At 33.2% G+C, this 240,967-nt stretch overlaps 12 protein-coding genes and 1 long non-coding RNA gene across 15 annotated transcripts; 6 read left to right on the forward strand and 7 right to left on the reverse strand.

Annotated features, from left to right (window-relative positions):
- The first annotated feature begins 1,374 nt into the window (after positions 1-1,374).
- LOC105347948 (death-inducer obliterator 1) lies at positions 1,375-33,779 on the forward strand. Its single transcript, XM_066084408.1, has 30 exons — positions 1,375-1,544; positions 2,919-3,073; positions 3,586-3,789; positions 4,134-4,531; positions 4,806-4,944; positions 5,769-5,867; positions 6,192-6,260; positions 7,180-9,115; positions 9,244-9,343; positions 10,076-10,197; positions 10,375-10,641; positions 11,708-11,742; positions 12,626-12,784; positions 13,004-13,150; positions 13,633-13,783; positions 15,381-15,600; positions 17,154-17,313; positions 18,720-18,836; positions 20,955-21,068; positions 21,598-21,822; positions 22,204-22,346; positions 22,752-22,899; positions 23,623-23,712; positions 24,348-24,543; positions 25,792-25,974; positions 26,116-26,292; positions 26,386-27,567; positions 28,189-28,911; positions 29,215-29,311; positions 31,618-33,779. Exons 2-30 carry the CDS (start codon positions 2,930-2,932, stop codon positions 32,168-32,170), a joined length of 8,298 nt encoding a protein of 2,765 aa, XP_065940480.1. The 5' UTR covers positions 1,375-1,544; positions 2,919-2,929; the 3' UTR covers positions 32,171-33,779.
- An 8,297-nt stretch (positions 33,780-42,076) lies between these two features.
- Positions 42,077-57,047, forward strand: LOC105347949 (serine-rich adhesin for platelets). The gene is made up of 4 exons (XM_011457210.4): positions 42,077-42,391; positions 47,317-47,502; positions 51,226-51,625; positions 51,756-57,047. Exons 1-4 carry the CDS (start codon positions 42,347-42,349, stop codon positions 56,297-56,299), a joined length of 5,175 nt encoding a protein of 1,724 aa, XP_011455512.3. The 5' UTR covers positions 42,077-42,346; the 3' UTR covers positions 56,300-57,047.
- Positions 57,048-63,733: 6,686 nt separating this feature from the next.
- LOC105347950 (uncharacterized) lies at positions 63,734-68,060 on the forward strand. Its single transcript, XM_066084409.1, has 3 exons — positions 63,734-63,883; positions 66,534-66,709; positions 67,662-68,060. Exons 1-3 carry the CDS (start codon positions 63,877-63,879, stop codon positions 68,058-68,060), a joined length of 582 nt encoding a protein of 193 aa, XP_065940481.1. The 5' UTR covers positions 63,734-63,876.
- Positions 68,061-72,337: 4,277 nt separating this feature from the next.
- LOC105347951 (uncharacterized) lies at positions 72,338-83,915 on the reverse strand. The gene is made up of 3 exons (XR_004595869.2): positions 83,841-83,915; positions 73,234-73,291; positions 72,338-73,072 (listed from the first exon to the last, which is right to left on the reverse strand). It is a non-coding gene; the product is annotated as an uncharacterized lncRNA (long non-coding RNA).
- Positions 78,359-82,192, forward strand: LOC117680591 (uncharacterized). Its single transcript, XM_066084515.1, has one exon. The coding sequence runs from the start codon at positions 78,523-78,525 to the stop codon at positions 79,567-79,569; it is 1,047 nt and encodes a 348-aa protein (XP_065940587.1). The 5' UTR covers positions 78,359-78,522; the 3' UTR covers positions 79,570-82,192.
- A 28,566-nt stretch (positions 83,916-112,481) lies between the features above and the next one.
- On the reverse strand, positions 112,482-116,291 carry LOC105347952 (alcohol dehydrogenase-like). Of its 2 annotated transcripts, XM_034444558.2 has the most exons (7): positions 116,208-116,291; positions 116,053-116,083; positions 114,720-114,841; positions 114,250-114,592; positions 113,785-114,089; positions 113,477-113,626; positions 112,482-113,337 (listed from the first exon to the last, which is right to left on the reverse strand). In XM_034444558.2, the coding sequence occupies exons 1-7, from the start codon at positions 116,274-116,276 to the stop codon at positions 113,209-113,211; spliced, it is 1,149 nt and encodes a 382-aa protein (XP_034300449.2). In that variant the 5' UTR covers positions 116,277-116,291; the 3' UTR covers positions 112,482-113,208. The 2 variants fall into 2 exon arrangements, with proteins under 2 accessions (XP_034300449.2, XP_065941765.1); XM_066085693.1 differs by lacking the exons at positions 116,053-116,083; positions 116,208-116,291 and adding an exon at positions 115,527-115,689.
- Positions 116,292-116,911: 620 nt separating this feature from the next.
- LOC105347953 (RNA-binding protein 33) lies at positions 116,912-136,559 on the reverse strand. Of its 2 annotated transcripts, none has more exons than XM_034444541.2 (18): positions 136,462-136,559; positions 134,188-134,271; positions 133,003-133,045; positions 132,293-132,591; positions 131,811-131,913; positions 131,480-131,605; positions 131,105-131,249; positions 130,699-130,916; positions 128,699-128,893; positions 127,651-127,789; positions 127,051-127,441; positions 126,589-126,786; positions 126,192-126,375; positions 125,800-125,941; positions 125,141-125,697; positions 124,636-124,743; positions 124,213-124,295; positions 116,912-123,386 (listed from the first exon to the last, which is right to left on the reverse strand). In XM_034444541.2, the coding sequence occupies exons 2-18, from the start codon at positions 134,223-134,225 to the stop codon at positions 123,338-123,340; spliced, it is 3,018 nt and encodes a 1,005-aa protein (XP_034300432.2). In that variant the 5' UTR covers positions 134,226-134,271; positions 136,462-136,559; the 3' UTR covers positions 116,912-123,337. The 2 variants fall into 2 exon arrangements, with proteins under 2 accessions (XP_034300432.2, XP_034300436.2); XM_034444545.2 differs by having other exon boundaries at positions 136,458-136,476.
- A 10,072-nt stretch (positions 136,560-146,631) lies between these two features.
- Positions 146,632-170,760, reverse strand: LOC105339516 (uncharacterized). Its single transcript, XM_066085652.1, has 8 exons — positions 170,614-170,760; positions 165,239-165,429; positions 163,619-163,773; positions 162,990-163,129; positions 149,437-149,516; positions 149,114-149,293; positions 147,994-148,141; positions 146,632-147,435 (listed from the first exon to the last, which is right to left on the reverse strand). Exons 1-8 carry the CDS (start codon positions 170,687-170,689, stop codon positions 146,732-146,734), a joined length of 1,674 nt encoding a protein of 557 aa, XP_065941724.1. The 5' UTR covers positions 170,690-170,760; the 3' UTR covers positions 146,632-146,731.
- Positions 170,761-172,954: 2,194 nt separating this feature from the next.
- Positions 172,955-182,335, reverse strand: LOC105339491 (C-type mannose receptor 2). Its single transcript, XM_011445061.4, has 9 exons — positions 182,207-182,335; positions 182,017-182,105; positions 181,744-181,849; positions 181,013-181,241; positions 174,557-174,618; positions 174,366-174,454; positions 174,113-174,218; positions 173,766-173,994; positions 172,955-173,051 (listed from the first exon to the last, which is right to left on the reverse strand). Exons 1-9 carry the CDS (start codon positions 182,247-182,249, stop codon positions 173,018-173,020), a joined length of 987 nt encoding a protein of 328 aa, XP_011443363.2. The 5' UTR covers positions 182,250-182,335; the 3' UTR covers positions 172,955-173,017.
- A 2,546-nt stretch (positions 182,336-184,881) lies between these two features.
- Positions 184,882-186,632, reverse strand: LOC105339492 (C-type lectin domain family 4 member E). Its single transcript, XM_066085573.1, has 5 exons — positions 186,497-186,632; positions 186,304-186,392; positions 186,030-186,135; positions 185,528-185,756; positions 184,882-184,993 (listed from the first exon to the last, which is right to left on the reverse strand). The coding sequence occupies exons 1-5, from the start codon at positions 186,537-186,539 to the stop codon at positions 184,978-184,980; spliced, it is 483 nt and encodes a 160-aa protein (XP_065941645.1). The 5' UTR covers positions 186,540-186,632; the 3' UTR covers positions 184,882-184,977.
- Positions 186,633-192,527: 5,895 nt separating this feature from the next.
- LOC136275407 (uncharacterized) lies at positions 192,528-199,520 on the forward strand. Its single transcript, XM_066084410.1, has 6 exons — positions 192,528-192,807; positions 193,302-193,357; positions 197,342-197,642; positions 198,463-198,513; positions 198,632-198,790; positions 199,237-199,520. The coding sequence occupies exons 1-6, from the start codon at positions 192,528-192,530 to the stop codon at positions 199,512-199,514; spliced, it is 1,125 nt and encodes a 374-aa protein (XP_065940482.1). The 3' UTR covers positions 199,515-199,520.
- A 6,087-nt stretch (positions 199,521-205,607) lies between these two features.
- Positions 205,608-212,510, forward strand: LOC105339493 (uncharacterized). The gene is made up of 10 exons (XM_011445064.4): positions 205,608-205,705; positions 207,301-207,609; positions 208,750-208,881; positions 209,455-209,553; positions 210,118-210,237; positions 210,691-210,902; positions 210,981-211,239; positions 211,546-211,596; positions 211,677-211,835; positions 212,186-212,510. Exons 1-10 carry the CDS (start codon positions 205,645-205,647, stop codon positions 212,431-212,433), a joined length of 1,650 nt encoding a protein of 549 aa, XP_011443366.4. The 5' UTR covers positions 205,608-205,644; the 3' UTR covers positions 212,434-212,510.
- Positions 212,511-213,589: 1,079 nt separating this feature from the next.
- LOC136269538 (uncharacterized) lies at positions 213,590-235,092 on the reverse strand. The gene is made up of 13 exons (XM_066086068.1): positions 234,881-235,092; positions 234,288-234,491; positions 233,641-233,753; positions 232,139-232,271; positions 230,567-230,674; positions 223,954-224,139; positions 221,425-221,526; positions 218,480-218,494; positions 217,970-218,023; positions 217,579-217,623; positions 216,284-216,349; positions 215,145-215,235; positions 213,590-214,701 (listed from the first exon to the last, which is right to left on the reverse strand). The coding sequence occupies exons 1-13, from the start codon at positions 234,927-234,929 to the stop codon at positions 214,278-214,280; spliced, it is 1,590 nt and encodes a 529-aa protein (XP_065942140.1). The 5' UTR covers positions 234,930-235,092; the 3' UTR covers positions 213,590-214,277.
- Between the last annotated feature and the right edge of the window lie 5,875 nt (positions 235,093-240,967).

The raw sequence follows: 240,967 nt of genomic DNA on the forward strand, positions 1-240,967 counted from the left end.
AGAGATAGGAAACAGCTGTAACTTGCTCTCATTTGGATGAAAGCTCATAATTATTTTATTCACTATATTTACGGTAATTTCCAGGAACGTTTTTTAAATGGGGCGTGGCAACATCATTCAAAAAATCTTCACAATCAAAAAGAGAAATAAAATTATCAAAATCAGGAAAATTCTAATCGGGGTGGGGAATGGGGAGTGCGTGGTATGCCTTTAGCTCTTTAGCTGCTTAAGGTGTCTTTATTTCCACTACTATTTACGGTATTACATGCTCCCGGGGGATCCATTTTCCTTATGTGATCAACAAATTTTTTTTATACGTAAATTTGATTTTTTTTAAACGGGGGAGGGGGGAATCTGTGATAAGTCAATTTTTTATTTGTAAGTTTAAGAAAAATGTCTGCTGCAAGAAAAGAGGATATAAACTGCAGTGTACATTATGTTAAAATCTTTATTATTCAACAACATTTTATCTGAGATAAATTCTATACTGGCGTGCGACCAGTATATAAACAATCTGATTAAAATCAGATCTTTGATCCGCTCCGACAAATTCTGATGTCGCTACACTTTGTTCAGCGACTATCAGAATTTCGGAGCGTTACAAAGATCTGATTTTAGTCAGATTGATATATAAATAAATAAAAAATCTTATGAATTATGAATAATGAAAATTTACTGGAAAAATAGGTATATTTATTTTATTTTGCATTCAAATTCTTTTCCTTTACGTCACTACTTTTATTTTTATTGATTTATCACAATTCATTTTTGATCACCTGCTGCGCTCGCCCCAACGGTCGCACCGTAAAACATATTAAACTGCATTTAAGCTTTTTGAAATATTTCCTTTTAAGATTCTAAATATCTCATTTGTCATTTAAAAAAAAAACCATGTTAGAGTTTACTATGACGGTCAACTCTTTACGTCGATTCCTATTGTGACGTCAGCAAACCCGCGAGCTACGTTAAGGATCCGCCAAACTGTTTTCAAGTTTTCCCAAGTAATCAAATTTCCCGCCATTTTGCAAAGCATGTGTTTTTTTTTATTTTCATAAAATTTCGCAAAATATACCGATATAAAATCTAATTGAAGATTTTTTATAGATAAAGCATATGCCCTATATGTTCCTTTCATGGATTTTGCATTTTATGTTGATAAACAATAATAATTTATCACGTGGTAATGCAAAGATAAGGTGAACATGTGTGAAATGGAATAAAAAATTATCTCGTTATGATGTGTGCTGAACAGAAGAATAAAATTCTCCCTAATAATATTTCGTTTGTTGTTTTTGTTACTTCCAAGCGAATTGTGCAAACATTTGCATTGTTATGCGGTCTTTATTGCCTTACATGTCACACAAGGAATAATACACGTACGGTTGTCCATACTTTCAACATGGCGTCTGGAAGCGATGTTGAATAGAAATATTATTGAATAACTCTCGTTTATTCGTCTCATATACAGTAAATCATTCTATTATTTTGAGGACACAACAAAACGAACTTTAGGATTTGCCGGAACAGTCGCTGGAATGCAAAGGGTAACTATTGTAATACACAACTACGAACGAGTGTAGGGGTAGCTTCATTATGCATGTACTTAAAAAACATGTGCATGGTCGAAGTGTCATGTTGCTGTTTCTAGTTTTTGATGATGCCAGTCTTTAATGTGGCCACACAATTACATGATATTGATATTAAAACATTGCATTCTGATTTTACTTATGTTATTCAGCAGTGTACATAGAATAATTAGCTGATGTTACAGTTAACATGCTTATTATAGATGTATAGATCTTCTACAATGCTGCCAACTGACGGAAATGCCTCAGACTTAAGTATACAGAAGATCCCGAGTATCGTTGTGTATGAAAATGATGAAGTGACTGTGTATTATTTGCATTTTTCAAATAGGGGTAAACTGAAACATATCAATGTAAACACTTCTTGTAAACACATTTCTATATACATTTCATGATGCAGCATACTATGCTCTTATAAGTTTAGATTTAACTGTGAAAATAAAAGTGCATTATTGCACTTTTTTAAAAAAATTACTATGACCCACAGTAATCATGTCTTTGGATCCTTAGAAAGGCAGTAATGCTTTGATCAAACTTCGATCGGCATTGAAATTAAATCCAATTTCTCGGATTATTCCTGCTGATCCCAGTGATGTCAATTTTTGTGATTTTTCAGCTTTATTTACTTAAGCATTTGAATGGTAAGAAGATTGTTTCCCTTCCCTTTTTGTTGGTAATTGGGTTACTACGGAGGGAAAAATTGAAAGCATGTTTCTTAAAATGAAAGTGATTGTTAGAATTAATAACATTTTATTTGACATGCTCTGTTGTTTCTTTATTGCTTACATAAGCTCTCTTGTTTGTATTAGAATATGATTTTCTTCCAATGAAATATGCATGGTTTTCAAATCTAATTGCAGATCCTTGGGAGGGAATAGGAAATCGTACAAAAAAAATTCTTGACTTCTAAATAGAAGCATAAGATTTGAACTAATCTTTTTAATTATCACAATGTAATTTCAACTTTTTTTTTTTTACTTGTAATATATACCAGATGCTCCTATGATATGTAACTGCTGTTAAACTAACCCCCCCCCCCCATTACCCCCAATTCAAATATAAAACTATTTTTCCATGTGTATGTGTAGATGTGTACAAAAATAAGCTAAGGTTTCTTTGTAAATTAGACTGTAAATATAAATGTAATAAATTGAATTTGTTGATTTCAAATCTGATTAAAACTAGATCCTTGATCTGCTCCTTTTTATTTTATTATCGCTATCATGTAGTGACAATAGAAAAACAATTAAGGAGCGGGTCGAGGATCTGATTTTAACCAGATTGGGTTGATTTCACAATGCTTATCTAATTTTTTTCTCTTTGAACTGACAGGTAGAAAGTAAATGGAGATGTCGACTGAAAACAATGATACCTCAACCACTTCAACTCTGGAAGTAGCCCCAGCTGTATCAGAAAATAGTAGAGTTTCCACCTCCGAATCTCCCGCTAATGGTGTAGAACCAGCTGACATCAGCTGGCCAATTGAGGTGTGTCACAAAGACACTGATTTAATAAAATGAAAAAAATGGTTAAAGCTTGATTAGTGTGTATAACAATTTCATGCTTACAAGTCAGTTTCATTTCTCTTATTTGAAAATTTGTTCATATCTGGGGATTCGCTGTAAATGTTTTTATTTAATACTGTAGATTCCTTTATTACACGTGAGGAATTAAAATATGTGAAAAATCGCGAGAAGCAACCCTCACAGATGTTAAAATCTTGCTTTTATTTTTCGGACAGTTTTGAACTACATGTACCAGTATATGAAATTATAACAAAAAATTGGTGCTTGCCATTTTATATTTTCGCAATTTGATACAAAACAGCGGAATCTCAGAATTAAGTACTCGTGTAAAAGAATGAATTTATGGTTATAAGGAAGTCAAGATTTAATATTATTTTTCTGATAGATTTTGCAGTTGAAAAAAAAATAGTATTGTATGTATATTGTTATTTTTGTGTGTATGATTGGAATGATTTAATGTTGCGCATTTTCAGGACAAGAATCCGTTTAGTGGATTTTCTGAGGAGCACTTGAACAAGCTGGACGAGTTTCTCTCTTCTGAAGAAGCCAAAAAAATTCTACAGCAGACCACAGAGGGAGATTTTACCAGCACCATGGGTGACCTGGCAAACACACCCTCCACCTCTGATGACCCAGCTGCAGAAGTCCTTGGAGAAGACATTTTGAAAATGCTAGATGTAAGAACAACCTAACACTCTTTTCTATATGGTTTGTCTTGAAATTGTTTCAATGAGATGAAATGATTTGTGTGAATTTTATGCTTTTTATATAAGTTAAGAAATTTTTTTGTTTGGTCATAGTTAGAATTTATGTGGTCTTTGATGTGTTAAACTTCAAAATCTGAAAGAAAAATTAACCACAAAAAGTTAACATACCATATACGAATAGATATTAAAATTGTGCAATCTTAATATTGTTTAAGTTTTTCACATGCACCAAATGTTGAAAAGTTCATCTTTAAAGATGATTGAACTTTTTGTCCATGCATTAATGCATTGCATTTATTAAACATTTACTGTAGAATGGAAGTATGCACTCGACTACATTGGATCATCCTTACTGTGTCAAAGCTCCAAAAATGAATATTTCTAATGCGATGACTAAAACAGAAAGTGAGACAAATTCTGAGGAACAGTCACCTGTGAAACCACCTGACACTACCCCCAAAACTGCTACCTCTCCCAGAAAGTCTGCCAGAATTTCACTGCGACGAGACCCTGAGGGAGAGTCAAAGGCAGAAAGTGAGGGAGCTTCTTCAAGTGTGGGCTTTGTGGGAGCAGTGCACCCTGGGATAGTTCAGCCTGGATTTGTGGGTGCAGTGCATCCTGGGATTGTTCAGCCTGAGCATGCAGGTGTGGGACGGGGAAGGGGGCGTGGCAGGAAAAGCCTGATTCCTGAAGAGACACCTGTCAATATTAGGTTTGTGCTGTCAGAGTTTGAAGTCATTAGCCTTCAACTAGCTTGCTTGAAACTTGTGATACTTACATGTATGAACATGTACATGTGCATATTCAATTGTATTTATTGTAAAGTGTAATGCTTTAAACACTGTTCATGTATATTCATATCCCCTCAGACTGTAACACCTACTATGTTACCTTTTGATTGAAGGTCATTGTATAGAATATAATGTATGTAATGATAACATTGTTTCACATCAATGCTCAGTTTTATAAAAGAAATTTGAATACAGGCGGTCAAGCCGTGTGAGTGACAAGGAGCAGAGAGACCTGGCTGAGAAGATCAGACAGGAGAATCTGCAGCAGGAGAAGGCAGCACTGGAGGCCCTTAAAAAGCAGGAGAACACTGACCAAGAGGAGGAGGGCATTAAGGTACATCACCTGTTTATCACTAGTTGTAGAGGGTGTATGTTTTTGAGGCGCATCGCTAACAGCGATGTAGCCTCATTGCTGTCAGCTCACTTCTCTTGGCTAATATACAAGCGGCATCATAGAACTCAAGTATCAATGCGCCGATGAATATATAGTGCTGTTCTGATTGTTACGTATTTTCAACCAGGAACATGTATTTAGTATTCGTTTTAAAAATGTCAACAAATCATTACAATAGATATCTCCTTTACACATTGAAAAAACATCAACATCAATGAAAGAACAAAACAAAGATTAATACGCAGATGAGATAGACTGGCAATACTTGCAATGCGATTTACGTACGATAGGGACAGAGGACCAGTCAACCGATGAGATAATTTGCATAACAACAGTTCGTACTTCAATTTAAAAGCGGCGACGTTAATTGTTCGAATATCGGAGGTAAAAAAATGAAATAATTTCGTATATAAAATATTTATATTAAAATGAGAGTAAGTTGCTGTCTTCCTATAGCTAGGAACAGATTTCGTATTTTATCACTTGATAAAACGAATAAGACGATGTCCAACTGAATGAGGAAAAGCGCGCCACCTTCCCCATGTGTAGAATGGCAATATTTAACAACTTGTAGTGATGTTTTTAGCTACCTTCAATGCGATGCGCCGCTCAGGCCTTCAGGCCTTTGATTAAGATTTCTCTTTTGCTGCATCTTTGCACGTCACAGCAGAGACAGAGATTTGTATTGGTAAGATGAGATTGACTTTTTTTTTTTACCAGCAATGGTTTTAATGTTATAACATATATGTATCATCTTTTTTCAGACTGGGCCAAAAAGGGGAAGACCTCCAAAGACAGAGGTTATCGAGACCCCAGAGTCTGCACCCAGGGGCATTAAAGCATCGGTGGCGAAGAATAAGAGGGTCAGTTTATGTCTATGTTATAGCTTAAAAATAAATGAATTGTGCATCTTTGTCTGAGTGATTGTGAAAGTATTGTAGAAGCACATATTTTCTTTGGGTCAAAATTTCTTTGTTTTTGAACCAAATAAAATTCTGTTTGCATTTAATTTCGTCAAATTGTGATCTCTTTGTATTCATAAATACTTTGGTTAAAAATTTGTCATGAATTTAGTTTTGTTGATTTATACTGCCAACGAAAATAATGAAATTAAATTCTCAACAAATATTTCTGCTCCTACAGTACATTGTTTATATTATAAATATCTGTTACATGTATTTGAGCAGGGAAAGAAAGCTCAATCAGAATCTCAGAATGAGGAGGAGAGCAGTGAAGATGAAGACCACACTCCAAAGGTACCAATACATGTATTTATCTCGGAAGTGTTGATCTATATTTTCTCCTGTTTATGAATAATTGCTTGCAAGGGGGAGGGGGGGGGGGGGTAAGTATGGCACGATGCACAAACATTTATTCATTTGGGAAACTTGACAATTTTTTTTTCATAGAACATAGGTGAACAACTTGACAGGTCATGTCTTATATAGGTGGCAGGGGACAGTTTTTTTGATACAATTCATTGTAGCCAAGGGATGCCTTCGGAACTCTGTAACTAGAATTTCCTCAGTTCCCATTCAGCACAAATACCTTTAATTCACTCTTTATAAGGCCAATCACCAATTTCTGAAGAAAATTACTAATCAAAACCTGTAAAATCCTCTACATACTGGTTTTTATGAGATTTTGACCCTTTCATATTTTGCTAATTTTTCATGATTTTTCAGCTTTTTAGACCTCCCCCAGCTAATTCCCTGCAGAGGGTTGACCTTTCGTACCGCATGCATGTTGCACTATCACATGTCAGAAACTTACTGGTGTATAGTTTACAATGTCCCATCCACCTACTTTTCGTGTGATTTTACCTCCCGTCTGTAACTTGCAATTTCACTGTGTAAAGTCAGCACAACAGTCATAGCCGCAGGTTTCGGATTTTACTACTGATTCTCATGTACCTTACATAAGGGGCCTACATATTGCATATCAATTTCAACAAGAGACACCCCTCTAACTAATGAAAATCATTAAAAATCATTTCATGAATTTTAGCAACACTCATAAGCCTTCAAGTACAGCAACTCTCAATTTTACAAAAATATTGATGGGTACTTTATTCGAAACTGTCCCTTGCTACCTTATATGTATGTAGAATGCTTTCGTCTTGTCAAATAATAAAACTTTGGATAGAAAAATAATGCTCTTTTGTACTGTTTGCAGGGAAAAAGAATTTCTCCCAGAACTTCAGGCAGGGTCACTCGGGGAAGAGCAGGGAAAAATGCAGAGGAAGAAACTGAAGAATCTTCTGACACTGATAAGAATAACAAAGGAAAGGGGAAAAACAAGCTTGATTCTGAAGTGGATGAGACTCCTATCAGGAAAGGAAGACGACGGACAAAGGGGCAAGCCACGGACAGTGAAAGTGATTCCCCGAAGGAAGTGGTAAAGAGGCTGACTCGGAGTGGAGTGAAGGAGTCCTCCGATACTGACGCTTCTCCCCAGAAGGGCAAGAAAGGCAGAAAGAAAGGTGGAGATGTGGAAGAGACAGAAAGTGGAAAAGGAAAGAAAAAGGGAAAAGGAAAGAAGAAGGTGGATGATTCAGAAAGTGAGGATGATGTACCTCTCGTGGATATTAAAAAAAGTAAGGGCAGTCCAGATGAGAAGCAAGCAAGTGACTCTGTTTCAAAAGTGTTACAAACTCCCGCAAGGAATTTAGCTCATGATAAAAACTCTGATGACTCTCCAAGGAGTATTTTCAAGATGTTTGAAAGTGGCTTAATTCAGGAGGGTCAAGAAGAGACTGCGAAAACCGCAGAACCTGTTGTTTCTTCTCTTGTTTCTGAGGTCTTGGAATTACCCATTCACTCTGGAAAAAGTTCTGTACAGAATGAAAACACTTCTCTAGTAAGTGACATTGCAGGGCCAAGTGATCAAACAATTGTAAGCGATTCCAAAGGATCGGATGAAAAGTCAGTGGAATGTGAAGCCAGAGTGGAGGAGTTGAATTATGAAGATTTCATTTCACTTATGGGTGGAGAAACAAAACAGGAATCCAAAGCGACAGCAAAGAAAGACACAACAGAAAGTGATTCTAAAGCTGTCAAACCTGTGAAAAAGAAGGCAAGGAAATCTGAAGAAATCAAAGTAGATCAGAGCATGTTGGATCTGTTCAAACCAGATGTGGACGTGTCCAGCAAGCGAAAGGGTAGTGTTAGTGGTAAGAAAGAAGTGCCATCAGCAACAGAGACTGCAAAGTCTTCAGAAAAGCCTCCTGACTCTAAAAGAAAGCTTTCTGATTCGGATAAAAATTCTAGTCACAAATCATCTGATTCTGGTAAAGGAAAAAAAGACACTGGAACGGAGAAAACACGCAAAGATTCTGAGAAAGACATTTCTTCAAATGAGAAAGTTCGACGAGATTCAGATAAAGAGACTAAGAAGGATGGGAAAAAAGGTGATTCTTCTGTCAACAAAACAGAGAAAGACAAAAGTGAAAATAGTGATAAAAAGGGAACCAAAAACGAAAGTGTTCAAGTACAAAAAGAAGAGCAAAAAGTCAAAACTGCAGCAGATAAAGGTGCTATGAAAAAAGAAAATACGAAAAGTTTTACCGGTAAAAAAGATTCTGGAAAGAAGGATGAAAAACATGGAAAAACTGATGTGAAAAAGGAACAACTTGCTGAGGAAAATTCAGAGGTGAAAGATAAAGTGAATGAGAGTGAAAGTGTGAAAATGGTCGTCAAAGACCCTGTTGATAATGACCAGTCTGTCAGTGAACCAAAGGAAAAAGGCCAAGAGGACATGAAAGATGAAATCACAGAAAAGAGCAAAGAGAGTAGTGAAAATGATGAAAAGATAGAAGAAAAGAAAGTAGTCAGCCAGGAGAACGATAAAGAAAAGGATACTGATAAGAAAGAAACATTAACATTAGAAAAGAAAACGGAGAAGCTAGAAGAGTTACCCAAGGTGGAGGAGGTAAAGACGGAAGAGGAGGTAACTCCGGGAGGCAGGGGACAAAGAAAAGCCAAACTCAAATTCTTGAGGGAAAAACTGCCAGAAATGACAGAGAAGGAGAAGAGACCAATTAAAAAGAAACCAGTGAAAACCAAACCAGCTGCTGAAGAGGTGGAAAGCAAGGAAAAAGGAGAGGAGAGTGGTAAAGATTTACTTAGTTATGAATTCATTGTCTCCATGTACTAAATCAATAGTTGTAGGTGTAGATTTATGTATTCATGATTTGATAGTGTACATGTGAATTACATTTATTTTGTGTACATTTATTAGATGAAAGCGATGGATTAGGCTTTGAGGATGATGAAAATGACTCCGACTATGAGGCTCCTGATGAAAAATACTGTATCTGTAAACAACCATATGGAAAAAGGTAAGGAAATGGTACATAGGTGCTACCCAATAATGAAAGGATGTAGACATTGAAAGATTCAATTCAAATTGTTTACATTTGCAAACTTCTTATCTTATATGAACCTATAGAATGGCAAAAACGTTCAATTCTGTGTGAACTTTTTAATGACAGCACGATGATCATAGCACCCACTTATTGCCTGTTGGTTGGATTATTGTAAAAATAAAATCTCGGAAATTTTAACAATTCTAAACAGTTTGCTTTTTTCAAATGTAGATATAAGTAATAAACAGCAATGTTAAAAGTTTAACCTGATATGAACTTGGTTCGTACGTGATCAAATCATCTGAGAAGCCCTTCGAGCTTCACAGGATTTGATGACGTGACCAACCAAGTTGATATCCCGGTTCACTGTTTAACTTGCTGTTATTTCTGAAGTTACTGACCCCAGGTCTAAAGGTTGCGGTTATAACAAACTTGGTTACAAATTTACAGATATAGCAAACTAATTTTGAGTCTCGTAGTGGTGAAGAACCAACAGATATCAAACTTGGCAAAGAAAGATATTGTCCTTTAATTTTTTTAAAGAACAATTTGCTTGTCTCTCAGTACCTTGTTAAAAGTTGACTGATATTTCAATTGTTCTTGTCAAGTCATAACAATCAATTTATTCCGCCACATTTTAATGATTTCGGTAATTTTATGGAAATACAAATACATATACATGTAATGGATTTATGCTTTCTGTAGGTTTATGATCTGTTGTGACACCTGTGAGAATTGGTACCATGGCTCCTGTGTGGGCATCACCAAAGCTAAGGGGAAAGAGATGGAGAAGAACAATGAAGACTACGTGTGTCCTCCCTGTAAAGGTCAGCTGCTATACCTTAGAATAGGAATGGTCATTTTACCTGAATACCTCTATTTAGTATTTTCTGTGTAAATTTTATGTTAAGAAAGACATCAGCTAAACTGTCTACTTCCAGAATATGATAAAAGTCTATATTTAAATGTTTCAATCATTTATCAAAATTATTTTTCTGTTACAGAGAAAAAGGCCACTGGTAAAGAGAAATCGGTACAGCATGCTGACAGTGCAGTGAAGGGTGAAAAAGAGGAAGTCTTGAAGAAGGGAGAAGACAGACCAGGAAGTGGAGGAAAGAGGAAGGAGGGGGACTCGGAGAAACATGCAGAGAAATCCAAGAGGAAGTTGGAGCATCACACAGATTCTCCACACAAAAAACATAGAGAGGTTGACTTATTTATTCTCTTGCATAGTAAAATCTGTATTGTTCGGCCATTGTGGTATTGCAGGGGCTGATCATGATCTACAGTATATGCTTCAATCTTTTTTACCACTCCTTTACTGATTAATGACCAGATATTTTTTCCTTTAATGGCTCTCTTCAAGACTATGAACATACATGAATTTATAAAGTACATATACCGTAATCCGGTGAATATAATACGCACTTTTTTCCCAGCATTTTTTACCTTCAGAAAGGGGTGCGTATTATACATCCCTATAGGATTTGGGCATATTTTTTCCAAGCTGAAGCACGGGGTATCATACTGCCGTATTACCTATGCTGTTCACAGACAGAACTGATACCCCGCTATACATCGTAATATTCCTTCATTATCACATATATATTACTATGTGACCCCTTTAGGAAATCATTGTTATAGCATGTAATTAAAGAAAATGTACACTTTAAGTCTGTTAATAAATAAACTGTTTCAAAATGGCCTTTAAAAATTAATTTGAACTGCCTATTCTTTATCTCCGTGTACGCCGCCATTACAGCTGTTATTAATAGAATGCGGACTTGGATGGCCACGTGCTATTTGACGCCGATCTTTGAAAACAGCTTACACATCATTTGGCTCATTTTTAACCATTTTCATTTAATGCTAATTAATTTATTGCAAATAATTATGAATATAAATGATTCTATAACCTATTCCGTTAATTGAAGCCATTGAAACAGTTGTGGTTCCCCACCGCTAACGCTTGACACCTTGGGTATCTCAGACACCCCCTTAGGCTATGTGTACTAAACACAACACAACTATTTGTGCATATATTTTATTATGTTCCAGGCCTCTAATTGATCGCTTTGATCGGAGTCATTTAAGAATTTAATTAGATGTAGGTCCGTTATCTCCATACCTGTACATCGTCCGTTTTTCACTTCACATGGATTGTAATGACTAAACAATTATATCACGCTTGTTAAAAGTAGTTGATTTTATCTACGGTAGAATATTTAATACTAGGTCTATTAAAACATTGATTACGAAATAAAGATATTACCACGATGTATTAGTTACAATAAATCCGTATCTAAGAAAATATTGTGTTTTTCTTATTTCCGGTAGCATATTCCCGCGATGAAGTTGAGCGTGCATACAAAGTAAAACTGCTTTGTTGATACTTAGGTTTACCGTTTGGTCAATTTTTTTGATGCGTATTATACATCCCAACAAGCTTTTTTTCACCATTTTCAGGCCCAAAGTGGGGGGTGCGTATTGTACACTACTGCGTATTATATTCACCGGATTACGGTACATGTATTTATAGGTATAAATACATGTATGTACATGTATATATCAATGTTAATACTCATATTTCACTCACATGTATATATTTTTAAAAGTGATAAAGAATATTAATTTTGAAATAAAAAATAAACAGAGTCCATGCTCTTAAAATAGTTACGGTTTATTGTCAAAATATTTATAAGTAAAGTAAATACTCTATAAACTGCCCTCGGCTAAAATTGCTCATTTTGATAAGGGTTATTTCTCTTTGATTATGTGTCCATATTGTGTTGTAATGAAAAACAAAACCCATAAAATGTGAAGTACACCGTATTATATTCATTACTTTATTCTCAAATGTTAGCAATCATTCTTGAAACATAAAATTGGGGGAAGGGATGAATAAGTGTTACATGTAATAAGTATCTAACACTTATGTGGAATTAGTATTTGGTTCCTGTTATTATTAATTTTTAAAGTTCTTAATTTCATTAACTTCATTATAAGAGGGACATCTGTTAGGGTCATTGGTCCAGGTACCTGTATCCATGTTATGTTGGTAAACCTCTTCATGTCTGAAAAACATGATAAGGTTTCCGTCAATAATTTGGAAATGAATTTGCTGTGCTGTATAGCACAGTGTGTTTTCTCACCAAGGATGTAATGTTCTCCTGATTCTGTAACAAGGAATGTCAACAGAAAAATAAAACCGAAAAACCAATTTCAGACTAAGAATCAATCATAATCTTTATTTAGTCCTCCAGCAAAGTGAGGACCGGTGAGGAGAAGAGGAGTCATTCCCTTGATTCAAGGTCCTCAGATTCTCACTCCTCGAAGGGGAGACACGATAGAGACCGGCATCACTCTGCCTCCAAGGACAGGAGACATGGTGATAAGAAGGCCACCCCTGTAAAGGTACCGGACATTCAGACACTAAATTACATGGAAAAATAAAGACTTCTTGAACATCTCATAGTTATTAATCTGTCTCGCCCTTAGATTCTTTTGAAACGGGAAAAAATATACTATTCTTTATTCAAATTTATCATTGGATTTTAGTGAAATCATGAATACATGTACAGTGTGTTAAAAACATGTATATCATGTTGAAAGTTTTCTCCCTTGATTTTCCAGGACATGGCTGCTCAGAGATGTGTGAATACTCAGTGTAATAAGTACGCCAAGCGGGAGTCTGTGTACTGTGGTACTGATTGTATCCACCAACACGCCAAGGACTCACTGAGAGTGCTCAATAGATTCGACGCCAAGAGGGGCAAAGCCGTAAGTACAGACAGACCTACTGTATACAGGGAAATATTCGCCCCAATTTTATTTTTTGTCCCTTTTGCCCTCGTTGTCAGCAGGTGACTTTAAGTCTGGTGAATCCCAAAGTATCAAATTTCTCTCCTTAAACACAATCCTGTTTTGTCAAATTCAAGACGGGGCCAAACCATTTTCAAGTTTAGAAGGGAGAAAATAAGATGGGGGTGAAAAAAAACCCTGTATACAGTAACAGTTTGTCCTTGTTCTGCCCCACTATTCATAACAGCCAAACAGCATGTTACTGTAGTCATCATATCTATGTCAAAATACAAGCTTATGCTTTGTTTTTCAAAAAATTTTAATCTCTCTGTACTTTTTTTTTGATCAATGAAGCTAACAATTTGATAATATTGAATTATACACATAATGATATAAAATTAAAGGAACGCAGATTTTTTGTGTCAAATTTTGATTTTGATTTGATGGGTATTTTTTGACAGCACGGTCCATTATGGCGAGTCCCCGTGAGGGAGAGGAAGACGGGGCGCGTGTATACGGGCTCTAACGCTCCACTGGAGAGTGTGCTCGTCACCTGGCTGTTACAACACCCCACGTTTGAGGTGGTGCGCCCCAAACTCTCCAGCAGTGCCAGTAAGCCTTAGCAATTATACAACTTCTCTTATTGTATTAACAATTTTTTTTAAAAAGTGCCAAGATTTACCTGTACTGTGGTTTCATTTAATATTAGTGGGTATCAATTTCCGTGGATTCAATGAAAATTTCAGTTTCAAGGATATGCAAGTTTGTTGTCAATTATCCTATCAATACAAAATGTTAGTAAAATTTACACTTTAAGAATATTTAATTTTGTGGATCTACTAAGCAATGAAATCAATGCAAATTGGCATCCTATGAAAACTGATAAAACCACAGTATAATGTGTCAAGGTTTACATGTAAAGTATCAAGGTTTACATGTGTAGTAGTACCTACTTAAATTATTTCCAAATTCATCGGGTTTGTTATTCATTTTCTCTTTCATCTATTATAAAACGTAAATTCTTATTGGCCAATTCTGTTAAAAGTGTTCACTATTGTTTAACAAGTATATAAACCCGAGCACATTCATGATTGAGGCTTCTTCACTGAGCCTTGCATCAAGGTACGAAGTCGCCCTCCTTGTGGCAAATTTTAAGTTGACTCAAATTCCATATTTATTTTGGGAAATTATTTTTTTGTTCTTTATTTTTCGTTATTTATTTTGGTCACTAAGGTACACTAGCTCCTCATCGTAATTAATTATTATTTAATTACCAATAAATTATATTTTCAACTTATCAAATTCTTCTGTTTTTCCTCTTGTTAATAGCCTTAACAGGCGGAATCAAAATTATCTGGGTTAAATATTATGTAAAAACACAACGAGAAGTTAAAAAAATATCATATACAGTAGTGAAAAAGATCAAACTACTACACGTGTATAGGTGTCAAAGTTTACATGTATAAAGTGCCAAGGTTTACATGTAAAGTATCAAGGTTTACATGTTGAAAATGTCAAGGTTTACAGTACCGATCAGACCCAACCTAACAGAAAGTAAACCTCAACTAAACCCTGGGTTTACTATATGGGTTTACTCTGGGTTTACTTCGGGTTTACTAGAGTGGACCCAGAGTAAATCCAAAGTGGACACAGAAAGTAAACCCAGTCAGAAGTATACCCCTGAAAGCAGATGCTAACTGTGTATTCAGAATATACAAAGGGTAGGAATTATGGGCAGTGGGATGATAAGATAAAATACTAGTCTGCTTCACACTTCAGTGCATACAGATGACTTCAAAAGCAATTTCAAAGTAAACCCAAAGTAAACCCCGAGTAAACCCAAAGTTAACCCCGAGTGAACCCAAATTTTCAAAAAGTAAACCGAAAGTAAACCAAAAAAGTAAACCCGGGGTAGAGTTGGCATTTACTCTGGTGTTAGGTTGGGTCTGATCGTTACTGTACATGTAAAGTGTCAAGGTTTACATGTATAAAGTGTCAAGGTTTACATGTATGAAATTGTTAAGTTTAAGATTTGTTACTTATTATATGAACATGTATTGCAATGTAATTTAATATGTTTATTAGAAATAAGTACTACATTTATATGAAGTGAAAGTTTTTACTGTTAAAGTGTTGTATGTTCTTCATTGAATGCTAGGAATAAATGTAAGTGAAGTATTTTGAATTTGCTTTTAATTTTTCTCAAAAGGTCGTGATAAATCCAAGGATCACCATCAGAAAGAGAAATCCAAGCAACAGAAGTCCCCGTCTCACCATGACAGCAGGCATGGTGACCACAAAGACAGGCCCAGTCACAGTGGTGTCCCCCTAGACAAGGTGTCGGAGCAGGCCAAGGGAAAGAAAGAGGATGGGCCGGACGTGGTCCGACTGAATGTACGCAAGTCCCTCAGGGATGCTCTCATCAACAGGTAAGGCACAGGTGTTGCTCTCATCAACAGGTAAGGCACAGGTGTTGCTCTCATCAACAGTTAAGGCAAATTAAAGGTGTTGCTCTCATCAACAGGTAAGGCACAGGTATTGCTTTCAACTGTTATGGCAAATTAAAGGTGTTGCTCTCATCAACAGGTAAGGTACATGTGTTGCTCTCATCAACAGGTAAGGCAGAGGTGTTGCTCTCATAAACTGGTAAGGCACAATTGTTGCTCTCATCAACAGGTAAGGCACTGGTGATGACATTTTCATTAGATAAGGGACAGATGATGTTCTTGAGGGCTTAGTATTGAACAAAATAATTCATTGCAATAAGGTACAAGGCTTTGTAAAACATATCCAATATATGGATTTTTGGTATTAATATTCAGGTGAATTAGCTCCTAAAAACATATTTTTGAAAACATTAAAGAAAATATTTTACCTTAAAGTGTATGTTATCTTATGCTGGAAAATGAATTTCTATTGAAAACATCTTCTAGAAACCTTTAAGAATATTAATTAAATTATGGAACCAATATGTATTGAAAGTTCAGACATTTAACAATATGTTGTGATATATAGATGATGCATATATTGAATATCATATGTATAAGTGAAAAAAGGTGCCAGACAACATGTATGACCATAACAACATATTGTTCATTAATTAAGTAGAACAATTTCATGTATAATAAGGGGTTACATTGTGAAAAATAACAGGTGCTCATGTGAAGAATTTAAGTGGATGGGTGTAGATGAGCCTCTAAATTGATATGTAGACAGAGAGTATGTTTATGGTTTATGACAAATTTGTAGACTTGGATGTTGTTGTATTTAAACATTTGTAAATAAAGGATCAGACTTATTGCTAACTCGTGAAATTCCATTTCATTACCAATACGAAATCAGTCCTACGAATTTCATGAGAAAAGCTATGATGTTATTAATAAATGATGTGCTAATATGTGTTAACACAAAATCGTAATGCAGGCAGACATTTCATTGAATTATAATTGAAATCATGGGTATATATACATGAACACTAATAAGTAAAACCCACTCAGGTGTCATTTCTAAAACCTACATGTACATCAGTTAATTGTTATGGTTATGGGTATGAGGGAAACACACTTCATGATCTTTTAAAGCAACCAATAAAAAAGAACTTGCATTTGTTAAGGCAGAAAAGTGCATGTGATGGCTCTTTCCCCAATAAGATAAAAAGAAATTGTGAATGGAGAGAGAAATTAAAATTTTAATACATGTAAATGGAGTTATCTTTTGAGTATATTAGTCAAATATATCTTCAACTGATTGTACAAATATTTTATGGTAGCTGTTTGTTAAAAGTGGGTTTTTTTTTTACTATCCTGCAACATAGTTTTACAAATAATTCTGTCTAGCCATACATTTTGAATAAATGCTGTTGAAAATTTATAAAAAGTCATGCAATATTCTCGTTAGCAATTCAACCACTGGGTAAGGTTACATAGCATTGTCATGAGGGTTGAAATGGCTTTGATAGTTCACATTTTTTTTGCTAATTAAGGGCTGACGGAGCTGATGATGTAATGTTGTCAACTATCGAGATAAGGACAATAGCTCTGAAAATTGAAGAGGAACTGTATGCTGTGTTTCAAGAAACAGGCCACAAGTATAAGGCCAAGTACAGGAGTCTTATCTTCAACATCAAAGACTCCAGAAACCAGGTGATCTTAACATTTATACTTTTTAAATCAAAAACAGATTTTAAAAAAATTTGAATTAGAACTGATTCTGTGTCTTTCATCCATCTGTCTATCCAAGATCTCTTGTCTAGGGCCTATCTCTCTCCTTGGCCCAATCTGGCTCATACTTCACCAACAGAGTGCCTTTGGGTAAAGGGTGTGCTGTGACCTTGAACCAAGTTTCAAGGTTTAAGGTTAATTTCATAACAGAATCATCTGAAAAATCCTTGTCCAGATCATATATTTTCTCTGCTTGGTCCACTCTTGCTCATACAGTCATACTTCACCCATAGAGTGATGTGCAGTGACCTTGATTGACCTTTCTAGGTCAAGGGTCAAGGTCATTTCAGATCACACAATAAAAAGTAATTTCAGAGCATATTTACTCTCCACTTAGCCCTATCTGTCTCATACTTCACATAAACAGAACTTCTGGGAAAAATGTGTGCAGTGACCTTAAACCAGGTTTCAAGGTCAAATGTTAAAGTTTTAAGAGATCTTTTCAAAATCTAGTTTTAGACTACAAATTATTTCTCGTTTGCTTAATCTTGCTCATATTAAGGTAATGAGCTTGACTTCAAGTTTTGTGTCAACCTGAATATTTCCAAGTTATGGGTCAATGTCAAAGCAAAATTCTCTGAAATGCTTTCATTATGTTTTCATTTTTTAAGTGGGGCCCTTTGAGATAGTCACCGTCTCAGTGATGTCTGGTTATTAATAAAGGCATTGTGTTATACATTCACTATGCTTTAAATTGGAATTTGTTTTTGTGTCCCCTTATTCGAGTAGCTGACAGAATCTTAATGACCACTCATAAGTCTAACACATACATTTAACAGTGATATACATGTAAATGAATTTTTTAAAAAGCACATGTTAAGACCAAATTTTAAATCATCTACTGTATAAATTAAATAATTATTTGAAAAAAAGTGTTATAAGTTTCACCATGCTTTAAATTGGAATTTGTTTTTGTGTCCCTTTATTTGAGTAGAAATTAAGACAGAAACTTAATGACCACTCATAACTCTAACATATACATTTAGCTGTGTTATATGTTGAGATCAAATTTTCAATTATATGCCAGTACTATATGAATTAAAGAATTTTTTGAAAAAAGATGGTCTTCAACTTTTGGTTGAAGGTCTTTGACAGAGAGTGAAATTGTGATTTACAAGTACAAGTAATCTTAATATGTTTATATACATGCATATTAATAGTATTTACCAGTAAACAGTACAATAATTTTTTATCCCACTTTTTAAAATTAAAAAAAAATTAACTTATGTTTATGTTAGGTTTGTGTGTTAGACAGTAAGTGGAATTGATGATATCTAATTTAAAATAAAGAAATTTTATACCAATATCACATGAAAACCTGTTTACAGGGGCTGTTTCGTAAGATCCTGAATGGCCACATCAAGCCCGGTGAACTGGTGAAGATGACCCCCGAGGAACTCGCTTCCAAGGAACTTGCAAGGTGGAGAGAATTCGAAGCCAAACATGTACGATTTTTTTCTGAATTTTTGAAACTATAGTATAGTCAATGCAATTTAAAAAAAATACCAACAATACAGATTTACAATGACAACATTGGTCTACGACAAAATAAGCCTCTGCTCATTCATTAGCATGAATCGTCATATGCATATGTTAAGCAAATATTTAAAATGTCTGCACCCAATTAATATCACTTTGCTCTTGTATTACATTGCTTTCTGACATGTACTTTCCCCCATGATTATCCTAATTTTCTGTTCCCCGAAATGTTGAGCATATAAAATGGATAAATTTCTTGTAAAATATCAATACACTGTTAACTGCTTGATAAAAAAGTGCAGTTTCCTTCCATGTACATGTACATTGTACAGTGTAAAGTTCAAGTTACACAAAATTTACAGAGGCATTCTATGCATATTCACACCCAGATATTTTATTTGTTTTTAGTTTATTTTTTGTGTGACTAAAATCAGAATAAATTCATGAGATAATTGGCATTATGTAAAGACTAATGTAAACCAAAAACACAGAAATTTAATTAAACATGCCAATATGTTTGAAATTTTAAGCAAATGATATCTACACATCAAAGACCTTTTATAGAGGAATTTAATAGATGTGGTAAAATCTCCTTCTATGCCATGAAGTTTATCACAATTGTTTCTTAACAAGGCCGGGTCTAATTTGTTCTGCCCTAGATTCTTGAATGAAATTTTTTACATGAATTTCCACTGATATAATTATTATTTTAAGATAAAAATATAAGAATTTACCACACCGTTTGTTCAGGGGGTCATCTCAAAATTTGTTAATTTTTAACATAGGACCCTATGGGATTTTGCTTGAAATGTATCAATTTTGCACATTTTTTACATTTTTTTTTAAACTTCTGCCCTAGGGATTTCTTTTTCTGTTCTACATATTAAAGTTATGCTAAAAGGCATCAAATAGTACAAAAACCCTTCTGCCTCCTGGTTTGTTCCAGGGGTCTTATCAAAGTTGTTTTTTGTATGCCAAATTTTCCAGATTTGTCAGATAATGGCTACTGTAAATTCCTAATTAAACGCGAGGAATTAATATCCGCGTAAAATTGCGAGGACCACCCTTCGCGGATTTTAAAATCTCGCCATTATTTTTTGAGAGTTGAAAATTATAAGAAAGAAGAAAAAAACCACCACGTTCACGATTTTATATTCTCGCAATTTGATACAAAACAGCGGGATCGCGGAATTAAGTACTCGCGTAATATAAGGAATTTACAGTATTATTTATTTGGCAAAGGCGGAAATGGTGATCTTTATAGTATTATTAAATCATTCAGACATATTTAAGTAATAAATAAATATATAACATCACATATTAAGGGTGATCATTAATATAAAATACATGGTTACTGTCTTCAATGATATATGAATTAAGCTTTAATAGGTGGGTTAAGAAAACCTGACAGAGGGCTAGGCTTGCTGAACCCTCTTCTAGTTTTTTCGACCCGAGCCCAAATATAGCTTATACTTTGAAACATTTATGTTTATTCCACAATTATAACATCAATTTTATGCATCAAACGAACTATTTTTAACAAATCTAGCTGAATATCTGCAGTTGAAACTATTATGCCATGGCGTCAACCAAGCAAAAAGATGACGTCACAATACAAATGAAACGCTGCGTGAAAGCGTGCGTACTTGATCTGTACTCGGCCTCGTTAAGGAGAAATTTGATTTTCTATGCTTTAATTCCCATGTAATTTCTGGTAATTCCCCGGCCAAAATTCTAGATATAGAGATGACCTTTTCTACTTCTTAAAAAACATAACCCAGTTTGTCAATTTTTGATGATGAAATGAGAAAAGCTTGTCAGCAGGTTTGTCTCTAAAAATTGAAGTAGAAGGAAGAAATAAAAAAGTAGAAGGGGGTCGGGGTCTAGCTTATAGCTAGATTGTGTTTGAAATTCAAAAATAGCTGGATAACTACATCACTTTAGGTGGGGGAAATCCCCGCCCACCGGGTCTTAGAGACAGCCTGCATTGTCAACAGAGGGTGCATGAATTCTATACTAAACAACCTCGAGTAACCAAAATTTGAGGAAGAATGTTGGTTAGAACTGATGCTTTCTATTGACAGCAACTAGAGATGATCGAGGCAGTGGAGAAGGAACACATGTTGGAGGGACAACATATAGTGAAGAAAACTCACAAGGGAGAGATTGACATGGACGAAGATCTCAGCACTCTGGAGGTACTTTGTAACTTGTTACTGGAAAATGGACGGTGTGTTATTTTTATGGTTAAGAAGGCTGAATGGTTGTGGCCATTTTCTGATGCTATTAATCTTCTTGAAAAGAAGAGCTCTGTATAGCTAAATAGAGAAATGTTCAAATTTTTAAGATATGATTATTGGAATTTTTCTTCACTAAATAATATGTTGTAGTTTATAGCTTTACAAGCCATTATTGAAAATTTAAGGCAGCTCTTATGGTTAATTTGTTGACCATGGAGCCCCCTTAATAATCAGATCTCATCAATGTTGCATTGATGTCTGTACAGAAAAAAAATATTGATATACACATATAACATAAAAACAGATTAACGCTTTTGATTTATTAAGTTTTATGATGATATGACTTAACTAGATTTTAATACATGTATAAACGATAACATTTATTTTAATTTTTGAGGTGGAATGTTCTTTCATATATCCAGATGACCTAATTTTACACTGCCCGTGGCGTCTGATGACATATTTACATTTTCATTGAATTTTCCAGGATAAAGGGGTAGGCAGAGAGAAGAAACCAGAGGTGTCCCAGGAGGAGGAGAATAATGCGGAGTCCTCGGACGTTATTGTTGACACCACTGGTCAGCATAAGCTCCATGTATTTGACCTCAACTGTAAGATCTGCACAGGAAAAGTTGCCCCTCCAGTGGACGAGTCCACACCGAAGAAGGAGGTGACAGTAGCAAAGCAGGTGTCTTTGGAGGAGTCCCCAAAGGTAAACTTTAATTACAGTCTCTAAGGATAGGCTCTAGTAGAATCTTAACCTAAAGGTGAATAAAACCATTTTGAAGATAAATCTAGTTAACAAGTCAAACAAACAAAAAAAAGCTGCTAATGTGATGTACGTCAGATACATTAGATTTAAAAACCAGGTGTGTGAAAATTTTGATTATAATTCAAGTTTATCTCTTTCAAAGATATTTTTACATTGTTTACTTGATAACTTACTGAAACTGTGCTTGTACTTTTAGTTGATAAAAGTGGAAACTGAGTCCATTTTGCAATATTTGTGGAATATAAAAGAGAAAGATAAAAACCTCGCTTGTACATTTTGTTGATAAAAATGGAAATTGAGTCCAGTTTGAAATATTTGTAGAATATAAGAGAGAAAGAGAAAAAGCCACAGAAGAAAACAGAAGAGCAACAGAAGAAAGCAGAGATGGTTGTAAAAGAAGTACTGAAGGCAATTCAGAAAGCGAAGGCTGAGGTTCCCCATGTGGACTCTACGGTCACTGTTAGGTAATAGAATATATAAAAATAGAATATATAAAAATAAAATGTACATTCCATTTGAAGTCCCAACGCAATATTTAAAATAAGATGTACATTCCATTTGAAGTCCCAATGCAATATATAAAAATAGATGTACATACCATTTTAAGTCCCTATGCAATATATAAAGATAGAATGTACATTCCATTTGAAGTCCCAAGCTCACTATTTCTGGACATGTTCAAAAATAAGATGGGAAAAAGTTCAATACTTCTGTATGCATTCAAAAATAAAATGTGAATTACACTTTAAAGTCCTGTGTATGAAAAAAAGTTAACGTCTATGTATGTTAAAAAATTTATACGGTAGATAACACTGGAAGTCTTAATAATTGAATGGTGAATGACTCTTGTTTGATATTTTGGCGTTCAGGTCTCCAGACTCTGCGCTTCAGTCTGGGCTGGAGAAGCCAAAGTTTACCCCCTCTGGGCCTCAGCTGTGGAAAGGTTTCATTCAGATGCAGGATGTGGCGAAGTTTGTCACTACAGCCTATCCCGTGTCTGGGCTGGCGGACAAACTGGTAAGTGCTGCTTGTCACGGACCTCCTGTTAATTACCGTTAATTACTGTTAATTACTGTTAAGATTTTTGCAGTTGTAGTGAAGAACTAGAGAAAAGCAGATATTTGATTGTCTGGACCGGTTGTTTCCTACGTGGATGTGAGAAATGCGTAAATGTTATCATGTATCTATGAGGTTCTTTATGGAGAGAACTATCATGGGCATTTTGCCTGCCCTTCCAGCTATGTTCACTGTATATGCTATGTATATATTATGAATAAGATACTTCTTAAGCTATTTATAAGGTTCTTAAAGCAATATGAGCTGCAACTTTCATGCTGAAATTTTTTTCTATGAAAATGTTATTTTCTACTAAAATGACAAAAATATCATGGTTTTTAAATTTCTGATAGCCATATTTTTTTGGGGAAAGCTGTAAAGAAGCCTAAATTGAAGCAAATTGAATTATTCCCAAAAAAATTCTTTTAGTATTCATTGTATTCATGCTTCATAAATGATTCCAGTATTGGTCATATTTTAATCTATATGATTTATGTAAAAAGCGGAGGCTGGATATTTGTTAAAAACAGCATCTGGTGATTTACATAAGAGATTTGTCATTTCATGATAAACAGGAAATACAATAATATGTACCTCAATGCTGATTTGTGTTTTGTATTTTTGATTTTCCTATAAAGCCATTTCCCATCATGCTATTTTTGTATTGCTGTATGTGATTTTCAGGATTTGCCTGATACTATCCATGTCTGTGGGAGAATTGGACCAGAGCAGATCTGGGATTACTTGGCCAAAATGAAGAAAATTGGATCAAAAGTATGAGATTTGTTCATGAAAATTTTATTTGAATGAAAATTTTCATACAAGATCAGTTAAAAAGAAGTATGTGTATCACTGCCTAGGTTTGTTCATTGTATCATCAGAAATATTTAGGGTTTATACCGGTATAACAAATCTCATGGATAGTTTATTGAGAAATAAATAGAAGAAGCAATACGTCATCCATATTAAACAACTGTAAACAGGAAAATATTCGTCCATGTTTTATTCTTATCAGTGGGCGACTGGGTGAATTCCAGTGTCTAAAATTATTATATTTTTATTACAACTGGTATGGGCAAATTCAAGACGAGGTGAAACTCTTTGCAAGTGTAGAAGGGTGGGTTTTACATGGGGCAAAAGTAACCTTGTACATGTATGGAGTATGCTGGCACAGAAATACACATAGCTGGCGGTCATATGTCACTATATGTCCTAGGGAAAATAAATTTTCATGTAAAAAAAATTTGTTAGAAATGAATTTGACATAAATGACTGTCAAGTGTAGATATATTATAAACTTATTTAATATACTAGTACTCAATTTGTACAGTAATATGCTGATAATGCATATTTTACTGACTTTACGTTTTACCTGCAGAATGAGTGGTTTTATTTGTGTTTTTGTGTAGGATATTGTGATATTGCGGTTTATTCCTGGGGGAGACGAGGAGAAGACGAGCTACATCAACCTGTACTCCTACCTGAATAGCCGGGCCCGCTGTGGGGTGGTGGGCAACAAAGCCAAGCACATCAAGGACTTCTACATCCTCCCCCTGGCCTCCCACAGCCAGATCCCTGCCATACTCACCCCTTTTGATGGCCCAGGTAAACATTTACCCTCCATACTCACCCCTTTTGATGACCCAGGTAAAAATTCCCCCCATATTTACTGCTTTTGATGGCCCAGGTAAAAATTACCCCTCCATACTTACCCCTTTTGATGGCCCAGGTAAAAATTACTCCTCTGAATTTACCCCCTTTGATGGCCCAGGTAAAAAATTACCCCTCCATACTTATCCCTTTTGATGGCCCAGGTAAAAATTACCCCTCCATACTTACCCCTTTTGATGGCCCAGGTAAAAATTACCCCCTGTATTTACCCCTTTTGATGGCCCAGGTAAAAATTACCCCTCCATACTTACCCCCTTTGATGGCCCAGGTAAAAATTAACCCTCTGAATTTACCCCCTTTGATGGCCCAGGTAAAAATTACCCCTCCATACTTACCCCCTTTGATGGCCCAGGTAAAAGTTACACCTCTGAATTTACCCCTTTGATAACCAAGGTAAATTTTACTTCTACATGCGTACCTCTTTTGATGGCCAAGTTAAATATTACCCCTGCAAATTCACTCCGTTTTGAAAGCTTAGGTAAATATTACCCCTCAATACTCATTCCCTGTGACAGCCCATGTAAATATTACCCCTCAATAATCATTATTTTCAACAGTCCAGGTAAATTTCAAGCTCTTGTTCCATCCCTTTTGATGCCTCAGTTAAGATTACCATCAATCTTGTTAAACACTCCATGTGAATATCATCCTTACATACTTATTCAATTTTGATGACCCAGGTAAATATTACCCCTTAATACTCCCCTCTTTTAATGATCAAGGTAATTATTACCCTTCCCTAATCATTCCTTTGTTAGCTCAGGTAAGCGACATCCCATGTGTCATTAAATTTGCAGTCATTTACCCCTGTTTTTTTGAAACATTGTTTATTATTTTTATTATGGTTTCATACAGTGCAAATACTTAAATACTTTGGGTATTTTTAGGGCATACAGTGGAATGCCACTTAGATAGTTTACTTATCGTCACCATTCAAGTGCACTTACATGGTTCATTCACTTATAATACATTAATACGCAATACAATATCATGCTCTGGTCGTCCTTACTTTAAGGTCTATGGCTTTTTTGGAACAAAATGTTGTTTAAAATAGACAGAATTTTTTTTTCAAGAGAATCAAAACTCAAAATGTATTGGATGACAACTGGACTACCAGTACATTTGTATATTAATTAAATTTTTATGCACGAGATTCATAATCTTGCACTATTTGTATAATAGGGCTAGAAGATAACCGCCCTCATATGCTGTTGGCAATCATCGTCAAACAAAAACAAAAACGGCACAGTGACCACGATCATCACCACGACAGCAAGAAATCCAAGCACGATTACGACCACCATCGCAGCAAACACAGCAGTGGCAAATCGTACACTCCCTCTAGCTCACGGAGCTCATCGAAAGGTAATCTCTCTGATTTATGTAGTACATGTACTTGTTTTGGCCTGGTACGTACATGTAGTTGTGCTTTGCATGGTATATATGGGTAAACGGACATGTAAGTATGGAACTTTGTACACTGACTGGCACTTTGTTATTTAACAGATTCGTCCAGATCTACTAACAAGTCACGTAATGACTCGTCCTCGTCTGAAACAAGTACTCCTGTGTCAGGGGGTGGTACCCCCAGAGTCCCCACCAATCCTGGAGCCTTGATGGAGAAAAGTGACCCCATCGTAAAGGCCTATGGAAAAGGGGCGGGGCTTGTAGATGATGAGCATGGTAAAGGAATGGGCACAATAAGCTGGATTTTTAAGCATTAGAATTTGTCGCTTATAGACGTGTTGAAACCGCAATATGTAATATTTTTTTCAGATCACGATAGTAAATCATCTGCAGATGATATTCCATATGATCCTGAAGACGACTCTCAGCTCCCTTACAAGAAGGCAAAGTCGGATAGGGAAGATAAAAAATCGCAGGATAAGCCCTCAGTAACCACTGTAACAGAACTTATAGGGAGGATCTCAAAGTGCAATAGTCCAGCAGAGTCTACAGCTCTTACAGTGGCAGCATTGGCAACGCTCAAGTCAACACAGGAAAAGAGGCGGTTTCTTCTGGACCTCACATCCAAAGTGGAGGAGCAGAAAAAACTGCTGGAGAAGAAAGAAGTGGCAAAACTGACAGCAAGAACGCTAGTGTCTGCCATATATGCCATAAGTGCTGCATCTAAGGCATTAATTCCAGTTGCAAAAGTTGCCGCCAAGACAGGTTCTTTGCCGTCTGCTTCCCAGACTGCGGCTTCCACCACAGAATCTCCCACCACAAGTACACCACTGAAATCTGATACAGTGGTGCAGTCATCCAGTGAAAAGAAAGTTGTGGTGTCTCCAAGCCTTATCTCAACAGCTCCTAGTGACTCAGTGACTGTGATTAAGACTTCAACCATTTCATCAGACATTACAGTGACTAGCATAGCACAAGCTGATTTTTCAATGGTGGAGATGAATTCAGGGCAGGATGTGGACATGAGGATTGGCACCCGGCCTCCGGTGTCCAGTAGGATTAGTGGAGAAACTATTACAAGTGTGGAAAAGAATGTACAACCACCAAACTTCTATGTGGAAAATCCTTCTATTTCAATGCAAGATACTCCATTAGAGGAAAGTAGTAAACCTGTGAACCCATCAGAGATGCCAGAGGCTCTCAAATCTCTTTTTTCCATTATGCCCAGTGCAAACTACAATTTCATGAGCAATATTAAAGATAGTAGTGAAAAAGACACTAAAGATACAGAAGTGGTGGATTCATATTCCACATCATCTGGACAGTTGTCATCCACACAGTCAGAAGAGGTGGTGGAAGAGGAGGCGGAGGCACCAAAAGGGAAAAAGAACACATTTAATGTGTCTCTCTTGGACTTTGACTATGGAGATTCAGACAGTGATGGCGAAGACTCCAGTAAAGCTCCCCACAGGAGCAAGCCAGGAAAACGGTCCCCTAGTGGATCTGGTGAAGGCACCGAAGGAAAGGGAAACACAGAATCAAGTGGTAAATGTAAACAAATATATATAACATTTATTAATATGTACAAAGGCTAAAAATATTAACAATATCCTTTGTCCCAGAAATAAAACAGCTAATGTGGAATCATCATCGTTCGTTGGGGATCAATGTTCGTGGCTTTCTTGGGTTACTTTTGCCTACGAATTTACATCCCCACAAACGTATATACAAGCATTTTTTCTAATATCTATATACGAAATAGAACTTGTTACCAACGAAATTACATCCCCACGAACCAAGAAATGTTTGACTACCCATGAACATTGACACCCATGAATAAAAACGATTTCTCAGTATTTGTTTATTATATGTTAACAGTTCCACTTGTTTAAATGAGGGCATCATATTCATTTGTTGAAAACTAGGAATTCATTTGATTTATGATACGTCTGATGAACTGTTTTGCAACAATACAAACCCCTTGATGACAAATAACTTTTAAAATGTTTTGCTGCTCTCTAAGCATCAGGTGATGTAACACAATGGGGCTTGTCTGTTCCTCTAAACAAAATCTGATGTATGTTTAATATTTTGGCACATATTAAAAAGTCAATTTTTGGTGGGTTGAGATCTTACCCAGTAAATGAGTTGGATTTAAATTTATATTTTCAGACAAAACAGATAGAGAGTTAATGCCTCCACCGCCTCCACCTATTGGTGTAGAGAAACCCGATGGAGCTCCACCCCCGCCTGATTCAGAGTTACCTCCCTTGCCATCTGAACCTCCACCACCTCTCCCAGAACACGAACCAGAAGAAGAAATTAAAGAGGGTAATAAAAGTAAAAAGAAGAAAAAGAAGGCACCCAAACTTCCACCTGAAATTGTTCTTACGCCAACCAATCCAGTGGGCAAAGCTATACTGGAAGCAACTTATCAAAAACTGGAATATGATATAGTTCATCAAATGAACATGCCCCCACCTCCCTTACCTCCTTTGCCCCTCACTCCAAATGTCCCTCCCCCAACCGGTGTGCCCCCTCCCACAGGGGTTCCTCCCCCCAATCTACCCTCCATGCCACCCAGTGGCCAGAACATGCAGGGACCTCCATCCTTGCCCATCGTCCCAATGCCTTCTATGTCTGGTCCCCCTCCCCCTTTGAATTGTCCCCCTCCTCCCTTGTCTGGTCCCCCTCCTCCAATGTCTTGTCCTCCTCCTCCCTTATCAAGTATGCCCCATATGGGGCCTCCTCCTGTACCCCTTCAGGGTATGCCTCCTACTTCGATGCCTTTAACCATGCCTATGGGTCCAGGCCGTGAGGGTCCACCACCTTTTCAGGGACCTTCTAATGTGCAGCATGCTGAAAACCAAGGGCATCAACCAAAGAAGCACCCAGGTATAACCTAATATACAAAGTGTGCTCATTCATGTATTAATTATTATGCATAATTACATGTACTTTGCATATGCATTCTAGAATACTGTATACAGGGAAATATTCACTCCTGTTTTATTTTTGCTCCTTTTTCCTTCAATGTAAGGCTGAGCGAATCACAAAACTGTGTCTGGGCGAATTCAAGCAAAACTGGCTGCAAATGTAGAAGGGCAAAAATAACCCTGTATACAGTAACAATGATCCTTTTTGGTTACCAAAGCTTGTATTTGCATTTCTTCTATAAGTAGTTCATTGTTTTACCAGGCTTTACAGGTAAGCCACCGTGGGAAGACAACAGTTTGGCTGATGAGGCACTGACCTTACCATTACAGGACCAAGACTTCAGAGACAGAGACTTTAGGTAATGGCAACTTCTCTGTTTGGAATCTAGATACTGTTAATTTCTTTATTTTACGGGAGTGCTTAACTCAGTGGTTCCGCTGTTTTGTATCAAATCTGGGGAATATAAAATCACCAGCACCAATTTTTTGTTAGACTTTTATTAGTTCTTAACTGTCTGAAAAATAAAACCAAGATTTTAAAATCCATTTCTTCTTGCTATTTTATGTGGATATTTATTCCTTATGATTTTTATAACGAATCTACAGTATTTCTTATATAGAATTCATAAAAATGCATGTATTTCTTGTGCATACTTTATCAGTTGATTTGAAGCAAAACATAAAGGTTCTTCACCTTAAAGATATTACAGTACCCTAGATGTCCTTTCAAAAAGCAAACATATCTTTTTTGCTGAATTTTCAAGAAGAAATTTTTTTTTTTATATCCTTTTGATAGAAGATGAGAGAATATCAGTTTAGGTCTAACAAATATTTGTCAGTCAAAATCAAGTACCTGCTTGACATTTTTAATTGGGTTCAACAAATATCATCAGATCCATTTTGCATAAACTTTCTGCATGAAAATGTGACAAATGATAATCTTGGCAAAGTTACGGCAGGCTTGGCAGTATGTATAATTCCCAGTACATGTGTCTGGAATGAAGTCACTAGAATGACGCTGAAATATTTTAAGGTGGAATAATACATCGTCATAAAATGGCTGACCTCTGATCGAAACGACATTTTGTTTTATTAAAAGGATTTTTTCGTCTGCAACTTATAACTTACCTCATAGCCGAGTGGATAAAGTGTCGGGCTTGTGATCCATACATACGAAGTTCGAATCCCGCTGGGGATTTTGTTGTTACGTACTTAATTGATCTTTTTAGATATTCATTTTTTTATCCCCAAAATGCAAATTTTTCGCTTGTTTGACATATGTATAATTCATTTATCATTATGTCTTTCATAATCAAACAATTTACATTTAATTTGAGTGAACTTTTTTCAATTGGTTATTCCACCTTAAGATGTTTACTTATTTACTGTTGTGAAATCCAGACATCGGGCATTGTGGTTGTTTGTGGTTGTTTATGGTTGTTTGTGGTTGTTTGTGGTTGTTTATGGTTGTTTGTGGTTGTTTATGGTTGTTTGTGGTTTTAAGATGTTGAGCACTGGATGGTCGTGGCCATTTTGAGACATTCTTTACCTTTACAGGAAGGGCTTTGGGTAAAATTATAGGAAAATATTCAAATTTTTAAGAAGCCTAATTATGCAGAGAAAATATTTCTTTACTAAACAACAGTTCAACAATGGCTTAAAAATCATAAATGAAAATTAAAGCCGAATTCCGCAATAGGCACCATCACACAGGTGTATAAACCCTTTGATTTTACTACACTGGATTGTACACCTGAAACTCGTGGATGACTTGTGGTATTCCTTTCTTGGTCTTAGATTTTGTGCATTTATATTTTATTTAATGTGCATCTTCTGTTTGTAAATAATGCATGAAGCTGTATATTTGGTGTTGGTATTCTCCTGGTGTTAAAAAGTGCATAAAAATTTGATAATTTCACCACGACTGAGTTGCACAGCAATTTAAGTGAGACCATTACAGAATAATAATTTGAACTGTTATGAGCTCTGAGGCTTATATAGGGGTTGAAGTGATAGCAGTGATGAAAGAAAAATTTGGCGGATAGTGCCCTTTATAGGAGTAGTGTTAAGCTTTAAAGAAGATCTGATGATTAACTTGTTGACCTTTGGCATCCTTCAAAACGGGTCTCTAGGAAACATGTTTATAATCAAGTACACATTGGCAACAGTACTAAAAGTCTTATAGCCTGCACAATATGTAAAAGTCATACAAAACACTTTGATACACTTACATTTTATGTCATTGCACCCTATTTAAGTGTCATTGGTGTCTTTAAGCATTGAACTTGAATGGAGTTTGTTTTTCTCTCCCTCCTGATTTAAGCATTTCACACATTTAAATCTATTTGTATGACTATAAAGAGATCTCACTTTTATCATCTTGACTGCAGGCAGAAGAATGTTTGTGGATGCTCGCTCATCCTGGGATGAACTCTGTTTTCATGTTTATTTGAATGTGGGCTGTTTTTCTAACTGAAATACTTATCAATGAGAATATGTTCCCAGGAACTAGGAATTTGTTTTTACCCATGTACATCCCCCATTTAGATCAAAATGATTCCAACGTCCATGTGTTAACCATGAGATTTCCTCTAATATTTTCAGGTACATTTCACTTTTGACAAAGTTGACAAATACATGTAGTTTTTTCTTATCTTTATTGAAGACATGGGGAGGATGTTGATGAAAGACAAAGAACGTGGACTGGGAACCGACAGAAATTCCCACCCCCCTGGGCTCAGGATGTGGATCACAGACACAAAAAGGACTCGAGCGGGCCCCATGGGATGGCAGAAGACAGAGATTTCCGACACCGCCCCCGAGGCCGGGAAGATGAGTACCGGTCGAGGGACTATTCCCGGGACGGCCGACTGGAGTATACAGAGGACCAAGACTACAGATCACATGATCAAAGGCGGAAAAAGCGGCACGGACACAGTCCCGATCAGTCTTCGCACTCCAAGAAATCTCGGCACCACGACAGGGATCGGCATCATCATGGAAGGGATGACGTGGGGGATAGGGGGAACAGAGAGGAGGGGCATGGGGGGCAGCACCAGAAAAAGGGGACCGATTTACCCAAACCTGTCCCTCCTCCGGGGGTGACATCCTCATCTACAGGTGATGCCCCACCCCAGGGGAAAGGGATGCCATCGGAACACAGACCTCTTCCTCCAAAAACACAACCTGCACCCCCAGGAGTGGACGAGTGGAAATGATGACTGTATTCCCAGCTTTCACAAAGATTCTTTGATTAGTTGTTGTTATTAACAGTATTTGTTGTGAAGATTTTATGCCATTATGAACAATTTCGCTTCAAAATTATGTACAGTGTATTTTTAAATTTTTTTTTAAGTCTGAACTTGTTGATGTTAAATATGATGTCACCTTAGGGTTTTAGCCATTTTAAGTATATTTTCTCAATTGCTTTCGGTTGTAGAAAGTTATGAAAAATAATTGAAATATTTATGTACCTGAACTTGATGAAAAAAATATGGTATTCATTGTAACTATGCTTCAAGACTTCATTCAGGGGAAAATTCTGATTGAAACTTGTGATACAATCAAAGTTCCAACGTTTATCACATATTAGCTGTATTAATATGGATAAGGTTGTTTTTGCGTCATACTAATAGACTGGGGTCATTTTAATAGAAGAAAATCAAAACTTCAACTAATTAGATATTGTTTATTACAATATCATAGGTGACAGACCATATTAAGACAAAATGGAAAAAACATTTTAATTTTTCCGCCCTGGTTAGACGTTAGATTTTAAAAAGAAACATGTACTCATAGAAATAGATGTTAATTTGAATTGGCCAGACGCAATAATTTAAAGGGGCATGGTGACGCTCAAGCTCATGATTCAGCAAATATCGAATTTTTTCTCGATTTCCACATATTTCATATATCATATGAAAACTAAACTTGAAAAATTACGGTGTTGAAAAAAAAATAAATTAAAAAGAGAAAAATAGAATTAGCGTTGGGCCAACACAAAAATATTGAGTTTTCTTTCCGCTTCATAGCCACGCAAGCGCAGGGGATGTAAATACTGCAGCGTGGCATACATCATGAGCGAGAAACCTCTTATTGAAACATGATGTCTTCAAGATCTATATATTTATTAACATGCATTTTCTATAATTGCATATTTTTTACCACAGTCATCGAATAGCTTCTAATTCAAATTCTTTTTTCAGTGTGTCAATCCCCTTGTAACTATTTTTAGACAGAAATCGCAATCACGTGACACTAAACCAATGTCCAAAACAAATCGGTTTGTTTACATGTGCAATTTCCGGATGAAATCTCGAGTAGCTCTTTATTTCTGTTGTCATAGTCAAAAAGCAAAACATCTATTTTGAGTCACCGTGCCACTTTAATGCTGCAGCTGTGTTGAGTTTCACTCCGAACAGAGGGTTTGGCTCCTGAAATGAAGGGCAGCAAAAGTTCATGAAAAGTTCAAATTTTATAAATCAGTTTTACTATTCTTGACTGAGATGTGCATGAACTATTGTCTCGTCAGCTTTATTTTTTTTCACTGAGAACTAGACAGTATTGTATTGATACACGTGTTTTGTTAAAGTAAGGTACTTGTGACGTAATATATAATTGTACCCATCCTGAGAGCCCTGTAGGTAGTCTAATGAGGCATAATTATAAATACGTTTTACCGAGCTTTGTTTGCCATTTCTCTGTTGTTTACGATGTTTCATTGGAATGGAGTATTTGTTATATATTTTAGTTGCCACTGATTGGTTTCTTTGGCACGTGTCCATGTCTTGTACATGAAGAAAATTGAAATAAACCAGTCTTGGGTTCCACGTGTTTTGATTGCCAACGTAACTATGTTAGGTAAAGGAATTTTCCCCATGCCTTGTTAAATTTATTGCTATAAATCAACTTTTTAAGGGTCTTTGATCGTCAGCCTCAAAGTATTTTTTTTTTCATCCTAAAAATGTTATATATCCTTCAAACGTTTTTAATGACATAAAATAAGAAGAATTTTTGATGGTATCCATGTATTTTACGGTTAATATAATGGAATAAATAACGTATACGAGTTGAGATCAAATTAGAAAAAAAAAAGGTTGTATTGTTGCAACGCTGGTTCGAACCCCTTTTCCTCTCGGTAGTTGTAAGTCTCCATAGAGCCACAAAGCCAAGCAGTTAATTGAATGCTTGGCGTAATATTAACACTGTATATGAAAGGCAGATTTATGGTACGGATTAAAAATTCCTGATAATTTAGAGTTACCAAACATTGCTGATCGGAGATCGTTAATATTTTATAGTCTACGCAATTGATTAGCAGTGGTGGGTGAGGGTGAACATTCCAATATTTGCAAATTATGAATATATCTGAGGTATACTTTGAAGTAATGGGAGAGATCTTGTATACTAAGAGATCTTGTATACTAAGGAACTCCCATTTTCATGCTTGGATTAATTAGTATGCAAATTTCATAATGCAATAGTCTAATACTTAAGACCAAACTTCGTAGATTTCCCTTTTACTCTGGATCATTTTTTCCCATACTACAGCGTTCTTGGAACACGTTATCCAAATAAAGACGCCCTTTGTAATTGATATGCTGCACTACATTGATCGGTAGTAGTGATTGATTGGATAGGAAAAATTAAGTAAAAGAGGATATATAGAGATCGATCAGTTTCATGAATGAACTAATCAACAACTGTACATTGAGGTGATAGGTTCTCTGGAAGGCGTGTGTCAATTAATGCAAAAAATACACAGTAGATGGTTTATTTACTTTTAATTTAAAAGTGGGTCTGAAAATGATTTATTAATTTCGATTTCGCAGCAATATTTAGCACGCACTGACGTCAGACTAAAACCAATCTTTGTTCATACCAGCTTTGCAAATGCATCTTCTCGGACGTTTCCGGTAAAGCTCGGAAAAACACATATTGGTTGTTTTGGACTCGTTTGATTTTCGCTCTTTTCGCCTTCAGTGATAATGGCCATATTGGCTTCCTAATGGGGCATTGTCGGACGTTTTGCGTTCAATACGCCAATGAAGTTCGATCTTTCGATCATTTATGGAGCATAACAAAACCTAAAAATTCAAATGATGTAAAACATTCATTAATTGAATATAACGTTCTCAAATTGCACTGAACTATGTTGCAAATATGTAAGTTTTAAAGTGGCGGGAATTTGTATACATTTAATTGTACTTTTAGGCGAACTTGAGAAGGCGTTTATTACGCTCTTTTTCGCGTTATTACGCTCTTTTTTAGCGTTATTACGCCTTATTTCAGTTCCAAACATGATATCAATAGACTTTCGTTTGAACACAACCTAAGTTCTTCTTAAAAAAAAAAAAGCAGGGAGATAATCAGTGAAAGTAAATTTACTTTTTTGTATGAATTTTTTATGAATAAAAAGTCTCGCACATATTCTTATGGTTAACCTAGCCTAGTCTTACTAAAGAAGACAAGTGTTAATGAAAGATTGATTGATTACGTCAATCTGATGTAAATCTTATGTAGGAGTAATCTGGAGATGGTTCAAGGTCCATACACCCTAAATAAATTCAATTCTGATATATGTCTTACTTTCCCCACTGTATATTTTGTTTTGTTAAAGCGATACTAAGATCTCTATTGAGCCAAGATTGATGGCTCTAGAGGCTGAAACCCTAGATCTATTAAACTTCGACAATCTCGCATTTTATGTCAGTCTCGCATTTACCACAGTACGTGTACATGTAATTTATATAAAAAAAAAGATATGAAAGGCTGAGATCGAAATGAGCTCGTCTAAGTTTTATAGCAATGGGACCTGGACTTCGCTTTGTTAAAAAAAAACAAACTTCCGATTAGGTTGATAGTCTTTTAATCGCTCCGTATATACTCGTATATGGCATTTTTCTGAAATCTATAAATTGAACACATATCGATTCTACCAGAATCATTCCAATTCTTAGTAAAGCTCAAACATACAACTTTTAATAGAAAATATAAATTGTTATTGTTGAACAGATTATTTTTTCTAATTTTAAATTAAAAGAGCAATGCATGATATTCACATAATGCACGCACACGCAATCAAATTGATTGGTTGCTTAAGTGCATCTGAAAATTTACGTCTAAACGAGAACAACAATATCAAAAACAGATCTTCAACAGAATTTGCAGCTCGTTATTGAATATGAACTATTGCAAAATTTTAAAAGTCACTCACTTTATATTGAAGCATTTTACATGTATCAACTTCATAATTAGTAAGCACAATTGCATCAAGATTTGCTATCTTCTTGGAGTATTATAAAAGATTTGATCAGATGAACATTATGATAAATGAGGGTAGCATATATATATATATATATATATATATATATATATATATATATATATATATATATATATATATATATATATATATATATATATATATATATATATATATATATACACTTTTTACTTTTATTTCAATTCTTATATACTAGTATGACCTCATACAAAACTAGTTTCTCAAAACGTCATATTACAATGCATAGCGACAACGTTCATCATATAGAATTCAAAATCAGCTAAAACACGGTCATGCATGTTTCGACATGTGAAATTGTGTTTGTAAAATATATGAAAGCCCCAAATAATGAAACTAAGTATTGTACGCTGAAACAAAAAAAAATTAAAAATAAAAAAAAAAAAAACAATTTTATAACCAAAACCTAAACAAACGTTTGTTAAATTATGACTGAGTAGAAAAATGTAATTTTTTATTTGTTATTCTGTGAAGTAAACTAATTAAGAAACATACATAACGTCGACTTAGTTGATTTCACTGTCCATATTGTGACTGCAGTGGGATAAGATTGACTGAATTCAATTGGGGCCATACAAACAAAGAGATGTACACTATAGTAATTGAAGATATTGAAAATTGTTACCATTATGTAAAAAAAACAAAAAACAAAACAAAACAAAACAAAAAACCACCCAATTATTACAATTTTAATATCTCACATAGGACGTAAATTTACACTGAAGATAAAAAAGAGATTGAATATATTTATTATTTTACAAAACATTCGGTAAATCAGCATTCAAACCGATAAAATGTAATAACGTTTGGTCATCAGCTTTTTCTGTAACCATATACAGAATGTTCTTCAAGGGACAGATGTTCGAATCATTCTACGCGCATTGATCAATTTTAAAAATTTTCCTCATACAAGTACGTCGGCCAGAAGCAAACATTAATTTATACTTGTATCAATGACTGCAAGTGTTTTATTCATATTTACTGTGAATGACATATCATATAAATAATTTTCTTTTTTAAAAATTGTGCACCTAATTAATAACCATATGAAGATTTTGCTGACTTCCATTGTCCCTAGTGTAGATGTTTTAACACTATATCGTTGATTCTTGATGTATGTAAAACGATATAAATTTCCATGATTGCAAATTCTATCACCTGAAATATCTAAGGCACAGAATTTGATTTCAATTAATATGTAGATATTAATATTCATAATTCATGCAATTCAGTAATGACAGGCGTGACAGTTGACAAATCCCTCTGGCTTTTGAGTCTCTAAAACATCGGCATGAATTTATTACAAACAATTAATTAGCATATTAAGTGCTTACACTGAAGTACTAATGAAATCAAGCGATACTGTGAGAAGAAAAAATACCTTGAGACAAAAATAAATAAATAAATTAAATAACAAAAGGAGCTCGAGAGTTTCTATTAATTGACTTAAGCCCCACTTTTTGAAATATGTTGTATCAACTCCATAAATCATTTGACTGGCAGAATATTCAATGACGACAAATTTTACATGCCATTCACAGTTTCTACATTCTGAAAGAAAATAAATTATTTTCTGTGAATATAAATATTGTAGGCATATGTACATACACAAACATTGGTTATGATTTAAAAATAAAAAAGAAATCAGCCTTAAAATCTTCTATGTCTAAATCTATGGTACCTGAATATGCAGTCTGATTAAACCACCCCCCTTATCCTTACACTCTCGGGGTCTCTGATATGCAGTCTGATTTAAACCGCCACCCAGCCACCAACCCTTCTCCTTACACTCTCGAGGTCTCTGACATTTAAGGAGAAGGGGAGGGGTGGTTTTAATATGACTGATGTATTTGTAATAGCCATACATTTGGTGCCAAGAACAATGTTAACTATAACTATTTCAGAGAACACTTAACAGAAGATGACATAAAAATTAATCATTAACATAATTCTAAGCTTGATTTCTTTGTTAAATGTAATCTTAATGTAGAATATATCTCCTTCCCCTACCAACATCGTAAAACACAAACGTAACAGCTTTTAGTTAAATGTTAGTTAATTAATTGTTATTTATTGTTATTTATGGCATATAATTACTATTATCCACAGTTTAACATTAATCAAAACGTTGGAAGTAAATATCACTATAAAAAAATGATACATCGTGTACAGTTAAGTTTGCATACTTATTCCTTACACCGTAAACAATATTCATTTGATTTTTCATGCAGATGTAAATGCACGGACAGAATCAACAAATTCCGACATTTTTTTCACTTCTTCTTCATAATTAATGCAACAGAGCTCTATAAACATATTTGAAAATTAATATTCTGACCCTAGTTCAAAAGATATTGGAAACGATATTAATGAAGCACGCCGAGTGTGTAAAATAGTAATACATTATTTGCTAAGAGTTGTCACTGGTCTTCAAATTGTGAAAAATCCACGTATGTCGGACGGATTTTTTGGTTGAGCGGAAGTTTTTTTTGGAGAACATGGACGGAGTTTTACCTTGCCCTTCTATCGTCTGCTTCATGGTTTTGTTCAGAATCGCAGTAAGTAAAATCACGGCGATCGAATATTTTCTTGCACCATAAAGGTGGTAACCCTTGCATTCTCCTGTCGACCTTTTAACCCCAAAGCAAACGGATCGTTCCGCTTGAATGAGAATTTCGTCAAACTTGAATTTGTATTCCGAAGGTTCGATTTGGTGATTGTCTTGATCTTTCACAATTTGTCAAACCTGCTTGTCTTATCAATATCCGCGGTGTTTCAGGGAAAAAATATATATATATATTTTTCTTCAAATAATGACAAATCACTTTTGTGATATTGAAATATTTCCAGTTCTATTTCTCAATCACTTTATTACAATAATATCAGGCTCATATATGAAGTACGTGTACGTTTGGAAAAAGAGCTTTTGTCCTCTGAGGGTTTTTATTAATCTTGATTTGCTAAGAGTAGGATATGTACTTGTGAATCCATACATTGGTATTCATATTCACAGATACTTTTCGATTGTTCTTGCTTTTCCTTCCTTTGAATGTACTTATACATGTATTTGTATAAGAAAAGATTTCTGGCATAGACCAAATGGGTCCTCTTAATATTCAGCATATTATAATTCTCTTTTAAGGTGGCATTGGGCATCCGTCAATATCAATGCGGATTAATGTACATTGTAACCAAATACTTCCACCGATTTAGAAGTTTCAAGATTTACAATAATTAATTAACCAAAAATTACGTTTTAATTTTTTTGGAAATGTAAAAATTTAGAACTTGGCTTGCAATAAAAATGAAGGTTATATAGATAATTACTAGTATATCCAAAATGAAATTAATGTAGTGACATTTATTAACAACTAAAAAATAAAATGGACAGTACTTCGTATGAATCGTGTAGCGAAATCAATTTTTCTTCCATTTCAATTATTATTTCTAAAAGAACTCCAATGAGTTCAACCTGCACTTTGATTCATCAAGTGCACGTTGCTTTTACTGAATACTGTTTATAGATAAACCATTTAAACAAGACCGTGGACTTTCGGTGGGACGTATATATCTTTTTCTTGCGGAGCCATGGCTGAGTGGCCAACAGTGAATTAGACAGGCCTGCATCACATTGCTGTTTGACACCGACTACCCAAAGTCCAAGCTCTACATGTAGTTAAAATGGTTCTCACTGATCGGGTGGTTCTCTGTTCGTTACATTATGATTCATCAACACAACGTTGAATGGAATAGTCTTTCAGTGCGAAAATATTGAGAGAAGGTATTTATTTAAGGAAATACGTGTAGGTTTTTAACACCAAAAGAAATACGTATAGGTTTTTAACACCAAAGGAAATACATGTAGGTTTTTAACACCAAAGGAAATACATGTAGGTTTTTTAACAACAAAGGAAATACATGTAGGTAATTAACACCAAAGGAAATACAGTCATGTAGGTAATTAACACCAAAGGAAATACATGTAGGTAATTAACACCAAAGGAAATAAATGTAAGTAATTAACACCAAGGGAAATACATGTAGTTACTTCACTCCTTAAAAAAACCCCATCATATACAAGAGTTGTGTTAAATAATTTAACAAACCTGAAAGAAAAGAAAAGAAATGATTTTAAAGAAAAATCAATATAATGAGTTTGTGACGGTAAGTGATTAGTTATTGCATCAAAAACCATCTCAAATCTCAGTATTTTTACTGAGATTTTTTCTGACACATCACTGCATCTTATTTTTAACAGTCTTAGAGAACCATTTCAACAAGACCTTGAATCTTCGTTAGGATGTAACTATCTTATTTTTTTGCGTCAAAACACGATAAAAATGACGATGGTTTGAAGTGAAATATACAGATTCCTCAGTCTAAGCTCAAAAGCCTGACTTTAGTTGATTTCAAAGAGTCATGGCCGAGAGGCCACCAATGATATACTAAAGGCATACGTCACATTGCTGTTTGACACAACTAGCCAAAGTCCAAGCTATTGTTAAAACGGCACTACTTACTTTCATCCACATACATTTAAGTACTTCATATGTTATTAAGGTGACCTACCACGTACTTTGCAACGACTACAATTCCTCCTTTTTCTCAATAGTTACTTTTTTTATTCTACATGTAATAAATTAGCATACCTTAGGTTTCTCTTCTTGTTGACGGCTGTATAAATCCTCAACCAGCGCTCTTCGGTTAACCATTGCTTACTTCATCTCTTTATTTCATATATATATATTTGTTTCAATCTTCTGACTTACAAGTTTATTCGATATGATATACATGTATGTATGCCTATCTTCACTAAATTGCCCGTTATGAAATATGGTTATTAACACATGCATAGTAGTTTTTTTTAGCCATTTTCTTACCCTTCTTCTCCCTGTTAGTTTTTTAATAGATGTCCATGAACCATTTTAACACGAGCTTGGATTTTGAGCAGTTGTATCAAACAGCATTATGACGTACGTAGGAATGTCTATTTCATTGCTGGCAACTCAACCATACTTCATTGAAATCAACATGATTTGTCTGGCTTTTAAGTTAACCTACGTAATCGGTGCATATTTCACTTGAAACCAGCGTCATTTTCAACTTGTTTTGACGCAAGAAACAAATAGTGATGTCCTATCGAAAGTCCAAGGCCTTGTTAAAATTGTTCTATTTTAAGTGTGTTTTGTTTAGAGTGGTACTGAAAATGACAAATGTCCTTTGAATTCGTTAACAGCACCATCTCTAATAAATGAACTTTAGATAATACGGGAAGACACTTTTCATTAAATATAAAGCAGACGTATTTTTTTTACAGAAATAGAATTGGGCCGTATTCTACAAGTAATAAAAATGGGATTATATACTTGAATCACGTCATTTCCTCTCCTATGACGTATTGAAATGTTTCAATTTAGTTGGAAGAGTTTCTTGCCCACATAGTGATAAAGTTACCAGGTCTAGTCAACTCGATAACATGCAGTCATCTTATTGATAGAATATGTGAACAGAGTTGAAAAAAGAAGGCTTGCCAGTCGGTTTTACGGAAACAGTTGACGAACATACACAATATATACCTATCACTCATGAATCTAATTGTCGTTTACCTCTCTTCATCTCCAAAACCCGCACATAACAATTTAATATTCAGAAATTCGCCATTAAAAAGGGATTAATTTTCAAACCACGTACCAGATTGGTCATGCATTTAGCTAAATGTCTATTTTTAGAAGCATTCAACACCGTCGAATTTCCCTTCCTCCTCTTTGCCAGGTCCTCCAAAAGGACAAGTATTCTTCTTATTTTACACAAAATATCAAAATATGGTACACATATGTGTCCGTTGACTGAAAATGTAGTTAAAGATTTTTTTAAAGGATTATTGGGGAGAATTTGTGTCTAATCAAGCATTAAATTCTCGATGTCACGATTGAATTGGTGAATTGTTAATTCAATCTCAGTCTGCTCTTGGAGTTAGCAGTGCGAGGTTGCTATTGGAGTTTTGAGCTGGTGCAATGGTAGAAACTTGGTATTTGAGGTACTAGGTTTAATTCCACTGAGCAGCGCATTCTAAGGGAGATTTGTGATTTAAATGGATTTTATCGTTTGTGAAATTTCTTCAGTTGCCAATTCCATGGTAAGTTTTTTCTCCTGCTAAAATTGTTCAAGGAAATTTTACAGAAAGATGTACATGTAACTCTTATAAATAAGAGATCATAAAGGTGAATAATATTGATAAAACAATCGTATTGGAGATATCCCTTAAATATCTTATCATTTTTCACGATAATTTAGGTTACATTAAATTGTGTGGTTGTGATGTAAAAAGGAAGGTTAACCAAGTAATCTTATGAAGGAACCCATTAACTTTGGTGTTATTGAATAATAAAAATGCGTTTAGACGATTAAGAAAACCTCAAAATAAAAATCTAATGTTTTCATGAACAAACCCAATATATTCCCCCTTTTTGTTTCATATTAAGCAAAGGATAAAAATTGTACGTTAATTTGATTTGAAAACACAATAAATATTCATTTTCAAGAGGAAAATTGCGATAGTATTTTTTTCCCGTCTGATTGCGTGGTTTTATAAAGATATATCTTTTAGCTGTTAAATACTTTTTATACCAAAAAAATTGCAAATTACCTGTCACTGCCTAGCTATGATTAACCTAAAGGGATCTGTAAAACATTCCCTTTGGTTCAAATTTCTGTCAAAAGTCGATACATCATTACGAAATCCCTTCGAGTAGTTCACTATATATCTACAGGTTCTCTCGACTCAACTGTCAATTTGTATTTTATCATCAGGCCATAGCTCCTGTCATTCTTAACGACCATAGCGAGATGCCATTTTCTATTATGCGCATAATTCACCCAATGCAAAGCAATTAGATTAATTAGTATTCAATATTTAGCAGTTACGCCTTTTAAGTTTTGGAGTCTAGACAGGTATCAGAAATTGATTTCAATGATATTAATTTTTTTTCTCATTTTGAAAATTTAAATTAGGTGAGAGAGAGAGAGAGAGAGAGAGAGAGAGAGAGAGAGAGAGAGAGAGAGAGAGAGAGAGAGAGAGAGAGAGAGGCGCTTTCATTTGATTTATTACTAGGATCTATTCTGAGCATTAGAAAGGCCTCCTGTAGTACACGGACATAAATTGAAATTTATTAATTTAATAGCGACTGTTTTGTTATTATAATGCATTGAAATTGAAATAACTACGTCCTATAGTTCCTTATAGCTATTATAATACCAAACGTCAACGGTCACTCACGTTCTGCAGATGACACGTTTCTCTAAGATCACGCACGTTGATATTTGATATGTTTAGCATTTATGCGTTACATGTTATATGTGCAGTTTAGTTATTCTCGCTACCAACTCATGTATAAATGTTCGTGTAGTAAATTGCATGTCCAGCAATAGTTTCCGCCTATTCCATAATGAATCATGTCTATGTGTTTTTGCACCTTTGCTTTTTTAACTTATTCAATCTTTAGGAAATTTTTTAGCATCTTTTTAGCTCACCTGAGCCAAAGGCTCAAGTGGACTGATATGTCCGTTGTTTAACCTCATGTTGTCATCGTCGTAAAGTTTTCACCTTTTCTTTTCTCCAGAACCACTGTGCTAATTTCAACCAAACTTGGCACAAAGCAGTATTGGGTGAATATGATTTAAGTTTGTTCAAATAAAGGGCCACGCACACGCCCTTTTTAAAACGAAGATAATTTAGAATTATTCAATTTGTTGGCATTTTTCAAAAATCTTCGTCTTAAAAACCGTTTGACCAGAAAAGCTGACACTAGTGTGAAAGCATCTTCAGGTAGTGTTTATTTAGGTTTGTTCAAATCATGATCCCCGGGAGTATGATAAGGTGTCATGTTATTAATTTTGAATTTACTGGGTAGTTTTTATGTTGCAAATTTGTATTTACACCCTTCCAGTATATTGAAACTTGACAACCTGACTCAGGCCACAATGGAGACGAATTTCACATAGGGATATATAGATAAAAATCTTTTAAAATCTTCTTCTCAAAAACCAATTGAACAGATGAGCTTTAACTTTTAAGCATTTAAGCATCCTCAGATATTGTAGATTAAAAATAGTTCAAATCATAATCCCCTGGGTTAGGGTAGGACCACAATGGGGGTTGAATTTTTTCATAGAAAAAAATGAAAAAAAACCCACAAAATCTTCTTCTCAAAAACCAATAAGCAAGAACAGTTGTAACTTTTGTAAAGCATCTTCAAATAGTGTATATCGAAGTTTGACCAAATCATGATCCTGAGGGTAGCGTTGGGCCACAGTCACGTGGAGGGTGGTTGTGGTGGTAGAAATTTGTCATAGGAATATATAGAAAAAATCCTTAAAATGGAAAACAGACAAAAAAACTGGAACTCGTGTGAAAATACAGGTTGTGCAGATTAAAGTTTGTTCAAATCATAATTCAGGAAGTAGGGTGGGGCCACTTAGGAATAGAGAAAAATCTTCTCACAAATACTGAGACAATAATATAATTAGGGTCGTGATATTAAACATAAAAATATGTGGATAAAGTGGGAAGTTTTTTTTACTTTTTAAGCAAGGCCTACTGTTCTAAATTGTCGTGATATCTTTAATTTGATACTGTAATGCTGATTCAATTAAAGCAATATGAGCTGTATTTTTTAGAATTTTATTTTGGTGCAAAAACCTGCTAGTACGATAAGTCTGCGTGAAACTTAAACTCTTATGATAAATAAGGTTGGAAAAAATCATTAATTTTTGTCAGAGGAAAGATATCTCTTCTAAGGAACATATTAGCAAATCAATTTTGTACAGGACGACAATAATTCAATTTCGCTCCAATTAAGGTTCCTGAACGGCCCTTTTCACAAAAATTTGATGAACAGAAATATAAAAACCATGATATTTTTGTCATTTTAGAAGAAAATAACATTTTCGCTAAAAAAAAATTCTTCATGAAAATGGCAGCTCATATTGCTTTAATGTGGCTATTGTCGCCTAGGTGAGCGATGTGGCTCCTGTGCCTCTTGTTTTTTTTTTGTTTTTTTTTTACACATAAACCGGAAGCAACTGCTAAAGGAAAAATAAACTCTCACTATAGCGCGTCATGTTTTTGAGATTAATGGATAAAAACTTATGACAGGTGTGTTGTTAATGATATACATGTGAATACTAGTATCCCACAAACTTTTTGTCATGGGACTCACATGTATCAAACAACAAAACACAATGCAAAATATACCACTGTATTAAATGTAAACCAAAATTGACTCTCCCCTCATGGCATTGTGGTGTTGCATAGCTTAAAACACAAAGACAATAAACTGATTAGTCGTCATTATGGTGTTAAATTTAAAAAATGTGAAGACTTTGCTATTTGAATATCAAAATGCCAGAAATTTTGACTTTTTATGCCCCGCCAAATAGAGAGCCCGAACATTTGGCACTTATATTATGTATTTTCCGTTTTACGCAACAAGTGTTTATATCTTAAAATTATCGTAATATATCTAAAAATAAAAGCTTTCTCTATTTTCAAACAAAGATACATAATTATATGTGTGAAAAAAAGTAAAGATGTCCTTTTTCTGACCTTGAGTTAACATTTCCTAATTTTTATTTCTACCTTGGTATCATAGACATTGTCCAAAATAATCCACAAAACCTCAAAGTATACATTTAAGCTAGAGTAATTCTTCTGACACTGGCTTTCAATATGGCCATGACTTCACTAGATACTCCTTTTCGTTTAGCTTAGCTTCCAAGAAACTGTTCAATTTTTTTTTTGGAAACCTCACACAACGATAAATGTTGTTAAAGGAATTTAACCAAGTCGTTATTTTATTAAACTATAACCCATACCTTCCATATTTCTTAAGAATAGTATGCCAGATTGCCATTTCTTACAATGCTACACACAACTTTAACTTTTATTTGGACATTCGGGCCCTTTGACATTTTTCGAGATATTCTAAGTTTTGGACATGTGCTTTCTCGTTGTTATGAATTAATTGTAATAAATGAACTGGTTGCTTACTGAAGCACAGTGGTGCATGCACTATAGTAGAAGTGATTATTTAGATACAGTACAAGAAGATTTTGAAAAAAAAACCGAATAAAAACTTTTGAATTAGCCATAAAATATTTATCATGCATATATCAGTCATTGCATAGGGATAATGAAAGACGGGAAATATTTAATTGCGCTGAATTGCTTAAGTATCGGTTTTTCGAATTCAAGTTTATCCATAATCATTTTAAAGTAAAGGAAAAATGCTCACCGTAAATACCAGACTGATTAAACTGTGACAATACAAAAATCCTTACGAAAAAAGTACCTAAAAGTTACGATTTAATAGCTATTTCTGGCCTGACAGCAAAACTTAGTAAACATTTGAGCGCTTACGCATCGCTTACCGCTAAGTGCAGGTCTCCTTGCATACCGTTTCTGGAAGGTTGTACTAATAACCTGAACAGAGTCGTGATAGGCATGATAATTTAAACGTGTTTTTAATACGTTAAAGTGCCTAAATTGTAAAATACAAAAATTGTTTCAGGTATAAACAAAAGAATAATAAAAATCAGTTTTACACATCGCTGCGTTCATTTTTTAAAGACGAAATAGTGTTTAAATGTTGTTGTTTTTTTAAATAAAGAAGCATGTATTATTTTAATAAATGCGTGGTTTCTTTAATTCGTTTTTCAAATCAACGTTTTGTATCAAAATAGGAATCAAAGTGACTGACATATTATCTTAATATAATTCATGTAGGGTGAAATTAAATCAAATTACCAACATGAAACAGGACAGAGGAGCTCCACAGAACCCTGGAGTGACAGATTATATATGTAACATGAGGCTTTTTAATTAATAAATGACGAAAACTTATCGTTTATTTTTGTTATATGACAATGAATAAGACTTGTTCAACATATGTGGACAAAAACCGCAAAGATACATAAATTTCTTCATTTTCTCTTGACACGCTTATTAACACGAGAGGTTTTTTTTCTTGGTTATGATTTTTTTTGGTTATGATTTGAACACAGACCTCCACGGGCGCCATGAGCAGACGGTCCCTCTTCGTGGTGTTGATTCTGTCCATCCTAGTTCAGGGGAGCCTGCAGCAGTACGGGCATCTGGAGGATCCCCCCGCGCGAGGATCTATGTGGCGTTACGGGTTCAACACACCTGTCAACAATCAGGATAACTCCATGAATTGTGGGGGGAAACAGGTGGGTCATTTCTAGAAGTTAAAGAAAGACAGTAAGAAAGAATTCAAGAAAGAAAGAGAGAGAGAGAGAAGAAAATCATAAAAGCAGAGAAAGGGGTAATTTTAGGATAAAAATGAGAGAGAGAGAGAGAGAGAGAGAGAGAGAGAGAGAGTGAGTGCTGATGTATGTAAAGGACCTTAGCGACACAGAGAAGGTGGGTTTTTTCAAGATAACGAGGTGGTATAGAGAAATAGAGAGATGATGTAGGTTATTAAAGATAGAGAGATATTTTAGAGAAAGAATGACAGAGGATGAGAAGGAGTACACAGGAAGGTGGTTTAAAAGAGGTAACAGAGAGAGAGAGAGAGAGAGAGAGAGAGAGAGAGAGAGAGAGAGAGAGAGAGAGTATTAAAACTTTCATTCGATGATTTACTACAGCACAGAGATCAAATGCTATCTATAATTAAACAAAGGGATATTTTTAGACGATCTAGAAACAACCTTCGTTAGGCTGACTCTTACGTACATTAGCATTAATTAAGACACATATCTAGAATCTTTTATCCAGCATAGTAAGTAGAAAGTAACACAATTTAAAATCGCCTCTTGTATAATTTAGATGTTTGCTAACTGTTCCATTATTATTAAAATCGGCATGTATTACTCTGATGTCAGAAAATTAATTCATAACGTTAACAAAGGTCATATTCAATTTCATTTACGTTTGATCTTATGAAAAATGCGAAGACAGGTATGTTCATAAAATCAAAATATGAATACACTTTTAGGTTATTTTAATTAAAAAAAACTAAAAGACTGGAATATGTGAAGCACTTCACCATCCTATTTTTATATTTTTAGGATTTAATCATTGCGTATGATTTAGTACCTTCAAAATCTGGGGCATATGAAAGATCTTGAACTTTTAAAAGCAAATTTTTCAGTCATTCATCAAATACTTATTAATCATAGAATGATGATCGAAATATGTGAAAAGCAAGAAAGCAAGAAATCAATTTTAAAATGCAATTCAAATTTGTATGAAAATTAAAATTATAATAAAACAATTATAGTGTATGGTTAATGTAATTTTTTAAGAGTCTGAGACTGCTTCCTGGTCTTCAGTCAAAATCTCCATCATTCATACATTACAAAGCTCCGTTACTTTACACTGTCAAACTTGAATTGTTTCTTAGACAAAGTTCCTCAACGGTCTTTCAACCCCCCCCCCCCCCAAAAAAAAAAAAAACAAAAAAAAAAACCCAAAAGCAAAAAAAAAAAAACAAAATAAAAAAAAAAACCCAAACAAAAAAAAAAACAAATAAAAAACCCCCAAAACAACCCCCACTCCCCAAAACCCAAAAGAAGAGTTCGTTATATGTATAGACAATGTAAAGATAAATGTAAAGAAATGTAAAGAATGTAAAGACATGTTAAGAGTTGTGTGTTTGGTCGCGCGATTATCCCAAGCACATGAATACATAATTAAAATATCTGTACCTCAGTTGATGAATGAGATGCCATATTAAAGTAAAGGATAAAAACTTAAACACTGCTCAATTAAAACTCCTTCACTTGTGAAGTTTAATTTCAACATACATGTATATATGAATGATGACGGTAGGTCACCTATTATAGTGACAAAATCTCACTTAACGCCCCACAACGGCCGACCTGTGTATGTCACCAGTGAAAAAAAAAACAGCGAAAATTACCCTTATAGAACACTATCCAGTAATTGTGTATTTTGACATTGACATATCGTATACTTAACGGTTCTCTTGACTGATCTACGAAAAAATTATATTACAATGCATATTATTAGATCACTTGCTGGCATGTCGTTCAAGAAAAAGGGGACAATCATCTGAACGTTACAATGATTCTATTTCCGTTCGTTCAAAGGTGACTGAATTAGCGACCCTTTTGACATAAATACCTGAATAACAAATTTAATATTTAATTAATAGAAATGTTTTTTCACTTCTATATATTATTTTTCATTTCAGCGAACATGTTTACTATGTAAGGCAAATTAGAGAGGATACTACCCTTTATCCCGTAATACCTGACTACACGTGTACATGCACACGCAAACTCTGCGTGGGTGTACACGTTCCCATCACAACAACTTCAGCACATGCACTGCAATTAATACATGTGTATGCAAATTAATTTTGTAAATAACCATTAGAATTAAACTACATGTACTATGCATGCAAAATTGTTAACATTTCTAGACAGTAAACAGGAAGGTTGAGGTGGCTCTATACACCCACAGTTTATTCCAATTTTCAATAGAAGACCACAAAACATATACTTATCAAATATAAAATGATGATAGGGATTTTTTAATGATTTTTCGAGTTTTTGTAAAAGAATTTTTAAAAACTTAACTATTAACAAATTGAGAGAAATTTTTTGTTAGATGATGGATATTTCCTTCGGACACATAAAAAAATAACACTTCTTAACATTCAAAAATGTTATTATTACAATTTTTTTTAGTATTTCCCCAAAACATAATTTTTTCTTATTTTCTTACTCTGTTGACAAATCATCTGAAAAAGCTGCTTGATGTTATAAGAAAATGTATTTCAATAAATGTAACATAAAAAATTGAATGAAATAATTGCAAATAGACACAAAAAATATTTTAAATTTTATTTGGTGTGAAAGTTCCTCAGTTAAGATTCTTCCTAAGTCCCAAGGCCCAAACACTTAGGGGACATTTCATTTCTGAGTTGAAGAAAATTTCCTTAATATCATGTTGGAATAATAAATACATACATATTTCATTATAGGCCTATATAAGTGAATATATTCGCTTCAATGCAAAATTAAGTCAAATAAATAAAGGGGAAAATTAACTAACAGGATTTATGTATCCCAACCTGAGAGAAATTCAAAGCCACCCTCGCATCCCCTTAAGGTGGTAAGGAACATCTGTCGATATTAATGTGGGTTAAAGTATATCATAATTGAAATACTTTCACCGGTTTAGAATTTTCTTTCACAGTATTTAACCAAAAAATACGTTTTATAAAATTTTGGAAAGTAAAAAATTTTAATGTCCTCAACGGGATTCGAACTCATGATCTCCAGATTTGTAGTGAACCCACTACCTCACTGCGCTATGCTGTAAGATGTCGGTGATGGGAAAGAAACTACTATTTTAAAAACTATACTTGATTTCATTGTTTATTTCGATAAATAATACGACACATCGTGAAGGTGTCACAAACCACATTACTTGTTAAAAATGAATTTTCCAATTAAATTAAATCTATTCAATTTACAAATTTTCAAAAGCGCGGTCCCCATATAATTCGCCTCAGTTTAAATCAGCCAGTACCGGAATTGCATTCTTCCAGATTTACTTTTTTGCGTACTGCGTCATCAAAAAGTGGTGTATAGAGCCACCTTAATTATGCTACGGGACGTAGACATTTTGCACAGTCATAGCATTGTTATAGAAGATAGACACAAGTTTGACGAAAAGTAATACATGTATTCATGTACAGTATTAATTTTCCAAAGCAATTGACTAGAAAACTCAGAACGCAACCTTCCGAGAGGGATTGGGCTTTCCTTTACACAAACGTTCAAGTGTAAAAAAAACAAACCCCTTTCTATTGCTCATGAATACAAAAATGTATGATTTAATACATAACTTTGTGTTTGTTACCAAAACATATTTAAGCAACTAAATATCTTACTTGTTCAATACGTATTTTTTCTCAGGTTCATACAAGAAACCGCTTGCAGTGCGGGGTTTGCGGGGACGCTTATGACGGACCACGTGCCCATGAGTACGGGGGACGGTTTGCTACAGGACTCATCTCCAAATCGTTCCCTCCAGGAACGGACCAAATTCAAATAACAGTCAGGACGATGAGTCAGCAGTTAGGGAGTTATGAATTCCGAATTTGTTCAAAAGACAATATTCATGGTGCCGTTACCCAGGAGTGCCTTGACCAGAATGTACTAATGGTGAAAGACAATACTGCTGTTAATTCTGTTTTTAGACCGAGATATTATGTTACTCCATCAATAAGAAATATGCCGAATCATAAAATCACAGCTAAAATTCCAAATGGATTGACCTGCAAGCATTGTGTATTACAATGGAAATTTATATCAGGTAAGAAACAACAAAAATCAACCTGTACTTTTATCTACTCCTATGCGCAAGTTCATTCTATGTGCAATTTTACCTATTCAAACGTTTTCCGTTGTTTTTTTTTTTACAATTCTTCTTTTCACCTTTGTAGTACCTGATAGAAATGGATATAGAGAGGAATATATAAATTGTGCTGATGTGAGCATAGGGCAAATCACACCTGTGGCAGGGGCAGGAAACTTACCCCCGGATCCAGTGGCCTCGGGTGCTAGTAACTTAGATAATGCTTCCACTGCAGACATGACGAATTCTGAACTTCTGGAGGCTTTGCTCGTTTTGGCGGACGTGAATCCCGTACCCGACAAAGTTACACCTCTGTCCAACCCTATCAGTACTGGTACACAACCCGAGGGAAACGTAGCTAAACACGAAGAGCTGATTCATCAGTTACAGAGTTTAGGTGTACTGGTACCCGTAGACACGCCAAATCAAGCAGGTCCTAACACTGTAGAATCCTTGTTCACGTCGCCAGACGCCCATTCAAACCCGGACTATTTTCTTGAGCAGTTACAAAATCTTGGTGTTTTAGTACCTGTTGACCCAACTCCTACGTCTACAAACACTGCAGCACAGCAACCAACTCCTTCACAAAGCTCAACTTCTTCTAATATGATGCAATCTATAGCCCCTAATATAAACCAGTCACCAAGATCACACATGATGCCTCAAAACCAGCAACAGCTTCTTCAGCCCCTACAAGATATTGGCGTATTAGTTCCTGTTGATCAAGCCCTCAAATCTGGAGAACAGTCGAACAAAAATGTGTTTAAAGCACAGGAAACTAAAATTCAAAATAATCGTGAAAACGAACTTGCAAAGCAACTGGAAGGTTTGGGTGTGATTGTACCCGTGGGACACATTGTTCAATCTCCAAATAATCCTGCAACGAAAGACGTTCCAACATCTCATGATCCATTCAATGTCCCAAGATCACCTAATATACGACCTACCAATACTTTTCCCTCTCAGTCAACTCATTCGAATACTTTTCAATCGAATAATTTTCAGTCGTCACAATCATCTCAAAATACGCAGACCCAACGACGAAAATCTCAACTTGGTGACATCTTTAATACAAATGCTGCAAGCCATAATCAAAAGACAAGTTCGCAACAGGCACGCAAAAGCAGTTCTAGTTTTTCTTCGTCACAGGATGGATTTGTTGTGTCTCCACAAACTTTTATGGAATCATCCAGTGCAATGTTTTCGTCATCGTCATCTTCATTTAGCAGCAGTGGATCAGCATTTTCGAGCAGTAATACTCAAATCGGCAGTGTAGAACCACCTGGAGCTAATTCTCAGTTTGGAAATTTCGGAAGTTCGCCCAATAGAATACAGCTTAACACTGACCAACAACAACAACAACAACAACAACAAAGGACGAAAAGTGAACAAAGCACGATGAGTTCAAGAAATAATTTTAGTAAATTTCAATCAATTTCTCCTAAAAGTCAATTTAACAACCTATCTCCACAACGTTGGCCACAGCAGCAAAATCAAAATTCGTTATCTCAGAATTTTCAAAGCAGAAATTCAGAAGGAGGTTTTGGACTGAGTGGAAACAACCAACAATTGTTGTCCCCTGGTGGAGCTTTTCTAGGTGATGTTGTTCAAGGATCAGATAAAAGACAGCACGGGTTGCAAACGTTGTCTAGTTTTGACCAGGGTCTTTCTAGCCCAGCAGGATCATTAAGTTCTAGCAGTTCATCACAGTCAACTGTGGAAAGTTCTAGCAGTAATCAAAACATTGCTATCGATAAAAAACCGGAGAACCAAGTCATTGAATCCAGAAAAGAAACATCGTCGGTCATCAATAAGAATTCTAATTCTATCAAATCATCATCAAAGACAGAGTCTTTTGGAAACACGGAAAGTAAGTCAACAATAACATCAGAAAAAGCCACAGAACATAAAAAGGAAACAGCAAATACTTTGACCAAGGCTGGTTTAAATGGAATTGTACAAGGTAATACACAGTCGGTGTCTAACTCGGCAAAAGGAACAGAGAATATTGTGTCAAATAAGGACACTAAGAGTAACAATGCAGTAGATGGTGGCATTAATGCCGTAAGTTCAGTTTTTACGAAAATTGCTGCTGAAAATGTAATGGAAAATGTATTAAAAAACACTAAAACAAATTTAAATGACAATGCTATTCATTTTCAAGAAGCCGCTGTAGAAAATAAAGCTTCTAGCAGCATTGTGGATGCTTTCAAGAAAACGAAACATGCAAGCCCAACTGAAGAAGTGAGTTTAAATGTTCCTTTAAATTTAAATTCTGACGTAAAACAAGGACAGCTTACGAAAACAATTATTGATTCTGCTTTGGATGTTACAATCGCGCACAATACTGTGGATAAAAATGCACAGTTGATAAAAGAACACAGTGATTTGATTGATATTATCCCAGGTATAGAGGAACTTACTGGTAGCAAAGCGTCACCTGTGCCGCAAAACCAACCTGTGTTTGAGCCTGTAAAACCTGTCGATCCAGTTTTGATCTATGATGTGACTTCAACGCCCAAACCAACTACAACAACGCCGACACCTGTGAAGAAAACTTTAACAATAGAGGTCCCTTCACTTGATATGCTAATGCCAATTCAGATAACAGCACCCCCAATAACACTGCAAAAACTTATCATGACAACAGCTCCAGCGACAGTTGAATATACAAAGGCACCAACAACAATGTTGCCCTCCACAACAACATACCAGTATACCGTGTCACCTTCTTTCCGCCAAGTACCCCTTGAATCTATCAATAACTCACCGGCATTTCCTGCCGTTGATTCTACTAAAAGTTCCTCGGTTTTAATGGCCTCTTCTCTTCCAAATTCTGGTAACACAACATGGGGAACCAGAGAAAAACTTATTGACCAACAAGGAAGGGAGAGTGTTTGGGTATCACCTAATGACCCTTCCGTTCAGGGCTCACCCATTAAAAATATATCTATTCCAAAAGTTGAAAGACTCAACCCATCGTTTGATCCAAACTTGCTGGTACAGACTACGACCGAAACAACTGTTAAGGAATTACTGCCACTTGGAGGTTTAATAAAGGAAAACAATAAGAATAGCAACAACAACAGTATGAAGAGAGTACAGCACGGTCTAGACCCGTTTCTTTTTGGCATCGGAGCTGTCCCAAAATTTGACCAAAGACAACAACGTCCAACTAATGTAAATGCGCAAGTTCCGAGAAAATTAACCAGTTCTAAACCCATTCAAAACAACAATTTGAAGACCAAACAAGCTTCGGTTTCATTTAAAAGAAATGGTTTGACCATTCAAAAGTCAATAGTCCAAAATCCATCAGTTCAACGTCAGTCGTCCACTGCTTCTGTGCAACTTCCAAATATTGGCAGCCTACTTCGCGATTCAAGAGCTGATGAAAGACAACCAACTTCTCAATCCTCTCAGAATAACTCAAATCAGAGGAGGACAACAAACTTGCAAGTAAATCGACAACAAATTCCGGAAAATACAGCGCGAGTGGAAGTTGTTGTTAGAAATCATGAAGATTCCGTAAAATTCTTTTCGACAATTAACAATTTCCCTCCAGCACAGCGACGCAGAATACTGGAATTACTCAGACAAAATCGTGTCACTAACCTACAATTTACTAATCCTCAATTTCTCGCTCGTCTTGCAAACATGCAAGTACAAAGAGTTCCTACTCCGATACGTCCAACACAAGCCCAGATAACTCACTTCATGCAGAGGCTATCTACAACACCAAACGGGCGCCGTCTATTACAACAATGGAGACAAAGAATGAGGAATGAATTCCTACAGCCCCAGAGAGCAGAAACAGTCGCACCTCCAACAATAGTTCAGGCTACAGCTACTCCTCGACGCGAAAATGTATCAGAAACTACCTCCACAGACACAGCTAATCAAGGTGCTACTCCGACTTTAGCTACATTTTTACAGCAAGAGCAACCCGTCGTAAATGTTCGACAACAGTTTAGCTCAGCAGTTAATTTGGTACGTCAACTTCAGCGTGAACAACAGGCAGAGGAATTGCTTCAACAACATCTACAAGAATACACAAGAAGTGGACAGTTTACACTTGCAAGAACTGTTTTGAATACATTGCAGCTGCTTCAGGAGAGAAAATCAGGTTTGATGCAGCAGATCCAAGAGCTTCGTCGAGAAATTCAGGCATCGGGCAATAGATTACAAGCGGAAATAACAGAAGCGCCTTTGCAAAGGTCTGCTTTACGAGCAACAAACACTGTGTCTCCAAGTAGATCCCAAATATCCCCAACACAGAGGCAACAATCATCATCATCATCATCTTCATCTTCATCCCTGCCATCACAAACTGTATCTCAACAGATGCAACCACAAGTAAACCATCGACAACAACCTGTGGAAGCGCAAAGACAACAAATCCCGACTCTTAACAACAACCAACTTCAACGATTTATGGCAAGCATGCAGCGAACCTCTCTGAACAGAATACAGAGGCCCGCTGGTGGTCTTTCGCCACAACCGGCTCCAACGAACAACAGAGAAGCACGTCTCCGGAACTTGCTGAGGAATGCTCGACAAAATCCATTCCAAGGGATCAACAGAAGCCAAAATAGGCCAGCATTTCCCATGAATAATGCACGTATGTTTGGTTGATGTTATCCATATCATGGATAGAAATATCAAAGGAATTCCGAAGATGAAGGCGTGCATGTAATGATGTGCCAACGTTTCGTGATCCATTAGGATAGACTGCCTTTTCACAAAGCTATCAAATGGACAGTTCGGAACTATTGAAAGAGACTAATGTCCCTGTACATCGACGTTAGCATTTCGTGTTTCGTACATACCTTAGTGGCCATTATGAAAAAAAACTCGACGTTGTATAGAACTCAGGAACTTGTGCAATACTGCAATAAGAATGTGGTTGTGTTCTTCATCATTTGTTTTATCGTATTCTATTTATTTATTCTAACGACTCATCTCTCATTGGTCCTGTCCATATCCTCATACATATGCAAACTGTATATTTGTAAGTAAATTGGTATTTGAGTGTAAAAGAATGTAACATAAAATGGCATTTTTATCGATTATATACATAGTCTATTAATTCTCCCAAGACAAAACTCAGTACTCTTTCAGTCATCCATTTTTATAACATATGTAAATACACTATACATGTATATGCTATCGTTCTCATTAATTACTTCGCTGTGGACAATTGTTAAACGAAATGACAGTCAAATGTTGATAAATAGTCTGAATATGCACTATTCAATAAAATGCAAACTTACTAGGTAAATAGGTAATTAGTCTGTATACGGTATATTGTGCTGTCACAATCCACTTCGCTGTAATGAATAATTTGTAATTTTGTTATGAAACATTTTCAGTGAGTTCATTAAACAGTTTTCAGTAGAGCATTTCTTGCAGGAGTTACATCCCGATGGCGGTCATATTATAAATCAAATCCTAAAAATCCTTCATTATTCAACAAAATATTTTCAAGGCATACTAGTACTGGGTATTACATGTAGCACTGACATATACATGTATATTCATTAGAGCCTCATCATTGTTTGGATTTCTACAATACTCGTTTGAACTTTGTTGCTAAAAGAGGAAAATACACTGACTTAACCCCAAAGATGGCGACCAAGGGAAATAACAAGGGAGTGAAAATAAGTCTTTATGTCTAAAACCAACTTAAGTACATTTAATTTAGTTAAAGAGTATATGCATTTAAACTACAACTTATATTTATTGGCTCTTTTTCAATATCTTCCCATGTTTTAACGTATTTCCCATTTACTCACTATTAGTCGATTTTCGATAGACAGAAGACATGTTAGTAACGTCACTAGCCAATGCTTTTTATGACACCAAAACCTGCGACCAAAATACTTGTTACTTTCATTTAAAATACATTTGTTCGGCAATGGTAGTCACAGTTCATTTTGATGACTAGTCATTGTGTGTTAAGAAAGCTTATTTCTTATGCAGAAAGTTAGTTTGACGAAAAAAATCGCAATCTTCTTCAGTGACACATATATATATATATATATATATATATATATATATATATATATATATATATATATGTGTGTGTGTGTGTGTGTGTGTGTGTGTGTGTGTGTGTGTGTGTCGTAAAATAGGGAGTCCCGTTGACATTCTTCAAAGCACAAAAGAAATCAAGAAATCAAGTTCTTCCATATCTTAGATACATTACGAAGAGAACTCTTTGTGACCTTTATTCACTCAAGATGAATTGACGGTCGTGTCTGTTTTTCTGGACAACATTAATTTTCTTGTGAAGAAGATCTATGTATAAATTTATCGGAAAATAATAAAAAAAAATGTCTTTACTGAATGATAATTATTACAAAGAAGATAAACATTTAAGATAGATCCGATGGTTAATATATTGGGCACCCTTATAATTTGAACATTCGTGCCATACATAAGCCATACCCAATTGGGTACTTTAAAAAAAAGATGAAATATTTCTCAGAAGTTGCGATTTTCATAATTATCGGAAACTGTAATTAACTACTTAAATGACTAACAAAAATATGGACAACAAACTTCTGTTAGTCTTTTTTTTTTTTTTGGAAAAGGCTATTTAGAAGCTGTAATTGAAGAAAAATTACATATAGTGTGGTACTGTACAAAAATTGGTTTGCTTCATAATATACTTCACATCTTCCAAAGTCAAGAGTTTCTGATTTTTGTAAGTAGCGGATCGGATCAGAAACCCTTGACTTAGGAAGATGAATAGTCCATTGTACAGATTTATTTGGATAAAATTTAACGATTTGGTTTCGTCTTACTCACATGTATTTCAAAGATTTAAGTTGCAAGTAGAATCATCGTGATAGCAAGCTTGGCAGCAAAATAAAATTATTCTCAAATATACATCTCGTTTTGCTTTTTGTTTTCCCTTGGACTGAAAAGTCACACTTTCATTGGTTTAGACAAAGCACGTGATTGCCTCATATATCTCTATATTTGTTCGGTGAGAAATAATATGAGGCAATATGGCTGTCATTGGACGACGCTTCCCTTACTCATTTCGACATTTCATAGTATTTGATACATAAACCGCATGCTGTAAGTTCTTAAAGTATTTGGAGTAGTTGCCCTTTGAAATTCGTTAAAATTAGAGTAGTTGCCCTTAGAATATTGACGTCACATTGTTTTGTCTGGAGCAGAACAAAATGGCAGCGTCGAAATTTGCTCAAATCTCCGAAGAGGAAAGGGAGAAAACTTTTAAAATTGAAAAGCAACAAAACATTGTAAGTGAATATAGGTGAAGCAAAGATTTTTAAAGAGTATTTGAAAAGTGAGATTGAAAATTTTGAAGAGTTTAAATGAGTTAAATTGGACGAGGTGGTAGGCATCTTGTACATGGCTTTGCGTAGATCATCACTATTTGTGAATAAATATGTCGCTTGATAGTCCTCAGGAAAACAAAACACTTATGAGGTTAGTTACTGACTCACTACGGAAATATATTGGGTTGATCAATCTCATAGACGGCTCGGCTTCGCCTCGCCATCTATGAGATTGATCAACCCAATATATTTCCGTAGTGAGTCAGTAACTAACCTAATTACTAATTAGCAATCATGTGCTATGTTTAAACCAATGAAAATGTGACATTTCAGTCCAAGGGAAAACAAGTAATAATATAATCCTTGTTATCAAATGTAGTGGACATTGTAAGAATTGACCAATGACATGTATATATTGGTACATGATAATTAAACCCCAGCTACAAAATGTAGCTTGTAAATAACTACGTGTAAAATATTAACACCTTTAATCCGTTCTTGATTGTTTAAATGCGTTGATAAGTTCATCCGTAGATTATCAAGCTAATGAGCTTAACGTCCATTAACATGTTCACTCCGTCAACATCCTTTGCCGATCTAAATAAGTTAGAACTACTCAGTCTAGGTTACCAACAGATTAGACAAAAGTTACGCCGTCGATGCCAAACATTTCCTCAGTAGGTTGTCGACATACGACTTGATATGACAAACGCTCGTGTATTGTGCATGAATTTATGCATTACCTACACGTATCTGTTGCGCACATTCAATTTACGACTTACCAATAAACCATGCGTTGTCAAGCGTTGAAATTGTTATGCATGTATAGCTATTATTCTCATTCAGATAATGGGAACTTCAGCATTTCTTGCTTTCGGCTGAGTTCATAAAAGAGAATTTTGAAGATATACATAAATATTCAAGTTGCATTTGATTCTAAAGACCGTTTTATTATGCCATGATGATAGCCAAGTTTATGTTTGATTAAAGTTTTTAAAAAATCATTTCTGATCGAAAGATCTCCTACGAGAATGTTAAGATAAGTGTGGGTTCAAACCTAATTAATTACTTCCATGGATGTGTGAAATGTTAAAGATTTTTTTTTAAATGTAGATTTCCTCTCGAAAATTAATCTTGAAATTAACACTTCCGATGACGGGTGCGTTTACTTAGCAACCGGAATATGTGTATTTTATTTATTAAGGTATCTCACTCCTCATGTTTTGATTTCATTGCGCAGATGATCATTATATTTAAAATGAATATGATTTTATTTATTTAATCATCACAGATAGATTATTATTTCATAATTACACAACATTCATAAAGAAAATCCATTTGAATTCAAGAAACAAACAAGTTTTTTGGGGAACTATTTTTTCGTGCGGAAGGTTTTTTTTAGACGAAAATGACAGAAACAAGCAATTTTATGAATTTTCAATATACTTTTCTTTTTATTATATTTTATTCGTTATTCACATTTTTAACATTTGACAGGTTTGTAACATATTTTATAGGTTCTGTGTGACCTGTACAAAATCAAATCTTGAGCATGTGATAGCCGTTTAGCATAAAATCATGCATATATATAGAACATGTCTGAATTTTTTAAGCCAAATTTTGCGAGAATTTTTCCTTTGAAGCCCTATATCTTAAAATTGACATCACTGACCCCCATGTTATATTATGTCAAAATGATACTGAATACATATTTAGGCAAACTGGATTAATCTTATAAAATTCTTGATATTCAAGAAGTTTTCATTTCAAATCAAATTGTAACTATTATAGAAATTGTATATTTTAAGTGCAAAAAGGTCACAAAAAATTTTATGCAGCTTTGTACAATTTTTTTTCGTAATCCCTCTATTCAGTGTGACCATTGTGCATAATTAAAAACAATATTTGAAGAAATAAGTTTGCTTAATCAAAAATACTGACAACAAATCCTAATCAGGATGAAAGTGCATTTTAGGTGCAAAAAGGTCAAATTAAATGGGCCATAACTCAGAGGGATGGATACTGATCCCCCATCATCTTTGTATTTTTTAAGTTTGTTTTGTCTACAGATTTCAATGATATACTTCTCAAGAAAATCTTGATACAACAACATTGAGGAGTGGGATACCTTAATCAACAAGTCACAACTTTTTAATAAGGTTATGCAACTACAGTGTAGTACATGTTTTAAAGCTAAAGAATGCTAAACATTTTAAAAATATGTTATGCCTCCTCATTCTCCTACCTACACATCAAACAAACTCACAAATGTGTAAAATTTTATTGATCAGAATATGATTATATCCTGATCAAAACATATAAAACATTGATGTACATCATATCTAGTACACACCAATAATTCAAGTAGAACAAAAATCAAAATACTGTAACTGTAAGAAACATATGTTAAAACCAACTGCAATATATATATAATATGTAGAGCAGAATATTATGCAAGGTAAACTTTGCATTCAAACACATTATAAGTGAATTATTTATAACACAAACTGATAGCAGAAGGTGGGGGGATAGGCCACCAGTTGGGAGGGTTGTAAAATTCTCCCAACTATGAAACGCAAAATTACTGAAGTATTTGTTGAACTTTCTTACGCATACAAGTATGATCTACACATGCTTTTTGGTATACGTATATTAAGCTTGTCCTTCCTTTAATTATAGCCATCTTAATATTTTGATTTTTACATAGATTTTGAATTTTTAAAAATGATAGAGCTAAAAAAAATATGATAATAAATTTTTGACATGTACTAAAATACTAGGAAATGGCAACGCTGTTTTGGAGAACCAGGCTGAAAATTTATGGCTTTAAGTTGGTTCTATTTGATTTGATGTAGATCATGCAAAGTTAAAGTAAGATTAACTCATCAAATAATGGTTGTTGTACTATAATATACATTTAATGTGCATCATATTTTTTATTGAACATGCTATTTTTAAAGGTAAAGGTGCTGCCTAAAATTACCCGCAGTTTTAGTAATAATAATCATGCAGAAATAAATGTTGAATTCATCGGCGGATCTAGAGGGGTGGGGGTGGGTCAGGGTGTCCGGATCCCCCCACCTGCAAAATTAAATTTCTTTAAATTCACATAATAAAATTACCAAATTAAAAATATGCCTCATGCTTCAACCCCCCCCCCCCCCCCCCCTTGGCAAACTTAAATAACCGTCGCCCCCCCTCCCCCCCCCCCCCCTCCTTTTGGAAAAATTATTTGGATCCGCGCATGAAGTTATTTTCAATAGTTGAGTTAAACGTGAAATAAGTTAAAAGGTTATAAACTCTGTGAAATTATTTGAAAATTTACGAGGGATGTATCATTCCCCTTAATTCACTGAAAACGAAACGTAATAGTGAATTTCCTGATTATCGTAAAACTCGTAAAACAATCTCTAGGATGTGTCATACTGTAGGATGTATCATACTGTAGGATGTATCATAATGAGCCACAGGACACTTCAGTATTGTAAATGAATATAAAGTATTTAAAAGAACTATTTGAAAACTATTTGAAACTTTATACGTTTTACTTTCATCATTTTCATAGGTAACAGTGTAGAGATTTAAAAAACCACAAGAACTTTCACACATTTTACCTTTTTAATACTTCTATAATGCGTGAAACATTTTATATAGCTTGAATCTTTGAAAAAATGATATGATTTTGAAAATATAATTATATAAAATATTTTGAATTTAGAACTTTTTAAAATAACTATTTGAGACAAACCAATTTTTAAGTTTTTACCATTTAAAGAATGATAAGAAAATGTTACATATCTCCGTATTAATATATATGGCGGTTGTGATTCATTTATAAAATGTCATAAAGTATATTATGTGTCATAGTTGTCAACCAATCAGCAACATGGATTCAATAATCTTACAATCAAGATATCTAAAATAATCGATTGCATAAGATGATACGGTGATATTTCTCTCTCTCTCTCTCTCTCTCTCTCTCTCTCTCTCTCTCTCTCTCTCTCTCTCTCTCTCTCTCAAAACACATATATGTAACATCAGTCATGAACTTTTATTTTGTCCTTCCGGCACATTCATGTTAATTCTAACAAATTTGCATTATGACCAAACATAATCATAAAAATTAATTATTCATCTATTAAACATATAAACAAAAAATGATAACATCTTGATGAACATAGTACCATCAATAACGATCTTCTAAAAATACAAAAAAATCTTCAAACCGTATAAAAAGTTTTTTTTAACATGATCCTGACCAGAGATTACATGACTAGAACATGGCTTTTTCTGTTGTGTTTTTTATCTGCTATCAGATTATTATTCTGCCTATAATAAAATTTTGTCATGATTTTATCAAGGAATATGAAATATAAACTTTCATAAATACTTGTGTTGTTGGTTTTTTTTTCTTTTTGGGAACATATGTCAATAATTTAAGATTCAAAGGATTGGAAAAAAATAATATTGTTCTTTTCCATTTGCAATGAACAACTGAGAGAGAGAGAGAGAGAGAGAGAGAGAGAGAGAGAGAGAGAGAGAGAGAGAGAGAGAGAGAGAGAGAGAGAGAGAGAGAGAGAGAGAGAGAGAGAGAGAGAGAGAGAGAGCAACTATCCCTCTAAAGGTACGCAATATGCAGAACATGGCCAGGCCACGGACAGCTTATTAATCTAGACGTTTCGATATTTGACACATATACGATCTATAAATGTGTCAAATTTATGTTTTTATCAATGACGGACAATGCAGTTGGTCATTAAGTTAGCGCAGTAAGTATTGAATCGTCATCCATGCGTGACGGATAAGCGGCGAGGTTGGAAATTCTTCTTTTTACCTCCGTATTGTAATGGTGAGATAGGAAGGGCTAAATATGGAGGAAATGGAGGTTATACAAAGATAATGGAAAGTAAGTAATGCTCAACAGCCGAGCTAGTGAAATATGAATAATCGTATCTTTTTTTTAGGTCATTATAGTTTGTTTTTTTTGAATTTTTATTGCGGAAAAGTGAACATATTTAAATGTTGAAATAAGGCAAATTGTTAAAGAAATATATTCTATTATTTAAAATTTCAATGTCTGCAATAATAACCAATTTCAGAAGCGTTTTGTCTAAATATAAATATTGAACTGTTGGAAAATCATATAAAAATCGTACGTCACTCATTTGTTAGGATTAAACAAACATTTTAAAAAGTCGATCATAAAGGCCATCCATTGGCAATGTTGTACTCGTAGAAAGCATTTAGACATAATGTCATTGTCTAGTTCGGTTTAATTCTAGTTTATATATACTCGAAAACATAGAATGATATACGTGAGGCATAAAAATAACGAATATAAATATCATTGTTAAGGTCAAACAGAACGTAAATGGGGTGAACAAACAATTTGATCAATATTTTTAATAAACCTACAAAGTTTTTTTTTTATGTCGCGAAGTAATTTGAAGTCATAATTTCACAAAAACATTTAGCATTGGGTGGGAAAACAGTTACCTTAAGCGAAAAACTGATTAAATTACATAATGCTTTACATTCTAAAATAAAATGAACTTCATCGCCAATTTTGTTAATGTACACAAGTTACAATGACGTTAACTCCTTTGAACACTGCTCCGTCTTCCTACTTCAACAGGAAAATGATGATCCGTATTTCTAAATTTTACTGGATAACAATATTACGTAGCGTTTACATTCAAAACTTGTTTTATAAATACTGTATATTTAACTCCCTAAGTAAAAACATTCCTAAATATCATTACGCCATTTTTATATAAAATGATCTCTTAACCTTTGATCAACAATTGTCTACGAATTCATTGTAATTCTTACGATATTATATAACTGAAGTGATGGTATAATTATCAAAAAGTTATTTAGGCCTTTTTAATAAGTCTTTCGTTTGTTTACCTAATTGCTGTTTTTGTGAGCTATTTTTCTAAACATAGAAGTATATTTCTAGAGAAGTGGAGCAATGTAAAAAGAGATATTAAAGTGGGACAACTAAAAGAGGCATTCGAGTAGGGCAATGTGAAAAGAGACTTAAGTAATTTTAAAATATAAAAAAAGAGACATTCATGTTGGGCAATAAAAAAAAACATCCATGCAGGGCAAAGTTAAGAAAAGACGTTCAAGTAGAGCACTGAAAAGTGTATTCAAACCACATCTTAAAAATAAAAGGGGAATTCGAAAGGACACAGGATCAGTTGAATTCTTTTACTCTCTATTCTTAATTAATAAAAAACAAAACACATGCATGATAGCAAACGTCTCCAAGATATGTTTAAACGCTTGGCTCAGGATATTGATATTAAATTTTACTTCCTGTTAGTGAATTGTTTAGAAAATTAAATCGCGTTTCGCCATCATCAAAAAAGTTGCTTCTTTGATTTTTTATATGCCATCATGATAGCAGTTGTGACATCCCTTGATTCAGATCTGTATCCAAAATATTCTTTCAAAAGAGAAACCATTGATATCATAGCTAATAAGTTTGTTTTTCTACCTTGAGAATCGTATGTTTTACAACAACTGTATCGACATACTATTTTTTATATTAAACTAAAGTGGCTGAGGAACAGACAGACCTATTGTGTAAAGGAAAATAACCTGAAATTTTGCCCCCAAAAAGTTTCATCAAAATTTCCCAATGGGTTGTTTTGTTTTCAAATTCATTGTAATCAAATACACCTAGATATTGCAGTCTTTTGGGGTATTTCGAATCAATCCCGCGTTTCGTGTTTTTTGGAAGTTTGACACGTTTTTGACACACATTTATCTTCCTTATAAGACAAACTGTGACTCATTTTTCTTGAGAATAATTTAAAGCAAAAAAAAAAAGATATTGGTTCATGAATGTACATGTAAACTAGCAGGAACATTTTATTGTAGATTGGATTGAAGATAACGTTAATCCGTGCAAAGCTTTCTGTTTGTAAAGAGTGTTAATAACGTGGGTGTATTGAAATGTTACTAACACTTTTTTTATATCGTTCGACCAATCCCGTCCTTCTAAGAGTAACCGTTTCGTCATGCATTATTGGATTAATATCGTTTTTATTACCGATCATGATTTGGTCCGCGCTTACGGGCGTGGGTAAACCCTAACACTGGGAGACACGGTTCGTGGACCCTGTCAACGCCTCGGTTTAGTTTCCTTTTTTAGAAGGGAAGTGACGTCCAGGCGAGAAATCAACACCAAAAAGACGCAGGCATATCCAATGTAATAAACATACCCTTCAAATCTGTTTACAAACCAAGGAAATAATACATGTATTAGTATAAGTGAAAAATAAGTCATATTGCAAGAAAACACCGCTTATGTAGGTAATGTTTCGGAGAAATGCTTTACAGCAAAGTAAAATAAATTTTGTAAGACAATGCGTATTCGTCATAATATATATAAATTATATTATAAGTGTTCGAATATGAACATAATTAAACTGGAGTAACATTTCCTTTATTTAACAGTGGCTCAAAACCGGACTTATGATTATTTCCTTTTAATTAACAGTTATTACAAACTGGACTTAATATGGTTTCCTTTCTATTAACAGAGAGTCATATTGTTCACAGGATGATTCTCACATTTGGCCTCTTTGTAATCCTTTTTGGTCACGTGGTGTCACACGGTTACTTGGACTGGCCGCCTCAGCGCTCATCCCTATGGAGGCATGGTTTCAACACACCTAAGAATTACAATGACAATTCACTTTACTGTGGAGGAAGACAGGTAATTTACAAGCTGTACGTTGGTCCATGTGTAGACCAGTAACGCAAACAAAAGGCGCTAAATCTTAATTATGGTTGTTAAATATTAGTTTAAATTTTCCATTCATCATATACTGCTGATGGATATTATGGTGACTTCTGCATGGTCAATGAATAAATGTTTCATTTAAAATTTAAATCTTAGAGGGTTTTTTTAAAATTATCGTTATATATTTTCTAAAAATAAACAGAACTGAGGGGAAGGGGCGGGTGAACCACTAAAGAATATAATTTTAAATAAATTAGAAGAAATAATTATTTATTTTCTTTTGGTCCCGACTGTAGAAATTAATTTTGATTAATATTGACAATGTATTAATTGATCTATTAAATGATTCTCTTGTTCTCTGATTTCTATTTCCTCTGCATGGGTATGAACATTGAAACTTAGCATGAGAAGTGGGCAGTCTTGATTTGTATTGCTGATATTTTATACTCCAATTGTTGTGAATTAAACAAAATGTTTTGATCAACTTTATACTTTAATTTCAATATCTAGAATTTTCTCTCAGATGCTATTCTAGATTACAATTTGTGACATGCTTTCCATAACTTGCTATACATGTACCTTATTAAACATGTGATATGAAAGGTTTTATGAGTAAAAGAAAACATATTTAGCAATGTGTCACCAAAATGCCTAACTTTTAAATATCAGTGATCATAAAATGATGACACTATAGACGATCTATGTTATTGTATATTTTGTAAGTTAGTTATTATATAGACACTAGGAATATCAACGTCAAATTCTCCTTCAAAAATGGTTCTACTTCTTGATCCCCCAATTTAAACTTTTTGAAAACACATGTTTTCTTGCAAATGAAATAATATTTACTATAAACGCATCTTTAAAATAAATGATCGTACATTACTAGCGCCCTTAGCATAAGTTTAAGATTCGTATTTCAAAGGGGCTGATTAAATCTGGCGGGAAATGCGGAGTCTGTGGGGATCCCTACTTGGGAAGAAAGGAAAACGAGGCTGGGGGTCTGTACGCCCAGGGAGTCATTGCAGAGACATACCCGGCAGGGACAGAATACATACCAGTCACAGTGAAGCTGACCACCCATCACAAGGGTTTTTTCGAGTTTCGAATCTGTCCCCATAACAGACCAAACGTTCCGGTAACCCAGGAGTGTTTGGATCGAAATCTGCTTCACATCAAAGAAGGGGACGAAAAGAGCGGTTACACAAGATATTACCCAGAAAAACACCAGGGAATAGATATCTATAATCTACATTTAGAAATACCCGCGGGAATGAGATGTTCTCAATGTGTTCTAAATTGGCGATACAAAACAGGTATATAATAAATTTTGTTCGTTATTACTTATATTCATATCATTTGCAGCAGCACGTGATAACCTTGTGAGTTTAAAAGTGGGACTGGGATTTGTTTTTTGTTTTTTTTATAAATCTTTTTTAATCTTATCAAGGTACATAAAGTCAAACTCTCGGACATCATAATATGTATTAAGTAAGCGTTAATTGAATTTTTGTCTGCTATTTCGAATTAGAAAGATTTATTTTTAATCAACATACATGTACGAATGATTTACTGTGAAAATAGCTCAACACATTGTCAAAACACCTACATGTCAGTTTTTACGTAGATATTGTTTTACTTAAAAGGGTTTCGATGGTCTTGGCCATTTTTGAGTTTATTGATCTCCTTTAGAAGGAGAGCTGTATATAAAAATATAGAAAAATACCCCAAAATTAAAAGGTAAAATATGTGGATTTTTTCTTTCCTTATTAGTAGTTTAGCTAAAAAAATCATATCTTAAATATTAGGTAGATCTGAGGGTTAATTTGTTGACTATCCAGCCTCCTTAATCATTGAAGAGCATTTTTTAAAAACGAGCCACAGTTAAATAACGTATCACTGGAAATTTGTTTCAGTAACGATGGCTCATTTCCTTTGAATAAAATTAATGAGAATATTTTATATGAATTCTTGCTCAGTGAAATCATTCAAATCTTAAAAGCGGTGTTCTCTATACAAAGATAAATACACACCAATAGGTGCACATGTGTCGCTTTGAAAACAAAACTTTCTGGCTGTCGGCAACTATACCGTTGACTATATAGCATGAACTATACTAGACTTGGCTTTCATAATTGTTAAAGCAAAATTTCTCTGTCAGTGTGATAGGGTCAGTTAATTAAAGCACTCAACAAATTTAAATTCCTAGATTTTCCCCCAAGAAACTTAGTTAGCGTCGGAAAATACTCAAGTTTTTCAGAAAAAATCAGGGTTTTTTTCTCCTTCAGGAAACAGCTGGGGTACCGATCCAGACGGGCGAAGTTGTCTTGGTTGTGGTTTGCAAGAGGAGTTCCGAAATTGTGCCGATATTCGGATCGAAGGAGACTCGTCAAGCGCTTCCAGAGAAATAGTTTTGTACAGTGATTCAAACTCACATGGAAGTGAAGAAGTTTTCCTTTATAACAGTCTTGAAGAGAATAGAATCGTTGCGTCTTCCAGCGGCGGAACAAGTGATATCATAATAGAGAATTCCCCGGAAATATATGGAAGCGCAGAGCCAACACAATTTAGTGAAGAGATTTTTATAAAAGATCATATTGATAACCTTGTTAAAGGAGGAAAGCATTTTATAAACAACGAAATTGTTCAAACAAAGGGTGTTATAGAGGAGTACATTCCTAATCGACCAATAAACCAGGAACGCAAATTTCGTGGTCCCATAAAACAAAACTATGAGCCTGTTTTGATACAGAATGTGAAACCTTCACCAAGAATTATTCACCACTTCGATCAGAAAACGTCTTTTAACAAACCCAATAATAAAAACTTCCACAATATAGAGAGAAGTCCGCTTAACATCGGAAATGGTTTTTTACCAAGTTTAAAAGAAATTGCACCTGAAACCAAAAAGCAATCACTGTTTAACCGTGCTATTGACAAAAGTGGTTCGCTAAATGCGCCAAGAAACATAGCAAAACAGCGATCTGTTAAAAATACTCAAAGCAGCAAAAATCCGTACAATATTTCGAAAGCAAAGGCAAGAGAAATATTCATGAGGCTTCAAACAATTAAAAATATGCGTGCTGGATTGGTTAATAATGACATCACAAAGCAATTAGGTGTAGGTAAACAACAACAATCAAGAAACGGAAACAAACATTTAGAAGCGATTAATCCAATCAATCGAAACATGTTCTTGTTTTCACCAAGAGCACGCATGGCGCCATTAACTGTTGTTTCACCGACAGAAAGACCGAAAATGGTGGAAGCTCAAAATATACGCCCTCGGGAAATAAATAACAGAAGGCCTGCAAATAATGTGTTACTTCTAACACCACCCTCTAGATCTCGTGCACAACCTTCTAATTTATCCTCTCAAAGAACATTACCAAATAGTTTGAATAGAAGTTCCAGAAACAGAGGACAAAATGAACAAGGAACGAGAACCTCACTTCGCAACCGAGCACAACAGGTGAATAGTCTCCTTCGGACTCGAGACAGAATACTGAGAAATAACAGAAACGGTGATTCTAATGGAGGTTTAAGTATGAGAACCATCTCAACATCCGACTTACAAAATCGGGGCGGAAACTCATTCGGGGCAAACCATCAAGCCCAGGCCAATAATAGAAACAATCTTATGAATTTAAGAAGAAATAGAAATAATTTCTTAACATCAAGAAGGCAAACTTGGTTACCACAATCAAGACCAGTGACGCCCGTAAATTCTCAAAGACGAGTAACTAACTTAAGTGCCAACCGTCAGAATGTTCAAAATGGACGTTTTCAGAACTTCAATACAATACAAAGACAACCCTTTCAAAGAGCATTTCAACAACAACGTTCTGTTAATACATCCCCTGTAAGAAGGACATTTGTTAACCCGAGAACAGGTGCCCGACAATCGTTACCCGTATCACGGTCCAGAACGGTATCCATGAACAGTCAATTCCGAGGAGTTCAGAATGACGCTAACTCGAGACTTTTACCTCGCCAGCGGGGTGTGCTAAACTCTTTGAGAAGGACAGCGTTTCCCCAGAACCGCAACGTGTTTTTTAGCAATAGAATTTCGTGATGGATGTACGAGATTACTTAAGCAACGAGAGTAATGTAAACGAGCTAAATCTTTATGTGGAAAATGGATTTTTGAATAACTGTAATAACGAATTAAACAACAGCACCAAAGAGAATGTTCCGTCCTATTTGCAAAAACAAAAAAAATTAAATTATTACACATATTGGCGTTTGTCTTTATTTTGGGCTGTGTCGATGAAAGTAGGGAAAATTAGCACCAATTATGAATAGCATTGGAAAATTTGAAATGCATGGGTCTGTGTTTAAATAATCATTAACATTAATTAATATCTATGAGAAAACTCCGATGTGATTGTTTGAATACCAAATTTTATTTTATATTGCATGTATTGTTTCACAGTATTCTCAGAAACTTGAACTTTGAAGAAGTTTTGGAAAGTTTTTACTCATACTCTAATAGGTTTTTAATCTCGCACAAGTGTAATTTCATGATGATTTAATAGTGTTTGGTAAAACACTTACTGCACTTACATTGGATAGATAAAAAAAACCTCATTAAAAATATCTCTGTTTTGCCATAATTCAATTTATGACAAATAAGTAAAAATATTGAACAAAATGTTATTGAACTCGAGTTTGACTTTGAAAAAAGTAGTATACTCGTTCATCCCAAAATTAATATACATTTGATATGTATACCAATTTACATTCGTTTTGCTTATACAATGTTATAAACATTATAAAGAATGAAAGGGAATTAGCAAAAAAGATGTTTCCACAAAAGCATCTAACGGTTAACTAAATCTACAAACTAAAAAAAAATCTGAGATTAATCAATTGTTTTGGTGAGTGTGTGATTTTAAGGTGGGTCACATATGTCAAATTTGATAGTTTGACTTAAAAGCTAAATCCGTATGAATGATAAATACAAAATATTTCAAATAATTTGAATGGATTTGGCGTACTGTTAAAATATATGACCGGTCTAAACATTATTTATTTTCGTATAACTAATTGTCCCAATGAAAACTGAACAGTATTCGATCACTTTAAAATCATTTATTGTATATAACCATATACGTACTAGACATGCTTCAAATGTAATTTGGCGTATATTGGCGTATTGTCATACGATAATAGATTTCCCATCATTTGAAGTTGACCCTAGCTGCTCAGACGATCGACTAATGTGACATACAATGACCGTCGCCAATCTTTGATGATGAAACATCGGTCCTGTTATTGCAAGAGGCTAATTGACTATATAATTGTTAACTGATAATTCCCGACCTTTCTTATACATGTTGATCCCCCGTAATTGATTTCTATTACTCTCTTAACCAGTCCGACGCGACGAAATTCTTGGAGGAATAAAGCTCTGTGTATTTAACTTTGAATGTCTTTTAAATTTGTATTCCAAAGGTTAATTGTTGTCTATATCCAATTGTTTTTCTTTAATAATCAAAATAGTTCTGTCTATCGAACATATTCTCAGCATGAGTATTGTTATTTAAGAAAGTCCAAATGTCAAATGTCTTACATATTGATTTTATTAAAAACAAATACTTGGGGTTTAATTTAATTTAATGAAATTAATCACTATCGTGATTCTATTCTAAAACCATGATAGATTTAAAAGTTTCAGACTAAATAATGAACATTTACCTGCTTATATGAAAAGAAATGAAAATCGAAAGAATATAAATAAAATTGGCGAAATTTTGCACACTGTACACTGCTTGTCCAAGTTAGTTGGAATAGGAGTAACTGTATGAAATATCTACACAAATTTTTAATTAACTATTTCCCTAGTCCAAAAAGTCTTTGCCGATTCATGGCCATTTCTGACATCATCCTCTGTCTCCCATTGGCCGCCAACATGTCGGCAAGAGATGATAGTGCCCCGTTCACAGACAGACGTTGGCGTTTTATGTTATAGATGGGTGATTCTTCTTCGACTTTTAAACTCGGAAATTCAGAATCAAGGGCGTTTGATCTGTCTTCTCCTTCGTTGTATTCCAGTGTTTCTGGTACAGGGCTTCTTTTGCCGTATCGGAACAACTTTTTACGGATGGAATCGTATGGGAATCTACTTGCTATGAAACGTTTTCGGTGGGCTTCAAGCATGCGCGCCAGGCTCCGTAAATCAGCAGTTAATGAGAGTCTACCTCGTTTTTCTACAGGAATCGAATCTGCTTCAGAAAGATCTGGCTGGTTGTCCTGATCTTGCAAAATGAAAGCGTCCACACTCACAAAAAGAGCTGTTACAATAACCGCCATCACATTTAGTTTCATTTTCATCTGATAAAAAAAAGAATATGATATAATAATATAATACATGTACACAAAAATACAATTACAATTAAGAAAATTAATAAGTAAAAATTAAAAAAAGGTGATGGGACAAATAAAAAACAATGACACTTTAAAGTAATTTGAATAATCTTTCAAACAATGCATACCTTTTTGCCGTGGGTATAATCAACTCACTGAGAAGAGCGGCTCTGGTTTCGAGGTTTTCTGTAAAGAAATAGAGGCGATAATTACCAGAAACCTCTGATTGGTTCACTGTGCACATCGTTTATGATTACGTCATCCACCCCAGTATCGATACTCCAAGTGTAAACACAATTAATGCTATGGATCTTTTAAAGCTGTACAAGATGAGTAATGTCTAAAGTAATGACTATTGTTTAATGCGTTGTCGCAATTATAACTTATCAGACTTGGGTTATACTTGATGTTCTGAAGAACTTCTCACTGAATATCATGATAAAAAAAATATATCACCAATGAAGTTCAGATATGTCGCCAGGAATATAATCGATACACCGTTAATACTAAATATTTAAAATGTTTTAATTTGACTCAAAGTAAATGATAAAGAATGTATTAGCGGCTGGAATTTCTCTTTTATATTTGTTAAGTCTATAAATGGACTTTTACAAATTTTTAATATTTTCTCATTTGAGTATGAAAAGAACATTAAAAACATATCTTGTCATGAAATCAACATATGAGTAGAAATTAAAACAAATTTCCAAAAATATACTTTTTTAGAACAAAAATACAAACTAAGCTATGTTCGAACAGCTAGGGTTATTATTTTAATTTACTTTTCAAATGAACTTAATTTTTAATTGAAATTGCCCAATCTTACTCAATTTTAGAACGTTAACAATCGCTTCACTCCGTCCGCCCCCTTCTTAATCGCGTATATTTTAATTAATATGATTTAATCATTAGTTAAGTTACAGCCGACAACCCCCCCCCCAACCCCCCCCCCCCCACCAATTTCTATAGATTAATATGACAAGCCTCCGGTAAGATTTAAGCGTGCATGTATAATGAACTTTTATTCAAAAATTCAGAAGGGGGGGGGGGGATTTTTCAATCAATAGAATAGAAAGTTTATATACACACCATTTGCTTTCTCTATATGTACCTTCCATCTTACTATTGCATCCTTATTTCTATTAGTTTTTAATTAAGTTTCTTCTATTACAGTGAAAACAACTTTTTGAAAATAATACCTTTTAAAGAAAAACGTACAAAGTAATTTTTTTTAAAAAACAGTTAACATCTCATTGCGACTTGCAACTAAAAAATCAAACAAATAAAATGTGGAATCTGGCACGATGCAGAACAATGGTGGTTTATAACGACAAATTTTCTAAAACATAATGCTAATTGCTCACTGAAATAGTCAAAGAAATCATTTTGGCCTATTAACATTTCTCTAAGTTTGGGAATTTACATGTAATTTATTTTATGGACTTTACTTTATTTCTTATATTTCATTCTACCATTTTGAATTTTAGAAACCATATACGTATGAACCACTTGTGAGGTATACGTAATGACGTCAAAGGGATTTTTAAGAAATTTCATCGAACTACATGTATGTTAACCATTCAATGGTAATGCTTTTCTGCTTAAAAAAGATTATATTTTTATAACAATTTATTGATTTTTATTTCAATATATTTTTCAAACTGTGAAGTATGTCAGATATGAACGTACATGTACTTTGTACGAAATTAAAGTAAACTGGTCATAGTAATATTAATTAGACCAATTAGGAAATATTCTATGGATTCAATAATATTTTATTGGAGTATTCACATTACGTCATATACAAAATAATAATCACTATCGATTACTGAAGTTGTTAATTAGCAAGGATTGATTAAAATTGTACTATTTCCTCCACATCTTTTTTTACGGTCCATTTGCAGGAAAAAATATTCAGTTATTTTAAGAACGATGTAAGCAAAATACGCCGAGAGTTACTTTGACATCTTTAAAATGATTAAGAGACAAACAATAAAAAGAAGACATTATATTTAAGCAAAAAATTATACAATTCCAAAAATTGCTTATTTCTAAAACAAAGTATTTGGTGCAAAAGTGTTATTGTTATATTGATGTTAATTGTAGTACCATTGATATGTATTCGTAAACAACTCTGACATGTTGTAATAAATGTGACGTCAGTCACGTCATTGAACGTTTGTAATTAAGCATGAAACAACCGCTCTTTCCATGCGTAGATCAGCATGGATAGGGACCAAACAAAACCAAGACTTTTATTTTTGTGAAGTATATTGACCTGAGATTGTTTCCTGGTAATATCGTAAAATTCGGAGTCTAGGCCGATTTTGACCCTTCGTGGCCCTACCTCTTTGACCAAGCATCTCGTTTTTACTACTTGATTAATTAGTTTATGAATAGAAAAACTATAGAAAAAATGTTTTTTAATTACATCAAATGCGTCGTGTGGGATTTCTTGCAAAACCAATTTTTCCAAACTTTTAATATCTCTCAGTTTCAAGTTGTTCATTTAAAAAAATATTCAACTAGTAATTGCTTATGTTTTACTTCACATTTTACTTATAGTATTTTTCTTGTCCTTGCGTTATAATTTGCTTTATACCTATAAAATTGATATATTTTTATATGATTTTAAAACTCATATATAAACTGATAAGTAGTTATTATATTACTTACTATCAAATGCTTTAGTAATCCGCACCTCAGTTCTACTCTCTCTATCTGATAATCAAACGATGATGATGCATATACCACGTGATCATAAAATAAATATTTACATGTATCAGAAATCGTTTTGTCGTCTGCTTCAATTATCTCTAATGAAAAACTAAAATTTTGCTTAAAATCTTTAAAGATGACTAACACCTAGTTTTTTGGACAGCCATGAGAGTAAGTATAGGACAATAATTTTCTCTAATTATTTCACTCCTACTTTCTAAAAGCTAATTTAGAGGAGCGTATTAGGGTATCATGTAAAGCTTAATGAAACATTAATTTTTGCATCGAAAAAAAACCGCAAGAAAATAAGTCATTTTTCTAGTCTTATTTTTGAAAATCATTTAAATGTTAACGTATGTCTTTTCGATGCCTTTTGATCGATTTTGTATCATACAATTGCAAATGTCGAGTTTTGTACATTTTATATTCATTATTAATGCCTCACATGAATTTTTTTTTTAAAACACTTACACTTTATGTGCAGATTGGAACGTTGAAAATCAGACCAATACATTTTTTTTTCACATTAGTGCATTATAGTGAATTGTTTGTGACATTCTGAACATTGAACCCAATTCAATATCTAGCACAGGTCCATAACCGTTGATGAAAAACATACTATTATACCTAGTAAAGACTGCAAAAGAATTAATTTTACCCTGAAAAGATCAACCAAAATAATTGAGATAACTAATGTTTACACCTATCACTCAGAACCTTTCTTTCAAATTAAGTTGTCAATGCGAAGGCTTAATTGATATAATATATTTATTTGTCTTAGGAATGCTTGACCTCGCCATCAAAATTTGATTACATGGAGAGGAGAAAAACAAGTTTTATTTGTTTTTTTTTTTTTTACAATTATTCAGGTGAGGACAATTTGTTCATGAAAATGAATTAAATTTGAATTTTCAGTTTTGAAATAATAATGAACATGATTGAGTAATGCAATGCAGATTTGATTGTATATTGTACCATACTAAATTATCTTAGGATCAAGAAACTTATTTCTACGACATCTTTAGAGGAACAGGGTGATATTTATCGTGGTACTTCTTGGAAGGTACATGCTTTTATCTCATCATTAAAAATACTACAGAGAAGATTTATTTCAATATTATTGTCTCATCTTCTCAAGTCATTTTACTATTTTTCTTATATAAAGAAAATAGCATTGCATTCATTTACCCAATAGAGATACGGCGTGTATTGCTGCAACGACCAAGTACAATAGCTAAGGGATTTGAACAAACAGTAATTGAGTTATGTCTATTTTTATGATTCGATTTCAAAAAATAAAATACATCCAATATTAATACATTTAATGTCTAATTCAATATCACAAATTCAAGAGGTTTATACAATATACCCATTCCATAATTCAAATAAAATCATTTTTTGTATAACAATTCAGTAAAGTTTTAGATAAACTGCAGATTACAATTTAACGTCATAATGTACTGTTATCACTCCTACGTCTTTTCAATTTAAATTAAACTTAATTTAAATTGGTTAGTAACTGGTTTTCTCAACTACCTTTCCTATATCCTTTATATTTTACACAGACTCTCGTCAAGTTTTGTCCATCAAAACTTGGTTAAAAAGGGAACCTGATTTTGAGAAAAAAATGTTACTAAATCGCATTGGTTGTAAAGGTATAGGTTCCATTACCACTGTACGTAACATTTAAAAAAAACAACAAATAAACAAGATAAAAAACAAAGCTGGTCATTTGAGAAAGATGCGTAACGTCCTTTATCACAATGCACAATTTTTTAAAATTTTTATTTCATTTAAATATCTTACATCAGCAATGCTTAAAAGTCCAAGATTAGTAAAATGTTTAGAAATTTCGTTTGGAGTAAAACCCATAACATGCACTTATTATCTACATTGGCGAAAAGGATGTAACTGATTGACTATCAATCGTGAAAACCAATAGTCGGAGGATTACTGGTCAGCAATAAAATTTGTCTAAATGTATTCCATTGATTTCTCTTGTACTGCAAGATTTTATAATTTTTATGACATGGAACTTTTATTCCAGTCAAGGGACATGCTGAACATTAAATAACGCTTCGCGTTGGTTGACAATGGTTTCCTCGGAGTGTGAATTTCAACTGTTACCCTCCCAAACAGGCACTATTTATCTAAAGTAAAAAGCTCAATTATGAAAGATGCACGATGTGGCCAGAACATTTCAATTAAAAAACTCACTAAATAACATCGTGGACCAAGTACCTTATTCCACCTTTCTTACCATTGAAACAAATAATGTGTCCTCAAAATACACACAAGTAGTTTAAAAACCTTGACTTTGTGTGGGCATTAATTTGAACTTTCAAAACCAGACATGTAATGATCTTTTTAACACTTCTGCATAAAAACAAATTGTCTGTGATATTTGGAACAATGAACCCATTATTTTCCATAATAAGTATAGGTCCATGACCTTCTATGGAAAACAACAAAAATTTTGCAAAGACTTTAAAGATCAACCAAAATAATAGGATTTCACCATTTAAGGTTAAATCCATTTATCAAAGTGAACGGACAATATTTTTCCTTTTTTTTTTATAAAATTTCGTAATTTGAGCTTTAATGACTTTGCGCGCGAAAATTAGTGAGAACATCATGAATTGCTGACGTCATTATAGTACGCATTTACATCATCAGTCAAAGCAGAAGATTTTAACGAAATGCCGAAGAGAAAAACACAGAGCAGCGAGAGCCAACCCTATCAACCTCGGAAACGAGCAGGGAAGCAACCGCCTCTCCTAGAGCCTCCTTCAGCCCCTTCGACTACTGATTATCCTGAAGTTCAGATGAATCTGGCACCTGAACTGCCACAGTCCATCCCTGGTCCTTCCTACACACTTGGTGCACAGGAAACTCCCCCTGTGGAGCCGCTACCTCCTCACCAACTGCAAGACCTGGCGGAGCGGATATCCACCATCTTAAAAGACAGAGGGAGTCCTCAGTCGCAGGAAGAAGGTACATCTCAGTCTGGTTCTGAACTTTCGAATGCACGTGTATCCAGTTACGATAATGAACTGGGACATAATGTACCCAACAATGTCAAAATTAAAATTGCTAATGGGGAATATGTTAATTTGGCATCTTTGATTAACAATAGAACCGAAACTGACCCAAATGATGATACAAAGTATTTCTCACTTCAAAATGGCAGCTTGGCTCTATCTGCTAAATCCAAATTAAGACCCATCACTGATATTCAGGTCTGGACGGATGCTTTCCTTGTTTATGCATCTATCTTTGCTTTGGCTCATCCCACAGAAACTTCAGGCCTGTTTAAATATATTCACACAATACGGCTTGGGGCAAATCGGGTCAATGGTTTGGGGTGGCGCGATTATGACATCCAATTCAGACTTAAGAAAGAGTGCAATCCTTCAATGTCATTTGCTATAGTGGATCAGGAGCTATGGCTGCTTTACATGTACAACAGCGCACCTTCCCCACAGCATTTGGTAAACCAACCCCAGCCTCTGAAATTCTATAATTTTAATTACAGGGGCGCATGTTCAAGGCAAAACTGTCTTTATAGCCATTTGTGTATATTATGCTCACAGCCCCACCCATACACAATGTGTAGAAACACTACTCGAAATTCCTTGAATTTTAGATCTGGAAACTTCCAATCAACCTGGCGTCCTCAGTCAACAGTTAAACCAGCCACAAACAGTAACAGAATCCCCCTTCCCTTGCATGCTAGACGTCAGTAATGTTGCTTGCACTCCCATTAAAGTCCCAGCATTATCCAAATATTTGGCAAAATACCCTATAAGGGAAAATGCCCTCGAATTACTAGAGGGGTTTCAATTTGGTTTTAGATTATGTTATGAAGGTCCTAGACGGCCATACAACTGTAACAACCTTAAGTCTCTAAAGTTACTTACCACAGAAGCCATACAATTGGTTAACAAAGAAATAAATATGGGCAGGGTTGCTGGACCTTTCCCTTACTCCCCACTTCATAACCTTAGACTTTCCCCGATAGGTATGGTGCCAAAGAAGGATGGTACTTTCCGCCTAATTCATCATTTGTCTCACCCAGCTGGTGATAGTGTGAATGATTATATTGATCACAAGTATTGTTCAGTTAGATATACCCCATTTGAAGAAGCCCTTGAAATGTTAGAAAAGTTAGGTTCAGGTGCGTTAATGGCTCGTTTGGACGTCAAGAGTGCTTTTCGCTTACTTCCGGTTCATCCATCTGATTTTCAGCTGCTGGGTTACAAGATAAATAATTACATTTATATTGACAAGTGTATGCCATTTGGGTGTTCAGTAAGTTGTTCTAAATTTGAAAAGTTCGCTTCCTTTCTGGAATGGGTATTAAAAACTCTGTGTCAATCTTATAACGTAGTGCACTACCTTGATGATTTTCTACTAGCTGGTCTTCCTGGGACTCAGGAATGCCATTATCTAGTGTCAAAATTTACCAGTCTTTGTGATGAATTAGGGGTTCCACTAGCCCACGGCAAAACCTTGGGTCCTACAACAAAATTAGTGTTTTTAGGACTCGAAATCGATACAGTTGCAGAGACGGTTAGTATTCCCTTAGACAAATTGGGTCAATTACGTCATCAACTGAACTATTTTCTTTACCGTAAAAAGGTGACCCTTAGTGAAATCCAGTCACTAACTGGCCTACTTAATTTCTGCATTAGAGCTATTCCAGCGGGCCGAGCATTCGTAAGGCGCTTGTATGATGCCACAGCCGGCCTTAGCAAGCCTTATCACAAACGTAGAGTTTCTTCCGAAATGAAGCAAGATATACAAATGTGGATTGTGTTCCTGGAGTCATTTAATGGTATAAATTCTTATAAGCAGGTAGACTGGGCCAATGATTTTCAGTTAGAATTATTCACAGACAGTGCTGGTTCTAAAAACCTAGGTTGTGGGGCTATTTTTGGAACTCATTGGGCCTTTTTAACATGGCCTGAATCCTGGAAAGGGGCATGCATATTTAGGGACATCACATTTTTAGAATTGGTTCCCATAACAATGGCATTCTCTATTTGGGGTATGGAGCTGGTGGGAAAAAGAGTAATTCTTCACACAGATAATAAAGCACTTGTTACCATTTTAAATACTAAAACATCCAAATCACCCAGAGTCATGATTCTCTTAAGATTGTTAGTCCTGAAGGGACTTGTGCATAATATTCAATTTAAAGGGCAGCATATTATAGGAGTTCAAAACGTTAAAGCTGATTCTCTCTCTCGTCTGCAGTGGAACAGATTCAGACATGTCTTTCCAGAAGCCGACCAGCTCCCATCGACTGTTCCAGACTCATTCCTCAGACTCATCTACAATATCGAGCACAAGAATTGCTAAGTTGTTCCTTGTCTGAAAACACAAAGAAATTATACATGACAGCAGTTCATCAGTTTAATTTATTTTGCCATGCTTATGAACGTAATCAAACTTGGCCACCAAACCCTAATGACTTGATCCATTTTGTAGCGTATCTCTCATTTAAACAATTCTCATCAAGCACAGTCAAAGCATATATTGCAGGAATATCATATTTTTGCAGAATCCGGGGTTTTCTGGATACAACAAAATCATTTATATTACAAAAGGTATTGGTCGGATTTAGTCGTATGAACACAAGAGTTGACAATCGCAAACCAATAACCATCAGCATCCTTCAAGGTCTAATTTCTATTCTTCCTCAGGTTTGCCTATCAAACTATGAATCAATCTTATTCAGTGCACTTTTTTGCACAGCATTTTTTGGATATTTTAGAATAGGGGAGCTAGTACAGGATTCAAAAGTAAAACCAGGTCATGCAATACAACTAGGCGATGTTCGGTTATCAACCAGCAATTCAGTCATCATAACCTTAAGACACTCCAAAACTGATCAAGAGGGAAAGTGTGCCACAATCACTTTAGTGCCCGCTAGCCCAATCTGCCCTATCCAACATCTAAATAAATATGCAACTTTAAGACCAAATTCCCCCGGAGCCTTTTTCATTCATTTGTCTGGCTATCCAGTGACCAGATATCAAGCAGAATCGGTATTTAACAAGGCTATAAGAATGCTAGGTTTGGACACCAAAATGTATAAGACTCATTCTTTCCGCATTGGAGCAGCTTCCAACGCATGGGCTAGTGGAATGAGTCAAATGGATATTGCGGGCAATGGGCGTTGGAAATCTCGTTGCATGTATAGGTACATCAGAAGCTAAGCATTTTGCTAGCATTTTTATTGTGCATTTAAGGTGTTATACAATTTAGTTTGTTATTGTCACGCTGCCCTGTTTTTATTTATTTCACAACAGGGTTACAATGGTAGCTGCTGTATGTCATATCTAGACATAAACTAACATACTATTGTGGAATACGTAATATGTCTTTCATCTTTGATAATTAATCATGTTTACGCCAACAACTCAGAACCTTTCTTTTAAATTAAGTAGTCAACGTGACTTGTTATCAATTTGAGATAATGTTTGTATAGTAATACGGACGCTTGACATCATCCTTCTACTTTGGTTAAAAGGAGTAGCCCATTCCATATACTAGTACACCTTTTGACCAACCCCTCATTATAAGAAGTTTAATTTTCCCATATTTTCAGTACATTCTTAAATATTACCTTCCTTATTCATAACTTACAGTAAATATACCATTCAAACTGTCTATTGTAGCTGTAATTACATTTTAATATTTTTTTACTGTTTCTCATTGAGTGATGTGCCACTTCTCTCTCTCTCTCTCTCTCTCTCTCTCTCTGTGCAAAGAAAAAATTATGTTGGCTGACCGGTAGAAATACAGTATTGTGCACATATAAAAGTGCTACATTTGATTTCTAACCGTTATCTCTATCAGAAATTTAAAATATGACTAAAACGTTTAATTGTAATTGTCATTCATCATTATATGTGATTAATATCATAGAACTTGTGTGATAGCAAACAAAAAGCTTCTCTACGTCAGGAAATGCTGTGTTTATCATCTAAATTATTGATCATTTTTCAATCATACAAAGCAAACATCAACACTACATATTTAATTTTTACCTTTCGGCAATTTTTTTTTATCAATTTTTTCTAAAATCCAAGGTAAAAATATATACGTGTAGAGAAATACAGTAACTATGCATTAGTAAATATTCATGCTTTAGAATTTGTAATCGTTAAGTGTAAGACTTAATATCTAACTTAATCGATTTTTTATATACTAGTATATGTTCTAGGAAATTCAAAGATACAGTAAATATATCAGACTTCCTTTTCTTATATTAAAAAGTGTTATTCAAGCTTATCATTATTCGTAAAAATCAATACATGATTTTTTCTTATTAAAAAATGTAAGAATAAATCGTAAAAATTCCAGGGCTAAATGCGTTCACATACACAAGTTACCTATTCTGAAGAATTATATATAGCAGACCGGCCATTCAACTCATTTTCTAGTTCAGTTAAACTTATACTTAAGGTCTTGTGCATTCCTTTGCGACACAAATTAGAGAGTTTCTGCTTCCGGGCTAGCGCCATCTACATGTTTACACGATCGATGAAATTTATTCCTGGGTATTTGGGCCCCAGTTATGAACACGAACACGTGATTAAGATATAAACATGGACAACATATACACATAATGAAGCCTAAAGGTTTTCTTTGACAACTAAGGTTACTCGATTCTTCTAACATGTATACCACAGATTTCTGATCTTACATCAAGAACAACTCCTACATGCACGTTTTTAAAGTTAACCAATACTTTAACTTAACATAATATTTATTTAATAATCATGTTGAAATTTATATTTGAATTTCTAAAAGTATTACTCCTAATACAGGAAAATTGTAATTCATCCGGTAAATACACATGTATTTATAAATGTCCCACTATTGATTAAAATTATTGTATTTTAGTATTATAACATACATGCATGTTTGATACAGTTCGTACTTCATAAAAAATACTCTGAATAGTGTACATTAGTTTTAGCAAAATAATATTGTACCGTCTTACCTCAGTTAAAAGACCTTTCTTTTGCAAAGCCTTTAGTTAATCAGAACACAAGAAATATATGACGCCACTTTTATATAGAGAATTTCATTACCCCATAATGTCTACAAGTCCTCATTTCCAAACCGTTTCCACACCTAAAAGTGAATGTTGCATTATCCTAGTATAGTTTATGTGAGTATTCTAGACTTTTGCCCGATATCATTTTGATCTTTAAATGTATTTCATATTCCCTGGGAAAAGACACCAAGTGCTTTATGTGCATTTAACATAATATAAATGTAAGGCGACTAAAATGGACGCCACTTTGTAAGATCAGATTTTTCTGAAATGACTCTATCATCATAAAAACTATAGCTTATTTTTTTTGAATGACTTTTTTCAGCGGGAAAACAATCTATACACTTGAGAAAGCCTTCTGTCGATATATCAATAGCAAACAGCCGTTTTATATACCAGAAAGTATGATATCGGGTGGCTAAAACATGATAAAAATGTAAATTAATTGTCATAATATGTGGAATATAATAGAATAGCGTATTATTAAATAGATTATTGCAAGTTATCAAGAAGCTATTGACATAAAAGCTGCAAGCAATGGTAAATAATACATATATGTTAGCTATAACCAAATCAAATGAATATCATCTTACAGGTTCGTATGCCATTAATAAGTATTATATTAAACTCATCCACGTTGGCTTCATATCGTTCTTCCAACTGATGCATAAAATTTAAGGGAAAACAAGGTGTATATTAAGATTAGTTTGTCAAGTTTCTCGACATACCAAAAATACCTTACAAAAAAACCCAAGTACAGGGAAAATCATTGTCACCTTTATCTTCTTGTAGGAAATATATCCGAAAAAATAACCGTTCTATATGCATACTTTGTAACTACCGCTTTACGTAATTAATTATCAGCAAATTGAAGCGTGATTATCCTCAAATCACAATCACAAATATGCCACGAAAACATTATACCCTCAATCTTTTTTTTCTTTAGTGTTATCTCCAACAAAGTTTAATGTAAGTTTTGACAGAAAATAATGTATAAAAAATCCTGTCCATCAATAGAAAATAATAGGGTCTATTCAGCACTTTTCTTTGACGCTTTTTTGTTTGAGAAAACGTTCCACAAAAGCGCCTTAGTGAAGAGGTGTGATAGTTTGACTCGTTGGAATGAGAATAAATGTGATAGATAAAATCAAAGAACTGAATAAAATAAAAAATGTACATATAATTAACAGTAAAACATTTGTATAAAAATGCACAGAAAGTATTAATATTTTTTTTTATATGAGTTTCAGTTTGAATATGAAACCATAAAAACATTTAATAATCCTTAATGTTCAGAAGAACGACTACAGCATAATTGAAGAAGAGAAAAAAAATCAATATTTGGATCTGAGTTTCTCTATATATTTGTAGAAACATACCTTTGTGTTCCATGTGGAATATAAATTAGTAATTTAAGACTTGATAAAATAAACGAATTTAAGTGTAAACTATTTCTTTGTTAGAGTAAGGAACAAATACACTTATTTAAAAATGCGCTTATATAAAAGTATTTGAAATGCATATTAATTCAAGTTACGCCAAATAAATATTTTACATGTTTATAAAAGGACGAAACTCTTTTCGCCTTTTCGAAAAAAAAGAGACTGTCTAGAAAATTATTATTTGCTGATGATAAATAGATTTGTCTAAAATACAGTTTAATTTACACATAATAAAAGAAATACAAATTTTATTTTATTAGCATTTTTTGAAACATGAAAATTGGTGTGATTCTCCATAACTACTTTGAGCAAAAATACAATTTTTTTTTAAATTTTCAATTTAGAGACAAGACTTAACTTTTTTTATTATCAAAGAAGTCCCAAGCGGTATATTATGCTTTCATCAAAAGTACTTGTCAAAGTCTCATCAAACCATAAACTTCTTCAGATTTTCTGATCCTTTATGAAGTAGATACATGAATATTATTTTATTGAAATTATTACTCTCAGTAAGGACATAATGGTTCAATGGGTTTAAAAAGACGAAACTCTTTGCTTAGTTTTGCTATCTTAAATGGTGTCTCTTAATACTATCTTAATCTGAATAGGTTGTGTTTAAAGATTTGATTAGTCAGTGAGAGTTGACCTCTCCATATTAAACTCATAAATACCACTCTTTAAGAAAGTGAGTGACCACCGTACCCCCTTTCTCTATTAAGAAATTGCCTGCATCCATCACCTCCAATGTTCCCTCAAAATTGCCGCTTACATGCCTGATATATGCTTTAATTGTTTATGATGATCTATCCATTATACCGAAACAGTCCATTGTATGCATTACGCAGTAACATTGTATCAAAAATATCATTCAAAGGGTAAAATAAGATAAATATCTTTTATAGAGACAAGAACCAAGGTTGATATATCTTTTTTAAGGAGGCATGTATATTTCCACCATTGACCTAGCGTTTGCAACTGGCAAATTCTTCTGATCCTGAGACGAAGATGTACTTGTATCAAGGACATCTACTATTGATTAAGCAACGACACCAGAAGTGATAAACTCAACTTGCTTATGTGTATATGTGTAATAGAATTCTGAAACCCAGGTTAATGTACCAATAATTACCTGTTTATCAATTCGTTAACTAATTTCTCCAGGTAGAAATTGATTTCTCATCTAATAAGTAACGACTTGCGATGGCAAGATAATACGATACGAACAACACATTGTAGTATGCCCCGATTTATAGTAATAATCTACAAGCTATTTTTCCATTTTCTTGTTGATTCACATCAAGAGAATTATAATTTTCATTGGTTATCATGTACTAGTAACGTATCAACTTTTTATCGCCTGTGATAACACTACGTATCGATTTTGTACTATACAGTCTAATAAATGACCTATAATTAGGACTTGCTTATTTATATTCAAATATCTAATTGTAAAATTACTGAAAATTATATAAATATAAGTAATAAGGAATCATTCTTTGAATATTATGTGGTGATAATTTCGGTGGGGGCGTGATCAAATATATCATAAAACCCTCCGGGCTATTGGATTTGATCATGCCCCGACCAAAATTATCACCTTATATCTGAACAGTTTTTATCTCGGACGTTTGTGGAATATGGCAAATTTCATATTATGCAAAAGAATTGTCTTGAACAATGTATCAAGGCGCTTTTTGCGCTGAAAAGTAAATGTAAGTATTAACTTTACTACGCTCTTGTTCAATTTTGACACTTACCGGTATATAGGAAGCAATGCTTACTACGGTTGTGAAGTCTGGGCCTCCGTTCTGTCCCAGATATAGAAAAAAAATCATCTTAATTATTGTAAATACATACTGAATGTTAAATGGTCCACCTCTAATGCAGCTATTTATTGTGAATTGAGCAGAATGCCTCTACAATGTGTTAGAAAATTACGTATTTTAAGAAACTGGATGAAACTTTTATCATCAAAACATTTTAGCTTGAATTCATGTTATGTTAATATGTATAATGAAACTTTATGTAAAAACAAAAATAAATGTAAAAACTGGGCTGTGGAGATTAAGAACATGTTATGAAGCATTGGACTAATGAACGTATGGGTAAATCAATTTTTTGAAAAGCCAGATTTTTTAACAGTTGCCAAGCAACGTATTTTTATTAACTATAAACAGTTTTTACTAGCTGATATAAATGCCTTTTCCAAATGTACAGTTTATAAATATTTAATTGATCATTCTACTTTGCAGTCATATCTGACAAAAAGAATTTCTTAACAATAAAAGAAACTTATATGTAACTTAAGATTATCATCTCATTGATTTATCGTCTAAACTGGTAGATCCAACAATATTCTATTAGAAAGACGTAATTGTAATTTGAGAGAAACAATTCTTTAAGAGTGTTTACTACATTAAACCCTCTGTCATTAAAACAATTCAACTATTTTCAACATAAAAAATTTGTACAACTTAGGTACATGTAAATATATAAAAAATGCTTTTGGTATAAGAAAACTCCATGTATAAACTTTTTTCAAGTGATCCGTTTATATGTATACATTATATTAACATGTGCATATTAATTGTCTTGTATATTACAACAATATAACAATATAATACAATGCTAAAAGAATGATTCCTTATTCCTAATTGAAAACAACAAATACAGGTAGCATTGGATGGCTCCTTTGTAAACCAATTAACCAGTAGGTACCATACATGTACCATATCCTGTTGTGATACAAAAATGTAAACAAAACCGTTACCTTTATGTAACCTTCCTGTTTTGAAGAAAAAAAGGAGTTAATTCATTGTCATCCTTATATTGTTAAATTATATGGTAAGAATCCAGAAAGAGTGCGGAAAGTTGTTTAATGTCTACCTAAAGAAATTAGTCAACTAATTAATAAGCAGATTACTACAGGAACCTTTGGTACCAAGATCAAGTCATTACAAGTAAACTTATACAATATATATAAATAAACATTTCATCTATGAAATATTTGTTCCATAGAAATTTTATATCACTCAAAGGAATGATTAACTCGAGATTTAGAGTAGAATTGGTTTTTTTTAAAGAACTCAAGAGTGCAAGTTTGAGTGATGGAATGAAATTAAATAGGTTTATTTTTGTCTGCAGAAAACTGAATTTTCGGAAGAAGATGTGGGAACACATGTCGATTTCAATGATTATTAGTTCACAGTGCAATTCTACCACAACGTATACATTAGTAAATTTCGAAGAAAATGATTTCTTCTTCTTTGACTGTAAGTGTTGTTTACACTGACAATCCTCTTTTGCAATAAAAAACAACAACAATCTACGTGACTGTCGTCGCTTGGTCTCGTAAATTAAAACAAAAAAGCGTGACTATCATCGCTTGGTCTCGTATATTAAAACAAAAAAGCGTGACTATCATCGCTTGGTCTCGTATATCAAAACAAAAATGCGTTGGTTTCATGGTATTTTGTTGGAATAATGAAGATCAGCGGGTAAAGTAATTCTTTCTATAAAATTGTCGACATGTCATGTTGTAAATTTTGCAATTTCTGAATGGGTGTAAATGCAAAATTTACATGATAATTTGATTTGTAAATTTTGCATTTACACCCACCCAGTAAATTCAAAATGTACAACATGACATGTACATTAAAAGTCTTTACTAGCCTACAAGAAAGCATAGCTTCCATATAAGGAAAATTTGGTTAATACCTTCTTGTATGCAACCTCCTGGCTGACAATTTCGAGAAAATACAAACTTTACACCCTTTATGTTAATAAATTTATATTTTTTATGATATTAAAGTAGAGATGTACATGCAAAGAATAGCATGCGCTGTTGATGATTCTTGCAAGCTATGAATTTAGCAATCAATGCAATAAATAAAATCTACATAACCCGCAATATTTGCTATTTTGATGTCAGCAAGAAACATCAAAGTTTAATATTTTTTTTATTTTATTGAGAAATAAAGGAAAATACTCAGTGAATATACTTATACACATGTGTTATCTTAAATAATTTGATTTATTCCATGGCATGAGGTACATGTACGTGTTGAGGATTATCAATATTGGCACATAGTTACACTGACTTATTTCACAACTGATGCTCCTTTTAAAATAAATCATCTATCAGTATGTAAGCATTAAATATAATAGTACATTTTGTTCATTTGAAACTTGTTTACAATATGATAGCATTATTTATTATTCAATATCAACTGCTAATGTGGCAAAGGAAAAAAACCATTTTTTTCATACATACATGTAAGGTATATGCCTTTAACTCTATACAAATTCAAATATCTTACGAAAATGACTTTGAATTCAGAAACAAATGTCGAATTTCTCTTATATTTACAGCTAAAATATTGCATAAGCCTTTGAATTTTTATTTTCAAAATACTTGTCCTACTACAATTTTTATCAAATTATTGGAAATTTAGCTTTAGAATTTAATTTGATTTCAAACACCATTATGTACATTTAAGTAACGTACCTTTGTAACGCTGAATTATAAAATCTGATAAATTCACTCTCGTAATTTTTATCAAAATGTCATAATATAAAGCAAAAAAGAGTTAAGAAAGAATATGAATCCCTTAACATATTTTTGGCAAAAATTGCTCTGTTATCCCTATGGTATCATATATTTGTAAAGAAAATTATAAACTGGATATAAATATAGATATGGTCATAATTTTGTTAATTTTGTTAATTAAAATTAAAATTTACCTTGTTTAGTTCTTCGTCTTCATTGTGGTTTAAATAAAAAAAAATAAAGTTAAATTCCGGGCAGAGTGTTGAAATTCTAAGAGATGGCACGAGGAATGGACACTGATACGCACAGAAAGTCCAACGCATTAAGAATATGACAGATCCCGGCGAGTCTACTGGACATCGGGTAATTGATTGTGACGTTACATCGAAGGACAATGCAAGTGAACTATCTGGTTTTCTCACATTAACAACTCGGTGCCAATAAAACGTTAACAAAAGGAAATACCATCTATAAAAATAATCAGAATTTGTAGATAATCACGTCGGGTCGGCGGCTTTATAGGGCTATTGCACGTTGGCGGATTTGGTAAAATTTGTGACAAATGTATATTTGAAGAAAAAAAATTAATTTTCTTTTATATTACCGCAAGCCTGAGACAAGCAGTTTTGTTATCACTGGAACTTTAATGTTCATTTTCCTAGTGCACAAAACAATCAATCGGAATTTAATAAGTTCCCCCTCGGGAAGAAAATAATTTGCTTTATTACCGATATTAATATCTTCCCACTTTTAAAATAAAATAGAGAAGAAATCAAATCAAACAGCCCCGTTTATAACCATAAAAGTGTCTGTGATGAAACATAATACTATTTTCTTCTTCTGTTTTAAATGAGTAGGTTAGGGATATAGAAATTGATATTGATCCAGTCCAGTAAAACACGAATTAATAAGTCTTGGCCTGACTGCTTTGTATTTACGTATCTTAATATGGAGATCCCGCGTTAATCAACCTTTCACGAAGCCAACAAAGCCACTTTATTTTACAGTATCTGTCGAACAGGGATTCATTTTAATGAATTTGTAAGAGAATACCAGATTTTTCACGCTTTAGGGGACACATTTTGTACATTGTTAGATTCCTGTCTTGAAACGTTTCATGCGTTCAAATTAATTAGCACCTAGGCTCTAAAGCGCTCATGTTTCTCTCTCTAACAGCAGTTTTAATGTAGCGCCCTTCTATCTCTGCAGCAAAGATCGCAGATCACGTATAACCTCGCACCCGACAAAGAATTATATCTCTATCGTTTTTGTTATTTGAGATTGTGAGTGGATATATACTGGTACAAAAACACTCAACGGCGGTGTACTCCCATACATCTTATAGTTTCGACTAATGCGCATATATGTTCTAGTAAAACCGAAATGAAAATCGACGTACATAAAAGAACTGTGGAATATTACACATGTAAGAAAACTGATAAGCATTTTACAAAATAATAAAATAATATCTTTGGTGGTTCAGACGAGGTTTGAAGGTGGCTACCATTGCAGAAGCAATGCACAACCCGCAATGGTGCAGTTGTGTCTTCATGACCCACCAATATAAACACTTGTAGATGTATAATAGTTGAATTAAAAAGTCATTGTATGAAGAACACATGGCATACATCATTTTGTAACTTTTAACAAATATCTTTAACATTCACCGCTGTCACGCTTAAAGAAATGTTAATCTTATAAATCATATGACAAAGCTAGTATTCTTTACTTTTCTAAAAAAAAAAAATGGCAGACCATGTTTAAAAAAGTTTGTTAACTATCAAAAATGTTATAATTTTTTGCGGGTGGTAGTTTAAACCCCAAAAACCAATGCGGACTCTGTATGTAACCGCACTCCCTCCGCAATAAATTGAATAAATCCTTCCCGTGTACATCAACACGGTTAATCAATATTGTATATATTTGCATAAATCTGAGAAATCACGTAAAATTGCTTCGTACCGAAGTTGATAAATACAGCTGCAGTTTGTCAAAAATCGTTTATTTATTATACCCGCGAGAACCTCTATTGGTGTTTGCTCAATACGATACGTAGCAATCAAATACGTTTTCATCAATCCAATTTATCAACGTAATTCATTTTGTTATAACATTATATTTCTTGTTAACTGACACCCACTGGCTAGTTTATGAAGGTTTTTTTCTACAGAAACTGACTAATGCATTACAAAAGTACGAAAACTTTTCCAATAGCCTGTCATCAATTAACAACCATTACGTAATTAATATATAAGGGAAATAATAGAAGGCATCCACACAAAACACAAAAAGATATGTAATTAGTTGATCACGCCCTGGAATAAAAAAGGGAAAAGCTAGTGTTGTATACCATTATACAGCCATATTTCAGACCAACGCATCTGGGAAATGTTTAACCACCATAAAATGACCGCGATTTCTATGCAAATACAAATTGAAAAAAAAAATCATTTTAAATGTATCTAACAAAAGACTAACTACAAACAAAAAATATTTGCTACATATTTTAAAGTTGAACTATATAATTCCCAGTAAAAAACGTGCGTAAAAATTGTCATTTGAATCATTTTAATTGGAAAACAGGAATATTGTCATTTCTGACGACATAAACTGCATATATAAGCAAATATTTGATAAATGGATTTTAAAGATAGTGTTACGTATGTCAACACGTCTACAAAATAACAAAATTCTATAAACCTCTTTAAAAACTTTTGAAAATGTATTTGAATTAATGGAGCTAAAATAACTCTTAATGTAAATATATAAAGTCTTTTGCTCAAGTTTAACATTATAAAGTTCAGTTCTATGGGTGTCAAAGAAGTGACATCCTAAAAAAGTCATTTGAACGTAAATCCTGCAACATAATAGAGTGCATTAAAAATATATATTATGGAAATTTATTAATAATTTATTTTGTGTTTTGATTACTTACTCATACAACTGTATTTTTTAAAGCATTGAATCAATCACTTTTTTTTTTAAAAATGTTTAGTCTCACTATTGCAACAGCGAGCATTTAAATTAAAGTATAAGTTTGAAATCAGAGTTTCATAGCAAAGTATTTAATTAAAAACCAAAGTAGTATCAACCCACAACTTTTTCTGAAAAGTACATTGATCTTTTTTCATCGGCTAATTTATGTAATGGCGATTTGTTATACAGACGTTTCCAAAAATGGAGCGAATTGTATTCTGAATTCTTTTTCCATTTTCCGATGTCTTATAATTTATACCAGCAAATATACAGACATCTTTTAGACCGATACGTCTTGAAGGTTTTTATCCAACATACAGTAAACATAAACGACATAGAAACGCTAATCAACAAAAAATCCTAACAAGAGGCCCATAGGCCACATCGCTCATTTGAGCAATAATAGGCATGGTGAAATCAGCTTAATGCCCCCCCCCCCCCTCCCCGGATATTTTTATGTTTATAATCTAGTCCCTTTTCTAACAGGTGATTTTTAAGTCATATCTCATTTTGAGCTTTGAAGATCTAAAAAAGATCCGAAACAATTGTTTATATATGGGATACAAACCCTTATCAAACTCTGAACCCCTTGTGAGGTCCAAGAATCGTCCTGGGACCAGAGTCTAAACAAGGATGCTTCCACATAAGTTTCAGCTTTCCTGGCCTATTGGTTTCTGAGGAGAAGATTTTTAAAAAATTTAATCTATATAATCTTATGTAAAAAGTTGGACCCTTATTGTGGCCACACCCTACCCTTGGTGTTCAAATCTACACTACCTGAGGATGCTTCCACATAAGATTCAACTTTCCTGGCTGTATGCATTGGTTTCTGAGAAGATTTTTAAAGATTTACTCTTTATATTCCTGTGTATAAATTTGACCAACCCCCAAATTTATTCCCACCCTACCCGAGGGATCACGATTTTCACAACTTTGAATTTACACTACCTGAGGATTCTTCCACATAAGTTTTAGCATTATTTGCCAAATGGTTCTGGAGAAGAAGATTTTTGTAAATTTTCATTAACTTCTAATTATCTCGTTTCGTAAAAGGGTGTGGTCCTTCATTTTCACAACTTTGAATTACCTTTGCCTAAGGGTGTTCTGATCCAGAATTGGTTGAAATTGGACAGGTAGGTTTGGAGAAGATGTTGATAATGTGAACAGTTTACAGACAGACAGACGGACGAAAGAGCAAATGTAATCAGAAAAGCTCACTTGGGCTTTCAGCTCATGTGAGCTAAAAAGTGTATCTAATCAAAGACTAAATGTAAACAGAAAATATTTGCTGTATATTTCTAAAAGTAACAAATATCTTGATTCACATTGAAAAAAAATTTCAGAAACTATTGATACATATTTTAAAATTAATAAAGTTTAACAGAAAATATTTGCATAATATCTAGATGTTGGACTCTATTATTGTCAAGTAGAGAACATAACTGGAAATTAATATTTTGACTCATTTTAATTAGAACACCAGAATATCGTCAGTTCTGATGTCAAGTACTACATATATGAGCAAAAACATGATAAATGATCAAATGGATTCAAATTAGTGTTATATGTTAATACGTCTACAAAAACCAAAATAAATCAACCTACTTGAAACACTTTTAAAATGTATTGAAATGTTTGGGGGCCGAAATAATTCTTTAAAAAGATGAAGTCCTTTGCTTAAGGGAGATGATATGACAACATCATAAGCCTTGAAAATTTAAGATGATAAACTTAAGTTCTATGACCAAATCGGCATGTCAGGGAAGTGAAAATTTAAAAATGCATTTGCACGGAAATTCCAATATATAATAGAGTGCATTAAAAATAGCTATATATCAAGGAAATGTTTGTATGGAAAATTATGAATAATTTATTTTGTGTCATGGCTACAACTGTATTTATTTAAGAATCAATTATTATTTTTTGAAAGTTGTGTACTCTCATAACTGCAACGGCGCACGTATTCAAATTGAGTAGCGTACGTTGCCACTATTATAACTTGTCCTTTAACCTACTCCCCTGTGTTAAATTTTGAATGCCGTAGCTTTGTACATTCTTTACAAACATGTTAATAAGTAGTGTAAGTATTTCAAGGATATACTTTTTTATTATAATTATATATAGGTATATATGCAATATAATTTCGACTATTCTGCTTTTGTCTTTATTTCCCCTTATACTGCACAAATCACTAAAAAAACAAAGCAAATCAATAAGATTTGCATAACGGAGACCACAAGTCAGTTTACAAATGCATATAAATTCGATAATACGAAAAAATCGGGTTAATTCCCAGAATCGTGGTGAAATTGCAATATAAGTGTCAATAAGTGTGAAATTGGACTGTTATCACAGTAACTTCATAAAAAGTTTGTAATTGGAGTTTTATAGCAAAGTATTTAAAAACAAAATGGTTCTCAGCACACAACCTTCCACGAAAAGTAGATTAATCTTTTTTCATCGAACAAATTATGCAATGACTATAATAATTTATACACAGACGTTTCATAGAAAAGGGTCGAATTGTATTCTGAATTCTGTTTCCATTATTCGGTGTCCAACTACATGTATGTGTACGAACATATATCATGTACAGACATATTTCAGACCAATACAACTAGTTAATGTCACGGAACCGCAAAGCAACATAAAAATCATCAAAACTGTATCAATTCAAAGACGTCATTTGTAAGACGAAATGGTAACTTTTTGATATATACTTAAAATTTGGATTTTATTATCCCCATAGACAAATCTCTAATGAAAATTACCATTTTGACTCATTTTAATTGTATTACAGGAATGTCGTCATTTCTGATGCCATATACTGCACATATATGCAAAAATATGACAAATGGATTAAAAGCAGTGTCATATGTCAATATGTCTGCATAATAAAATTTACTTTAACCTACTAGAAACACTTTTTAAAATGTGTTAAAATTAATGGGGCCAAAATAATTCTTTTAAAAAATATATAAAGTCCCATCTTTAAGGGGGAAAATACGATAACGTCATAAACCTGGCAAACATGATAAACTTTAATTCTATAGGTGTCAAAGAATTGAAAAGTGCATTTGAACGGAAATCCTGCAACATAAAAGAGTTCATTTAAAATAGATATTGAAGAAATTATTGATATGGAAAATAATTAATGATTTATTTTGCGTGATGATTACTTATTCATGCAACTGTATTCATTAAAGCGTTGAATCGGGTATTATTTCTGTTTAAAGATTTAAAGAAATATTACTGCAACGAAGTGTGAATACAAATTGAGTAAAGCGCGTCAAGAATGCTAAAAAACTCATAACTTGTTCTGTAACCTTCTGTGTTAAATTTTGAATGCCCTAGTTTTGTACATACTTTACAAACATGTATATGTTTTTATACATATTTTTATATATAATAATGTAGTACAGTTAATGTGTAACATAATTTCTGCTTTTATTTTTCTGTCCCCTTATACTGCACAATATACTATAAATAAAACACATTTACCAGATTTGCATACTAACCACCGCTAGTCAGTTTTCAACGGCACATAAATTCGATTAAACGAAAGAATCGTTTGATTCCCAGAACCGTTTGAAAGATTTTCAAAATGAGTGTCAAATAAGTTTGAAATTAGAGTGTCATGGCAAAGTATTTTAATTAAAAATAAGTTTGAAATTGCAGTGTTGTCGCAAATTATCTAAAAATCAGTGGTTATCAATACACAGCCTTCTCTGAAAAATATATTTATCCTTTTTCATCGAACAACTTATGCAATGGCACAGATATATTCCAAGAAAAGGTAGAATTGTATTCTGAATTCTGTTTACATTATTCGGTGTCTAATGATGTATACAAAACATATATAAAGCCATATTTCAGACAAACGCATCTGGGAAGTATTTATCCATATACATGTACATCATTGAAACGCAATTTCAACAAAATCCATTAAAGATGTGTCTAACCAAAGACTAACTTTAAATAAAAGATATTTGCTTTATGTTTCTAAGTTGGACTCTTTGATTCCCATCGGGAAAGAAATGATGAAAAATACTATTTATACTCATTTTGATAAGAAAACAGAAATATTGCCATTGTTGACGTCAAATACAGCATTTATAGCAAAAATAAGATAAAGTTTTTGAAGAAGGTTAAACAATTTTGTAGACGTGTTGACATATAACACAATTAATTGTGTTATTTGTCAACAAGTCATCAAAATAATTAAAACTTCTTTTGAAAACTTTTAAAAATGTATAAAATTAACCAAAATAATTCTTAAAATATATAGAGTCCTTTAATTTGCTCTTGGGGATGATACGATGTCATCATAAGCCGGTCAAGTTTAACATTAAAAACTTTAGTTCTATAGGTGTCATAGAAGTGAAAATTTCAAAAATGCATTCGAACAGAAATCCAGCAACATAAGGGAGTGCATTAGAAATAGATGTCAAGGAAATTATTGAAATGGAAAACAACTGAATCTTATTCATACTACTGTATTCATTCAGGTATCAAATCAGATATTATTTTTTTAAATATGTAAAGTCCGATAACTGCAACCGTGTGGGCTTACAAATTGAGCAACACACGTTACACCTATTATAAAGCTCATAACGTAGTTGTATTCTTTAACCTTCTCGTCTGTGTTGCATTTTGAATGCCGTAGCTTTGAACATTCATTATATATATCAGTAGTTATAATTAATAATCGACAAACGAAAAAAATACAAGATCTGTAGAAATGCGATTAATTTACGCAAAATACAGATATAGTTAGAAAGAGGGTTTGTCACTAAATGTGTGTGTGTGTGTAATTCGTTCTATAGTCGAAAGTCTTATTGGTATTTTGAGAGGATGAGTTAAGATAGTGGGTGTGTCGTAACATATCATCTCGCCATGATTTCCTTGTATCCATTCCTCAACATTACGACTTCATCTCCTTACACAGCTTTGGTCGTCTACCAATCGAAGGTGTCAGACATTGTAAACAAAAATTGAGGCCAACACTGCGTGCTTTAATATTTCAGAAATCACCTGTTAGAAGCGAAAGTGTAACACTTCAAAGGGCAAAAGAATTTCAGGTCGTCTACAAAAGTTTTTAATAGAAAGACATGATTTGCTCCGGATATGTTTAATATCTGGTTCAGTAAGCCATTTGTTGGCAACCAGGACGAAAATGATATCAATGCACAACTGTTCATATCATTGAAAATAAAATTGATAGGTTGTCACATCAATTATTGATAGTAGAGGATACGAGAACTAGAAATAATGTATTATGTTGGGTAAAAAAAATATCAGTACTTGCCACCAGAACAAAATGAAAAAGTCTAAAACTATATTATCGTAATTATTCATGAACAAAATACACCAGTACTCATGTTCATCTTGATGAACTACTACTATGTCTACTGTTTGCTCTGTAATTGAAAGGTCGCTTCTTATGATAAAGTACATCGACAGATCGCAAGAAAACAATTGCATGCACGGGCGCAATTTTGACGCGTTGACTTAATAAATGAAAAAAAATATATAAATGTTGAGGACACAGTCATGAAATATCTCAAAATTCTCTTTTAACATTATTATGTCTGATAATAAATGAGAATTATTCGTCATAGATTCATGACCTAATCATATTGCTATACAGGTATCAAAGCAAAAGACAATCATCTGCTGATATGTTGTAGAAAAAATAAAACTTTTTATGTTGGATACTTTTTATGTCAGGTAAGCTTTGATAGTTGTACATTTGAAATGCATTAACTACAATAATTTTGCGTGCTAGTTCCATATGCGGTGTAAAAAAGAAAATGCCCAATGAATAGTGAAACACCAGTGTTAAAATACGCTAAGTATCTTTGTTTGACAGGTTTGAATGTAAAGGTGTTAAGGTCAGACGGGACCTATCTTCCATTTTTTTTTCTATTTTTTCTGAAGAAATCTGATTGTGTTTTTAATCGAATCGTTATCGTAATAGTCTAAATCAAACTTTTTAAATCTGTCTTCAGGCTCTTTACACTTATCTAGGAGTGTCTAACGGTGTCTATTTTTCATACTTTTGAGGTAAACAATACGTAGATTAGTTCATAATTAATTGAAATAATTAAAACTTGAATGTTGAAGTTCATTACATTTATAACGCACTTTGAAAAAAAATTCAAAGTGTGCGTAGTCCCGAATATAACAATTTGAAACTTCAATTATTTGTTTTCATATTACGTATTGCTAAAGACGTTTTTATTAAACCTTCTATATATTAAAGATTTGAAATTGACTGTTTCTTTGGACAGTGGTTCTAATTGATCGTCAAAAATGATTATATGCATACTTTAACTAACGTCAAATGGATATTTAACATTGAAGATAAATATCGCTAGCGCGGGATGTTATTTCTTCACCACCTTTACCCGGTTCTTCAATACAACTACATGCGTCTTAAAATGTTAAAAGTAAAGCTCACCTTTTCGGAAATTTCTTTGCGTGTTCTGAAAAGACAGGTTCTCTAAGCGATATGAAATTATATGAGTGATCAGCCTGCACACCTGTGTTTGATTACTATTAATATTTTAACAACAATTGATTGTCTCAATGCTGTGGTTATCAATATAAAAGGAATGAAAACCTCATGATCACTTTTGGGATCGAATAAAAAAATGGATTCCATGAAAGATTACATCATTTTATGATTAAAATTTAATATTTAATTGCAGTTAGAAAGATCTGGGAACATTGGCTAGAGTCTTTTTTTTTTGAAATGATTATTCACAATTTAATATCTATTTCCTTAACAACTGACTGTCTTCCAGACATTTGACGCAACCGGCTGCTGACGTCATGGCTAACGGATTACGTTCACTCATAATGGAAAAAAAATTCCACTGATAATAAAAAAATCATCAGTTGTCATTTTTGAATATTTTTGTAGAGTATGCCATATGTTAGATAAAACCAACAGAAAATATGCGAAATTATGTTGAATTACAAATAAAATCTTTATTTTTTATATTATTGTACTTTCAGAAGTATTTAAATGAAAAAAAAATATATGAAAAATTTAATCCAAATTTCTTCTGTTTTGCTAAAAGCCCAATTTTGTTTTACAAAATATATGAAAGAGCAGAGGCTGATAATGGACGGTAATTCTGGAATATTGCGGTCACACAAAGTTCCACTACAGCAAGCAATGTCAAGAAAGACAATCCATATTAAATCAAACTGCAATGTACATGTACATGTGTACTACATTACTTACTGTATGTACTAGTATAGCACACTGTTGTGAAATTACGATCGATCGCCCTATGTGTGTTCAGACCCCACCCCCTTTTTTGGCCCTGAAAAAAAAATCAAATTTCACATTGTAAATAAAATTCATGTCAAACATAATATCCCTCGCACCCCTTTTTTTTTGCTTGCGTCTAGCCCCCCCCCCCCCCCCCGCCCCCAACTTTTTAATTCGCTGCCGACGCCACTGTTTAGGGGGTGTCCGAGGGATATTTAGTTTGTCCAAGGGAGGACGGGGGGGGGGGGGGGGGGGGGGGGGTTGAGGCATATTTTTCGGTAATTTTGGTACGTAAATCAAAATGGTTTTTTTTCGGGGGACCATCGACTCTCCCCCCCCCCCAACCCCACATGTTTTGTTTACTTGTACGTTATTACGCTATCTATACCTTTTTTTCAAAGCGTCTTTTGATTCTTTATTTATAGAATTATCATTTATTTATGCCTAAACCGCCCTAGTATGACAGGGCCTACATACAGCAATGTGATGGGGAGACATATTAGGTTTAAAATAGTAACACTTCAAAATCTATGTTATTTTGTACAACATTCAAGACCTAATTAATATGACTCATGGTCCTAAGGCCTTAATTAAACCCACTAAGGTGACAAAGTGTCATAAGTCTACATGTCAATTTGCGAGAGTCAACCATTGAACATTGACCTGCGTTCTGATAGAAACTACATCTGTTTGGTCAGGGCATATGGGATTCTTGAGGCTGGATCGACATACATCTAAATAAAATCTGTAGTGAATTCTAATACTGCACAGTTAAAAATAACGAGGTTTGTGTGGCATACGGTTATGAAGTATAATTAGTACTTGATGCAAAACTACACGTAGTAAAAGATCTCAAGGGTAAAAAAAAAATTATGATTTTAATACTGTAACAAAAAATGGGTTTCTTTGTTATGACAAATTAATGTCATGAGAGTGATTCATTAAATCTTCCTCCATCAAGAGGAAACTCTAAATGTTATGCTAATTATCTTCATATAATCACAACAACAAAAAAGTTCATCTTACGTCGGAATGAGTTCTGCAAATGGAAGTGGAATTAAGGCAAAACCTATGACTTGTTATGGCCAGAATAATCTCGACGTCTGTATATAGGAAACCGTGGCGCCAGGTGAAAGAGTTTGGTTCAAAGAAAGTAGATACTTTCATAAATATTGTAATCTTTTCTTTAAAAACGAAAATTCTTCTCAGTAAAGGGATCATCGTGAAGACTTCGGTCAGATTACCTTGAGAATATTATATACATTCATTACGTAATTTTGCATAAAGTACATGGAATGCACTGACATATGGTGTTTATTTCTCTCGGTTGTGCAAATACCCCCCCCCCCCCCCCACTCCATCTCGCCAATACTCCCTGTGTAAATAACATTAAATAAATCCAAGGTCAATGTATTTTTACAGTTACATGTAAATTTATATTACAACAGCGGGGCAACGTCACACAACAACGACGCAATAACCGAACAAAACAAACGAAATTTAATTGCGTTTTCTATTTTTTGTTTACCAAAAACAAAAAAACCCTCAAAAATTACACACTCGAAAATAAAAATAAAAATGAAAATAAAAAAAACGCAACGCGGGTAAAGCGCACAAAAGTCCAAAACTATAGACTGGAGATAATAAGAATTTCTAAATGGTGTTTTTCTCATTTTAAGTCTTTTATCCAGCCATAAAATAGACGATTCCAGAACATTTTTAATAAATGTAATTTGTGTCCGTGTTACCTTATGTACATACATGTACCTGGATACCATGTTACTAGATTGCCCCCCCCCCCCCCCCATTTTTTGTGTAGTGTTATTATTAATTTAGTTTTATATACACGTATCTATATTTTGGCTCAATGTTAGTACACTCCATTAATATTTGATTAAGAATATTGACTCACTGAAGTATTTTGACCAACTTTAATTCTGTAAGAGTTATCGTTCTTTCTCCTTGTCTGCCGTTGTATTCATAAATCAATGACCTTTGCTTTATCAATAAGGTGAAACTGACCTAATGCACAAAATGTTATCAAAGATCGAACCAGTTACCTTTGGACTCTTGCTCAGCAGAAAATGTTTTTATATTGTATACTTAATTCAAAAGACTCATTTCATACGATACCTAATTAGGACAGGCAGACTTACATGCTGTCTAAATCAATTTCGCCAGTTTGTGAGTTAATTTAATTTATCGTTAGCATGAAAAATATCTGCATAAATAGGGAAAAGCATACAAACACATATATTTAAACTTCCATATTGTGAATTTTTTTTTTCCGCAAACTAGATTGGATTTACCCCCCCCCCCCCCCCCCCCAGCATTCCATATGATCGTCAGTAACACTATATATACTTGTGCCGGGGCTTACAATCAAGTTACATTTTATGAAAGGAAAAGAATATATATCAATTGTACCTATGTACATTTATGTATCTGTATAGGTTATGTAAGTTCAAAATATTTACATAATTTATGCACAAGATATTAAAGTATATATATACACATTTAGAGTAAATGTCATAAAAAATTTAACAGACAATTTTAGTATTTTTGATTTAACAGTTGCGTCCTTACGGAATAAAAATGTACCGTTCTTATTTTTTGATATTTTTCTTTCTTCTTTTATCATTTTTGCTGTTGCATGTTGTTTTGTTTTGTTTTGTTTTGTAGATGTACGATTCCATATTTCGATGTATAGAATTAGACTCAACAATATTATTCAAATTACATTTCTCTATAATGTGTTTATTTTATATATATAAAAATTTTTTTTAAGTCAGATAAACTGTTCAACTATATAGATAATTGATCACAGTAGTGTAGCTTAAGATTTTTTTTACATGTAGTGTATTCGCTCCATTAAATTTCAGAGAACGTCTTATGATGCATGTATGATTTTGTTCAATATCACAATTTTCCTCTGGTGTAGAATTATGCAATAACAAATGGAATCAAAGGCTCTTGCTGCTATTACATAATGTGTGTGTCTACAATCCATGTACCGTAGCTTAGATGAGGCCAGAAACGTATTTCAAAGAAATTATATATTACATGCATGTATAAACAGTATTTTTTTTAAACTGCATAAATGTACACCTCAACCATCAAAGTTTATCTTTTTATGCTTCTGAAGGTTTTTTTTTAATATTACAAACTCAAAATTATAGGAATCTCCGTGTTCAAATGATGAAATACACTATAGATAAACACTTTTGTTTACATTTGCATGTGTACGATTTTGGTATATGTACCCTAAAATTTGGGTCATCGCGAGAGATAATAATGTGTGCTGAGAATAGCTAGATGCTCTACTCTGTGATCCCTGCATGCAGACTTGATAAAAATGCAAAGATACTTTTCTAGAAATAATAAAAAGTATGTGCATAAAAAGGTCTTGATGCATCTATCTATTACATGAAATTATTTTTAAAGCTAAGATTCATACAGCACGTATACATGTACATACAGATAACCCCTTGTTCGTACAATTAGGTCAACTGCAGGAATTGGACACAAGGCCTCACGAGGAGGGGAACGTGAGAGACCAGAAACCCCCGTTTATCACAATTAATATATAGTTCATGTGCTTTCTGCTGACAACCAGTTTTAACCCGTCGCAAAAATTGTACATTTTAATCATTTGTTATATTAAAGATTTCAGAAGACGAGACAGTCCCCTGGCTATAGGCGTTAAAACCATCGTTTTATATTCTTAAAATATTTGTCGCCGTAAGGGATAAGAATCAAATTGGTGGGTTTTTTCTTTCATAAAGCTGAATTAATGAAAATTATAATTTTCAGAAAGGCAAAATATGGTACTGGATATAGAGATCTGGGTCATGTAGCCAGAATTTCTACCACATTGTTATACGTACCAAGCTTATATACAGTTTGTTTATTGAATATGACAGATTATACACGTACATTACAATCTACGTTTCTACTGGTGATCGAAGGACTCGAGACCTGTGTGTGTTTGTGTTAAATACAATCTAATTAGAATTAGATTGATGTATGTACCTCAAATTAAAACTTATTATCTATTATTTGAGAGTTTGAGTTCGAAAACATGCGAGTTGAACTACAAGTACTCTATATACATTTTGTTTAGCTTACGTATATCGACTTCGTGTAATACTCCGATATTATACCATTAAGATTATTAATGATTGTCCTCAAAAATGTCTTAATTCATGTTACCACAGTTATGCACATGTTAACTAGGATCTTGACTTTTTAAAATCTAGGTCATCAACCACACTTAGAATATGAAGGGTAATTTTACACTGAATAAAAATCAAGTACAAACAGTATATCGTGGTAGAATTAGTTGTTATATAGGAGTTCGGTATATTCTAAACAATAATTATAATTACATGAATTAGGTATGTGAAAGGGAATTTTATGTACTTCAACTGTCACAATCAACGTTATTTCTGATTTCCTAACGATACAATGGGTAAATCTGAAGTAAAACACACGTTTTTCAGCTGTACTGTCTCTTCAATGCTTTGGAATGGATTTTTGCAGTAGATTGTTTGATTATATCAGGGTTTTTTTTTTAAAAAGAGAATGAAGAAAATTTTATTATATACATTAGGATATATCTTACAGTATTTTCATAAAGAAACATATATACATGTATGTTTAGAGTTGTCATCCACACACCTGCAAAAAGTTCTGCATACAAGTCCATTCTGTCATAAAAAGTAGAAGTCACGGGGTTCGAGGATCCTTAAGTGACTTTTTTTTCCAGAATACTTCATGTAATTGAATGAATTACTTCATGTGGACTACTTTGTAATTGATTAGATTCGTTAATCAATAATTATATAATTTTACAGAGAGAAGGGGATAAATCCCAACTTCATTTTAATGTTGCGTAGTTTACTTTGGAAGTTTAACATTAAATTGTCTCAGAGTAACCACACAAGGTCAGTTATCAACCATGGCCCTTTGTGTGTTTTGTATGGATAGCCTGACTGCGGTATATTATTTTATTTCTATTCTTGGAGTCTGTCTTTTATGTAATACGCACAAACAACATGATATGGAATTCGGTAGTCAGCATTTATGATATCACATTTGAATGCAAATTACGCAATTCTCTTGACTAGCCTTGTCTAAAAAGTGGGTGTAAATCTTGTGGTGACTTGGTGGAATTGGTTGACATGCATGCATATATTGCAGTTGGTCGACGGCTGCCATTGTTTTTTTTTTATTATTAAGTGGACGAATATCGTGTTCGCCACACCCACTAGCAGAGTTTCGACTGTTCACATGATAACACACTGATAGAGGAAATAACAATATCGACTTTTATCAATGATTTGTCATAAACAAGTCATAAATAAAAGTAGAAAAAAACAGTTAAAAAATTTGTGTCAATAAGGTCATTGAGATGGCAATTAAGGTCAATTTCCATAAGACGTTGGGATTTTAGGTGATTGGTTAGGGGTTTTTTTGTGTGCTTGTGTACATGTTTAAAATGGGTTGTTTTTTTTAACAGTCAGTCCGACATTATGAAAGTATAATATTATATTATATAATATATTCGATTCAACCTAAAGGCCAATTAATGCGCATTTACAAATATCTATACACCTTTTATGATGTTTTAGGAATCATTTATATTAATCTTCATAATTTAGCTATGCCATCTTCCAAATGTCAAGGTCATTGCTTACACTAATGTGAAGGACACTGCACTCGGCACACCCCGGGGTGGTGATTCATTGGGATATGTGCGAGGGACACAACAATGTGACAGACAGATATGTGCCATTTCCCCAATATATTAAGACATCTGTCGGTGTTGTTGTGGATTCTTGCTTGTTGTCCTTGTTTATTTGTTTGTTTGTTTTTTTTATTGTCGCTTTTTCCTAATGGAGAACTCTGACTATATATTTGTTGTTGAGATTTTTTTGGCCTAAGAAATCCTTTTGTTTTTTCTTTTAACAGTCCCCATTTTAATTCTTGTACCGTTCACTTTTTATGAAATAATCGAAACAATTTGAAGGAGGATACGTATATATAATGAAATTGTAAATCAATACTTAAACTTTTTGTTACATATGTTTCCATTAATAGACTGAGTACTTTACTCAATCATAATCCATTTTATTTGTTTGAACTAGAAAAACCCCCACTAATTACTCTACGAGTTTAAACACAAAATTGTATTTACAAGAGAAATATATATATATATATATATATATATATATATATAATTAAGATGCATGCTTTGGTTCTGTTGGTTTTTTCTCTTCTCTTCGTATTCCAAAATAAACACGGTTCTGTCTAAACAAAATGTAATCACCCACTAAACACATGACTTTTTGTACATGTATGTCTGGGGTCGAGGAAGTCCGGGGATCTCCGAAAGCATCCGATTGGCCGACAAGTGTATAATTCCTGACTGTATTGTTGCCATCTTTCCTGTTATTGATTGTTCAGACATATATACATGTATATATATACACGAAGAGAATGGATTTCTCTTAGTCTGTACATGATCAGCGCGTGTAACATGCATGAATGATCGCACGGATGTAACCGTCAGATGGTACATATATGACTTACATGTAAAAATAACCTTTAATGATATCTATGTACCGAGAAACGCGTAAGCATCCGTTATTAGAGACGAATTAGTGGCATGTGATGTAAATTGCTTGCTGACTTAACATATAGCGGAATTTTCAAATAGGTTCAAGATGCATTGTGTTCATTTTTTATGAATTGACTGCAAGCATCCGTGCATAAATATCGAAAATGAAATTAACGTGTTGCCGAGTGCTGAGAATCACATTTATCCCATATTTAGAAATGTCATGATTAAAAAGTTTGTGAATATTTTTATGCCCGTTTCAAACTAAAGAAAATATAAAGACAGTAATATTTTAATGTTGTAAAGCCTTGCTCTATGCATGAATGCATTGTAAACGAATCATTTTTAAATGTACATGTTTTATGTGAAATGAATAGTGTGATATTTATTATCTGTATTCAGTGTATTCAGAACACTTTTAGGTGAAATGGTTTAAATGACATAGATGTGCATGGTGCACTTTTCACGGATACAATGATAAAGCACAACGGAATCTGCTGATCCGGAATATAATTCGCACTAGTCAGGGTCACGACGAAATATATATCTACTCATATCTACTAGAAAGTACCGTGGGTAAAATTTTACATGTAAATCCACTGAGTTGTAAAATTGTGAATCTCATTTGCAGTTATACATATTTACAGTTTAAAAAAAAAAAATCCACAATATTACAATAGAACTTGTTTCGGATCTAAATTTTGAAATGAACGTATTCACCAATCTGAATTTTTTTTTCACTTCAAAGTGAAAATATATGTCATATGTACTCCTCGATAAGTGTGATGCAGATCGATGGCTCCTGGAACATCGGCATAGCTTAAAAGGTCGGTAGCCTGAAGCTCTGTATAGAAATCACTCGGAGAGCACGACTTGTGCATCATCCTGATTCCATGCACTAAGAGTTTAGCCACGGAAACTGTACCTACAACCTAGTGTGACCTCTGCTGCTCACGCCAGTATCTACAGAATGGTACCATGTCTGTGAATAAGACGATGACTATTTTAAAGGCGTTCATTGTTTTAATCTGCAGGCACGGATTGTTTAAAGGTCTAAAGGATAATGATTCCTCAAATAGTAACGAACTGTATTAATATTAGTAACGAACTCTAGTAAACAAATTATTTAAGGTCTAAATTCAGAGGATTTCCGTTCTTTTTAAATTTTGCCCACCCCTTCTCTCTCTCTCTCTCTCTCTCTCTCTCTCTCTCCGCGCGTATAATGTAAATGGATATTTTTGAACATGAGTTATTTCATTTCTTGTCCTAATAATCTCTACTACTTTTACAATGAATATAATCAGATTAAATTATTTCCCATAATCAATGAATGGGCATTCATGATATAGTCCATTTCAGAATTCCAATCCACATTCGATTTCGTTTGACGATCATGCTAAAATATCGTGAACACTTCCGCTATGCGTAAAAATTTTTCATGAAGGTGGATCATGTTGTTTCGTCATTTAGATTCCTCACTTTACACGTGCCAATCACGCCATGCTGTATATACTGTTAAACATTTCATTTTCAATGACTGCCAATCAAAACTTATCTCCTTTGTTACATCATTAAAAGGGGTTCTGACAGGTCATGCATTTTGTACTCGGAGAACCAAACTTAATATTAATTAATTAGTTAATCAAATGATTCAACAAGACACTATGATTCCTACGGATATAGACAAAGAGACTTACTTTTAGGCGTGTGAAGAATAAATAAAAATAATAAAAAATATAAAAATCAATAAAATATTATCTTTTTTCCGTTGTTAATTGGCTTTTCTATCAATTGATCAATAACAAGGTGGGGGAAATTGAAGTACCGATAGACATGTACGTACGTAAATCTGTTATAATCAAGGTTCACAAAAATAAAAATCCTTACTCACGAAATCATCATTGTGACAAATTGTATATGGATTATCTAGATTTCACCACCTACACCGGCCATTTATCTCCACCTATGCTAAATTGATACAATATCAGACACCTGCTTGTGACAGTGACCGAATGACATATATCTTATCTCCTTTATCGTCTGGTATGTTTTACTGTTGAACGTGTACACGATACACATTTTGTATTTCTTCAGTGAGACCAATGATTGGAATAAAATTTATTCCTTTTATAGCAAGGGTAAGAAATGACCTATGTGCAGTGTATACAAATTTATCCATAGAAATGTAACAAAAAATTGTAAAATGATCTACATGTATAAAGTTCAAGGTTCTACTGTGCCACAAAACTGTAAATTTAATTCTCAACTCTACAATATCTGTAATTATTTCATTATTTCATAGTGAAAAAGTAAACACACGTTATACAGGACACGTGCATAAGTATCTGGACTTAGACTCAGTCTATTGTGTGTCAAGATAACTGTATATGTCAAGTTTCTTTTTATCACATGACAATTTGTTTGATCCCGAGACGGGTAAAGTCAGGATCAAAGGGTCGACATTCACACCTCCTTTTTTATACGATTACATTTGTTGTAGGCGACGTTTCCTCCTTCCAGCTTTGAATTAAAAACCTGTTGAAAAAAAGTTTTAAAATACACACTTTAAGTTCTTGTACTACATCAACATATACCTGTTGTACAGTTACATCTACATGTTATGGATTTCCCTTATTTTAATCAGACTTTTATGTATAATCTGTTCATGAAAATTGTTAATTTTTGGCAAAAAGTTGAAGATGAAATGATGTCCACAGAGACTGTAGTGATGTTAAAGCTTACTAGTAAAATGGAAGTTTCCCCTACTTAATGGTAAAGAGAAATTCAAATATTTGAGAGAAATATCTTGTCAAACTGTCTTTGTTGTTCAGAAATCGACAAAACTTATCTTGATAAATCACCATTTGGATATCACATTTCAACGTCAAATTGTATGGGCGAGTTTACTTGAAAACTAAGCTGACCACAAATACATATCCAGGTCAAGGTCGTTTTTGTTGACCTTATGGGCGCTTAATAACACCGTAAAGTGATTAATCTATTGCCCAGTTTATTGGAGTGTAAACAAGATGGGGGATATTTCAAGCTTTTAAATCGTTTCATGGTTTATTTAAACAAACAGACTTGTTTACCCAAAACTAGTTTACACTTCGGATGATATTAAAATTTGCATACTAGTAATCTAATATGTAAATTGAATTTTTGATGCACGGTATATATAGAACCATTTTAACGAGAGCTTGGACTTTGGGTAGTTGTGTCAAACAGCAATATGACGTAGGCCATTCTATTTCTTTGCTGGCCACTCAGTCATAGCTCTTTGAAATAGACAAGATTTGTCTGGCTTTTGAGCTAAGACTATGCAATCTGTGTATATTTCACTTGAAAAAAGTTTCATTTTCATCTTGTTTTGATGCGAGAAATAGATAGTTACATCCTACCGAAAGTTCAAGGTATTGTTAAAATGGTTCTAATATAAGTTTAAGTTAGATTTATTTTATACAATGCTAGCCAATGGTTGCTACGTCATGTATATCCACGTGTACCAAACATGAAATACTAGTATATTAAACGTAACTTGGCTAGCGCTATGTTTCGGTATTTTTACAATGTAAAAAGAAGATAGAACTTGTTATCAGTGTTATACAGCTGTAACATAAGAATCTTGTGTTCAAATTATGCAACATTTATCTATATGTTGCACTTTACAAGTAACAAAAAACGCTGCTTTGCATATAACCATTGGCGAACAGGTTTCTTTTCACCTTCATTGTCATTGCACTTGTATGAAATGGCGTCGGTACATTGGATTGAATGAGTAACAGAACAATTTTCGTTACACCAGTAACTACAATACATGTATATCACTGGAGTCGGAAGCAAATTGAAAGTAGGGGGGCTAGACTGATCCTCAGAAATATTGAGAGAAAAAAAACTAATTCCCAAAATCATGAAAATCCTAATCCGTGGGGGGGGGGGGGGGGGGCTAGAATTCTCAATCTTTCAAACGTACATTACGGAACAATTATGTTTCCTGCGAAAAAAAGTGGAGGGGGGGGGGGGCTGAACCCTCTATTCTGCTATGTGCCTAATAGTTAGGTCTAACTTAGCAAAAATAAGGGAAGGGGGGGCTAAGCCCCCCCCCCCCCTAGCCCCCCCCCCGGTTCCGACGCCTACGTATATAATATCTATTAGGTTTAAAACAAAAATAATCTTGGGACTTCTTTTGTGATGCGTTAAATTCATCATGTTATTATGAACGACCAGTTTCAGGGTTTGCAGCTTTGCTTTTAAAAATCAACGGCAATGTGTTTGGGACATTGGGTACACGTTTCCATACAAAATCTACTTGTACGAGCTATCAGCTAGAGAAATGTGCACTTGTCCTTTCCACGGAAAAAGGGGGACATATGCCGTCATTGAACCCAACGATCGATGAGCATACCATATACGTTACACAAACAAAGAACAATATTGTACTGATATAATAGTCACATATGGTTAAGATTTTTAAGCATATATTACTTTTGTAAACAAAGTAACACCGATTAGTTAAAGACAATATTCGTACTAGTAAGTGTTGTAAATACTTCTTACAGAATTGATTTATTGTGAAATTAAGTGAAACGTACATTTTTCAAACCTTGGTGTAAATATATTAAGGTTTATTCGCATTATAGCATTTAAAATATAACGTATTTTTAAAATTCGTTGTAACGCTGTTTGTCTCTGTAAATAGGTCAACGAGCGATACATGACCACTTTTTCCGTATAAACAAGACCGACTTTTTTATGCCTTGAGTCACGTCGTGTAGTTTTTTGAGGTTCTAGAGGATTCCTCCCAAGTTTGTTTTCGCCGTTCCGCTCTGATAAATACAACCGTATGTCCGAGGTCAGCTGTCCATTCACAGTATGTGGACAAACAAACATGACCGAACGATGTTCCGAGAACTCGACGGGAGCATGTGGTCTGGTCATTGACAGACTGTTTGTTCACAGAATTCAGGTCAGGAAGAGTTCGTGTTTTTGTTAAAAAAAAAAAAAACCCCACAACATGCCTCTATAATGAAAGGGGCTGCGATGTTTTGAAAATGATATGAGAAAAGGGAGTGTAATTTCCTTCCCGTGTTTTGATCAAAACACCCGTTCATTACTAATATACTATATTGAGTAAATATATTGAATAAGATTTCCATGGAGCTTATCAAATCTATTTACAACATAACATACACTGGTTTGTTATTATGTGTAAGCGATATGCCACGTTTACAATATCTTTAATTGTTCTTATTCATTGCGTTTCGCTGTTATAGGTAATAGTCTTAGGAAAGAATACATTTATAAAATTACATGAATACCAATATTATTATTACATGTCCATTTCGATAGGAACTATATCACAATATGGAGGTGTTTCACATCACCTTAAAAGTTTGCCCAGATTTTGGATAGGAAGGGAAGCCTACTATTAGAAGTCCGCGAACCAGTAACAGCTGTCATATCAGAAACCGTGCAGCAGACGACAACGGATCAATCTGCAGCCCAAGTTTTGGTTGTTTTCGCCAAATGGTAAAATAAATACCCTTGACCCCTGCTACTTAGTTGTTTAAAATATCTACGCCGTTTAATTTCGAGACTTTAAAATTCTACTGCGCATATATCAGCATGAATTAGTCTTCTTGTTTTGGTCTTGGGGCAAAAGTAGCACATCTATTATCTTGCAGACCAGGAAAAACAAGGCAGTCTTAAATCAAGTTTCATGAATTTTTAATAAGTATAAAAAGTCATATATATGTACACGACAAATTGGCTATAACAAAAACATAACACATGCACACAATTTACTGGCATCATATCACTTATACTCCAACGACATACATTCCATAGATTCACCCTCCTTACGAAAAAAAAATCTCACACAATATCACATTTAATGCTACCAAAGAATGCCGCTTCAAACAACAACATTATAATTTAAAACAATTTATAGCAGGTCTTTAAGTCGCCTGAGACCTTGTTCACCATATTTTTTAAATGGACCATCAATGGCGTAGGAGCACTCTAAGCAGAGATTTTTTTCAATAATTCTATACTATCCAGCCCAGTTTGCAAAATCTCTGACAGGATATAATTTGAACACCAGTGGTACAACATTGCATCATTAAGTATCCTCCCCTTTCAAAACACCATCATATATAGTCTAGTCCACTTTCAAAACATGTCATCGTAAACTAATTACGTGATCTTTTTGACCACTTTGTGTGTTTATCAGAGCACCATATTACTTTGCAGATCATGGATTGGATGAGGGGATGGCTGCCTGAATTCAAGTTCTCCCAAACTCTTGGTGAGTTCAGAAATTCAGGGACACACAGTCTTGTGTTGCAAGTTAGCAATGCCTTTGTTCAGATGATGATGATTACATCATAACACATGGCATTGCTATCCGTCTTGGCACACTGACAATATGTGACAGTTCAGTTGTCAGTTGTGTGGGAGTGGTTCAATTTTAAGATGGCGCGACCGGTTATCCTACTCTGATAAAGGTCTTCAAATACTTGATTGGCTTCTTCTATGTTGTGGATTGAATATGCTGGAGGCTTAACCTTTAAAATATAACAAAAAAATCAAACTCATTAATTTTCTTTTAGTTAAATTGTCAGTCTTTAAATAGTAAAGAATACCCAATGCTCTACATTTAACATGAAAAATGTCTTCTATATATATATTTATATATATGCTCACCTTTTTCTCAGCCACCAAATCAACCAATTCCATTAACTGTTTCAATGTTCCTTTTGGAATTCCTACAATGCTTTGTTGTTTGGCTGCCAGGACATTCAAATTGATGCTGACTTCAGACATTGTGTTTCCACCAACCAAAATCAAACCCTCCTGCAAAACAATGTATAACATAAACAAAAAGCTCTATCAAACACAATTTATTCCATAACTTTTCAATATAAAGGTCTAAATGCAATAACCCACCCAAACACCCTTTTGAATTATTCATTTAAATTTATCAATGAATCAGAGACTTTTGTCTTACTCACCCTATTGAGGATTTTGAGTGTGCGATGAACAGTTCTGGGTGAGCTGACAAAGTCAATGACAACATCCACCCCTCCCTTGCAGGATTCCAACGTCCTTTCTATGATGTATTGCTCATGGTCCTCCTCATTCCAATGGATGACGTCATAGCAATTGTGGTCCAGGGCAGTCAGGAGTTTGTCAATGCTGTTGTCCGACACAAACAGTTTGATGTTGGTCTGGCTGAACTGGGACAGCATGTAGTTGGCTAGCCTTACAGCCCATAGGCCCATTCCACCGGCTCCAACAATCAGGACATTGATTCCAGCTACCAAAAATGAAAACAAAATTAAATGATGGCACTGAAAGCCTAAATGTAAACACATAAGAAAGTTGGCATTTAATATTGAAGGTTTACTTCATAAGTATGAAATTCAGAAATTGACAGAATTTTAAAGCTTTCAAGAAATCTGGCTCCGTATGCTTACATTTGACTTCTTGTAGTTTCTCAATATGAGGTATGGCTTTCATCACTGCACTGTAGGCAGAGAGGGCACTTCCTGGCAACATGGCTGCTACCTCCAGTGGAATGGACCCTGGAATCTGTAGGCATTTGTCGGTATCGTCCACAGCTATGTATTCCTGGTATCCACTCTCAGCAAAGTCGTCATCCAGAAACAGGATGACCTTGTCGCCTGTACTGAAGTTTCTATTGGGCAGGGAGGGACACACGTCCTGCACCTCACCTGCTATTTCCATTCCTGGTAAAATGGGGTGTAGGTCCTTCCTTTTCATGGGACCTTCTGGTGAGCAAGCTCCAATACACTGGACCTGTTCGAAGACAACCAATCTTTAGAAAACTTGTTCGTCTATGTCAAACACTTTTAAAAGATTACAATTAGAAACTTTTGAATTTAACAATCTAAAAGATTTTCCTATTAAACAATAGATTGCTTACCCTGACCAGAACGCCGCCCTTGGGTATGCTGGGCATGGCCAGAGATGATGAAGCCTCAAACGGGCTACACTGGGGCTGGTCTGGGTATCTATCTACTAACATCTCGTTGTCCAACATGATGTCTGTCAACAATAAACAAACAATATCACAACTGTCAGTAAAAACTTTGACTTTGAGTTAACAATAACTGCTATTTCCCACTAAGAGAATAAGGTCCGTATTCCTCTAGTGCGTAGACAGTAAAGTCAAGATATCACTCCCCCGACTGCTTTTAACTGTTGACCGCATTCGAGATCATGTTTTGATCATGCAGTTACCATTATGCAATATGCGCATGCGTGCACTGGGATAAATACATATTTATGGTAATTTTTTTGTTGTTGATCTGAGTTTTGAAATAATCTACGCAATATATTTCGACTACAGACAGAATATTATAATATAAACGTTTATTTTCTATATACATAGCACACAATTTCTTTGAGACCTCTATGAGAGATAACAGCTGATAACTGATATTGGGTCAATATCAACACGCGGTCAAAGCATGCAATACACATCGCGGCAATACACAATATAATAATAACCTTGTTTCAACATACATTAAAAAGAGAAATTATTTCAAACATTTGACTGCTACTTACTTCAAAGTACACTTAATTTCTACTGCGAAATTACAGACAAAAAATTTGTTAACATATTTGTAAATTTCTTCGAAGTCCCCTATCATAAATACTTTGTTTATGGTAATTATAATGTATTCAAGACATTAATAACTGCTTTAATGCGAATTCTCAATATTCTTACCTTTTGAATTTAATTTCCTTTCTTTGATAAAGAACACGGTACTGTCTCGAAGAGCTTCAGACAATAAATGAACTTTGAAGGCCGTTTGTTTATATATGAACGCATGAAAACATCCCCTTTTCACGTGGACAGGGAACTTTGTAAACATGATAAAATTAGGTCAACTTTAAACCAATCATAGGGCCGGATATATATATTGTCCGTTTCAATATTCTGCTATAATAATTCTAATTTTTAGATTAATTAATTAAATGTTATCAATTTAGGATATGTTAAAAAAATCCCAACATTCACATTGACAATTTTATAGCATTTCAACATTACATTCTTAACCCATTATACTTAGAGACCCGTTCCAAATAAAAATGAACAAGCATTCCGTAGTTGTCGACCCTGCTGTAAAACAAAACTGTTTGGCCGATTTGTCATTAGGCCTATTCATTGCTTCAATCAGTCTGAACGTCTACCATATGTATAATTCCATATGAAACGGTATCATATACAGGTGATGCGCAATAACTCTTACCTCTTTCCCATCGTTTTTTCCCACTCAAAAACTGTAGAAGGAACGGACATCAGATTCGATTTATAATAACCCATCAAATACCACAATACCGTGTCAGAAAAAAAAAATCGAACAATAAATGTCTCTAGGCCTGCATAATTCTGTAATGGATTTACCTTGTCTGCTCCATCATTGAAATTCTCTACAATGGTTCCGTGATCCCCGCGTGCAATATCCTTACTCATATTCAGCGGGAAAGGTTCAAGGCCAGTCAATCCGCCTTCATCACTAATTACTGAAACAGCTTCAATTCAATAGAGTTCAAGTTCCATCATAAGATGGGTAATAATACCAATTTGTAATGTAAAAGGCCAACTTCAGTTTGTTGCATCTTCTTACAAGCTCATTATACATTTACAAATAACACAACACACATGTAAATGAGATTTTTATTTTTCGTCATTTCTTATATCCAACAACGTATAACAAGTTTTGTTTTCATCATCAACAGTACATTATTGCAATTAAATAAGATAAATCAACAAATAAAAGTTTTTGGCACAATAAAATGGACGTCATTTTTCCATCGATGTATCTGGAAATAAATACTACATTAATATCATGTAAAACAAATGAGGATAACTCGTCTTCCAAGATACAGATTCGGACTCCTGGACAAACATACATCTTCTAAATAGCCCTCAACACAAATAACATTCAAGCACCGTTAAAATGGGGGTATTAAATACTTAATAATGCAAAAAAACTGACAGGAATGCATTCAAGACACCGTCGAAATAACAAACTTGAAATACAACAGCTATAATAGCCGTGGACGACAAAAGCACCACTGTTTACGGGATGTTTTTTGCAGACACACCAGAGAATGGACCTCATCAAATAACAACGAGTATGATATACGTATATACATACACCTGATTCCAAAAGAAATTCAATAATAGTCATGTTTTGCAGTTGGAGCATAGTTAACCTTCAACTTCATCCACAATTGAGCAAGGTAACAAATAATTCAACAAATGCTTATTCCTCTGTAACCCTTTAACAAATGAATCAGTCATCGCAAGTATCCTTACTTTAGTCAACTTTAGCCTCACTAAAAGCAAGAACTATACCGCATTACCACCTAAAACGTTTACTAAAAGAATCCATCTCTCTCTCTCTCTCTCTCTCTCTGTTATATTACATCAAAAAAGGAACAATGTTTCTTCCTAGAATCCTTAAAACTTATGCACTCATCAACTCGCTTTGATAAAACCTTTCCAACCTTTAGGATTAAGAATATAACATGAACAATTCAAAGAAATGCATTTGAGCTAAGAAAGGATTATTAATTTTTTCCGATAACGACAAAGAGCACACAACGGATGTGACCGGTCAGCAGAGGATGCTCACTCCTCCATGGCACCTGACCCTTGCTCTACTCCTATTTTTTATTTTCCTTTGGACTTTTGATTTTGAACACTGTTCGATATCACCACATGTCATGATATATGTGTCAGAGTTAAGGGGATTGACTTTAAAACTAAAAGGAAAAGTTACAGATTGGTTATCTCTAAATATCGATATATATCAATATTCAATCATGGCAGTCTGTGATGTTACACGCAATCAAATGCTTTGTGAACTCAGAAGACATGGTGTAAACACAGAGCATAGACTAGAAAAATCAACTTAATAATGTAGAATAACCGTTAAAATCTATCAAATTGGAAATTGACGGGTACATTAATTATCATCATAGTGGATCGATCATTAATCGATATACATATAAATACTCCCTAAAACGAATAGAACCCTGAAAGGTAAATATGGATTAGAGGTTTGCTATTATCATCAGATCAAACATGTCTTGAGTATATTTGATGAACATAAAAGAAATATATATACAATGTAAATGTATAAAAACAACACACATTCAAACCATTAATTACTGCAATAGAGAATTACGTAAGTTTTGCACATCATACTTCTTGGCGGGAATTTGTCACAACGCACTTTCAAGTACATCAACCAAGCGTACATTTAGCATTTGATATGATATAGTTGGCCAAAGATAATGCTGTTATGTAACAACAAGTTTCAACCATCTAATAAAGCCAAGGTCACCAAAAATAAAATCAAATATAGAGAAAATACTTAACAGTACAGTGCACACACGTAGACAATATCATTACTCAATTACAAATGACAGGCATTACATGTATGAGTACAATCTATTAAAACTTTGGTCAAATTGAGAAACACATAATATACATAAAAATATTCGTTGGAAGTACTTGTTTTCCTGTCGCCTTCATGTTGTCATGTGCTTAGCAATTACAAAATTAGTCACATTAACCACTGTGTAGATTTCTGTGCATAACAGCTGATCCTTTCTTGTTAAGTTCATTTTCAGAATATATAATTGATAACTTTTTTGTATCAGAAACAAAACTACTGAACAAATAGACACCTGACGTTATATATTTCTCTCATTATCAAAAATATATACCCCTAACCTAATATACCTACGTTATAAATTATATTTTTTTGACAATAAAAAAAAATGTACAATTATAAGCAGAGGTATATATTTTTGATTATGAAAAGAAAAATATCACGGTTCCAGCGCTGTGACTAAACACTATGATATCTTACAAGTACCAAACCTGGCAATGCTGCCGTTGTTGTAAAGAATTCCAACTATACATTTGTAGGCAGTGGCAGAAAGCGCTTAATAGACCTTGAAGTGTTCCAACTTTCAGAAGAAGAGACATTGCTATTCTATTGGTACTCACCTTACACTATGGGAACCAAGAACGACCGAATCTCAAACTGTCCGATAACTTTGAAGTGTCCGAGAATTTTTTTTCGTATTAATTTATAGCTTTGGATTTAATGTTGGAAAATTTGCATAAGTCTTATAATCTTTTCATTACACACTATTCAACATCAGTGCTTTGGTTCAGTGGTATCAGAAAAACAACGTATGATGTGTAAAAGAAAAGGATCTACCTTCGAATTTACACTTTTCACTTTATATTCTTCTGCAGGACAAACATGGTATAACTTAGATACCGAAGAAACAGAAAACAAAGTAATACCTATAAGATATCAATAGCTAATAGATCGCGATACCTTTCAGCTGATGGTCGGAAAACCTTAAACCAAAGTACCTGATGATATATCAAATTGCGAACCTTTTTGTAAGGACTAAGGAAGAAATTTTATAACGGTACCAGTAGTTCTCCCGTTTTCCTTCATACTAAATATACAACTATAAACTTTTTGTCCGTTAACTCACCTATACAGCGTACCTGAAGAGTGAACAGTCCCACTACCTAACTTGGTTCCAGTAAATTCTGTGTAAAGTTCAAGTCTTACCTCTGTCTGGCCGCCTATGGTGTTTAGCGCTTAAAGTGAAAATTTGATTAATAAATCATACAACAATTCATACATTTCACAATACAACTTTGTTTATACTCATGTATAAACTTCTATATCGTTAATAATACCTTTGAAACCAATAACACAATTTTAAATACATTAAAATACACAAATACAGTTACTTTGCTGAGAAATACAATTCCATAATAATCTAGTCGGCGTGCATGTACTTCTACCATACAAAAAAAACTAAATTACTATACATTTCTTCAGCTTCCTGTATGATATCACAGATAACCAAAACGGAATCATTTTTATTCAGTAGTAATTAGTTTGCTTATACCTAAGAAAGTAGGCAAATTGCTGTAACACAACTTGTAAAAACAAAAGTACCCAAGGCCTTTTAAACAATCTTTACATTATATTATTTTTGGAATAAACTACCTATATTTTGTTTGCAAAAACCCTTCTTTTCTTTAGAACATATGCCATAGCATCGAAAGTACTTATGGATAATATCCTTCACAATAGCTAATCAGAAACACAAAATATTAAAACAAAAGAAAAAGGAAACATAAAAATTGAAGCCAAAAAGGTTAGACAACTAACAAATCAATATAAAAATGTTAACTTTACAAATGTGCCTACTTTCTTCAGTTCGTTTTCAAATTGCAAAGTATTTAAAAAATGATAACATTATGCCGACATCAATACAAATATAGAACATGAATGATCTGATGAAAAATAGCATTCAAAGAATGCAGACCCATTGTTAAAGAAACAATTAAATATATCAAAAATAAATTTGTGTAAAATAGCACCATAAAACGTGTGAAAATCCACACATAATTTGTATAAATAATATAAAAATATATCTAAGTATAAAAAGTATAAAAACAAATAGTTTCTGCATTCTTGACAACAGAAAAGGCAACAAAATTTGGCAAATTGTACATACTCATATTTATTTCACATTATCAACAAACGTTTACTACAGAAACTAGTTCATATAAAGTATGCCGCTGCTTTCTGTTTTAACTAAAGCATAATTTCCTTCAAGTATAACAATTTAAGAAAACAAAAATCCAAGAATAATATTATCTGAACCATAATTTCATGAGTACATGTATAACTGTTAAGATCAATACATATGACTTTTCTTTACCATGATTTTTAAAATGCAAAAATTGATTATTACCAACATAATCAAGGGCAGACTTAATGTAATTATGATGTAATTATGTCATTTTCTGTAAGAGTGCAATTAATGTTGTTTTGAGTAAATGTGTATGTTTTATGAGAAGTATATGAATTCATTACTGGATTAAGTCTCATTTAATAGATTCACAAAATTTAAATTTTTCCATTCTCTGTATTAAAAGTGTCGTCTTGGTGATATCTTTTCCAAGATGTAATGTCATTTCATAATTCGAATAAGGCTCGAAGCACCAACAATTCACTTAGTGATGAAAAGTTCCATATTCTGCATTAAGATTCAGGTTAAAGCTGAGAAAAGTTTAACATTTTCCAACGAACACAGTAATAACAGCATCAGGTGAATTAAATTCTTCTAACATCTTCACTCAGCAAGCACTCACATTTCTGGATTTTTCCACATACTGTTTCCATACTAATTGGAGTTCTTTAACTTCACCAACAGAAATAGCACTTTCAGTTTCCATATTTTTTCTATTTTACTGTTAAACAATCTTTTCTTTCAATTTCCTAATTTCACATTCCATCCTTCAAATGTCCTTCATAGCAGTTTTCAGAAAGTTTTCTTCGTCACTTCGTCACTAGTTGGAAATAGTTCTAATTATTTGCTCAACAGTCATTTGTGAATTCCATGCTTTAATGCACCGCATACTTATTAAATCCTCCAATATTTACAGGGCAAATGTCCAAAACTCTAAACTTTTATATGTCTTTTGTTTTACCATATTTTGAAATTGTCTCAATTGCATATTTGATACGCAATTTGCAGGCAAAGGATGAAAATGTGTGAATAGTGAATGGTGAGTTTATTAGTACATGTATGTTGTTGCTTCTTGACATGCATAAAAGACTGACAAGATCTCAAGCTCTCTACAAATAATACTTATTAATTGGTAACCAATATTCTTATCATTTCTTGTGTTTATATGCATCTTGAATCTGGACTATAAATTGCTGTTGCTGTTCAAAGAACCAAAATTTACCAGTATGTAAATTGCCACAATATCTTATTTAATGTGGAAAAATACTTAATGTTCTTGGTTTTGTATGAATTGAATTTTCTTTTGTTTCTATTATTATCATAATAATATACTCATTGAATAATTTTTTCATGACCCACTCATTGATTTTAAAAATACATAAAATGAATAATCTAATACCCCTTCTTCCAAAAAGCCAATGGAAACTGTTTAAACCCATACTGATCAACAGGAATTTACTAAGGATATAGTGGCACAATTATATTTCCTTGAAGGTGGTATACGACACCTGTCGATATTAATGTGGATAAAAGTACACTATAATCAAAATACTTTCACCATTTTACATATTTCAAATTTGACAATATTTCACACAAAAAAAAATATGTTCAAAAAATGTTTGGAAAGGTAAAAATTATATAAGGCCCAGCGGGATTCAACCTCTTGACTTAAACATTCTTAGTTAATGCTACCATTAAATATCAATTCTGGGGGAAAAAAATTTAATAGTATGATTTTATTGCTTATTTCATTAGAAAGTACGTCACAATATGGAGATGTCCAAAACCACCCTCATGCTATGACCACCTTACAGTAATTGTTGAAAATTACAGTAAAACACAATTACAGCAATGACCTAGATTTAAAATTTTGATTCATTTCAATTTAGATTTTTATAATATCCACAAAGTTTAAAATACAACTGAAAACTTTGGAAAATAAAATTGGCTTTGTTGTTAGCTTTGTTTTAACTGCGAGTTCCCTGTATCCATGTTTTACTGCATATTTAAATATTGTTTCTTAAAATTTATGTTCTTTTCATTTTCTCAAGCACAAGTATGGTACTGTACTTTGCTGGTTTAACTGGTTTAATTTTAAAAACTTTTAGAAAGAATTCTTTAAGTAAAATTCATAGTAAATAAAGTTGTATAACATTAGTAAATTGTTTTAATGTTACAATGCAAACTGAAGAAATTCTTTAAAAAGTAAATTTTCTATCCATATCAAATGTAATTATTATTGTGGTTCTTTACCTGTATTGCAAATTTTTAATCTTTGTGTAATCCATTTTTTCCAGATTAAACTGTTGTCTTTCCATTAGAACAATTTTTTTTGTGTTTTCATAAAAATGATTTTATAGCTTTTAACTGATGAGCTGTGAATACAGGCTATGGTTTAAAGGTGTGAATCAAAAAGAGTATGGAACCAGTAATATTGTAGTTCTCCTAAAGCTAAGGACATAACACACACCAAACACAAAGCTTAGATCTTGTCAGGTTAAATCAGGAGAATACTACTGATATTTCAATCTGTGATCTTATGGGAAACATGTTAATGTAAAATGTAAATTTATAACTGTGCAAGCCCTTTGGAGATAAATATCTATAATGATCAGTCAAACAATACTCTAATTATGTCATCTTACAGATAAGTACTTTTAACATATTTTTGGGGAATTCAATAACAGTAAAACAACTAACATGATCGCCAACCATGGTCAGTGACATTTAAGACCTATTTCACTAGTCCTGCTGAATGACGTTGAAGAATGAAGAAATCCAGTTTCTAGGACTTTGTCCTGACCTCTCTGTGCCCTCCAATCTAAAGCTGTCCCTGATGAGGAGTATGTCTGTCGGATTTCTAGTTATTGATTTTTTTTTTGTTTCCTTCCCCCCTCAAGTAATCCTCCTCTCCTTATGTCCAAACAGAATGGCCTCCTCTCCTCAATAGCGAACAAGAGAAACCAGAATTGTAGATAAATCTAAAAGGGACCTAAAGAAAGACATAAGAAAGAATACATACTTAAGAAAAGACATTGCTAGGACTTCTAAAGAAGTAGTTTTCTATACTTGTTGCTTTGCCTTATTTGAATGCATTTGTAAGGTAACTTTACATAGTGTATTTTAAGTGCATATACGTACGTGATATTTTTCCCATTTATGCTATTAGTGTTGATAAAGTATTGATGTTAATAGATTTTTTAAACAGTTTACTCATTCTTTATAACTGTATGCATTTCATACAATTTCTGTGCATCAGATTTTACAAGATTATCAATTTACATTTCTTCCACCGTTATGTCCATACACAATAGACCCTTTTACAGAAACTGTGGCACAGCTTTTTTGCAGGGCAAAATGACTTAGTTTGGTGAAAAATGACATAATGCTGATTGTTTCATCTACGTCATTTAATTATATACAGTTAAACCTCGTTATCTCGAACCAGATGGGACTGGTTAAAAACTTCGAGATATCCGAGTATTCGAGATATCAAGGGTAAAATACTTCAAGTTTTATTGTTTGGGACTTAAAATCACTTCAACATATCCATTGTATTCAAGATATCGGTGTTCGAGATACCGAAGTTCAACTGTATCTATCAACTAAAACTTCGGCAAAGTATGTCAATTTGCCCTGCAAGAGAGCAGTATCATAGTTATCATGCATGGGTCTAGACGCACATCTGTAAATCAGCACACAGTTTTAAAAAACTGTTAATTGATACATAAAATTAACTTATTGTTTAGAACATATCATCAACATTGCACTAAAAGGAAAAAGTACCTGTATAAAATTTAAGTCTAAAATTTACCTACCTGTTGTACTTTTCAGCAAACATAGCTGCATGCTTTCCATCCTTAAAGGTGATAACAGCATCCTTCTGTTTTCTCTCAATAGTCTATTTCCAAATACGAGAAAAATAAACAGAATTTATCATCAACCCTGTCAGAGCCTCAATAACGTTAGCTACGTCTAATGTTCATGAAAACAATTTTTAAAACAATACTTTAAGTGACATGATCAAGATCTGAGATTAAATTTTTTCTTATACATGTACATTTCCCATTTTTTTTAATGTTAATAACAATGCCCAACTAATGTATTTCAAATGGTCTATTCTAAAGGATTATTTTGGAGGGCTGAAGCTGTTTGTGTTTTAGGCAATACCAAAAAGAATTGGCACTTGGCAGAAAAATCATATTAACATTCCCTCTTAGGTTCCGTGTTTGGAAGCATACCTCTACAGGACCAACTGAGGTACACAGATTCTTGATGACAAGGTCAGATGTTGACACAGAGAGATTCTTCACCATAACACTTTTAGTCTTCGACGTAACAACAATTCTCTGAAATCGAAGAACATTTAATATCATTCAAAAAAAACCCTTTTATATCATTCACATTGCAGCCTCTACTTTCCCGATGTCACCTTATATAAACCTGAGAGCCTAATGCAATTAGTGAGTAGTTTACTGTAGATTCCTTATTTTACTTGAGTACCTAATTCTGCGATTCTATTGTTATGCATCAAATCGCAAGAATATAAAATCACGAACACCAATGTTTCATCATATTTTCTAATAGTTTACATCTCTTTTTAATTGAAACGAGACTTTAAAATCAACAAGATGTGCTTCTTGCTATTTAACGTGGATATTAATTCCTCGTAATTAATTAGGAATTTACAGTATACACATACTAAATTGTGTGTTTATACAGCTAAAGCCTGCACTGAACACTTACTCTGCCAGTTGGTTGCTGGGTGACAACATTCCTTCCACCCCCATCTTCGCTGTCCTCACTATCTGTCCCAATTCTTATCACCGACCTGTTACTGGTTTCCACACTTTTATTCGGTGAAATCACTGACCTATTCCCACTGACCGTTGTAACTGGGATACTCTTCTTCACAACCTGAACTCGGCCCTGATTTAATACGGAAGTCTTTGTGTTAGTCTCGGCTTCATCCTCTATTGGAACCAGTTTAATTTCTCTAGAGATGATTTCCCCTTGAGCGTTTTTCTTCACGGTTTCTATCCTCCTCATGAGTTTTTTATTGTTGGCTGTTGCTGGTTTAGCAGTCACCTGATTGGCAGGCCTGTTAACACCGATATTTGGGTTGACCACTTTTCTCTGAGGGCTCTGATTTGGGACTGAATGTATTGTTTGGATCTGCTGACCCCCTGATGATGAAGGCTGACTAGTAGGGAAAGTCTTTTTAGGTGCCGCATTGACATTCAATGGTTTGTTTGGTTGTGCAATTCCAGCTGCTGGTTGCTCAATGTCTTCTATTGTCTGGCCTGCAAAAAATAAACAAGAGGTTTTTGAACTATTGTTAGTTCAAATATTAGAATACCAGTATTCTTTATATCAATATGCTATCTGTCTTCATTAGATTTTACCTTTCCCTGCAAGTCTCTGTGCTAGTTGCTCCCGCTTTTTCTGAGCCAATGCCTGTCTGTTGGCTTCCTTCCTCTGCCTAATCATCTCTCTCTGCTTTGCTTGCATAGCCAACTTCTCTTGTAGCTCCTTGTCTTCTGGGGACTAGATTAAATCGATACACAGTTAGTAGTAAGAGCGTTCTGTCAAGTGTCCAAAAATTCTTTCATTGAAATAAAAGTTAAGATTTAAACATGTCAGAGGAGAAATCAACGGCATACAAAAGTTAAAATCCATAAAACTTTTTGGCAAGACTTATGAAAAATACAATTAGATAATAAGCATCATACCCTTAGCTTCTCACTAAAATTGTTTACAAACATACTATGCACCTAGATTACATTGTCTTTCTTACCAGGACTTCCACCTCCACTTTGCTTTGTTTGACCGGTGAGGAATCAGCACTGGGTGCCTCTGTTGAGGGCCTCTTTGGGGGCTTCGTAGGTCTTGAAGGTCCCACCTGGGGGGTCTGTCCAAACTTCTTAGCCCGTTCTCTCAGTTTCTTGGCATGTGCATGCAACACAGCATTTTGCTTCGGTCTGAATAGAAATAAAATGACTTCAACTTTATTTCAGTTTTAAACTTATTAAAAAAAAAACCTTTCACCTACAGTAAATGTACAGTTTCTTTTAGCCATTTCATGTATCTTAAATTACATGTACAAATTACTTCAGTACATTACTCACAAGATTATATACATGTAGTTGTTATTTAAAAGCATAATTGGAATTTCTTTATGTTTGCATGCTTACTTCATAACTGATTGTTGAGGCACAGCGTTGTTATTTAAGTTATGGGGCATTCTCTCCCCTTGAGACTGAAACCTCTGTGGCCTAGGCTGATTCTGAAATCCTTGGCCCATCTGCTGAAATCTTGGCTGCTGTTGTTGCTGCTGTGGATTGAAATTCTGTCGCACATGAGACTCAGGGCCATGTCCAGGGGTAGGAAACCTAAAGCAAAACGAAGATATTGTACATGTACCTTTTAATTTCTAGGAAGGCATTTCCATTCTCCCACATGTACTCAATCATGTCTCATATACCAACATGATCAACACTCAAATAATAAGTATCATTTCCTTTAGTTTTGTATCTTCATTTTGATAAAAGTTCTCATTAAATTTCTAAGCATAAACAAATGATTTATAAAGAGATGTTCTACGTACAGAGATTACTGATTGCATTCGTATATTTCACACATCTGTCCATTCCTACCTTTGCTGAGAGAACTGCTGACCATACTGAGGATGCTGAATCTGAGGTCCATGATGAGGTGGGGGCCTATTCTGGGCATGTTGAGGTCGAGGAGGCCCCATCTGACCATGATGCTGATGTTGGAGCTCTGGCCTCATTAGCGGGGGAGGATGCTGGGTAGGATGCTGTGGACGCTGCGGAAACTGATGCCCCTGGGGTAATAATGGCTGTGGAGGAGGGGGCCCATGAGGGGGAAACTGGTTCTGCTGTTGAAACTCCTGACCATGGAATGGGGGCCTACTGTGAGGCACATGAGTGGGTCTCATGAGCTGCTGCCCCTGGGGAGGGTAAGATGGAGGTCCCCTTGAATAGTCTGAATATGGAACACTATGTCTTGGTTGAGGTTGCTGAGCTGTAACAGTGAGTAAAGATATTCTACTTTGTCAAAAGTCTTAACTATAAACAACCCTTTTATTTCATGAGTATTCATACTTAAGGGTTTTTTTGTTGTTGCAATTACTTTCAATATTGTTTTGCTGCTTCAAAAAACAAAGCATTCTAACATTGTTCAACTTTAATTCATATTACTTTTCTTTATTAAAAAAAATGACAACAACTTACGTGGAAACTGATGTTGAAGGTGTTGAGGGTGTTGTTGATGTTGTTGATGTTGAGGATGCTGTTGATGGTGGACTTGATGTGGGAGATTTGGTTTACTATAAATGGGCTGTGGGTTAGCTTGGGAGGTCCAGGGAGCACTCTGAAACATTAATTTAAAAATATTGTAAAACTATCATATATTTCAAGATTTTGTCATACATTAAACAATAAATGAGAAGGAGCTTATTTATTTTTTTTTTGGACATCATATCATAAGATCTAAGATGCTTAAACTGACCAATCTTAAAATCCTATGCATCAAAGCATTATAAAGATAACAAAATTCTAAAACGTCTTACAAAAAGTGAAAGAAGGTTACTGTGACCCTCTAAAAAAAATCTCCAAAACATGATGAAAGAATACTGTGAAATAAGGCCTAACAAAAAAAAAGTTTGTTTCCGCTTTACTGCTGAAAAAAAGTAGGGTCGGTCGGTCGGAATTTTTTTTATTTTTTCAAATATTTTTTTTCCCCTTTAATATTGCAGTATCCATACATGCTGGTTAGATACTGACACTGCTGAATGGTATAAAATGAGAAATACTTTTAATATCATTCCCGACTATTAAGCTGGTCTTAAGAAAACACAAAAATGATATTATATATCAGATACTTCCTCTGCCAACGATGAGAGCATTATTAAAATCTACAACACATGGAAACATACAGCCATTTTGAAACAAAACGTTTGAGTTACACTGATTTGAGAAGAGTAACTGCTTCAAGCGTTTTTGTGGCCAAAATTTTGAGCAATTTTTTTTCCAAATCAGATAAAACGAAAATAAACGATTTTCCATCAAAAATCCTTTAAAAAAAGTTTTGAGTCGGGGGGTAAAAGCTAGGGTCGGTCGGGAAAGCGGAAACAAACAATTTTTTTTCTTAGGCCTAAAGACTGTCAACTACACTGTATATTCATCATAATAGAGTAACAACAACATTCTTTACAACTGAACAAAAGTCAACTTAAAATAAATTCATATATTCATTCAAATTCAAGAAGAAAATGCTTACCTGTGGAGCAGAATGCATGACGGGGGCCGAGGGCTGTATATGAAGAAGGGAAGGCGGTCCCTGGGGTCTGAACAGCGGGGGTATGGCTGGGGTAGGCATGAGGCCGTCCCCTTGACGAGGTGGGAGCATGCCAGCTCGCCTGAAGTGGGGATTTATGTGGATCTTCTGAGGTTTAGATGCCGGCGGACCTGCACCCTAGAATACGAAATAATCTAATAAGAATTGTATTGCCTGACATAAACCTTTTCCTCCACACAGAGCCTCTCAGTTCATTAATTAAATTTCCATCAATTACACAATAAGAGTTCAGAAATTTCAAAACTGATAGATAAAAGGAATTCCTGGTATCGATTGTCTGCAGATAAATCTCTTTAATCCAATTGAATGCATAGAAATCAATATTTTGAGGCATCAATTAAGAACCTCCTTGGCACTTAGAATCCCAAATTATAGAGCATATTTGCTAACACAGTATAGAACATTCCAGTTCTTTCTACACTATTCTTCTAATTGATTTTTTTTTTTATCAATTGTTCAGTGCACGAGTGAAAATAAAATCTACCAATAACTATAGTATACAAAAACCAAAACTTTTTTTTGCTGTGTAATATCTTACTAGACCATTAATCGTTCCTTGATCTTGCTTGTGAAGTCAAATTCAATGAATATCTCTTACACTAATCAAAGAGAGATAACTCTTAACTCCCAAAGGTTTTATATTCACTTCCAAGTTTTATTATAAAAAAAAGTTAATAATGTTTATTTTAAAATTATTTATGATACACTAATAGCAGTTTTGCACTTATAAATGACTGATATTCGAATTCTTGGATTAAGGTAAGCGAACATGTTCCCCCATTGGCTAATGTAACAAAAAGTGACATCCTGCTCAAATTTAGTGCTGTGATCTAAATACAAAAACATAACAAAATAAAAATAAACCAATTCATTTGGAAATTTTCAGCACATCTACTGAAAAACCAAAAAGTACATAAAAATATATTCTTCACTTTCAACACTTATTTCTGGCAATATTTTCATGCTTAAAATTCTTTATCTTTTATACCTTGCCAAATGAACATTAGAATAGAGTTATCTCTCTTCTCATATCAGACACTGACTATTAAGTTAACAGTATGATTGCATAAATAGCTTTTTCAAAGGTTAATTCTGATACTGAAATAACATGTATATAAGCTTTTTATTAGCACAACAAATACACCATGTGCATAGGAAAAATTCTGTCCGTTATTTACTAAGGCCACAAAAAAATTAATCTCTTTGCTCTCAGGCCAATATTTTCAAAAAGAAATGCAGCTGGGCGGTGGCAATTTTTTTTTTTCATAAAAAAAAACAGGATGCATGATTTATTCTTTTAATTTCATAATGTAGTAATCTTGTAAAAATCCAAAAAATTGATGTTTAAAAGCATATCAGTCTTAAATTTATTAGCTCAAACTAAATGGAATAAAACAAATCATTATGTTCATCAGGAAACACCAAAGCTACGAGGCTTGAGAAAGCCCTGTGTACAAGGATTATGAGATATTAACTAAAGTATAGTACAAGCTGCAGGAACTTTCCCTCAACAAGAAACAATGTTCTTCTTCATACCTTAACTAAAATCATTGCTGTCGCGATCATAACTTGAACACAATGTTTCTAACTAGACTCTGCGGCCATTTACAAATTGTTATAATTTAATCTGGATCATCGCGATGTTTGCAATAATGTTCTTTATTGAAGTCAAGTGTTTTACTGACTTCAGTATTTAAAATGCGATCCTAAATCCAGATTTTTTTTTTGAATTGGCAAGCACTCTAAAGAAATTTTATTTCATTCATTGATAAAAATGACCAATGGGCAAATCTTAAGCGGGTTGGCCTGAGAACCAAGGAATTAATTTTGGTATCCTAATGTTAATGTTAATCATTCTATCTACAATACCAGGTACTATAAGTTTGACTGCCTTTAATTCATTTTGGATATATTAGACAAACCTGATGGTGACTTTGATTGACCTGGGGTTCATGTGAAAAGTGGTGATTCGTATTCCGATTGGCTGGTGGTCCTGACCTTTGACCTTGATTGAGACCCATTCTTTGTTGTCCTCGCATATTTGAGAAACTGCCCCTTCCTCTGCCCCGATATGACTTGTTTTTATTTGGACCATGATGTAAAAACTGCTCAATTTCTTTTTCCTGCTCTTCAGAAATTTCTGCATAAAGAGAAACAATATTGGTATCATTCATTTAAGATTTTTTTTTTTCAAAAACTAATTTTCATTTAATGTTGGATTTCTATACATGCTGCCCAAGTAAAACAATCTGTACATTAGACCATCAGTGTAAATTCATTACAATCTATGTTAGCCTTTGATTTTCCATTGATTTAGCACACACTGACCTAACGTGTCTGGGATGTCTGCAGCCTTATGAGTGGACAGCTTAATGCTCACTGGGCGCTCTGTCTTGAATCGCCTCCTCCTGCCATGCTCATTGTCGCTGTCATCACTTTCCTCGCTACTCTCCTGACCCTGGTCCACAGAAACCTACACAAAAAATATAATTTACTCCACTAATGTATACCATCCTCCAAAATGAAAACATTTTAGATTAAAATCACATAACAAATATACAGCAGTGGCCATGTAAGAATCTCATCAAAGTATAGAATATAGCTTCATACATAAAGCTAGCTATGAAGGCTTGTAACCATGCAATTTCTACACATTCATACAAATACTGCAAAATGAAAGTTGTCAATTGGGCTTTTTGTTACCTCCAGCGTGGAGATGTCTGATTGGTCCTCCTCCTCCATCTGTCTCTCTCTGACAGGTGCTTCCCTTGTCTGGGGTCTGGTTGTCACAGGCTGGGGCTTAATGAACTGGTCCTCAGGCTCTTCACCCTGTCAAACAAAGCAGAATTAACAAAGTCTTTAATATTAAAATATTCAATTTTATTCAAATCAAAATATCATTATTACTTTGCAGCTTTGCAATCTCACATATTAACAGAGTAGAAATGCCTTAGAATGTTTCTTTTAAAATTATACTGACAAATGAGACAGTTGTTGTACATTTTTAAACATGTGATGAATATCTATATCATACCTGACTACTGTCTAGAATTATCTCTGAGACCCCCGATTCATCAAAGTCATAACTCTCCTCTGGATCCAATAACAGAACTGGCTCAGGGTCTAAATTATTGATCCTAAACAGAATAACTCAACATATGTACACAAATCCATATCACAAGAGAAATACAGTACGTGAAAATTACTCTTAAATCATGCTTTATATGCCGCTAAAAAGGAAATCTCAATACAAAATGTATCTTTTCACTTATCAAATGACATATTAAAAAATTCACCCATGCTTCATTTTAATGACAGGTAAAAGCAAAAAGTATTGGTACTGTAACTGTGCTTTTGTTTAAAACTTTATATACCCTTCCACTCAAAATTATTTTTTCAATGCTACAGTAGTTAAGCATGTCTTAAAACAAATTCCATATTTTCAATTTCAAAAGGACAATGAGGATGAGAATTATCTTATTGTAATAGCCTGTATCAACCTTAGCAGAAACTTACTCCTTTGAGACAATCTTTTTACTCTGCTTCCCTGTGGAACTGGGAGTGGATTGTCTGGTTTTAGAAGCATCTTCCCCTCCTTTCCTAGAGTTGTTATTGTTGGTATTCCTGTTACCAGCAGAGTTATTGCCCTTGCTGGGCCCTGTAATCAGAGCTTTGCTATTTGTGGATTGGTTGACCGTTTTGTGGGATGTGGCAGTGTTGGATTTTTTGTCTGACGAAAATGAAGACTGGGTAAATTCATCCTCATCATCTGATCCAAGCAATGCATCCTCATCTAGATCTTCATCATCATCAGCCTGTCATGACAAAAAAAACCTCCAAACATTATACCCTATTTTAAAATTTATTCTTGAACTTTATAATTATTTCAAATATTTATTAAGTTAAGTATGTTGCAAACTGTTCTTCACATGAGTTTTGATTTGATTTTCTTGAATTAAAGAAATTTCTGTGTATATCATACATTCATAACTTCATATATAATATGTATATTATACATGCAACAAAATTCAAATTTTAGAGAACTATTGGATTTGCCTGTTATTTTTTCTTCCACATAATCTTTTATTATTGGTTTGGTGGTATCAATATATATACTTGCAGCAAATTTACATTATTGTGATAAATCATCAATTGAAAATTTGAATGGCATGTGTGATTTTGTTTAGTTGGTTGAATGGTATTAAATTGAGTTCAATAATGAATACCTTGAATTTGGAATTAAAATTTAGTAGCTCCTCATCTTCATCACTGAAATGAAATAAACTTCAATGTACAGAATTTTGAAAGTTCTCATGCTAACTTGTATTGCAGAAATTGATACATATTCTTTAACTTAAACACAAAAACTTTGAAGCACAACTTTTCTTTTTGCTTGAAATAAGGAGGTTGTTGAATCACAAGAGACATATAAATAACACAGATTGGCAACTTATTGAAATCTCGCTTAATCCCATGGTCCCTATTGTAAAATATTCCCAGTTTAAATCAGTATATCTTTCTAATTAATAAATATATATAGAAATAAAAACACTAAATCCTATTACCAAAACATTCAAAATATTATATTTTCATGAGTTTGTGTCTCATAAACAATATTAAAAGAGGAGTTTCAGGTGACAGTTGGTTAAGTCCGAAATATTACCAATGTTTCATAGCTAGCCTATATATTTTCTATATATTAGTTTTATTTTTCAGTTTATTGTTTCAAAAACTTCTAAAGCCTATGCACACTTTTCATTAAAACAATATACTTTTGGTAATCAATAAATCAATTTACTAATATCAGGGACCAACCTAGAGCAAAATTTCAGGGAGACTTCACTTCTCCGTAACAGAAAAATAGGGAGAGGTTTGAGATATCAGGGAGACTTCAATTGACAAACGGAATACTGGGTGACTTCGACTTCTCTTTCGAAGGAAAATCCGGTGAAGTTACCGATCAAAAAGCGACTATTTCCCGCAAGTCGACTCCTAGGTTGGTCCTTGAATATGTAGTTCTCAAAGTAAGGATGGCCCCGTGACAATTTTCAACAACAAATCATGCTAATGGTGGAGTTGCCAACCTCTGTTATTTATGTCTCTGATCATGCACACATATCTAGAACAATATTTTACTTTGAGAGTATAACTAAGCAGTAGTCTTATTGGAAAATGATAGGTCTATGCTGTGTGTAAGTCAATGCAGCCACTTTCAAAAGTTTCAATAGAAAATTTTGAAAACAAGACTTGACAGATCAAATTTTGAATACAAATCAATTTCACTGTAATGTTTACTGCCAATTTGGATACATAAGTTCTTTAACAGTTTCTGATGAAGATGATTACACACATTCTTAGCTATACACTTGACTTGCATCAACAACAAGAGCATTGTAAACAAATTGGCATACCTGTCCCACGACACCTCTGTTGGACGTTTAAAGGACATGGTGGTTATAGCTGCCTCATTTTTTTATACCTCATCCAGTAAAAATCTATAACAGAATTTTAAATCAAAAGTTCCATTTCAAACATGCAACATTACAAATCAAATTCATCATCCTTCATGTTTAAAACACTTTGAAATATTTTAAGCACCACAACCTGAAATTAACCGGTTTGTTTAACACCCCCACCCCCCAAAAATTCTCTGTTCCAAGATATCCTAGATTCATATTTTGCTTAATTTCTCAGAATTCTCGATATTTACAAATACCTCATGGTTCAACGATGTTCATTCTATAATATGAAAAAATTCCAAGATAAATCTTTTGAAATGCACCCACTAGCTTATCAGGTTTTAATACATTGCTAAAAATATTTTGTCAACTGGGATTTTGCTGTGCAACAGACATTAAGAGTACCCAGATGTAGTTGCATAACTGTAGCTCCACAGGAAATTTGAGTTGACAGACTGTGGAGATACAGTTCAATCCATACAAAAAACTGTATATTTATTGCACACAAAAAATTGTGCCAGGTTTTAGACTTATCAAACTAATTTAAGAATATATTCTGTAAAAATTTTAATATAAAAAAACTCCCAAAACATTTTACTTAAGATGTCATTCCTTAATTTGTCTCTAAATATCTTTCAAAAACCCTCCCCAGCCCTGTAAAGTGAAACGGTGTCTTTTTTTTTTTTTAACAGGTAAAATAGTGACTCTTAATCCAAATGTGAATTTAACCATACTTTACTTTCCTAGGTCAGTTAGAGTGTTTATAAAACATGATTGAGGCAAGTAAAGTAGTAAACCAGTGGTTAAATATCTCATAATTTTTCAGTATTAATTTTTTTTGAAAAATATATAAACCACGTGCAACTGTTGCAGTTGGGCACAGGGGTTTGGGTAAAAAAAAAAACTATCCTCAAAAAAGTGGGCACCTCGGAGGAAAAAAAAAAATGAGGATGCCATCTTGGATACCACCTCACTTCATTACCTAATTATCAAACTAAACATATATGTGCTGATTTGTATTCCTTTATATAAATAAATATATCGGTGTTTCACCTTCGGCTTTGTTCTTTTTTAGACAACATAAACAAACTTGTTGATTTCTTGCATAACATTCAAAATTGACAACTGCTTGGCTTTTGCGGAAAGCGAAAGTACGGCACGCAAGATCTTTGTCATATTATTGGTTATGGGGAAAAGCCTAGGAGTTGTCAAATTTGGATGTTTACACGAGAAAAATATTTTTTAAAAATTGAAGTAGATGTAAACAGAATTAATCTAGAGATGAGATCTCAAAGAAGAATCATTTACATGTATAACAGGTTGGGACCACTCTCCCAAATGGGATATAATAGCCCGTTTGGGATATAATAGCCCAAATGGGATATAAATTTTAAGTGCAAAAAAATATTTTTTTTTATTTTAAAACTTTTGAAATAATTCCGCATTAATGTGAATAAAATGCAACAACTTTTGGTTAAGAAGTTTTTCTATATTTCTATAGTTTGTAAGATTGATCCCCAAGAAGTTTTGGATAAACTGAGGGATCAATCTCAGTAATAGTACAGCTACAGAAAAAGTTGTTTACCAAAAGTTGTTGTATTTCATCTATTCTAATGCGGATTTATATCAAAAATTTCAAAATCAATTTTTTTTATTTTTTGCACTTAAAATTTATATCCCATTTGGGCTATTATATCCCAAACGGGCTATTATATCCCATTTGGGAGAGTGGTCCCAACCTGTATAAAAGAATATGAATTGGCAGAAGTTTATAGTTTAGCGTTTTCAATGAGAAATTAGCTGATGAAGCATGGTGGTTTCACAGATGGCGTCCTTCCTTGTTATTTTTCCTCCGAGGTACCCACTTTTTAAACGATGTTCTTCTTATTCTAAACACAAACCTGTGCTACGGGAGGCACTGTACATGTACATGTAGCTCACAGGCCATCCACCCGAATTCTTTTAGACCGGTAGCTACAGACCAGCAGCTAAGAGTGGGTGTACTCTACGTTTTTTTTTTCTTTTCTGGTGTAAGATACGTTGTGTTTCATATTCATACTAATGGAAAAACTTCATTGCAACAACACGAGACTGTGGGGGAAGCACGTTGTAAGAAAAATGCCCTTACAAAGACTTTTCAATGAAAAAATCTTGACAATTAATGTATTCATGCCTTTGGCATTTGAAAGGCAATATGACAAAAAGTTAGCTGTGATTAATACCTACTTAATAACCTTGTTCAGTTGTTTTTCCAATATTTTATTACACAAAGATGGCGACGCACGTCTTGAAAAGTAATTAAGTCGTACGACAAACGTGTCTGCTTTGTCGACTGGGTTGGTAAGCATTGTGAGTATGGAACGCCAAATTCACAAAAATGAGCTAAACATAGTTTCACATTTGATAAATTAGGTTTATTGACTGTTAACTATAGTTTACGAACCTCAAACTGTAGTTAACGAATCGTTAACTATATTTTTAATCTGTAAAACTATATTTAACGGTTGTAAACTATAGTAAACGATTGAGAATCTAAGTTTATCTATCTGCAAATAACGTTAACAATAGATTTTGCTCAGCTGAAAAATGTAGATTCACATCTGTAAACTATAATTTACATTTGTTAACTATGGTTAAGAGTTGTTAATCATAGTTTCACACTTATCAGATAAACTATGTTTTGCAATCGCAAATGGTTGTTTTCAGTGTTAATTATATAGTTTTACACTTCTGAAACATAGATGATCGCGTTAACTATGGTTTACAGATGTAAAATATAGATTATTGCCGTTAACTGAGTTTTCTGTCCGTAAACTATAGTTTACAACCGTTAAACCTAGTTTATCGACTGTGAACCTATGATTAGCTCATTTTTGTGAATTTGGCGTGCCATATGTAAGGGGATACTGATCGATGCCCGTGAGGGACAGTACCACTGTAAATGCAGAAATGTTATGATCACACTTGCCGTATCCACTCTATTCTCAAAAGGTAACGTACGTTATGTGAATGATATGTCCCTGTTAGGAATCGAGTTACGTGACTGGCCCAAAAAACTGATTGTCATATAAATTTAATTTATCCTGAGACTGAGGAACATTTTGTTTATTTCTCTTTTCGGCATAGTTCTTGCATGCTGGTTTTGAAAACAATGATATTATTCATTATTATGATTGTATAATTTCATTCTAAACAACATATCTTCAAAATTGTTCTAACGACTCCTATTAGACTAAGTTCGTTACGTGTCTGACCCCTTAAAACTGATTTTCTTTTTTTTATCTCAAAGCTGAACATTAAGCTGTTATAAATTGCAATTGACGTTTTACAACTGTTGAACCCTTTTCAAAGTCGATGTTTTTATGTATCAAAAGACCAGAATCCGGAAACTTTGATGTCACATGTACATTTAAACAATAAAAGGCTTTCTTTGGTGACTCATGCGGGGTATGAAGGTGGCGACACCGCAGGAAAAAATACATAAGCACCATTAGAAGCCTTTCTATATTTGTACCATAGTTTAAGATTATTCGTTATGTCTTATTATTATATTTATCGGGAGTGCACTTGCCTCTAAACAATACGGTGCCAATGCGTTGGTCTTTATATATGTACAATGTACTCCGTGAATTTTAAGCTGTGTATCCCCGACAAACATTAATTATTCTTTATATTTTTTAACACTCCTAGCCATTAGGAATAAATCGACTGCCCATTGTTATATTTTTATTTCACATTTATTCATTTTACGACTTCCAGTATCGATATTTGCTTCAAAGAATTAAACTTATTAACACAAGTTCATGTTTACGAACCCTAAGTTGTGCAATGCTTTTGTTCAAAAAATTGAATTTAGATTTAAATTGATGAATGTGTAGTAACTCTTTTTTAAAATCCTATTTGATCAATAATATACATGTTTGTTTGTTTCTTTTTAAAATGACTGAAAAACATGTACATATGATAATTATACTTAAAAAAGTCAATCAATAAAGAAAAAAATATTACAGATGTGTATTTAAGAAATGTATGTCGCGAAACCGTGAATGGTGAATGTCAAATTCGATTGGCTACCGCTATTCACTCTGTCCACAAAACAATTTAAGTTTACTATTCAAACGCGTTCCTATCACGTGATTGACTTTCTTAAAAAATCCCTATTTCATCTTACACACGTTTCTGTACTTGTTCACACACATGGAGGAGAATATCGAAATAGAGTCTTTCTGACAAAGCCATTGCCAATATTGTTTTTTTTTAATTACTTAAAGGTTTTTTTGCACATGTGATACAGATGACATCACAAAATTCGTATCGGCCTCCGCGGCTGATACAGGTTATCAGCCTTGCAGGGCTGATACGGATCCGTATCACACCTCTGCCTTTTTTTTCGCTTCGGCATTTGTGCATGTTTACAGACAAAAATTAAACATTTGTTACAGTCGACATTTTTAAGTGCTACCTGAAGAGCCCTCGACCAATATCATCCCCCGGCCCTTCGGCCCTCGGGCTGACATTGGAGTCTCGGAATGATACAAGCTGTGATATGGAAAAGGGTATGTACTATTCTTTATTTCTCGAGCAGCTACAAATGAGATTTATTCGACGAACTTAGTTTGAGTCAGTCATCCATGTTGAGTTTTGGCAATTTTCATATGGAGGATTTTCTTACTGTGGAGTATTTTTAATGGTCGTGTTAAAACAACCTTGTTGATATTGTTTTTACCTGAGATAGTGGGTGGAGTTAAAAAAGAAAGTGTGGGGTATGTACAAATAACACACACTTTTAATAATAGAAAACACGCCAAGCTATGATACAAGTTACTTACCCCATATAATATTGTTGATTATGTGCAGACACCCGATGGGTCATTATGACCACGCCCATCGGGTGTCTAGCTGCATATAATCAACAATATTATATGGGGTAACTACTACAAATATCTAAAAATAAAAAAGTCGAGAATTTGTAAAGCATTTTCGAAGCAAAACTGTTCATATTTGATCACGCCCCTACCGAAATTATCATTTCATAATATTCAAAGAATGATTCCTTATTAGTATTCGAATATAAATAGGCAAACCCCGCTTAATTGTGCCCCAATTATACGTCTTTTGAATTTATTAGACTGTGTAATACAAAATCGTTAGGTAGTTTTATCATTGAACAAAAATGAAGATGTAAAACGTTCGCCATCTTTTAGAGTACCATTTCAACAGGCTACCGCCAAAATCACCACCCCAATTTGCCATCGCGTGGAGACAATCCAGTGACACGAGAGTGTCTACTAACTCTGCCTTATTGGCGGTGGTTTCCACAAGCAGTGTTTCTAAAAATTTTGGTTCCTCTAGTCCGTACATTTTAATCACTTATTTGGACGGAGTGACGTTTATTGTTCCTTATTTCTCGACCATTTATTTACAAACTCTTTATTTTGTTGTATCCATGGTCTCTGAGGCGGTTTAACAACTTCTGGTGGCGTTTGCGATAACACGATTCTTTCCGCAAATCTCTTGTTCTATCATCCCTCAATGTTTCTTTCGTAATCAGGGCACCAATGTTTTAAGAGGTATAACCATACAATCGGTTTTTCCTTCGATTGACCTTTGGATGGTGACATGCCTGGTTGGAACACTGTTTCCATTATTCCTCTCTCCAGCTGGAATGCTATTTCCCCGATAACCCTTGTGCCCAAAATCCTCAGAGCTGCCGACAGCTTCTGGTCAAACTCGACCGCAGAATTACTGTCCACAGCATCATTGCTTGACTGGCTTGAATTAGGAACAACTATCAGAAGAATGGATATTTTTTAAAAAAAAATTATATTCATTAAAAATTGGTATTTGAATTTGAGAATTCAAATAATTATTCAATGTGATTTTTATTTTAAAAGAGCAATATCCTTTAAATATCTTGTAAATATCCACTGTTTCGATTTGGTCTGCCACATCATGGCTTTCTTCTTCCGCGTTTTGAAGACTATTCTTACTGGCGTCTGTGTTTACTTGACGTACAACTTCAGCAGAACTTGGAATAGTGATTGCAGATGCACTCACTCGATTCCTCGTTATTTTGGAAGTAACATCTATATATGGACTTGCCTTCTTTGGACATGCCATATTTTTCATGATTAATTTTTTTTTTGAAATACATGTATGTAATTAATTTCTTTATTCGAATAGTACTTTTCCCTATCAAGAATCTTATTTCTAAATTTGCTGGAAACCATAAATTTTAAGGAGAATATTACTACCGAGCTTGCAAAGGTGTCCCACCTTTGCATTCTCGGTAGTAACAGCATTCTCGGTAGTAACATTCTCCTTTATGGTTTCTTGAGGGCGTTTCCTTTTTCCTTGTTTAAGAAAGTTTTGGGTGAGGGAGTGCAAACTGTTGGTAGTGTTGGACCTGGGACTTCTTGATTACGGCCATGATTAGTGTTTTCAGCAGGTTTTGGGTTGTCTTTGGTTTTTTTCAGCAGTCGCATTTGTTGATTTAAATTGCTTTTAATGTCAGGGTTTTTCGAGAGCGAAATTCCTTGGACTTGTCTCCCATCAGTGACTTTTGATTAGCCGTTTTCTCGAAATTGCTCTGAGTTGTAGGGAACACGTTTCCTTGCACGTTTTCGACGACAATATTCATCCTTACTTCTGTCGACAGTGACAGGTTTTTTTTGCTTAAATTTGGATGAAGTTTACGGTATTTCGTTACAGTTGTATCAAGTTTGTTGATATTTACGGGCAATTCTTGGATAAGGTTGCGAAGTTTCACGGCTGGTTGTCTGCTGATCCCTTGGTTGATCGTCAACATTTTGGGAAGATGTCATATTTATTGAGCCTTGCTGTTGACCTTCGCCGATGTTAGGTACCATCTCATTTTTTGCATGGGGACTTCTTAATGATGTGTTTTGAGCAATAGAGCGTTCCTTTTTATGATGCTACATGTAGATTTATCAATATTCTCCAGAATACGCCCATCGAGTCTGATTCTTTGACTGCCAATTGGGAAGACGGGGAAAACCATCAGGCCCTCGGTCCTCTTTTTTGGCTTGCTTTAAACCTGTTGTAAACTGGCCTTGTTGTTTATTCATCATATGGGAGTCACTTTTATATCCCACGAAATGATTTTGTCCATCATCCTGGAAGGATTCCCAACCATGGTGAATTTTCACCCGGAATTCTTCCACTTGTCCGTAAAAGGGGCGATTCTCTTGCTCCTCGCTGTATGTATAGCTGTCAGAACCCGAATCAGAAGGATCATCCACCACGCTGCCCCAGGGTAATGGTTGACGGATTAGCTTTTTTACTGGTTGAGTCTTCTTTGACCACTCACTGCTTGTTCTCTGTTTTTACTTGGTGGGTTTCTGAATAAAGAATTTTATATGTAATATATCATTGGATCAATCAGATATAAGAATGAACACAAACTTGTATCTTATAAATACATGTACATGCATATATAAGGGTTAGTTTGGAACAAACAAAATTTATTACAGAAATTTTCATTCGGAATATTTAAGCAACCATTAAAAGGGTTGGTTGGACGTGACTATTGTTAGCTTAAACCTATGTCTTGTTCTGTCTGAAGATAAAGCAAAATCTTCAAATTCAAATCTAGCATATATGGATATGATTTTGTTTTTTTCTGACTGAACAAGGCATTCCTAAAAAATAAGGTAGATCTGAAGGTTAATTTGCTGCCTCCTTAACCAAGACGTATGGTCAACTCTTATGACTTATGTATGTAGTACTTGTATGTTGAATTTTATATGTAATATATCATTGGATCAATCAGACATAAGAATGAACACAAACTTGTATCTTATAAATACATGTACATGCATATATAAGGGTTAGTTTGGAACAAACAAAATTTATTACAGAAATTTTCATTCGGAATATTTAAGCAACCATTAAAAGGGTTGGTTGGACGTGACTATTGTTAGCTTAAACCTATGTCTTGTTCTGTCTGAAGATAAAGCAAAATCTTCAAATTCAAATCTAGCATATATGGATATGATTTTGTTTTTTTCTGACTAAACAAGGCATTCCTAAAAAATAAGGTAGATCTGAAGGTTAATTTGCTGCCTCCTTAACCAAGATGGTCAACTCTTATGACTTATGTATGTAGTACTTGTATGTTTAACTTATTTATCACTATAATGTATCTCTTTGTTATTGTGGTTTCCCCAATATTCATTGAATACCAGTTTTCGTGGATTTCGTTGTAAAGTGGATCCACGAAATTAAATGTTCATCGAAGTTCAATTTCTACTTACAATTTGTATTGTTATGGTCATCAGCAACGAATTTAAGTATCTTTGACAGTGTGATCACTTTATCCACGAAAATTGATACCCTTGAATATTAATGAAACCACAGTACATGTCTACAGAAGGTACGACCAATCTTTTTTTTATAGAAGACTTGAATATGCTTTGCATATTTTAACGTAGTGCTTTGTAAATATGCTATCTATCTATAGTAGTTTTTAACATTGCACATCGATACATACGCCGATTCAGAAAATTTTCAGGAGGGTAGGGGTGGGGTAGAATGAAAGTGCATGATAATAGTGTTTCTTGATGAAGGGGTTCGAGGCAATTCATCGCTAATTTTACAATGTTTTCGATAAGTTTGAAATTTCTAAAAGACGAGGAGGGTATCCGACCCCTCCCTTCCGCGATTCCCTTCTAGATCCGCGCATGTGCATAATTAGGTATGAATTCGTACACTGTACTTAGTACAATAGTCTGAACTGTACATTATTAAGTTGTATGCAAGTATGTGGTTATTGAAATCATTTTCTTTTTGGGTTTCGGTTTTGGGAGTGATTCAATGGTTGAAGTTGATCACGTCATTGGTATTCACTCTTGGAAATAAACTTTACAATAATTTTTGTGTTGTAGCATTTGTGAAAAAAATTGATGAATGAGAAATGTTATATAAAATGCTAGACGTTTTGCTTTATTAAAATATGGATCCGTTGAGGAGAAGATTGGGTTAACTGATGAAACAACGCTGTTAAAATGCTTGGAATTCATCACATGGCAGCTTATATTCAAATTATAACTAAATTGGGATCTTCGTCAGTTAGTTGTTGCAATTCACTCCATACAGTAATGTGAGCTATCGTAAAAAAAACAAATTATATGAAGTCTTAAAAATCCGCAAAACACAATTATACATTGTAGTCAACTAGCTGCGCCTTTATTAAATTTTACTTACTCCATTGCTCATTAAAACATGCTGTCAAATATGAAGTACCTTTCTTCTGATTCGCAAAGGAAAGATCATCAACATTCATAGCCTTCCAAAATCGGAAAAGTTTTCAAGGTATTTTCTATTGTATTAGATTGACGCTGTTTCAACTAAAATATATAACCCTGGAGTGTCGTTGCGTTTAATTAGTATCGACCGTGCATGCACAGACTCAGCAATTTTCGCAGAATTTCAAACTTTGCCTTTATTTCCTACCGGGCATGCTCGGAGATGTGCACGGCGTCTGTCAAATTCTTATTCTGCTCCACGACTTCCATGAGAATTCTACGTAGATCTCGTATATCGTCCTTCCTTTTTTCTTTCTGCTGCTTTAGCGATGACATGGAAGAAAAGTGGGTCTGCATTTTTTTATTCTTTGATTCATCAGGGTCAATGAATTCCTCATAGCTCGGTTCTCCTCAGCGAGTCTGTGTTTTTCTTTCACGAGTCTACGATTTTCGTCTGCTAAGAGGCAGGAATTTTTCACATCTTCTGTCGGAGTTTAGTTCCTTGCATAAAGCGTTGATATATCTTCCTCCGACAACATTCCTATTTACTTACATTTAGAATTAAATATTATAGAAGTATTGTTACTAACGTAAGATATTATTTATAAAATAATAAAGAAAATTAATGCTTTACAAATTTCAAATTGATTTTAAATTAAATTAAAAAAAACAGATGGACAGCATTCCTCTAGTTACAGAGAGGCATATTATAACAAAATATACTGATTTCGTTTAACTGATAAAAATATATATTATATAAACTATCATAAAAGTTTACAAAGGAAAAAGAAGGTTCAGCGCATAAAATGATCTATATGCAGAGCTCAATTCATTTTTCACTACAGCTAAAGTTTAGAATTAAATAATTCAAGAATACGAATACTTGAATGAATTTTGAAGAGATCCTCTTCAGAAATCGCTAAACTTCACACAGCTTCTATGCGAAAATTCTTCTTTGAAATAACAATCATTTAATATTTATTAGTTTGATAAGATATTGGCGTTTCTGATTGGTCGAAAAATTCCTTTGATACCTGCTTCAATAAATTTTTTGCCGGATCTACTTTTCTCGGTTTGTTCCCAATTTGCACACATTTGAAAATTAGGTATCGAAAAAAATGTGCGCGAAACGGGAATTTGACCAGGTCTATATCACAGTTCCCGTGAAGGGAATTGCGATAAAATAAATTTATAGACTGAATATAGCATGAACATTTTCATTTCTATCTTTCCACAGTAAAGACTTTTGCGAACATTTTGTACAAGTAGTGCTTTTGTTTAACTTACTGCCTTTAGAAAGTACATTTAAATGTATGTGAAATATGATATAAGGCATTGATAACCTTTGAAATCAAGATGTAAACGGTCGAACTTGCTGGGCAAGAAAGTAACAGCAAGCAAAGCATTAGCCATGATGAACACTAAGTGTGAGTGATGAGTTTGCAGAATATAACACTGCTGTATACTGAATGTTGTTTATACTACAAAATATAGTCAGCTTAATACTTGATGCAAACAATACATAATATTTAGATGGACACTCTATACAGGAAAATATGTCATGCTTGGATGAGGAATGATCTTCAGTAAGGTACCGTCATTTGGTGGTAATTTGAATCGCACCACGTTTCGTGTTTTCGGACGTTGGAAATGTCGCTATGCAATATACAAAAACATTAACAGATGAAACTACTCTACAGTCATAAGTTATCTGTTACAAGTTTGAAGAGAATAATCGTACGTTAATATTGATGTTTGTGCTGACATTAATGGAGGAAATTTATCTTGTGGAAACGCTGTTAAATATTTTTCATTTTGCTGTGGCTTGAATAATCTAAGAAAATTGACAAACTATATGATGATAAATCGGCAATTTTCTATACTTCAAGAACTGTAAAGATTTTTTCACCAAACCTATCTGATGTAGCACTAATCAATGCATTTTATACCCTCTTCAGTTTGGATATATCGAATCAATATTAATTTTTTTATTTTTGTCGGAATGTTTTGTGCCAGTTTAGCTACCGATTTGAAATACCAGAAAGTGACCCGCAATATACTAAAGCGATGATGTCATAAGAACTACTGTCAAAATCCCTACTTGAGAGATTGAAATATTTTGTGACAAAGATCTATTTATCGTCTAGTCGTACCCATTCCTTTGTGTTTGTATGTGAACTAATAAGTGTTTTATACAATTAAACAATTTATATTTTATGAAAGTTTCATTGGATAAGAAGCAAGTTCTTGTTTGTAGCGGAAAGGCCGCGCGCACATTTGTTGAAAAAAAAATATGAAGCAGAAACAGTACGAAAACTATGGTTGGAAACGGAATACCTTAAATACTGGTGTTGATATTGAATGTACGCTCAAATCATTTATATAGGCCCCTGGTTCAACATTTACCGACTGGTTTTCAAAATCCAAGGCTTTTTTCTGAAAGGGATGTTAAATTCAGTCGTTGTCAGAACATTCCATTTAACAAAACAAACTGTTATTTTTAGTATTAGATTTTTTGAAATGATTCAAAGTAAAATTAAGATTCTTTGAAAGGTAAAAATGCTTAATTTGTAACAAAAGAAAATGCGTATGCATCGTACAAAACATACATTAACAACTCTCAGTGATACAAACAAATAAAGACATTGACAAATAAAATTAGTATAATATATGTAACCAGTTAGGGAATAAACACGTTTTCTTCTAAAAAGAACGATGAAAAGCTAAATCCACGTCCATTGGGCCCGGATGACAAATAAAAAAAACCCCATCGGCAGTGAAAAGATAAAATAGACTGTCGTTTACATGATCTGTACCTGGACGTTCGTCTGTCAGTTTTTCATGCGTTAATCATTTGTTTGAACTCACAATTGTTGGTTACTCGTTCTCTGACGTTGCTTGTACTGAACTTTTCCAGTAATTGGTTGGTTGATATCCGCTCTTATACGCTTCAGTACAATGATCTCCAGAATCTCCAGTCCTCTAGACCGTTTGGCCATTCTCTAGACGTCCGTTAGTGATATAAAATATGAAGTGACTGGGATATTATTCTCAGTCTGACAATTGTGTAAATACACTTTGTTTAAAAAAATTTAAAAAACTCTCTTCCAATATAGAAGTTCTTAGAGAAAATACACACAAACAGATATACACAATTCATCATCTAAAACTATGGATATACAGAACTTTTTATCAACAGAAATGTTTGCAGTTCAGTTCTTTATTTTTGTCTAACACTGGAATAACTTTGTAATGTCCATTAAAATAATTATTCCAATGATAGCTATCAAAACCGTTAAACCTGTTGCTCCAATGCCTTTTGCGGACAAGCGCGAATCATGCGCACAGTTAAGCTTCCGGTACGTAGAAGACAAAGCCTTTTTGTCGACAGTTAGAATGCTTTTTATATGGTCTAACCTTTCTTGAAGAGTCTCGCTAGTTATATTAGAGCAAGCACACGAACAAATGACATTAGCGTTAGATGATGTTGTCTTTTGATTTCCAGAGCTTGTAGAAGACGTAATATCGGTTGAGGCCGCTGTATAAACGTCTGTGAACTTGTCAGTCACCGAAGAATTGAATATACCATCATTGACAGGAATCGTGGATACGGACTCTCCATTGGAAACTAAATCAGAGGTAGATCTTGCAGCTAACGTAACCTTACGAGTTGATGATTCGGGATTGTTATACTCGTTGCGAATAGGACTTGACGATCCATCGGACATTAACTCAGTTGTAGAAGTTACATCTGTCTTCATCTCACGAGTGGATGATTCGGGGTCGTTATACCCAGTTGCAGTAAGTCTAGACGGATTGGGATTCAGTGTTGATGCTCCATCAAAATAGCTTGAAAGATTTTCTGTACTGCTATTCGACGATCGTTGATACGTGCCAATGATAGCAAGGTAGTCCGCGGGAAAGAAATATTTATCTAAAAAAAAGATACTGATTGAATACCAACTTTCCAGAATGCATGAGCAATATCCAAAAGATTATACTTCTGCGTTTACACAAATATTTAAAAAAAAGTTCCCTTTATCTGTTGTTGGTTTTTTTAATCACAATAGTTTAAGATGCCACGTTAAGTTGACTTTTTATCGACTTTATTATATAAAGAGGAAATCAATGCCTTTGATGACATTCAGTGATCATTTAGCAACGGTAATTTAGTCCAATATACAAAGGCAGATGAAAGCCATTTAGCCATTGCTCGAATTATGTTTGTCAATGATCTTTAATCATAAACATGTAGACCTTCCTACTTGCGTTAAAAAAATCTAGTAACTTTTGTCAATGTTGGCATCTTATGTTATTCAAATTTTGGTAAAATTACATGACAGTTTCATTTATAAATAAAAACAAGTAAAAAGATACGACATTTAGTATAATAACACTACTTGTACTTCTGTGTAGTGAAATTTTTTTCTAGATCTGCATTTGCGGTATAATCATTCAAAGAATTCTAACGAAAAAAGAGGAAAACGTTTACCTGTTTGGGGAACACATATTTCAAGTTCAATATCGATGCTGCTTAATAAGTAACGGAAACCAGAGGTGTACTGGTGTGTGCTCGAGATAAACCAGATACATACAGCTGGTATCAATGTCGTGTTCCATAAGTCCCCGGTCGTGAACTCCTGTATGTATAAAAAATGAAGACATATTATCTTTTCTTTTCTTTTTTTTTTTATCGTGGATCCATGTATAATGCCCTTGATTTTTCATATCATGTTTTCTTTTACCTTTGTTTTAGAACTCCATCTCGAAATCTATTCTATACCAAAATTAAGACATCTTTCATAGTTATCTGTTCCGTTCCATACACATTGCCAATTTCAACCATACTTTGTACATAAAACAGTCATAATTAAAAGGCTTATAAGTATTAACTATAAGGAGCAAGGTTCCCTTATAACGGAAGAGAGATAGTAAACCTGACTTAAAGGGGCGGTTGATTTATGTTTTTGCTTCTCAATAATCTATAAGATAAGAAAAAAATGAACTCTCACTAAAGCTTTCTTAAATGTTACAGATAAATCTTTTCCACTCAAGGGTCATGTGGCGTTAGGAAAGTTTGTCTCAAAAGTGGCCACAAATCATGAATCGCAAAGAAAAACATTTTAAGCTTTTTTCTTTCTCTAAAGAACATGGGGACGAGAACTTGTGAAATTATAACTGAAGCAAACTAGTAAAAACTTTTCAATTCGTTGAGGGTCAAATAAATTACACATAAACTGGGTTTCAATTCAACAACAACAAAATTTTAAGAATTGAGGGATAAGATATATCCACGTAGAATCAAGGCTGAATAACTGCTTGGGTCAAAGTCGAAGCCCGAGTCGCCAAGGTAAGCGATAAGGTCCATGGATCTCTTGTTATATTGGCACCTAGATTATTTAGTAATGGGAAACTAAATGCCAAACCTTTATACAGTGTATATAAAAAAAATAGGATCATCATGATTAAAAATAAGCCTTATCTTCTGTGTTAGGTCCTTTGTTTTCAAGAAAAAAAATAGTGACCTTATTATGACCGACCATGCAAAATCATCTTTCTATCTTTCTATATCGAATTCATTGGATTATCTGTGGACTGATAACATTAATTACCTGTGGATTTCCAGAAAGCATATCAATGTAGGATTTCCGTGAGGTGCTGTCACAATCCTTCATATTATATGACATAAGATATGGATATTTTGCTGACATATTTGGTAGATATGCAACTCTGTGCCTTCTGACATATAACTGGCTCGTGGACAAATCAGATAAATGCAAATACTTCGATATCTGAAATTCAAATCATAACTGAATATTGCATTATTCATGATCATTCCCCAGTGTCTCGAACTATTAACGTGGCAGGTTAATGAAATAATTAACTTAAGTTTGTTCATTCAGACCAAAATGCATACATGTATAAAGATACAAACCAATAATCCGTTGTTTTCTTCAGAAAAATTTACTTTCATCATAGAACAGTTTATCTGTCTGATGTCATGAGACTCGTCTTCTGTTTAATCAAAAAAGAATAGAGAAAATGAAAATCGTGCGCGAATTTTAAAGAGAAAAATGGTATATAACGAACAGTTAATGGTTTATTTAGTACTTAAAGATAGACAGTGAGTTTCATGGTCAATTACGGTAACTATTTGTTTTTTCCTAGCTCATGGTCCTAGTAGCAAATAATAAGGTTGATTTTGGAAAATGGTGTAGTATTGCAAAATATTGTTGTGTAGCTGAGAAACTACAACACATACATGGTAAAAAATATCTGGTGTCTTACCTTACAATATGTGGAAGACAACAGACAATATACAATGACAAGAAAAAACAGGTGAAAAACACAGGTATGGTATGATATTCATCCGAATCGGTGGACCAGGGTCAGAGGTCATACATAACAATACACATACAATAATATAATACGTTTTCACTACGATATGCAAGGCAGAAGAATAAATCTTTTTAATTTTTTTTCCTCAAAAGTTGAAGATATTTCATTCTTTTCATTAAATGTGAACTGGTTAAGTTTCATCATTCATCTTGGAACCCTTCCGAAAAAGTGCATTTCACAAGAATTAGGAAAGAAAAGGGGCCAAAGCTCGTTTGATACACAGCTTCACTGGTAGAGTCATGTCTGGGCCACACCAGTTGTTCGTAGTGCGTGCAAATCGCCCATAAATAAGAATTTATAAGAAGTAATTATGAAAAAAAATCCTCATAAGTATAAAAGATCGACAGTTTTATACCACTCATCAAAATCAAATCAAAGATTCTATTAACCTCGTTCTAAAAAACCAGTATCAAACAAACACATTCGTTCTTTTTGACGAAAAGACGGAAGGCAAAGAAGAAAAACAGGACAAGAAGGAAATAAATAATGAAGAAGAAGCAAGCGCGCTAAGATAGAATCATTATATACATTTTCGGAGTAAGGAGAAGAAAATTCATATATACCCGCAGAACGAAATTTTGAACTAAAACCAACTACCAAAAAAAACACATCATACTGGAGGAAGTTATTGTTTTTTTGAGTATGATAATTTTCGTTTGTAAACAGAGTTCTTTCTCCATTTTGAAAATATTGAACATCATCTCATATGACCATTAAAATCTTATAATTGTATCAAAATCAGAATGCCAGAAAAGAATTGTAGACTTTGTCATTTGAAATGAATGAAGTGTAGAAACATGTAGTGTCACTGGTGCTTTTATAACATTTGTAAAAGCATTTAGTTATTCGATGTGGCCTTTTTCTTTCAATTGAAAGTTTCGACAAAGCTTTTTCGAAGATACTAGTATTGAAAAGGTCAACAAATTGTTAACCAAAAATTATTAAAAGATATTACACTGGCTAGGAAAATTATCAGTTGATAATTCACTTGCTGAAATTAGATTATTTTCGGAGATTTTCTTCTAGATTTCAGAGAAGTTTTATTAGTATTATATTTTCAAAGAAAAAAATGTTCTTTATTTAATGTGAAAACTAATCATTGTACATGCAGCTGTCGTGGGGCACAGAAAGAAGTCGTTACGATTGACTTGCAGGTGACCTACGATACGAATATTATTACTGCCATTCACAAGGCAAACGTACATGTACGTCTGGTGCATGATAATTGTAAGACGGAAGTAGGTTCCTACGGGCATCGCACGTTGCGAGTGGTAACCCATCTTTTATACAAAATTGTCGTGACACCTACCAGTAGCACGCCAAACGTCCGTTTGTCTTACGTTGCAGACTCAATCACTTCAATACGATTTTTTCCAATGAGTCCTCGGGTGGGGTCCCTCAAGACCAAAGTCTTTCAGTTGTGGCGGTTTTTAAGTCCACCTTTGCAAATTAATTTGTAATTTATTGATTTTTTCCTCTTTAATTTATTGTTTTCAATTTAAACCATTCAAATTGGGTTCATTGAATAAACGACCTTTAACGCAGTCTGTTGTTCTATTTCATTGCAAATGAACTTTGACTCATTGGAAGATTTTTGATTCAGTTACTTGCATTGGGTACATTACTTGTAGCAACAAAGCTCAAAGTTGGGCAAAATTGATAAAGTGTTTCTCTTGAATGCTTATGTATTATATTTATGGAAAATTTTGGTTGACAAAAATACGATTTTTAACGCTACGATCAGCCACGGGTGCCACGACAGGCAAAACCCGTAGCACACGCGCGATCACCATACACGTACAGTCAATTGTGACTGAGGCTTAACATTGGTCCATATAGCCTCATATTTATTGCACATTGGTGTCCATAATACATGTAGTTATATAATCCCCCGATTAGACAGTCCTATTTCAAATGATTAGTAAATGAAGTGCATTAGCTAAACTCAGACGACCAGATTACATAAGATATTTGTGTAACCATCCAAGGTCAGTTGGCGGTAAAACACATTGTCCAAGGACAGAATGTCAAGTGATTTTTACGCACTAATGTGTCTTAATAGTACCGGTATGTTCAGTATAAAGCCCTGGTAACTTGATCAATGCTATAACAATAGCTTACTCATACGGTACTGCAAAGAGTACATAAATAGATTATAGAATATTTATTATTAAAAAAAATACATAAATGATTAAATGCCAGTTTTACTTATATAGCTGATAAATGGCCCTCGAGTATCTTTATATGGTACTAGAAAAAGTAGAAAGTCTTCTATGATTAGTGTAATATTATAACTTGAAAGAAAGAGGTGATATAGGGAAGCAAAAATTTAAACTGATCTAAATTGGTATACATAAAATATACTGGCACAGTACCAGTATCAGTAAGGTCTTCATTACTCGTGTAATATTTATTGTTATCATGATACAGTTTGGAAAGTTTTAAGCGATCACAAGTAATGATTACATTTTGTGTTTTAATATTTTTTTTAGTTATGATCAACGCAAAATGTAACATTGCAAAATGATATAAATATGATGTATTCTTATTTCTTGGAATCTAAAGAACATACATTTACAATATTAAAATTTCAAAATGAAATTAATAAAATAATAATAATAAAAATTAATAAAATTCAAGTCATGATGACAGGATGAGCCTTTGTTATCCATCCAACTGAATGATAACAGGAATGTCGGGCAATGTTAGGGGTGTCTAATTAGCACAGCTACGTTTGATCGCCTGAAAACGTCTTATATATAAAATATCAATTTTAAAATGAACTAAATCGATGAAGGGTGAAGGATGATGATCTCAACGACAGTTGTCGTTTAAAATATTTTTATCGTTATGAACCATTTCATTTTCATCAATCGAAACCAATCTTAAATTCTGTTTTCATAATAAAATAATAATTTCATAATGCACCGGCGCACCATTCCATGTAAATCAAAAAGATACAGAGAATTGCATTTTTTTTTTTATAAATTTTAACCTTTTGGACCTATTTTGATAATAGGTTTTGATGTATAAAAATTCATTTTATAATGTACCATTCCGTATAAATCAATCAAAATTGGTGCTGGGAATTGCAGTAAAAGAGTTATCAGAATTTCGAGGAAAACACAATATGTTTTTCTATATAAAATATTCATTTATGATGTATCATTATATGTTGATCAATAATTTTGATGCAGGAAATTGCAATGAAAGAATTCCCTAAACTTAAAGTAAAACAAAAATGTGTTTTCTTTATAAAATATAAATTTTAAATGTACCAGTCCGTGTAAATCGATCACAAATGATGCAGATAACTTAATGGAAAAATTCTCGGAATTTTAAATAAAAAAGCAATCTTTCTTGTAAATTGGAAGACCGCATGTGATTTAGATTTAAAATATTCTCAGAAGTTGACCATTTTAAATGTTTTCTTTAGATTTTGTGATTCCCTCCATAATAATGAAAGCTTGATATATAAGCAATTTAACAGCAGTGTTGACTGCTGCATTTTAATACAGCATATACTTTACAGTTTGAACAAAGTCAAATCCAATAAAGTCAATTTTATACGTACAAAATACCACTGGCAACTAATGAATAAGTATTTGCCAAGGAAATCAAATACATGATTGAAAATCTTGAAATTGTACTAATTTACGATACATTTTCATATGATTGAAATGTTTCAATTACATTTCTAGTACATTTTTATATCTAAGATTTCTAAAACTTCTTCCTCTTCACAAAAAAAAAAAAATTTGTACATGACATAATACAGCAAAACTTAAATCATAGAAGGTCTTTCAACTTCAGGCTCATTGCTAGGCCAAGAAGTTAATATGTTCTCACTGAATATGAGCAAAATGACAAGAGTTTCAATAGCAGGGGTTAGACTAAGTTAATCAAAGTACTGAAGTACTGAAGGGAGTTGATGTTATCGATTATCATTTATTTTAAAATCAACTTATCTTGCATGGCAATTAGTTTCTAGTCGGTATTTTAATGACGCACTTTTTATAATATGAATTTTAGACTTTTCCGACAAGAATTTCGAGTAACCTGATATGAATTATGTTGTGAAATATTTAAAGATAGATTTCAAACTATGTATTAGTAATCGAAGCAATTCTAAAAGTTGTATGAATCCAAGCACTAAACATATCGAACTCTAGTCTCGTTGAACCAGACGCTCGGCTGTCTCCGTTAATCTCCGACAAGTAAGAGAGTCTCTCTGCTTGACGGAGATTTACGGAGACAGCCAAGTATTTGGTTGAACGAGACTATATTAAACTCTGGCGTAGGAATACATGAGACTACAAATATATCTAAATTGTTCGTACTATATAAAATCTGACTATTTTCAAAGTGTTTATAGGTGATTTCCCCTGAAAAACAATGCTTCAGCATACGTTACATCGAATTTTTCTATTATTTTCAAGAACTAACTAAAGTCTTATCAGCTGTGATGATTTGTGTTTAGGGCCAAACACTGTTTCACTTTCGGTTTGCCAGAGTTACTGCATAGAAGAGTTGATTAAAATCAACTCGCAAAAATAGCAATCCACAGTTTGCTCACACAAAACTAAATATATTACTGTGTAGTTACGTTGATTGAAACCTTCTAGTCAGTTTATTTTTTTATGGTTCAAAACTTCAAGAATTTACACTAAATGGATATTCTGGCTACTGAACCTTTTAATTTTGTATATATTATATAAACCGTCAAACTTTGGAAGCGACGAACTTTTGAATGTCCCTTCAGACTATACATGTAGCTACGTATATTAAACCGTGACCAATGTAATTACCCAACAATATTGAAGCTCAGGTTTATTACAACATGTATACACACTGCCAAATTAAAGGGATTGTTGTAGTGATTAAATTCAGATTGAAAACAAGTTTTAAACATTGTATTTCTAAACATTCGGCGTTTTAATGAATACTTACATTGTATCCAAGATTTGTTTTATTTTCTTAAAGAGGGAAATATGAGTGGGGACTGTCTTCTTTTAAGCTCGTTCGGCCGTTGATATTTTTCTCATGTCCCTTTTATTGTTCAGTTATCCATAAAAAAATGATTAAAACAAAATAATTGACTGTATAGTGTACGCAACGTACCTTAAAGTTTATGCATTGTACATTGTTGAAAACAATAACATCAACAGCCATTGCCCAAGAATGATAATCATTCTTATGTCAAGACTTTCTTTTTTTGATATCAAGCAACATCCGATAATCTTAGCCTTTTCTGTTCATGAATATCTAACACTGTGCCGGATAATTATGCCAGTGCTAAGGTGGCATTTTTGCACCCGATTAAGAGGCAGTTTCGGAAAAATTCATACATACAATATGGTAACCATTGTCTAGAAGTATATAACCACTTTTGTATTTAGTGTGTTTCACCTGATAGGTGAGGTATTTACTTTTAAAAATTAATGTTGCATAGGAGAAATGATTCTCCTACAGGAAATATTGAAAATCCTATAGGAGAATGGTATTTCCTATGGGAATTTGATTCTGACCAGCAGTTGTCCTAAAGAAAAATAATATCTCCTATCGGATTTTATCATATCCTGTCGGAATTAAAATCCCTGTAGGAAGTTCTTGTATTCCGATAGGAATTTCCTGTAGGAATATTGGTTTTCCTATGGAAAAAAATATTTTTCTGTAGGAATTTATTTTTGAAAGGTAAATATCTCACCTGACAGGTGAGTTACGATGATAACAAAGGTGGTTGTAAACTCTTTAAGCAATGATCTATCATGTGGCATATTTAAATTTTTCGATATGTGCAGCTTAGACGGGTGCAAAAAATGCCACCTTCGCACTGGCATATTTATCTGGCACAGTGTTATCTATATGATGTAACAGAAAAAAACACGTATACACGTACACCAATTTAATAATAATATTTCCACGACAATTAATCAAAATATAGCTAATATTCGAACTAGCATATTTTGATAAATCTAACACAAAATGAGGGGGAAAAACAAAATGAATTTTTCAATATATCTTAAAGAGACAGTACAGCTGTGTTTAACTTCATATTTAACAATTGTATCGTTAGGAAATTAAAGCAAACAATGTTGATTGTGACAGTTTAAGTACATAAAAATCCCTTTCACAAACCTTATTAATGTAATTATAAACTGCCGGAAATTTAAGGGTCGTACAAACCGGAATAATCTTTGTCGTTTATTTGTATCACGTGATTTTGATTGACGGCAATTGTCACATGCTGGAAAATACAAGATCTTCACCCGACTACGGTCATCATGAAATAAAAAGTAATAGGGACTCTCTAAACGGAACACATCATCATTTTCTCGATAAGTTATAAATGATATACGAATTTCAGTTCATTTTAAAATGAACAAACATAAACATGTCAAATAACCCCTCAAAGGGCCTCACTTAGAATATAAATGTAGCTTGTAGCAACTCCTGTGATAAACACGCAAATTGCATTCTTACAAAATAATAATTCTAGTTATTTTAAAGACTTTGAACAATTTTTACCTGTGAGAAGTAAAAAAGACACTTTTCTACCAACAAACTTGTCAAGGAGAATCTTCGCGAGCCCTGCATGTGGTATTTTTACAGTAAATACGCATGCGTAATAGTATAGAAGGCTTAACCCCGTAACACATTGTGATGTAAATATGTATGGGTCATTCGTAATTATTAACTTTAATGAAATAATTAGATATATTTCATGGAGAAATTTGTAATTTTCTGAAACTTTATACATTTAGGAGTAGTACAAAAGTACCGAACCCAATAGGAATTCTTTTTCAAGTCGGTTTTTATTTTAGAAAGTAAAGATGCGCCGTACTGTTAACCAACAACAAAGAGTTATACCAAAAGAACGTTTTGAATTAATAAAAAACCTGTTTAAAAATTACTGTTCGTTTGAAAAACAAACGCGCTTTATGCTTGGGCGCCGTCATAAAATAACGTCAATGTTTGTGACTTTATTTCTCTCTTTTGTAATAAATGGGCGCAATTATTATCATAATGTATAAATATATTGCAGCGATGTAGTTTTCGTTCATAACACATCTTGCGCAGAGTGTTTGGATTTTCGGATAATGAGCAAGTAAATTATAAAGAGTTACATGAGATTATTATAATTTTTTTGATTTGTTTATCTTTGCTGTAGTTTCTAATTTTCCCCCTCTTACCATTAATTGAATTTAATTAATTAAAGTTGAAACCCTCATTGTCGAAATGAGTTTTAAATATGCTAAGTCCAATTTCCAAAGACTGGCAGTTTTTTTAACACATAAAAAGCAGAAAATGAGTGTAGCTTTGATAACTTCAGGAAAATCGAAATCCTGTAGTTTCCCGAACATAATATACCATTATCTTCGATTGTTTTGAATTTAATGAGCTCATAGAAATGGATGGTTAAAGACTGTAAAGGTCGTAATAGCGTGAATTTATATGGCATTTTTATTTTCTTTTCCAAACACCGTAACTACTTGTCTATAAGTATTGATTACCTATTTGTCGATTGACTTTTTGCAATTTATTTTGAAGATATTGCCGTTGACCCGCTTATAAGACAGGTAATTTTTCAGGACATTCGGTCTACAGATTTTTTGTAAAATTACGATATTTTGCCATCAATACCGTTAATATTTTTTAAATTTCACTGAGATGAATAATTTAGTTTTTTTCAATACAAATATAATTATCACATTTTACCATCAATAACTTTTTTTTCTTTTATTTTTTAGGAAAAGCGATATAAGGATTATGTCAATGAAATTATCCTTTTTTTAACATCGATGGCAATTTTCCTTTATTTTTCTCTTTCAGGAGAATATTTCAAAAATAATCTCAATAAAATTGCTAAATTGTTCTATCTGTCATATCAAATTTGAATCGAGAGTTATCCTTCCTGATGTTAAAAAAAATAAGTATGACTATCTCGATCAATAAAATTGTTCTATCTGGCACTTGTTTCTGACTCAAGAACAAATATAACTAATATAAAAAATCATTTTTATTCAAGAAACATGAATAGCAGTTTATGCTATTTGATATGATTTATCAATATGAAACGAATAATTCTACATTTGTTTGAAAGGGTTTAAAGGGGCATGGTCACGATTTTGGTCAAATTGTTATTTTCTGTTTTTATTATTTACAATGCTTTAGATATGCATTCCTAATGATCAAATAAAATTTGAGAGTCATTCGAAGAGTTGTAAGCAAGATACAGTGCTCAAAATTCTTTGTCATGTAAACAAGGCTCGTGCCCTGTTTTTGTTTACATAGATTCAATATACTAGTAAAAATCTTTTTTTCAGCTGAATTGTCTTATTTTTAGACGGGGTCACTTGACCCCGTCTATTGGTTTACTGTCAGCCGAATTCTCAAACCGGAAGGCACGCGTAGAATACATGAATTGAGTCTACGCGTAAGAAAATAGTGCAGAAAGTTTTCATGCATTTCAGTAAATATGTATCATAAAAACACGCATTAAATCTTTTTAAGTCCTCTGTGTATAAACAAAGTTCTATTTAGAAAATAAACAATAGTTTTATTGATAAAAATATTCTTGCTCGGGTACAAATATGGAATGAGTTACGTAACTGAATGCACAGCGTCGTTGACGATTCAATTGGTGTACGAGCTCATTAATCAATAGAAGAGGTTGATGGTGGAATCGAAATTAAAGTTAAGTTCCCAAACGCAATGTGCCATTTTTGAAAAATTTTGAATTTTATTTTGACAATCTTTCACCTGAATACTACCAAACTTCGATTCATGCGCAAGCCGAAGTTAAAATCGGGACGGGTTATACACAAATGTTTTACAAATTAAATAGGTGTTTCATTGGCTTCCAGTCTTGCGGTATGACTGCTGTTCGTCTCTGAAGGAATTTTATACAAAGAAAATAAAAACAAGTCTGCATTTGCCTTCTCGTTCGTTGGCTCTTTAGTTGATTAAACTGAATTTAAATTTTAAACAATGCATTGTAAGCATAATCTATAATAGATTATACATTTTGAAAACTTATACATCATATAATATGTACAATATTATCGATTGAAGAACCAGGTTAGATGTTACTGTTCATGTTTTCCGGCTTAGTTGGAATCAGGCTTGGGGTGAATTACATTGTAAAATAATGCATTACATTACCATTACTTCATGAATTAGTGCATTAATTTACCATTACCATTACTTAATTTTCTTGAAGTAATGCATTACATTACCATTACATGAGTAAAGTAATGCATTACCATTACTTTGTGAAAAGTCAATAATTTTTAAAAAAGTAATTTAAAAACTAAATAAAGAGTTTTTGTAAATATTTCATAAATAAAACAAGCTTAAAATATTTACAGGTTCATGTTCACTATCAGGTTCAAATTTGATGACTTATACAAGATTGCTGTTGCACTTGTAGTTCTCAAAGTAAGGATTTACACGCTAATGGCGAGGTTGACAATCTCTGTTATTTATGTCTCTGATTTTCGGAGTATGATTTTTAATGAAAGGAACGGTTGTATCGTAATTTGTGATGAGTTTGCACAAAAAAGTAGTAAGAGGCGAACGGATTTATTTTTACCTATTAATTTTGCATGAATCGCAAATGAAGAAAATCGTGTCAGATAAGTCGGTCTTAAAAATCAAAACGGCGACCGTGACAAATCTTTTTATTGTCAAAGTTATTGGAATCTTATTGTAAAAAAATATTTCTATCGTCAGGTGCCTGTGTTTGTTATCGGTATACAAATGTTCACTTTGTTTGTTAATTCAGCAGTTTTAGAGTTTTCGGGGTTTTCATAAAACTTTTATTACGGATACCGTCCGACTTAAGGATTTTCTCTTGGATCACAAAATTGAATAAATCTAATGATTAAAATTAAAGTACTGAAGTACTGACGGGAGTTGATTTTAGCGATTATCATTTATTTTAAAATCAACTTATCTTGCGTGGCAATTAGTTTCTAGTCTGTATTCAAATTACGCACTTTTTATAATATGAATTTTAATTAGACTTTTCAGACAAGAATTTAGAGAAACCCCATATGAATAATGTTGTGTAATATTTAAAGATAGATTTCAAACTATGTATTAGTAATCGAAACAATTCTAAAAAATTTATGGATTCAAGCACTATTGATATTGAACTCCAGTCTCGTTCAACCAGTCGCTCAGCTGTCTCCGTTAATCTCCGACAAGCAAGAGAACCTCTCTGTTTGTCGGAGATTTACGGAGACAGCCGAGCTTTTGGTTGAACGAGACTATATTAAACTCTGGCGTAGGAATACATGAGACTACATAAATATCTAAATTGTTCGTATTATATAAAATCTTACAATTTTCAAAGTGTTTATAGATAAGTTTCCTTGAAAAACAATGCTTCAGCATACATTACGTCGAATTTTTCTATTTTATTCAAGAACTAAGACTTGTCAGCGATGATGATTTGTGCTTAGGTCCAAACACTATTTCACTTTCGGTTTGACATAGTGACTGCACAGGAGAGTTGATTAAAATCAACTCCCAATTATCTACTTTGATATAGTTATTTGATTTTTCCCGGTTAGTAGTAATTTTCAAAAATTTTCCTTGGGGTCTTATTAGTCCCCTACCGGTTTTCACCGGAGGGGACTATAGCTTTCCTCTGCGTCCGTCAGTCTGTCTGTCTGTCTGTCCGTCCGTCTATCTGTCCCACTTCAGTTCTCCACACTTTTTTTTCTTTATGCGTTTGAGGAATAATATGAAATTTTCTGAACAGCTTCAAAATGTCAAACTACAGTTCAAGTTTACACTTTTGTAGCGTCTGGTTGACATATTTTCGAGAAAATAAATTCTTTATATTCCAATTTTTTAATGTTCAGGTTCGTTATCGGGCTCGGTGTGTATCAAATAAACGAGGAAAGTATGTTGTCAGTAATAATATCGTGCATTTCTTGGACCATTCCTTTTATTGTTTCTAACAAACAAATAAGTTCTATAAAATAGTGTCAAGTATTGTGTTGTAAATTTAATCGACAGGGTTTTATGTATTATTACAATCGGGTTCGTTATCGGGTTGGTCTGTTGAGACGGTAAGAAATGATATTCTGCATAACAGTGCATTGTTTTCACAAATTTCTACAAACCGGTAGAGTACGTGTATTGCTTATGCAATACTCTCAGAATGCTTGTTTTACATGATATACCGTTGTGTCAATTTTCTACAATTATGAAGGCCGGGATTGAGTAAAATTTAGACAAAGTATCAGACAATTGCAAAAAGCCGATTTAACATAGATTGTAACAACTAATTCAAACTCATAAATTTTGGAAACTTATTCGAGGAAATCCAGGACAATTACAAATTCAAACTTTCAAGACCCCGTTTTTCAGTACTCTTAGTACTTTGATTTTAATCTATTTTAAGCATAGATAAACAGTTCCTAACGTTTAACACATTCGTTTTAGGTTTAAAACTGAAATTTTTACTTCAACATTCATTCAAAATGTAAACAAACACATTGTTTACATTTCTAAGAATTTCATGCTCTGTAACTCGCTTAAAACTCAACAAATGACACTCAAATTTCGGTTGCCTTTTTGAAATGCCTACCTGAAGCATAGTAAATATTAAAATCGGAAAATATTTTTTGACCAAAATCGTGACCATGCCCCTTTAAAGTCACATTCATATTTAAAATGTTCACTGGCTTAACCAATCTCGAGTATTCTCTGGTGAATCATAGGAATTTTTTAACACCCTTGTTTTCGAAGAGAAGCTTTATCTGCAGTTTGAATGACGGAATGTCGTCATAGAAATCGTCATCATCACTGTCACTAATTGGCAGCTTACTCAGGCACCTTGGTATGGGATTTTCCTACCGGCAGTTTCACGTCCAAACTCCAAATTACTGTAAAGGGCGTCGTCCTCAGATCCGTCCATGTTGTTGCTGATGCTGCACTTTTGGAAAGAATGGCAATATCCGTAGACACTGAGTCCCAAGATTCTTTTATTTATCTGACGAATACGCTGTAGATAGGCCTCTTCGTATTTTCCCCTGTCGTAAATTCTTTCTCTCCGTTGACCACTCAGTCGGTCCAAAGTTCATGCATCTTTGTCATGAACGGCTTGCTCAGAGGCACGTCCAGTGACTGTTAAACTCAAGTGCAACCTCCGGGAATCACGGTTAGCTTGAGCCATCTTCATCGATTACAGGGTTCTTTTCACTTTATCCCCCAGGTGTCCTCGGAACATGTCTCACACAACTAGACCCTTTCTGTTTATCAGTGCGTTGGGACGGGTCGACCACACTTTCTCGAGCCCCACGTTACACAAATCTTCGTTCATCCACCTCGTTTCATTTACTTTAACATTCCGGCTGGAAGTTTTTCATTGGGCATAGTCTTCCTTTTAAACACTACCGTAGGCCTTTAATGTTGTCCCGTCGGCCATACCATCATCATAGTCATAACTCGTGCTCCATGTCGTTAAAAGTACTTAATTTGTTTTATTTTGTTGATATTCTTCGATGATTGGTGTTTAAACTTTGCATTATTTTCATGAGATACACTTTAAAATTTGGTTATACTTTTAAAAAGAAAAATTCAACAGAGAATTATGGTATTATGGTTTTTTTGTGAACACATTATTCGTTCTTTATACTTTCCTATATTTAAAACTTTCAGCCCTTTATTAGGCCGAACACTTTGTGCACTTCTTTTCTGTAAAGTTGGTCGATTTACATGTATGGATTAACAGCATGTAAATAAAAAGTGCACATACCGGTATACATACAAATAAAACCAATCATATTGGAAAACATGCATGCATAATTATCTTTAACAAAAGCTAGATTAATATTCCTCTTTGTTTAGTATCTCAATATTCTTTAAAATGTGACATTAAGCAACTTGAAAAACTATCAGATATTTTCCTTTATGTCAATATTTTTTTTTATCATTGACAACATTAAAATTATTTTACCGTTTTCTATAGTTGGGTCAAACAAGACACATTCAAACATAAACATGTAGCAGCTGATATATGAAAACATCAATTATTGTATTACAACTATATAACGTAAACATTGTACTCACCACGAGGAAATTCATGTGGCATACTTGGATCTGCATTGAAAATGAAATAAGGAATGCCCAAGTTGGAGGAATTCAAGATAGCGGCCCAAGCAGGATCATCACTTTCCCCAGTGCCAACATACAGTGAATAGGAAGACTCACTGGAACAGAAAATAAAATAAGCTTTTAATTTGTAATTTTTTAACAAAATATTATATCCACTAAGTATGATTTCATCTATTTCTTACGGAAATTTATTGTTTTTCACAGCTGTGTAGAAACTGAGAGGATTAAAATATACATGATCCAGTTATAACTAGTTTATCGATCGGTCGAATCCTTCATCTTAAAAAAAATCACGGAATGCACGAAATAATCATGATGACGTCAAACTCAACTTCCAATATTACACGGCTTGGCTTTTACTTTTATCTAACATATTTATGTACACTAATAATAAATAACTTTCTTTTACTTATTTGTTTACTATCAATTTATCATTTGTTATAAGAAAAATGTAAATATAAACAATGAAACACAAACAATCGAAAACTACACACAACAACGATATCTTAACAAGTGCATTTTGAATAAAAATCAAAGAGTTGGTCTCTAATAACGATACAATTGTAATCAAGAGAGTTTTGAACCTTGATCTGGATATATTGACAGTGACATTGTAGTCCCATATGTTAGATGAGGATTGCGTCACTTCCTGGAACCATTTTGTTTCCTCCACGGCTGTTCCATTAAATGCTATCCACCAAAGAGGATCTGCCAATGCGTTCAAGAACACCATATACACCTGATAGAATAAACATATATGTTATTAGTCCCCTACCGGTTTTCACCGGAGGGGACTATAGCTTTCTTCTGCGTCCGTCGGTCCGTCCGTCTGTCCGTCCGTCCGTCCGTCCATCTGTCCGTCCGTCAATCCGTCTGTCCCACTTCAGTTTTCCACACTTTTTTTCTTTATGCGTTTGAGGAATAATATGAAATTTGCTGAGCAGCTTCAAAATGTCAAACTTCAGATCAAGTTTACACTTTTGTAGCGTCTGGTTGACATATTTTCGAGAAAATTAATTTTTTATATTCCATTTTTTTAATGTTCGGGTTCGTTATCGGGTTCGGTGTGTATTGAATAAACGTGGAAAGTATGTAGTCAGTAATAATATCGTGCATTACTTGTACTATTCCTTTTATTGTTTCTAACAAACAAATAAGTTCTGTAAAATAGTGTCAAGCATTGTGTTCTAAATTTAATCGACAGGTTTTTTTTGTATTATTACAATCGGGTTCGTTATCGGATTGGTCTGCTGATTCGAGGTACAAAAGACGGTAAGAAACGATATTCTGCATATCAGTGCATTGTTTTCACAAACTTCTACAAACCGGTAGGGGACGTGTATTGCTAATGCAATGCTCTCAGAATGCTTGTTATCATTATATGTTACATGACTCTATTTTATTATGATAACTACATGTAGATCTTTCAAAACAATTTTCAATATATTTAATGTGCAATTCAATAATTGAACAGTTTTATTACTGAATGCTGCTTCCAAAAAAAAAAAAAATAAAAATAAAAAATAGAAATAAAGTTGTTGTAAAATAGAAAGCTTGCAAATTCTACTATAAATACCGACTTAAATTGTCTCATTTCGTTTAAAAGAAAATAATTTAATAACCTTTGGATACTTCACTAGGAAAAATTCACGTCTTTGAAAAGCAACTTGGTATACAGATTTAGCCCTTTCATTCGATTGAGGCATAGATACACATATACCAACTCCCCGAAAAAATTCGAAAGAGGACAACTAACCTCATCGATTGGTAATTAGTCAACAAACTTTATCGATAGGCAATTGGTCATCTAACCTCATCGATACGTAATTGTAAAACTAACCTCATCGCTTGGTAATTGGTCAACTAACCTCATAAAAAGGCAATAAGTCCACTAACCTTATCGATAGGAAATAAGTCAACTAATCTCATCGATAGGTAATTGGTTAGCTATACTCTTCGATATGTAATTGATCAACTAAACTCATCGATGGGTAATTGGTCAACTAACCTTATCGATAGGTAATAGGTCAACTAACCTTATCGATAGGTAATTAGTCAACTAACCTCTTCGATAGGTAATTCGTCAACTAACCTCATCGATAGGTAATTGGTCAACTAACCTTATCGAAAGGTAATAAGTCAACCAACCTCATCGATAGGTAATTGGTCAACTAACCTCATCGATAGGTAATTGGTCAACTAACCTCATCAAAAGGTAATTGGTCCACATTGAGGTCGGTCCTGTAGTCTCCGTCCAGGATTAGTTCCCTGAGGGTGAGGTTTCTATGATGTTTCGTTAAGCCTGAGATGTCACTGGTGTTCAGCCATGCATCTCGAACACTAATACCTCCTCCGCTATGTAGAAGCATAAGCACCTCATAGTCTTCAGCTGAATCTAACATTACAGAAATCAACATGAAATTATATTCAACTATCCATTGTTGTGAAGAAATATATTTGATAGAATCAGGAGAAGTATTTCTGTAAATCCTATTACAATATCAATCACATTTTAAATTGTGTTTACTTTTGTAAACAAACATAGTTTGATCTATGCATATTACATAATATTTCATGCATTTCACAAACACTGATATAAACAAGTATAGAAGACCAAGTCTTTTTTAAGGGGATTTGGACAAGATTTTAGATAAAAAATTTCATTTTTATATTTTATGTATAAAATGGTTTATTTATGCATTTAAATTGATGGACCAACAAAGTGATTGTTTAAGTCAAGTTACAAAGCCCCTAACTCCCCCCCCCCCCCAAAAAAAAAAATAACCCCCCCCCCAAAAAAAAAACCATATTAATAATCAAAGTACTGAAAGTACTGAAAAGCGCTAACCTAGCTTGGTTCTAAGAAAATTTACTGTGTGCAAGCGTAGGCGGAAATGAGCCTTATTGAAATTTTGGTTTATGTTTAATGAATATCAATTCAAAGTATCGAAGGCCAGATTTCTTTAAATATATGTTACTTTCTGAAGATGATGTGAATTAAAGCTGAACACGACTTGTATATGGATACTTGCCTGAAAAAAAGATATGTTAAAATCACAAATTATACCTTTGGACAGAAATTTATCACAGTTTTTGACATTTTGTTGCAAAGAATCGATTTTATTTTTCTATATTTTAGCTTCTGAATACGCACTTTATTTTTTTATCACTGCGTAGCATCCCGTGCTGATGTACGTAAGCCCCGCAAACCAATCGTATCTACTCGGCCATTTCCGTCACCCAGATAACTGGTTCCCTATACCTCTTACCAGTTTAAATGATGTATATTTCTGCTCATAGAGGGCAGTTATTCCTTGCACCGGAAATAGAAGTCTAACGACAATAAAGCGCTGAGTTATGCTTAGCGCTTTAAAAAATTATATAAAAACACAAACAGGATTAACGGATGTGTTAGCCTCAGATTTTTAATCATAGAAAATGAAAGAGGCCACCCATGACTAAATTATTTGCGATCCTTATCTGCCAAAAGTGATAGATCAAAGCGGCGTAATTTTGTAAAATTGGAAGTTGTCGATTGGAATACTTATCAGGTTACGTTAGGTCGATTGATACCTAATTTCAGATTTAGTATGCAATCAAATACTAAATTTCCCTATAAGAAATCAAGGGCGAGGCATATTGCATATGTACTAGTATGCTCGCCACAGATATGATCAAGATTCTAATTTCCCCAGCTAGAAATACGCATGTTTTATAATTAAAGGAGATTTTCGGAAAAAAAACATTTTGTTTGTCGATCGCAAATAATTATTCTTAAAGAGATTCACTTTGGCAAACTAAGTCTATGGGACCATACAGTAGCAACTGTTTTCACAATAACTGAATACTAATATATCATTTCACATAAGAACTATAACACTGGAAGTGTTTGAGTGTCCTTTAAAGAGTGGCCTTTGAACGAAACAATCCATACATGTCAGTGCATGTAAGGCACCGGGTGCTGATATGGTCGAGCACGTAGCATCGTTTTTGAAAGTGGGGGGGCCAGACTCATCCAAAAAATCTTGTCAAGCAACGAAAAAAAAATAATTTTTTTAAAAAGTTTTTCGGGGGGGGGGGGGCTGGCGTACTATATAACTTCAATTTTACTCCTCATTCCTTGATTTTCATATCCATTTTTTACATACTCCCAAAAAAGTGGGGGGGGGGGGCAACTCCATGATAATTCTATTTTTTATATGTAAATTTTTTATATGCCAGCCCCCCCCCCCCCCCCCTGGCCTCCCCTGATGCTACGTGCCTGATGGTAAAAAAATACAGAACAAAGTATTGAGTTATAATCAACAATCATTGCGTTATTTAGAGATAATTATTCCGGATTTTGCTAAAATGCAGTCCTTTTAAAAGGATATTCAAAGTATAATACAACGTACAATTCTCAGATAAGCAAAGTACGATTGATTAGGGTCCTTCAGTCTATTTGATGGCTCTTTTTGCCATAATTTCTAAATCGATTTTCATTCGATTGTGCATAATCATAGCGTTGAGTTTTTAAATTATTAATTAATGTCTGAAGCCTAGAGGACTAAGATTTTCTTAACAGTGTTGTGTGAGTGAAATGTTCATTTAATTTGATGTGCAATTTTGATGCTCTTTACAGTTTTTTTATTTGCAGTTGACAGTTTTCTGTGCACCACTGATGCTTTTTAAAACAGGTTTTTCTGTGCAATTTTGAATTATCTTTACATCTTTGAATATCTTCAATTATTTTTTTTCTAAACAGATTCTTCCTAAACTGTTGCTCCTGTATGCTTTAATGATGTAACAAGGTTAGCTTTTTAAAAAGCTAAGAACGTCAGCCATCAGAATTTTAATTTTAGAGCAAAAGTGAATACACAATCTATTAAAATACTAGATAAATAGTTTCCAGAACAATAATAATATGCGGGTGCATATTTACTTTTCAGCGTTACTTTCATGGCTTTACATGGAGATAAGATGATAAGCGTGTAACGGTGTACATGCAATGTATGACTGCACACCTTCATACTTTAAGTTGTAATTTTGTAGACACAGCTCTCTGATTTTCAAGGTCTGGTGGCAAAGTACAATATATATTCATTTTAATCTCACTAAGATATACGCGGACTCCGAACTGTGCTGCAGACGATTCCCATTGACAGTCGATGCGCAGTTTGACCTAGAAACTGATCGGTTTCATAACGTCTTCGAGTTTTTCTAACACGAACTGTCTAATTTCTTCCCAGAATTTCAATTTACGCAAGCGCAATTGAAGTTTCGTCCTAACTTAAAGCTGACATGAATTCATAAATTAAAGCATTTGGTCGCCATATTAGTTTCGATCGCTCCTCTACTGCCACTGGTTGAGAAAGTTACGGTCGGTTGCTTTCCGATCGAGGCATTCAGGTTGCACGGACTTCTAAATGCATGAACTACACATTGTAGTAAAATGTTGTAATAAAGATTATAGAAAACAACAATCAATGAAATACAAAATATATTTATTCTTTGAAAGGATTTTCGAGGTATTCGTATTATTTTGCACAGACAGTGTTGCATTACTTCGCATGCACATCGAACACGTGTGTCGTTCATACAGAGAGCGTAGCGTCTGCATCTTCTTAAAACCCCGGCGGTATTACATCCAACACAGTAGCTAAATGATAGTAAATCGAAGAAAGTAACAACGTAACATCGTTTCCATCCGTTCCTAAAAAACGCCCCGTTTCTAAAATCCATGCGATAATTGACATTGCTCGATCTGCCACAGTGTGTGGTTGCGCATGTGCGATGTTATGATATACACAGAAAAACGGTCTACAATTATCAACGAATTTTTGAAGAATCTGTGCCTAGCTGAATTTCTGACTGTTTTATTTCGCCCTTTATTGGATATATCTTGCCAGTGAAGTGGTTGTCATATTATTTTTCTTCAAAACGCGTTTCTCCATGTCTTTTCGTCCAAGGTAACGTGTTCGGGTGTACGAAATTCCTGAATGCGGTGAAGCATAATTAGTGCTTTTGGCCTTATATAGGGGGTGTGTAGCGATGAGCAGAACAATAGAAATCGACAACTAATATGTCGGTAGTTGGAGATAAAAAGGGAAATAATGCGTATTAATGAATTCATGTCAGCGGGCTGACTAATAAAGCAGTTAATATAAAGCAGGTTTTTGGGAAGATATATGCTAATGCTAATACCAATTTTCGTGTATTTCCTTGTTAAGTTGATCCACAAAAATAAAAGTTTATTGAATTGCAATTTTTATCAATATTTTGTATTGATAGGGTCCACGAATATACGTACCCTCGAAACTGTGATCTTAACTTTATCCACGAAAATTGATACCCTTGAATATTGATGAAAGCTTAGTACGTGCTAACCAAGAAATGCCAAATTGACTAGAATTTCCTTCAAATAGCAATTGTTAACGATTTATGTTACGCTAAATAAATTTTTGAAATCAATATTAAAACATATTGATACAAACTTTAAGCATGGTGAAAAAAGAACCAATTTTAATCCCTAGAAGATTCAAACAATGATGAACAATACTTGGGGTTATTGATTTGGAAATACAATGTTTCGAACTTTTACGGATAATTAAAAAGGTTGTATAATCTTGAAATTTTGACTGTAATAAGTTGGAACAAATTCCATAATGGCTTTTGATAGCCCAGTTGGTAAATAACATCCCAAATGGGATATAAAAATACGGGCAAAAATATTTATTTCAATTTTGACAAAAAAATTGTGTAAATTCGCAACACATTGCATAAAATGTAACAACTTTAATTTGGTAAACAAGTTTTTGTTTAACCCTACAGTTTTGAAGGTTGGTCATTTGGTAGATCCAAAAATTCTTGGGGATTATTCTCATTAGCCATTGTTTCAGTGTAACAATATAAAGATTAGTTGTATTTGAAGTATACGCATTTATGCGGATTTATTACAAAAATTACCCTTTAGAACAATTTCAGTTTTTGTACTGTAAATCTAGTACCCAATTTGGAGTGGTATTAGATACCGTTTGGGCGATCGGTCCAAATCTGTTTAATGACTCAGAGTTGACATGAAAAAGTAAGCCCAATAAGCTAAGAGTTCATTAAAAATAAACATGGTTATTTAATACAGGCATTTAAATCTTGTTTTTGCTTATTGTAATATTATTTGAGTTGCATGTAATATCTTACCAACTATTTTGGATTATTTTATTAACATATGTTTTAAAATTCAATTTTAGATCTTAGACTAAATAAATTGTATTTTCTCAGTGTTATTCCAATCCACCTTTTTGAAATCTTTTTTTTTTCTTCAATTAAACGATTTTGAAAGTATTTTCTGTTTAATTATATCTGCAATCATACGGAATTATTCATCTCATGTGTGAATCTTTTGAATTTACAATAAACGTAGCTGAAAACTTTATCTTATATTTTTTACTCCAAATTCTTTTTACAACTTGTGTTCTATTTCTGTACTTTTCAAATAGCATTTCCTCTAAACATTAATTTATCTTTTTAAGAAATAGAATACAAATAATGTCAAACATTTTATGTTAAAACAAGGTTTTAAGTTTATGCCCGGTATGCTTACCTGGAAAATAGAGTCCAAACACACAGCAAGGAACCCACACAAATGCACCGTATAGAAGCCTCAACATTAGGGCCATCACTTGTTTTTTACGCTTTTACAAGACCAGCTACTGAAGGTCTCGCATCCTACTATGATTTCAATATGCGCCGATTACGAGAGCTTTAGACAGTAGAAACACTGTTCTACAAATCGATTTTATTTCACTGATATTCCTTAAAGTATCCGTCACATTGATACATGATCACCATAATATTAATTAGCTTTCTAGATGTTTTTAATGAACTAATTTGTCAATTTTCAAAAAAAAAAAATACAAAAGCAAGAGTCCTGATTTTAGAAATTTGTGTATCAATATTAGAAACGATCTGTTGGCAAATCAGGAATAACTTTGAAATTATCCACAGAGTTTATTTTGATTTATTAAAATTTTAGAAACCCGTTAAGAAATTTCAATATAAAAATATGTTGCGTAAACTTTTCTAGCCATTAACAGGCTTAGGACGTGAAAATTACGATTTCAATGCATCGAATTATCTATGGAGGACCAAACGTGTGTTAATAATAGTACGCGATATAAACATATCCAAACATCTAAGGTTTCTTCTGTGATTCAAGGTAAAATCCACAAGTTGGTATCCGTTATACATGGTCTATGAAAACTACGAAGAGGGGGAGACCACCCAACAGATGGGGGAGAACATCTTCCATACTAGTACTACCTTCAAAAATGTATATAGAAAACTCAAGTTCATGGGTTGATGTCAACGTTGGATAATTTTCGGTTGCAATAAACATTGCGTTAAGGGAAGAAAAAATGTCGAATCATTTGCAAATAAACACACTTCTGACATGTGAAAAACGGGATAGTAGTTAAAATAATGTTTAAGAACCCAAGAACTCATTACAACTTACAAAGAATACAAAGAAAAAAAAACCTCATTTGTTATCCGGCAAAGTTAAGCACCTATCCTTGGGATTTTTTTTTGTTCGATCAAATCATAGTTGAATCCTTCCTTGAGTACTAGCTTCAAATAGAGAGATCATTTAAGCTCATCGAACAAAGTAAATTTTTGTGTCCCCAACAATATTAAGCAGCGATATAAAATAAAAAGTCATTTTAATTTCTTTGACTAATAATCTCAACTCATGCACTACTACACATAGAGTTATTGTTCCGGCAACACCAGACAGACACATAATTATATATGGCAATAAAAGATAACATTGGATTCGAATTACTGTAGACCTGAATAATTACCATCCGGATATTTACATATTCGACAAGAAACAATAGTATTGGTCTTAAAGTTGGTTTTAATTATTTTTACTGTATAGAGATTAGAGATTAGAGATTAGGTTTAGCATAGTTTCAAAGGCACCTTTACATTTAAGTAGTGGTTCTTCGGTATCTTTGGTTGAATCAACCAACATGACCTTAGATTTGATATCAAATTAAGGACGGAGTTTGTGCCGTCATTTGTGTCTGTGTTCTTTTTGCGATCAATCTTTTTTGTTGCATGTCAGGATCAATTCAAGAATTGTTTTTTCAAGCATATGCTTGGAAAAGTATCGAACAGCAGGTAATATGTCCATATATGTTCTCTCATAATCTCTCTCAGTATTGTCGATTTTTTAAAAGTCAAACATTTGGTTTGATTTGAGATAATTTGGGAAATCATAGTTAATTGTGTGTAATATTGTCAGTTCTCATTTGATATTGGATATACAGAATTTAAATTATATACTTCGTCAAATTTTGTTTCGCTACTGGATACAAAATCACGACACAAAACTTTCAATTTAAAAAGATTTAAACAGTTGATTTTTACAGTTGAACGACGTACGAAATTCAACAACCTGCATACAAAGTTTTGTTTTTTGTGTTTTTCAATGAAATTCTCTAACTACCTTCTAATGATAGACATTTAATGTTGATTCTAAAATACTGAACTAATATGCACCGACCTCTGGTTTTAACATGATATTGAATTAAGAATGCGATATGATACATTTTAAATGTTTGTTAACTGCAATTTAGACTGGTTTAAAAAGTCACTTTAGCACATCATAATCATGCACTGTGTTATACAATTATTAATTTATGTCAGTTTCAACACAGAAACAAAAGCTAATTCATTTCATAATACTGATCGAAGATTTTATATTTTGCAATTTAAAAACTATTTTACAGATATCTGTCGATATAAGAATATAATCAATATTTTTCATTAAGTTATTTAAACTCAAATTAAATTGCAGCGAACTCCACTCAGTCTTTAAGAGTATAATACGATCTTTCAATTTAAAAATAAACCCCAATAATAATCATATATCACAGATAAAAAAAGAACATTTGAATTTATTATTCATAAAACACAATAACTAACAACAAATGAAGGGTTCTTTATCCGACTACGGGAGCGTTCACATTAGCAAACCTGAAGATGAAAAAATTAAGACATGTAAGTATTTTAAAGTAATGAAAATCCATTTTAATCAATGCCATTAATTTGTCATATTTTGCAAAAATATATTTTTAAAAGATAGTTCAAGCAAGTGCTGTTCTATCATGCACTGGAGATTCCAAATGATCCGAGTTAATAAATTTTATGGTGTTCAATGAGGGTTAGTGGTCAACATATTAACCATCAGATCTGCCTAAAACTAAACAAATATTGTAATGTTTTTGTCAACTTTTACATTTATCTTGTAAAAAATATCAAAATATTTTAGCTTTAAAATTAGACCATTCTCTTATATCTGTATACAGAGTTCCCCGCCTAAAAGGAAGTATCCCAAAACGACCAAAGCCAACCAGCCCTCTCAAGAGAATTAGGACCAAATAGATGGTTATATGATCAAATTAGTATGATAATCCTGTACTGACTCGCCAATCTCTACTAACACTTTTAAAATATATAAAAAGATTCGTTTTAACATGGGTTGAATTTTGAGTTTTTTGCTTAAGTATTATATCGTTTTTCTTCTCTATATTGGGTTTAAATGCTATATGTACAACAATGGTTAGAACATCCTCTTTTTGTTCCCCGTGAAAATAATATGCTTCTGTACATAATTAAACAAACAAATTCGTTTAGTTTGCTGGATACAATAGTATATTTGATAAATGCATTATTGAGTAATATACATACGGCATTTCACAGATGTAGGTAAGTTCGTTGGTGCATGGTTCATCTGTCCAGTGGTAGACGAATCCGTCCTGAGGTGCGTAAGTAATGACTGCACAGTTTTCGGCACCCCCTCTGTTGTTGGGCTGAGTGGGTCCCCAGTTGTTGTATGTTATAGCATGTCCACTGGACACCCAGACCCACGTTCCTTCATGAACTAAATCATTGGCACCGATGTAAAAAGCAAGACTACCTGAAAGAAAAAACCACATTCCAGTAAAGCATCTAATATGATTTAAGCACAAAGTAAAATCATATTTAAAGCATATGACTTCAAAAGTGAAGTACATTTTGAAAAAATAAATACATACTTGTATGTGAAACGAGATTTGCTAGATGTTTCTGCGTTCCAGCATCATCAACAGTAGCAAGGGTGGCGACTCTTCCATACTGTTTACCAATAACTTCGCACAAGCTCTATTTTAATTATCATAAAAAGTTGTATTTGGCATAGAGGTTATAGAAATATTTACTTTTAAAATTCTTGTACAATGAAAAATTTGCTTTCTACAGTTTTAAAAGTTTTAAAAAATTTAAGAAAAAAGTTTAAGAAATGATATTCACCAATGCATCAGCGAATGTTTCGTTGTCCCGACTGAGGAAGAAACATCTATCGTTGTAGTGATCCCAATCAGCCGGACACCTCGCCAAAGCTTAAATGTAAAAATCAACAAAGTTGTTCCTAATGACAATATACAAATCATAAGCATAACAAAGACTTTGTAAAAGAAAAATAATTTGAAGAATTTTTTTACCGGCTGCGATTAAAGACAAGGCAATGACCAGAAGAGTATTCATGATTGGACGGTAATGGGAACTTGTTCACACTTTTGATGGAAATGAGAAAAGAATGAGTTTATATATTCTGCTGAAAATGATAAGAATCAGTGTGCGAGGTAAAAGGTTATAAACTAGAATATAAAATGGAACAACCGCACGATAAATCCAGCATTTTCCTGATAAACGTACATGGGAATTTCGTCATTGTATCATAAAGATTATTGACGATCTTTAAAATATCTTTATTTTGAATCCAAAACCAACATTCGTTAAACTTATCTTAATTTAATGTCCTGGCTAGCAACCGTTCAATTATAAGGACGGGGATTCACATCAAAGTTTCATTGTTTGATGTTTATACAATTCATTATTTATAAAACTGCAGAACAATAATTTGGCTCTTTTTTTAATTCTATGTGATTTGGGTCTGAAAATGTTCGTTTCTTTCCACAAATTCAAGCAAATAAATTCGATGGTTTGTTTTTTGATATGAATTTTCAAAAACATATACTGTGCTTTCATCAATATTCGTTCAATACCAATTTTCGTGGATTTCGTTGTTAAGTTGATCCACGAAATTAAATGTTCAATGAAGTTCAATTTCTATTAAGATTTTGTATTGATAGGGTCATTGGCCTCGAATTTACGTATCCTTGAAACTGTCATTTTCACTTTATCCACGAAAATTGATACCATTGAATATTAATGAAACCATAGTATTAAAGAAAAACGAATTTGATGTTACAGAAAAAAAACCCCACCATCATTGCCAGTTTTTGAAATCTAACAAAATTAATATTTTATTATAGCAATAATGATCAACACACCACAGTTAAAATGAAGAACAACGTTTTTAAAAAGAAATCTAACAAAAAGCTTAGTGATTATATAATCTTGAAAAATAAAGTCGGTCATGTTTAGCTATCTTAGTGTTATCTTTTTAGAGGGTTAATGTTTTTTTTTTTTTTTTAAAGTTTAGTGATTATAGAAACCTTGAAAAATAAAGTCGGTCATGTTTAGAAATCTTAGTGTTATCTTTTTAGAGGGTTAATGTTTTAACAAAAAAAAAAAAAAAGCTTAGTGATTATAGAAACCTTGAAAAATAAAGTCGGTCATGTTTAGAAATCTTAGTGTTATCTTTTTAGAGGGTTAATGTTTTGCTGTAAAGTGTTCGTTCTGCTTTATATTCTGGATTATGAACTCGCTGTCTATATCTACTACACGTTTATAAAACATGTAATAACGCTCGTACAATACTATAAAAAACCACTAGCTTTTTCTAAAAATTAATCTCTTGCATGTATAAGGTCACTTGGATTATTCAATTGAGCTAATGTTATCAGCTTATCCCTTTTGTGGGGTTACTTAGATGAACATCTTTAGGTTCCTCCATGAAACCGTATTTTGAACAGAACATCTTGACTGAATTTGGTTTGTAGTATCTATGGAAGAACGGGGGACACAGATTGTGAAATTCATGATAAGCAAAAATGCCTCTTACAATAACTGAAAAATTCATGGTCCAAGTTTCATAATTTTTTACAGCTTGAGTTTTATGTTAATATGATGAATATTTATTCAATCTTTGAAAATTGTTTTTTTTTTACTTCTTGGAAATTCGCAGAAAAACTAAGGTTGGAATGAACGTATTACTACTACAATTGTAAAGTTCATAGTCCCTGGGTTAGATGTCTTGTGTTATTGCGACGCTCGGTTGTATAATCTCATATCAAGTCTTTTAAATCTTTTTCTCTAAAAAAAGGGTATCTTACAGATCAAGTACATGGTTATGATAGTAAAGAAACATAAGATAATTGATTCTCAGTCCCTGAATGGGGGATACTTATGATACGAGCAGGGGAGACGCCCTGACTTGTTTTAAAGATGATTTTTAATACTTAGTCTAATGATTTTCTTGGTAACGGTTCCACTGTAAAAGAGCGAGTGGGGAGAATGGGGTGGCTTTGTCATTAAGTAAAGAGAAATTTTCGGTCAAAACTCCTCTTTGTTGGTTATGTAGAAAAAGCATTAAATATTTTACAGTGCTTTCTTACAAGAGATATTTAATTACAGTAAGGACTATGTGCGGTTTGGTCAAATATCTGCCCCCAATTTTAACCAATTTTTTAATAGTATCGTATAAAAATCAAATCTTCATTAATCATTGTACAGTGGACGCCTATCACTTTAATCTTGATTTTAGTCGTCATTGCGCATTCGCTGTTTATCTATGACGTCATCTAAACATAGACAGACAATTAATGAAATATGATCAGCAAAGTTGTTGCCGTCGGTTTTTTTTTATCTTACTCTATTGTTGTCACATGTATAGAGCTTATTTCTGGGTAATTGCTCAACTTTACACCTTAACGATAGAAAGGCAATTTTTTTAAAACTTGTCTCCTGTCGAGAACATCATTAATGTCACATTTACAGCTGTGATTTCTAATTCTGCATCACCTAGTCATTGAAAGGAATCGTATGTTTTAAAAATACCTTTTTAAAAAATCATATTTGATCTTTCATTATTGCATGATTCCAGATTTAAAAAAAAAGTTTCCTTATTTTATTAAGACATTTTGTAAAGGTTTAATTATTTAATTGCCCCATGATTTGGCATATTTTTTTGTTTATGATAATAAATAAAATTGTAATATGTTTTAAAAAGAAGATTGTTTACAGGAACATTTTTCATGTTGTTAGAATGAATCTCTTCATTCAGATTAAAATAATAAAGTGGAGGTTGATATATTGGAAAGTATATGAAAACAAAGATTAGATATATTTTGGGGTTTTCTTTACTGTGAGAGTGGTCTTTTACGCTGGTAATTTAGCACGCGTTTTCCATAGTCAAACCGGATATGTTGCTATTAAATAGAAATTCAAAATTATTATGGCTAATTATGCTTGAGACTGTAGATTCAGATAGCCAGTACAGGGTGAGGGAGAGTCCAAAGATTTAAAGACTTATCAATACATGCTTGCGATAGAAAGTGAGCGACTTCAATCTACTGTGGAATCATTCAAATTCGTTGATGTCAATTTCGTGAATTGTGGAAGCTTATTCATGGGAATGTAATTTGGAGGAAGCGTCGGATTTTAGTTTCAGTAAGAAAACTAACTCTTCAAAATTTGCTTTCGTCGAAGATGTTAATTCGTGGGAGAGAGCTTCCAACAAATACCACGAAAATTGAGCTAACACGAAGTCAAATGATTCCAAGTTTAAGAAGAGTAGGAAAACATGTTCGTAGGACAACTGTGAAACTTATATTTGCAAGATTTGCATATCAAACTAAGGAATCTGCGACGAACAATTCTTTATGCCGAAAATGTATCTTACAACTAAAGAAAAAAGCAACAATGATTGTATGCATTGTTACAAATCATATGGAGATTATAGAATTTTAAAATACTCAGTCGGTCGTTTTAAGAGACGATGATATCTTAATGTAATCTTTTCAGAGGGTTATTGGATTGCTAAAACGTGTTTGTTCTGCTTTATATTCTGAATTATGAACTCCCTGTCTATATCTACTACACGTTAATAAATCATGCATAAACGCTCGCTGCATTACAATCCTATACAAAATCAATAGTTTTCTTCAATGATTTCTTACATAATGTATTACACAATGTATCTGTACAACTGGTCATTTGGGTCCCTCTTTGCCCCTCTTTGCCCCTCTTTGTTTGATGTCCGTTGTGAGTACACAGATACACATCTTTAGCTTCTTTCTCCCGGATTATCTCAACCGAATTTAGTTTGTGTCATCTGTAGAAGGAATGAACATTAAATATTGAAATTCATAATACTAGTTCACAAGGGTTTTTTTTAAAAAAAAAAAGGTCTATGATACTATTTTTATAAACCCCCGTTCTCTACAACTGGATATGAAGCAGACAAATTATTTATGAGCAAAGTAACCGTCACCAAAATTGTGAAATATATGTTTCGAGCTAAAGAAGTTCTGGTCTTAATATAAGCTGAGACTTTTATGTCACATTCTAATTATCTATAACTTCTTGAAGGTTCTTGTAATTTACCAGACAAACTAAACGCACAGTAACAATGAGCAGAAATGCCTCTTACAAAGATTGTGAAATTTACGGTTGGAGGATAATAAGGATTTTTTATTTGGTTTTAAGGCGAGGCTCTTATGAAAATATAGTTAATATTATCCTCCAAAATCTTTATCTTTATCTATCACCGTTCCTGTTCCTGTGCGGGGGTTATTTGACGATTTAAAAAATTTGCGTATTTTTATGCAAAAATATTTTTTATTTTGAATATAGGCAAAAACATTAAATCCTTACTGTGCTTAACTACAAGATATTTTATTTTAGGATTTGAGAACTTATCGCATTTTTTTTTTCATTCTCTCACATTCCCACTCCATTTTATTATCATGAATTGAACAAAAAATCGAACAAAGTAAAGATATTGATCCGATTCTTTGTATGGTTTGAAAATCACTGATCAGTCTGGACTTACTCATATATCGACACCCTTTCCACAGAATAATGACCATTTAATCTTTTTACTTTTATGCTGTTAATTTATACTCCTTTGAATATTAACCTGAGAAGATTTTAGGTGGATGGCGTTATACATTTTGTAAACTTTAAAATACATCATCCTTTTTATTTGTGTACTCTTTCATCATCCTATGTATCTTGATTTTAAGACATATATTTATCATATTCTTTTAAGATTTTCTTTTGAACTTATGTAACAGTGAACAGTGTTCAAAATCAAAAGTCCAAAAGAATACTACAGATCGGGAGCAGAGCAAACACGAATCTCTAAGACATTAGAGGTAGAATCAGGTGTCTTAAAGGGGTGAGCATATACAGTAAAACTCATTTAGTACGAACACGGATAAAGCGAATTCTCGGATATAGCGAAGTTTATTTGAGTCCCCTGTAAAATTCCTAACAAAACTTTGCAAAATTTTACGGTTATAACGAATTCGGATATAACTAATTTACGAATTTGAAAGAAGTTCAAAACTGTTGCAGCTTTTTATGAATTTATGGTGAGAGTATTTTGAGAATTTAGATTCAGATATCCAGCTTATGATGAACTACATTATCAAAGATGATTACGGTCAGATAGATTGATGACTTAGCACAATGTTCGTTATACTCTTACAATAGAAATTAAAATCTTGTGACTTCAGTGTATGAGCACAGTGGGTCAAGATATTCCGAAGAGGAATGTGTACAACAAGATACGAAGAATAAGAAAATTTGTCAGGTTGCTGAGTTTGACTTCTTTTTTTGAGATATAGTTTTCGAAAGGAGTGAAGTAAGAAACCAGATGGTAAATATGTTTCTGAAGTTTAATATATGCCGTCATGATCAGAGTAAGCAGGCATGGAATAGAAATATCTTTTCTTTTTCTCTTCTACTCAGAGAAAACATATTCAAAATTTGTTCTCCTTGTATCAACCATTGTCTGGTATATGTTTAAAGACATGAAACAAAGAAGAGAAGGAAAGGGCTAATGTTTTAATATTAGTATTGTCTTCTTAAAAATTGTTTTTCATCTTTCTGTGTTTTTTTTCTTTCGCGGAGTATTGATATTGTGTTTATTTACTAAAACACATACTTTGCAAAACTGAAGGGAGTATAAACATGCGAAAATCCAGGCACTCCATTATATTAATATTTGTTCTGTATATTAATGCAATATCCGTATACAAAAGTACCTTCAGCATGCCTTAAAGAAAAAACGCAGCTTTTCTATCTTTAAGTCAGTCATCATGATAAAACAAAATAGAAGTAAATTTTGAACGATTTATTTAATTATTCATTGAATACAAATTGTGAGCATCAGTTAGACGGTTTCTTGTTCAACAACCGGACGGCGTACACGTACCTAGGCTTGCCTAAAACTGAAAGAAGAAATTAAACAAATCAAGAATAACAAATTCAATCATTTCTCCTCGTATTGAATCACCTTTAAGATAAACATTTTTACAATAGAATTGATTTTTTCAAGAAATTTCAGAAATCAAGGAAATAATTGATTTTTTATGTATCTTTTTAAGAAAACTTGGTACACAATAATTCTTTACTTTTAATTTCCCAAAAGAACTATGCTACAACAACTTTAATTAATTTGACTTTTTTTTGGTTAAAACATTCAATTTATAACCGACCACAGATTTTTCCCCTGATGCATTGCATCTGTCTGAAGGGCTGAGTAGTGTTATATTTAGATAGTGCAAGTAATTAATAAAAACAATAATCATAAAGGACAATATCAATTTCATTTTTATAATGCTTGATAATTTTTCTTCTTTTTTTCTATGTTGCTTATAGAGCCAAAATTTTTTTTAAATGCAATAACATCATCTATGAATCAATTCTTTCTTATGAGGTTGTTGAATCAAATAAGAAATAACTGCCATGAAAAAGATACGTACGGCATTTCACAAATATAAGGAAGTTCTTTCGTGCATGGCTTATCTGTCCAGTGTCCGACAAATCCGTTCGGTATATCGTAAGTGATGCCGGCACAGTTCTCGGCACCCCCTCTGTTGTTGGGCTGAAAGGGTCCCCAGTTTGTGTATGTGGCAGTTTGTCCGTTTGACACCCAGACCCACGTCCCTTCGTGGACTATATCAGTGGCACCAATGTAATATTCAAGACTGCCTAAATATAAAACATAATCATATATGTTTGTAGGTTGTCTATAAGTATTCCAATCGTAAGTTAAAAAAGGTTATTATCCGAAAAATGTCTATTAGTCTGTTATATCTGTCGTTTACATATTAAAGTAAAATTAAACGAATTTCAATTATGATATTCATGTGTTTAAATGGTTTGCTAACAGAGTTATATTAAAACATATTTCAAAAAGTTATATTATGCGTAAAGTTGCTTTGCAAATTCTGAAGTGTTGCATAATTATACCGTACGTTGAACATATTCGTTCATTACTGTGATACAACTGAGCAAAAGTACTGGTATTTGCTGTGTTTTGGTGAATTGTAAGAAGAAAACTTCAGGATAATTTCACATTTTCCAAAACAAAACAAAATATTATCGAACATTGCCTTGGATTGTTCATAATTATATACAAAGTGAAAATGAGTCGAACTTTTTTTTTCTAAATGCATGATTGAAAAATGAACAATAAGTTAAGATTACAAACTTGTTTTTGTAACAAGGCCTTCAAGATGGCTCTGCGTTCCAGCATCATCAACAGTGGCAAGGGAGGCGACTCTTCCGTACTGGGCACCAATGACTTCGCACAGTTTCTTTACAAAATATTTATAATAAGTAATTTTTGCAAAGAGGTTATACGATTCTGTTTGACTTTTCAAGTTCAAAAATATGTATTATTAACTAATAATATATTCTTATTGTTAATCACAATGATAAGAATTTAACAATTTTCTGAGATGGCTAAAGAAAGGATACTTACCAAAGCACCAGCGAACGTTTCGTTGTCACGACTGAGGAAGAAACATTTATCATTGTAGTGATCCCAATCTGCAGGACACCTCGCCAAAACTTAAAAAAAAACAGAAGAGGAAAAATAGTGGTGGCCGGATTCAAAATGAAACTTTAATAACTCTCTCACTTTAGATTCGAAGAGATCATGATAGTCTTACCAGCTGATAATACAGACAACAAGATCACAACTTGAGATTTCATTTTGGACGGTAAAGGAGCTTGTTCACGTATTGAATGAAATTCACAATTACTGAGTTAACTTTATATAATACAACGGATTGATAAGAAGGAATGCGTGAGGGAAGAGGTTAAGAAATAGAATTTAAAATAGAACAAATGTACGTTAAAAATATAGGTATGAAGGTCATCTATACAGTCATTGAGTAAGACGAATATTAAGAGAAAAGTCATATTACTTTGCAATATATTTAAACCTTATCAGAAAACAATAAAACTTACGTATCAATAAATGTTCCATACAAAAGACAACACCTTAGATTTACATATAATGCAATATATTGTTAGAAATACACAAAAGCGCATCTTGGATGCGCATGATTTTCACAAATCAAAATGTATGAATTTCCTTTGCCTTGGCATTAGAATTCGTATCAAGGAGAAGAGCTAGTAAATTTTGCTATTAATTGGCAATTAGTACTTTTAAGGAGGGCTACTTGCATAAGCAAGTAACTGTTGTTTTAAATGTTTTCGTAAATAATTCAAAAATTAAAAGAAAGATAATCTCATGCAATTTTCATTTTTTAAGAATATATTTAAAAATTATATTTCAAAGAAGCAAAATAAATGGTCATTCCATTATAAGATGTTAAAAAATGTAGTAAAAATCTCATGCAAAAATATTTTTTTTATTTGCAATATAGGCAAAAACATCAATAACTTTCTGTGCTTAACTAAAAGATATTTTTATCGAAGGATTTGAGAATTTGTCGCATTTATTTTTCATTCTCTCACATTCCCACCCCGTTTCATTATCATGAATTGAAAAAAACTTGAACAGAGAAAAGATAATGATCCGATTTTTATGTATGGCTCGAAAATCACTGATCAGTCTGGACCTACGCATATATCGACATCCTTCCAGAAAATAATGACCATTTAATCTTGTTTCTTTTATACTGATAAATTATACTCTTTTTAATATTTACCTGAGAAGGATTTAGGTGGATGCGTTATACATTTTGTAAACTTTTAAATTCAATATCCCTTTTATTTTTATACCCTTTCATTATCCTATGAATCTTGATTTTGAGACATACATGTATATTTTTCATTTTCTATTAAGATTTTTTTATGTAATGACTCAATGGCCATAAAAATGATATGTGGTGATAACATACAGTGTTCAAAATCAAAAGTTCAAAAGAAATACAGATCAGGAGCAGAGCAAACACAGACCTGTAAAAAAATCAGATGTACATGTAGGATCAGGTGCCTTAAAGGAGTGAGCATATTGTGAGCATAAGGTGATTCCTTGACAATGCTGAATCGGACTCAGGTAGTCTTTGTGGCCCTTAGATTTCCGGGTTTTGAATGAAAAAATGTTAAGGACTGAGGCAACTTATTTTTTTTTATATAGACTGAGTTACTAAGTAACATTTTCAAAACAATATGCCAGGTTTCCTCTGATGTCGGTCTTGGCAAAGTATTTGCGATAACCTCTGTTATGTTCTTTTAATAAATCTCTTTGCGGAATAATGATACCTGAGGTTCGTATATAGGAAAGTATTTAAAAATAAATATTTAAAAGATTTTTGGGTATCATTGGGTAAGCGTTAAATGTGAACTTTTACATAAATTGCTTAGTATCATGTATGTGTCAAAAATAATCTACTGGTATATCTTTATCTAATGTTCTTTTACCAGTAGTGATAGCAATTGCATTTAAATGGGCATGAATAATTCCAGTGATTTTTTTCTTTTTCCTTACATTTTTATTGAAGTATTATATACAATATAAAAAGATTTATGAAGATTTGCAAATCTTTTTAGTAAAGAATTCAAATTTGACATTAATAAACAGAAAGAAGTTCAAAACTGTTGCAGCTATTTATGAATTTATGGTGAAAGTGTTTCGCGAATTTAGATTAAGATATCCAGCTTATGATGAACTACATTATTGAAGATGATTATGGTCCGATAGATTGATGACTTAGGACAGTTTTCGTTATATTGTTACAATAGAAATAAAACTCTTGTGACTTCAGTGTATGAGCACAGTGGGTCAAGATATTCCGAAGACGAATGTGTACAACAACATACAAAGAATAAAAAAATGAATTTGCTGGGTTTGACTTCTTTTTTTTTTAGATATAAGTTTCGAAAGGAATGCAGTAAGGAACCAGATGGTAAAAAAATATGTTTCTGAAGTTTAGTATATGCCGTCAGGATCAGAGTAAGCAGTCACGGAATAAGAATACCGTATCTTTTTCTCTTCTTCTCAGAGAAAACATATTCAAAATTTGTTCTCCTTGTATCAACCATTGTCTGGTATATGTTTAAAGACATGAAACAAAGAAGAGAAGGAAAGGGCTAATGTTTTAATATTAGTATTGTCTTCTTAAAAATTGTTTTTCATCTTTCGGTGGTTTTTCTCTCTCGCAGAATGTTGATATTGTGTTTTTTTTACTAAAGCACATACTTTGCAAAACTGAAGGGAGTATAAACATACGAGAAATCCAGACACCCCATTATATTAATATTTGTTCTGTATATTAATGCAATATCCGTATACAAAAGTACCTTCAGCATGCCTTAAAGGAAAACGCAGCTTTTCTATCTTTAAGTCAGTCATCATGATAAAACAAAATAGAAGTAAATTTTGAACGATTTATTTAATTATTCATTGAATACAAATTGTGAGCATCAGTTAGACGGTTTCTTGTTCAACAACCGGACGGCGTACACGTACCTAGGCTTGCCTAAAACTGAAAGAAAAAATTAAAAAAATCAAGAATAACAAATTCAATCATTTCTCCTCGTATTGAATCACCTTTAAGATAAACATTTTTACAATAGAATGGATTCTTTCAGGAGATTTCAGAAATCAAGGAAATAATTGATTTTTTATGTATCTTTTTTGAGAAAACTTGGTACACAATAATTCTTTACTTTTAATTTCCCAAAAGAACTATGCTACAACAGCTTTAATTAATTTGACTTTATTTGTTAAAACATTCCATTTATAACCGACCACAGGTTTTTTCCCCTGATGCATTGCATTTGTTTGAAGGGCTGATTTGTGTAATATATTTAGATAGTGCGTGATATTAACAAAAAATAATCATAAAGGACAATATCAATTTCATTTTTATAATTGATGATAATTTTTCTTCTTTTTTTTTATGTTACTTATAGAGCCAAAAAAGTTTTTTAATGCAATAACATCATCTATGAATCAATTCTTTCTTAAGAGGTTGTTGAATCAAATAAGAAATAACTGCCATGAAAAAGATACGTACGGCATTTCACAAATATAAGGAAGTTCTTTGGTGCAGGGCTTATCTGTCCAGTGTCCGACAAATCCGTTCGGTATATCGTAAGTGATGCCGGCACAGTTCTCGGCACCCCCTCTGTTGTTGGGTTGAAAGGGTCCCCAGTTTGTGTATGTGGCAGTTTGTCCGTTTGACACCCAGACCCACGTCCCTTCGTGGACTATATCAGTGGCACCAATGTAATATTCAAGACTGCCTAAATATATAATACGATCATATATGCTTGTAAGTTGTCTATAACATATTCGTTCATTACTGTGATACAACTGTGCAAAAGTACTGGTATTTGCTCTCTATTTATGAGTAGTAAGAAAACTTCAGGATAATTTCACATTTTCCAAAACAAAACCAAAATATTATCGAACATTGCCTTGGATCGTTCATATTTATTTATACAAAGTGAAAATGAGTAAAACTTATTTTCCTAAAGGCATGATTGAAAAATAAACAATAAGTTAAGATTACAAACTTGTTTTTGTAACAAGGCCTTCAAGATGGCTCTGCGTTCCAGCATCATCAACAGTGGCAAGGGATGCGACTCTTCCGTACTGGACACCAATGACTTCGCACAGTTTCTTTACAAAATATTTATAATAAGTAAATTTTGCAAAGAGGTTATACAATTCTGTTTCACTTTTTCAAATTCAAAAATATATATCATTAACGAATAATATATTCTTATTGTTAATCACAATAATAATAATTTAACAATTTTCTGAAATGGCTAAAGAAAGGATTCTTACCAAAGCACCAGCGAATGTTTCGTTGTCACGACTGAGGAAGAAACATTTATCATTGTAGTGATCCCAATCTGCAGGACACCTCGCCAAAACTTAAAAAAAAAAACAGAAGAGAAAGAAATAGTGGTGGCCGGATTCAAAATGAAACTTTAATAACTCTCTCACTTTAGATTCGAAGAGATCATGATAGTCTTACCAGCTGATAATACAGACAACAAGATCACAACTTGAGTTTTCATTTTGGACGGTAAAGGAGCTTGTTCACGTATTGAATGAAATTCACAATTACTGAGTTAACTTTATATAATACAACGGATTGATAAGAAGGAATGCGTGAGGGAAGGGGTTAAGAAATAGAATTTAAAATAGAACAAATGTACGTTAAAAATATAGGTATGAAGGTCATTTATACAGTCATTGAGTAGGACGAATATCAAGAGAAAAGTCATATTACTTCGCAATATATTTAAAACCTATCAGAAAACAAAACAACTTACGTATCAACAAATATTCCATTCAAAAAACAATACCCTAGAATTACATATAATTCAATATATTGTTAGAAATACACAAAAGCGCATCTTGGATGCGCATGATTTTAACAAATTGAAATGTATGAATTTCCTTTGCCTTGGCATTAGAATTCGTATCAAAGAGAAGAGCTGGTAAATTTGCTATTAATTGGCAATCAGTACTTTTAAGGAGGGCTACTTGCATACGCAAGTACTGTTATTTTAAATGATTTCGTAAATATTTCAAAAATTGAAAGAAAGATAACTTCATGCAATTTTCCTTTTTGTTTAAATATATTTAAAAATTATATTTCAAAGAAGCAAAATAAATGGTCAGTCCTAGAAATTCATTTCATTATTAGATGGTAAAAAATGTAGTAAAAACCTCATCTGTCAAATCAGTTTTCAGGGGCCAGGGACGAGGTGAGTATCCGCCTCTTTCATATTGTTTGATTTACTTCTTTAAAGTAGATGGTACAACTAGGCATTGGAACCAGCGATGAAACATCATTTATTTGATAATATACTCAGTAGATGGAAATTTTTAATAAATTATATTTATGATTACTTTGAGTATATGTTGTCGGGAGTACATGCTTTTTATGTAAGTAATACTTACTAGTATATGACACGTGCACAAGCTATTTAGTTTAATGTAGATAGATCGTAGAATAGCATTTATTTTATTAATTATTTTATTTTATCACCCTTTTCAATATTCATGACTTCCTACCAGCCCTAGGGCAGGCACGTAGCTTCGTTTTTGAAAGTGGGGGGAGGGGCAGACCGTGGGGTTGGGGGGGGGGATTCATATTTTTTCATGGCCCCATAAAAGTGGGGGGGGGGGGGGGCAACTACATCTTAATTCAATTTTTTGTATGTAAATTTAAGAAAAATCTTTGCTCCGCAAAAAAGTGCCCCCCCCCCCCCCGATGCACGTGCCTGCTAAGTTAAAAAAGCATATACTCCATGGTTTCATCTAATAACATGAAAATCGGATTTCAGATCGTGTTGATTTATAGAGTTCAAAGTCGTGAAAATGACATGAGTGTCTGTACAAAAAAACCCAAAAGGTACATGAAATCCTTCATTTATGCTGAATAGATTATAAGTTCTTGAAATCTGACATTTGCCAACCACTTATGTACATGATAGATATCAAACTTCTTTAAATCATTGAACACTGAAAGACTGAGTTTAGCCCTATCTGAATTTTTTTTTTTTTACCAAGGAAAGGATTTTAAAAAGTTCATTTGAACGAACATTGATCTATACACATAGTTTTATCTCTACTCGTGTTATGGTAAAATACATATTTAAACTTGTTTAAAGAGAGTATTACAGCATCTTACAGCACCATTGGTCTGTACATATATTTTATCTTTTCTCGTGTTATGTCTATATACATATTTTAACTTGTTTAAAGAGTTTTACAATATCTTACAGCACTTTAAAAACATCACCATAGAATATATATATTTATAAAAGTTTACTCTATTCAACTAGGCCCACAATAGAAGATCGACACATCTAAGGTAGCTACAACCAGTGTATCCAGCAACGTTTACTTTGTTTAAAATGTTTTAGCCTTTTCGATATAGATATCGAATTAATTCATATATTAAAAATATTGTTTTGTCTAAAAACTAGAATACATGTATTCAAATTGCGATCGACGTTCACGGCAATATTCGATTTATTCGGAAATAATGTACATCAAACCATTTCTTTTTGGAAGTAAACATATTAAATTAAGTGCTTATGACTAGTTTTGGTGTGTAGCATGCACACTTATTGGTTTGTAATATTTTAATAATGTCCCGTGTACGCAGGTTTTGGTAGTCCCGTGTACGCAGGCTTTTGTAAATTGTTATAGCAAAGTATCAGACAAACACACATCTACATCAAATAAAGCGAAGAGAATGTCTTAAAAATTGTATGCATTTTAACATAGTATTCAAATATATCAGTTTTACATTCCGGTGTCGGCCTCATATAACGAGTCTTCTATTTATTAATATATTCCTTTAGTTGTGAATTTTCATTGCTATGGTTTTTTTTTCAAATCTGTTGTTAAAGTTGCTTTATCTTATTGATATAAGTATTTCCTGATTAATCAAATTCTTGACTTGCGTCTAAGATTTCATGACTTTGAGCCCTGGGGCTCGTAACATAAAGGTTACTTAAGTCTAAGACAGTGCTTAAGTAGGACTTATGTACATTCTAAGACTTAAGTCCGTAACTAGAAGAGTGCTTAGTAAAGACAATTTACCCAAAACTTAGGCGGCCGGTAGAGGTGACTTAAGTATGTCTTAAGTATTGTTTTCACACATTTAGAAGTTTTATTGTTAATTATTTCAATTCAGCATATGATTACAGTGTATTAATCACATTATGATATTTACAGCGAATGAATATCTGAATATTTACCAATATAAAATTTTTGATTTGATATAGATATTAATACATTTTCCATAAACCGGTAGTAAGCAAGTGGACTGCTGAATAGGTTGTAACCACGTAATGGTCGGTTTACAAGAAGTAACTGCATATATAAACTCGCGAAACTTGAAACTAAAAAAACGACGTTCGAAGACAGAAAAATCCTTAGCGATTTTAAAGACGACGATTGCCTCATTTCAATTTATCGACTTAATGAAGAAATTAATATATAAATTATATATAAATTATACCCAGAATGTGTGAATTGCTTTATTGGTGAGGTAAGAGGTAAAACAAAAGATAAAAAGAAATCCACTATATGATTATATCAAGTTCCAACGGCATCGCAATATTACGCCACAGGCAGTCTTCGAGAACGACTAAAATAGTGAATATTCGTCAAAACAAACAAGCAATAACAATAGACTGAATATATTGTCCGAGATCCATCGCTTTGAGCTTTTTAAAATTTTAGGCACATATGTATATATACTCATGCCACCTTGAATATTGTGTCTGTACATTTACATCTACCCCATCAAATATCAAAGATGTCATGCACGTGTCTATATAAAAACCAATACATTCAAATTCGACAGAAGAAATGAAAAATACGGTTTTACTTTTTAACATAAACATGACTTAGCTAAGACATTGCTAAGTTTGCTTTATGTTACGGTATAAGACATACTTAAGCAGGACTTATGTAGGTCCTAAGATTCCGCCTAAGTCCTACTTATGACCCTACTTAAGTCAAAATCTTAGCATGCTTTACGTAACGAGCCCCAAGGCTACGTTTTACTAAAGAACTTGCGACTTTCGACCAAATTAATGAATGCTAATTATTCCCTTACTAATCAATGTTTTAATATTATAATAGTATTCTAACGGCTGTAAAATATAATTATGGAAATTAGAATGGTTGTAAATAAATGGTTTTATTTAGGTTTTTTTTTTTTTTTTATTAAAGACCATTCTATGAGACTGAAATTAATAATTTTATGACTTTTCGTAAGTTCTTTTGTAACATGCAGTCCTGGTTCTCAAGATAAAATGTTTGTTTTTTTATTAAGGTCTCAGTCTTGGTTTCTCAAACATCTAGAAAAACTAGAGACATGCCAGATATTCATGTGATCTTTTAGTATCAGAAATAAAAATTAAAGGTCCAATGAGGACAACACACCTCGGCAATGTTTGCCATTTTGTTTTAAAAACTAATGACGCGTTATGAGCATTATATAAATTGATTTGTTAAAAGCAACACAGCGGCCATCAACTAATAAATTCATTCTTCTCTACATAACACAAGCAAAACAAAACAATGAAACCACTTTTTTTTTTTTTTTATAAATTTAGTCCAGATTTAATTATTTTTCACTAAAAAATTTCATATATTTATAGCAACGTAACGATTGCGCTATTCATTACATGTTTGGCATCATCTTCTCCATTTTGTAAAAGACAAATATATGTTTTCAATATATTGATAAACTAATAAAACAAAAGCAAGGTTCAGAAAACGAAAACCATGTAACAAAGTTGCTTGTGCTTGAATTTGGAACTATGGATTTTATATGGAGAACGTTCATGGTTTTTATTTTACTTCATCTCACATTTTTCAAAGGTAATACTAAGTATGTAAAATAAGATTTTTTTCCATTAGAACCATGGTTTAAATGAATGTTTACTAAACATTGATCTCATGGTTTTTTTATAGAAGAAAAAATAATTAGAAAAAGTGAAGGTGTTAATTCATTTTATTTACATGTAAAAAAAAATATTAAAAGAGAGAGAGAGAGAAAAATCTTTAACAGCCAATTCTGATTTATATAAATAGGTAACACGAGGACATGAGCATGTTGTTGAACGTTTGCATTTCTTTGTAAGTAAAAATACAGTAACTCTTCGGTTTGTATTTGTGGCATATATTTGTTTTAATTTGTGGCATGCAGTAACCTTACGGATAATTGAAAACACAATAACCAATTTATGATTAGTAGGAATATCAACGAATAATTGAGTTCTCGATCGTCTTTTGGTCACTACGATCATTGAGTAAATTAGTCGATTACTTGTTCGAAATATATTATTTTTCCCTTAACACAATTACAGTTTTTGGGCTACGGACGTAATAAACAGGTTTCTTCTCTTGGCATTTTCGGTCTCAAAGTTAAAGTCTTCCATCGGTGCCCTAGCACTTACTACCTTGGTGTCCAAGACCTTTTAAATGATTTTATACGTATTTTGAATCTAAGACACGATGTATGTGACAGAAGCTTTTGGAAAAGACACATAGTTTTTTTTTGTTTTTTTTTTAAAACGGGTACTCGTCAATCAACGAGTACTCGACTATCGCTCGACTGAAGCTCCCAATTAATTGACTAGTCTCTCCGAGTTAATTTGACATTTCTTACTGTTAGTTATGAACGCCTATTCATAAAAAGTTTTCCTTTACTACTTCGAACTTATGAATAATGAAACAAATAAATGTATTTTCGAAAGAAGAAGTTGTTGAAAAAGTCACTTGTAAAATCTCATTTTACTTTCAAATATGTCATACATTCTTTCTCGAAAATGCCAAAAAAAAAGTTTCATCTACCTAACCTTGAAATTTTTATATCATAAAGTGTATTTTGTAGTCATTATAACATTTTAAAAAGTTTGTTTTTTAAAAATCCAAACATCTTAGTACCGTCTTTTAATAATCAAATCAGATAGAGATTCTTCAACGATCTTTTGAATTAAATTTGATGTAGAATTCAACTAGAGTTTTTTTTTAATTTGAAACCGGAATTTTAATTTATTAAATGATTTATCAACGACATAGAAAAATAAAAAAATGTATATACGTAAATTGTTTGTATTGAGCTATATGGTTGCTATAAATAAATTACTATACATTTCTACGTCAAAATAAATCTTTAAAAACCTTGTATACTTTATAGACAAGTTGTCTGTAGTGAACTAAAAATGTTATATCTATTTCTAGAGGTACAGTAGCTTATATACAATATCTGTAACATTTTCTGACGAAATCACTGTAGTACAAAGTTAAGTTTATATTTTAAAACAATTCTAAATCACGTAGCACCTTCATTATATTAACATGTAAGACGCATCATAAAACTTACTTCTCCGTCCAGAATTTCGGTGGATCATTTGTAGGTCACGTTCACGGTATCTTCAAGGTTATTTTATTCACAGATTTGTGAGTTTACGAGAATTTTCATTGTATCTGTTTCAGATCACGTTCACGGTATCAGAGCACCCTGGATGAGTACCTGGCAAACCTTTACTCAGTACCAACCCAGCCCGACCATCATCCTCCACCCCCTCAACGAGTACCCCGCCAAAGTGGACGTGCAGATTCGCGTGACTGAAGGTGCACAGGAACATATATTTTCTGGGATTGGTTCTTGTCAACGAGATGACGATGATCCTAATCCTTACGGAGGCATAGTATACATTTATAACCACGAGGAAGTTAAACTCTATACACCTTCCATTTCTGAAACACCTCAAAAGAATACTGATGGTAGTTTTGCCTATACTGGTGAGTAGTATGAGGTATTATTTGGTATGTTATTAGTCAACTGACTTGCACTCAGGGTAGGCGAATAAGATTGCAAAACTAACTCCTTATCTTTTCAAGAAATGAAATGCCCAATTATAAGAGACCCGGAAAAGGGAAAATTACTTATTATGAACTAAACTTTTTTTTAAAGAGAAAACCTTTGTTTTTTGGCCCCCTCCACCCCACTTACCGATTCCACCAAAAATACGTAGATACTTATTAATTTTAAGACTTGGCTGATGTTCGGTATTATCTAAACTCACGGTTTTTTTTTTTAAATATATACATAATCATATATTTCCAATGCATAACCTTTACAAGTTTCAAAAGAAAAGAAAAATGTAGATCAGATTATTTTATAAACACCCATGAGCTTTTGGAAAGTAGAATTTTATAATTTTTATTTAATGTTGATTGGAATACAAAGAAAAAAAAAAGAAGTAAAAGATGGATAAAGTTTATTTTCTATTCAGGTGGATTGTCGTTTAATGGACCATTCTTTGGAAACTACACAACAGCTGACGTCAGAGTAAGGGTATGGAAAATGTGTGATTTCCCGCCAGCAAACTTTACGTCTGCTAATGCATATAATGTATCAACTTCAGGTAAAGCACTTGTAGACATGCATCAACTTTTTTTTAAGTTTCAATAAGTAGATACATTTATTGTTTATTAAAAGTACAGAGTTAGATATGAACTTATCAGCTTTCAAAAATAAGAACACAGTTACATTTATACCGTCAGAATTGACTAATATTCTTAAGAGGGGATTAATGCCTCCGTAAAGATAAGTGTACTTGATGCTGTGCTCTCATATAGTTACATAAACGCTCGAAATTTTATAATTTAAATTCAAAACAGTGTATAGTGCTAAACTAAAGTTTAACTACGCAACATGTAAACAGAAATCTGAGAAGAAAAAAAAAACCTGGGATTTCCAAAAAAAAAAAAATCAGTTTCAAAAAATTTCCTTAGTAAAATTAGTCTTCAGTTATTGCTATGATACGCACAGAATGCATAAATACATGTTTATCTAAATTTTTAATCATGGTTCAATAAAGCTGTGCGCTTTATTTTGAAAGGTTCATCTTATACTGACATTCCACACAATATTGGATATTATCCGGATCTTGTAATTGTACAACTAAAACTGCCAAATGGCTATATTTCTGAAGCACAGGGTAAAGTCAAGCTCTTGTTATCTTCTTCTTTTTCTTCTTCTCTCTTTTTCATAATTTAGCTGAGAGAATTGATTTATCTAAATTCAGGTGCAGTGTTTAAGGAAAAATCGACGAACTCATACAACTCGGTATGTGGTGTTATAATGGCTTATGATAAGAACAACATTCGTCTTTGGCCTCCTAAAATTCTACACAGTTCCTCTGACTGTAAGTAAATAAACCACTTCAATTGTCTTTGTAAGTTTATCTGAAAAAAAAATAAAAAGGGAAATATTGTCTGACAAAAATGTATATAGTTTGTTCCGAGTTATCGTTCCGACACTTTGTGACAGTTAAAAATTATATACAATTACTAGAGGTAATACATTAATTTAATTTTATAATATTTGTAGTAGTCCTTATTAAGGTCTTCCGTTTCCAACGGAAGACCTTATTGTTTTCGTTCGGTTTCTTTTTCCCTATTATTATTATTTTTTTTCTTTTTTTTTCCAACCAATTTTGTGTACGCGATTTCTCTAAAACTACTCGACCGATTTACACGAAACTTTCAGGTCTGATGGATAATGATCTGAACCTTATTGGAAATTTTTTTTAATGATGACGTCACTTCCGGTTTTGAGTTATTTACAATTTAACGGTTTTCAGAGGGTCGGCTTGTCCAGGGGTAAACTCCTAAACGATTTAAGATATTGAGTTCAAAATTTTAGGGATTGTAGACGAAAGGTTGTAGATCTGACATGTGGTATATATATTTTCCTGTGACCAAAAGCGCCGAAGCTCGCCCGAGCTCGAAAATTACAGTTGAAAAAGCGTCGTGATTTTTTGTGGTTTTCTTTCAATATCTCTTTCCTCGATTGTATTTTGTTCTAACATGTAGAACAAAAAATCTTTATAAAGTCAGGAGCTTTTAGGTGATACCAAGAGAAAGGGGCTGGCCCTTCAAATAAGGGGCTGAGAGGGTTCTAAAATCTTTTAATGATAACTTTTCACTGTGAAAAAATTAGTGATACGTTATAGAAGCAATTATGTTCATTCTAACGCTATATACCTAGACTTGGATATTATTTACTCCTTTAATACGTAATTAGGGGTTTTAAGGGGCCAGAAGTCCAAAACTTTGATGCTTAATATCTCAAAATGGAGGAAAATTTTGAAAAGCAATATTGAACAAAAGATGCTCAAAATTCTGAGCTTAACAATCTGCAACCATAATTTCTTTGTTATGCGGTCCCTAAAAGGAGTTGCAGGGTCGGCCCCTAAAACGACCCTCTCAGGATATTTCGAGAACGGTACAAAATTTGTAAACACTTGTTGAACAAAAAGTGTTTGAATTGATTAGAGCTTTCATTTAAAATCATGAAAAAGGGGCTGGCCCTTCAAATAAGGGGCTGAGGGGGCTCTAAAGTCTTTTAATGATAACTTTTTACCGTGAAATATTTTGTGATACGTTTTAGAGGCAATTATGTTCATTCTAACGTTATTCACCTATACATGGCAGTTATTTACTTCTGTTACGTAATTAGGGGTTTTAAGGGGCCAGAAGTCCAAAACTTTGATGCTCAATATCTCAAAATGGAGAACAATTTTGATATGCAATATTGAACAAAAGATGCTCAAAATATTGAGCTTAACAACCTGTTACCATAATTTCTTTGTTATGCAGTCCCTAAAAGGAGTTACAGGGTCGGCCCCTAAAATGACCCTCTGAAGATATCTCGAGAACGGTACAAAATTTGTAAACACTTGTTGAACAAAAAGTGTTTGAATTGATTAGAGCTTTCATTTAAAATCATGAAAAAGGGGCTGGCCCTTCAAAAAGGGGGCAAAGGGGGCTCTAAAGTCTTTTAATGATAACTTATTACTGTGAAATATTTTGTGATGCGTTATAGAGGCAATTATGTTCATTCTAATGTTATTTACCTATACATGGCAGTCATTTACTCCTATGTTACGTAATTAGGAATATTAAGGGGCCAGAAGTCCAAAACTTTTATGCTCAATATTTCAAAATAGAGGAAAATTTTGAAAAGCAATATTGAACAAAAGATGCTCAAAATATTGAGCTTAACAATTTGCAACCATAATTTCTTTGTTATGCGGTCCTTAAAATGAGTTACAGGGTCGGCCCCTAAAACGACTCTGTCAAGATATCTCGAGAATGGTACAGAATTTATAAACACTTCTTGAACAAAATGTGTTTGAGCTGACAAGAATACTCTTATGACATCAAAAAAGGGGCTGGCCCTTCAATTAAGGGGCTGAGGGGGCTCTAAAGTCTTTTAATGATAAATTTTTACTGTAAAATATTTTGTGATAGGTTATAGAGGCAATTAAGTTCATTCTAAGGTTATTCATCTATACATTGTAATCATTCACTCCTATGTTATGTAATTAGGGATTTTAAGGGGCCAGAAGTCCAACACTTTGATCTTCAATCTGGAAAGCAGTATTTAACAAAAGATGCTCAAAATGATGTGCTTAACAATGTTTAACCATTCATTGTTTGTTATCTGGACCTTAAAATGAGTTTTAGGACCGGATAACAAAAATATTTTTCCCAGATATCTCAAAAAACGGTAACCAATTTCTAAAAAGGAGCTGATCCCTCAAAAAGAGACACCTAAGGGACAGATAGTCTTTCACCCATTACACTCATAGGTTCCGCCTCCTTTTCTGGATACGTTTCGTTGACGAAGATCAAGAGTCAGGTCATTCCTTATTCTAAAAATTGGACGGAAGACCTCCTCGTTGCTCGCAACGAGATCGTGTCTAGTATGTTTATCTTTTTGTGCATGATAGAATAAAAAAATATAAAGTATGATTTTTAAAGATCACATTAAATTACACAGCCCCCCCCCCCCCGAAATATAAGCTCCTGAATTATACGTACGTACCTTTCAAAATTTACTTTACTCACCCTGTAAACATATTGCATGTTAGATTGAGTCAGCATTGTGCAGAATTTTAATAACTAAGCAAGTAATAAACCGCAGTCTAAAAATTTTGTATATTCATGTTATCACTCAATAAAATAATATGATCCCACTTTAGATGGAGTTTTTTGTGTGTCGGACGGATGGGCGTCGTCAGAATATTCCGAATATGAATATACGTCTGCGTCTGTTTATGTACAAGCATGGATCTTTAGTCCTTCCGACATTGTGTTTACTCAAACTGACACAAGAGGTTCAGGAATAAGTGTTTCTCCAACTATAGCAATGCCACGACCGTTCGATATCGACGTTCATTTATTTCTTGTTCAAGTAAGTTATTACGATTTTCAGATAGTTACCATGAATTAATTTTTTCATTGATAATTTTTCTAAGTCTAGGTTTGTGCAGATTGCAAATACACACGTACTTTATTATTGAAGTCACAAGCGGTGGACGGAGCCTATGCTAACTACGTGTTTGAGAGCACTGGCTCAGCACAGAGCGACGGATCGACTTTCTTCGAAAGAATAGGCGCTGTGGTGTACGCGTATAATTCAAAAGAAGTCAATCTTTGGTACCCAGGATCTGAAAATTATCTGATATTCATTGGTGGAGCGTGGGGAAGCGGTGCCCCTACACAAACATCTAAAACAGCGAGTGTGTCTGTGAAGGTCATCAACGCTGAATCAACCTTGTCAGGTAGCACTAAAGACCACACGCAAGAATCGTTACAAAATTCATCGTACATTTTATAATATTTCAATATAACGCGCCAACTGATTGGTCTAGACCGTCAAGTGACAAGTAAAAAAAAAAACAACAACAAAAGATCGTGTTTCTCGGGGAATAAAAATCATTAATGATATTCTTCGGAAGTCTCGGGAGTTTTCATTCCATTGATATGAAAAAAATCTCTCTTGAGAATACCATACGACATAAACAAACATGATCAAATCTAAAATATTTTAAATTCAATTTAGTCTTATATTTCAGAAAAATAATTCAACTATGTGATTTGAATATAGAAAAAAAAACCTGGCCAGTAATTTACGAATATGATTTTTTGTGGAGAATTAAATCTTTATCTATCCCTCACCATCATCAAATTGTACTATCATACTTTCATGTTTAATACTGAAATCTGGTTGGTTTAGAGGCAGTTGATAATCAGTTCTATTACCCTCGGCGTTAGCAACACACTTAGCAACGGGTAACACAACAAATTGTTACATACGCGTAAATTATGCGCTTACGGTTCGCCGTAGAATTCACGTCATTTCTATGTAAAAGCAGTAAAAATTTCTATAAAATTAAGACATTCAGTATAATAAAATAAATAGTGACTGATTGGGAGGGTAACTGTTGAAATTGACACCCCTCGAAAACCATTGTCAACCTCCGCTTCGCGTCGGTTGACAATGGTTTCCTCGGGGTGTCAATCTCAACTGTTTTCCTCCCAAACAGGCACTATTTATATAATATGCGTATTCAACAACATATATTTTTTCACTTTCTTCAGGCTGTGGGTTATCTTTGTGTTCTTCAAATTGGAATACACTCACCACTACTTGTAAGTTTAAGTAGTATTTCAATAAAATGATTTACAGATTAAGATATTAACCCTTAAGGAAGAAATTTCTGAGTTTTACAAATCACGACGTTTTATAAATAAGCATAATTTCTTTTAGGCTCACCTTCTTATCCAATTGATATCCCCAATGCGGATAAATTTATTCTTGATAACAACACCATATATACGTGCATGCCTGGTTACCAATCAAATGGCGGGAAAAGTGTGATTGCATACAATGGTACTAATTGGGAGAAAACGGACTACAGCTGCTCAGGTTAGAATGCTCTTAATGGATTATTTCAAATACAGTGTGTATAATAAAGATAAAGGGTAAAAACATATAATGAATACCTGCAATTTATAGTTCTTATTTATACTTGTAGTTATCAATTTAAAGCTTACATTTCAAAATTACATTGAAGCATATACATGTAAGAGTACATGCATAAAGTATATCGTAAATGAAAAAAACCCATATATTAAGGCGATATCGTATGCTGATGTGTTTTCTTATTTAATGAGATTCTAATTGACATATTCAAAGCTAGTGTATTCAACACGCACATATCTTTGTTATTTCAATGCATCAATTTAGATTATTTTCATGACTTGGCGTCATTTTTAAAGACACCTGGCTATGCACAAACTAAGTACATCCGTTTAAATCCTTATCATTTCGCTTTTCTTTGTGAATTGTGTAATTTTAATTAATTAATTTAGAGTCAGCTTCTTGTCTCGATAACAGCAACAATAAGACACTGTTTTACAACATCACTATCCTCGAAAAATTGTTGGAATCCCTTAAAAGGAACCTGACAATTGATATGAAAAACACAAGCACATATCGTCGATCTTTGACATGTGCAACGGACCCTCGAGCAAGTGCCTCTCACCTCGGTTTTCTGGGAATATTTATTTTGAGTTTAACTGGAGGATTGTTCGTGTGTGCTGATCTTTCTAGAGTTGTGAAATCAACAGAAAAATTGTACTTTAAATAACGATGAAAAATACTACATATTTAGTTTACAAAATGCATGGAAACATTTATATGTACATGTACTTAAAAGTAAATGAGAACCTGTTATTTGCATTTTAATTTTCTATTTATATTTTCATTGCATTTATGCTTATTGGTATTTTTTGTTAATCTTAATATTAATTATATGTTGTATTGTATTTCATTGAAAATAAATGACGTTTTTTTTTTACCAATATCAATAAAATGAATCTCATTTCGGGTGATGTTTTTTTTTCATTAAGATTTTACTTTTCATAAAATGCAAAATCAATTTAATTTTGTTTTGGATTTAAAACATGAAAAGTACATCCTTTTTAAAAATACGTTTTCATATTGAATCACTAAGAGACTTACTGTAACACGTTCATATCATCACGGGACCGCTGAGAAGTTCACAGAATGCTCGTTTTGTGTGCATCGAAACAGGAAGAGGTAGGCAAATAAGAACCCATTAGCAATTACTAGTCCTTAAGAGAGAGAGAGAGAGAGATAGAGAGAGAGAGAGAGAGAGAGAGAGAGAGAGAGAGAGAGAGAGAGAGTTGCTTGGCTATCGGTGACTATGAATCTGATTTCATGATCACTGTGAATACAGCACATCTTGAATGGACCGAATTCGACGTTAGAGCATTAAGTCTACATCTTTTATAGATACTCTTTAAAATTCCATTATTCTTTATATCAATACCATTTACCTTAGTTTCTTTATTCGTAACACAATCAATTTGATCTCGAAAAATCAACAATACAAGAAATGGCACACTCCAACGCCAATACAATTTAATTTGTGTAGTCAGGTTCAACATTCTGTCTTAAGTTATCGGACGAAACATTGTTTATTTTGTCTAAAATGTTATTACTTTCTTACAACCAAAGGTACGTAAATATTCTAAAGTTAATGCAAAACAAAGTGATGTACTTTAAATTAGTTCTGTAACCGGATCACACGATCTGTGATCAATATAAAGGTGAAGGTCACTGTAACAGAAGCTCGCTAATTGTTTGATGTATAACTGACTTAATGTATTATGTTAGAGACTTAGACACTCCTCTTTTTTTTAAATTTATAAATCCGCACATACTTTTTCCTCTTCATAGAAATATTGCAACAATAATGCAAAATCATTTTGACAACAACAATCGTACATAAACCATTTGCTAAAAGTTCTCAAGAAGACATAAAAAGAAAATGATAAGCATAAAGTTATATCGATGTCAAAACAAAACAATCTATAATCTGTTTGTATTTGAAATAAACTTCTTTCAATAAGGTTTTAAGCTCACTATATTAAACGAAACAAAAACACCCTGTAAAATCATCATCTAAAATGTTGCTACATGTAACCAATACGCACTGTTAGCCAATCGATAGGAAACGAGTCGATTTAATGCAAATTTTTATCATTTTATGATTTGATGAATTATTTAGTTTGCAAGCCTCTGCCGCCGAGAAGGCCCGGAAAGGTGCGACTCTTGTAAGTCTTTATTTTGAAAAAATAGACAAAATATGTTATATATGATTTCTTATTTACCATTGGTTTTATTAAATAACATACAAACCGATAGGGCAAATAGTTTTTTAAAATTGATTTTTAAAATTATTTTGTTAATTTTAAAATCTGTTTATTGTTTTTAAAAGGTAAAGTTTTACAAAAAAATGGCATAGACGGATTGCAGTGCTAATTTGACCATGTTTTAATTGATAAACCGATATTTTAGCATTACTGATAATTATGCTGTTTTATCAAATTAATCTTGTATGTGCTCTTGTGAATGTATAGGAAAGGAGGAATAAGCAAATAAATACATTAAAAACATATGCACACCTTACAGCCTTATTAGCATAATCGGAGACTTTCTGATTTTTATATTAACGAAAAACTAAAAAAACCCGAGAAGGTCTAAATACGTCAATCACTGGATTTTAACGAGACCAGTTCGAGACTCTCGCAAATCGAGAGAGGAGGTTAGATCGAAAAAGTAAGAAAAAGTTTATGTTTAATCTATCGGTAAGTTTTTTTTAAATTCTTTAAAGTTGCAGAACATTTGCTTATTAATATGAATTCGAAGTTTGGGGTGATTAGCCTTATCTCGTTAAATATTGCTCAGCATGAAACCGCAGTTTTCGATTCTGTCAACAATCTTATACGTGCTAGGGGGTAGCCATGTATCGGTAGAACATACTCACTTTCAATGTTAAAGTAAATAAATATTCCTTTAAACACCTGCAGTGCAATAATTCAACTGCACATGTAACCAAAATATTAATAGAAAGTTGTGAAATGTGACTTGAAAGATATGTTTTAAACACATAACTTGTAATTGTTATTGATAATGCCACAATGAAATAGCAATATTTCTGACAAAGATGTTGAGAGAGATTATGGAGAGAGAGAGAGAGAGAGAGAGAGAGAGAGAGAGAGAGAGAGAGATAAGACAAATTTTATAGTTACATATATGTCATTTCCTACTCAATGAGTTGTTATAGTTGCTATCATGGTAATGTTTTGACACATGTCTCAGATACTGCATGTGCCCATAAAAAAGCGTAATCTGGGACACACCCTTTTGTTTTGATAATGACAGCATTTAGCTTTGTATTGGTTTACTTGCGGCCTCCATATGATCTGAAGATCAGGAATATAGAAAATATTGCCAATTTGATATTGCTAATGACCAAGTCAAGTCTGCTGAAGCCCAGAAGGTACATCTTTGTCATGTAATAAACTTACAACTTGTCCTCCATATGTAGATATTTTCTGTTTAAGCTGATAGAAAGCCAAGCAAGGTCATCTAAATAGCTACAATATTTTGTGTAAAAGGGAAAGGTTTGTATAGTTATCTTATTGAAACACTGCATGATTATCGGTATTTGAAGTGGTGGGAACCTCTGAAAGAAATACCAGGAGTTTGAAAATATTATAAAGATAACGAAATGTCTTTTACACTCTGAGAGAATGGGATTTGCAGAAATCCCATGAATTTCTTATGCTGGAATTATGTTTTTCAGATTAGTTTTTGTTATTGTCGCAATTTTATTTTAGTGTGCATTGAATGTTGATAGTTGCAACTCATACAGACATTCATTTGTTTCATAAGGGTTTATGACTTTAATCTTTGTTCAATATATTTAATATCTTTCTGCCCACTGGAAATCTAAATATCTTTGAAGTTACACCAGTTGGTAACAAAGGCAGATGGTTTCTGGCAGGCTTGGGGTAATGCTAAATGTAATGGTAATGCATTGCAATGCATTACATGTGTTCAAAGTAATGCTAGTAATGTGTAATGCCACAAAATTAGCATTACAAGTAATGGTAATGTAATTCATTACTTTCCAAAATCTAGTGTAATGCTGGCATTACATGGCATTACTTTGCATTACATTTCTTATTTATGCATGTTCACTTTTAAAAAGTGATGAATAAATGAATAGTTGAAAAATGAATTTGACTAAATTTATTTTTTTAAGAAGAAAGAAATAATTCTTGAGATAAAAATGTTTTAATTGCATTATTAAAAAAGATTTTAAAAAATTCATTTTTGTATTGTTAATATTACTAAATATAACAGCCCAATTTCATAACATTTTAAGAGTGTTGTTATCAAGAGTTTTTATTCATTTAAACAATTTACTCCAATTAGTTTGCACTTCAATAAGAAATGTGTCAACAACACACTTTGCCCCCAGGATAATCAGAATCAAAACAATCTATTGTTATATAAAAAGTGCTAAACATCCAAATCCTCTTCCCTTCGCTATGTCCCAATAGAATAGGAGACAGACATGCACCTTTAAAAGCAAAATGAATGCACTGTCCATCCATGCTGAAAATCAATATCACTTCCAATATTATAACCCATTTGAAAATAATTTTGCTTACTCATTCTCTCTCTCTCTCTCTCTCTCTCTCTCTCTCTCTCTCTCTCTCTCTCTCTCTCTCTCTCTCTCTCTTATATTAAGTACACTGTACATTAGTTTGGACTGATAGAAAATACAAGATTCATATCCTAAGATAAAGATTGTCAAACAGTACTTTTCAGTCCAAGCTTCGACTGCTCCTGTAAAACATTTATTTAGTATAGCTGGGAAGATTTTCAAACTAACAGGGTACAGTTAAAAGATGAACCCTTTGAAACTTTGATCATAAAGTGCAACAGCAATAGTTTGTCTTAAAGTGTCCTCAGTAGAAAGAAATACGATTCAAATACAGTATCTTAAGAAATATAACTGGGAAAAACCATCTGTTTATGAATTAATACAATTAAGTGTCCAAAATTATAAAGATCTGTGTAATCTGGGGAAATATCTCTATTTAGCTTTTGATAACCGTAACATTATTCCATAAATTGTTTTTTGTTATGCATGTAATTCTGTGTCTCTATTTCGTATCCTACATTGTATCATACCAAATGTCTATAAATATCATTTTACTTATGTAATATGTTGTTCATAATGCCACAAGATGATTATATATTGAGCAAATAAAGAATGACTCTTGTATAGTCATGGAATTTGAACCTGATACTGAGCATGAACCTGTAGATATGTTAAAGAGTGTTTTATATTTGAAACATTTGCAAAAACTCTTTATGAGCTTTACTTTTTTAAAACAAAGTAATGGTAATGGTAATGCATTACTTTACTCGTGTAATGGTAATGTAATGCATTACTACAAATGAAAATCAAGTAATGATAATGGTAATTTAATGCCCAAAGTCATGTAGTAATGGTAATGTAGTGCATTACTTTACAATGTAATTCGCCCCAAGCCTGGTTTCTGGTGATTCTGTTTTAACTATATATCTAAAATTGCTGTACAGTATATCCTATTGATGCCTGTAATTTCTTGAACAGCATGTCTATTACTTTTTCTTCTCAGAATGATGTATACAGGGTCATTAATTTATTTTCATTATATTAAACTAGATACAAATAGGCCTTCTGCAACCTTTTCATTGTTTAAATGGTATGGAGTTTTTGAAACGAGTCTAGTGATAAATATTTTATTACCTTTCATATGTAAAATGACATCCAAATCTTCATTAAATTGCTGTACAGTATATCCTATCCATTTAATATATCACTTTATTTATACTGAACTGCATGTCTATCAGTTATGTTTTTTAAGAATGGTATATGCAATTTTATTAATTTATATTTCATTTTAAGAAAATTAATTTTAAAAAAAAGATATCTTACAACCTGTGTAATATTTTTTTCAATTTACACAATACAGTGTATTAACTGTATGCAGTTGTGTAGATTTATACATGTACCTACAAGTAATATACATTCAATGGTTACCAGATACATGTACCAGCCTATTAATGATAATTGATAAATAAATGCACTTCTTTAATGCATTTTTCATGCCTTATACTCATTGTTATATGTATTATGTATAATTAAAGTACTTTGAACACTTTTTGCAATTTATTTATTTTAATAAGATTAAGAAACGGACTATAATCAATGGAGGTTTTCAAGAGTTGTCTTTTTGGGAACAACAATGAATGCTCCCCAGGGTTCATGACCCTGAATATTGATAAGGCTGTGAGGTGTGATATGGTTGGATCGGGAATCGAACCCGGACTCCTGCAACTTTAGTCAGGAGTTCTACCACTGAGCTGTCAATGCCAATATTTACGGTCAATGTAACCCCAACCACTGCAGTATATTTCTCTGAACAAAAGCTAAACTTTTACTAGAACTTACATGGCTTTTGCTTTTGTGTATTTAAAGAACCAAAGCTTTTAGATAAAGGATATAAGACCAGTAGAAGGTTGTCAATATTTGCCGCTATCTTCAAAACTAATATATGGGCATCAATAAAATTTCGTTAGTAAACATACAATACAAAGCATTTCATTCAGTTTGTCAATGATGCCAAATAAAGCTATTTAGATGTAATTCTGTACTAATTAAATCGATGATAAGATAAAAGATTTCATTTGTTTTTAATATTTTGATTATATTGTTCATTATCATCTTTTCCAGAGGCATTTACATCCTTTTAGGAAAAAAAAATATTGATTAAGCGAGTAAGCGAGATGTATACATATTATTGGTAGAGGAGAAGCAAACGTGTTTTTCGAACTAAAATAAAAGCATGGATAATTCATCAAGAGTTTTCATGTTTCTTTTCTTTTTTGGCGATATGGCTATAAAAGGTAAGTTGACATTTATCGTTCAACTTCATTTTGCAAAAGTTATGAAAACGACAGATATTCAGGCCTTGAATCAGAAATAATAGAAATAGAAATCAGTCGACTAAAAATTTGATATATATCATTAAAAGAATAAATTTTATGATTTGTGACAATGAGAATAAGAATATAGTTTCTTAATAGCTATATCAATCAAATCACAAGAAAGGATAAAAATACCGTTTAATTGGGAAGCAATCGATGATAATTCATCTTTTTCTTTTTCTTTCTTTTGAAAACCACAAAATTTCAAATTGTTTTGACATTTATGGAATACCCTTTGTTTGATTATGAGATATTTAAAATTTTTCCCAATTAACATAATCAGGGGAACTTAAAAATAATCCTAAAATAAAACTTATTATACCTTGTACTATACATTTTACCTGAGTTTGGAAAAGATGATTTTTCTCCCTTGTTTTATGTTCATTATTAATATATATTCAATAATCTAATTGCAATCTAATCAAAATCAGATCTTTCATTTACATCTCGGTTCTTTTCTATCTGTTGTCTTTCGTGATTCCATTTTAATATTGAATACATCATAACGTGTAATAATGTCGATTTCTCATATAAAGAAAAACGTTTTATCAGGGTGCAATTTAAAAAAAAAATAACTTTCATAATTTACTTTATTTTGAACTTTTCTTTCCAAATTCAACATTTGTTTTGTTATATATTCTAATAATTTGATGTTTAGAATGTTAAATAGCCATTGACACCTTGCAGACTCTATATTTGTTTTTAAATAAAACAGGTTTCTTTCAATCTAATCTCTTGAAACAACAGTGCATAATTATATGTCTTTCATGGCCTGATCATCAACGACCTATCAAGTTTATATAATTACCAATTAACTGTGAATCTTTTACTCAATTCAGTTGATTTAATTAATTTTACTCATTGTTTATTTTCTCACATAGACTAAATTGTATTTGTCAATCTTCATTTCGGAGGCCAGTTGCATTACCGATGACATTTGTTTGTGTCCCTATATTGTTTGTTATTGTACATCTTTGAAATTCGATAATAGATACCGGAATCCTTCATCACTTACTTTATTTCTCTGGGATTGCATTTCGATGGACCTTCGGGGGTACAGCAAACATAAAATTCGATCTTATCATATGTCCCACAGCGCGCCTTAAACTTATATTTTGTACCCTTTACGACAACTGCACACGACGGATTCAGTTCCAGACGAATTCCCTTGACCCGTGCCAACTACGCGGTCACATAAGATTCAATTTATTGTCACATTTTTTTGTATTATATAACTACCTGGTCAATATTTGATAGTTTACTTGCCTTTACTTATTAACTTATTTGAGTTAGATGGATTTAAAGTGAGATGTAAATATAAAACAGCGAATTGATTTCTAATGTTTTATACATGATATGACAGTTACGACGTGTAAGTTAGCAAAGTCCTCAATACTAATGTCATAATGACCCGCATGGAACTGTAGTAAACAACGATAATAAACGGTATACATCAGTATTGGAAACTTAAGAGAGATGATAGTTTACGATAATTTCCATTGTATATGTTTCAGATCACGTTCACGGTATCAGAGCACCGTGGGTGAGTACCTGGCAAACCTTCACTCAAAACCAACCGAGCCCGACCTTCATCCCCCATCCCCTCAACGAGTATCCTGCCAAAGTGGACGTGCAGATCCGCGTGACTGAAGGTTCACAGGAACATATATTTTCTGGGATTGGTTCTTCTCAACGAGATGATGATGATCCCAATCCTTACGGAGGCATAGTTTACATTTATAACCACGAGGAAGTTAAACTCTATACACCAACCATTTCTGATTCTACTGCAGTCAATTCTGAAGGCGGTTTTGCATTTACTGGTGAGAATTAAAATAAAACGAGATATGATAGCTTAAATAAATACACTTGATCAATACAACAAAGAACCCAAACTTCTAAACGAGAGAGTGGGCTTACAAATAGCTCTTTTATACAAATTGATGTTATAATCATGATTTTATATTTAAAAAATCATGATGATTAATTATAGTCCAAACATTATCAATATAATATTTTAATCATTAATTCTTATTTCTTCATATTTGGACGGTAAAGAATTCATCATAGATCAAAAACAATTTAATACTAAAGAATCATATTTTTTTCATAATAGATAATTCATGTATAAAATTAACAAAAAATAATTTCCTATAAATCTAAATGTGAATAATCTAATGATATTAGATGCCAGGCAAAAGAAACGATGTCAATGTGACATTAAACCGGTTTTTTTTTGGGTATGAATAGTATCCATAATCCATTTGTCCACCCTGAATTGATAAAAAGTAGCTATCCAAAGAAACGGGATTCTCTGTATGCAACATTTTGCAAAAATATCTTTTTTTATTATCAAAAATCAAAATTCAATTAACATGCACATTCTGATATTTCATAACTGATCTGCAAACAACTTCCTATCTTGAAAACTGTAAAAGTTATCCATACAATAGGGGTACACTATATGCAATATGATGTAAAAATGACGAAGTTCAATAGCTCATGATCATATTTTTTCGTTTTCAAAAATCGAAATCCATCTTATATGCAAATCTCTGATATATGTCTAATTAATCTGCAAAACAACAATATAGTATGCAAGAAAAATTAGTAAATTTATCATCTGGTAATTTTTTCATAAATTTTCAAAAATCAAAGAAGTATGTACATTTCTGATATATGTAAATTGATCTGCACAACAACAACTTCCAATCTTAAAAACTGAAGGAGGATTTATCCGCACAACAGGGGTACCTTGTTACTTATAATTAAATTTAAGCAGAAATTAAGCAGCTATAGGGATACACATGGATGTGTTAAAGTGCATGCAGAACAATTTTTAATACATACTACACAAAAGATTTAGCTACAGGTATGTCGTTAAAATATTCATTCTCGCAAATGGGAACGTAAATTGCATTCATAATTCTTATCAATATTTAACTTATTTATTCTTCATTAAGGCGGATGGTCATTTAATGGGCCATTTGTCGGACACTACACAACAGCTGACGTTAGAGTGAGGGTATGGAGAATGTGTGATTTCCCGCCAGCAAACTTTACGTCTGCTAATGCATACACTGTGTCAACTTCAGGTATAGAGCTTTGCGGGATACTCTCTTTTGTATGTTTGCTTCGTTCCGTCAATAGAGGTACATTGTTCAAATATCACAAAATAAAAGTATTAATAATAAACTGTTATTAAAAAAATTAATGCATTTTTCATTTAATAAAATAAATGAATCAATAAAATTTAATTATAACAAAAACCGGTAAATGTCTATTACTTTTGTTAACGCTTTAATAGAAGGCAAGCCTTTGATAAAAATATTAAACGTGATTATACAGTGATATGCAGAAGTCTTATTTTTAATGGATGCATTACTGCTAAGAAAATAATATTCACAATTGAGACATATATTTTTATAAATCATACAAAATATTAGGGTACGGTCAAAACTTTCTTATTATTATTATTATCTTATTATCATTCATTAAATATGTGTTTAGGCAAAGCAGATCACAATATGAATTAAATTACAATTCAATATGTTTTGAAATCAGACCATAAAATAATTTTTAATGCCATGGCACCCATACAGTACTGAATTTGACATATGATAATGGTTTGATAAATCTATGCTCTTTATTCGTTTTTCATACTCTAGGTACTTGGAGTACTGATATCCCACATAACATGGGGTATTATCCAGATCTTGTAATTGTACAGTTAAAATTGCCAAACAACTATATTTCTGAGGCACAAGGTAATCTTGCCCCTCTCTTTCTTTCTTTCTCTCTCCAATGCACTATGCACGGACAGGTGACGGTATATAGGATAGAGTGGGAAATGAATAGTTTTGATAATCTTTATATAATTGAGCTTGGTCTACATTCATTGGCTACATGGTTCTGTTCAAGAGAACTTTAGTAACTATTTTTGATTTTAATTTTTAATAACTAAGTCCATGTTAAACTTATGAAGAGGAAAATTTCTTTCCATTTGAACAGTTTCTTATGTTACGATAGTAAAACTTTCCCCATTTTTTCCTTTTCATTTATTCAACAATATAAAGTACATGTATTTGTTGTACATACAATGTAAAAGTCATTTAAAAACAAATTGGAAATATGATGTATTACAAAAATGCAAACAAATAGATAACAAAAGGTATTTTTTAAGCAAATTTTTTGTCTCTAAGTTACCCGTTCAAATCCAAAATTTCTCCTTTTTGTAAGAATTTTGAAAAGTGGTCTGTTTTGAATCTTATTACATTTGTATTGCTTATATATTATTGAAACAAAGGAAAAATTGATTTCTTCGTTTTCAGGTGCGGTATTCATAGAAAATTACAACGACATTTATAATAAGATTTGTGGGGTTATTATGGCTTTTGATAGAAACAACGTTCGACTGTGGTCCCCGAAATATATAGATGGGTCTGATAAATGTGAGTAGATTATTCACATATATATTTTTGGCTTATCTTAATAACTGATTATTAACATGCTGGAAAGGCTCGATTCAAATTGAGGAAATTTTATTAACATTAAAAAATCAGACTTTTTGTTTTATATGCCTATTCTGTCGTACACGTATATAAAGCTGTAGTTTTCCAAGGTTTCTATGCAGCACTTCTATTGATAAATGATTAACAAAATGTGAGTATCAAACAAAGTTAACCAAGATGATATCATTGATATCTTAAACGGCAGATTTTAATTATCATCCCTCTTTCTTTCTTTCTTTCTTTCTTTCTTTTTTTCTTTCTTTCTTTCTTTTTTTCTTTCTTTCTCCATCGGCAAAGTCATTCTATTATTAATGATCATTTTAAATTTTTTATCCGCGTTTATTTCATATCAACTGCAGATTTTATACTGCTTAAAATTGATTTTTTTTTCAGTTGGAGTTTTCTGCGTCTCAGATGGATGGGCCTCAGCTGCAAATGACGAATTTGTATTTACTTATGCGTCTATTTACGTACAAGCATGGATATTTGATTCCTCTGAGATTGTGTTTACTCAGACTGACACAAGAGGTTCAGGAATAAATGTTTCTCCGACAATAACCATGCCAAAACCGTTCGATATCGATACTCATTTGTTTCTTGTTTGGGTAAGTTATCATTTATCTGCCCTTACGTATTAGATTTTTGTTGTTGGAATTTGAAATTTTGAAAATAATTTTTTAAAGTCACAAGCTGTGGACGGAGCCAATGCTAATTATGTGTTTGAGGGGGCTGGCTCAGCATTGAGCGATGGATCGGCTTTCTTCAAGAAAATAGGTGCTGTGGTGTATTCGTACAATCCTAGGGAAGTCAACATATGGTATCCTGGGTCTGAAGATTATCTTCTATTTGTTGGGGGAATTTGGGGGTATGGAAGTCCTACCCAGGCATCTGCAACAGCGAGTGTATCGGTGAAGGTTATTAAAACGAAAGCGACTGGATCAGGTATCACTAGTTTGCATGCTTTAACCACAACCACATATCAAATTTCAGAAATAGTTTGGTTCAAGAGTACTAGATAGTTATAGCCATTTTTGAAACATATTATTAAATCTTCTTGAAATGATCAATAAAATACGTATAAAATATTGGAAAACATTCGAGTTTTAGAGCTACAATATATGGTTATTTAAAATAAAAGATAGGTAACACCGAAAAACTCATATTTAGAAATCTAAGAAAATTCCGATTATTTTAAATTCATTGACCACAAAGCTTCCTTAATATCTCTTTTATTTGAAATCGGAACAGGTTTTGGGTGCTCTTTGTGTACTTCAGACTGGAACACACTTACCACCAACTGTAAGTTTTACTTATATAAAAGATTAATCAAATCGTTTGAAAATTCATTTTTATGATAACATTACATTTGATTTCTAAAGGTTCAACTTCACAACCAAATGACATCCAAAATGCACATAAGTGTATGCTTCATAACATCACCATTTATACGTGCATGTCTGGTTACCAATCAAACGGCGCGAAAGGTGTCGTAGCTTACAATGGTTCTTACTGGGAGGAAACTGATTACAACTGCACTGGTAAACATAGGATTCATTAACATTTATAAAGTTTGCTCGTTAAACTCCTATGTAAAAATATCTTTCTTTTAGAAACATAGGCAAGTAAACGCCGTTTGATCTAATTATAGTATATTGACGCTGTACTAAAGATGAAAGACAGTTTATCATATCAGATAAATATGTTATAATTTTATAGTACTACTAATGCACGTGAGCTTGTTCAAAATTTTTGCTTTAAGGAGTCGCAAATATTCGATATAAAAAATCGAAAAATGCTTTTTTCAATATTCGTTTCATCTCATAAATATCGGCAGTAATTTTTAATGAAAAAAAACTAATTGCAAGCATTGTTTTACTTTCTTCGTTAGTGCCAACTTCCAGCACTGAAAACTACAGCACAATGGGATACAGCATCTCGTTCCTTGAAGAAATGGTGCATTCCCTGAAAAAGAACCTAACATTTGAAATGAAAAACACCAGTGCATATCGTCGATCTTTGACATGCGCAACGGACCCTCGTCCAAGCGCTGCCTATGTTGGTGTTGTAGGAATACTTATTCTCATTTTAACTGTAGTGTTGTTTTTGTGCGCTGACCTTTCTAGGTTTGTAAAATAATCAAAAAGATTTTTTTATGACACGTACAGTGTAAATCGTCCCATTATTAATAAATTGTATCACTCAAATATAGTATTATTATCAAACATTGACATTTTATGAATAACAATGCATTTTATTATCTAGTAATTTGCAGTATCTAGATATTCAATAGAAGAAGGCTCGATAAATTAAGTATATTTTTTAAAGTTACTATTCCTTATAATAAATCGCAGTAAAACGGGCTAGCAACTTTTTTTTTGAAAAAGGTGCGGTCAATAACTGTAAAATAAAACCATGAGCTTGAGTCCATCAGAACTGTTAGACATTGGCTACATTAGCAATGCAACTGACTGGAAAAAATTCAGAACACTCTATCAGTTTTTAACGTACTAGTCGACCATGTTTGTCGAGAAAAGAGACAGTTGCAATCTAAAATATTTGCAGGAAATATCTTCTATCTATAAATTAAATACAGGGTATTAATAGCAAAACAACTCTAAAATTATATGCTTATAAAATGAAGTATATTTACAGGCCCTAAAGTAACCCAAGCCTAAACAAAATAAATTACATGTTTTGGTGTTCTTGTTTTCTGTTTTTGTTAGATGTTAGGTGTGTATGCAAAAGAGCTATTGTATACAGGGAAATATTCGTCCTCGTTTTATTTTCGCTCCCTTCGCCCGCGTTGTCAAAGGGCTTATTTAAGACTTGCCGAATTCTATATTGCAAATAATATCTTTGTTAACCCCACTGCATCTGGGCGAATTCAAGACGGGGCGAAACAGTTTGCAATTGTTAAAAGGGCTAAAATAACATGGGGCGAAAATAACCCTGTAAACAGTATATATAGTATCAATAAAAGCAAGATGTTATTTTTTAATCCATCCATGATTTTTATGCTTAAAGGGAAAACGAACTAAGAACGAAAATCAATACAACATAAATTTAATACTTGATTTTATTACCAATAGCTTTATGGGGATGCAGGAGAATTGCACGAAAGAATATTCTGACATAATTAACCCCGTTAAGCATAAGCATGCAATATTAAAATAAATAAATACATCTATGAAAATTTCCCTTTCAAGATATCCAGACAAGAATACCTTTCATAGCTTTTTAATTGTTGAAAACATATTATCAATACTTATTCAACCCAATGTGTATTTTGTTATATACTTTAAAGTAATATACATAGAATTATTTGATATGCAAGTTCCATTTAAATTTAATTTAAACAGAATGAAAAAGAATGTGAACTTATTTCATGTAAATCCATTATACTAGATTTTCATTGTAAACTTATTATTTCATGATTTTTTAATACCATTTTACACCACTTATGTAAGAAATGTGTTCCTTTCTTGGTTTTATTGGTATTGATAAAAGAGAAATAAAAAAAAATTAATGATTAAAATTAATGCGCATAAAAATTAGAGCATAATCTATATTTTAAAAAAAACTCAAACACACACAGATTCGTTATAAGAATGCTCGTTCAAATCATTCAAACAATTTACATTTGAACTTACGTTGAAAATGATTTACATACATACATACAGTGTATATTTTACCTCCGAAATGGCGATGTTGTATTTATTGACTAGTAAGAAAATATAGTGGGAAATAATTGCCTCACACAGTGTCACACCACACATTTTAGAAATGCTTTACAAATACAGATGTACCGTTCAGGTTCAAAACTTTGATTCACCGGTCATCGAAATAAATATTATTTAATATGACTGTCGTTTTGCACATAAGGTTTTTGACACCTTTTTTCCTTGTAGTGCATGATTTGAGTAATATTAATGTTTCAATATCAATGTATGCTTCGATTTGAACAACCTAAAACATTCACGTCACATGTGGTCGTAGTCTGGGTTAAATTCATCGACATTTCGATTCTCTCTATTCATGACGTCATACTCTCCTTCTGGTGGGCTAAATCCATAAACATTTTGACTTATCAAATTTGAACTAGTCGTTTTGTTTTCTGCATTCATGACGTCATAATTCTCTTCTTCCTTGGGAATTTCCGTTTTATCTGTTGATGTCGAACTGACCACTCGGGATATCGTTGAAGGATCTTCAAAGGTTAGCACAATGTTTTCATACTCTGTACCTGAAACAAGTGAATCAGGATTTGCTTTCTTTGAGCGTCTGACGGGTTTTAGAGGAGACGACTTTACAGATCTGGTTTGCGACTGTTTGCTATCACGTCGTTGCTGGGTTGCATATTCAACAATAGGGGAATGATAAGCCGATCTTGAATTATTTCTACGTCTACAAGAACAAAAATACAGATATCTAAATTTAAGACTTCATGTTACACAATAAGCAAATTAAATAAAGATGTATTCTCAAATTCCTGTTTTTTTTTAAATTGGTTTCGTTTCATTATCATCGAAAAATCCATTACATATCAGCGACCCAAGCGATGCCAGATTAAAGAGGCTTGTGGTCAACAAATTAACCATCATATCTTTCTCAATATTTTTTGGGGTATGATTTGTTCACTTATGAAATGTATAAAATAAATATGTCGGATTTAAAATTTGAATATGTTGCTATATCTATATCTATATCTTTAACTCTTCTTTTCAGGGGATTTTTATTGTCTAAAAATGGCCATCATTCATCATACCAAACATTCTAAAGCGCATTTAAAGAACATGTCATACTAGTGAGTAAGATTAAAACATGTTTTAGAATAAAAAAAAAATTACCGTTTATATAGACAAACAAAAACCAGTAGCAGTATTGCTACTGTTGCCAAAACTCCAATTACTATTCCGACAACATTGCTGGAACTGGAATCTGTAAAGTATTAAACATGACGAGTTAATCTGGCAAAATTACAAGGACCAGCAAATTCCAAACAACTACAATAAAATGAGATTAAACCTCAAATAGTAAACACTTGGAAACTGAAACTCATGTAAATATGTTCACATTTAACTTTTATTCAACAGGTTTAACTTTCATTGAACAATCATTATGATATTTTATTGAATTATATTATGGAAAAAGTAATGAAATAAGAAACCATATATTGATTCAAATATTGGTTACATGAACCAGGTTGCTTTGCATGCTGGTTATTAGTACTTATAACAAATAAATACTCAAAACTGATGAATATGAACAAAACATAAAGGGCATGGTTTAATTTGTAAAAGACGATATCTAATATTCATTTTACCATGCCAAATTAAAATGCAAGAATAAACATGATCACCAATGATAACATTTTTTATACGTTTATTTTAATAGATAAAGATTATAATGAAGTATGTTCTGTTTGCTGAAGAGGACTTCTTGCAAAATTCATGCTGGTATGTCTAATTTTTTAATTAACAGATAGTGTGATTGATCAAAGTCTATTAATCTAAAAACGTAATCATGTAAAACTGTTTATAAATAGAATAAGCATTAAAAATACATATTTAACATCATCAATGCAAAAACTTTGTATATATTCATTATAAGGGACGAATAATAAGATCTTGGCTAAACTGATATGATTTTTGAGGGTAAAAAATAAGCATATTGAGCTCATTAAATATTGACATAAAAACCAAGATTTCCCCGTAGAAAAACATGCACGTATAAATAATATACGTTAAATTACTAAGTAGTGGGTTCCCACATATAAATGTAATATGTCAGTATTTCAAGCATTATTTAACTCCTTGCAACAAAGCTTTCACAAGCTCACATTTCATCTCATTCTCACTATTACAAGGAATAAGACCAAAACTGAATTTGTTCAAATTTGATGGGAGCTAAAAGCTTAGTTTGTTACATTCACAGCATACTATATTGAGAAAAAAAGACAAAACAATTCATTATAGACTCCGTTTACCACTACTGTCTTTAGCTAGGAACGATTTCATAGTTTCCTCGAGCTCATGTATCTGACTTTCTTGTTCTGAAATGTGTTATATATAAAAAGTGACGTTCGTGTATATATCATTTCTCTCAATTTTCTCGTTGCATTTTATTGCCAATATTATCAATATAAAATCTGCTGGGAATGATACGTCTGATATTGTTCAGAGTTAAGAAAAAACACTAAATATATTTATGTTAGCCCCCACCCCCCTTTCGACCAAACTATTACCTATTATTATGTTCACCCGAGTTTACTGCAATGGCCATGCTATAACACGGTTTATCAGATTTTGACTGAACAAAAAAAATGAAGTTTCTACTTAAAAGAGAACGTAGAATGTATAGTATATTAGTTAGTCAGTTTAAGTTTTCATCTGATGTATTATCATTTTAGATACTTGGAGTTTGCGATGTAAAATTGCTGAGCGGCGGAATACTTTGTTTACACTAATAGCCTGAGCTATTCTAAAATTAAAGATCCCTTTACAAAGCTGAGAGTACAAATTGTGGCAGGAATTGTTTACGAGCATGTCAAACAGTTAATTTTAGTTGAAGAATATAAAATTGCGAACGTGGAACTTTACATTTTATTTCTTATAGTTCTCAACTCTAAAAAAAAAATGGCGAGTTTATAAAATCTGCGTAGGTTGCTTCTCGCGATTTTACCCGGAAATTGATTCCTCGCGTTTAATTAGAAATCTAAAGAACATGAATTGCTCTGCTAATCGAACCAATGTTAACTAAATGAGGTTTATTGTTTTGTGTACTTAATTCTGCCACCCCGCTGCTTTGTATCAAATAGCGAGAATGTAAAATCACGAACGTGGAACTTTGCTCTCTATTTCTTAGAGTTTTCAACTCTCAGAAAAAATTGCGAGATTATAAAATCCACGAAGGGTGCTTCTCGAAGAAACTGATTCCTAGCGTTTAATTAGGAATCTACAGAACGCGAATCGCTCTGCTCATCGAGCACATTGTTTACTGAATGAAGTCTATTGTTTTGTGGTAGAAACAAAAGTCAACCTACCTATAAGGGTAACATTCTTCCACTTTTAGAATTGATAACAAAAGTGGGCGCATTATTTTCAGCCGCAAATAAATTTCATTTATAGTGTAAGGAGAATAACAAAATATGGATATCACTAAGTAAATATTTCTTCCACACAAATGTATATTCTAAAAAGAAAGTCATCATGGGAAAGCTGTACAAACTTAACACATAGAAGCAAGACAACGATATTTTGAAAATGATATTCAATCTTTTACCATTTGAAGATTTCGTTAGTTCTATTTGAGGGGTTGTAGTTGGTTCTGAAAAATATAATAGGGAACTATGACGGCAACAGTTTTCAAGCAGATAAGTTTTAAAAGACATAGCCTTATCACGTTAATAACCGTGGTCCCTCAGCCTTCAGCAAATAAATCCGCTTAAAGGCAATACAAATATATACATGCATATTAGATCGTATAATACATGTTTTTAACTTTACACATTGTATCGTATTGAATTTATTATCATGGTAATAATTCTGCAGTGCTGGAAACACTGCTTTGAAATAGTGTCTACAAGATTCAACACTTGTATCATAAATTTATCAAAATGATAAATGAAAAATTAATAACAATTATTCAGAAACTATTAGTTTTATTCAGTTACCATTATTGTTTACTATAGATCGAGTGGGATGACTTCTTTGTGGTGAAGTTAGTTCTGAAATACATGTGCCATAAATAATATTCATGCAGATATAAAATCATAATAAAAGATATAATATGGTATGAAATAGCTTGTGCAGATAATGCTAGAAAGACCCGTTTTTTTTCACAAATTCAGTGCGTGAACCTTGGAATTTTGTTAAGAGCTTTTGTTGAAAGGCAATATATACTGGGTATACACATATTCATGCATGCATTGCATTTTTAAACAATAAATAATAATATATGTTTTCATTTTGCATATAAAATCAACGGGCTTGCTTTAGACTGTGTTAAATAATCTACTTGAAATATTTGAAAATTTGAAACATACAAAATGCATATAGAACGGATTTTGTTAAATATGAAAGCAAAATGTCGATGTACATGTATATAAAAGTAAATATGTATATGTGCATTTGAGATTAGAACTTAAGTGGAAAACTATAGAAAAAAAACCAAATACACATACCTTGATCTATATTTTCTAAATAAAATGTACAATAATTTCTTTATTTTTGATCTTGAATAAATGTGTACACAGACCCCCCCCCCCCCCCCCCGAAAAACAAGCAAGTAGGAATGATATAGGTTTAAATATTTGGGTTCTCACATATAAATGTCATACGTAAGGATCCGGTTGTATCAACGGTTCATTAAATTTAATGTGTCATTATCCCTAATGAATCGTTAAAATCTAAATAAATCATTAGTTAATAACACATTAAAGGTCGTTGTACAAAACCTTTATTAAAGGTTTATTAGTTAATGCAGCATTAAAATATTAATGAGTCATTAAAGCGTTCTTATTCTTGAAATATTACTCATAATGCCATAAAACTATCACCGTGAAAAATTCACTGTTCAATTATAACTTTATTTTGGACTTTACTTTTAAAATTTAACATATGTTTTTAATATTTTCTCACAGTCTATTTCTTACAAAGTTACTTATTTAATTAGTGATTAACACTTTTCGGACTCTATATGTGATTTCAAAGAGACAGAGTGTCATTTCTCAAGGACTGTTAATCTCTTAAAACAACAGTGTGCAATTATCTGTTTTTCATGTCTTGGACATCAAAGACTCATTGAGTTTATTTAATTATTTTATATCTGTGAACCTTTCACTCAGCTTACTTATGTCATCACCTGTCAATTTTTAGTCATTGTTCAGATTCTTATAAATAGTTATGTACAATTGTCAATCGGCAGTCTGGAATACGGCGGCCAGCCTCGGCCACGTCCGACTCACCCAGAGTCTTGAGTCCGGAGGCCACTACTGGCCATATCCGACTTGTTTGTAAAATGTCTGTCTGTTAAATTGTTATAATGTTGCCATCGTTGAATCTCGTCCAATAAATACGGAATCTTTCATCACTTGGTTTATTTCTCTGGAACTGTATACTGGTGGACCTTCGGGAATACGGCAAACCTACCCTTCGTTTTTACTTTACGGCCCACAGCGCGCCACAACCTTATACCTTATACCCTCGACGCCAACATTCCCTCACCCCGTCCGTACTGCACACGGCGGATATACAGATCCAGAAGAATACCCTAGCACCGTAAAATCTACGCGGTCACAATTGGTGGATGAATCCTAAGGGTAACAACAACGCCCGGGGCTGCTGCATACATTTTGCAGTAGTCAGATCCTGGACCTCTTCAGCCAGCGAGTTCCCCCATTGAACATCAACTCAATCTCAACGTAACAACGATGGACAACAAAAGTTCCAGCCGCCATGAACTATGCAGACAGTTTTCTCTATTCATCACCAGGAAACAACGGTCAACTGTAGAAACTTCAGCTGTCCTCAAACGTCCGTCACCGGTGGAAGAAAATCAAAGAACAGAGGAAGAAATGTGATATTCCATTCAAAACACGAGGACGTGTTTTCCCCGGAGCGGTGGGAAACTATCACCGTGAAAAATTCACTGTTCAATTATAACTTTATTTTGGACTTTACTTTTAAAATTTAACATATGTTTTTAATATTTTCTCACAGTCTATTTCTTACAAAGTTACTTATTTAATTAGTGATTAACACTTTTCGGACTCTATATGTGATTTCAAAGAGACAGAGTGTCATTTCTCAAGGACTGTTAATCTCTTAAAACAACATTGTGCAATTATCTGTTTTTCATGTCTTGGACATCAAAGACTCATTGAGTTTATTTAATTATTTTATATCTGTGAACCTTTCACTCAGCTTACTTATGTCATCACCTGTCAATTTTTAGTCATTGTTCAGATTCTTATAAATAGTTATGTACAATTGTCAATCGGCAGTCTGGAATACGGCGGCCAGCCTCGGCCACGTCCGACTCACCCAGAGTCTTGAGTCCGGAGGCCACTACTGGCCATATCCGACTTGTTTGTAAAATGTCTGTCTGTTAAATTGTTATAATGTTGCCATCGTTGAATCTCGTCCAATAAATACGGAATCTTTCATCACTTGGTTTATTTCTCTGGAACTGTATACTGGTGGACCTTCGGGAATACGGCAAACCTACCCTTCGTTTTTACTTTACGGCCCACAGCGCGCCACAACCTTATACCTTATACCCTCGACGCCAACATTCCCTCACCCCGTCCGTACTGCACACGGCGGATATACAGATCCAGAAGAATACCCTAGCACCGTAAAATCTACGCGGTCACAATGCTATGCTCATACACTTCCGGGGCGTCTGCTTTGTTTGTAAACATTCTGCCAGGATGACAGACGCCGACGTTAAAAAAAAAAGTCAGGTAGAAACATGGGGAAAAGTTTGATACAATCGAAATTTAAATACAGATGAAGTCGCCCTCGATCGCACACCTGAACCCCGTTGCCGTTGTGTTGTATTCCTTTTGTGACCTTAGCTCTTGTGCATTTATTTCTTGATCTATATGCATTATTTGTTTGTAAATAAATACTAGTATTATGCATTAGCCTGCATATTTAAAGTTAGTATCAATCTGGCTTAGCAAAAGTGCGTAAAATTTGATAATTTCATCTTGACTTTGTAACAGCGCTGTAAAATGTAGGTCTACACAGTGAGGCTACTACAGCGAAATAAAAGTCTGCGGCTTATATAGTGGTTGTAGGGATATCGGCGATCAGATAGATATATGGCGGAAAATGCCTTTTACGAGTAGTATTCAGGTAAATGTCTAAAATATCATTTTACATGTAAAATTGTTTCACATTTATATTATTCCAATTTTTTTGGTTTACTTTTGACATTCGATAATTTACAAAAAAGATATGATTTTGTGGAAATTTGTATTCATTTTACCAAAAATTAGTGGTAAAAGCGAAAATAAACTTGTTTTCTTAGTGTTTGTAAAGAAATAATGTTGATAGAACTAAACTCATTCATTTTAGTAGCCATAATTTTTTTGTTTCTAATATTTAGACACAAAAGTACCTTTGGAACAAATATATTTCTTTTTTTCGTCACAGTTTGAGTTTTCAACAAGGATATCAGCGCCATTATATTGACGGATCACTGGACACGAGCTGCTTCCTTCTGAAATGATAAATGAAAGCATTTTATACGTTGTTTTATTCTGGTATCCGTTACTATACATGTATGTTTGTTTTGATTGCATTGAAATAAAATGAGATATATTTTGCCTTGATATACATGCACTATTCCAATATAGCAATATTCCAAATGTAGCTTTGTATTAAGGAGGCTTGGTGGCCAACAATTTAACCATCATACCTTTCTTAAATACTCAGATACATGTACATGTATAGTTTGTTAAGCTATAGACTATCACTTAGTAAAGAAAAAAAATACCTGTAGATCTGTAGCTCTTCGGGAAATTCGGATTGACGAACCGTAGAGCTACAGTTCCAGCCAAACAAAAAACTATATTTATTGCGCACAAAGAGTTTCGCACGGTTTTGGACTTATTAAACTAATTTAGGAATTTTGAAAATTACTTCGGTTATAGTTACTTTTAGTACTTGCCTCTGGATATCTTTTAAATACCCTCACCAGCCTCGTAAACTAAAACGGTGTGGTTTGTTTACAAGTAAAAATACCGGCTCTATCACATTTACGATTTCGACGTGAATTTCATATATTTCAAAATGGTGAATCAGTAGCAAAATCTCTCAGGAATTTTATGGTATTAAAAAACATGCATCATATATTCCTAAATTATTTTGATAAGCTCAAAACCTTGAGCAACATTTAATGTGCAATTGATATACAGTTCTCTGTATCGATGGAACTGTAATTTCCAGGTCGTCCATCCGATTTTTTTTTCAGACCGGGAGCTAGCTACAGACCTGCAGCTAAGAAAAATTGACATATTATTATAATTTAGCTTTAAAATCAAAATGTTTTGCTATTATTAATAATAATAATCTTTATAAAGAGCTCTTCATTTTAAAAAGATTATTATAGTCTATACCGATTACGACCATCCAGCTCTCTGAATAAGTATTTAAGATCAATTCTATGTAAGAATCAAAATTAGGTGGCCACGCATAGTCACAGATTTTCTTCTTACTTGACAATTGGATAGACTTTGGTGAGTAAAAAAGTCTAACTCGATTTATTCGTTGCTTTGTGGTCCCGTTGTCATTGTAACCGAGGGGAAAAATGTAAAAATGGCATTTTAATGTTTATTTGAGAACATGTTGTGAGAAAAGAGCACAACTTGGGGTGTCCAGGAAAGAATATATTATTAAGATAGTTGTCATTTTTCAAAAGAAAGAAAACCAATAGTGGAAAAACGCATATTTTTAGAGCGTTTCCATGGTTACTTAACAGAAATTTTAAAATCTGTTTTCTTCGTTTGTATAAAAAGTGCAAATCTTAAATTTTTTGGTAAACACTATTATGATTGTGCGATTAAGAATTTAAATATGAAAATTAAGAACCGTTTCTATGGTAACAAGCTTAAAATAAGGGAAATTATAATATTTTAAGGCATTTTTCGACGGATATTATTCACTTATAATGAATAAATATATAAAATCAATTGTTCAGAAGAAATAAAGTATGTCCTCAACTTTAATGACACCTGAAAAAAAATCGGAAATTTTAAAAAAAAAACTGCCATTGCTATGGACTTTTCAAAAAGTAAGAATTTCTGTGTAATTTTTTACGCAACTCAATTTCCATAGCAACAACACTTCTCTGTTGCAAAACAAAGCTTTCTTGGTAAATAATGAAAATTTGGAAAGATTTTTACAAGTTCCTACTTAAACAATTAATTTTTTTTTCTAAAATCAGGAGTTAAAGCATATCAAAATCATCTTTATTTTCTCAGTTTTTCCTATTTTTTGGCCTTGTTGCCGTAGCAACAGATGTCAATTTATCTAATAAAATATATATTGCATAGACATTGATATTGATGTAAAAATTTAACAGTTTCCCATTTCGGCTTATTAAAAACCCGCAAAAAACTGTTTATAAAAATGTGTAACGGTTTCCATGGTAACCGTGAAAAGTATTGGTTACTCCATCAATTTTCAGATATAATTATAGAATTGAATATAGGACAAAGGCTGTTTTGTGTCTTTGATAGTATACATTAGTGGGCAAAACCTTCTAATATGGCTTCAAAGTAGGTAAGTTTTGTTATTTTTTACTTTTTATTATTTACCCCCAGTAACCAACTTTTAGTGGTTTTTTGCGTTTAACAACTAGGTGTGTCCATGCATGAAATATAAGGAAAATTGGTGACTATGCGTGGACAGACCCTTTTATAAATCTTTGATTCTTACATAGAATTGATCTTTAAAATAAGAAAGGAAATGTGTGTTAAAGCAAAACAAACAAAAATCATTTAAAATTCTTTAAAAAAAAGTTAAACATACTAGTAATTGGGTAAACCCTGAGAAACAGTACTTGCCTTCTTCAATGCATTGATTTTGTTTGACTTCAACAAAATATAGAACATGAATAAGTTCTTGAAAATAAAGTTGAACTTACGTTTCACCGTTTCGATTTGATAAAACTGTCTTCTGCCAATCCAATACCGAGATATGGGCCAACGTAAGCGTTTGTAGTTTTCATGAGATGGTAGATAATAAGCTAATGTTTGATTTTGTTTTGCACAATTAGACACAGCCTCCATCCAAGTAACTTTGTCTTGGAATTCTTTTAAAATGCCATTTTCTGAAATTTTAAGATACTAGTATATTAACATTTAGTGTGAATTTAAAATAAACCCCCACAATCTTAAATTAATAGCGTATTTAATTTTTTTCTGGACGCATCAAATGCGCATCAGGTGGAACAGATTGTAAAGAGGCCTTGAAAAAAAATATTTGAACATAAACAATATAATATATCAGGGTAAGTATTTTTTAACAAGTGTTATACAATCTATCCTTATAAATTATGACATTTTGCCAATAAACTTCGAAACGCCTGCGTCCGAGTAACTTCTAATAGCTTTGGTATTTCAACACGGGTGATTTGATGTCCAAACGCTTGAATTTTACATCATAAATAACTTAAAAAATAAATAATTTGAAAATGAGTCAATTCGTTTCTTGAAAAGTGATTTTAGTTTTGATGAATAGACGCCAATCGCAACTTCTCGGACCTTTCCGACAGGCTCCGAAAAACACCTCGAATATATTACCTAGTCGCCCATGACAATCCCCCTTTTTATTAAATTTGATAAAAATACAACACATTTTACGATTTTTGAGATGTAAGCTAGACTTCATTAAAGTCAATGATATACCTTAAAATATACCACAAAAGCAACACACGAGGATGTCCAGAAGATACTTGTTTTAATGGGAAGCAACTCCATTTTGTATAACATTCTAACATCCTGTGATGTTAATACATTCGAGGTTTTTTTCCGAGAGGAAAGGCCCGAGTGGTTGCTATTAGGACACTAGACGCTTGCAAAGCACGACCTCTGGTGAGAAAATCGAATAGACCTTTCCAGAACAGGGTTAAAAACGGACATGGGTTGACGGGCATCGCAGGCGGATACCTTTGATCGGCAATCTATGGTTAATAAAAAAAAAATTAAATGGATTAATTGGATTCGATTTTAATTTTGATGGAAAGAACTTTCCAGAAGGAATGGCAAGTAACGCGGTTAGACTAAATAACGTCATGGCTGAACGCAAAGGGCGAGTTATCGATAGGACATCGATTAGCGTTTTTATATACATTATAAACACGGCAGATTGGTAGTAAACCTTATATACATTTAAATAGAAACAATGAACAGGTTGTGTTCTAACTTGATCTATATCAATAAATGATGTACGCATGAAACAGAGAAGTTGAATGGGAGGGGGTGCAATTCTTTTTCTTCAAAACAATCTTTTATCTGAAATTCTTATATGAAACAGTGACAAAAATAATTGTGAAATTTGACCTAAAGAACAAACTTTAGATTAACAACGCACTAAATACCAACTCACCGGTTTGAAATTAAAGTAAAAAGTTTGGTTTTTTTCAGTCAGCTGCAACCAAAAAATTGATGATCAGGTACATAATGTACATGTATATATAATCCATTTCAGTTTATATTTTTCATCCCTGCCTGTTCCTATAAATATCTAGCCAAACTGGTTTTTTTTTTCAATTTTAAAGAATATGTCATGAAAGCAATTAAAAGGAAAAATTCGAACGAACGAACTATAAGCAGTGTATCAATTTAATGTTTAAAGTGTTTAAATTGCACCGCGCTTTAAGAACTTGAGACCGTTCCTCAGGCTCAAAAAGACTTACGGCCAGGTTTAAGTTTAGTCCGAACTAGACACAACATTTAAAAAAAACCCAGACAATATGTTTAACTTAGTTTCGATCAACAAAGAGGTGGAATCAATGGTGGCATATTTCAGCCCCTTGTGGACAAGAAATTTTTCTATCAAATATGTCAACATGCAAGATAAATATGCTGACATGCAAGATAGTAATGTCAACATGCAACATAACTACATTGACATGCAAGAATTATTAAAAGTTCCAAAAAATCTTAATTATCGCCCACATGTGACATCCAAATTGGTAGATGCTACTTATTCATATCGAAATAAAACTTATTCATGTTAACATGTATGATGTATGACATGTCGACATAAATAAGTTGCATGTAAACATAAATTAGTTGCATGTCAACATAAATAAGTTGCATGTCAACATAAATAAGTTGCATGTCGACTTCAATAAGTAACATCCAGCATCTTGGATGTCACAAGTTGGCGCTATTTGAGATTTTTTTATAGTTTTCTTTTCATTGTAATTTTCTTGCATGATAACATAGTTATGTTGCATGTTGACATAACTATCTTGCATGTCAACATACTTATCTTACATGTCGATATATTTGATATAAAATAACTTGCATACAAGGGGCAAAGATATGCCACCATAGGAATCCTTTAGTCAGGACCTTTTATTGGCTCACATCTACGCACGTTTTGGTGTTACCGCCAATTTTCCTTCTTTTTTGTGTTTTCTTGTGTGCAGAGGTTGGAAATGTTTTATTTGAGGCGAATTACACAGATAATGTTAAAGGAAAAGTCGTTTACACATTTACAGTGACATATAAATACTAAGAAAACAAGTTTGTTTTAAACACTCACTTATGACTTATCTTATTTTCTCATCTTAAGGACTAATTTAAGGACCATCTCAAGTCCACCGAGAGAAACGAAGAACTACTTATTGTACAGCGTAGCCTTACTATTGTGGTGCTAATTTTCCATGTCAAATAACTAGGTCAATGACCTACTTTTTAGGTAAGTAACCTTTGAAAGTTAATTGAAAAATTTGTCAAAATTGTCCACCCTTTGAAGGTTTTTTTTTTATTTTGCAATGATTAAAAATAATAAAACAGTTTAATTTGTTGGTTGAAGAATGATTAAAAAACTAATAGTTTTACTAAATTCATATATCAATGAATCGTTCTAAGCTGATATTTAAAATTTAATTTAGTCCAAATTTTCTCCATCAATTTTCATTTTCATCATTTTTGATCGATTTCACAACAAACCTAACTAATAGGAGCTCAAAACCATTGATTGCCTACAACTATGTTTATTGTCTGTATTCTGTTGACATAAACTTTAACTTTATACCAATTTATCTTTTAAAAAGATAGTTGAGCTAGCGCTGTAGCCATCATTAAACACAGAAGTCGATTTCTAAACCATCGGGCTAATTTTCTGAATCGATTATCTATAACTAGGAGGGCACATTTATGAACAGAAATTGTGTTGGGGGTGGGGGTCTCAATTCAGAATGCTGAATCTAGAGTGAGCTTCACATCGGCATTGACATATTTCTGAAATGTGCTTTAATCATTCCGTATTTACTGCAATTTCAATTTTGAGGTGAACAATGGAAATCAGTAGATCTCAAAGTACTTTTATGAAAGGCACACCAAATTCACAAAAATGAGCTAATCATAGTTTCACAGTCGATAAACAAGGTTCAGCGGTCTTAAATTATAGTTTACGGATAGAAAACGAAAGTTAACGACGATAATCTATATTTCACGTCTGGAAATTATAGTTTACATGTACGCAATCATCTATGTTTCAGAAGTGTGAAACTAAAATTAACACTGAAAACGACCATTTGCGATTGCAAAACATAGTTTATTTAATAAACATAGTTTTACGATCGTGAAACTATGATAAACAGCTCTTAACTATACTTAACGAATGTAAATTTAAGTTTACAGATGTGAATCTACAATGTATAGTTATCAGCATAATCGATCGTGAACGTTATTTGCAGACATATAAACTTAGAGTATCATTCGTAAACTATAGTTAACGATTCGTTAACTATGGTTTGCGGTTCGTAACTATAGTTCAAAATAAATTAATGTTAACCATAGTTTAGCGTCCGTAAACTATAGTTACCAGTGGATAAACCTAGTTTATCATCTGTGGAACTTTATTTAACGCCGTAAACGATCTAAATTTCACATATGTAAATGTTAACGCGATCATCTATGTTTCAGAAGTGTAACACTATTATTTCCACTGGAAAAAACCATTCGCCATTACAAAACATAATTTATCTGATAAAAATAGTTTCATGATCGTGAAGCTTTCATTAACAAATTTAAACGATAGTTAAGGAATGTAAATTATTGTTTACAGATGTGAATCTATCTCTATTAGCAAAATCTATCGTAAACGTTAATTGCAGACGGATAAACGAAAATTATCATTCGTAAACTATAGTTTACAACCGTTAAATATACTTTTACAGATAAACACTATAGTTAACAAATTGTTAAGTATGGTTTGTGATTCGTAAACTATAGTTAACAGTCGATAAACTTAATTTATCAAATGTGAAACTATGTTAAGCTCATTTTTTGTGAATTTGGCGTGCCATATCTAAGTTGCAATTGTATCATTACGACAAGCTCGGAAAAACAACGATTGTTACTTCTGGGCAACTGATACTCTTGAGCATGTATGTACAGGTTGAATAACAGAACACAAAGCTTCAGAACATTTGTAGATGATAAAACGAAATTGACATGGTACAGTTTATCAACAGAAGTATTTCCAGAATGCCCTACTGTGAAATCGAGCGTGCGTATTCCAGTAAAAGAATTTAGTCTAAAGTAGTTGTTAGTGCTATTACATAACGCATTGATCAAATTTTCGAGATATTCTATCTGTAATTAAGGTATCCCACTTCTTATTAAATTTAATTTTAAAAAACTTTCAACAATAAAATTTCCACTTTTTATTAAATTTAATTTTGTAAAAATTTCAACAATATTGAGATGGTCACAATAAAAACACTTTCTCGTACATGCAATAATTTGTGAGGTTACAGCTGTATTTCTTTTGTTGAGTAAAAGGCATCTGGTGCAATTTATTAAAATTATTTGAACCCTATCCAATGAATATTGTTAATACATGCATTTCTATAAAAGTAGGTTTGAAACTACCTTTACTTTTATCACAATAATGATATTTACTTGACCACCTTTTTATGAAATATTACTCTCGTTGACATATTTTGGATATTCATTTTCGCAGACGGTTTTAAATATATCATGTGCGCTAGCGAAGGTTTTCAGTCCCCTTCGCTTCTCTTAAAAAACTTCTATGACGTCACCCATTGTAATTAGTCAACGTTTATTTTCACTATTCAACCAGCAGGTGTTGGATATATAAATATCCAACTGATAGGAGTTGGATATTTTTAATATCTAACCGTCAATCAGTTGGATATTCAAATATCTAACTGGGCATTAAACAAAGAAAACTGAAAAAATGTTGAAACGTGTATTTCCAACATAAATTCAAATTCATAAAACAGAATTTTGTCATCCATAAATGTATATCCGATAAGCCACGAATAATTTGTTTGCAGAAATATCTCCTTTTCTTAATTTTGATAGATTCGGGATCACATATAAATCACTTTCATAAACTTTAAGACTTCTTCTTTGAACCTTGAACCATATCACTCCTTCTAATTAGTTCAACAATATAGGAAATATTGTCGCACTATGACTTCATAAGACTCCTATCAATTTTTTAGATAAATCATCGTCTGTTAATTGACGTCAAAATTCTGATTTTTCCTTTCTCCTTGCAAGTTTAAAATATCATTCATTCAAACGGTATCCATGTCTTTCCAGGAACTGTGGATCTCTATAAACATTGTACAAGTGTGTACTTTGCGTTAAAAAATTCATCTTCTAAATCTATGTCTGCTCAGTACAGCGGTATGGTTTTCTATAACATGCGCACCTGTTCACTCGTCCATGATTAAAAAGGTGTGTTTGGTTAGGCTATTGTGTATGGTATTGCTGGAATTATACTTTTGTATGACATCACAGTTGGATATATGAATGGGTCAATGCTTCTTAGAGGCTCAAATGGGGGAATTTTTTTAAGTAAGATAAATAACTCGATAGTGTTGAATAGTTTAGAGAAAACATCCCCTCCTCGGGCCTTCGGCCCTCGGAGGGAATGTTTTCTCTAAACTATTCAACACCATCTCGTTATTTATCCATTACATAAACCCTTGGTAGATCTTATTACGAAAACTCTGTGATGTGGTGGCGCTATCTAGCAAAACACTAGAGTTGCACTCCGTGCAACTTTACACTTTTATTCAATAAAATAAGAGGTTTTAAAGCTCTACGGAAACTTGAAACAATATCGACTTGCAGGCCTCGGATAAGACATTACGTACAACTTTATACGAATTAAGATATAACTTACTTGTAGTGAACGTTATTAAAATTGTAATCTATTTACAAGGACACTATTTATAAAGCTCGTGTTTTAAACGTTGCGATTGGGTCAGCTACTCGCAGCTGCAGCCTCTCATAGAATAGAGGTTGTCACTGAATTTTTGTTATGAAATCTGCCTAGAGTTTATGTGGAACGGAGTAAACCAATAATCTTTAAGGAGAGCGGAGTGAACCAAATAGTTTTGGCTAGCGAAGATGAAATATTGCAGATCTCGGAACTTGTTCATTGTTTCATCATTCGTCGGTGAGATAATGAATGATAAGTAAAATCTTGTAAATCTTAATTAAGAAAGGAATTTATTTAACTCTTTTTGTCATACTTACGTTGACAAATATAAATATTCTGAGATGAACAGTTAAATTTCTCAGCCCTTCCAGAATTGACAGAGATGCATTCTTCAATTCGAAAACCGCTCAGCTCGTCAAAACTATCTAAAAGAAATAACAAAAATGTTATCCCAATATCATCAGTCTAGATCTGTGAAGTTGATTTACTTAAATTAAACTAATGTGTGGCATAAAATTCCAAGATCGATAAACTTATACTCTAGAGGAGTTTGGATATAAAAAAAAAATATTTGCTATCATAAATCAACAGGCATGAGACATCTTTTATTCAGCAAAGAAAAAGTAAAAGAGCAAGTCGGCTTGTATATTTATTAAAATATTTTAAAATCTAAATGTTTTGATAACCCATTGATAGTTTGCATTATATTTCTGAAAACTGTGGATTTTCTAACATTTAGAATGAACAATTGATGCATTGTCAATGTTAAATTGATTACTTATGCTTTCAAGCAAAGACTTAAAGACCAGTTTATGCAGAAACGGTCAGGCGATTTTGTAAATTCTTCCAAAGGTCATATTTATATATAATACCATTATAGTAACATTTGGATGTGAAAAGTATTTAAATATTTTACCATCAAACCGTCGAAAATTATTTGTTAAACTTTGAACGTCAAATCACCGACTTTTTAGAAACTGGTAGACAGATAGGCATCCCTATTAATAAAAGACGCTGTACCTTATGCAATAAAGAATAAATTGCCGATGAAATGGATTTTGTGTAAAGTATTCATGTATTGTTATAAATATTTCTGATAGTTCCAAACTCTCAGAAAATAATAGCGAGAAATTAAATCCGCATGGGGTGCTTCTTGCGATTTTACACGGATATAAATTCCTAGCGTTTGAATAGGAATTTACGGTACTAGACAAAAATACTGGTGAAAGACTTTTTTTGATAAAAAGATTTTCAAATAAAATAAAAAGGTTGCTTACCGATGCAGTTCGTGTCCTTATTATAATGTTCTTAATGTGTTAATTCGTGATCTACATGTGCATGAGCTTATTTGCTGAACTTTTCTTGGGTCTTCTGAATGATATACATGTATACCGTTGGGCTAAACAATGTTGATCTGACTATTTATTGAAAAGTAAAACTATTGAAAGTACTTTCACCAAACCCTACACAAGGGTCAAAAACTGCTTTAGTATCGACGATATCAACGTTTGAAATACTTGTTTTGATAGTGCATTGACATTTGTTTTAAAATTAACGCATGCAATTTTTTTTAAGTGCGTTGTTACAATGCGCACATATATATTCATACGCGGACAAGCTGAAATTATCATATTTCTATAATTATTTTGATAACATTTGTTTTTTAAGATGGCATTTTAAAATGCAAATATACCCTTCATTTTAAAGTCAATTGTTTGATTTTTTACTAAAGCGATGAATAGTTACATCTTTTTTTTCTCATAATTTCACCTCCCTCAATATGAAAATAAAATCACAGTGTGCCTGCTGTGTTGATTGTTAAGAAACATTGTCTTATCATGAATTCCAATTAAAGTGTACGAAGTTTATATTGTGAGGTGGTTATTTACCCTGTCGTTCGAAAACGGAAAAAACTGTTGCCATCTCACACAGTCTGTCTTCCCAAACACATGGAATATCACAGTTGTCAATGGGCAAATATGTGTCAGATGTCAATGATGCCAAGCACGAACAATTGTTTCCCTGAAAGTACAAAAATATTTAAAGCATACATTATTCATTCTTCCAAATTTTTTTTTAAGTTGCGTACTTTCGAACACATCTTTGTTGTTTTCTCAAACTAACCGATTGAGAAAAAATTCACTTATTCTTCTTCTTATTAAGTTTTAACTAGTATTAATTAAATATTGGGCTATTTTCTGTTGGTTAACACTTTTTCAGTGTCGCTTGTATTGCAGAAAAAAACGAGACAAAGAAATTTTTTCGATATAACGTTACAGAAGAAAAACTATTTAATAATATTCTCTTTATTCGTTTTGCAAGTGAAATTTGAGTTTAGAGTCTATGAAAAAAAACTGCCACTTTCATCCTTCTGGATCGGTTTAAATCATCATGACATTGCATCATAAAACTTTAACTTTAAACGAACACAAAATAAAAAAAAAACATTACATTGTTAGGGTGTATTGAATTTCAATAATGCGTTATTATAATAATTATCCCATTTTTTTCTACAAGTAGCAAGCGTTTTGGTATCATATTTTTGTCATGAGGTCAGTCAAGTATAATTTAAAACGAAGAATTTTTAATAATTTTAGTTCATAAGTTCAATAAGTTTTTAAACCGTACATAAGAATCGTTATTTGTTATGCAACATGTGAATGTTTCAGAAGAAAAAAAGTTCGTGGACATAGTATTAACTAGAACTTAAAAACCTCAATTCATATGACTAAAATGGATATCTGTGCTTGAAGGACAAAGATTGCTATAAACAACTAAGCATTATAAAGTTGAAGATACGATCTCGTCAAAACTTAATTTAGAATTTTTATTTTTTTCTCTCTACGTTTAAACAGAATATACTAGTTTAATTTTTTTACATGATTTTTTTTAATATATAAAGCTCTTAGAGCATTTAAATTTATTGAAAATATTCATAATTATATTTTACGATTAATGATAGACATCTTCGCCATATTATTCGCTTATGTTCTTTGTTTAGGGGAATTTTTCTAAAAGTTTAATTTTGGTTACCGTGACGATGTAATTTGTAAATAGCAATACTGTGAATCATTTACAGTGTCGTGTTACAGGTAGGTGACGTTAAGACAATTTGAGCTTTTTGTTACATTGATACATGTAATACAGGGTCTTGAAATCAAGGTCGGCGAAATATGGTGACCTTATAGAAGCGATAGAATTGAATTGAAAGAGAAGTTTTTCAATGACAATCTTGAATGATAATCAGAATCGATTGATTAATGATGGATTAAGAATCTATCAATATAAATATCTGTTTAGATCGGATCGGATAAAGTAAAATATTATAGTCATCAATATCAAATTCACTTAATCATATCTAATTTAAGGATGTTACATGTATTAACATCACCTTTACTCCAATGGTCGTTGTATTGGCATTGTTCTGACAAAATTGAAAGCAGTTTACAAGCCTGTTGTTTTCAATCGTTGTAGAGCCTAAAATATTGACGTTTTTCTGACAACCTTAAAGAAAAAATTAAAAACAATATTATATTTAGTTTGATCTATGTTACAGTACTGAACAATACATATATGAGTTTAAAAGAAAACCTAAAAACATATTGATACAACCTACTATTACAGTTACAGTACTAATAGTAGTAATTATGAAAAGTTGAGAATCTTTATATAAAAGCATATTTTTTTATATTCAGAATCAAACTTTTTCAAAGGAACTTATTCTTTAAAATACACACTTGGGAATTTTTAGTAACTTAAGAAAATCCGTCTTCATTTAATAAAATACCTTAAAATTAATTATGCTAATTTCCATTCGGGATCTAAAAAAGTCATCAATCATATCTATTTGCCTTATTTAAGAGGGTTCTGTGGTCCTGTCAAATTCTATATGAAAATATTGGAAAATACCCAAATCTATAGTAAATCTTATCTTAAAATTTAAGGGATATCTGGTGGTTACTTTTTTGACCATATATAGCCTTCTTAATGTTGCATTATTGGGAATATATATCATTAATTTGTTTGTGTTTCTTGTACCTTTATTCACGACGCTGAATTCCGTTACTGCGTCTTGTATCCAGTACCCAGAACTAGGAGTCACTGTGGTTTCCTTTACCATCTGATTAACAAACTTTTTATATTCTGTCTTCACTTGTGAAAAGTTTATCAACTGACAAGCTTCATTAGCCTCTTTCCAATTAAGGTACACACCTTTTAGTACCACTGCAGATGAATGCACGTCTGCAATAGAGGAATTTTAACAACTTCCAGATCATCTTCAAATGCATGAGCTTGTAAAGTACTGATAGATCAAAAATATATTTTAAGTAAAAGTTTCACCAAAATTTTCAGATCACTTAACTCAGTCAGCAACTCAGATCTTAAAAGAAATTAAAGTTCATTAATCTGAGGTCGATACTTAGACATGAACTGAGTTTGACTTGGGGAAAAATGGTGACGGTGGGGTCTTATGTGTGAATAATAGACTAGCCAAGCAAAATTCACTACACGGAAGTTAGTGTATAAAATTTAACTATATAATAAAATGTCTTATTTGCAACTACACTGTTTATAAAAGTGTCGTTATTAGAAACTTGAACTATTAAACACTGTTAGAAAATGATACTCACTTAAAACGGACAGCACAATACAATAAAGATATCGGGAGTACCAATCCATGATATAGATGTATATTCGTTATTGTGTAAGGGTTACCACACATGCAATTTTGTCGCACATTTATATGATTAACACGCCACTTAGAACCCAGAACACGGAAAATCACATTTCCTCACACTAATATCCGGACGGCCTACGGTACTCACTGCACATCTAAACATCGCAAGCATTTAATCCAGCGTCTTGCAAGAAAAGGGATGTGATGTTAATTAATCAATAAAGATAATCAGTGTCAACTTTTTTTTTGGAGAAACACTTAAAGTGAGATGCCATGTAAAATATTTCTCACCAGTACAGTGTATGCGGGTGAGGACATTCAGCTCGTGTGTGTTTTACTCACATCCCTCTTTCCGTTAGCTTTTATGTATATCCTGACATGAAAAAAATATTACATGTTCTTGAAGTAGTAACAATTTGCCTTATGCAATTGATTTTTGTGATCGATGTACATGTAACTTATGTGGTATGTCGAAAAACGTATTGTTTATATAATGTATAAATATCACTTATAGAAATAATAGTTTTAACAAAAGAATTATGAATGTCAAACTACAGTTTCTCTCTTTTTATTTTAATCTTGTTTCGAAAATTTGCTGTTGAATCTCTTTTTTTTGGGGGGGGGGGGGGGGGGTTAATATCGAAACACATTCATCAAGTATTAAGGTAATCATACAAAACAAGCACTACAGGATTGCATTCAATGAACAGAGCGTAAGTCCCAAACAACCCTTTAGAGATATATTTATAACTTTGACGGTGTGTGTATGACTGATACTCGGAAGTGAAGTGTATACTTCCACACATTTAGAATCACACACAAGTGCCCGATAACATTAAAGATACTACTTTATTCTACTTGTACAAGTTTTGATCAGACTAAAAATATAATTTTTATTTAATTCAATTTTCATAATTTTTTTCATTTCTTTAGAAAATGAAAAACGATGTAATGTAATGTGGTTTTTATAGATATTTTGTTTATTGTGTAAACGTTATACCCGGAAACAAACTCACAACGTTCTTGTTCCTTGCCGAAGTAGTTTGGGTCTTTTTGCATATAATGAGTATGCATGGCGCCTCTCTTCTCAACTGCCTGGTACCAACAGACAAACCAAGTACTTGAATAGATTTAGCTGAAATGCTTCTAACTATTGTGAAATGGTCCAAAGAGAAAGAGTTTAAATGATATCAGCTAGGCTATATTTGGTTGTGCAATGGAGATACATAAATTTTTGAATAATTCATCTAACCTCTTGACAACTTGCAAACAATAAAATACATTCGTCTTCCTATTTTAAAAGTAATAAAAAGAGGCCCATGGGCCACATCGCTCACCTTAACAACAGTTCTTGTATAATTTTATTTGGAGATTTTTAAATGTGAAATTCTTAAAATATTGTAAAAATTTCAAGATTATACAATATATTAAACAAAAATGCAAAAGTATACTTGCAAACAATAAAATACATTCGTCTTCCTATTTTAAAGTAATAAAAAGAGGCCCATGGACCACATCGCTCACCTTAACAACAGTTCTTGTATAATTTTATTTGGAGATTTTTAAATGTGAAATTCTTAAAATATTGTAAAAATTTCAAGATTATACAATATATTAAACAAAAATGCAAAAGTAAACTTGCAAACAATAAAATACATTCGTCTTCCTATTTTAAAGTAATAAAAAGAGGCCCATGGACCACATCGCTCACCTTAACAACAGTTCTTGTATAATTTTATTTGGAGATTTTTAAATGTGAAATTCTTAAAATATTGTAAAAATTTCAAGATTATACAATATATTAAACAAAAATACAAAAGTATACTTTTAAGAAATTATATCCTACAATCTAAAATACATTAACTAACTAATCTAATTATACTATGCCTCAACTAATTAAAAATAACAAAATTGTAAAATGAGCTTTCAATATTTATGAAAAGTGAAGGAAGGTCGCTGTTACCTTGATATAAGGATATGAAGATATGAGGATGCTTACATGTACATAGCAAAAATTCCCTCTTGAGGCCCCAGCATTGGTCCGGGGGTCATGGTTTGAACAATTTAGAATCTACATTAATTTAGAATGCTTGCTTATTAAAAACACATATTGCAGCATTGTGGTTCTACAAAAGAAAGATTTTTAAACATTTCCAAAATATATTTCTATGTTAAAGTTTGAAACCCTCTTAGGGCCTTAGTATTTGTCCGCATGTCATGGTTTTGACAATATAGAATCTGCACATTTTACAAATTGTTGTATTGTGGTTGTTTAGAAGAAGATTTTGAAACATTTCTTCTATTTATTTCTATGTTAAACGTTGAATCTTAAGTTGGGACCTAGCATTCTTCATTTGATATACAAGCTTTGTTGTATATATTGGCATTTCTTGTGCAGCGGTTCTTGAGAAGAAGATTTTTAAGGCATACCATTTCTACTACAATGTGTTTCCCAATTGTCATTCTTTTGAAGAGGGTTTTGTCCTTTATTTTACAATTTAGTTTAGTTAAATTTGGCCTAGTGGTTCTAAAAAAGAAAGTTTAAAGGCAGACGGACGGACGACGGACAACACGTGAACCTTTGGTTCAGGTGAGGTAAAAATTGATTGGAGTACGGGACAACTTTTAACTCACATGAGGTATTTCATCTTCCTCCTGATCCAAATCCCTTCGCCTTTATCATAAATTGTCAATTTTTTAACCCCCCTCCTACAAGTTAATCTACACTTTTCTCATTTTGATAATGTGCCAGTCAGTGGATCATTTGATATTACGTAACATGTTAGACAACGGAAAGACACGCCTAAAGGAAACTGCATAAACTCTGGAAAGCTATTCGAAATTGCCGATGTTTTGGGTTTTTTTCTGGGTTTTTTCTCGTGTTCTTAACTGAATTTGCAAATGTTTTAATCATACATTGTATGTGTTTCTATGCATGCAGCATAACCAATAACATTATACACATGACAATATTGTAATTGTTGCATTTATTGGATTTCAATACTGGAGTGATTTTTACGGCCCATTAGATTCTTGTTGTTTACACTGTTTATCAATCGTATTTCTCTTAAGACTTCTTCAAAAAAAAAAGCAATCTGAAAGCTTTTGCACTGCATGGAATGGCAATACAATTTCTGTTGTTGATGATTTTGATTTTGTCGAAAACATTAATTTCATGTAATCAATTAAGGTAAATATTGGGTAAAAATGACATTAATAGCTGACATGTGCAAAATTATCGATTCGTAAATGATATCTACATTACACGACCATTCATAAAAATCCTGGATGGTGAAGATCATTGACTGTAATATTGCACACATTTATTGCAAATCATTTTTTACAATGTAACACCTCATACATTAGGAACGAACATTTCACACACACACTCTCATCCACCAACCCACTCAAGCACACAATATAACACAGTTTCAACAATACCTTCAACATTGTTTACATGTATTCTTGTACATTTTACAAGCATAGTTTGAAAGAAAAATAACATAAATTATACTTAATCATTATTTTGCTAGATAAACCATTATGTGTTTGTGTATTATACATGTATAATATCTTTACAAGTCGATGTATCTATTTTACATCTCTGTTATTTGCCCTAAAACGATGTTTCAGCATTTTGATAAGAAAACAAACCCATTCAGCATCAATAATTAAAGAAATTATCATTGATAAGTTTAACATACAAATACCACTATCATGTAAGACATCATGCTTTTTACCACACACATTTCCAGGTCAAGTCTTCAAACAATTTGGTCTTCTCTGACGATATATTAATCGACACACTGTATATTTTTTTTTACATTTACTTAACCAAGCTTTAGGCCTACAATAATGCTATAAATTTCACTGCACTCTGCCTAGTTAGAATAATCTAACTGTGTCTCGGGACAGACATTCACCACAGTTAAAATGCTTCCCATGATAGACATAAATAACAGAGATTGGCAACTGATCGAAATCTCGCGGTCCCTATTGTAAAGTGTTCCCAGTTTAAATCAGTATATATTTCTAATTAACGAATATATCGAAATACAAAAAGCTAAAACCTATTACCAACATATTCAAAATATTATTTTTTTGATGAGTTTATGTCATATAAACAATATTAAAGAGGAGTTTAAGGAGGCAGTTGGCCACCTGTCGTCCGAGATTTCGCCGATGTTTTATAGTTGGCCTATATATATATATATATATATATATATATATATATATATATATATATATATATATATATATATATATATATATATATATATATATATATATACTATAGTCCCAATATATAATCTTAAAATCAAATTAGGCAACGTCTAGATCTCTCTATTCGGATCATATGTTTATAGCTGCTGGAATAAACAACTGCTTAGTAATGCAAACGTAAACAAAATTGCATTGCTAAAAATACTAGTTTCACAAATTACTAGTTTCACAAATTACCGGGTATATTTTAATGTTTTCTGTATTTTAATTTTTAATGTCGTCAGTCCTACGGTTTTTAGCTCACCGAGCTGAAAGCTCAAGTGAGCTATTCTGATCACATTTTGTCTGTCGTCCGTCTGTCTGTCTGTCTGTCTGTCCGTCCGTCTGTCCGTCTGTCTGTAAACTTTTCACATTTTCAACATCTTCTCAAGAACCACTGGGCCAATTTCAACTAAACTTGGCACAAAGCATCCTTAGCCTAAGGGGATTTAAATTTGTGAAAATTAAGGATCACGCCCTTTTGCAAAGGGATTTAATTAGGAATTTATGAAAATTTTCGAGAAGTTTTCAAAAATCTTCTTCTCATGAACCATAAGACCAGGAAAGCTGAAACTTGTGTGGAAGCATCATCTGGTAGTGTAGATTCATATTTGTGAAAATCATGACCCCCGGGGGTAGGGTGGGGCCACAATAGGGGTTCGAAGTTTTACATAGGAATATACAGAGTAAATCTTTGAAAATCTTCTTCTCATGAACCATAAGGCCAGGAAAGCTGAAACTTGTGTGGAAGCATCCTCAGGTAGTGTAAATTCTAATTTGTGAAAATCATGACCCCCGAGTGTAGGGTGGGGCCACAATGGGGGGTCGAAATTTAACATAGGAATATATAGAGTAAATCTTTAAAAATCTTCTACTCATGAACCATAAGACCAGGAAAGCTGAAACTTGTGTGGAAGCATCCTCAGGTAGTGTAAATTCAGAGTTGTGAAAATCATGACCCTCGATGGTAGGGTGGGGCCACAATGGGGGGTCAAAGTTTTACATAGGAATATATAGAGTAAATCTTTAAAAATCTTCTTCTCATGAACCATAAGACCAGGAAAGCTGAAACTTGTGTGGAAGCATCCTCAGGTAGAGTAAATTCTAATTTGTGAAAATCATGACCCCCGGGGGTAGGGTGGGGCCACAATTGGGGGATCGAAATTTAACATGGGAATATATAGAGTTAATCTTTAAAAATCTTCTTCTCATGAACCATAAGACCAGGAAAGCTGAAACTTGTGTGGAAGCATCCTCAGGTAGTGTAAATTCTAATTTGTGAAAATCATGACCCCCGGGGGTAGGGTGGGGCCACAATTGGGGGATCGAAATTTAACATAGGAATATATGGAGTAAATCTTTAAAAATCTTCTTCTCATGAACCATAAGACCAGGAAATCTGAAACTTGTGTGGAAGCATCCTCAGGTAGTGTAAATTCACAGTTGTGAAAATCATGACCCCCGGGGGTAGGATGGGGCCACAATGGGGTGTCGAAATTTAACATGGGAATATATAGAGTTAATCTTTAAAAATCTTCTTCTCATGAACCATAAGACCAGGAAAGCTGAAACTTGTGTGGAAGCATCCTCAGGTAGTGTAAATTCTAATTTGTGAAAATCATGACCCCCGGGGGTAGGGTGGGGCCACAATTGGGGGATCAAAATTTAACATAGGAATATATGGAGTAAATCTTTAAAAATCTTCTTCTCATGAACCATAAGACCAGGAAAGCTGAAACTTGTGTGGAAGCATCCTCAGGTAGTGTAAATTCTAATT

Source organism: Magallana gigas, chromosome 5 (genome assembly GCF_963853765.1).
Source record: "Magallana gigas chromosome 5, xbMagGiga1.1, whole genome shotgun sequence".
NCBI lineage: Eukaryota > Metazoa > Mollusca > Bivalvia > Ostreida > Ostreidae > Magallana > Magallana gigas.

What these genes read in the sequence shown, in the direction of transcription:
- LOC105347948 (XM_066084408.1), top strand. Translation starts at nt 2,930, where the DNA reads ATGGAGATGTCGACTGAAAACAATGATACCTCAACCACTTCAACTCTG. An exon ending in AAGATCTCAGCACTCTGGAG is followed by an intron (nt 21,069 to 21,597) that starts GTACTTTGTAAC and finishes TGAATTTTCCAG; the next exon opens with GATAAAGGGGTAGGCAGAGA. An exon ending in TTCAGAGACAGAGACTTTAG is followed by an intron (nt 29,312 to 31,617) that starts GTAATGGCAACT and finishes TCTTTATTGAAG; the next exon opens with ACATGGGGAGGATGTTGATG.
- LOC105347949 (XM_011457210.4), top strand. Translation starts at nt 42,347, where the DNA reads ATGGATTTTATCGTTTGTGAAATTTCTTCAGTTGCCAATTCCATG. An exon ending in CTTCAGTTGCCAATTCCATG is followed by an intron (nt 42,392 to 47,316) that starts GTAAGTTTTTTC and finishes ATTTGAACACAG; the next exon opens with ACCTCCACGGGCGCCATGAG. An exon ending in ACAATGGAAATTTATATCAG is followed by an intron (nt 51,626 to 51,755) that starts GTAAGAAACAAC and finishes TCACCTTTGTAG; the next exon opens with TACCTGATAGAAATGGATAT.
- LOC105347950 (XM_066084409.1), top strand. An exon ending in TTTACTGTGGAGGAAGACAG is followed by an intron (nt 66,710 to 67,661) that starts GTAATTTACAAG and finishes CGTATTTCAAAG; the next exon opens with GGGCTGATTAAATCTGGCGG.
- LOC117680591 (XM_066084515.1), top strand. Translation starts at nt 78,523, where the DNA reads ATGCCGAAGAGAAAAACACAGAGCAGCGAGAGCCAACCCTATCAACCT.
- LOC105347952 (XM_066085693.1), bottom strand. Translation starts at nt 115,674, where the DNA reads ATGTTTACAAAGTTCCCTGTCCACGTGAAAAGGGGATGTTTTCATGCG. An exon ending in GAAACTACAAGAAGTCAAAT is followed by an intron (nt 114,090 to 114,249) that starts GTAAGCATACGG and finishes CATTTTTGGTAG; the next exon opens with CTGGAATCAATGTCCTGATT. An exon ending in ATTTGGTGGCTGAGAAAAAG is followed by an intron (nt 113,338 to 113,476) that starts GTGAGCATATAT and finishes TATATTTTAAAG; the next exon opens with GTTAAGCCTCCAGCATATTC.
- LOC105347953 (XM_034444541.2), bottom strand. Translation starts at nt 134,225, where the DNA reads ATGTCCTTTAAACGTCCAACAGAGGTGTCGTGGGACAG. An exon ending in CAGACATCTCCACGCTGGAG is followed by an intron (nt 131,250 to 131,479) that starts GTAACAAAAAGC and finishes TTTTTTGTGTAG; the next exon opens with GTTTCTGTGGACCAGGGTCA. An exon ending in ACAGAGACTTGCAGGGAAAG is followed by an intron (nt 125,698 to 125,799) that starts GTAAAATCTAAT and finishes TATTTTTTGCAG; the next exon opens with GCCAGACAATAGAAGACATT.
- LOC105339516 (XM_066085652.1), bottom strand. Translation starts at nt 170,689, where the DNA reads ATGGCCCTAATGTTGAGGCTTCTATACGGTGCATTTGTGTGGGTTCCT. An exon ending in ACCAATTACCTTTTGATGAG is followed by an intron (nt 163,774 to 165,238) that starts GTTAGTTGACCA and finishes TTATTCTATCAG; the next exon opens with GTGTATATGGTGTTCTTGAA. An exon ending in AATATGTGTTCCCCAAACAG is followed by an intron (nt 147,436 to 147,993) that starts GTAAACGTTTTC and finishes TCTTTTTTTTAG; the next exon opens with ATAAATATTTCTTTCCCGCG.
- LOC105339491 (XM_011445061.4), bottom strand. Translation starts at nt 182,249, where the DNA reads ATGAAATCTCAAGTTGTGATCTTGTTGTCTGTATTATCAGCTG. An exon ending in CTTGTCTTTAATCGCAGCCG is followed by an intron (nt 174,455 to 174,556) that starts GTAAAAAAATTC and finishes TTTACATTTAAG; the next exon opens with CTTTGGCGAGGTGTCCGGCT. An exon ending in ACCTACATCTGTGAAATGCC is followed by an intron (nt 173,052 to 173,765) that starts GTATGTATATTA and finishes TTTCATCTTCAG; the next exon opens with GTTTGCTAATGTGAACGCTC.
- LOC105339492 (XM_066085573.1), bottom strand. Translation starts at nt 186,539, where the DNA reads ATGAAAACTCAAGTTGTGATCTTGTTGTCTGTATTATCAGCTG. An exon ending in AAACATTCGCTGGTGCTTTG is followed by an intron (nt 186,136 to 186,303) that starts GTAAGAATCCTT and finishes TATTTTGTAAAG; the next exon opens with AAACTGTGCGAAGTCATTGG. An exon ending in AGGCCTTGTTACAAAAACAA is followed by an intron (nt 185,757 to 186,029) that starts GTTTGTAATCTT and finishes TTATATATTTAG; the next exon opens with GCAGTCTTGAATATTACATT.
- LOC136275407 (XM_066084410.1), top strand. Translation starts at nt 192,528, where the DNA reads ATGAGTACCTGGCAAACCTTTACTCAGTACCAACCCAGCCCGACCATC. An exon ending in CGCTGAATCAACCTTGTCAG is followed by an intron (nt 197,643 to 198,462) that starts GTAGCACTAAAG and finishes CACTTTCTTCAG; the next exon opens with GCTGTGGGTTATCTTTGTGT. An exon ending in GAATACACTCACCACTACTT is followed by an intron (nt 198,514 to 198,631) that starts GTAAGTTTAAGT and finishes AATTTCTTTTAG; the next exon opens with GCTCACCTTCTTATCCAATT.
- LOC105339493 (XM_011445064.4), top strand. Translation starts at nt 205,645, where the DNA reads ATGGATAATTCATCAAGAGTTTTCATGTTTCTTTTCTTTTTTGGCGAT. An exon ending in AGGCGGTTTTGCATTTACTG is followed by an intron (nt 207,610 to 208,749) that starts GTGAGAATTAAA and finishes TTCTTCATTAAG; the next exon opens with GCGGATGGTCATTTAATGGG. An exon ending in ATACACTGTGTCAACTTCAG is followed by an intron (nt 208,882 to 209,454) that starts GTATAGAGCTTT and finishes TTCATACTCTAG; the next exon opens with GTACTTGGAGTACTGATATC.
- LOC136269538 (XM_066086068.1), bottom strand. Translation starts at nt 234,929, where the DNA reads ATGGATTGGTACTCCCGATATCTTTATTGTATTGTGCTGTCCGTTTTA. An exon ending in GAATATTTATATTTGTCAAC is followed by an intron (nt 224,140 to 230,566) that starts GTAAGTATGACA and finishes TTAAAATTTCAG; the next exon opens with AAAATGGCATTTTAAAAGAA. An exon ending in CCTAGCTAAAGACAGTAGTG is followed by an intron (nt 215,236 to 216,283) that starts GTAAACGGAGTC and finishes AATACTTTACAG; the next exon opens with ATTCCAGTTCCAGCAATGTT.